The sequence below is a fragment of the Semicossyphus pulcher genome, unplaced genomic scaffold (assembly GCF_022749685.1).
Source record: "Semicossyphus pulcher isolate SPU_LCO1_2020_fin unplaced genomic scaffold, fSemPul1.0.p SCAF_20, whole genome shotgun sequence".
NCBI classification, from domain to species: domain Eukaryota; kingdom Metazoa; phylum Chordata; class Actinopteri; order Labriformes; family Labridae; genus Semicossyphus; species Semicossyphus pulcher.
Window position 1 is genome coordinate 1323572 of NW_027211694.1, and position 256360 is coordinate 1579931.

At 41.9% G+C, this 256360-nt stretch overlaps 15 protein-coding genes across 22 annotated transcripts in view; 7 read left to right on the forward strand and 8 right to left on the reverse strand.

Moving 5' to 3' along the window:
• shank3b (SH3 and multiple ankyrin repeat domains 3b) overlaps positions 1-18067 on the reverse strand; it is a 44113-nt gene extending 26046 nt beyond the window's left edge. For all 4 annotated transcript variants that reach the window (XM_069670768.1, XM_069670767.1, XM_069670765.1 and 1 more), the window contains exons 1-2: positions 17887-18067; positions 11774-12211 (exon numbers count right to left, since the gene is read on the reverse strand). The gene's annotated coding sequence lies outside the window, so the exon portion shown is untranslated. The remainder of the gene's footprint in view (positions 1-11773; positions 12212-17886) is intronic.
• Positions 18068-25333: 7266 nt separating this feature from the next.
• Positions 25334-29476, reverse strand: LOC138599800 (uncharacterized). The gene is made up of 6 exons (XM_069671557.1): positions 29286-29476; positions 28182-28344; positions 27793-27894; positions 27551-27676; positions 26861-26902; positions 25334-25709 (listed from the first exon to the last, which is right to left on the reverse strand). The coding sequence occupies exons 1-6, from the start codon at positions 29474-29476 to the stop codon at positions 25611-25613; spliced, it is 723 nt and encodes a 240-aa protein (XP_069527658.1). The 3' UTR covers positions 25334-25610.
• An 803-nt stretch (positions 29477-30279) lies between these two features.
• LOC138599254 (bestrophin-3-like) lies at positions 30280-39868 on the forward strand. Its single transcript, XM_069670797.1, has 14 exons — positions 30280-30355; positions 30437-30599; positions 31470-31564; positions 33320-33407; positions 33859-34004; positions 34533-34687; positions 35687-35764; positions 35945-36097; positions 36822-36902; positions 37026-37177; positions 37273-37363; positions 37643-37761; positions 37864-38139; positions 38334-39868. The coding sequence occupies exons 2-14, from the start codon at positions 30448-30450 to the stop codon at positions 38713-38715; spliced, it is 1968 nt and encodes a 655-aa protein (XP_069526898.1). The 5' UTR covers positions 30280-30355; positions 30437-30447; the 3' UTR covers positions 38716-39868.
• On the reverse strand, positions 39600-43756 carry nots (nothepsin). Its single transcript, XM_069670798.1, has 9 exons — positions 43693-43756; positions 42814-42994; positions 42576-42693; positions 42278-42396; positions 41776-41975; positions 40540-40665; positions 40244-40388; positions 40008-40106; positions 39600-39776 (listed from the first exon to the last, which is right to left on the reverse strand). Exons 1-9 carry the CDS (start codon positions 43752-43754, stop codon positions 39600-39602), a joined length of 1227 nt encoding a protein of 408 aa, XP_069526899.1. The 5' UTR covers positions 43755-43756.
• A 787-nt stretch (positions 43757-44543) lies between these two features.
• On the reverse strand, positions 44544-50738 carry LOC138599365 (T-complex protein 1 subunit beta-like). Its single transcript, XM_069671005.1, is given in 17 exon segments — positions 44544-44946; positions 45099-45240; positions 45483-45582; positions 45813-45916; positions 46326-46454; positions 46539-46658; positions 47300-47403; positions 47536-47663; positions 47889-47989; positions 48086-48288; positions 48494-48606; positions 48688-48764; positions 49011-49134; positions 49382-49447; positions 49547-49621; positions 50629-50640; positions 50643-50738. Coding segments are annotated over 17 exon segments (1725 nt in total). The 3' UTR covers positions 44544-44915.
• Positions 50739-51153: 415 nt separating this feature from the next.
• On the reverse strand, positions 51154-68164 carry LOC138599801 (myelin regulatory factor-like protein). The gene is made up of 28 exons (XM_069671558.1): positions 68092-68164; positions 66601-66694; positions 66119-66180; positions 65606-66023; positions 64695-64910; positions 64343-64538; positions 64041-64117; positions 63380-63490; positions 63208-63301; positions 62898-63098; positions 62407-62515; positions 61579-61688; positions 61275-61420; positions 60457-60618; positions 60288-60356; positions 59739-59785; positions 59143-59301; positions 58977-59024; positions 58531-58615; positions 58232-58306; positions 57598-57709; positions 56090-56161; positions 55643-55731; positions 52823-52934; positions 52679-52740; positions 51808-51973; positions 51358-51500; positions 51154-51262 (listed from the first exon to the last, which is right to left on the reverse strand). The coding sequence occupies exons 1-28, from the start codon at positions 68162-68164 to the stop codon at positions 51154-51156; spliced, it is 3417 nt and encodes a 1138-aa protein (XP_069527659.1).
• A 5068-nt stretch (positions 68165-73232) lies between these two features.
• On the reverse strand, positions 73233-106707 carry LOC138599291 (leucine-rich repeat-containing G-protein coupled receptor 5-like). The gene is made up of 20 exons (XM_069670878.1): positions 106430-106707; positions 95035-95106; positions 91913-91984; positions 90107-90178; positions 88165-88380; positions 86987-87058; positions 83451-83519; positions 83282-83353; positions 82600-82671; positions 81955-82023; positions 80128-80199; positions 79835-79900; positions 79500-79571; positions 78811-78882; positions 78542-78667; positions 78180-78319; positions 77953-78036; positions 77553-77796; positions 76425-76582; positions 73233-76345 (listed from the first exon to the last, which is right to left on the reverse strand). The coding sequence occupies exons 1-20, from the start codon at positions 106705-106707 to the stop codon at positions 75624-75626; spliced, it is 2820 nt and encodes a 939-aa protein (XP_069526979.1). The 3' UTR covers positions 73233-75623.
• Positions 106708-110852: 4145 nt separating this feature from the next.
• On the reverse strand, positions 110853-112556 carry lsm8 (LSM8 homolog, U6 small nuclear RNA associated). Its single transcript, XM_069671360.1, has 4 exons — positions 112382-112556; positions 112074-112114; positions 111488-111615; positions 110853-111262 (listed from the first exon to the last, which is right to left on the reverse strand). The coding sequence occupies exons 1-4, from the start codon at positions 112410-112412 to the stop codon at positions 111172-111174; spliced, it is 291 nt and encodes a 96-aa protein (XP_069527461.1). The 5' UTR covers positions 112413-112556; the 3' UTR covers positions 110853-111171.
• A 1048-nt stretch (positions 112557-113604) lies between these two features.
• Positions 113605-169979, reverse strand: grip1 (glutamate receptor interacting protein 1). 4 transcript variants are annotated; one of them, XM_069670962.1, is made up of 25 exons: positions 169608-169979; positions 133699-133779; positions 131642-131777; positions 130846-130991; positions 130647-130730; positions 130482-130557; positions 130246-130391; positions 129712-129859; positions 129284-129453; positions 128802-128939; positions 128482-128631; positions 128177-128363; positions 127847-127992; positions 126845-126925; positions 125276-125345; positions 124701-124846; positions 124230-124374; positions 123152-123291; positions 122515-122718; positions 122265-122418; positions 121540-121651; positions 119280-119390; positions 119076-119192; positions 118836-118982; positions 113605-118739 (listed from the first exon to the last, which is right to left on the reverse strand). In XM_069670962.1, exons 1-25 carry the CDS (start codon positions 169660-169662, stop codon positions 118434-118436), a joined length of 3396 nt encoding a protein of 1131 aa, XP_069527063.1. In that variant the 5' UTR covers positions 169663-169979; the 3' UTR covers positions 113605-118433. The 4 variants fall into 4 exon arrangements, with proteins under 4 accessions (XP_069527063.1, XP_069527061.1, XP_069527062.1 ...); XM_069670960.1 differs by lacking the exon at positions 169608-169979 and adding an exon at positions 151769-151904; XM_069670961.1 differs by lacking the exon at positions 169608-169979 and adding an exon at positions 139475-139548.
• A 5219-nt stretch (positions 169980-175198) lies between these two features.
• Positions 175199-192347, forward strand: cand1 (cullin-associated and neddylation-dissociated 1). Its single transcript, XM_069671114.1, has 26 exons — positions 175199-175474; positions 179919-179994; positions 180079-180146; positions 180235-180389; positions 180478-180601; positions 180894-180981; positions 181073-181241; positions 181426-181531; positions 181605-181750; positions 182242-182393; positions 183010-183150; positions 184657-184798; positions 185196-185404; positions 185489-185657; positions 185756-185845; positions 186708-186861; positions 186938-187175; positions 187368-187556; positions 187640-187783; positions 187961-188096; positions 188178-188354; positions 188968-189063; positions 189958-190127; positions 190224-190388; positions 190502-190609; positions 191094-192347. The coding sequence occupies exons 1-26, from the start codon at positions 175407-175409 to the stop codon at positions 191316-191318; spliced, it is 3705 nt and encodes a 1234-aa protein (XP_069527215.1). The 5' UTR covers positions 175199-175406; the 3' UTR covers positions 191319-192347.
• Positions 192348-196327: 3980 nt separating this feature from the next.
• LOC138599192 (ras-related protein Rap-1b) lies at positions 196328-208409 on the forward strand. Of its 2 annotated transcripts, none has more exons than XM_069670691.1 (8): positions 196328-196393; positions 201051-201120; positions 202337-202405; positions 203189-203245; positions 203492-203632; positions 204406-204549; positions 204656-204748; positions 204931-208409. In XM_069670691.1, exons 2-7 carry the CDS (start codon positions 201064-201066, stop codon positions 204740-204742), a joined length of 555 nt encoding a protein of 184 aa, XP_069526792.1. In that variant the 5' UTR covers positions 196328-196393; positions 201051-201063; the 3' UTR covers positions 204743-204748; positions 204931-208409. The 2 variants fall into 2 exon arrangements, with proteins under 2 accessions (XP_069526792.1, XP_069526793.1); XM_069670692.1 differs by having other exon boundaries at positions 196347-196393; positions 201048-201120.
• Positions 208410-208925: 516 nt separating this feature from the next.
• On the forward strand, positions 208926-221326 carry mdm1 (Mdm1 nuclear protein). The gene is made up of 16 exons (XM_069671379.1): positions 208926-209097; positions 209737-209836; positions 210091-210225; positions 210412-210591; positions 210708-210799; positions 210916-211053; positions 211289-211450; positions 212623-212741; positions 212866-212908; positions 218246-218475; positions 218551-218709; positions 219040-219122; positions 219845-219906; positions 219980-220202; positions 220830-220892; positions 220969-221326. The coding sequence occupies exons 1-16, from the start codon at positions 209080-209082 to the stop codon at positions 221076-221078; spliced, it is 1917 nt and encodes a 638-aa protein (XP_069527480.1). The 5' UTR covers positions 208926-209079; the 3' UTR covers positions 221079-221326.
• A 4994-nt stretch (positions 221327-226320) lies between these two features.
• il22 (interleukin 22) lies at positions 226321-228802 on the forward strand. The gene is made up of 5 exons (XM_069671455.1): positions 226321-226509; positions 227260-227328; positions 227448-227597; positions 228333-228392; positions 228477-228802. Exons 1-5 carry the CDS (start codon positions 226321-226323, stop codon positions 228579-228581), a joined length of 573 nt encoding a protein of 190 aa, XP_069527556.1. The 3' UTR covers positions 228582-228802.
• A 6960-nt stretch (positions 228803-235762) lies between these two features.
• Positions 235763-242073, forward strand: il26 (interleukin 26). Its single transcript, XM_069671444.1, has 5 exons — positions 235763-235928; positions 238244-238300; positions 239332-239472; positions 239567-239632; positions 241673-242073. Exons 1-5 carry the CDS (start codon positions 235779-235781, stop codon positions 241781-241783), a joined length of 525 nt encoding a protein of 174 aa, XP_069527545.1. The 5' UTR covers positions 235763-235778; the 3' UTR covers positions 241784-242073.
• Positions 242074-249629: 7556 nt separating this feature from the next.
• On the forward strand, positions 249630-253777 carry LOC138599689 (interferon gamma 1-like). The gene is made up of 4 exons (XM_069671443.1): positions 249630-249840; positions 251180-251254; positions 251939-252172; positions 253542-253777. The coding sequence occupies exons 1-4, from the start codon at positions 249718-249720 to the stop codon at positions 253653-253655; spliced, it is 546 nt and encodes a 181-aa protein (XP_069527544.1). The 5' UTR covers positions 249630-249717; the 3' UTR covers positions 253656-253777.
• The last annotated feature ends 2583 nt before the right edge of the window (positions 253778-256360 follow it).

Below are 256360 nucleotides of genomic sequence, written 5' to 3' on the forward strand. Positions count from 1 at the left end.
GTGCTTAAATTCTCAGGTGTTTTAAATCTCATTCATAATAGCAGTGTCCAGCAGGGGGCGACTCCACTGGTAGTTCAAATAAGTCTGATCCTATAGAAGTCTATGAGAAAATGCTCCTCCTCCTCTCCTGATGTATTCCCTCAGTAAACATGTTCCTAACGAGTTTATGGTCTCAGTCTCTAGTTTCAAGTCTTCTTCAACACAGCATGATGTTCATTTAGAGTCACACAGACCAGAAAGCAGGGCGGGGCTACCTGTGATTGACAAGCTGCTACCACGGCGACCTCAAACATGTTTAGCAGTTGTTTGTACTAAGAGACACTTTTTTAGTTGTTGGTAAGAACCCTTTGTTTTAGGCCTGTGTTTTGCTGGTCAAAATTAGCATTCCAGTTAATAACGCTAGCGCTAGCATTAGCTTACATCTCCTAGCCCCTTGCTCCTCTCCTGTTCCACCCTTTTTGTTCAAATATGGTGACGTCTAGCGCCAAAATGCCACCCTCTAGGCTCATGCCTACCTTTAAAACATGTGCACTCCCAATTCAGAAACACACCTGGATAATAGACTTCACCTTGAAATATGTTTGTAGACCTGTTTCACTACACCAGCTCTCCAAGATTTGTTTTATAAATGTGCTAAATCATGTAAATTTGGTTCCTTTAAATGTTGCTGCTGAGCACTCGACTCTCAATTCTCTGATGTCTGAGTGTCCTTGAAGGCACCGACAGAGACAGTTTTGAAAACAGGCCTTGTTCTCAGCTGCATTCACCCACGATGATAATTTAATTTGGCCATAGAAGTCAATATACCAAACACATTTTAAGTCTCGGGGATTTGATTTTCCCAGCGTGCTGAAATGAAGTAAAAACACTGACTGTAACCAAGCAGAGCTGGCAGGACACCGAGAGGCAGCCTGTGAAATGAATCACTTCCTTTCATTCACTTCAGTAAAAGGCCGGTAATTGCAGCGATATTTAACGTTCACGTCTCCGCCTGTGGAGGAATCCTCGGCACACAAGACGACATGTCAATCTTTGAAATGTTAGAGGACCAGAGGAACAGAAATTACAGACTCATTCATTCCTTTCCCATCACGACTCGCTGCCTCTCAGGGTCAAAGCACACTGCAGAGTATCCCATCATGCACTGGGAGGAGGTACTGGAGACTTCAATTACAAACAGTCTTTAACACCTGTGTTACGAGAATACCAACGATCTGGTTTTAAATGTTTCATCTCTGCTCTTGTTTTGCTTCTACTGTATTTCCTTCATGTTGAGTCACACGGTGCCTCATTAAAGCTCCACTCCCACACACACACACACACACACACACACACACACACACACACATCTCCCTACACATTATAGCACTAAAAATCTGCAACAAGTCCTGCAATCAATACCACCACATACAGGATTTGTTCCGACCCTATGATACGACCCTTTCCTAAATTAGCGTCCCCTCCGACGGTAGGCAACACTCATCACACAGAACCTACACATCAGTTCCGGAATAATCTCTATAAACAGATATCTGCATATGAAGGACAAACCTGTAGGCGAGGGGCGAGATTTATGGTGTCAACAGCCTTTTAGTTTCCGTTTTTTGAGCACCAAAAGCAGCGAGCCGTCATGTTTCAGCAGGATTTGGAAACAGTCCCTGTTGGTGCTTTTGACGAGATGCAGTCCTGCAGCGGCCCCGAGGTTTGACTCCCACGGTCGGCCCTTTGCCGTGTCACCCCCCACTCTCTCCTTCCCTGTTTCCAACACTATCCACCGCCCTTCCTCCTTTAATAAAGGCATAAAAGGACAAAAAACAGCTTTTCATTCATCTCTATAAACATTGGGGAGGCGGTTTAGCTCAGTGGTTTAATCGTGCAAGCCATGTGCAGAGGCTCAGCAGGCCGGGTCTGCATGTCGTCCCCACTCTCTCTTCCCATATTTCCGACTCTATCCACCATCCTATCTAATGAGAGCAGAGGCCAAAAATAAAGAGAGAGACGTGAAAAACAAGATATCAGTCTGGTCGTGGCCGTCGTCGCTCCATTACAAATCCATTCTTGTGTTTATCCTTTGGCTAGTTGAGATTATTGTAAAACTTGATCTACATGTTGTCACTTACAGATAAACGTATGTGCGGTTCCCGTCACGTCAGTGCTTGCTTTGTTTGCACTTACTGAATGCTACTTCAACATAACAACATTTGTTTAATTTTAGTGGGGGCCTGGACATTATGTTTGCATACATCACCAAGCTGGCTATGAACTCTGGGTAACTACCAAAGGAAAGTCTGCGGATATGCAGACTCACGGAAAGTCTGCCTCAGAGCCCTCACGCACTGCATGATTGGACAGAGGGACAGCACTAAGCACGCCTTAAAGTCCGTGAGTCCGGAGATCGGGATTTAGCCGATGAACGTTACCGTAGGCTGAGCTCAACTACCGCGCCGGTAGCTAGCACAATTGCAAAGCGATGTTGAAACAGATGGGAGGCTATAATTTGTGTGTTTTGAATTTGTTTCAAATGGAAATAAATTGAAATAGTGTTGAAATAACTCGTGTGATGGTTTTTTTCATAAACAGCTGGGACACCCCCAAAAACAGACTGCGTCCGGATCATCCAGTGTTGTTCGTCAACTCCTCCTCGGACGATATTTGATGGGTTTCAAGATTGATACCAAATAAATACTTGCAACATGTGGCTAAGAAGCAGTTTGCTTAGATTAAAGCGCCAAAACTGCTCGGTTAAGTTTAGGAAACAAAAATGTGGTTTGGGATAAAATAGATGCGCTACATGGACGTACATGTCCTCAGTCACTAGCACAGGATTTCGTTCTCACTGCTGGTGGACGAATGTTGGTCTAAGTATTTAATATAACAAATAGAACGTTCTAGACCGTTCTAAAATACCGTATTGGTCCAAATAAAATGACCCTGATTTTAAGACTTTTTAGGACTTTTTGAAAACTTTTTTTTTTTTTAAAGAAAACAATTTTATTTGACCTGTTGAATAAAATCGTTTTTTCAATATGTTTTTGATTAAATTGTCTCATTAAATGAAATAAAATGCCTTTCAGAACGTCAATAAATCATTAACCCTCTAAGTGAGGCCTCTTTTATTAGATCATTCCTGAAGCAGCTGGATGTCCGCTCTGCTAACAGGCACACCTTCGTTCTGTGTGTCAGTAACACTCACACACGCTCCTGTCAGTCTCTGGAAGCGTCCGAGGACCACAGCACGATTTTCTCTGTTAGCATCTGTTAGCTAAGACTGTTAGCATTTTTATGACGGTCTTTTTGGGCTCGCCGTCTTCAGTCACTTCACCGTATTTCTGTCTGCTCGACAGTTTAATGACTCTGCTGCGCCTCTATCTTAAATCAGCATCATAACTCGCCTCAGTTGTTGTTAACTCGGCCGACTTTTGAGCCACTTTGTTCCGGACCATCAGCGTGCCTCTCCGTCTATCATCCCCCCGGCTCTGTAGCTAGGCGCCGTCCACTGTTGAACGTTTATTGAAATTTAAAAGTCTGGACCACAAATATACGACGATCCCACTTTTTCAGATGTATGAGAAGGGAAAAACCCAACTTATATTCGGACCAATAATTCAAATAAATCGAGTGGTCAATATACCGATCATGAACAGCATCGTCTTTAGTTTGGACCTGTCCCTGCTGTATTTCCCTTCACCTCTCCTCTCCTTCACAGCGTCTCATAGAGGCTCTAAACGGTGTGTTCTGACCCAACTAGCACGGCAGACACTGTTTCTGTTATCAGTTCTTTGCTTCTGATCATGTTGTGTAACAGGAACAAAAGCTGTGAGCTGCTTTATCATCACAGTTCACTACATTTGTTTTGACAGATTCTAACAGTAAACACTGAGCCCGAACTGCAGATTAGCTGCTTATGTAATATTACTATAGTGTATCAACGCCTTTTGGAATAACATGGCTGCAGTCTGAGATACAGAGACAGTACAAACGTCTCCATTCTGTCTACCTCAGTCTTTGGCTCTAAATTTCAGCGCTTGAGAAAACACTTGAGATTCACCAATCAGAGGCTCTGATCCTTCAAAATAAAACTCTGAGACAAAGCCTCTCCTGCTCTGTCCACTGAACACCGACTCCAGAAACTCCACACATCAACATCCAGACAGAAATCACCGCCTTGTTTTCTTTGGATTTGATGGGTCAGACGAGCAGGTTCAGCCCCACAAAACCTCCCTCGCCAACAAACGCTGCAAAACTTGATTAATCACTCGAACAACCCCAAAGCTGTTGAGAGTCTCTTCCGTCTTGTGTGTGTTCCTGTTAATCTTTTAACCTGTGCTGAGGCTTTGAACTAAGACACTTGTATTTGTCAGAACAAAGGAAACAGACATGAAAAAAACATCCAAACCGCTTTTCAATTTTGGGGTTTTCATGCATCACTGCAGGGAATAAAAGCTCATTAAATCAGAGCTTTGCGCAGTTGTTTGATGGATTAACCTTCAAACTGAAGGTAAAAACTAAAGGCGAGCCAACTCTCTGACAGCTGTTCAAACAGACGTCTGTGACACACACTGTTGTCAAAGAGCTGCAGGTTCTAACAATGTTTACAGTCGGAACAACGAAAAGCTTCAGTCCAGAAAAACTTACCGACACGCTGCTTTTAATCACACTACAGGCTTCAATCTACCTCTCCTCGTGGCGGAAGCAAACGTCCATGTGGTAAAGGTGACGGAACAGGTTTTGTCCATTAATATTTTCAGTCAATTCTTTTCGCTGCATCGATTCCCTCCTTCAGACAAAAGTAAACTAAGTCCTGATGTTCTGATGGTTCTAAAGATGATCTCTCAGGTGTTCCTGTGGTGTGACGGATGTTACAAGTTATTTTATCTCTCCAGATCTGCTCACAAGAACATCGTGGCCCCGCCCATTTCAAATATTAAACATGTTCAATATTTACAATCTGATATCCTGTTGTGTGTGGGGACAGCCGAGCACGCTCTCTGTGGATCGTCACGTGGAACCAAACAATTTTGAAGAAAGTTGACTGAAGGAGGAAGCACAACAACCGCAGCCATGGCGACAAAACCCAACGTGAAGCATAAAGTAACATGTCCAGCCCGTGTTCACGCCGTCTGTTGTCAGTAAAAAGCCCAAAAACTTGCATCGCCAATTCTTCCTACCCGTCGTCCGCCATGTTTGTTTACTCTAAAGTCTCGTTTGACTGCCAGAGATTCAGTGAGATTTCCAGCTGTGAGAGTCTGGCTGTTGGTGAGTGGACCTGTTAGTGTGTGGTGTGCTGTTTGGGTCGTATCGTTGCTCTGCACACACTACAGGATCAAAACTGTTCAATCGATCGTTACCTGTCGTCATGTGTGGCTCTCTCACATTCTCAACACTTCAAAACATCTTTCAGTGTGGGCCAGGCCTCAGGAATTTTGTCGCAAAATCAAATATCTATCAGTCCATCCATCGATCAACATCTTCTGATGTCTGAATATTTGAGACGTCTCTCGCCACACCAACCTCTTCCAGCTCCTCTTGAGGGGATTCAGAGGCGTTCCCAGGTCGTTTGAGGTATTTTATCCCTCCAGCGAGTTCTGAGTCTACGCTGGGGTTTTCTTCCAGTTGGGCGTGCCCAGAATCCTTCACAGGAAGTAGCCGAGGAGGGATTCTAATCAGACGCCTGAAACCAACTCTGGTGGCTCCTTCAGACGCAGAGTAGTGATTGTTCTATCGAGTTCCCCGTGGATGTCTGAGCCCCTTACTCTACCTCTATCTCTATCTTTGAACTGAGAGCAAGACGAAAAAGAACAGGATATAGGGACATTACTGGCTGGTAAGATGTGGGCATTCATCACTCGCGGGTAGCAAGAACAAGGTGTGAGGACAACATACAGTATGATTCTCTTTTAAGTTGATATCAGTGCTGGGCATTACAGCTCTCAAAGGGAAGCAGCGTCTTATTGCTTTCTTCCTTTCCGAGACCCGTTCATCGATCTTTTTTTGGGAGGGTTCTAACTTGATTTCCAACATATTTTCTTCTTGGGAGTTTTTTATTCAGGTCATGGTCTTTCTAAATTTAATCCAGACGTGGTTGAAGTTCTTGAAGACGTTTCAGGCTTCAGTTGCCTTTTGGATTAAGCTGGGACTTTTCAGTGTAAACATAAACTGAAGGAGATAGGATCTCTCCTTCTTCTTCTTCTTCTTCTTCTGTTGTCTTTTGAAGGTAAGCAAACCAGCTGCCCTGCGTGCACTGAGTGGATTTAGGGAAGGCAGGGACATTTTGGCACAAAGGTAATATCGCTAACTGTGTGCGCCTGCTTTCTGCTGCTGAGTCGGCACTGTGCTGTGGCTTTTACAGTCTTTTTTCTGACTCTATGAGAGCGCTGAGAGTGAACCAGAAAAAGTAACATTTTGGGATGGACAGCTCTGCCAATGGGTGGAATGAATATTATAAAAATAGTGATAACAAGGAGGAGACTGATTGGAAATGACATGAAACAAAGGTCGCATGACCGGCAGGAGTCGAACCAGGGGCGTGGTGGGTCATGTTCGATGTCTTACGGTCATCAACCTTTTCCATTCTTAGTCTCTCCTTCCTTTTTTGTTGCCTTCCTCTTCCCCTCCTTCCTTCCTTTCTCACTTCCTCTCTTTCAATCTTCATTCCTTCTTGCAGTTGAGACTCTCTCTGACAATCCTACTTTCAAGCCTCAGTAAGCAAAACACTTGTGCTATTAGCAATCGCACCATAATTTCCCTGGAAAATGCAGCGCCTCTAGTTATCTTTCTGCCTGTTAATGTGAATGGGTCCTTCAGGTAACACTCAGTGGGAGCAGAAGCAGCTTTCGTGTTGCTCACAGTGGCTGTTTTCCTCCTCTCTTCTCTGCAGAGTGCTCAGTTATGTAACGTCTCCTCAGGTTCGCTCGCAGGTTTCCTCCTCGACTGATCCGAATCAGGATGTTTGCTGTGATTTTGGCTCGAGATCATTGTCTTGCGGAGAGGTGAAATTCTTGTTCAGCTCGAGCAGCGGGAGGCTTCATCCTGAAATAACTCGGGGTCACCATTTTGATCATTTCCCGTTTTTGTCCTGAGCAGAGCCGTTGTCCTCCCACACAGCCTGTACAATGCAGCAGCTACGATCATCATCAGGATATAAGGCTCCAATTCAACACGCTTTCGTTTCACCAAGCGAGAAAATGTTTGCCGATTCTGTCTCTTTATGTTGTCTTAGCTTTATGTAATGTCAAGGAGTCCTTTTTAACTGCTTTAAATTCAAGGATGTGATGCCAAAAATCTTTTGATATCAATAATTTAGTTTTGTTAACTCGTCAAAAACTGGTGTCCTGGTTTAATGAAGTGCATATTTAAAATGTTCTGTACCTGTGAGAATGTAAAGCTTGACGAGATAAAACTCAATAAATGCAGACTTAGAGCAGCTCGATACCCGACTAACCCCTCCCCACAATCTGGGATAATTCTGGTCTGGGACTTTTGTTGGTACAGGTGTTACAGGCCGAGGTTATCTGATACAATGAGGGGTTTACAAACTCACTATTAAACCTGTCGAGGTATCAGAGACTGTATAAAAAGATGGCCGACATTACAGCTCCATAAAAGTGAAGCCAAACCCTCTCTATCGCCCCCTGCTGACTGGCTGCAGTATAGCTCATAAAGCCCGCCTCCTCCATGTTAACAGATGGGACATGAGTCAAACTATAAAATCAAAATACACCTCAAATATTTTTTCTCAAACATGGTTTCTGTCATTATAGTTAGTTCTTATCATGCTGATTTATGTCCAAGTGTTCATTTTTCTGACAAGTTTACTTTTAATTAGTTATTTGATGCTATAAAAAGGGGGTGTGGCCTCATGATTGACAGCTCTGTGGACAAATGGGGCTCCTGCAGCGTTCTGTTCCCGAGCAGCAGAGTAGAGGAGGAACGGCGAGAGGAGACGTAACTAACACTAACACTACAGTCAGTGAACTTTCCATCAGCGTGAATATCTGCTTCAGACCGACACAAGAAGCTGTTCTGCTGCAGACTGAGCCCACCTGAGGGCTCCAACACGCCAAGGACACCTGAGGGCTCCAACACGCCAAGGACACCTGAGGGCTCCAACACGGCGAGGACACCTGAGGGCTCCCACACGGCGAGGACACAAGGTGAAGGTGTGTGTTGGGTAGAGGAAGGGGCAGGACAACAATACTGCGGCTCCACCAGCTGATCTCTAAGGTCTTCATGTATCAAAATAACCCAATCAGCCATTCAAAGTCTACTTAAAATTAGATCCTGGATGAAAAAGTAAATTAGTTTTGATTCTTAATGTCTCTTGACGGTGGATATAATGATGAAAAGCCGATCCGTCTTGCCTCAGTCCTATTGCATAATCGAGAAAGACAGAATGTTCCTTTAAAGTGAGAAGAGCTTCTGTGTAATCAGCTGACAAAGATCACAGTCTGTCTGCTGAACACACGAGGGGATCAGGAAGAAGAATCAGCTTCATGTCGGGAAATGTAAATTCTGTGTTTCACAGACAGAAGAAGTGAGAGAAACGTCCTTCAGCAGGAGGAAGAAAGAAAGAACTGTGAGAAACAGAAAGGTGTTTGATGGTGGAAAGTAAGCGTGTGAATATTGTCAACTTTGACGGGGTTGGACAAAAAGATACTGCACTATGAATTTGTTACGTTTCAGGTGTCTTGTTATGAACCAAGTTACCTGTCATCACTGCTCCAAACAAATTAATACTGAGATAATAAATTAACGTCACATTATTACAGAAATTATTCATTTAAGCGTTGGGCATACCACGCCAAGACCCGGTCATCCAAGTGGTCACTGGGCCCTTCGACCAATAACTCTGCGTGAGGTGACTGTTAACGTTTGTAACTGGGAAGTCATTGGAACAGCATAATACGACAACGAGACATAAATGATTACAAACAGATACAACGGCAAGACAGGAAACAACAACAGAGAGACCAGAACTACAAAAAAATGAGAAGACACAAGACAAAGACAAAAATGGGCGTTGGTTCTGCTCAGTGGTTAAAGCGTGCGCCCCATGTACAGACGCTCAGCCATCAACAAACGGCCCGGGTTCAACTCCGACCCTCGGCCCTTCGCTGCGTGTTATACCCACTCTCTCTCCCATCATTCCCGACTCTATCCACTGTCCTATCCAATAAAATTGAAAGGCCAAAAACATAATAGATACATAAAAGATATAGAACAACCACACAGAGCACCAAAATGACTTCAGATGGACTCGCAACTTCAAAGGGACCTAAAAGTACTGAGGACAGACCTCATGATCGACCTGCTAGCTCAGAATGCTAACCCAGCTATCATTGCAGATGAAACAAACTTCTGCACACAAAAGAACAGCTGTGAACAAAAGCTGCTTCTGATTCTGCTCCGTTTTTAGTATTTCTTCTTGTAAATGTCCAACAGGAGCATGATGGGAAACCATCTCAACAGGAAGTTAGTTGTAGCCTTGTAAATAACAACCCGTGAATCTTATCATCCATGATTTAAATATCTTTAGATCTTTAGATGTATCAGACTTCAGATTTGTTGAATATTTTCATTCTAGAAATATTCAACAAGTCTTGTGCGGCTGCTCTCGCTAACTGATCGCGTCCCAACAGAAGCAAGAAACGGTAATTCACTTCGTCTTTAAAGCAGGCAAAATGAGTCAAGGTTTCTGCCTGTAAGTCAGCCAGCGTGCAGCCATTTGTACTCTCAATGACTGAGATTTAAAAGCACTTCATGGACCTTAAATATCCCTGGAACACAGATGAAAAACACCCAGCAGAGCCTTGTCTTAAATTAGGCTGTGAACGTGAACATGGACACAGCCTGGAAGCTTAAAGGACCATTCTGCTGTTTCTTCCTGTTTAACTATAAATCTGCAGAGTTGAAGACAGAAGTCGAAACAGGTTACAATTTACATTTACATTACATTACATTAAATTAGCAATAATTATGCTGAATGTGATATATAATATAAATTATATGGTGCTGGGCTGCTACTACAAAGTCTTATAAATATAGTAAGGGATGCACGATATTGGATTTTTTGCGCATATGTCGATATTTTCCAACCCTTTTTGCTGATTTCAATACCGATATATTTACATGTTTTTTTCCACCTAACTGCAGAGAACATCAGGTCTCCCTGTAGTGGAGTTGATATCATGCCTACTCTTATTGTAGTGGCCATAAACTGCCACACCGCAGACATCTTGCACCCTTCTTCACGCATGACGGAAGAGGCGTTGTACAAAAGGTTACGTGTCTGATCACTCCTGTTTCTGAGCGCACGTGAATGCAACATCCGCCCGAAACACAGCAGTGAGGGAGACATGCCCGGACTTGTTTACTGCACCTACTACGGAGACATCAGTGATCGCAGACGGACTCTTTTTATCGTGTGTACGTCCATGAATATGTGAGTTAGTTTTGTACTGATGTTTAAGTTGCTCTCTGTTAGCGTTGGCTTTGGCCACGAGTGTATTTTCGGCGTGTTTGATGTTTAGTTGGTAAAATGAGGAGAATGTGAGCTAACTGTGAGCTAGTTTAGAGCTGTAAAAGTTGTTTAACTTCTGTTCATCGGCTCGAGTTTCTGCAACTTTTTAGTCTTTATTTGTATATTGTTGATAACTTTGCGCAGGCAGAGCGCACGCACACTCGTGCCAAGTTAATGTAGCAGCATTACATCAAGCTTTTTTAGGGAATCGTCGAGCGTTTAGGCAGAATTAAAGTTTTATGGGTGGAAAATTTAAAAGCCATTATAAAGGCAAATATGTAATTTTCAAGCCATAATCTGCAGATACCGATAACGTGCCGATGATATCGTGCATCCCTAAGTAAGACGATTTCTTTGTTGGTTTTCTTTTGCATTATTATTAATCTGGATTTCGAAAGTCGATTTTGTGGAGAAAAATTATTGGGATTGTTGATGTTTTTTAGTGAATCGTTTAGCATCATTGCAAAATTGTTCAAAGAAACATTAAGGGAATGTTTTTGTGGCTATCATCAGGTAACTTAAACTCCTGAGCCTTATTATTACATATTTTGGTGTCTAAATGTCTAGAAGCTTTAAACCATTACTGTAACTGCTACAATAGATGGCCTTGGTGATTATTGTGTGACTTTTGTGTTCTAAATCTTTGATGCAGAACCAACAAACCATCTGTGTAACACACCACGCAATAGCACAATAACCAAAATCCACCAACTGAGGCAGCGGTGGGCCAGTGACTCCAATGTCCTGCTGTGTTAGTGTTACTATTTTTGTCATCTGGTGTAACGTGTGTGTGTGGTTAAAACAATCATCTTCCTCTGTAACAAAAAGGTCTATCTCTGTAGGGATCCTTTCTGTCATGTTGTCACACACTTAGAATAACAATCTGAGCCTGTCAGTGGAAACAACAAGAACTTTTAGTGGACGTACTTTAAGCTTCTGTAATTGCCCCAAAGGATTGCATTGTAGCTATTACAGCCGGTTCCACAGCTGCCAACTGAAGCAAAGAACTCAGAGCAATTTTAAAAAACTTTTTGTACCCATTCATTGAGACCCCAAGGGTTAAAAAATAAACTGTTAAAGAGGTTTTAAATCTGTCGGATGTGGTAATGTTAGGTCACGTGACTTCCCTATAAACGTGACTTCAGGAACCAGAAGTTAGAACTGTAACTGAAATCAATTTTAAAGATGGCCCAATGGTTCCAATATGATTAAGTCCAGATCTAACCACCCTTAGCTCCAGGCAGGTGGACTTACCTTTTGTCAGCAGTCCCATCAAACTTTTCCAATGGCCTTTACTGGTTTCTGCTGGTCTCTTCTGGTCTGTCCTGGCCTGGTTCGATCCACTCTACAGAGTTTGACTGGCTTACTGGTCCGGTACTGGTTCTAGCTTCTGGTTCTGGTCCAGCTTGAGACAACAGGCTCTTGTGTCTCTGATCGTTCTGACCTCACCAGAATGGATTGTTGTAATCCTCTGAGCAGTAATACTAGTAGCTGAATGAGTATTTTCTGCTGCTGATGAAGTATTTTCCGGAGATATTTTAGTTCCTCTTGTAGGATGAGAAGATTCCGTAGTATATGAAGTCGTTTTAAGGTAGTTTCTGTAGTATAACCGCAGTTAATGTGTAGTAATCCTGCTGTAGAGTGAGAGGTCTCAGAGTTTCAGATTGTATTCTCGGTGCTGCCCTGCCCATCCTGTAGAAAGGGAGGAAAAGCGGGAGGAAGAGCGAGAGGAAGATAGGGAGGAGGCGGGTGGGAGGTAAAGGAGAGGCCAGGATGTGAAGAAGGGGAGGAGGGGGAGAAGAAGAAAAAAAACATGTCAGAAGAAGAGTGGAGGGTGCACAGAGACGATGAGGCGTGCGGTTTGCAGTTTAAATCAGAATTGGGTCAGACACGGCTGCATTTTGTGGAGGCCATTTCAGGTTCAGTCAGTTACACAATGTGAAGCTGTTTTATCAGTTATCATGGCAACAAGGCCAACAGAAAGAGGCCTAAAGTTGTTTCTAACTGCTGCTATGCTGCTAGTATTATGTAAAGTTTTAAATATTGATCCATGTTTCTATTCTCAGATGAGCTGGTGGGACTCAGTGCAGCAGACTACGTGCTGCTGCTAGCTTTTGTTAGCAGTTAGCTTTCATGAACCTTGACCAGATCACTGTTATGTCTGGAAACAGAAAGAGAAAGTGACATTCACTCAGCGATAACAACTGGATATTTTGTTTGGCTTTGCTGAAAGACAGCACAAGAGATCACAGAGCGAGTCAGAGGGCATAGAAAGTGCTTTACTTTGCAGAAAGCGGTTACATTTGCATAAATACTACATCCAACCATTCCTATCAAATGCTGGCAATTTTTAACCAATTCAACGTTGTGATTGTCAGTCACACTGTACACTAAAAAACTCCTGGTTTTGGGCTTTTTGCTTGAAAAAAAAAGACATTTTAAGAAGTCATTAAGGGATTTCCGCCTATTACTAGCATTGCTAATACTGGAGGACAACTAATGGCATTGTAGTTTTTTATTGCAGACAGCTGTTCACGATTAGCAGAAATTGAGTAGACTTATAGACATTCAGCCACATTCTGCTAGCAGCAGGCAACATCTCTTTAACTAGCTATCTTTGTTGACTTACTGTCATGCTGGAGTTGGTAGCTATTAGCAGCCAGTTGATAGAGGACTGTTAGCTGGCCAGAGATTAGCTTTTTAGTAGCCTAATAGTAGAATGCTAATAGTGATAAGGAACTAGTAGCGTTTGTAGTTTCCATTGTGAACAATCGTTCTATTAGCTATTAGCAGCCTGCTAATAGACTTCTGGCTAATAATCAGTCGTAGTTGCTGTAAATTGTTGGCAGCTGGCATGAAGTAGCTAGCTGTTTGGTAGCTACAATGACATGAGCATAACACCTAATTTCTTTCTAGCTAGTCTTCGTTTAATTAGAGCTGCTAGCTGTTAGCATACTGTTAGTCATTTGACAGCATAAGGTCAGCAGTCTGCTAGAAACCAGCAGTTGACCTTTAAAAGCCGATTAGCAATGGGCTGTTAGCTTACTGTTTAGTCAGCCAATAGTATACTGGTAGCCAGCTGGTAGCCTGCTAATAGCTAACAGCATGCTAGCCAGCTGGTGTGTGTGTGGGGGGGTCTGTGGAACTGGGATGTTACTATGGCAACACAGACAGCAGGAGGACATGTTGAAAAAAAAAAAAAACAATTTAACAAAAAAAAAAGGACTTAACAAAGATTAGAAGTACTTCCTGTGACTCACACTTCCTGCTTCCTGTCTGGGTTGCCAAGGAAATGGATGTTTGGCAGGAAAAGCTGAGAAGCTGGATGGCACTGATAACACTGACACACACACACACACACACACACACACACACACACTAACTGTGTGTGTGTGTGTGTGTGTGTCTTTGTGTGTATGTGTGTTTGATACTCATCACTTATTATTTTGTATAAGACCTATCCAGATTTCTATAGATCCAGTTCAGACTGACCTAAGTTCAAACCTAAAATGAAAATGTTTCAACACTTTACTGAATGATGTATACCTTCTTTTATGATGCATACTTTTAATTAATGATGCATACTTTACCTGAGGAGGCACACTTTTACTTAATGATGCATAATTTGTATTCAAGGATGCAGACTTTTACTTTAAGATGCATACTTTTACTTAAGGGTGCATACTTGAATTTAAGGGTGCATACTTTAATTCAAGGATGCAGACTTTGACTTAAGAATGAAAACTTTTACTTAAGGATGAATATTTTTACATAATGATGAATACTTTTATTTAATGATGCAAACTTGTACTTAAGGATGAATACTTTTATTTAATGATGCATACTTTACTTAAGTATGGACTGCAGCACTATAATTTTTTGGTACATTTAGTCTATTAAACTTCTTCCTTCATGGCTGTTTTTTTGTTCAAAATAAACTTCCCCCCCAGACTTTTCAATTATACAGTGAAGTTGATTAAACACTTTGCACCCTTCATGTGTTTTCTCACGATTCTCACATCGTGTTCTCTCTGCAACTGAACGACCTGATCCTGATACAGCTCTTTAATACCTGCTCAGGTGTCCACAGAGCTGGATTTGTAGGCGGCCTAGTTGTGGTCAGATCACCAAGATGCTTTTCATTGTGAGGTGTGAACAGGATGTGTGTGTCCTAGAAATGTAGCTCCCTTGGCCATTACTATGGTAACCATTGGCAGGAGATGATAATACACACTGTATTATCATCTCTCTCTGACACACACACACTTCAACTCGTCAAGTTTCTCACATCACTGGGAGCCTAATAACTGATCTGTTCAGTTTCCCTCTCTATTTTTCCGCGTTAGAACAAGAACAAAAAAATGTACAGCCGTGATAGCGTCCCCAAGAGGTTGAAATTGTTATTACATGTTTGTTTCAGCTTCGGAAAAAAAACAAATATATTAATTTTTAGTTCTTTGTCTTTTTTGGTTTGAATCCTAATCTAGTAGATGATCTTGCAATTAAATCAGAATCCTTATAAATCCCTCAGTCTTGTGTTAACAACTTGAAGCTACAATATCAGATTTTTGTTAGACCACTAGGGGGCAACAGAAACAAGCATCAACTTTCCAGCTATGTTGACTTTGTTAGCAATCAGTTGCTCATTTTCAACATCCCGCAGAGTCCAGTTTTTACTCCTTTTTTAGCTTAGTTTTTGGTCTGCACCACTACTACCTCTCTCTTGATTTATTCCCTCAGTAAACATTTTCCCGATGAGTTTATGGTCTCAATCTCATTTAGTAAATTATGCTCCCATTTAGAGTCAAAAAGACCATAAAGCAGGGCAGGATTTAGGTGAGGCTACCTGTGCATGTCAAGTTGCTACCACAGCGACATGAAAAATGTCAGCGTTTGGTTGTCCTAAAAGACTCTCTTTTCTTTAATTAGTACATTTTGCTTTAAGCCTGTTTTTCACTCGCTAAAATTAGCTTTCATATTAATATTGCAGTTACCATAAATTAAGCATACACCTTGCTAAACCATGCTAGCAATAGCATTTGCTAACCTCTTGCTCCTTTCCAGCTTCACCCTCTTGTCCAAATATGGTCACTTCTGGCTGAAAAAAACAAGATGGCAACGGCAAAATATCAAACTCGAGGCTTCAAAACGGTAGTCGTCAAATCTATGGCTGACTTCACGGTGGCTACTGGTCTGTGAGTAACACACTTACTCTGTGTCATCATAACCACCAAAATAGTACCCGATAAGTGTTGTTAAATACCCCCCAGGTGCCATCTACAAGGTATCTTTGTAGTTCGTAACATAAATCAGAAAGGTAGGCGCTCTGCAGCGGAGCAAAAAGATGGAAAAAGATACACAAGGTTATCTCAGCTTGTAGTCACACAAGTCACTTTTTATCTGTTGCAGCTCTTCATGCCAGATTGATTTCTCTCCATATGCTCTGAATATACCCCATGCATCATGGGAAATGTAGTCCTGAACCTGCATTTTGTTCTTTTAAACACAAGGCTCTCATTTCCCTCTCTAACCTCTGACTAATGACGCTGGAGGTGAAATCCCTCAAGAACCAGGTGATGTTGAAGAGTGTTGAGTGCTGCAGAAGAAGCAGCAGATCCACTTCCTGTTTGAAGTGTTTGAGCAGATCATCTCTTTAGATAGACGGTCTGAGACTACGGCCTACACACTCTCACTGCTGCTGCTTACATAACACACACACACACACACACACAGGACGGTACAGGGATGCTGGAGGAAACTGAAACAGGAAATAAAAAGGCGAGAGAGAGAAAAAGAAGACAGGAGGAGAGGAGGGATGGAGAGGAAGAAAAATGAAAGATAGAGAGGACAGGGTGGGAGGAACATTTAAAGGAAAATGGCAAAAAAAAAGACGCAAGGAAAAGATCAGATGAGGACAAGATCAATAAAAGATGAGAAGAGGGAGGAGAGAGAGAGAGGGGGCTCACAGGGGGACATGGAAGAAGAAAAAAGGGAAGAGATACTGAGAAAGGGGAAAAGGAAATGACAGAAAAGGGAAAGTAAAAGAAGGAAGGACGAAAGGAAATGTTAATGAGAAATAGGGAAGGGAAAGGGATTTAGTTGGAAGAGAAAGGAGTCAAGGAAAAGGGAAGAGGGAAAGAGTAATGGAAACAAGAAGATAGAAGGAACTACAAAAGTAAGTATGGATAAAATAAGTAAAAGAAAGAGAAGAAGAAGAGAGGGTGGAAAGGGAAAGAAGGAGGAGAGGAAAGAAAGATAAGGAAAGGGGAAACGTAGTAGAAAAAGGAGGGAGAAAGTACAGGGAAGATAACAGAGGAGGCAAGGAAAGGAAAGAAAGAAGGAAAGGGGAGAAGCTAATAAGCAAAGGTGATAAGGATGAAATGTAGGATAGAAGGGAAGGAATTTAACAGAGGAGAGGAAAGGAGGCAAGGAAAGAAAGGACGCAAGGATAAGAGGAAACGAAGAAAGGAGATTAAAAAAAGGTCTAAGAGATGAAGGAGGGATAGTATAGGGAAGAGGATAAGGAAGCGAAAGAGGGATGGGAAAGAGAGAGAGAATGGGCAAGGGAAGGAAAACACTGAATACATCTAGATAGGAGAGAAGGAAGCCAATGCAAGGGAGGAGAGGAGGCAAGGAGAGAAAAGAAAGCAAATATGGAAAGGTAGGAAGTAATACAGATCAGAGAGAAGGAAAGGAAAGTAGGAGTAGGCAAGGAAAGGAATAATGGGATGAGGGAAGGAAATGACAGGACACACAGGAAAGGAAAGGAAAAGAAGAGAGGAGGCAAGGAAGCAAAGGCGGGAGGGAGGAAGGAAAAGAGTGGGGTGGTGGATAAGGAGAGGAAAAGATGGATGAACCCAGATGGGAGAGAAGGAGGAGAGGAGGCAAAAAAAGGAAAGAAATGAAGGAAGGAGAAGAGAGGAGGAAAGGAAAGAAGAGACACAAGTAGGCAAGGAAAGGAAAGAAGGCAACAAGTAAGAGAGGAAAGGAATGCAGATGGTAGAGAAGGAAAGGGAAGGAGAGTAGCGGTGAATTGGAGGAGGAAAGGAAGAGGGTAAGGAAGCTAGAGGAAAGAGAAGGAAAGGAGGCAAGGAAATGAAAGGATGGGAGGAGAGGACGCAAGGAAAGGAAAGGAAGCGATGAGAGGCTGACGACAGGTAAAAAAAAAAAAAAAGGGTAAGTAGGTAAAGAATATCGAGTCACGACTTTTAAAGTTACAGAGCGGCAGCAAGTGACCGACACACACGCACCGAACACACACATATATCTGAACATATACCCAAAGCAACATTAGACGAACACACATGCATGTCATTTAACACACACACAAATTACACACCAAGCTGCAGAGAGAGAGCGAGACTCACCCAGAAGATCACCGACTCGTTCTCCATGATGATAAACTGAAAAGAAAACGGAAGGACTGATGGAGAGAGGAGAGAAGAGGAGGAGGAGGAGAGGTGGAGGAGAAAGATGATGGAGGATGGAAAAAAAGAAGAAGAAGAGGAAGAAGAAGAAGAAGAAGAAGAAGAGGAGGAGGTGTATCTGGAGACGAAAAGAGAGGAAGAAGAGAGGGAGAGAGAGAGGGAGGGAGGGAGAGGCAGGATGAGTGGAAGGCTGGTCGGTTCAGCCCACACACTGCTAGCATGACACACACTCTCTGTATTATGAGTGTGTGCGTGTGTATGTGTGTGTGTGTGTGTGTGTGTATGTGTGTGTGAGCGTGCACGTGAGAGTGCGCACGTTGTCTCCCACTCCAATGCGTGGGTTAGAAACACACCTCTCTCTCTCTTGCTCGCTCGCTGTCAGTGAGAGAGAGAGGGGTAAGCAGCGTGGGTGTGGAGGAGCGGCCCCGTTGTCATGGCAACGATGCACTAGCAGAAAAAAAAGGGATTCAGATTCAGCATTCATGCATCATCCTCCTCATCATCATCACCGGCCAATGATGATGAACCCAGGTGCATGATTGGGGGAGGGAAAAAAAAACACATATTGCATCTTAAAAAATGACATTTTTCTATGAGTCAGGCTCGACCAATCAGAGCACTCGTGGCAAAGAGTCACATGACCCCCACTTGAGGAGATGAAGAGGGTGTTTTCCACATGTGAACTGTCCTCACTCAGTCAGTCACAGGGACGTTGGAGGCAGGAAGCTAAGGATCACTGACTGTTCAATCTGTCATCTGTACAACTGCTCTATTTAATTCACTGTGAGCGAAGCAGCATACATGCTAATTAATGGAGGACAACAGCTTTAATCTGCACACAACAGGTTTAAAGGTGCCATAAAAAGACCCTTTTTCCATGCACTTCGTAATGGAGGGTGGTGCAGTGGTTAGCGCTGTTGCCTCACAGCTAGAAGGTTCCTGGTTCGATTCCCGTTTGGGCGTAGTGAGCCTTTCTGTGTGGAGTTTGCATGTTCTCCCCGTGCATGCGTGGGTTCCCTCTTGTTACTACGGCTTCTTCCCACAGTCCAAACACATGCTCGTTTGGTTCATTGGTGACTCTGCCTGTAGCAGTGAGTGTGAGCGTTAAAGGTTGTCTGTCTCTATGTGCGACCTGTCCAGGTGTAACCCTGTCTCTTGCCCAATTACAGCTGGAATAGGCTCAAGCCCCCACCCGCGCCCTTGCTCTTTCTACCTCCAATTTTGTCAATTGTGGTCCTATTAAGACTGGGAGGCATGAAGAGACTGTCACCTGGAGACAGTTAGCTAAGCTAAGCATAAAAGCTAAAAGCTGGAGAAAGCTGCAAGCCTAAAAAAAGAAGATATTTTGTTATTTACAGGGGTTGAAAGATGTGTTGGAATATTTCTTGGCCTGGAGGTGTTTCCACCTGATCCTGCCCTACTGTGCTGTGACTGGGTGGTACTCAGTTCCCTTTAGGGCTGTCTGTAAGGATGTTCTTCAACCCAGGAGATCAGCTGTTCCTGATCTGTGTAAAAATCCATCTTAACTTTTAGCCCAAACCATGATCTAATCCTAAATCTAACAAAGTAGCTTAGTGCCTGAACCCAATCCAAAATAAAATAGTTAGATAGATAGAGTCAACCACATACTTGGTTAGGTTTCGGAAAACATGGTGGTTTAAATAGTAAGTACTGTTTGGTTTCATGAGGGTCAAGAAGGTGAAAGCCCTGCCGATAGGTCAGACTGATTTTCTTTCCTAGCCAATCACAGCAAAGCAGGACAAGACGAGGTGGAACTGTATCCTGGATATGGTTCTTATCAGAAACTTCTGAATGCTCTGCTTGTTAACAGGCAATTCCATGGTGACAAAACCACTCCAGAAACTCCAAGAATAGACCAGCACGAACTGATTATATAGTTAGACCAAAGTACTTGAATGACCATGAACGCCTGCCCCAAATTACAAGGTAATCCATCTGATAGTTGTTGTGAATTTTCGCTCTACACCAGATGTCAAAGTCATGGTCGGGGTACATAAAAACTCAGGGAGGCAACAAAGTCATTAAAATGTTTCCTCTTGGGACCTTGGTTGCAAATTTCTCTGCAATCTGTCAAATAACTGTCATGATATTCACTTAGCATCAGCCTCAACTCTTTTTGGGAAACTTTCTTTACATAATATGAGTCTTTCTGCTTCTTGCGTCATGGTAGACACAATACGTTTGTCTTGCACCTTCAGCTGAGCGAGCAGTTCCTTTGTAATCTACTCATTCCTCTTTTGAATTCAGTGCTAAAGGGTATCCACTCAGTCTGAGGTGGGTCAAATTCTCTGAACCCTGAAGAAATCACAGAATGTTCTGTACTCTCTCGAGACATCACAATTGATTGATTCCTGCACTTCATGCTTTGTAGGAAGGGTTTGCAGGCCTCCCTCAATTATCTTGGATCTTAGCACAGCGTGCTTCCAACAAAGGTGTATGGCACACGTATCCTGTTAACAAGCTTGCGCAGGATTGATATGAGGAAGTTTTACAATCCATTCGTCGCTCAAATACCTGCTTTTTTGAGATATCTTTTTAGATGTTGAGCACCGCCTTGTCCGCAAATCCAACGTCCAAGGTTCCTTGTGGTCACTTGCTTGATCATTTTGTATTCAGATTTTGTATACTGATGTAGCCTCTTTCAGTGTCTTCTTTTTGATGAAACCATCCAGCGGATATCCTTTCTGTGCATAGTGCTGTTTTTAAAAAGCCACGCATGGAATGGGTATAATTGTCACATTGGCTTACCCTCTATCTATTCCGGATTGCATTATGAAGTGAGCATTCCACATGACCCAAAGATCAGTGGATATTTGTTGTCTTGGACTCCAATTTACGTTAGGCCCATCCATTGAAAGCCCCACAAGGATCTTCGTTCCAGTTTCCAGCAGCATATGTTGCATCTTCTTTCAGTGTCTTGGGCAGTTGCATGCCCTAGGAATTCAGAGCCTTCACAGTAATTTTCACCAGGCACCATCCCAATTTGGACTTGCAGGACCATCTGTTCGAGTTGGAGAACAAGCTGTTCGTCCATCATCATCTTACAACCACCTTGTCTGGACTTTCCAACCACAAGAGATTTGGAATCGGGCACAATTCCAAATTTGGAGAGATATGCACAATTAATTCCCCTGCGACTTACTTGGGCTGTGAGTCCGCTGACGGGGAAACTCAGAAAAGCTTACCTGTATCATTTTAGCTGATAGCAGATCACTTGATCTAGCAATGGATTGGTTGAGCGTCGACTTTTAATGTTTAGCAACTTTACTTAAGCTTGCTTTGTTTGTAGAAGCAATAAAAGTATATTTCCGGGCTACAGTAGGTGTGAAATATATGCTGAAATATGTGCTTTTACATTAGCCACAGTGTGGTATTAAAAAAGTTGTTCGATACACGTATTGGTAATGTCTTTTTATACAGCCTAAAATGCGGTATCTATCTATCTGATACCATAATCTATCAACTAGTTTCAGGTTAATTATGTGGCAATTACAAACAAAAATACTGTAGTGCTAGTAGAGTGTAATGTTAGTCAAAGCCTGTAAAATTTCAGCTATCAGCTATTTTTGTTTAAATATTAAGTATATTATGTTATCATACACCGATACCCAGATCTCGGTACTGGAATTTGTATCTGCTAGTAAAACATGGTGTCAGAACATCTCTAGGTATTGGTACTTATACTAAAGTAAAGGTTCTGTAAACTTCCTCCACCTCATGTTTGGATAATCCCCACTAGAGGATCTTGTACAAATTAGATATCTTTTTGAAGCTTGGGTTGAAGCAACGATCACAACAATCAGCTCTGCAGTCATTCATGTGGCTCGAAAGGTTCAGCCGGATGTCATCTCTGCATTTGTTCGAACTGTCACTGCATCTGTATGTATGGAACAAACAATAGCCTCAACACTGTGAGGGAGTGATCACACTTGATGGATGTACATCAGCAGAAAAAACCCCTCTAATCTCTGGTATCCCTCCTCTATAGATCCGCAGCAGAAGCCGCCCACTGTGACTGACAGAACATGAACTGGAATCTGTTTATTTAACAGTGAGAACAGATGGAGTCTAAATGTCATCAATGGAGTTAACAAGCAGACTGCTGTGTGATCCTGTTAGGTATTAATACATGCTCAGAATCGCTTGCATGCAAGAGAAATTACAACTTTAGAGATTTGGTACAAACAGATTTTAGGCAAGACCTTTAATATATTGGGTTGTTTTTTTTTAAATAGCCACAGCAACCACAAAGACAAAACTCTAATCTATTGATACATTTGTTTGTATGCATTAAAGTTTACTTACACCATAGCCATCTTTAATAGGCCCTTCAACTTCCCCAACAGCACGCCAAATGCACTTTCCCGCTCTCTATACTATGTCCTATAAATTCTGGCATTTAGTAACAAATACTACAGCCACTAATCTATATACAAATAAAGAGTGGACATGGCCACCACGACGTCACCAATTGGATTTTGGACTGCCGTTTTGAAGCCTCGAATTTGGCCGTCTGTATTTTTGCTTTTGGAACCTGAGTGACCATATTTGGACGGGAGTTACAGTGTTATTCCCAGGTAATTTTATTATATTTGTTGTGATAGCTGACTGGAGCGAGCAACAATAAAACAAACTGGGTAACCTAAAAGAACCGGTCTTCTCATCACCACGACCTGCCGTCTTCTCTGCAGGGAAAATCCAACAACAATCCTGACTGAAATAAATCAACACTGACAAACAAGCGCAGACACCTGCTAATGAATGCCACTCTATAAATAAGTGTAAGAGTGTAAAAACAGTGTGTCAGACTTGTTGGACGGTCTGTTCGTCGAATAAAGCGCACAGCAAGACTTATTTGTCTGATAAATCTAAATCAAATCTCTGAATTAGCTGAGGTGACACCTAGCAGACAGCTAGCAGCTCCCACCTGTCACTCAAAGAGTGATGCATCCTTAATGATGCACTTTAAGCCTTAATATAATGTAAACAGGTGAGTGGTATAAAGATTCTTCCAGTACTGTGCTATAGAGACACAAAGTGTTTTTTGTACCAGGCTGTAAACATGTTTATTTCTGCTGTAAAGTTTAACATGGGGCTCTATGGGGACTGACTCACTGCTGGACGCAGCCTCAAGTGGACACCAGAGGAACTGCAGCTTTAAGCACTTCTGCCTTGGCTCCTCTTTTCAGCCCTGGAGGTTGTAGCTTAGTGTAGAGTGGGTTTAATGGACTGTTTCTGTCTCTGACTTGAGCCTGGAGAATTTATCCCAGCCTTCCTTATTACTCATTCGCTATCAAGAATTCAGTTCACACGTCTGGCAGCATTTATTTTATAATGACTAATTGGTTAGAAGACTGTCCCTGCAGACACACAAATACACCAAAGCCACCGCTGCTGTGAACAGTAACAGACAAAGATGACTACAGTTTTCATTGTCTGAATTTATCTAATTACTCTCGCACCAATAAGAGTTTTAATAACACAGAATGCAATTTCACCAAAGTATCTAAGATATAAATGAGAGGAAGCATCACGAATAAGAATGATTTAAGGGGAATCCCGTCTTAACATCTGTACATAACAATCATCCCCATCATACGATGGAGGAACGGCATCATGAATAAATCGATGAACCTTACTGACTGAAATAAAGAATTCTACATATGAATTACAAGGTAAAAGATCTGGACATTAGCAAGTCCGCTAACTTGTTATGAAACTGCTTCCAGCATTAAATTAGACTTTTTAAGACGTTGAAGGAGGAAACAGTTTGAGGAAACTTCAAGTTGTAAAGCTGTTGAAGTCCTGTGTATATGGCTGCGATAGCTAGTAACAGGTCTGCAGTGGAGCTTCAGCTGACCAGGTTGTATTGTTTGTGCATCTGTTAATTCATATCTTACATTTGCACCTTTTGTACTTCAATTGCTGCACATGTTTCCCTCAAGATAAATTATCTCATCTTATAATAAAGTTTTGTGTGGTTGTGTTCTTGCCCGTTGCAGAGTAAGAGCGCCCTCTGCAGGACTGAGTTTTCTGAGTTTGTCTAAAGAAAGAGTACATCAACGACAGTACTGTGTTTAAGTACAAATCTGAGGTACTTGTACTTCACTTGAGTCCCTTCTTTTCATGACACTTTCTATTTTTAGAACATGAATGAACAGCTTTATTTGCTTTACAGATGAATATTTTCATATTTTGAGATTAATGGAGCAACAAAATAAATCTAGCACCAATTTAACTTCAATTCAGGTATTTTTGAGCACTTCTGGATAAAATAAAAGTTTTCCTCTGAGCTGGATATTTGTTTTCAGAGATTTACATGTTAATTTCAGGCTGAACACAACAGCTGTCGAATTACCATAGCAACCACCCACCTGCTGGAGATTAAACCCCGTTTAACATGTGTATGTGAGGCGTGTTCAGGTGTTAAGCTTTCACAAATCCCCAGGAACAAGCTCCATCTCTCTGCCCCGAACCAACCAATTTCCAGAACCATCGATAAAATCTATTTATCTTGTTTTTTCAGAACACCTTTCAGAAAGCATCGTTTTGTTTATTCTTTAATTATTAACATAAAATAAGATAGTAAATGTTTTCCTTGAAATCGGGAGGTGATCATGAGGCTTAAGGTGACAAAACTCGTATTACTTTCATATTAAACACAGATATTTCCTCCAGAATGTGGTGGAGACCAAAAACAGAGCTAAAAGAGAATGAATATGTAGATCCATCAGGTGGATTAGTCTGACAGCTGTTTCTGTTTCAAGAGAGCGCTGCCAACGGTCAAGAGCACAATGCCTCTCGATGCTCCAGCCAATCAGAGAAAGGAAACGTGTGACGTAGCGGTATGCTGCTTTGCTAAGTAACTAGTTCCAACATCAAACTCACATGGCTTCTGCTTCATCATAGGAATTTAGCATGACCTGACTTCATAGCCAACACTTACCATTTTTTACCAAGTGAACCATCTAGTTTGTTTACTACTGACACAACAGCAGATTCAGAACGTTCCACATCAGCGGCAGCCATCTTGGTTGTTTTGAGAAATGCCCTAATGCCGCTTAAACCCGCCCATTACGAGATAAATGGTTGTGATTGGACCGACTTAAATCAGGTCAGATGATTATTAGGGGGGCCAGATGGATCTGCCATAACAAACAGAACATGACCTGCAGCTTTGCCTGGTTTTCTGCCCCCTAGTGGCCATTTATAAAGTTCCAGTTTCCTGTTGTTACTGTAACATACAGTGTGTAGAGCTACAGTCCAGGCAAGTTAAACAAAGTCAGATGGACGTCGGCTTCGATGGATCTTTTTCAATTAAGATTCTGCAGCAAGAAGCCACCAGAACATTAACGAGCCTCGTGTGAACACTGAGTTCATTTATTTAGAAAAAACGACTTTCAAAATTTCGTATCAATTACTCACAATTTGAAATTACAGAGAAAATGTAAGACATTTCATAGAAACTAAATACAAAAGTTATCAGATCAGATAATCCTACAGATGTTTCAGGTGAAAGGATCATTTGACTAAACAAGGTGCTTCAATGTTGAACTTTAAGTGAACTTTAAACTGAAGTCTCTTTTGTGGTTTTAAGTCTAAACACTAGATTCTGGTCTCTCTTCTGTCTCCAGGTGTTTGTTTTAGGTCACTTTACGTCCCTTCAGTATCAGGTCCATGTACGCTCCAGTCACCAGACACTCCTTTGAGATGCCGAGCTTCTCCATCAGATCCTCAGCAATCTAAAAAAAACCAAAAATACATAAAACAGTTAAGTACAAATCAAGATATTTAAACCATTTAGGTTTGCACAAGTGTACCTGGGATATACCGGTTAAACAAATCGCTACAAACTACACGTATGAGTTTATTTTTATCCTTAAAGAGCCTACATTTTTTTCTTTTAATTTTGTCTTTTTATAACCTTTTATGGTCTTTCATTGCTTTTATTTTTTATCTCTTAATTTGCAGTTCTGTCACTTTTATTCTTTAACTTGCACTTTTTCTTGCTGACCTTTGGTGCTTGACTTCTTCTTCTTGCCTTTTGATGAGATTGCTTGAATCCTCTCTGTTGGGCCTTATTGTTGAAAGTTCCTTAAATCTGTTTTGGATTCTGTAATCTTCCTGAGTTCCTGCCTTTGCTTTGTCCGTCAGAGCACTTTGTACACATTATGTTTTTAAAGGTGCTATATAAATAAAGTTATTATTATTATTATTATAAAATAGTGCAAAGAGTACCAGGCCTTTATTTCAAGTACGCTTGTATTAAAGGAAGGTTTTTATTTTCTAATTCCCTGGCTTTTATAAATGTATAAGTTCAACCTTTTTTTCCTGATCTGCTCAAATTTGCCTGTTAATAAAAATCAACACTTCCTGATGTTGATTCAAATTAAAAGCCTTATCGCATTTCAGTGGACGGATCGCTGTCTTTGAGCAAAAAAGGCTTTTAATGTGAAACACATGCAGGAAAACTTGCACTATTCCTGTAAGGCACCTGAAATTTAGCTGCTGCCCTCTTGTGGCACTCTGACATTACTACAAAATACAGTTCGGCTGATACAGTGTCTCCACGATGGGCCTTCTTGTAATTTGTATGTACTTATTTAGTCTTTTATTTATTTATCAAATGTGTCTTTTAGTTAACCACGTCTTCCTGTTGTATTCCTACATTCTCGTGTATTGTATTGTCGGGCTTTTATGTTTTGTAAAGCCATTAGTAAGGTTGGTTTTGATCTGTGCTACACAAACAAACTATTATTTGTATTTGTTTTAACACATTTACACCTGTAGAGACTGAAATAGAACAATGACACGTTGGATGAGTAATCCTGAAAAGGCTGAAAACTGGAAATAGAACAATAGAACGGTTTTTGGCAGGAGACTGAGACCTTACCTGCTGTCCCTCTGCGACAGCCTGCTCCGGACGCATCACCACCTGCACGAATAAAACAAACAGGTTATTCAGCAGGTGAGATTACATTTACAGGATGGATTTTGTTCTTCACACATTTACTCGCACCTGTCGGCTTTCTCACTGAGGACGAGATTTCCAGCTCAGTAACCTGCTCCTCCTCTCTCTCTCTCTGTGCTGTCTGCTCCTCTGGGAAATCTCAATATGCTCTCATAATGATGCTTTCAAAGACGCAAATAAAATGTGAAAATGGGACTCTAGACGACAGTGCCTGCATTTATTGTGGGGATGTCTTTTTATTTCTCTTTTCTGGAAAAGAGTGTTGAGAGAGTGGTTTCATAAACCATCAGCAGCACATCACAAGGGCTGGGCATGTTCCTGAATGTACTGAATGAAAAGTTTATGTTGTTTTTTATTTATATTTTTTGCCTCTTATTTTTGTCTACTTTATTTATAATTATCATGTAATTATTTTTCTTATGTTATCTTATTTTTAATAGATTTGTTTGGTGACCTGTTCCTCACTGATTAAAAGATTTTCTTTTGTTGCATCTATTTTTTATCTTTTAGAAAACTACTTTAAATTTGCATGTGTGTGCATGTGTGCGTGTGTGTGTGTGTGTGTGTGTGTGTGTGTGTGTGTGTGTGCGTGTGTGTGCGTGTGTGTGTTACCTCCAGCTCCATGTAGTTCCCCAGTCCCTCCACTGTGTCCATGTGAACTCTGGTCTGACCAATCAGAAACAGCCGCCGCTCCTTTCTCACCTCTCCTTTAACCCCGAGAGCGTCTGAAAGCACCGTCTGCACACACACGCATACGCACAGTTATCATCTGAATAAATGAGTGTATAACTGCAGACACACACACACACACACACACACACACACACACACACACACACAGGTTGGTGTTTTACCCTCAGACTTGGCGGGTCGTTGGTCGGACTGATGGAGTATCGGGACAGTTTTGGTCCATCGGTGTCGGGACGCTCGTAGAAGATCAGCTGACCCGACTCGTTCTAAAAGACAACACACACAAAAAAAGTTTTTGGTTTATTTTTTATATTATCTTTACAAATCATATTTTCATGTTAATGTTATTTACAATGTTTTTTTGATTATTATCTTTATTGTCATTTTGTTTAATTTGTAACATGATTCAGTTTTTTATTCTTTTAACACTTAGTGAGTGTTGTGCCCTCAGTGGCCACTAGGTGGAGCCAACTGTTTGGCTGCTTGTGCTTAAGATGGAAGTAACACACACACAGACACACACACACACACATATACACAGTACTGTATTTACCATGAAGTCTCGTAGCTTCAGTCGTCCTTGGCTGCAGTTGAAGAAGGTGTCGTGCTGTCTGATGATCGTGCCCTCTGATTGGCTGAGTTGAGCGGCCTTCTCTGCAAACTTTGCAGGGTCGCTCACTATGGCTTTGATCTCCACATTGGATGGCATGACTCTACTGAGCGTGTGCAGAATAGAGAGAAAACAGGAAGTCAAAGACACATCAATGGTCCTGTGTACTGATTCTGCTGATTCTCTCTCTCTCTTTCGTATTTTCTATTTTTATTATATACAAACTATTAATCTTCAAATATCCTGTCAATCATCTCACTAAATATATTTCTGAGGTTTGATGTTAATATTTAAAAAATTAATAATAAAATTCATGCATGTATAGTAATACTATCAATCTTTAATAATTGTATGCACATTTCCTCACATTAGTCAGTAATATTTATTATCCTTACATGCTTTGAAACCATCACAAGGATTAAATTAAAGTTTCAGTTCACAAAGTTTTAATAAAAATATAATATATATATATATATGTAAGCCTACATTAAACAAAATGTATTAAAGTATAGAGTAAATATATCATATCATATATCATATCAAGATTGTAATAATAATTAATAGATCTTGAGTATTATTCAATAATATATACACATTACCTGTGACATTAAATAAATGCTTGCCAAATATACATACTAAATACAGTTTTATTTCAATTTTATGCTACCTTTATACTTCTACTTCACAGTTCAGTTACTTTACAGCTTTAGATTAATGATACTCAACATAATAAAGACATACATTCTGATTTATTTTATAGGTAAGGATCAGGTAAGACTGAATTAATCCCAGGAGGATTAAATAAGAACAGTAAATGCTGTTGGCACATTAGCTAGCTACACCGTTAGCTAACCGTTAGCTAACCCTGTCTACAGCATCACATCCACACATTAAAGCTAACATTAGCCAGCTTGTCTGCTCTTAACTAGCAGCTAACTCCAGCAGCTAAACAGTGAATTAAACATGGCGGACAGCTAACAAGCAGCACAAACAGCAGCACGCATGAACAAAAACTAACTTTGATAGATGTAGAAGTTATTGTCTTACCTCTTCTTGGGCTTGCTGTTGTTGCTGCTGCTGTCTGTATGCGTGGCCGCGCTTGATTTTACCGCGAAACTCTCCCTGTGGGGCGTAGCAGCTGCAGAGGCGGTCTGAGAGCAGCTGAATCCACACAGAGGGAGCCGAGAAAGGCGACCAAACCGACCCCAGATCAGCGCTGTGTGGCGGGAGAGCGTCATCTATACAGGTGCCCTCCTCATACAACAGCCACAGAAACGATGTGGTGGGAGTCACTCTGCGACTGCGCAAAGGACAGAGAGTACAAGGAAATTAAGAGGTCTCACTCCGCTTTATTTCTGCTGCACAAGAGTAAATGTTATCATGATGGCTAAGCTATAAAGGGATAATCCGCCTTGAATCTGTCTTAAATGAAAAAAAACCACAATGATTTATAAGTAATAATAATGAATACACATTTAGAAGCAGATACAATAAATATATAAATGAAAGTTTACAAGAGCATTTAAAGTTAAATAATAACGCTAGTAATACTGCAGTACAATCCCAAGCAAAGTAACACAGTGCTGGATTGGTAGCAGAAAAATTCAGTGCATAAACTGAATTTCATTGTGCATTAAAAAATTCTGTGCAACCAAATTAACGTCACAGAATGATTCAGGTGTCAGGTTTAACACCTGCCTTTCTGCACATTAGTGATTGGTTGTCCTTACTGACACTTATGACATCAGTGTTTCTGTTTATACATGTTTACCTACAGTGCTATCTATGCCAACACGCACACACATAGCGAGACACACATAGCTGAAACATGACCACATTTAGCTCATTGAATCATCAATACTGCTCTGGACCTGTGTGTGTGTGTGTATGTGTGTGTGTGTGTGTGTGTGTGTGTGTGTGTGTGTGTGTGTGTGTGTGCTGCCTGGCATTACTGGGCAACAGGACAGCATCATAGAGAGAAAGAGGGGGTGAGCAAGCATCAGAGAGAGAGAGAGAGAGATGGAGGGGGAGGCAGTGGGTGGTTGGCATTTGGCAAAAACAAATGAGGAAAGAAGAAGCCTGATGGAAAGAACACAAAGACGTCTGTGAGTCTTTCTGTGAGTAAAATACTTTTTAAAATGATTTACGCAGGCTTTAACTGCAGAAGAAGAGGTGTTTGATCTGTGTGTGTTTGTCAGGAGGTCTCAGGATGACCGTCACATATTCCAGTAAAGTAGCGAACGCCACCTTCTTCAGTTTTCACCGGCTACTGCTGCGCTGGAAGGGAAGCATCTACAAGCTGCTGTACCGGGAGTTCATCCTGTTTGTGCTGCTCTACACGCTGCTCAGCCTCGTATACAGGTCACACACACAAGAGCACAATGTCCAACTATACAAGTAAAAGTACTGACACCAGACCTGACTGTATTCTCTCATTAGATTATTATTCCTCGTGCATGAATGTAAAAGCAGGAGGAGCTCCTTTATAAGACTGCAACTAATCATTATTTTTACTCTGGATTTATCTGCTGATTATGTTTTCCATTAATGAACATGAGCAAGTATCAAAGGTAGCGTCAAAGGTAACTAAAGCTGCGCAATTATTATTATTATTAACCTTTATTTATAGAGCACCTTTTAAAATCGAAGTTACAGAGTGCTTTTCAGAGGCAGCAAAGCAAAACAATCAGGTCATGAAGTAAAACAGACAGGTCATAAATCAAAGGCAGATATTAAAATAACAATTAATTTAACAAATATATAAAATTCAATTCGACCTCCTCGGGCAGGTTCTTCCAGAGCTTCGGAGCCCTCACAGCAAAAGCTCTGTCACCCTTAGTTTTCAGTCTGGCATTTGGTAAACACAGAAGACCTCTGCCCGAGGATCTCAGCGTACGTGTCGGCTCGTACAGTACTAAAAGGTCTGAGATATAGCTGGGAGAAAGGCCATGGAGAGACTTCAAAGTAATCAGTAAAATCTTAAAAATCAATTCTAAAACACACTGGGAGCCAGCGTAAAGATGCTAAAACAGGAGTGATGTGGTCGTATTCTTCTGGTTAAAAGCCTGGCAGCTGAGTTCTGTAGAGTTTGAAGTCGATCAATGGATCTTTGACTCAGGCAGGTAAAAAGGCTGCTACAATAATCTAGTCTAATCAAGTAAAACGTGTACTGAAGCACTTGAGTATGTATTTTGGTAATTGGTTGAGATGTCTGTGTCCTCTGTGCTGCAGACTCGTCCTCTCCGAGGAACAGAAGACGTTGTTTGAGAAACTTTCCATGTACTGTGATAAATACGCCGAGCAGATCCCCGTCACCTTCGTTCTGGGTACGTCTCACTGTTCACTCTCTGAAGCTCTCACAGGATAAGATTCACCTGAGACCTCACATGTAAACAGACTCCCTTTGGAATACCTGATTTTAGGGAAACATCCAATGTTTGTTTTTGTATGACATTGTTAGCATCAGCTGTACTTGCATGCTAACACACCCAACTTAGCAACTAGCCCAAATCCTCACTGTGTCATAGTACGGCTCCACCACCTGATTGTACTGGTCTGTAACATTACAAGGGTATTTGGCACCTGCTACGGTTTCCTGCAACTTATTATCCTGTTTTGTTCTCCGTTTACTCTCAAGAAAATGTTTCTTCCCCAACTGGAAGGTGTAAAGCTCAGGTGTGCACCTGCCCAGGCGGGGACATGACATCTCTGACTATTTCTTTGACACCTGTCTTTCAAGCTTAAGGCATTGACCCAGATGTGTTTTCTTTTTTCCAACATAAAACAACTCTCTGAACATTACCTGCACAAATAAAACAAAACATTATGGCAGTAGCTCTTTGGCAGATAACATGATCATTACAGTCTACGTCTCATTATACAGATTTCCCTCGTCTGATGGATTGTAATGGTTTACCGACGTGTCAGATTGACAGCAGATCATAGAAGACAGACGTGCTGTTGCTGTTATTAATAATCACATGGAGCCGGCTAACTTTAGTCCTCTGAGAACACGGCTTAACGTCCGACACATGAGCGCTGTGTTTGGATAACATAGGGTCGACTGTAAGCTGCCAAAGACTGCTGTGAGAAACAGTGATGCAATGCAGCCATGCTTATTTACCTTTCATATCCTGACGCGTTTACTTAACTACATTTAATTGACAACACTTTGCATTATTATATCCATCAATTATTATCATTCAGTTACTTTAAGTTCATTTTGGTGCTGAGAACTAAACTGAAACTGTCCATTAAAGAGAAGCTAACTAAAAAACAGAAGTAAAGTGATTGTCTGAATCTGCTTCCTGCCTGAGGAGAGAGAATGACAGGCTGGGTGTTTGGTTGCCTCATTAGCCGGCTGCTAATGGAAACAGATCATTAAAGAGCAGAGAGCCTAAAAGCAGGAGGAGTGTTTGTGTTTCTGATCTCCACCCTGAATCTCACACAGTCAGAGAAAACTGTGTCTTTATGTTCCCAAGTCGACACACTAATTATGTGCTTAACATTAGCCAAAAATGCTAGCTACACTCTATACACAAAGCTTAGCTAGCTAAACATGTAAACACACGCTAACATAGATTCTATTCACACCTAACAAATTCTAGAAGCCAAATTGACCTACTTTAGCTAAACTCCTGCTTTAGACAGAGCCAGGCTTGCTGTGTCCCTCTGGGTCTTTGAGCTAAGTTAAGCTAACCAGCTGCTAGCTTGCTTAATATCCTTTGTAAAGTACTATTAGCTTCTGTAGCAGTAGCAGTTGTGGTGTTAGAAGCAGCATCAGTACTATGTGTATTGTTTTTATGTTTGTTTGTTTTAGAAGTAGTGAATGTTTAATGTGACAGCAGTACTACAAGTAGTAAGAGAAGTAATAGTTAGCCTACTATTAGCCACTGTTGTTGATGATGTTTTAGGTTTAAATGTAGCATAAGTTTATGTTGTTTCTGTACGATTAGCAGCAGGAGTTTAAGTAGCCCTCATATTAGTCAAGCAACCATCTTGGAAATTATTCCAGTATGTAATTTATATTTAATCATAATGAGTTTAAGATCAAATAAAAGGTTTATCGGTTTGTGTTTTAGGTTTCTATGTGACTCTGGTGGTGAATCGATGGTGGAATCAGTTTGTCAACCTGCCGTGGCCCGACCGACTGATGATCCTGATCTCCAGGTACATTCAATTAATCTGTGAGCAGGTACTGAGAAGGGATTCTGTGTTAGAAGGGACTAATAACTTGTGTGTATGAATTACAGAAAGTCCTTTAACCCTTAAGATCACGTGGGTTGGTTGTTGTGACTCTCTTAAACATCCCACAGAAGCTTCCGAAACAACGTCCTCATACCTAACTACCTTATGTTGCAATTTATAACCTTTGTGCAACATAAAACAATATAAAACAATATAAAACATTTGTTATTTTTACAGGTTAAGGAACCAAATTACTTGGTTTAGAAAAAAGTTTGGATTAAAAAACGAACCCTAGTTTTGCTGGTAATCCTTATGAACCAGAATTCAAGTAGAATGTTTGAATACAGGAGTTTTTCTTTACTTTATTTGCTGTTTGGGAATGTAAAGTGTTACCATGTGACTTATGTCATCATGTTTCCTCTACCTCCTCCAGTTGTGTTCAGGGTAAAGACGAATATGGCCGCCTGCTGCGCCGGACGCTAGTACGTTACGTTAACCTGACATCGCTCCTCATCTTCCGCTCCGTCAGCACCGCCGTGTGCAAACGCTTCCCGACCATGGAGCACGTGGTGGAGGCAGGTGAGAGTCAGTGAGTTTTGTGTTTTACTGATAAAAAATGACAATTTTAGCAAGAATTTTTCAGGTTGGCATGAAAAACTTGGAAAGTGACTAAATATTGAACTACTGTATGTGCAACTTTATACTTGTATTCTGCTGAAGCACAGGATCTGAATACTTCTTCCTCCCTGCATGTTTGACTGAAGAGTCCATGTTGTGCCAGATAGAGTTCAGCTCCTTCCTGACTGTTTCGCTTTCTTCCTGTTACCGTCTAATTCGACCCCAGGGATTGGCTCGTTATTAACCAATTAGGGATGCAGGAGAGCAGAGCTGATTGTGATGACGTGGGTTTGATACTTGATTCTTTGTTAGGAGTTGAAGCCCTCTGGCTGCAACATCATCCAAATGTCTGTCTCTATAAAAGGGTTGCTATAAAACGAGACAACAGATAGAAAGGATTCTAGCGGTGCAAGATTCCTAATTTTGCAGTGAGAACCATTTTCTTTTCTTCTGTACAAGAGACAGTTATGTATGTCTACCTACCTGTAGGTTTCATGACTCCAGAGGAGAGGAAGGTGTTCGAGAACGTCCGCTCTCCTCACCTGAAGTACTGGATTCCCGTCGTCTGGTTCACCAACTTGGCGTCTAAAGCTCGACAGGAAGGACGCATCCAAGACAGCATCGACCTGCAGAACATTCTCAATGTGACACATGGGATTACACACAACATTTTTTATCATATGTCAAAACTTAGTTGGTGGGAAGAAAAATCTCAGTTTTTGTTCTCTTTGCTGAGACCTGTGGTGATAAGTGGTAACTGCAGGTTTGTTTTTACCTAGTTTTAAAATAGATCCGAACAGCTAATGACGCCGACGGAGCCTTATGGTTTTAAAAGTGAAGCCAGTGCAGAAGAGCCTTAAACCTGTGTTCTTTAAATGGTTATAAATAGAAAATGGGATTATATAGAAGTCTATGAGAAAATGCTCCTCCTCCTCTCCTGATTTATTCCCTCAGTAAACATTTTCCTGATGAGTTTATGGTCTCAATCTCTAGTTTCAAGTGTTCTTCAACACAGCATGATGTTCATTTAGTCACTGATGCTCCCATTTAGAGTCACACAGACCAGAAAGCAGGGGAGGGTTTAGGGCGGGGCTACCTGTGATTGCCGTATCGGTGCATATCCACCCTCTCGTCCAAGTATGGTCACTTCTGGTTCCAAAAAACCAAGATGGTGACGGCTCCAAAACAGTAGTCCAATATACCATCAACCCCCAGTTTGTAATGCCCAAGAATACCGCAAATGCAACTGTGTTCACCATTTTGTTTGCTCATTTAGCAGAGGTTAGCGACTTAACAGACATTAATTTAACAGTTCTTATCGTTAATGTTCTTTGTGACTCTTTACCACTGCACTTCAGTTGACCTCCGGGGCTGATGTAAAATGCATTGGGCTCAAATGTCCCTCTGGTGCGGCATTAGCGCAAAAATTAATCATGAAGTGTCCCATTACGTTTTCCTGTCAAAGAGGAAAGGGCAATGAGGCAACCACACTCACTTCAGAGGCTAAATCCCTATTTGTCTGTGACCACATAAACTAGACATGTAGGTAATGTGACACCCAGTTTAGTCTGAGGAGGGTGGGTGGGACTGTTCTTCCAACCAGCAAGTTGGCAACCTTACTGAACCTGTGTCTCTGTCTGCAGGAGATGAACGTGTTCAGGACTTGGTGCGCCACTCTGTTCGGCTACGACTGGGTCGGGATCCCGCTGGTTTACACACAGGCCAGTCTCTTTATTCCCTCCCTTTAATCTGCCACCATAACATGTTTAAGATGGCTGTGACTGTAGATCATCTAATAACATCATTGTCCATCATTACTGTAACCCAATCAGAGCTCTGGAACTCCCACTCAGAAAGAAAGGGAGGGATGTAGAGTAAAGTGTCTCTCTGTCTCTCTTCAGGTGGTCACTCTGGCTGTTTACACTTTTTTCGTCGCCTGTCTGATTGGTCGTCAGTTCCTTGACCCCACAAAGGCCTACCAAGGCCACGACCTTGATATCTATGTACCTGTCTTCACCCTGCTGCAGTTCTTCTTCTACGCCGGGTGGCTGAAGGTGCAAAATACTTTTCTTACAAGATAATGCTGAGAATATTCAGCTTCAGCCGGCAGCCATGAAACAGGCTGTAATGGCTGCAATGTTTACTTTTAAGGGAAATGCGCCCCATCAAAGTACATCTACTAAACGTCTTGTTTTTTCCACTGACTCAGATTGTTATTCCACGTGTCTAACAGGATTACAAAAAGGATCCCTACAGAGATAGACCTTTTTTGGCTTGCTCTTCAAAGCCACCAGACTCCATTGACAAAAACACTAATCTTTCAGGACACAGGAGTTGCTTGTCGTCCAATGCATAGATCAGAATAAGAATTGGAGCCTGTTAGTGTAAAAAACAAGAACTATTTGTCACAATTACTCATTTAAACCTCGTCTGTCTCTGAATACTTTCTGACTTCCTGTCTGTGGCTCTCAGGTCCAGTTTTTAAATCTTCAGTCTGTTGGTTTTCTTTCTGACTGAGATATAAACAAGCGTGTGGTTGACCTTGTTATCAACTCTTAACCTTGTGCTGTTGTATTAATAACAAACCATGTAAAGTTATAAATAACTTACTTGGTGGGTATGAGCCAGGGTGGCAGATAAAAGCCTCACAAGTCCAACAGTTTAAACTTTGTCTCCTGTGTAGCTCTTGAAGAAAAGGTTGCATAAACACATCATGCAAAGCAAATTATAAAGGACATGGTGATCCTAAATTTCATATACAATTTGTGTCTTTGTCAGGTAGCGGAGCAGCTGATCAACCCGTTTGGGGAGGATGATGACGACTTTGAAGCTAACTGGATCATCGACAGGAACCTTCAGGTCATTCGCGAATCACAGCGCTCAGATGGCAGCTCAAAAACTCTGTGAAGTCTTACAGTCTAGTATTAATAATAAAGACACGTGAAGTATTTCACACAACTTCCTGTTTACCCGTCCGTGTAGGTGTCTCTGCTGGCTGTCGATGAGATGCACATGAACCTGCCTCACATGACCAAAGACATGTACTGGAACGACAGCGAGGCGCGGCCGCCCTACACGCTGGCTGCTGCCGACTACTGCATCCCTTCATTCCTTGGCTCCACCACCGACATGGGGTTAACACACCCTCACACAATGACAAATTTCCATCAAGCTGAGTTTACCACAGTTCCATTGTCAAAAGGAACAACTTCTGTCCTGTCTTTTCCAGACTCTCTGACATCCTGCAGGTTGATGAAGTTGACGTTAGCGAAAGTCGTCCAAGGCAACAAGACACTGTTTTGACTTTGCGCCAAGAGTCGGTAATATAACACTTCATTTCCTCTCTCAAAGATATTGAGTGATTATTTGTCTGCAAGTAAGCAAATTATCGCAAAAATTAAAACATTGTTACAATTGAAACAATAATTGAAAGGAGTTTACAGCTTTAGGGGAGGTACGCAGATTATTGGAGTTCTTGCTGCTGTGGTTCTTCTTTCTTCTTCTACTTTAATTGCATGGTTCTGAATACCGTTTGCAAGGCTTATAGAGTGTACTGATCATAATTAATTCTACTTAGTCAGAGTTTTTTATGTCTGCAGGTTCTGGGTCGAGTTCGACGGCTGCTGAGTGTTCAAGAGCCTCCAGAACTCCGACCTCCTCAACCAATCTTCAAACGACACAGCAGTGATGCAACAGGAAGCTTCTTCCCGGATTTCAGGTGTAGTATCCTTCCATTTTAAGTAGGTGTATGTTATTGGGCAGCAAGGTGGTCTTCAGTGATCTTTCTGACATCAATTCTATCATCCGTAAATCCATCCAGGGTCAATTCAGGCCCAGCAAACATGCGTTCACCCTCCTCTTTGGCCATGCCTCCCCCTGCCATGGACACCCTGTCCACTGTAAGAGAGGTCAGCAGCAACCCTCCATCCCCTGAAAGCTCACCCGCCACTGTTTTCCCCCAGCTTGTCGTCAGCCCACCATTGTCCGGGGACATCTGTAACAACACGGATTCTTCTGGCAATGGTGAAGCAGCAAAACCTCAGAATGGACTGGATACCTCCCCCACTGAGGAGACACCGGGCTTGGAAACCTCAAGGTAATTCAATGGTTTTCATTACTTCCAACTCTTCCTTCCATTTTTGTCCAACCACCACTTTTATCAAAAAGATTGACAACCATAGTCTATCTCTTCTTTGGGATTACACTTCTCCTTTTGAATTTGAATTTTGGAGTCCTTCTCTTCCGTTCCTTTGACTTCCCCTTGTTATGTGATCTGTTATTTGTCTGCAGGAACAGCTCCGCAGTCTGTTGTTCCCCCACACAACTGGGACCCAAAGAATTCCGCTGGACGACACAAACTTCCCCAAATCCCCCACCAAGACGACCACGCGGGCGCCAGTTCTCCCTCCAGTTCTCCAGGCAGACATCTAAAGGGTCGGTCCGCAGCCTACCGAGCCCGAAGGGGATGGGAAGGCGGAGACGAGGCCTGGCTCGATTCCAATCCAGGCGATCACCTGGTCCACCTTCTGACACTCTGCAGCTCCCTGACCCTGAGTATGACCACGACTTCCAGGGGATGGCAGGGACTGAGGACGACAAGACTGATGGAACCAACAACAGTGAAGAGATCAAAAACACAGATTCTCAATCACAGAAATCAGAAGACGTATGAGAACCACTTGTAGTTACATGATACCGCCCAAACCGAGCCAATCTCCGAACTGGTATTGAGATAACTCAGGAGAACTCACAACATTGACAAAGAGGAAAGTTGATTTGAACCGGTGAGGAGATGTTTACTACTTGTTGCCAGCTCTATCACTGAAGACAAACCCAAACCCTTACCCTAAAGAGGTACTCCAAAGAATACAAAAGAAACATATTACTGGTTATCAAATTTAAACAGAAGGTACTGGAAACTTGGTTGAAGTTGAGTTTGGAAGAACAAGCAGAAACCACTACAGCTGAGATGATCCCGACCAGTAAATACATTTATGCCTTAATATTACAGGTTCAATTAGCCAATAGGAGTTCAAAAGGTGTTGACTGTACTTTTTAGAGAAAGTTGAGTGCTTTTCCCACTCAGTCAGTGTCACCTTGGGTGTCTATTAGTGGCCATTAGGGGAACTGCAGCCGACCATTTGGTCAGCTCTGTCTCCAACACTTAACTTTGCTAGCTGCTGATTAGATAAAATACTCAGGATTACCAACTGGACAAAAGTTTCCAGAGAATCTTTCCTAGCATAAACTCTTCTGTCTTTGCGTGATTATATTTGTCTGTTTTTATCTGTTCCTGCTGCTAAAACACCAAAAACTGTACTTTTGAAATTAAATGTGACTTACCTGTCAATAGGCTACAAATACACTGACTGAACTCACAAAGTTGCAAAACAGGACATCAAATAATTGATAGCTTAAGCACAATGCTGCTAGCTAGTTGCAAACTTGTGCCATTTCTGTTCGTTGCTCTACAGAAAATACAAACAGCTGTTGAAGTCTTTTTAATTGTAAAGTATTTATTGATGAAACAGTGGTCAACTATTGATAACCAATAGGTTATTCTACAGTTGGGTGCCTTGCGAGGGCAAAGCCAACACGGTCCTGGCCTCTGTCAAAGATGCTGTAGAACTCTGTCAGGAATACATCTCCCAGAATCCACAGAGGGCCTTCAGGGGTCACAATGTCCACGGCCTGGAAACCACTGAAACATAACTCCCTGTCGCCAAGCATCTCCTGGAAAAAGAGAGAAAAAGAGATCGCAGTGTTTAGAAACATTTCATTATCATACCGTGTATTTTCTGTTCAAGTACAAGTTCATTTGTCATGTCAACCATAAAAATGTTGCCAAATGGATTATTTTTCTTCATTGACCAAAACATAAAAATGGACACAATCTAATCATTACAAATACTTAACAATAATCACCGACAAGTGCTATACAAAGCCAAGCTAAAGAAGACAAACCTTCCTAACGTAGTGCTCAGCAGTCAGTGTGTATTCTTTTCCTCCAAGGATGAAGGTCACGTGAGGTAAACTGGACAACCTGGCACAGTCGATGAGGAACTGAAACACACACAGACATCAAGTAGGATTATAAGCTAACTAGTTTCAACAAAAGAACAATTTTGTTAGTTATACATTATGTTATTTTATGTTCCCAATTTTGAGCTGTTGGATTTAGGTTCTGAAGATTTTTTAACCTCTCCTATGTTTGTGGGACTAGCTCCAATCAGCTGCTGAAGGCTGAGAATGTCATTGGTTGGTCCGGCGATGAGGGAGGTTCCAGTATCAACAATCGCCTGGCAACCACGAGGACAGAATGAACTCACCCCCTGCACCGCCACACTGAAACAAAGAAACATTTTGCTATATAACCTCATTTAAAGAGCAACTTTTGTCTCATAATCCTGCTTGGACTGCCATCTAGTGGTTACTACATGTTCCAGCACAACTCATTACTCAATTAACTCAATGATAATGGATATATGTGGGAAACCTGTCCATCTTAATCTGCCAGTATCCCTTAGCTGTCACAGGGAGCCAGTTGATTGGTCCCGAGTAGAACGTCTCGTCTTTTCCGCCTAGCAACAGTTCTCCCTCTGGATTGCTGCTACTGGTTCTCCTGCAGGGATAAAAGTCACATTCCAATTAACAAAATGCAATTTATACCCTTATTATGTTCAGTCAATTACCCCCAACATACTCTTATCACAACACTGATGATTTTATATCCCAAATTTTAAATTCCTCTGGACCCTCCTTGGATCCTCTGCCTGTTGTGAAACCCTTGAAAACTCTGAAACCCTTTAACTCTCATGGATCCCTTGTGACTTAATGTCTTTAAACCATGACTCAAGAATCAACTGGTTATTAATCCAAACACATTTTCTGACCAGAAATGTTATTAATGCCTTGAACTAGAGGAAAGAAACCTTTCTCCCTGGACCGTGCAAACATTCTTGAAAACTCCTTCCAAACTTCTGGACCTATTACGATCCTAGGTAGGTTAGATTCTACTCTCTAGACCACTTCCCTTGATCCCTTGCAACTCCTAGAACCCAAAGTCTCTTGGATTTTTCTCTCAAACTTACCTTGTAAAACTCTCCTGCAACTCTTGGGCATCCTTGGAACCACTCAGAAACTCTCTTGAACACCCTGGACCCTCCTAAAACACGGGGAACCCTCTTAATCCCCTGCCTGCCTTGGAATTCCTTTGTAGTACTATCTGACAAAAACATTTTGACTGCGCTAAAGCAGTTTGACACCCTTGAAAGGTAAGAAACATATAAAAACAGAGGCCTCTATAAGCAGTTTCTTTGTGCTTTGGATGTCCAGATGCTCAAGCCAAACAGATCTGGAGCCCAATGGACCCCCAAAACAGCAATAGAATGATCTAAACATTCGTAAACCTCTGGATTCCCAGAGGACCCTTGAACTCTTTGGTGCCTTTCAAGCAAGAGAAAACTTCTGCATCCCCTGAAACCCGTTGGAACTTCCTGGAACCCTGGTGCCCTCTAAGCCTCTCCTGAAACCTCTTGAACACTCAAATCCGAGAACTTGATAAAGGATTTCTGGAGGACCTTTGATTCCCTAATCCAACATGCTCGCGGGCAAGGTAATGAATCAATGTACTGGTGAGCTCCCAGTGTGAATGCTAGGAAATAGACAAACTTGTCTTCACATTACTCTGAAAAACTCCCTGGAGATATCAAATTATTTGGTAAGGTCGCACCTGCTGAGGTAGAAGGAAAAGATCGGCTCCTCCACTGTCTTCTGCGCCAACATGTTGTCAAAAACAGGGTTTCCAAGGATCTCTGCCAGGGCCGGATAACCCAATCCCAGAACACCGTCGAATTTGGCCATTACAAATGCAGCACCCGGCTCGTAGACGGACTCCCCAAACTCCTGGTTGAGGGCTGTCAGATCCCCGACCTGGAACAGAGGACACAGGATTACAGAATCTTATAAAATAGAGTACATCTTTAGCTACCAAAGCTTGTATATTGAGAGATGTAACTCTTTTTGTTTTGATTTCTTTCTAACATGTTTAGGAACATGCCTTGGACAGTTTTAACTAGAGAAGCTGAGATCTTGAGATAGAAGAGAGAGCGAACAGTAAACCAAAGCAGGGACATCCGCTAGTCTGAACGCTAGTATAAAACAAGGACACCAAATAATTCTCATAATTGGAATATATACTATTTACCATTTTTGTACAAAGGGATATAACGGACCTTTAGTGTGTCTCTGGCCATGACTCCCAGCAGGTGTCCTGATCCGTAGTGAATCCCAAACATCCGACCATCATGACGGAATGAGGTTGACTCAAATGCCCTAAAACGTGTGTGCAACGCTGTGAACACACACAGATAGAAACCCTGACCTTCTTATCACAGTCAGGAACACACTGAACCATGCTGTCAAGTCATGTTGTCCTGACCCACAAACACAACCCTTATAAAACATCAAATCCAAACTTAAACACTTGGGTGAATTTTGTGTCCTGTGAGTTGTGTTGTGTTGTTTTGGTACCACAGGCTTGGCTGACACAGTACGATGACGGCACCCAGAGGTCGGATGAGCCGGTGTCAAAAACGACAGAGAAGTTCTGCTCCGGAGTCCCCAAACTGATTTCACCGTAATACTGGGCCTGACATCCAACAGAGACACAGAATGTCAATCAAAGGCAGCTTGTGATAAATTTGGCCCCAAGATGATCGGATTTTGTGGAGAACATAAATTAAATTTGAATGTAATGTGTTGTTTTTACGTCCATAAAGTTGTAGATCTTCTCACTGGAGCGTCCGAGCCGCAGTGACGTTGTGCCGGGCGGGAAGCACTGAGCGTACCGTCGGTTAAACATATCAGGGCGGTGATCCTTCAGGAACTCCTGCAACAGGCCATTAGCTCGCAGCTGGGTACGAATCGAATGCACCCGTCTTAGAGGGACTCTGTGGAGGAAACATTTTAGCATCTATGGGTTACATTTTTTGGGCCCCAGTGACGTTTCATAAGTTTTCATTTAGGACTAAATTCTGGCAATTAGCTCACTTGCTGACTGAGCGAGAGTTCCCATTGATACCACTCTTACCAATGTATGTTGTATATGTAGGTGGAGCAAGTTAGCTTAGCATCAAAACTGGTAACAAGGGGAAACAGCTAGCTTGGCTCTGTTTAAAGATGAAACCAGCATCTCTAAAGTTTAATATTTAGGATTTATGTGCTAAGGAGTTTAGCTAGCAGTTTCCCCTTTCTCCATTCTTTGGCCGCAAGCTGAAGTTCCTTATTTACCATATAAACATGAGGGGTATAAATTTTGTAATCAACCTCTCAGGAGGAATATATTTTCCCAAATGTCAAAGTAGTCATTTAAAAATGTAGATTATACTTGGAAATCTGACTCAGTTTTTCAGTTTACATGAACAGAAACTGCCTTCTGACTTAATACATCAAACATCAAAACAGTGGGTTTAAAAGGTAGATTGTCTATTTACTGTAAGAGATTAAAAGCAGTCTATACATGTTATTCACTTGGTTTTGAAGCCCACCCAAGTTGCTGCTGGGCCTTCTGAGCAGCCGAGCACAATACTTCAGAAATGTAAAGAGTTTCTTTATTTGTTCACTGATATTCATGAAGATGTTTTCCTACCTGACCAGCGCTGAGCTCGTCCATGTCCAGATCAAAAGCAGCACCAACACGGACCTCAACATGTCTGTCTCTGTCTGTGAGCCCGTCTGTCAGACGGGTGTTTGGCAAACGAGAAGGATTTAAACAGGACGGTCCGGACTTGTTGGGTAACTTTAGTGTTGACACTCTGAGGTCTCAGTCACTCTGACCTGCTGAAGCAGACAGTGCCAACGCTTAACAATGAACTTAAACACAAGGGTTTGATTATTACAACACACTGTATGCCATCATTATGTCACCCACTGGTTTGTTAACTAAAACCTTGAGTTTTAGCCATCATTGTGGGGTTTGAGTCAGAAGCATATTGGGACCATATGCTGGGACCAAAGAAAAGGGGGGAGTAGCAAACACTAAATTTATAGCCAACTGGAGCCGTATGTTGGTTAGCAACGTGCTTCCATGTTTCACTGTAAACACAATATAACTGGGGATGCTAATTTTGGCTAGCAAGAACCAGGATTTAAATCTTGTGCTCATTTTAAAAAGGAACAGCTGACTCCTCAGCATTTCTTTTAGTATGAATGAATACTGAAGAAGATTTTCAGGATGCCATGGTAGCAACCTGTCAATCACAGGTAGCCCCGCCCTAAATCCTCCCCTGTTTTATGGTCTGTGTGACTCTAAATGGGAGCATAGCTGACAACATGAACATGCTGTGATGAAGACTTGAAACTAGAGATTGAGACCATAAACTCGTTAGGAAAATGTTTACTGAGGGAATAAATCAGGAGAGAAGTAGGAGCATTTTCTCATAGGCTTCTATATAATCACACAAAACGCTTCATAGAAACAAAGACAAACAAATCTCATGATGAGGATTGGTTCTTTTATTTCAGTAAACAAAACAAACAACGTCCAAACTTCTGTTCTACATAACGTTGTAACAAACCGGCTAACGTCAGCACAACCAGCTCCCAGCAAGTGCTGTCAACTCTGCTAATGTTAGCATCACACGCCGTGCTGGCGAACATTTTGCTTGCATTAGCAGAGCCACTGAAGTTAGCTGTGTCTGATTTTAAGCTAGCATTAGCCAGCTAGCATGTGCAGTGCTTCCACAGAGAGAGTTTGACAGAGAAAAAAACAGTGGCGGAGCGTTTCTTTAATTTGAGCTACACAGAGGTGATAAATAACAAAACTGATCCCCTCCCCCATTTCATCATCATCTTCAGTCTCTTCTTCCCCGTCTAGCAGGGGTGATGGTCCGGAACTCTCTTCCTATAAAAACAAACAACAACAACGGTCAACAAACAGTAAAAAGGTGAAGTAACAGGACAGAATCATTCACAGTGCAGAACATGAAAAACAATAACATAATTAAATAAGCTCAAACATGTCCAGAATAAGTGTGATAGGTGTGATACACCGACCTGGGTGCAGCTTTGATGATGTTGTCGACTCTCAGGATCATCTCAGCAGCTTCGGACGCGCTCAGCAGCACCTGACGCTTCACCTGGAACGACTCTGTGATGCCCAGCTCTGCCATGCTGCCCACTGTGCCTTCAGACATGTCTGCAGGGAAAAACACACACTCCATGTTTGTACAAGACCAGCTTTCACATGTAATATTTAAATTCTGTGCCATAAATCGAGTCTTTAATGCTCGACTTCCTCGTCTATAATGATTGATTTGTAGACTTCATGAGAAGACATAAAGGCAATTTGTTTTTAGCTCTTCTTTTCTGGCAATACGACTTTAAAGAGTTACAACAAAAAGGCATCAAGGCAAAAAGTTGGTGCGGTTCTTCACTCACTCAGTCCGAAGGTGGTCTTGCTCTCCTGGTGTGCAGCTCTCAGTTGAGCGACAAGGTCAGCGCTGTCGTAGCCGGCGTTGTCGGCAATGATGGTCGGCAGCTGGAGGAGAAAACAGCAACGATTTTTAAGTTCACTTGGCGACTACAGGTTTATTTCCTCTCTACAGAAGAACAATACAAAACAATCTCCTGAAATCTGAAGCTTTAAGGTCAAAAGGATCTTGTGATTCCTGAGAGAGAAATTAATCTAAATGCAGGTTTGGAAAACACGATAAAATACGATAAACCACTTTGTCTTCTATTAGAGGAGCAGACGGTTCTGGTCCTTACCATCCTCAGGGCTTTGGCGAACGACTCCATGGCAACCGCCTCCTTTCCTGGCGTCCTATTGGCCAGATCGGTCACCACCTTGGCCATCAGCATCTCAGAGCAGCCTGAGAGAGAGAAGTCAGAGAGTTAGAAGAGCGGGCGCAGGTATGACGGGTTAGTTAGAGTTACACCTTTGGTTGAGGCTACGTCCACACTTATTTGGACAGATATATTTGTTTTGACTTTAGAAAACCTTTGTGCATTTTAATAAGTTTAAGAATTAGATAATAAAGCGTCATATAGGTGTTTTGACGTGTTTGTTTTGTTTTCAGACTCTACAATAATCTGCCTCATGATAATCTAGCTGAGATCATTTCCCTGACAGAGATGTCTTTGAACCTCTATGAAAACACGAACAACAAGCTGGGGTAACCTTTTACATCCTTTTACCTTAGAGAGAGAGTGTGTGTGAGTGTGAGTGTGAGTGTGAGTGTGTGTGTGTGTGTGTGTGTGTGTGTGTGTGTGTGTGTTTACCTCCTCCATAGACGGTGCGTGGCTCCTTCACAGTCTGAGCCAACACACACAGAGCGTCGTGCAGCGAGCGCTCCGCCTCGTCCAGAATCTGCTGAGTTGCTCCTCGCAGGACGACGGTGCACGCCTCACCTGAGGGGAGGAGGGAGAGGGTCAGGGGTCACAGGTAGTTTAGCTTTACTATGATGTGTGTGTGTGTGTGTGTGTGTGTCGTACCCATGGCGACTCCAGAGAAGTGGATGAGTGTGTCCTCTCCGATCATCACCTCCTCGATCAGCTTGCAGTGACCCAGTTTGACCAGCTCGGGGTGCTCGAAGGTGGAGGTGATCTCTCCTCCTGATCACATGAGAACAAAGACACAACAAGTCATTCAGTTGGTTAAAAAATCCACATTAAACTGCAGATAATTATTTTCATCACTGATTAATCTGCTGATTATTTTCTATAATCAATTACAAAACCAGCAAACTTTCACATTTGAGGAGCCAAACAATGTGGCAATATCTTCTTTAGATATTCATAACATGATTGTTTTGTTGTTTATTTCCTTCCCTGTTAATTGTGATAAATTAACAAGTCACTCAATGAACCAATTAAACTGTTAAAGAGGAACTCTTCTCTGAGTTAATCACCTTTACTGCACGTTAGAGCCTCTTTTGTTTTCATCGTTTTGTGTAAAAATTGACTTCTTTACGTGACTAAAAATTATATATTGCACGTTTTAAATATTTAACTTTATATTCACAATAGTTTTTCGGTCTTCTGCAGCTTCTTTGTGCAGTTTTTTTGGCAGAACAGCTGCCATGAATCGCAGCAAAAAGAACTGTGCAGTGTGTAAAGGAAAGATCTGCACAGAAAGTAGATCCGTCAAAAGAAAAGTAACCGTTACAAAGAAGAAAACCACAAATCCTGCCGCTGCATTTATTGAAAACGGTCCCTGTGTGTGTGCGTGTGTGTGCGCGTGCATTTGTACGTACCAGTGACCAGAGCGAGGCGCTCCACACCGGCAAAGTCAGCGTGTTCGATGGCCATGACTCCAGCCTGAGCAAACAGCTGCTCTGGGTAATTATAGATCAACTGTCTGTGAAGAAACAAAGAGAGAGAGAAGCTCAGTGATCTTACAGGAAAAGTAAAAGTAAAATACGTGCAGAGCAGCAGCGCCCTCCTCTGTTCATACTTTTACCTCAGTAAATGACTGAATACTTGTTCCTACCTGTTGATGAAGCAGTTGATTCCATGTTTCAGGATTCGTTCGACCTTCTCCTTCATCTTCTCTTTCTCTGCGAGTTCGATCTCTGCAACCTTCGCCGTCGAGTCGACGCGAACCCTGGAGCCAAAGATCTGACACACACAAACACACGATAAATATACGGTCAGTAGGACGGAGAAACTTGGAAACAGAAGCTGTGGATCATTTGTTTTACGTGCAGAGGAGTTTTGTTTATTGTGCTTTGCTTATTGAGTTTCCAGACAAACATGTTCAGTTGTGTCCCCACTGACATGAAGCTGAGATGGTCATGATGGTTACTGTTCCATGCAGGGCAGTAAGCGTGTGTCTTTCTGTACCTTGATCTTGTCCGTGTCCATGCCGGTGTTGGCGATCAGGATGTTGACGTTCTCCATCCTCTTCGGTTGGTTCACTCCGATCTTCTTGTCCAACAGGAAACCTTCAAGAAGCAGAAACACACATATGACTCTTCAGCAGCCAATCGGAGGACAGAGGCAATCGGCCTGGCGGTTGTGACATCACATCGCCTCCTCACCCTCGTCGAGGTAGGAGTCAGTGAGTCCTCCGCCGAGCTTCTTGATGATGTGGATGGCCTCCAGGTTCCCGGAGCCCTTCAGCCTCATGACGGCGTCCACAGCCAGCTGGGCGAAGTGAGCTTTGTGGTGAGTCAGGAGTTTGGAGGAGAGCGTCGTCCGGGCGATGTTCAGGAGGTCCTCTTGGAAACGAGCAGAGTCGTTGCTATGTAGACGGACGAGTCAGACACGGAGGAGGGAGACAGAGGAGAAGAGTTATTAAAACAAGGTCGGGCTGGTGAAGGATTCCTTTCTCAATCAACTCAATTAAAGTTTAATTTGTAGATTTATCTTTATGAGCCTCATGAGCAGGAATTCAGTGAGATAAATGTTTAAAGTACAATAATTTAATGTTTTATCATCTGTCTCACCTATGGTCCACAGCAGCCTCCCTCAGAGCGTCTCTTGCAGCCTGAGTTGCCTTCCTCCAGCCAGCAATGATGGTCTGCGGGTGAATCTTCTTGGCGATAAGAAGCTCCGCTTCCTGCAACACAAACAGTGACGGTTAAAAACCAGCAGTAGGTGAAGTAAACTTGTGTGATTCACTTTTAAGTAAGTGTTTTACCCTCAGCAGCTCTGCAGCGAGCACGGTGACGGAGGTTGTTCCGTCTCCAACTTCATCATCCTGAACCTTTGACATGTCTGCAAACACAAACACGAGTAAGAATTACTCTTCAGTTCGGCATAAAACAGTGAATATACTTTACTTGTATAAATATTATCTGTAAGAGTATTTTTAGTTGAACTTCAACCCTTTGAAGTGACAGAAACCTGCCGCCATCCATCTTAGAAACATCTTTATGTACGTACAATTTGATGCCCCTACAAGAACTACGTTTCCGGACAGTGTTTATTTTTCTGCAGCGAGCGTTCAGCAGCTTTACTCACCAACCAGAACTTTGGCAGCAGGGTTGTCGACTCCGATAGCTTTCAGGATGGTCGCTCCGTCGTTGGTCACAGTCACTGTACCGCCCCTCCCTCCGCCCATCCCTCCGCCCATCAAGATCTTATCCTGAAGAGAAGGATAAGGAGAAGCTTTTACTCAGGACGGAGTTAAGAAAAATAAACCCAAACAGACTAAATTAAATGTTAGAAAACCACCAGATATGAAATAAAAAACTTAATTCTTCTGCTGCAAAGAAAAACCTCTGAGCATAAGTTTAGTAGATTTTAGTCACTTGAATACGCCAGAAATCAAAACAAGTTTTAATGGCTGAAATAAACAAGTAAATCAGCTCTACATTATTAACTTGACTTACCATCCCCTTTGGGCCCAGAGTGCTCTTCACCAGATCTCCGATGGCGATGGCTCCCACAAACGATGACTGCAGAAAAAACACACACACAGAGGGTTAGACAAACTTCAGAGTTTTATTTCCTCTAGGAGGTAAGACTTAAATAAATATACTCATAAATAAACCCACCAGTCGTGCAGTTTCAGCTTTCTCTTCATCAGCTCCATGTTTGAAGATGTTGACCGGGGCCATCGATAAGGACGCCTGCAGAGAGACGGCAACAATCCAACCATCAATCAATCAGTGTCTCCATATTTAGACACAAACTGACAGAAATACACACCAAAACTGTTCTGTAAATAATCTGTTTAGATATCAGCTAACATTCAAATTGAGGAGGTATTTATTTTCTTTTTATCAACTTAGCAATTATTCATAACGTTACAACCTTTTACATGTCTACTTTACTTTTAACTAAATATGGTACTTGAAGAAAAAACATCTTAATCCATGATTGAAATAAGTATTGTGGACTTTATTATGGGGAAAAAAAGACTTTGCCTCAAAAAATAAAATACAAAGGCACAATAAAAAGGTATAAAATGGAACCCAGTCTTAGACTACGGAACTAATAAGTCCGGGCACCACTGAACGCAGCAGCACCGGAGCCCTGCCCCTTTCATCCTAGAAACCGCTAGAAGCTTTTACCCAAATATTAGTTAAAAATCTAACATAGCTAAAACTACTGACAAATAAGAGAACAGTTAAAGTCGGTTACAAGCACACGTTGCTCATTTTCTCCTCACACTTAATAATAAATCACTTTTTCAAAAATTACTAAATGTTCATAATCGCCGATTTGTTCCTGTCATGACAGCCACAAAGCCGCACTGACAAGCTAACCTAGCATGCTAACGGGGTGTCTGAAAAGAACAGGAATGAGCAGACTCTTCACAACTGCACACATGATTATAACAGCTAACGTAACATTAGACCTAGCAGAACCAGCAGCTTTATTCGACCTTATGCTGAATCACGCAACTGCCCTGAAACGATTAGCTTAGCTGTTAGCGCATTCATAATGCCCATGTGCTTGCTGGCCGGTTAGCAACATCAGCTAACACAAAGCTAAACGGACGCTACAAACAACACAGACGATCTGTTTGATTTTTAACAGAGTCTCTGTGAGCTTGGCTACACACAGAGATGAAACGACTTCTTCTAACTGTTTCTAAAGGTTTAGAAGCGAAGAAATAAATTAAAAAGCTCACCATGATGTCTGTAATTCAGGGCTGAAGCCGTGCACGCACACAGAAGAAGGGCTGGGCAGGGGAGTGACGCAATTACGTACAAACGTAATGCTGCGTTCAGGGTAGAACATAGACGACACGATGCTGCCACAATCCGTTACATTTTAAATATACAGAAGGACAAAAAAAACACTGTAGGAATTAATGTAAACTACGTGTTTATTTTATTATATTTGTAATACTTTTCAGCCTTCAAGAGTCCAGACTAAAGCAAGATGTTTTATCAGAGGCACCAATTCAGTTAACTACAGAAACAATTACTCACTGACCCAACAACATTATAGACCCTTCCATCTGGAGTCTCATGAGGACATTAATGTTATGTAATGTTTCTTGTTTGAACTCTCCTGTAGAAATGTGTTTTTTATTCTTTAAGGAGTACAAAAGGAAACAATAAGGGCCAGTGTAGGATACTAGATTTATTTTACAGGTTAAAAAACATTTTCAACATATTTCTCATTTATTGTATGTACAGTCCCGCCCCCCTCATGTCCTCTTTCTTAGGCCCCACCTCCTGCCTCTGGGTTTGGCAGCTTGGACAGGAAGGCAGTATATGTGCATGGGGAACTTCCTGAAGTAGCTGTTGACCCACGGCCTGCAGAAGACAACAGAAAACACCAGATTAGCAGTTCGCCGTAGTAGCAGTCGAAGTGCACCAATAGTCGAATGTGTGTGAGATGTATTGTTTACTTGGCGACTCGCTGGCTGAGGCTCAGGTAACACAGATTTGTCCTCTGCAGTTTGTTCTCCTGTTGGCGGAGGAATTCAGCTTCTCGTTGCCGCTCGACATCCAGACGCAGAGACTCCCGGAGCTCTGCCTCGATACGACCCAGCTGAAACACACATGCACACAGACTGAGTGTATGTAGATAAGTGTTGAGAGCCACAGACAGGAAGTCAGAAAGAACACAGACTAACATGTTTTATAAAAGAGCGGCGGTTCCAATAAAATTACAGCATGTGCAACACCAAGTTTTACCACTAGGGGGTGCAAAGCTGTCAATTTTTCAATCATGTACATATTTCACCTGTTTAGGTAACTTTATCCAAATGAAATTAAATACAACATTACAGGTAGGTAGGTTACATCCACTTCTTATGTACAGTCTTTGTAAAACAGTCAATATTGTTAAATGTTACCTCCTCCAGCAGACTCCTGTTGTCCTCCAGCTTCCCCTGCTGCTCGTGCAGAACCGGAGACGCTGGATCAGACAGACACCTCACTTCCTGTCTTTGTTCATCATCCACACATGGTCTACCTCTACCACCTGTCTGCTGCTGAATGATCGGAGGCAGGAAACAGGTACTGACAGAGAGACAGAGAGAGAGAGAGAGAGAGTGACAAGATCATATTTCACTTCATTATGTTGTAATCTTGTCAAGCAGCATCTTTGTGCTGCGACACACACACACTCTTGATGTAAACCAGTTTCCATTCAGATTTGTTTACAGTGGGGTCTGATCACAGTAATGAATCCTTTTGCCAAGGTCGTGCTTCGGTGGAGAGTATCACACACTCACAAAGACACACACGCTCACAAACACACGGTTATCGGATTGTCGGTCCAGACTGAGTTTCCAGTTCCACTGCAGAGCGCAGTAAAGTTTCCATCCAAGGTTTGACTTGCTTGTTGATTTGATTGGTTCTATGAATTTTTACATAAATATTTATTAAAAGTTCAATAGTTTTTGATAGGTGAAAACCTACTTGGCAATAACAAGATTATTTTACAGATTTTTGTGTGTAAAAACTATGTGTTGTATTTTAGCTATTTCATTTCTGTCATGAGAACCTTGTTTCCAGCAAAAATGGACCCCAAGTTAACTTACACCATTTACAAATATTAAGATCATAAGTCATACAACAACTTCCCTACTCACTATAAATAAGCAGTAATAAGGAGGTTATAACTACTATTTAATGGCTTAGTAATGGCTGAATATGTTAATGCCAAATAAGGCATAGTGAATTACAAGAATTGTTACTCATTACAAACTGCTGTATTATTACCTGTGCTCTCTGCTGTCCGACTCTTCCCGAATCTGAGACAGATGACGACCTCCCATCCTGCCCTAAAAACACACATGAGAGCGGTCAGTTAACCTTCTGGGGACTTTTGTTGACTGAATTCAGCCTCCAGTCTCTAATCCTGACCTTCATTTTTCCCCAATTCCTTCTGGGGCTTTTTATGTCCCCATAAGGCAGGGTGGTCCCCATAATGCTGTAGTAAGTCAGGTTGGGAACAGGGTCAAGTAAACTCCCCAAACTGTAGACGCAGAAACACACCAGAGTGGTCGGTTAACCTTGTGGGGACTTTTATTGACTGAATTCAGCTCCCAGTCTCCAAACATTACCGTAATTTTAACCAAAAATCTGCTGGGGCTTTTACATCCGAATTAGGCGGGGGGGTCCCCATAAGGCAGGGTGGTCCCCATAATGTTGCCGTAAATCACGTTGGGCAAATTAACAATTAACTGTAAATACAAAATACAGTGGTTGCATATGAATGTAATTTTTGGGAGACAGGTTGGTTTTCTTAGCATGTAAACTCCCTAAGCAGTACACACACAGCCACACACACAAACACACACACACACACAGAGGATAGAGTATCAGTTAATTACATGTTCTCAGAAGACAGACTGAAATCTGGAGGAAGCGAGAGACAGACAAGTTCCCTGTCGATAGTTACTTGGTGACAGGAGACATCCGTCAGTCAGTCAGTCCCCGACCTGACAGATGACACCGCTGAACACGAACACACACACACCCACACACACACCCACACACACACACACACACACACACACACTGCACACACACTGAACACACATACAGGAACATGGACAGCTGAGTAGATATTAGTTACCTGTATCAGCTTAGGAACATTATACCTGGTTTCTATAAAGATCCCAACAAATAGAAAATGTTTTTTGTTTTTTTTTTACTTTTAAGAAAAATAACAGAAATGAAATTTTTTTTAGAAACTAATTTTGTCATTTATTTAATAAAAAAAATTATGTTGTTTTATAGAGTTGGCTTCTCGTCAGTATATGAAGTAGTTACAAATAGATCCACCTTTAGCACCAGCTGCAACATTAAAGTGATGACATTTACTGATGCAAAATATAATTCAATAATACAGTACATTTTATTCCGAAATGGCCCATACTACAAAAGAGTACTTTTACTTTTGGTACTTTGAAGTAGGTCTTCTGCCATATTGAGGATGGAGCTCATTTGGGACAATTTTATATCGGACTGCAACTAATGATTATTTTCACTATGGATTGCTTTACTGATTCCATCATTCCTACATGCAGAATGACCTCAACCATTATCAAAACATTTGGAAATTAATTATAAGTATGTCAACTAATTTATTAATCAATAGTTTCAGCTACACATGTACTGTGATACTCAGCTTAGGTTTAAATATAATATATAATGTTTACAGCCGAAACAAAAGAAGAAAAAGCCCCGACAGCTTCATCACAGAACTTGTAAGTTGCTTTAAAAAAAAAAAAGACATTTTCAGTCAAACAACCATTAAAACAAAAACTGACAACATTTGACCAGGACTACAACTGCTTTTCTTTTCATATCCCAGGGCTGCTGAAGTACTACTAAATTAATTTCAAACTCTTGGTGTCAAACAGGTTTCTGCATAGCAGCCAATAAAAACGGTTAAATTATCTGAACATGGAGATACTCACAGCGTGCTGGACCTCCATCTCTTTGTGTATGAGCGCAACTTTACCTTCTTCCCTGCAGCTGAGACGTTTGTCTCAGACACCTAATTAGTTTGGTGTTTCTGCTGCACCTCCTCCACCTGAATTAGTCATCAGTGTGTGTGTGTGTGTGTGTGTGGGTGTGTGTGTGTACATTGTGTGTTTCTACAGCTGAGGCAGTTCATATATAAGATAACCAACACTGTCCCCTTTAAGTTTAGTTCATAAACAATTACAGCATTTTATTATTTGCAGGTTTAACGCCACAGTATAACAGTGTCATTAATAACCTGATATCTCACAGCTTTGTGCCGACTCTCGTGCTTTCTAGAGACCTAAAAGTTTGTGCTTACTTTGGGGTTAAGACTTTAAGGTCAAACACATTGAACAAACATTTTATAAAACTTTGTCCACGTCATTGTTTATTAGTTTTCATTTCACACAAAGCAGAGCAGTCAGTATTCAGTCATATTCAGTTCAGCACATAGAAAAGATTAATTTAAACGAAATTCAAATCAGAAAGGACTTAAAATAAGTAACTCACATTATGTATCAGTCAGACACACCTTTCCTGTTGACTTTTTATTCTGCTATTAAATCACTGCTTTTTCGTTAAGTGTAAGATAAATGTTTTGCACAACATGTCACCACGATGTTCTCAGAGTTTTGTTGTTTAAACTAAATAACAAATAACAGCAACAGTTGACGATGAACACCAAAACTCTGAGATCAAATCCAGGCTTCATTCTAAGAGTTTCTGGGACCTTTTGCTGGTCCATCATTATGAGTTTTGTGCTTTACACCCAGTAAATGTCCTGACTTTTTCATAACAACAAACTTAAGTTAATGTGTAAAGGACGGCATGTCTTCACAACCTTTCCTGGGTTTGTCACAGGTTGCATACATCTATCATATGACTCGAGACCTGTTCAACCAAACCCTGACATTTATTTGAGTGCTTTAATCTTAATGAAGTAAATAAACTGAAGCTGAATTATGAGCTCATTTTTTCACTGCCTCACAAAGCTTAACATAAACAACACAAACATGAGAGTAAATACAAAGAGCTTGTGTCAGATATGAGCAAATTCCACTGTGATTATGTAGAACAATCTAGCAGCAGAAGTGAAATATATCACAATAAAAACACATGTGTGGCTTTAAAAAAAAACATAAAAGCAGAAGTGATCTTGTTGTTATCTTCGTGTGGCTAAAAGCAAATATTAAATAAATGTGTGTCTACAAATCTGTACAGTGTCTGTAGAAGTGGAAGTGGTAATCAGTGAAGAGTGCCCCAGCGTAGTGACGGTCAGTATGGCACTCTGCTTGACCCTGAGGAAGACAAGTACAAGTACTTACTTATAATAATACAAATACTGCAAAAAACAGTCTGTTAATCGTCTTTAGTTCTATTCAGAGATGGTGTGAACAATCTGCATTGGTTTCCAAATGTAGCTCACAAGCCGATAGTGATTTCAAGTAGCCAATTATAAACACATGAGATTGTTTAATTTTAATAAGTTGTCAACAAATGCCATGAAAACACCAACTAGATGTTACTCCGTCTGTCAGTACTTTCTTTCTTTCTGTCTTTGGCTCTCTGGTTCCTACCGATAATATTCATCTTAAAATATCTCACAAGTTTATTGTTTGTATTTTTAAAGAAGGGACAAGAGAGAGAAAATCTTACAGCTACTGCAGAGCGAAAGTGATAGGTGCTGTGATGAAGTCGAGCCACGTGAAGAGGCCACTCGTGTTCTCCCTGCAGAGACAGACAAGATAGCAAAGCACAGGAATCAGCCCTGGGTTAAAGGTCAGTTTGTAGAAGAATTTAAGAAGACAAAACTAAGTAATATTTTGAAATAACTTGAGAAATTCCTTAAATTACTCATAAATCATTAAAAGAGTTGCATATATATTATACAAAGAAGTTGAAATGAACCTCGCCTTAACAAGCTGTGTCATTAAAGTGATGAAAACATTAATGGATAACAATAACAGTAAATCAGATTGTGCATGATGAGTACTTTTATCTTTGGTTCTTTGAGTAATCTAAAATAAATACATTGATACTATATTTGTACGTGATTGGCATTTGGAATGCATAACTTTAATTTTTGATCTATTTCTGCAGCTTGGAAACACCGCTTTTACTTTCATCGCTATCTTTGAAGTGTCCTGTATTGTGTGTCATCGTGTGTTTGGGATCCATATCCTGGATAAGCGTGAGCACGGCTGTGATTAGCATGTTGTCGTCATGATGTGAGGAAAACCCTGCCTGACATCCATTATTCATCAGTGTTTTCCCAACACTTCCTGCATTATTAACTGTCATGATAACCGAGTAAGTCGACTGGAACCTCAGTGACCCTAAAACCAACAGATACACTGACACACAAGAGTTCATTCAAGCATGTGTGTGTTTGGTTTTCCAAAACCCACAACATGTACAGTTATCCACTGTACCTATGTACCTACTTTGATTATGTACGTTCTTTAATATGTTCTTTGCTATTGTTGCCTCTGTTCTTTCTTTCATGTACAGCCTGAAAGCACTACATAAATAAAATGTTTTATTATTATTGTTATTATTATTATTACCTCTGTGTTTTCACAGCTTTACTCACACATTTACACAACATTTTTAATGGCCATCGCCAAAGTAAGAAAGTCTCATTTTTTCTTTAATTATAAATCACAATGAAGTGTGTTTTAAAACTCAGTCCATAGTAACTTTTAATTCACCTAAGTGCTGTACTGTAGTACAACTTTCAACAAAGCAATAATTTACTTGAAAGTATTAAAAGTGTTGTTATTTGCTGTGTGATACAGTTTTACTGTTTATTCTAATAATCAACTTTGTTTAATCATTTTAAATCCAATTAATGTGTGTTATATTATCTTGTGTATCTTTTCACTTATTTTTTTCACAGTTGCCTTGTTGTTAAAAAATATGCAGATAATGTAAACACATTTAAATAATAATAAAATAAATTTGCCTTTCCTAAAAATATATTTAATTTGATTCTAAACAGGAAAGAATTAACAAAACAGTTTAAATGACATCTGAATCAACTGTAAAAAAATAAATAAAAATACAATGTGGATTTTGTAATTGGCATAAGAAATAAAGCTGAGCTTAGGATAAAATGAACAATCCAATCAATCAATCAGCTGGTAAACTAATCATTACATCACCTGTGTGTTTGATGGGTATCTGCTCCCAGTGACAGTGTTCATGTCCATTACAGCAGAGCAGACGGCTGACTCATCAAAGCTACACAGGTGAACCACCAGCAGCTCTGTAGAACTAAGCAGACACATCAGACACACACAAACATTATTATATTACTGTCATATCTAAGGTGTTATTTTCTCCTTACACCAAACATAAAAGCAAGTTGTTTGTGTGATGCAATTACACACAAAGTCAATGCAAAGTAATAAAAAGATGTAATTGTGCATGTGTCCCAATTTTCATAATGCCTAAAAATACATATAAAAGTGACACTCAGACGATGTAACATTATCTAAGTTATTAATTTTGGGCTCTGCCAATTCAATACAGCAAAACATCACACAGTTCTCTGTTTTTAAAATGTTATACCTTTTGTTTGGTAAGTTTTCATTTCTCAAACTTCACAACAGTCTCAAAGTATAAATGATGTTTGTAAACTTGTATATACTGTATTGTTGTATATTTGTTAGCTTAGCTGATATATAAAAACAAAAAAACACAAATGGTTTCGTACAGAAGAGATTTGAAAACAGCTGTAAAACACAGAAACATTCACAGGTCTGAAAAAGTCTCCAGATAATATTTCGTACTCACTTCATGAGCAGAGTCACTCTCATGTTGACTGGGACAAACTGGCTGATGGGAACTCTGAAGACGTATCTACCTGGCCTGAAACAAACACGGTGACATAAATCAGTTCTGTTGAACATTTACACAGGTACTTTACTTTACTGTTTCTGAAGAGCTCCACATTCAAATCTCAAAAATTAGGACACTTTTTTCATATTAATAATCATCATCAATCATGAGCCATTTTGTGCGTAATAAATAAAAAGCTTCAACACGTTGATGACATAGTAATCGTAGTAAATTAGTCTTCTTTTTTCACTCACCCACATTCATCTCTCAGGCAATATTTGCTGTCAACCACCTGCTGGTTCTCTTTGATCATGAAAGAATGGATCGTGGTGTTTGTCCCTAAAAAGAGAACGACAATGATAGAGGGATAGCCGTACATTTTAATACATTATTGTTAGCAGCTCAGTTTACGTCCACACTCCAATATAACACAGCTTCACTTCTGCTCTCATGGGGGATGTTCAAACCTAGACTATGTTGAACATTTAAGTTTATAAAAAAGAATGAAGCCCCACCATTCATTTTGACATTGAAATAAATAATGGAGTTAAAGGTAAAGCCTCAAAATATCACATACCCATTGTGGGGAATAAGAAAAGTATTCTATCAAAGTTTTTAGGTGTCTACTTCCAGCTCTAAGGTTAAACATCCATTAATAAAACCACTTGTAGATACATCACCATTAAAATTAAACACTCACAGTCTCTGGCACTTTTCAGCTTCTGATAAAGTTTTTCTCTTCTTGTTGCTGTGGAGCAAAAACACCAACAATTAACCGACTGTGTCCATACGTGAAATATAAATGTACGTAATGTATTCCTGTTAATATTAATATCAGTAAGCATTTAAAAGTGAGCTGTTGTTACCGCTTATATTAAACTTGTCTTCAACAGCTGATTCAGTGGCGGTAATGTTGGAGTCAGTGCTGCCCCCTGCTGACGGACAGCAGTACACACGATCACAATACAGCAAGTCACAGAAGTCCACATCTGGTGGCCAGGGCCCTGGTGGACTGGTTTGGGGGACTGGCAGAGAGAAGAAGGAGTTAGTGTTATAAAAATCACTTCTTTAAATTAGCATTACTGCTCACATAAAGCATGTCTAGGATCATATGAATAAAAACAGTAATTTCAGTAGATTAAGGGTTCAACACAATTTAGCAGAAGTCAGTTTGTGAATAAATGAATCAATCCATTTATTATTCAGTGGCTATTTTAACCTGCTCAGCTGTTCTGACTTTGGACCTTAGATCATCCATGTAAATACTTAACTGAATAATTATTCTTCAAATATATATTGTGGCCAGCAGGCCGAATTTCCCCCATGGGGATCAATACAGGATTATCTTATCTTATGTATAACCTATGGTCTGTAAACATGATAATTAATAAAACAGCAGTTCTCTGTATTTTTAATGTAATTACAGGGTTAGGTTCGGGGGGGTTCGGGTTATACGTTTTACCTGTGCTGCTCCAGGCTGTTGTCTGTGGTGGAACGACGCTTCCGTTACTAAAAGATTAAAAAAAAAAGATTTAAAAAAGACACTTTTTCAGCAACGACAAAGATCAAACTTACAGATTTTTAACCTTCAAAATGGACCAATGGTTTATAGAAACGTCCAGGGTTGTGGCCAAAAAACTGTGTTTGTAATGACTGCATGTGTGTATTAAGAGTGATACATCCAGGTGGGAATACTCAGAGTAAGACCGTGCCAAAATACTACCAGTGGTTACAAAGAGAACATCACTTTGCTAGGTGGTTTACGAGCTTCGTTAGTGTTTACAAAGGAAATACAATTGGTAGAGTGTAACTAGGTGGTTGCAATGAAAACATACGTTAACATGTTAGCAAAGGAATGGTAGGGTTACTAGGTGGTGCTGTGACAGTGTTTGCCAAGGTGTTACTCTGGTTTTGCTATATTAAAGGTTGTAGTGTTGTGACTAGCACTCTGCTGTGGGGTATTCAGCCGTCTTTAGTTGCTCTGTGGTGATGGGAAGGTTCACTCTTTTACCTGATGCCAGGAAAGACATCAAAGTCCTCCTTCAAGTTCAGTAGGTACAGAGCGGTGATGGAGATGATGCTGCACACAAACACAAACATAGTGGTTTTAAAGAAATACTTTCCTTTATCAATTCAATATATTATTTCTATTTTGTAAAAGACAGTAAGAGCTGTCTCACCAGAAAGCCATGGTGGCCAGCAGGGCGAAGACGCTGGCCTGGAAGACTTTATGCCGCAGACAGTGGCTGTACTTCTGACTCCAGCCCCCCTTTTGACCTTTCCCAGTCTTACACGTTTCAGGACTTGGTGTTGTCGACACACTGCTGTGTTTACGAGGTTTCCTGTCGGTGAAAACAAAAGATTTCCAGCTTTAACAAATAAAAGATAGATAGATATTAAGAAAAACACTCCATCTTCTCACTTTATGACCTATAGCACAGTTCAGTTGCGTTTTTTGTAAAGTGTCCTTCAACTACCACCATAACCTCGCCCGAGCACCCGGCCAGTCACGGAAACAACTTCATTATTTCTTTTAGCTGTTGTGAATTGTGGTGTTTGAAGGCGACTGCTCTTCATTCACAAACAAACACGCGGCAGCCTTCAGACACAGCTGGCCTTGAACTTCAATTTGCGTTGATGCATTGATAACACGGTGATATAGATATTATGCAACACACACTTCATCGGTACTTTTCCATGGTGTTGTATACTTTATAGAATAAAATGAATCGCACTCTCACACAGAGTTTTTTATTGTTGCAATGTATCATATACAGCAACTTATTCCTGGGTTAAGATGGACTCGTTACATCGTTACCTGACTAAATGATTTGCACGGTAGGTGCTGTACATGGGGACGGTAAATACACAGCTACACAACAGATTTTACATTTACTGTTTGATTTATTACTCCAGGAATAGAAAGACTCAACATTCACAGAGACATTTGAGTATTTAGGTGGTGAGTGAATGAATAGGTGAATGGATAAAAAGGTACCCTGTTGAGCGCAGGCTGCCTGTCAGGCTCTTCAGCTTTGCCAGTCGGCGGTTCCAGCCCTCCAGCTCATTGATTCGGGTCTCCAGGTTGTCGGTGAGCTTTGACAGCTGCTGCACCGCCCCAATGTTCTCCATGAAGATCTGCTCCTGGAGGGGGAGGAAGAGGAAGAGGAGCGAATCAGTGCAAATTCTACACAAAATTAGAGTAATCACAAACTTAAAATAATTTCTATTTGGTTGATGCCAAATCTAATGTAAACATAAACACTTATCAATAGATGTGGAGGGAGCAAAAAGAACATTACCTTGTCCACCATGAGGAAGTTGTGAATCTTTTCTCCGTCAGAGCAGCTGACGTCTCCGACCTCTTTCACTGCTGATGGCAGCAGCTCCTTCACCTCCTGAGCTATGATACCTGAAATATCATGTGTTCTTTATATTAATATCATAAACACTGTATAATGTAGTTTGTTATCAATGACTTTATATATAGATGGACAACGCGTCTCCATCTGCTCTCATTGTACGAAATTGATGCCAAAATAGCCCCATGATAGGCGCTGCCATCTTGCGATGGTGACGTCATTTGGAGCCAGAGCTGCGCAGTGGAGCCGCCGTAGCCACTTCCGCTAACCCAAACACACACTGCAAAGATCCCGCACATCGGCGTGTTTAACAGCAGAACAGCTTCACGTTCACAGATATGGAAACTTCGATCACTGTAGTGTTTGTTTTTGTTACGTCTCCTCTCGACGATCCTCCTCTACTCTGCTAATCCGGAACTGATTGGCTGCAGGAGCTGTATTTGTCAACAGAGCTGTCAATCATCATTTTCAAATCAAATAACTAGTTAAACGTAAACTTGTCAGAAAAATTAACACTCAGCATGATAAGAACTAACTATAATGACAGAAACCATGTTTGAGAAAAATGTATTTTACGTGTATTTTGATTTTATAGTTTGACTCATGTCCCATCTGTTAACATGGAGGAGGCGGGCTTTATGAGCTATACTGCAGCCAGTCAGCAGGGGGCGACAGAGAGGGTTTGGCTTCACTATTAGGGAGCTGTCATGTCGGCCATCTTTTTATACAGTAAATGTTGTTCCCTATTTGATGGACGTAGTCAGTTACCTGTCTGGTGGGTGTGGTCTATTCCCATGGTGGAGGCAAACTCTGGTTTATAATCGAACTCAACGATTCTCATTTGAGTGATTCTCTTCAGCTGCTGCTCAGAGTCGACCTGAAAAACACACAGGTGGGCAACTTTTTAGGAACTGAATTATCATAAAGTCCAGTATCAGAAAATAAAATCTAGAGTATTTTCTACCACCACTAGGGGGCATCAAAGTACCAAATGATTTAATCTTACACGTCGAGGCTAAAATTCTTAAATGTGAAATGTGCATTACAAACTGATTTCACTTACTTGGTATTCATTTACAGTCAGATAATATGACCTTGATACATATTAATGACCCCCTCACTCATTAGGTACATGACCTTTGGTGGGTGGTGTTGCAATACTTCTCTTAGCCCCTGCAGCTAAATAAGCCAGTTGTTTCATTTTTTCTGTGTCTTTATTTCATGTACTTAGAATTTAAATGGCATGTGAAATGTCTTACCTCCTGTATGTTTTGCTTCACACGGCGGTCGGACGGCTGCATGACGGCGCCCATCACCTTGGCATTCCCGCAGACGACTAACGCCTCATCAGGGGAGTCGGTGTTGATACCAACTCGACCTTGACACACGACAGCGTCCTGCAGCATCCCGCGCTGCCACAGGGCGTCCCCGTCCATCTCAAACTGACCGGGGTTAGAAGCCTGCAGAGGAGAGATGCTGCTACATGTGAGATTGAAGGAGTCGACAGAGATTTGTGTGTCTCTGCCAGTGGTTCATCGAAGTTCATCAGTTTAAAGTCAGCGCTCTTACCCTGACGATGATTCTCTCGGACACCAGAGCTGTGAGGAGGAACGTCTCCTCACCACCCACTGCAGCGTACAGACCAACCACCATCTGAAAATATCTACACAAAAACATACAATTAACATGAAGCTGCGTTAGTCATTAATTAATTTATGCATGCATACAGTCCCTCACATACCTCTGGTCAGGGTTGGGTTTGCCTTTCTTCCTCATGTTGTTGGCCGTAGTCTCGCTGAAGTGCAGTCGGCCGAGCGTTACTTTGGTGATTTTGCCCCCGGGCAGACTGACCCTGGAGGATCATAATTAATTTTGTTTTAAATATTTATACAATGTTTCACTTGCTTTTACAATTTATTAGAATGTATGACTTTGTATCACACTGACTGCGATGATGGTATGAGCCAAGAAGTACCATACTATGTTTTAGAGTGGAACAAGCCTCTATGCATAGTTGAGTTGGAACTCACTACATGGCCTGAGCTGGGTATGCTGTGGTTTGGTGTTGGGGCTTATATGGGGAACACCTAAAGAATATTCTTTGGCTAGAAATTGGTTTACCTTTCAGACACGGATCACGGGTACTGGACTTGAACTAACTGGACTACATTGCACCCAAAGGATCCTATATGGAGCCCTTTATAGGACCTTCATGTTGAGCCTCCGTGAGTCCCAGTTGGGTTTCCTATTTTGGCCCAACATGAATCTGCTGGCTGGGATAAATCGCTACAGATCCATGACTTGTCTTGAACTTCTCAAACGTTCAACCACGGTATGTTTAAGTTTATAAATAGCTAGTGCAACTTTCCGCAGTAGGTAGGACAGCTTTGTCTGTTATCTACCTGACAGGGTGGAAGGGCTTCTTGCTGCGATCCGGCTGAGACTGCTCAATGGTCACCTGGTGGCTTGGAGATTCCAACTGTGAGGTGTGAGATAGTACAGGTAGACACATAGGAAACACTGAATGTTGTTTGTGTTTTCAACAATAATCAGTAGTTTTTTCAGATTCTCTGGCAGCCAAAGTGACTTAATGTGCTCGAGAAAATAGATCCAACCGATTTGTATGCAGTTATTGCACAACCATTTGTTAGTCAACAAGCCGATTTAAAGTTTATTAAGTTTGTCTTGTGAGTCTTGTACACACCTTGATCCCGAACACTTTTATCTGGAAGTGGTCTACTTGTTGTGGCCCACTTGGCGTTCTAACATACTGTGGTTCTGCGGCCACACCAATGTGAACTGTGACCTGAAAGTGATTCTTCTTTTGGCAGATGAAGGTCTCGTCTGCTGCAGAGTAGATAAAGCCTTTATCTGTGTCAACGTGGTAGGCAGGAGGAGACCTGGAAGAAAAGCCATTTCTGTGTTAATATAATCGACTGGACTTTGTGCAGGTGCAGGTGCTTGGTGTGAGAATGGTGATATCAGTTGGTCTGACCAACACGTAAGTCGAGAACGAGTTATCTCAAAACCTACTGGCCGAACACTTCTGTACTCACACTGTCTGGTAGCTGCCGTTGTATACAGTGCTCCAGTGTTCTGGCCTGTACTGATCCCAAGTCAGCAGCTGGTTGGTTCCCAAACTGGGACTACCACCACCTGAGCAACTTCCAACACTACCACCTTGTGTCCCGTCACCTTCACAGCAGGAAGCCTCGATCCCTGCTGATGGTTCATCAGAAAAAGATCTCCTCCTCTTTTTACTGTCTGAGGAGCTGAAGCAGAATCAGAACAACAGGGTCAAAGCTCAGGCCAAACAACAAATCAGCGACTAACTGAGTCATCATTGTCTCTGTAGTGGTGACAACTTCATTTTGGTACTGCTGGACCCAAGCAGGTGTTGATGGGCATCTCTGATACTGTTCTACTCTGGTTCCAATCTTACCACAACCATAGAACGTTCTCTATTGCTTCTGGGAATGCTTCATCCTCTACTGCCAGTCTGGTGGTGTGGCACAAGGCTCATCTTAGTTTCACGACTGTTCCATATCTATGGCACTCTTAAGAACAGTTATGGGCCAGAGTTTCCTTGACAGGAGGCTTAGCAATTTTGTCAAGATCTCCCTCTCCCCATCAACTTTTTTCAGCTCCTCGTGGGGAATCAAGAGGCCTTCCAAGGCCAGATGAGATGTTATCCTACCAGTGTTTCCTAGGTCTACTCTTTCACAGTTGGACGTGTCCAGAGAACCTCAAAAGAGTGGTGCCCAGGAGACATCGTTGTTGATGTCCGAACAACCTCAGCTGGCTCCTTTAAATCATAAGGAGCAGCGGCTGTTGCTAAACTGTTGGGTCTTTGCTGTTAAAGCTTCCCACTTTCAACTCTAAGTTCTTTCTCATGACATACATTTATAAGCCAGGCATATACAAGTTCACAATTTCCTGTGTATTGTTTATTGTAAGAGCGGCTTACCAGTTGAGTAACGTGGAGGTGGAGCCAAGAAGACCTGAGCAAGCTGAAGGGGGCGTGACTAAATTTGAAACTAGACCAGTGCAGGGTGTGGCATAGCAGTTCAAGGGGGGCACTGGTGGGGAAGGAGGCGTGGGAGGGGTGTAAACCTGCGAGCAGCTCTCAGCTCTCGGGTAGTGTGTGAGTTCTGGTGAGTGGCCTGTATGCTGGTGTAGGGGGGCTGGTGAGGTCCCAGGCTTGACGTAAGTGTTAGTCAAGCCCAAACTACGGAGCTGATTGTGGGTCAGCAGCTCTTGTTGGGCTGGGGCAGAGCCTTGATCCCTAAAGCCACAGGACGACGAGGGGGCACGGTGTTGTGTTGGCTGAAACACTTCCCGGGGCATCTGCTGGTTGTACCAATAGGGCTGCTCGTGATGCATGTCTGCAAATCAAAGACGTACAGCAGAATGAGAGTCACATCATCTAGTTAGAACTCTTCTAGCACATAAACACGAGGTGTGAAGCTTTTGACAATACCAGGTATCTGTGCAGGTGAACAGGCTTCTGAGCTTGAGTCAGGAGGAGAGTCAGGTAGCATGCTGCGAAAAGGGGAATATAGGAAACATACACACTGATAATAAGCATTATATTTGGTAACCCAAATGGTCCTCACAGTTTTCTTAATAAAGAGCAGTCTATATCAATTAATAACTGGTTCTGTCAATAGCTCACTTTCCACCTGTATTTATTACCTCCACAGGGCTGATAAGCAAATAGGTCATTGCTGTTGGTGTGGTGTGAGTTATATAACAGTTTGTGTGTCCAGGAATGATGATGATGCAGTAGGTTTCGCTTGTTATCAGTACTACTAATACGGCTTCTACCTCTGTTTTTCTTAGAGGAGTTAAATAAGGACTTATTTCCTGGAGAGTGACTGAGCTGTGTTTCTGTGGTGTTGTGTGTGTAAAAAGTTAGTGAACTTTATTGACTAATCGACCACAGAGAAGGAGGAATCTTACAAGCTGTTGGGGTCCATGTCGTTGCTGAGGTACTGCTCCAGGATGCTCGTATCCACGGCGACAGAACTGTCCAACACACCACTCACATCCTGACCTGCATACACAAACACATAGAATCAATTGGAATTAATTCACTGTTTTGGTGAATTTAAATTATTATTTTAATTCCATGTTTTCCAGACAAGGGAACAACTTCCTCAAGGATCCCTGAAACCTTGTTCAGGACCAACTAAAGCTCCCTAAAGAACCTCTGAAACTTTTTCCTGGAGTACCACAAGCAACATGTCTTCAAAGACAACAACAAAAACTCTTAGCTCCTTAAGAACCATTTGAACCCAATTAAGGAAAACCTGCAAGATCCCAGGATCCTTGTACCGAAATTCCTTGAACCTCTCTAAGGACAACTTGTGGAGCTTCCATCACCATGACCACCAGAACTACCTTAAGTACCTTATGAACTTCCTCAAAGACCCCTGGAATGGCATCTACGAGGACCACTAAGGTCCTGCTCTGCAACTACCGCTAGACCCATCAGAGACCAACTAGATCTTCCTCAATGACCCTCAATACCTACTCAATGACCATTAGAATCACTACAAGGCCAACCTGAACCTCCTTTGGAATCCCCCTAGAACTACCTCAGGAACACCATGGACCTCCTCAAGGACAATTCAAGAAGCCCTGAAACCCTCTTAAAGACCACTTCAACCTTTTAAAGGAGCACTGCAACAAACTCTGAGCTACAGTGATATCTCAAGGACAATCTTCTCAAGGGCAATAAGAACCTACTCATGGACCCCTGGACGGTCCACAAGAACTGTAAGGACAACTTGAATCTCCTTAACAACCTCTCAACACTTCTTTAAGACCAGCAGATCAAATCCTGGTTTTGTGGAACATTGAGACCACCAGTAGAGTTCCCTTCTTAGGGACAACTAGAACTACCTTGAAGGACTTTCAAACTTCTACGAGGGCTTTCTTGACAGTCCTCTTTAAGGATCACTAAAATCCCCAAATCCTTCCATTTAAACCTTGGAAACAACTAGAACCAACTCCTGCAACTATTGACTGTCCCCTTCAAGGTCCAGTGGAACTATCTTTAAACTAGATTCTCTTGATTTAAATTCCTAGTATGTGGAAATGTCCTCTTCAAGGACCACTAAACTCACTTTTACATGGGATGTTTAAAGGAGGAGGATACTTTGCACTTCAGTTAAAACATACTCATGGACCCATGGACCTTCCTCTCAGAGGGTTTCTGGAGCTACCTTAAGGGACCTTTCAACTTTGTCTGGGTTCCCTTGATTGTCCAAAATAAAAACAACAACAATAGTTTCTTCAAAGACCAATAGAAGCTCTTCACCTTCTGAACAACCCCTCAAAACTCTCTATGATCACAACTGGATATTTTTTAGTTTTTCATATGTGATCAGGATCCTCACAAACATAAACAGATGACAGGATGTACTAAGATGACATGTAAGTGCTCACCGCTGAAGAACTGCTGCAGCGCCTCGTTCTCTCCCAGCACCTGGGGCGGCAGCCGACCTGCTCCGGAGTCCATGCTGCCCAGCAGGAGGCGCTGCAGCCTGGGAGTGAGGAGGAATCAGGAGGAGCTGCTGTAGGGCGACGAAAAGGCACCGACAGTGAATGGATGAATTAGTATTTGCACATTTAAAGACAGTTTTACGCTTTACAATTATTATTTTTATTTCTCTTATTTCACCAGTGGTTAAATACAAGTAGTTGAGATGACTTCTGAGATACTCCGTCTGAGTCTTAGAATGTTATGTTGCTCAGAGGGAAAAATATGAAATATGATATTTTCTGTCCATATAACAGATTTATAATTCTGATTGCATCATATTGCACAGGGTGAACAACAACAGGGTTGAAAAACTGATGTTCTTGTATGTGTTTAATTCAATTTGCACGAATACAACAAACAAACTAATGTGCAGACTTAAACAAGAACCTCCTGCAGAATTGAAATCAAACATTGGCACATAGTTTTAAATAATATTCAAACAAGACGATTATCATTCGTATTAGTGACTCTTTAGCTACATAACTGAATCAACAACACTGTCTATTCAAATAGGCTCATGGGGTTGTGATAAAGGCTCCCTCAGGATGCACAGAGAGTTAAGATGTGTCACTAGAAGAATTTGAATCATTTCAACTTTGTAATTTCTCAACATTAATAAAAACATTAAAAAAAACTAAATTTTGATCACATCATTTTTCAATTTTAATTTTTTTTCAATTTATTTCCAAATTTAAAAAAAAAATTCAAATGAAACCACCTGGATAATTTTTCCAAATATTGACGTTAAAGAAAATACATATTCATATTTTGAAAAAGCAAAAATCAAGTATGATTTTTGTTTTCATTCTTTTTAATATAACTTTGTTGACCTCGCCCAGATGTTTTCATAATAATCCTCCTAAGAAATCCTGAACTACAACATGGTGGATGAAATAAAGTTTAGTTTGTGCAGCTTGTTTCAAACAAAGGCCAAACACACCTGACTTGTCTCTCCAAGATGGCCGCCGCTCAGTAAATCAGCAGTGATCTCTGAGTTTATCCGAACTGCTCGTCGTCAGGTACAATCCATCTCTGAATCAGAGTCAGGTATGAGCTCACACAGGTGCTCCAAATGTGTCAAATCTTCTTCTGTGGTTTTAATTGAGAGAAATATTCCTTTTAGGGGGAAATTCTTCTTCGTGTGGCGTCTGCGTATCGCCTCTGTCTGCCAGCTGAACTTTGAGCTTTGAACAGGAAAAGGTAAGACATCCACACACCTGACGCAGGTGGGTAACACACCTGAGTGTGTGCGTGCGTGTGTGTGTGTGTGTGTGAGAGAGAGGGAGGAGGCCATAAACCAGAATCATCTCACTGGTGCACATACAGACACACATTGGTAACGCTATACTTCTGAGGACCATAAACTGACATCCATACAGGTTACATTTGAAAAACGTGCTCACTCACCTCCTGCATCCTCAGAATTCAATTACAAGACTGACACCATAATCTCTGTGCAATGAATATTAAGTTAAAGCCAGGACCATGTTAGCTTAGCTTAGCTTAGCATTAAGACTTAAAGGTCCCATATTATACTCTTTTTCAGCAAGTTCAAATTGGTCTCAGAGGTCAGATACCCAAAGGAGACAAATTCCACCTGCCAGCTTCTCTCACATTATCTCTGCAGACATTTCACACATATTATAAGTCCTGACTTATATTGTTGGATCGAGACGTTTGATTTGTTTTGTTCATGTGAAAACACACAAGAAGTCCTCTCATGTCTAACACTAACAATGGACCTCATAAAGACAGACTTGCTGAGCTCACACACACACACCTGCAGGATCCTTATCTGCTGTATGTCAGAGGTAAACACTCTGCTGTCCTTGATGTATAGCCAACATACAAGGCTGTAGAAACAGGAAGTCCAGCTCTCATTTATCCAGCAGAGGGCGCTAAAGACAGTGACTGAAACACAAATGACACTAAATAAGAGTTACTTAAACTCACCACTAAAAGTTTGTTTTTGTTGTGATTTGCATATAAAGAAGATATTTACTATATAAGATATTTATGATGTTATTATTGTAGTTACATTTAAAGTTTGAAACTAGCTGCTAGTTTGTTAAAAGTTATTGTAATTACAAATAGCTGACGCACCCCCGTCACATTTGCATAATGTAATATTATGTTTTCATAAAGAGACACATGACACAGAATCCTTCATTGATATTAATATAATAAGATAAGAACAATAATATTTAAGTTGTTACAGAAGATCAAGAGTCAAAAGTTGAGGAAAGGAAGTGATTACATGATAAATACCAGTAAAAACACTAATAGAAAACTATTTACATTTAAACTTTGACATATAATAACTATGTATATGTGACTAAATGTTTCTATTGTTCCATCATGCACCGCATGCTCTACCATCCTTCGGCCAGCAGGTGGCAGTGCCGACTGTTTAAAGAGTGACAGTTCTCTTGTCCTGCCGCTGGCAGAGAAGCGCAGTGAAGAAGTTTCAAGTTTTATTGAACAACAAAAGTTAAATTGATCAAAATATACAAAAAAAATCCGTGAGTCTCTGTGTTTGACCAGCAGATGGCGCTACAGGACAGGGAGGTGTCTCTCATCATCCTCCTCCAACGATCGTGCCTTGTTGACCCTTCTTTGACTTCCTTTCTTTTTAGTGCCACAAATGTAAACAAATAAAAAATAAAAGGTTTAATTTAATGACTGAAAGTGTGAAGAATTCTTTAAAACAGCTCGTAGATATTTTTATATATTAGGAGAAGAAAACAATATTTATTTTTACAAGCCAATAAATCACCTATAAATTTCTCTGAAGGGGATTTTCAATCTGGTGCTGATTATAAAGACAAAACAAAGGTTTTTACGAGGTGTTTTCCAGTTTGATTTGCAGATGAGTGGCTTCAAAGAAATGCTCCATTTAACTTAAACTAACAGGAAATTAAAAGAACAGCCCACCTATTAAACTGTTACGGGACCTCTGGGTCATTTTAAAATGAAAACCTGTTTTAAAAGTTTAAATAAAAAGAAGCAATGCAACATAAAGAATTAACGGATGATTTTTCTTATATTCCAACTGTTTGTCTCTGTGACCTCTGACCTCTCTGCTTCTCTATGAATAACAAAATAATTTGTTTCACAATCGTTCTGCTGTTCACTCTTATCTTATCACCATCACTCTCTCAATCCCTCCATTGTCTTTCTTATCAGTGTTGTGTTTATTATCGGCTACAGTGTTAAAACAAACAGATTCTCAAATGTGACAATTTTTCTTTGAATGTTTTAAGTTTTATACTTTAAACCAACACAGGATGATTTCTTTCTCTGGAGTAAATCCAGCAAAGTCTCAAAATTAAATGATATGAAATCAGAAACAGCAACAATGACTCATTGCTCCAGTTTCTTCATTATTTGTTCTGGGTAATTGTGCGATTGATTTAAATCTCTGTGACTCACCTCAAGTTCAAACTGAGTATAAATATCCAGACTACGTCACGATTAGCTTCATGTCAGCTGTGAAATAAGAACAAGCTAATTGAATTACCGTGTTAACTTTCTCCTCACTGACTGTCGATGTAGATGCTCTTAATGAAACATCAAAAACTCTTCTTCTCTTTGAGGGAACAACTCCTCAACACCTGGTTGTTTCACCGTCTGCTCAGCTACGAGCGACTCGGCTGAGCTGTTCTGGGACGTAACCCCCCGTTAAACCGCAACGGGTTTTTACACCTCGATATTTTGTACACATTAAATGAGTGATATATAAAATCTTAATCAGTGAGCTTTAGAGGTGCTGGTCGGTGAATCTTCTTACCTTTGGCTCGAACCAGGTTAGCCCCCCTTTTTCTATTCTTTATGCTAAGCTAAGCTAACCTGCTTCTCCTTGTTTCTAATCCAAACACTCTTCTTAAATCAGAAAATCTGGTGCCTTGGTTACCTACAATGTAACCACCCACAGACCGTTTTTTTCCATTCTTTATGCTAAGCTAAGCTAAGCTACCGTATGAAGCTGATAATGGATAAATCATTGTTTTCAATGAACACATTCTTCTTACCTGTGAAAACGTGGCATCTTTATTACCCACAATGCAACCCCCCACAGACAGTTTTTCAATTCTTTATGCTAAGCTAAGCTAACCTACAATGCAACCCTCCTTCAAAGAGTTTTTCCCTTTTTTAATGCTAAGCTAAGCTAACTTGCTGCTGGCTGAAATGAAGCTGAAAATGGATAAATCATTGTTTTTAATCCCCACATTCTTCTTACCTGTGAAAACCTTTATTACCCACAATGCAACCCCCCACAGACGGTAAGGTTGGAGATTCCATTGTGTTATGCTAGTACAGGCTAATGTAGCCTCAAGAAGCTAGCGAGCAGCAAAGAAGCGAACGTCTTTCTAAATATCACACCGGCAGATTTTCAAACATGTAGCCCCAACTGATGCTGACTCAAGTGACATCACTTGAGGACATTATGCAGCTCCCTCCGGAGGCACTAAAGTATTTAAACTACATTTAAAACAGAGGCAGTCGTACCCGCTATTACCTGCAAACATACACCATGTGGAAAATCAGTGATGCTTCCCCATAAAACCCTGCAGACCCGACTACAGTTCCCATAAGTCTTTGCGATAAATATCAAAATGTCACAGGAGCTAAACTTGTTAAATTAAAAGTATTTTAATGTTAAATAAAGACACAATGTTTCAAACTTAACAGGACAGCTGCACATCTATTGAAGTATGGTCATAAAACTTGCTTTAGTCGAAATTCTTCTTCTGTCTATTTAAAAACCTGATTGAGAAAATACATCACGTCTGGTGTCAGAGAAGCAGCAGGATGCCGCTGATCATTGATGATACGTCTCTGAAACCTTAAACACGCTTCAGGATCTGCTGATGTGGAAAGATGACTTTACGACTCGCACAGCTCTGCTCTTCACGCTGCTGTGCGTCATCGTGTAATTGTTCACATTCTAATCTGTTTTTATCCTCACATGAATCACGGTGGCCCAAATAATGACTGATGTGTGACGATGTGGATGAATCATAGAACACAACAAACACCTCGGTGCAGTTACAGCCACGTTGTTTTATTTACGTCACAATCTAAGAACTAAACAACACAAAACTTTTCAATATTTACAAGTTTACACGAGAAAACAGGTGAACAGGACTTTTTTTTTTTACTTTTTAAGTGCTGATTGTTGAAAGTGCAGCAGTTAAACTGTCACACACAGCGGACATTCAGACAGTCGATGCTTTTTTTTTTTGTTTCCATTGTTGCAGCACTGGGCGGAGCTACAAAGCAGGCCCCGCCCCCACACATGATACTAGTGAACACAACAGCTTTGATACAATTTAAAATAAACATGCGACACAGTAATTGTTTTTGCAGTTGACAACTTTGTTTCTTTTATCTTAGGATCCACTTTTTCACTCCGTTACGAAACTTTTAATCACGTCGTATTTTCCTCATGTGATGAAGAAAGATCGGTTCTTATCACTTAGCCTTCGTGTCCAGGAAAATGTTTCTCAATGCAGTGACTGTTTCAAATTCCTCGAAACTTTTAAAACAGTAACCGCAACTAGATGCAACTCATTCCAGCAGCTTGACGACCAAGTGGCCATTTTGAGGAACTGCAGTTTTTCACACCGCGGTTGCTTCACTGGTCGTCTATAATGCACTGAACTGAATTTGGGCAGCGCTGCACGGTGGTGCACGGTTAGCGCTGTCACCCTAGAAGGTTCCTGGTTCGAACCCAGGTTCAGGCGTAGTGGGCCTTTCTGTGTGGAGCCTGCATGTTCTCCCCGTGCATGTGTGGGTTCCCTCCGGGTACTCCGGCTTCCTCCCACAGTCCAAAGACATGCTCGTTAGGGTCATTGGTGACTCTAACATTTGACGTAGGTGTGAGTGTGAGCATGAAAGGTTGTCTGTCTCTGTGTGTCAGCCCTGTGATTGACTGGTGATCTGTCCAGGTGTCCAATGACAGCTGGGATTGGCTCCAGCCCCCTGCGACCCTGAACAGGATAAGCGGTATAGATAATTGATGGATGAATTTGGGCATTACTTTCTTGTAAGTATTCGTGATGTACAGTAAGTTCGGGACGTGAGAATGTGTGCACAATGTGGAAGATGCACGTCAATCACATTTGTGAAGGTTTGTCATTTAAGAAGAATCTTAAATATTTACATTTAACAGTTTGTAACAAACAAAAACACTAAAAAAGCACTCAGAATGTGTTTAGACCTTTCTTGGCTGCATCACTGACGACTGACGAGTGTAAATATATTTAATCTGGTGTGAGACACAACGACATGTAAACGAGGCCACAGCGAACGTACAAACATGAGTTCAACAAAGACATTTCTCAGTCTACACAATAGAAAATAGGATTGTCACAGTAGCATCTTTTTACAACATTATGTACACACAGTTACCGTACACACACACACACACAGTCACACATAAGGGGTCTGAACAGAGGGAAAAAATATATTCATGGAAATACACAAGAACCTCGAAAGTACTCGACGACATGAGTAAATATATGTTTCTAGTAAGCAGCTGAACACGAGCTTCTTTTGTGTTTCTTGTCTCCGCTTCCTGTTTTCAGTTTTGAGGGGTCGACTCTGTGACAAAACTCACACAGACGCTGAAGTTTTCACACACACCCGTAAAAACACATTAGCTCTGGACACACGCACACGGACAGACGCACTCACAGACATAATGCTCAGCAGCATTTGGTAGAACATTTGGTTGGCAGTAACACAACGCTGTCAAACGTGTCATATTTCAAAATAAAAGCTGTCGACTGCTCATCGTGCGTGTGTGTAAGTGAACGTGTGCGTGACCAATCAGAAAGGGGAAGATGTTCATTAAAGTTCATACTCTTCTTTTTTCATAAGAATCGATCCGGCTCTTAAATGCTGATCGATTTTACTGGACATACAAAACCACGAGAGACAAAGATAAAGAGAGAGAGAGATGGACTCAAACTGGCCGTGTGTGCTGTACATGTTCCTTCTTTCACCGTCCTCTGCTACATTTGCTACCTCACAGTCCCAAAAGTCAGCATGTGCGTGAATGTGTGTGTGTGTGTTTGTGTTAAGTCTTTGGCTCACCTGACAAAAGTCCAAGCAGAGCCCCCTGCAGGCCGCAGTGCTCTTTGCAGCCACAATTTTAGCAGTTTATCAAGTTATATTCAGACCTGGGGCTTTGTTATGGTCCAAATCATGAATTTAAGTGCCACCGCAAATAACTAGTTTTAGTCTAGTTGGACACCTTTGTTGGAAGCTACCCTTTACAGGTTTATGACCTTTAAAGGAAAAGCAAAATCACCTGAAAATACTGAAAATAATCAAACCAACAAGATAAGATGAGTTTTTGAGTTTTCATCAGACTGTTCAGAAATTTGGCAGGTGAGCACTTCAGACTGTTTTGTGTTTGTGTGTCAGTCTAGAGATGTGGAACGACGAACGCCACTGAATGTTGTGTTTTACTCCTTCCTCTCTCCTCCTCCTCTTCCTCCTTTGTTCCTCCGACTGCCACCAGCGCCTGTGTCGAGTCACATGACTGTTTCTCGGCGTCCTCGTCATATGTAGGATCCATCAGGCTCGGCCTCGACCTTCTTCCAGATCCTCCTCTTCCTCCAATGCAGAGTCTGGGCACCGTCACGGCCCCACAGGTTCGTTTGGCGAGCGCTGCCAGCTCTTGCCGGGCGAAAGGGTTGAAGAGGATGTAGAGCAGCGGGTTGACGCAGGCCGGCAGTGGAGCCACAAGCAGCAGCACCCCCTTCGCTGCTTCGGGTCCGGCAGCGGGGAGGCGCAGCAGGGAGGAGAAGGAGAGGAAGGCGACGGGGAGGTAGAGGAGGCAGTCAGAGAAGAGCAGCCAGGCGACATGTCGAGTCAATGCGGCCTCCTCTTCAGAGGCGGATGGAGCTTTGTTTGCCTGGCAGTAAAGGCGAGTGAAGGCGAGCGTCATGAAGAGGAAGCACAACGAATCAAGGAGCACCAGGGAGACGGAGAAGGCAAGGGCGGTTGAAGAGGAGGAAGAAGGCAGAGGTAGACAGAGGGAGGTACTGCTCTGTCCAGCTACCAGGGGGGGCAGTGTGAGGGCCAGGCCCAACAAGAAGCACAGGCAGACGGCGAGACGGACAGAGAGTGGTGATGAGGAGCGACCTGGAGAGAGAGGACAGGGTAAGGACCTTGAGAATACTGTCCAGATTTGTGTTTGTTTGTTGAGTTTGTTTAAACTGACCTTTGTGTCCATCAGTTTTGTTGTTGCGGTGCGTGGCTGCGGCAAAGCATCGTTCCATCACCGCAAGGGTGAGAAGGAAGAGGCCCGTCTGCGATGCAAATACACACAGGAAGCCGCTGAGTCTACACAGCAAGGTGCTCTCCCACCTCGCACCGTACCTGCAGAGACGAACACAAAAGACGTGAAGGCAAGACTAAATATCCAAGAAGTCCTGGATTCTGGGGATGTCTTGGGGATTTGGGGAATACTGTGGTTCCTTGAATCAATAACGTTGCCAAAGTCCCTGCCATACCAAGAGTCCCTTATCAACTCTTGAATTCCCAGTGCTCACAAGAGTCCCCCCAGGTCCCAACAAGCAGTAATTTCAGAGTTCCAAGAATCCCCACAATACTGAGTCCTCCATAAAGTCCACAGTGGTTCAAGAGTCCCCCAAATCCCTACAAACCACCGTATTCCCAGAGTCCTAACAATCCCGTGACTCCGCAAAATTATTAACATTTCAAGAGTGCCTGCAATCCCCAGAGTGTCCCATAACTTCTGGAGTTCCCGGGCCTACAAGAGTCCCCCAAGTCCCATACCAACCACAGTATTCCCAGAGTCTCCAGGATCTATTGCACCGGCCAATTCCCATCAATCCCAAGAGTCCCCCAAGTTCCCAAAAGTCACAGTTTTGTCAGGATCCCCATTGCGTTCCCAGTCCCCCAAGTCCCTACAAACAACAGTACTCTAATAGTCGCAAGAGTCCCCCATAACCTTAAGAGTTCTTGATGCTCTAAGAGTCCCCTTTGTCCTCACAAACCACAGTATTCTCCACAGTCCCCAGGATCCAGAGCATTGTTACTACGAGTCGCTTAATCCCTTGAGTCCCCAGAGTTGTAAGCATGATAAGAATCCCAACAATTCCAAAATGGCCCCATCATTTCTAGTGTTCCCAGTGCAGCTCCAAGAGTCCCCTGTGTCCCTACAACCTCCAGAGTCCAAACAATCTCAAGTGTTACCCAAAACCTCTGGAGTTCCTGATGCTCCAAACTGAATTATACCCCATTCCTAACAATGTCAAGAGTCCCAATAACTTCTAGAGTTTCTAGTCCTCCAGGACTCCCGAGTCCCCCTGATTCAGCTGTGTACCTCCAGAAGCTGCCAAACGTCCAGGCATCCACTGCTGCCAACCAGCCACTCCAGATTCCCATCAGGCCGTTCACCAGGGCAAGTAGGCCAATCAGCAGCTTAGGTGTTGTGACTGAGGAGACCGGGGAAAAGAAGACTGACAGAACTACCAGGCTGTTGCTGACCAATGAGAGAGCTGCGATGAGCCACACCCCTCCTCGGATCAACCAGCTGCCGAGCAGATGGAGGCAGGGACGGAACGGTCCTGGAGGATAATTACACCAAATACCAGTTTACTTACATTTTACAATCAAGTCGAAATCATTGATAACCATGCTGTTGAGTCTTCACGTCCTTAAAAGTATTAGATGTAAATTGTGTTTGCATAAGTTTATTGGTGGTTTCATAGCTGTTGTGTTACCTGGTGCAGGGCTGCAGTGGACGGAGTGTTGAAGTTTGGGTTCATCTTCAAACTCCATCAGAAAGTCCTCCCAGTCTTGATCTACTGCAGATTCACAATTAGAAGAGAAGTTCATGTGTCTTTCTATTTTTTTTAGATCTTTGTTTAAAACACTTTTATATTGTGTCTGTGATGCTTTGCAAACTGTGGTTATCTAACCTGATAAATACTGATGTGTTTGGTCTCACCTTGGCTGGAGAGGACGGAGGTCTCTTTCCTTGTAGAGTCTACTGCCTCCTCTTTCTCCCACGATGAACCACCTCCTCCCCCTCTCCTCTCACAGGAGACGAAGGCACAGCACTGGAAGGCGTAAGGGAGCTCCATCACCCTGACACACACATGTACACAAAACACTGTTTAATGCGATGTCAGTGATGTCATCCCCCCTCTGGCAGCCATGTTGGAGGTCCAGCATCGCAGCAGGAAGCGTTTTGTTTGGTGTTTCATGTTTCATGTTGTGGAAAGTAAGCCTCGGATCAACTGCAGTGTTTCCCAATACAAAAAACACATGTTTATCTATGTGTGCGTCTGTGTGTGTGTGTGTGTCCACCTGACGCGGGGCAGGTCCTCCCGGGGGAGTAACTCCATCAGCTTTGTGTTTCCAGCCAAACGCAGGTGAGTTAAAGTCTGCAGACCAGTCAGAGGCAGAGACGCCAGCTGATTGGAGGAGAGGTCGCTGCAGAGACAGACAGTTACTGTTACTGTTATGCTTGGCGCAATACAGAGTGGGCAAAGGCTTTAGTACAACAGTCGAGTGACTTTGTACCAACCAGTTAAGACACTAGTGGTTTACTGGTTAACTTCTGTTTTTTAACTCACAGTTTGGTGAGAGCAGGCAGAGCAGAGAAAGAGTTCAGCTTCACTGATGACAACCTGTTCCACGATAAATCACTGCAAAGAGAGAAAGATGGAGAGGACGTCAGGAAATTGAACCACCAACCTTCTACTGAAAAATCATAATCATCCTACCTGAGTAATTAAAGTTTAATCTGTCAGTAACCTCTGGGAGCTGACCTGATTCTTACTGTTGTGTAGGATTAGCTGTTAGCTCAGATTAAGCACGGGTTCTGTTTAACAGCGGCTCGTTGTTTCTAATCCCGGCGTAAAGGAAAGTGTGTGTGTAATAATCTTATGTTTATAATACCATAATAAGTCATAATGTCCACAGAGGCATGGCAGAGAGTGTTGGAAGTACAACAATGAAACACTTTACTGTTAATGTTGCTGTTGTGATGAAGTGTAAGTTTTTCTACAGTGTGGTGTAACTGCTCTAAAGTGAAATATGTGAGGATCAGCTGTGTCAGAAGTATTTCAGTGGAGATTCCTGACTTGGAGCCAGACGATTTCATCATACCTGTCCCGTCATCCAGCGGACCACCTGGATCTGAGTCTGCTTCCATTTAGACGTATTTAAAGGGGGCATCTCCGGATCAATGCTCCGGAGCTCCAACCTAATTAAACCTGCAGTGTGTGTGTGTGCGTGTGTGTGTGTGTGTGTGTGTTCTTACAGGGAGCGTAGTGACATCAGACCGTGAAAGGTGTTCTCCTCCAGTTCCTCTATCTCGTTATGGTGCAGATCACTGCAGCACACACACACGCACAATATTTCCATTACATCACAGTTATCAATCTGTTTCGCAGCATAGAGTGAGTTTTTTTTGGAGTGATCTGATTGGTCGGACATGGTCTACAATGGTGCTAATTATTCCCATGATGCACAGCTGGCTGCACTTTATTGGTTGTATGGTTATTGTTAAGAAGACAGCGACTGTGGAGCAGATAAGATGTTTTGGAGACTTGTGGCTGTATTAAAAAAGTGGAGAGAATTAAGTATTAAACTCACATCTTCTGAACGCTCTCACAGCCGGAGAAGCTGGGCAGACTCTGGATCTGATTATAGGAGAGATCACTGCAGGGAGGAAAGCTTCAGTTGTCATTGCAGTTCAGAAATCCAAAACACACTGAACGCGTCACAGTGCAGCATGTCAACAGGAGCTCACAGCAGATGAAAAAAATATACAGAAATATCTGAGCTCTATTTAATGCATTAACGTTCATGGCCCCCCCGAGGGGACGTAGACGTCCTCTAGCGCCACCATCAGGTCACAGTTTACTACAGTTTGTATTTGGACTCACAGCAGCTGAAGGTTTGGAAGCTGTTCACACATTGAACTGGGCAGAGAGGTGATCCGAGCGCCTGTGATTGTCCTGCAAAAACACAAAACACACACACACAGAAAAGAAACAGAGGTCAAGGGTCATCATCTGCTCATGGGTAATTAGGCACTAAATCTTAATCCTGCTGTTTAAGAGCCCGACCAGGCCAGGGTGGGATACAGTACGTAGCCGTGTGGTGTGTTCAGGCGAATCTAAGGTACATTGGGTTACACTATGGCGCTTTCAGGGACACTTAATGGTGTGTTCAGGGACAATTAAAAAGACCTGCGATGTGTTCAGGAGCATCAAAGGTGTCTTATTGTGTGGCTCAATGGTGCTTTCAAAGATTATTCAAGCAGAGTGGTGCGTTCAGGAGCTTTTACAAAGCAATTCCATGGGTCCAGGAGCGTTCAAGAAGCATTGTCTTGTGTTTAGGAACCTAACTTAAATAATCATTGTGTGTTCAGTAACATGTAAAAAGCAGCGTGGTGTGTTCAAGCACATCAAATGTTTTTACGGTTGTACTATCTAACCCTCTGATATGGAATCCTGTGATTTGAAGATGTAACTAGATAGATTATGGTGTGTTCAGGGGCATGTAAAAAGAATTATTACGGCGTTAAGGAACATTTTAAAAGCTGCGTGGTGTGTTCAGGAGCATGTTCAAAGTTGTATTATGGTGTGCTAATTTGAATAATACTGCGTTCAGGTGCGTTTACAATATAGTATTATGGTGTGTTCAGGAAACCTTGTTACTTGTATGTTAAAATAGATTTTATTGTGTTCAGGTGAACTGTGGTGTGTTCAGGAGCAGAAGAAGCATTCTGTTGTTTTCAGTCGGATTATTATTATTAGTAGTAATATGGTGTGTTCAGGGACAGTTACAAAGCAGTGTGGTGCGTTCAGGAGCATTAAAGTTATATTATGATGTGCTAAACTGAATTATGGTGTGTTCAGGTGCATATTAAGGTCTACAAAATTTTTGTGTCCAGGACATCAATACATGTATGATGACGGCTTCAGGTGAACTGTGGTGTGTTCAGGTGATTAGGTGAATGCTTGTGTGTTTATTAGCATCCTGGGAGCATTGTGATGTGTTCAAGTGCATTTAATCTATATTAGATTGTAAGTTTGGCATGTTCAGGAGCAAAGAATATGGTGTGTTCAGGTGCTTTCAAGCTATATTATAATGCATTTTGTGAATAATTGTGTATTCCGGGGAATATCATCTGAGTTATGGTGCGTTCAGGTGCATTATGAAGTCTGGTCTCTGCACCAGAACAAGAGTAAACTGATCATGTTATATAAAAAAGGTTTTAGTGGGTTGTTATGAAACAGGTTAGTTAGATTCCCCTGTCCTGTCGAGGCGTTCAGGAACACTGGGCGGAATCATTATAAAATCAGGGAGTTGGAGAATGTGTGACGGTTTGTTTGCTTGGATTTTTATTTCCATCGCTTGGTTCAGAGTGAGGTTACTGTTGAACACACACCGCTTTCAGAAATGAGTTTAAATGGAAAAATACAAGAAAATAAACACGGCGAAGGTGTTTATTATGACATGGAAAAGTGGGTCACAACAAGGAGAGAAAAGACGGATTCAATTTCAGGCCGAGCGGCAGAAAAATAAAGTTACAGTCTGTCAGATAGAATAATAACTGCGGCGTATTAATAACAGCAGTTTGATTTGAGGTTCAGCTCTCAAAACACACACTGATGTCGGCTACAACAGCAAACAGATAGGAAACATTCCTGTGTGTGTGTGTGTGTGTGTGTGTGTGTGTGTGTGTGTGCGCGTGTGTGTCTTACAGGCTCTCCAGGCTCTTGGTTCCCGTCAGATCTGGAAACTCGGTGAGGTCTGCAGCTCCGTTCAGAGAGCTGAGAGACAAGCAGACAGTTTGTGTTTGATAAGAGCCGACAGAAGCAGATTCATGCTGAGAAATGTAATATGTTTGTGCTTAAATTATTTGTGTATTTAGCACCTGATTTACTTATTACTCAATCTCTATTTGATTCTTCATAAAAGTGTAGACTCTGTAGGCTCCCAGAGGTTGTGTCATCGTCAGATGACAGCCGATGGGTTCAGAGATTGCTTATTACTGAGTTAGCATCTTGGACTGACCACTAACTTACATGCTACATATATTTCTCTTTTTGGCCTCATAACAAAAAGAAATTATAGCTCTAAGCTGTTTACAAGGATATGATCAAACAGGTGCTTTCACTTATGTTGCCTACTAAGAGTTGATCATCATTCATCTTCATGGTTCTTTTTTGCACATAAAGTTTGGTGATTGTACGTCATTTAGCACTTTAAAACAGCTCTAACAACCAGGGCGTTTGTAAGCTCTTTCTATATCTATAACACACACATGAGATGTGATAAGAGCAGAAGATAAGACATGTTTACAGCTGTGTTTCATGGCCGTGGTGTGTGTTTGGCGTGTCTCTCACAGTGTTCGTAGCTCTGGGAGGTTCTGAAAGGCAGATCGTCCGACAGACTGGATCGGGTTGTCGTAGAAAAATCTGCCAAACACAAACAGTTCGTCAACGATCAAGTTTCCTCAGCAGGTCTGCAAAGGGCCAGTTTTACTGTGGTCCATAAGTTCTCAGATTAACTGTAATGAATGAAAGTATGTTTCCCTCTCCAACACTGGACTTTAAGACAAGGCAGGTTAACGTGTATAGCTTGTGTGGAGCTATAAGGAAGATATAAAAGGGCAATAAGATAAGTTCTGTTGTATTTAAAGTTTATAATTTATACCTTGATCTTTTACACATTCCTCGGTCCACAAACCAACAGTTTGCAAGCTTTTTTAAAAAACCCTGTACGTGCCTTTTTGTTTTTAAATAAATACATTTCACAAATTCCTTTAAAATATTTTGCATATTTTACTTGACAAACTTTGTTTGTTGGAAGCACAAAAAACACCAAATTTTTAAGAAGATTTAAGAAGAGTAAAATAAAACAGAAGCATCAAAGTTCATTCTTGAACTTGACATTCTAGTCCGACAATAAACATCCCGACTTCATGTCCCCCTGGTGGCTGATATTCTGATTAAACACAGACATTAATGAGTTCTTCAGTACAGCTGAAAGCGTCTCAAAGAACTAGTAAGAGTCAGTGGTACCTACATGGTGATCAGTGAGGGGTTTCCAGTGAAGGCGTGCTCCGGGATGGACTGGATGTTGTTGCTATGGAAACCACTACACAGGAAACAGAACGGATATTAGTTTTATGCTAATGAGCTTCATGTACATATTTTCTTTCCCTATCGAACACACTCGATCAGTTCAGACTCACAGCTCCTTCAGGTGACTGAGCGAGCGGATGGCCGTCGGAAACTCCACCAGATTGTTGTAGTTCAGATCCCTGAAAGAAAGAAAGAAGAAAGAAATTATAAACACGGAAGCTAATTATTGGGAATGTTGGGAGCAACCACACACGCACACAAACACAGACTGGGAATGCCTGGTTTAGACTGGGATCGTCAGCTCTACACTTGAATTAACACTGATCCATCAGATGTTTCAGAAGGATGAAGATTTGGACAAAAATTATTTTATTTATTTATTAGCATTTTATTTAGAGAGAGAGGACAGTGGATTGTGTCGGAAACAGGGGAAGAGAGAGCGGCGATGACAGGTGGCAAAGGACCGAGGGTGGGAGTCGAGCCCGGGGCCGCCACATCGAGGACTGTAGCCTCTGCGTATGGGACACAAGATTTAACCGCCGACCTAAACCGGCGCCCTGACCTTAAATTAGTAAAATAATATGGAATTGGTTTATAGACTGTTTTGGAGCTGCAAAAATTAGGTCGGTTTTGGTTTTTGGAGCCAAAAGTAAACATTTTTGGACGAGAGCGGAGCTGGAGAGAAACGAGGGAATAGAAAACGCTAAGATATCAGCGCTAGCTGGTTAGCAAGATGCTTCCACAATTCGTATTAATTAGGAAGCTAATTTTGGCTAGTGAAAAACAGGCTTTAGACGAAAATACATCTGAATCTTTAGAGTGTTTTTTTTTAACACTTTGGTGGTGACCTGTCAATCACAGGTAGCCCCGCCCTAACCCCTCCCCTCTCTCTGGTCTGTGTGACTCTCAATGGGAGCATCAGTGACTAAATGAACATCATGCTGTGTTGAAGAAGACTTGAAACTAGAGACTGAGACCATAAACTCATTAGGAACATGTTTACTGAGGGAATACATCAGGAGAGGAGGAGGAGCAGTTTCTCATAGACTTCTATAGAATCTTCTTTTTGCGAGCAGTGGAGTCGCCCCCTGCTGGACATGAGAAGGAAAGCAGGTTAAAGAAATTTCTACACTGGCTTCACTTTACAAACGCGGCATCCCTTCTTATATACGGCCTATAATCCATACTGGGAACAGCAGCTCTCTCCTGGTCCCACAGCTCCACAGTGGGAAAGTAGGACTCGTTGTGAGCTGTGGGAACGTCAGCTCTACCCGGAGAAAGTGTTTCATGTAAATGTTTGTGTTTCAAGCTTTGGTGTTTATCTTAATCTATTTTCCGTCTTTTCAGTTTATTAAAGAAACATTTAGCTGTGCCACGCTCGTTTCTTTCATCACCAGCAGAGACTAGAGCATTCTCCAAGTCTACACATGGCTTCAATTAGGTCCTCTCATCCATCTCTGTGCTGCAGGTGGCTGTTACGCACACACACACTGTGTGGAACGGAGCTGCCACATTGTGAAAATACCATTAAATTGAAATTGCTTCAGTCTGGTCCGGTCCTCAGAGTGTGAGTACATGTGTGTCCAGAGGATGATTTGTAACAACAATAGCTTTCTGCCAAACTATTATCGATGCAATTTGTAAGGTAACGATTGGATGGAAGCGGGATACGCAGGTTCTGATTCGGACCGGCTGGAGGCTCATGGGAGGTGCAGAGGGTTTTGGAAAATCTCAATTATCACAGTCTCGAGCTGTAAATTGCGCTCGCTGATTAGGTTCAAAAGGTTATGTTAGAAGGATGGGGAACATCAGGCGTCCTGAAGTAACAGTCCTGCAAACTTCTCCCCCAGAAACTCTCCTGTTTGAACGATCAGAACAAACAATGATCGTGTTCACGGGAAAAACAGTGTTTTGGTCATTATTGGGTTTTGAAGTCTCCGAACATGTCCTGATGAAGACTGTAGGTCAGGTAGGGGTAAAATAAATCACCATAAAGACTAGGAAAAGAAAACACCGTAGCGGTTAGCCTAGCTTAGCATGCTCAGTTCTGAACTTAACACAGACATGAGACTGGTGTCTCTCTGAACATCTCCTGATTGGAAAATCACAAATGAGCTTTCATCTCCAAAATGTTTAGGATTGTTTCTATCTGGTTCAGGCTTTATGCTAAGCTAGGCTAACAACATCCTGACACCAGTATTTCTCTCCAACACAATGTCCACGAGACTTTCCTTAAATACTGTTAAGATTTAGGGGGATTTTTCTCTGCTTTTATTTCTTATGCTAAGCTAGGCTAACAACATCCTGACACCCTGTTCATTGGCATCCACAGCACATCATCAGTTCTTATCCCATTTTTTCCCATAAAGGCTCTTGGGAATGTGTTTGTTTTTGATTGACAGGTGCCTCAGCCTTTCCCACGCAGTGCTGCTGGTGTTTTGGGGGGTTTCATGCTAGCCACAGTGTTTTCGTGGTGCCTCCGAGGTTTCCGAAGAGATGTTTTGAAAGCTGGATTTTAGGTTTTCTGCTCGCCACCATTTTCGTCACTTACTGGAATCAGAAAATCCTACTTTGGGCAAAATCAAAGGGGGCTTCAGCGGAGCCGAGGCGGGCAAGAGAAGAGACACCACCGCAGCTGAAGTCGACCCTGACGCTCTTTGAAAACCTGGGTGGGTTTTTCCTTTAAGACCGAACTTGTTGGATTAATTTATTTAGCTCTGTTTTCATTTCCGTTTTCTTCTCCGCTCTCTGTTTGTGTTTGTAGGTTCAGATGAACATGAGTCCCCGGTGTGGTTTATTATTGCTGATCGTACAGGTACACAGCCCCCTTACACACACACACACACACACACACACACACACAAACATGCTGCCTCTGTGTGTGTGTGTGTGAATAGTAATTATGATTAGCATACAGCCAGGGCCACACACAGAGCCACACACACATACAGTACAGAAGTATTTCCAAATGAAGGCAGTGTGTGTTTGTGTGTTTAAACCTGCTTCTATGGTTGACTGAGAAAACAGAAACATTTCTATACACACACACATTCCTCGAATTACACACACACACACACACACACACACACACACACACACACACACACACACACACACACACACACACCAACATAAACACACACAGGTTAATCTGCCCCGACTCGGTCTAATATCCAGAAACAATCCCTAAAAAATCTGATCACATGCTCACTGGAATACTGTAGCGGATATGTTGAACATTAAGCGTTCACTTTTTTACACTGTGTCACTTTTTGTACATATAATAATTAACATCCAATGATATAATAATAATTATATTAATCATATACGTTTTTTTAATCACTCTGCAGGTGCTTTTTCTGGTGATATTTAACTCTACTGCTAAACAACCCAGCTGACGACAGGATGGACTCATGATTAGCTTGTTAGCGCTGAAGCTAGCTATCTTTAAAAAAGAATTCCCAAAATGTTGCAGCGTTGTTTGAATAAATCCCATCAAGTGTCCTTTACAGATGTATAAATTAAACCTTCCTCACATCTCCTAACCCTCCATCCTGACCCCAATTCAACCCTGACTTCTCCAACCCCTCCCCAAAACACAAACACACACACACACACACACACACACACGCACACAGAAACTCACAGCGTCTCCAAACTGTGGAGTCCGTGGAAGCAGTTCGGTCCCATGGAAACGATCCTATTGTTGTTGAGATGCCTATGGAGAGAGAGAGACTGATTGACTAATGAAGCAGACAAAGAGTGTGTGTGTGTGTGCGTGCATGTGTGTATGTGTGTGTGTGTCTTTCTAAAAAGGGGCCCCGGGGCCTCTCAAGAAGGTTTTTTTTCTTTTGGTAATTTCATGCAAATTAGCTTTAAGCCGATTGGACAAAAGAAATGACAGCAGACTTCAATGCTGCCGCGCTGAATGCCATCACACACACACACACACACACACACACACACCAATAACACACGAACAGAGAGGTTTTGCGTGTTATTAAGGAGCTATTAAAGACAGACAGGACAGTCGCTGCCACGGTTAAACTTAATGCAGAATGTAAGAACAGCGCCTAGCAACAGTGCGCACACACACACACACACACACACACACACACACACAAGATAGAAACATGACCAAAACACAGGTTCGATAACCCTAACAAAAACTGTTTGTAAACACAGGTGTAGATATTTTAAGTTCAATTAGTTCAGTTTTCTGAATTTATTCGGTCTTGTAAATAACTTACCAGCTGCCAAACCAACCGACGATCTTTCAGTTAATAGCTAACAAGGTAACTGACTAACCAGGGACTGATGTTAACCCAGTGGCTAACCACCTGACCAGACACCTGGCTAACCAAATAAAGAAATGATTAGCTAATCAGGCAGCTACCTAACCCAATGATTAACCAACAGAATAACTTACTGACCCGCCAACTGAGTTACCAACCAGTAAACTCACATGCTAACCAAAAAGCACACAAATGGCTGAACAACAAGCTAACTAACTTGTAATCAGCTAGCTAAACCACTACTAGCCATGTGTCTAACTTTTACAAACCAATTGACAAGATTTCTTGGTTAGCTCGCTTGTAATTCGCTAACCAAATGAATAAACTACTTGCTAACAAGCTAACTAACCTACAGTACATGGCTATAATTAGCTTTCTTGCTAACTGTTACTGCTACCTACAACAACAAACTGACTAACAATTAGCTTACTTCCCACAAACCAACCGTCCAAACTTCTAGCTAGCTACTCCTTTCCTCAATCTGTGCATTTGAAGGCTAACCGTGTGAGTGTGTTTGTGTTGTACGTACAGCACCACCAGGCGGCCCAGCTTGCTGAAGGCGTGATCCGGGACGTGGCTGATGTGGTTGAGGGCGAGCGTCATGGCCTGCAGGGCGGGCAGGTCACTCAGAGCCTCCACCGGCACCCCCGTCAGAGAGTTATCGTCCAGCCAAAGGTGACGGAGCGAGCGGAGGCCGGAGAAACAGCCGACGGGGACGCTGGAGATGTGATTGGCGTCCAGACGGCTACAGAGACAAAAATACAAAGAGTGTAAGTTTACTACCAAGCAACTAGTCATTTTAATTGTCTGATTAAATTTGCCTCTTTGCAATCCTGACATGTTTGAATCCTGGACAAACCATGGAAAGGGCACTGTCTCTTCGACTTGAGAAGCGCTACAATTATTCTGATTTCGTCTTAATCAGGATGGTAGTGAAAGGAAGTTAGATGAAAACATTTGGTGAATAAACCCCTCAGTTTCTGGCATTTCCACCTTCGTTTCTCCATAAATCGTTAATAAAAAGAATATAAAAAGGTTGGTGGAAAGCATCTCCTCTTAAAATATGCAGAGGAGACGTTGAGCTTTGATGCAGGCCTGTATTTGAAGAATATAAAACGAAGGCCTCGCTCACTTTGAAGCAGCTTAAGAGGAACATTAGAGATCAAGTGTTTGAACAGCAGAGGAATGATCGGCGGGCTTCTCAAGCACCACTCGACCAGCCAACGAGCTCTTAGGCTAAACGAAGGTATTTTAATGAGCTCAGGCTTTATTCTGAGAGTTTGTTAGTGTGGTAGTCGCTGCCAACTGAAAACTCAAGAAAAGTGCAAGCACCTCGAATTTGTACTTAAAGGGTAATTTAGACCTTTTTTTTTCTTTTACATATTTTGGGGTCTTAATGACTAATAGGTAGAAAAAGCTTGGGAATGTCTCCAATAGATTTCTTCATCCTGCAGCAGTGAAACAGGCTGTAATGGCTGCAACATAATCCTCGATGGGTCAAAGGTCGTCCACTAAAAGTTCTTGTTGTTTCCACCGACAGGCTCAGATTGTTATTCTAAGTGTGTGACAACATGACAGAAAGGATCCCTACAGAGATAGACCTTTTTGTTACAGAGGAAGATGATTGTTTTAACCACACACAGACGTTACATCGCTCTCTGCACACACACCAGACTCCATTCAGAAAAACACTGATTTCACCTTGCAGACATGGAAGTTGCTGGGTTATCTCTCCCATCATTGTTTCTTTTTTGCGTGACTTTGATGTTCAAAATGGTGAGTTCAAGTGCAAAACAATAATTGTCTAGCGCAAAATAACACGGGAAACTAAACGTTCAAGGCACCAGAAACTCCTATTTTCTATGGAGGTAAAATTACTGTTTGTGTCAATAAAGTTTGGTTTGAAGAAAACAACTGTAACAAGTTTTCCTTTTTAAAAAGAAAAAACAACGTTCGTTAATTTTGGTCCATCAGGGAGTTCAGTTAGAAACGTAACAGGTCCTCCTCAGGTAATGACACATACACATGCACGTCCTGTCTGTCTGTCTGTCTGTCTGTCTGTCCGTCCGTCCGTCCTGACAATACCTCCTCTGTTCACGTACAGAGAGAGAAGAGTAGGATGGGACTTCACATAATGGTCCATCAGATAAATGAGAGAGGGAGAGGGGGAGAGACCTTAGACAAAAGAAGGGCTGAGACGTCTCCATTCGTATACCCTTATCCACACACACACACACACACACACACACACACACACACACACACACACAGGTACAGTTTCAGTATAATTACTGTGTGCTATCAGACTGAGGGAACACAGTGTCTGCACTACATACATTAATATAACGGTCCATGTGTGTGGATTCCTTTCCACCAAAGAGTAAAACGAGACAAAAGGATGAGTGTGTGTGTGTGTGTGTGTGTGTGTGTGTGTGTGTGTGTGTGTGTGTGTGTGTGTGTGTGTGTCTCACAGTGACTGCAGGTTGTGCAGGTTGTTGAAGGCCTCAGCAGGGACAGACTTCAGCTGGTTGTTCTGAAGCATCCTGGAAACACGTGAAGCACATAACATGTTGATTACCTTCAGACCACTTTAACGGTTTGGGAAATACAATTGTTTGTTTCCTTACAGAGAGTTGTACATGTCTGTGTGGTGATTATAAAGTTACAGCCAGCAGATGGTTAGCTTAGCTTAGCATAAAGACTGGAAGCCTATAACAAGTAGTCTGAAAAACCAGTACAAAAGCCAGCTGTAGCTATAAAAGTGTTGGTGAGTTTTTTTAAACTTTGAAATGACCAAGCAAGCGTTTCCCCCATTTCTAAGGTTATGCTAAGCTAGGCTAACCAGGTCCTGACCCCAGCAAGGGAGATGTTCTGACAAAACAAAGCTAAGCTAAATGAGACTAACACAACTGTCATGTCTGCCTGGTAGATAAAAAGCTGCAGCAGGCAGGCGGTTAAGATTGACATCATGAAGAGATTGTGCAAATGCTAGCTGTAGCTGTTAACTACCCAGCGTAGTATCGTAAATAAAAATTAAGGCTCGTCACAAAAAATGTTGACAGAATGTAGAGATAAGTGTTCCAGTAAGCTTAAGTGGTGTTGGTAGGTAAACTTTGCCATCGCTCAGCTAGCAGGTTCACCTGTATGCATTCTTAATGCTAAGCTAGGCTAATCAGGTCTTAACTGCAGTAAGGCAAAAACTTGTGAAATATTGAGATATATGCTTATTTGTTGTTTTTAGGTGAGTTACTTTTTTTTTTACTTTGCCAGTGCCCAGCTAGCTGTTTCACCCATTTCCACTCTTAATGCTAAGCTACGCTAATCGGATCCTGACCTCAGAAAGGTGAAAACTTCTGAAATATTGAGATATGTGCTTATTTGTTGTTTTAAGGTGAGTTCATTTTTTTTCTGTTTAACTGTTTCCATTCTTAATGCTAAGCTAGGCTAATCCGGTCTTGAATCCAGTAAGAAGAAAAGTTCTGTAATGTTAAGATATATGTTTATTTGTTGTTTTTATGCGAGTTAAATAAAATTGACACTACTCTTATATCCGTCTGGTAAACTAAATCCAGCAGATGGTTAGCTCAGCTTAGCTTAGCTTAGCATAAACATTAGAAGCAGGTAAAAAACAGCTAGCTTCTAACCATTTCATCTTCTGATATTTGCCAAACTATAGAGACATAAAGTTATGACATTATTTCCAGCCTCTGTTCCAACAACTTCTGTAACTCAATGCTAAAAAAATACATTTCTTAATAAAGTATTTTATGTGTTAAGTAAATCATCACAAACTAACAGAAAAGATGTTTTACTGCAGGACAGGAGCACCGGTTACTCTGGACTTTCTGGGAATGCTGTGGTAGATGACTTTGGTACCAGCAGCAGCAGCAGCAGTAGTAGCAGCGTTAGTGAGAGTATGAACTGAAGTATTTATCTAACATTTAAATAAAACAACATTACATGATGATGATAAACGACCCGAACATGAAGAGAGGGATGAATAAAACACAAACAAATGGCTGATATGTAAACAAAGAACAGAAGTGTTGTTCCAAACTGCAGAAACTAAACGGAGACACTCGTGAAATCTTCAAAGCGTCTCTGTGAATGATTAGCACCAGTAAACATACCACACATTATTACAGTGTGTGTGTGAGGGGACCAATTTCACTTTCAAACCATCACGGTGAGGACATTTCAGCTGGTCCTGCTTCAAAGGAAATGTTTGGGTAACTTTGGGATTAGGCATTTAGGTTTGGGTATGTGTGTGGACTTACAGCACTTTGAGGTTGTAGAGGCCAGTGAACGCTCCTCTGGGGATGAACGACAGATCGTTTCCTGCCAAACGCCTAAAAGACGGAGAAAAAGTCAGAGATCCTGGAGTGAATGTGTGCAGAGAATTACAATATTTACTGTTAAAAAAACACCATATACTGCTATTCTGACGGCAATATATCCTCTGGGATCAATGGCGAACATTTCAGGTGTTCCAGGTTAGCCAGCGTTAAGCGATAAACGTCTTCCTGCCCAGACGTCCTCCTCCGTGCGCTGCATTGTTCACAGTCCAGTCAGCAGCCTGAGAAGCGACCGTGTGTTCAGATCAAAGGTAAATTCTCCCTCCAGATGTGTCTGCTAAATAAACGCTGTCATCTCTCGGTTCGTCCCATCCCCCGGAGGAGCGCCCGTTCATCTGTCTGTGCTGAGTCTCAGTCTCACTGTAAACAGGAAGTTACACAGAGGCTGCACTCTGGCTTACTGCAGCGGGATGAAGCCCAAACAGAAACAGATCTTCTTGTGATCGACTTTAATTAACGGCTCTTCAGTTTGCTGAAAGAACAACATCATGATGCAGATTAGGAACAACATGAAGCTTTGTCAGGTCTGTCCTCAAGAGGAGAAGAACACTACTGTAACATGAGACGGAGGGCGGAGCCATCATTTATGATGCATTCAGGGAAGTTGGGAAATCTAAACGCTTTCCCGAATTTCACCCCGGGGGGATCAATAAAGGATTATCTTGAACGGCTTTAACGACACAGCATCAAGGGAATTTATCCAAGTGGAAATTTTGTGATCTAGAGCAGACTGTTTGCTGAACTTACTGCTGATGTCTGTGAGATTCATAAGAAGCTAAGTTGTTTGGAGCCGGGATGACATTACGGAGGATTATGTTCCGCCTGCTTCTGCTCTTCACACGGACTGCTTTTCCTGCATACACCGAAGCCTGCTGATACATGATTGGTCAATACTACACGGACTACAAACTTACTACAAACAGAAACCAGAACACTCCCCGTTCTGATAGAGATTATCATGTTATAGATAGTGCAGTAAAACTAGGTGGAAACCTCAGTTCCAAAATCCCGCAGTTCCTCAAGTGTCCACTTGAGGCTGCCTCCAGCAGTGAGTCAGGCCCCATAGAGGCCCATGTTAAAATGTCCAACTTTACAGCAGACATTAACGTGTTTACAGCCTGGTACAAACAAAATGTTGAGTCTTATTTCATCATTCATAAAAACATGTTATGTGTAATCATCTTTGTCTCCTAGTACGCCTGATATTTGATATTTCCACTCTTTACTCTGAAACCAGTAGAAAACACTGAGCTGTAAGGGGTCCTGCAGGTCTGTTTGTTTTTAGAGGCCATGCAGAGTTCAGCCAGTCCGCTTGTACCCAGCATGCATCTCTGCGGTGTCCTATCGCCGTAGTGACGTTTCTCACGCCACGGTGACAAATATCACACACACACAGACACGCATATAAACACAGATAGCTGGCAGCGGGGCAGAACAGAGTCATGTTCAGGTCTCTGTGAGGTCAGCTGTTCAGACTCTGGCTCTGGTTCTGGGTCTCTCTCTGCTCTCTGATGCGTTTTCTTCAGGTCCAGCAGCTTCTGTCTGCAGACGTTTAATGTTGTGAAAGTGTTCATACATATCATGACTCCGCCGAGGAGGTGAGGAGGGATGGGGTTACATATCGTATCCTCACAGATATATGAGCCCGACGCCCGCTCAGACACCCTCGCCGAGTATCGTCCATCTCAGTGTTTCAGTCACTAACCCGAGTTCATGAAGGTATCTGAAGGAGCGAACTCACATGTGACAGCTCTCTTTAGATGAATGAGGTCGAGTCAAACACATGCAGAAACTAACTTCTTCTGTTGCAGTAACCCAGATGTTAAAGGAGCTCAGTCTGTTACTGAGGCTGCTGAGATGTTTAATCCAGGAGTCACCAGGTTCTGTCTTTGTAGTTGTTACGCATCGGCAGCAAGACTCGACTGTGGTTAACTGATCTTTTATTAATCCATTGATGCATCCAAAGGAATACAGTCCATCGCAGCGTTACAGAAGACTTTGCGCTTCTGGGATCAAACATTTAACCTTCATGCCAAACTAAACATCCCAATTAAACGCTTGTTTACGCCTGCACCCCCAATTTGGCTCTTACACTGGATTTATGTTAAAGGTTTGGCAACCTCAAGTGTATCGGAATTATGACGGATTCTACAGAGGAATTAAGGTAAGGTGGGTATAAAGAGTGAGAACGTCTGTTATAATTGGGGGTCGAGGGTCATGCGTAGGTCAAAAAATACTTTCACCCAGGAGAGTCTGAGTCCTGTGTGAAACCAGAAGTAAACGGACGGCCCGGTCAGCTTTGTAAGGTTTAGAAATAAGGTACTGGGTAAAATAAGTGTGCTTAAAGTCACCTTAGGTGTATAACGTCAGGTACTTTACCTCAATTGTTTAATTGTACTTAGTTGACTTATTTTAACCCCAACCAGGATCTGATTTCTAAATCAAATCAAACCAAACGGTTTCACATCATTAACCATGCGTTGGTTTGGGACTAACATGTAGAGGAAGTCTTGTCCAACATACAGCTGGCTCCACCTGAAGCCCAGAAATATTAGATTTTTTAAACTGACTTGAGATGATCGGCTTCAATTTCTGACACGTTTCAGAGCTGATTTAAAAACATTTCCAACCCAGAGAAGCAGATCTGAGTTTGATCAGTGTTGACGTGTTTCATCAAAGCACAGTCCTATCGTTTAGCTAAGAGCTGTTACAGTGTGTTGGTGTTTAGGTTATCTTCTGATTGCAGGACGTAAACTTGTAGTGGGGTTTTATTACAGCATGGTACAGTGCTTTTACTTAGGGGACCTGAATACTCCGACCACTGCATAACAGAAGAACACAGGACACTGGTGAGTCTCTTATCTCTCATGAAGCCGCTCTGCTTCCGATATGAAAATCTTATCACTTTGATCCACACTGAGATCTCCAGAATATGTGCAGGTGTTGAGGAAGTGAACTGATGTCACCTCCTAAAGTCAAACACAGTAAATGATGACTGATCAGAGAGGAATGAAGCTGTGTGTGTGCGAGTGTGTGTGACTCACAGCTCCTCCAGGAAGTGCAGGTTGGACAGCGCTCCACTGGACAACACGGTCAGATTGTTCATGCTGAGATCACTGCAGAGACACAAAGAGAGAACGGAGATGTTACCGTCTCTCTGCTGTCACACCTGTTCCTTTAAACGTGGCTGATGAAACATTTTGTGTTGTGTCTGAGCTTTGAGATCATTTAAACAACATCCTGATGCAAACAGTCAATCAGAAATACAAACACTGAATTACCGTCTCATTTAAAAGACAAACTTCATGAAACGACCACAGTGTGTAAAAACACAGAGACCGTTCAACACACACACGTTTCACATGTAAAAACATTCAGTTTAACAAAGCATCCACTCAGAAACTCAGGTAGCACACACACACACACACACACACGCAGGACTTCACCGCTCCTTCAAAGAGCCGCTGAAAGTCAACACACACCTGAGTGAGAAACAAGTCAGGAGTGGAAGTTACTGGAAGAAAGAAAATAATGAATGAAGAACGAAGATCATTTACTGAGCAGGCGGCGGCTACATGTTCAGCTATCCATCATCTAACACTAGCTACCAGGTGAATACGGCTAAGCTAATGTAGCATTAAAGGTCAAAGCCAGCATTTATTCAACAACAGATAACAGCCAAGAGGTAACATGCTAAGCTAAGAAGAAACATTAAACCCCCTTGTGAGCCCTGCAGGGACAGGCACATCACAAACGCGCTGGAGACAGGGTTAGTACCCAGTGAAGATGTTGCGGTGTTAGGTCTTTATTGTATCTTTTACTCATTCAGTCTGTTTATCAAACTCGGCACCGACAAATTTGCAACGATGTTCAAGCGCTGCTTGCACGCAGATGGGCGGAATTTGTAGCGGAGATGACGAGGAGTCGTAGAAGTTACCGACAGAGTATCGCGCCAGAAAGGGGACGGAGATTAGCGTGTCGACCCGTGTTTTGTGTTACCATCATTGCTGATTGGAGCCGAGGCGATAATTTCCTGGGTCTACTGGAGAGTTATTTGACCCGGGTCTGAATGCCGATTGGAACCTTTCCCACTAAGCAACAAAGCCGGGTGTTAGCAGGTTTTTTGACCAGTGGGAAAGCAGCTTTAGAGATATGGTAAGGAGCTCGGACATCGAGAGGGAGCTCGGAGTAGAGCCGCCACTCCGTCGCATCGAAAGGAGCCAGTTGAGCATGTTCGCGATCTGATTAGGATGCCTCCTAGGCGCGTCCCTCTGGAGGTTTTCCTCGTGATCCCCCAGGAGGAGCTGGAAAACGTTGCTGGTCAGAAGGACTTCTGGGCTAAGTTGCTTAGCCTGCTCCCACCACGACCCGAATAAATGGAAGAGAAACAGTGGATGGATGGATCGAAGGCAAAAAGAAATATGCTAAGCTACCTGTGAGTTAACTTTGGCTAACAGAGCAAGACGCTAACATGATATTAGAGGGGAAAGCTAACTGTTATCCAACATCAGTTAACAGGACGCAAAGAGTAGAAAGCTACGCTAAAATACCTGTGATTTAGCTAAAAGGACTTAAATTGAACGCAACATTAAAATAAAGCTAATGATGATCCAACAGCAGATGCAACAGAGCTAATGCTAAGCTATTTGTGATTTCAGCTGAAAGAGCAAGAAGCTAACTTAATATTTAAGGAGCAAAGATTGTTTGCCTCCACAAGACGCTCGCTAACTCATTTCTTGCTTCAGATTCTTCCACCTCTGAATGTTTGAAATCATAAACAAACAAAGATTTTTATAAATATAGATTTTTACGGTGCTGTTTGTTTAACACGACTACATGTAGAGAACATGACAGAGCCCTCAGTCTGTCTGAACACACACTCACATGTATAGAAATATATATTGTGAGAGAGGTGGCTAATGAATGGAGTCCATAAAATCTGCTGTGTGTGTGTGTGTGTGTGCGTGTGCGTGTGTGAGTGTGTGTGTGTGCGTTGAAGCAGTAAAACCCAGTCAGCCGTAACACTGTCGGTCTGCTCAGAGTAAAGGAACATTCTGCTGAAATAAGTCCAAACAAGCCCGCGTGTGTGCGACTGACTGGACTACCTGTCGACGGTGTTGTAAACCTGCACACACATTAACAGGCTTTATGGAGTGTTGAGAAAGTTCCTTAACAAGCGGCATATTCAACCTGCAGACACACCCTCAGTGTGTGAGACAGAGACAGTCTGTCTCCGCTGCCTTTCAGACCCGAGCCCTCCTGAGTGGAGAGACGCTACCTGCCGATAGTCATCAGACAACACAAAGAGCTGGAAATAGACGGATCCGATAATGGAAGAAAGGAGACGAGGGAGAACGTCACGGCTGCTCGCAAACACTGTCCCGCTGAGCCAGTCAGAAACACTGATGTCACCTTGTTTTTATGAACAACTTAAATAACCTTTAGAGTGTTTTTAAAAACTGATATGGATCTAAAATCACGTTAGCCAATCCTCGAGGCTAACATTACCTCAAAAAACAATACACCTACAAAAGGTGAGCTATTTTTAGAGCAGGTAGATGAGATTAGATTGTTGATGTGACATATTTATTTTTATTAGCATATTGCATTGGTGCTATTGTTAGCATCGTGTTGACGTCACAAATATTTCATCGTCTAATAAAGGACATTTTCCAGGAGGAGAAAAATCACAAACTGTCGTTTAGGCTAACTGTTACTCTCTACACACACAAATAGATTTTAGTTAAGAAATCTTTTAAGAATTAGATTAACTATAGCCCTGCTAATGCTAGCTTAGCTTTGAAGAATTTAACTTATACAAATTCAAAGGGAGCTAAGCTTTGTGCTCTATTAGCCTTACCCATAGCACTGCTAACGTTACGTTTGCTTAGAACCGTGCTAACTGAATCTTAGGTAGCATAGGGAAGCTTTGCCAGGTTAGCTAGCGTTGCATCATCCATAGCTTAGACCCTCTGATGTTACATAAGCTTTGTGCCCTGTTAGCTCTTGCTGAAAAGCAAGTATCTTAGCATAGCTTTGATCTAATCCAGGGCTATACTTACATAACAGATTACAGTTTACTGTGCCCTGCTAATGAGTTCTGAATCCTGCTAATCTATATTTCATCACAGGTAGCATAGGGAAGCTTTGTGCCAGGTTAGCTAGCGGTGGATAGTTAGCCCTTTGATGTTAAGTTTTGTGCCCTGTTAGCAAGTATCTTAGCATAGCTTTGAACTATAACATAGCTAGCTTTGTTAAGCTTTACTTAAATGTTCCTTTTCGCCTTGCTAGCTAATGTTGAATAAAGCTACAGGTAGCCTCCTGGAAAGTGGAGAAGCAGTATTTTTAGCAGATTTATCGGTTATCAAAAAGTCTGATCATTCTGTCCTGTGACGTGCGGCTGATTCAGAGACACAAACACTGCACTGACGATGATGAAGACGACGGTGGCGGCTGCTTTAACAATAAGGAAACACACGGCACTGATTACCCTGCTAGCTTAAACCCATGATGTAATATGACCTCGTACTGTATGAACAACAATAGCAGCTTGATGCTCAGATTATTCTGATCTGACTTTCACTGCTGTGAAACACCAGGGCTTTTATTTTGAAACAGCTGGATTTATCAGGCACTGTTGTGAGTGTAACAGTCAGTCATTAGGAGAAGAGAAATAAGTTGTTTGATGAGCAAATTAAAATGTTTTCTAGAACAAACTATGTGTTCCAAATTAAAATTATTTTCTGAATGAAATTGAATGTTTGAGAAAAAAGTTGTTGATACTTAAATACACAGAAAGTCCAAAAATTTAAGGCTTAAAGTCATTTTGCTGTCATATTGTGAAGAAAACATTAAAATATAATAAAAAAGGGGGAATGTTTTGTGAATAAAGTTGAAAAAATACAAAACATATTTATTTTAAAGGTTTAAAATTAAGTCATTTATTCTCAAAATGTGCTTTTTTTCCTACTTATTTATTAGAATATCTGCCCAATTTCTGACCCTAAAGCTAAATGTTCCCTTCAAAGTAAAACTTTTTTTTCGTATTATTGCTTTTGGTTGAATTGTCTTATTTGGAGACACTTTGATTCGCTTTCTTTTAATCGACTTTTCACAGTTTACGTCATCAAGCTGATCCTGGAGCAGTCGCAGTCTGAGTTCAGATCTTTGATTTTTGTTTTTTTGTGACCGAGGAGAAAAGAGAGGCATGCATGAAGAAGAAGAAGAACAGAGGGATGAAAGAGAAGACGAATACATTATCCATGTTGTGTGTTTTTTCCCTCCTGGTAATGACTCAGATGAAGCTTTGTGTGTGTGAGTTGTCTTTTTCCCGTCTCCTCGGGCTCAAACTGATGGATATCAGACGATTATTCAAATGGCCGCTGCTGCAGAAAGACAAACTCTGCAGAAGGAAAGAAAAGAGAGTTGTGTAGTTCGGAGGCGTAGTGTGACAGCGAGGCCTCTCTCTGCTTTTTGTCCTCTTTCTCTCTTTCTTTCTGTCTTTATTTCGCTCTTCTGGGGGCGGGTCAGCGGGGGCCCCCCGGGGCGAGCGAACGCAGGGGGTTTATTCCCCGATCGGTGCTGTCAGTCTGAGCTGCCTCCTCCCAAAGAAAAAGCTCCCGACAGGACAAACAGCAGGATGTGTTTCTGTGTGACGGAGAGACAAACAAACAGTCTCTGCTGGAAACCAAAGACTGTTTTAAAGAATGTAATTATGTTGATATCGTACAGTTTCACTTGTTATCTGAAGATGTGCTCCAGATAACAAACCTGGAGGAGCCCTGTGGAGTGTTCCTGCAGTTAGTGTTTCTCACTGAATAAACGCTGTCTGCTTCAGGTCAAACAAACATGTTGAACATATTTACATCATTAAAAAACATTTGTTAAGCCAATTTGTGCCTAAAAACCTGCCTGGTTTATTACTTTGCAGTCGTCGTCTTCATGCCTGGAGCTGTTTTTCTCTCTTTCAGTGCCTTTTAATTTACCTGTAGATCGTGGATCCATTCAGGTGGGGGGATTGGAGGTTGTGACTCTTCTATTTAAGATCTGGACCCTCATAAAAGATCAAATCAGCGGGCCTGCGGGGGTTAAAACATTTATTTATAGGTGCTTGTTTCCTGAAATCGTAAATATTATAATATATTTCCATTAATGATGCCTGAAGGAATCTTTCAACACGATTTCAGACACCCCTAAAGTGGATCATACCATTTGATATCAGTGGAACGTCTCGTCTGTGTGCCTCACTCCCCATTATTGCAGTAATGCTAGCATGCATCGCACAAACCACATACATAAGCTGTGTCTGAATCCAGCGGCTGCAGCCTTCGAGGGATAGGTTTGTCGCCTGTGTAGACGCTGAGGCCGAACTGAAATGAGACGGTCTGGTCCGCGAAGGACTTCCTGTTTGTGTCATCGGCTGCTCCCGCTCTTACCCCTGCGTCACATAGCGCCGCTCCGGTCGCCTAGCAACAGGTAGCTAGCTGGCTAAGTAGCTAACTTAACTAAAATCACGTAACTTGACTTGATAATTTGATACATGGTAACGGGACAGCCTTCGGTGCTCCACTGTGACACAATCAGCCTTCAAATACATCCTGCAGCCCCTGAAGTGGGACAGCTACACTTTCTTATTTTTGCCAGCAAGCTAAAGCTCACTTAATGTTAGCTAAATAGCTAGCTAGCCGTAGTGAATGGGCACAGCACCACCAGACATGCTTGAGAGGGCAAATTATCTTATTTTTATTACATTTAAGGAAAATAAACAAGCAGCTCTTTGTGTCCTTCTTCAGACCAGCTGCTTTGATTACAGCATCTAACAGGATTTATAAGGTTACTTATAACATCCTTATTCTGACAGCTCCTTCTGTTCAGGACTGGGATCTTTTAAACTCAAATTAAAGCAGTTTTTGAAGCGGTCACTGTCATGTACGATCCGGTACTTCCTGTTTTATGGTATTTTATTGAATTATAGTTTGTATCTTGTACAGATGTTGGTTTCTCATGTATTTTAACGCCCATTTAAGGGCAAGAGGCTTCAAACGCCGAGGTGTGTCACATCTTTTACATACTGCATATTTTTCTCTAAACAAAAACATATTTAAAAGATTAAAAACAATAAAATTCACACATTCTAACTTGAGAAAAATAATCTGCAACCTGCAGCTCTACATTTTGACCCTATGTGACCTTTCTGACCTCTCTTATGACCTCACAGGAAGACAGGTCGTCTATTTACCTGTCTGTGGTGTTTGAACTATCAGTGTGTGTGTGTGTGTGTGTGTGTGTGTGTGTGCGTGTTGGGCCTCTTGTTGACAGCTGAGCTCAACTGAAGCGTGACGATACGCTCCCTAGACACCAGCAGTCCAAACACCCTGCACAGGTAGACGCGCTACCTGTCTTCCTGTGAGGTCGTGAGAAAGGTCGCGAGGACAAAAGGTGAGTTAATCTTTCAAAATAAAAGCACGACTCTGCCAGCCAGACTGGAGGAAAGGAGCTCGTATGCTGAGGGTGAAACGAGGTGATGTCAGCTGTTTCACGGAGCTCAGGACGTTCCAATATGGCTGCCAAAAGGGGGCGTGGCCAAAGCATCCTTCATATGTACATCAGTTCATTCATCACTCTGAGGCTAAATGCATTCCTGTGCTGCTGCTGTCAGTCAGACGCAGAATGGAGACTTACAGGCCCATTCAGGCTTCAGACTGCTCTGCTTAGGCATGCAGATAGTGTTCACACACACACACACACACACACACACACACACACACACACACACACACACACACACACAAAGGCATTGACAGATGGCAGTATTCAGAGTGACGGTGGTCAAACAGACAGACAGACAGAAGGAGATTGTAAGCCGACTCTGCTGATGTCCGTCTGTCCGTCAGTTACTGTTTCATGTTCTCAGAAAGAACTTTAAAAGTTCTCACAAGTTCTCAACTTACAGATAAAACTCTGAAAGCAGGAGCCGAGAGGCGGGGTTACACCTGGACAGGTCACCTGTCAATCACAGGGCTGACACACAGCGACAGACAACCTTTCACGCTCACACCTACAAGCAGTTTAGAGTCACCAGTGAACCTAACGAGCATGTCTCTGGACTGTGGGAGTAGGCCGGAGAACCCGGAGGGAACCCATGCATGCACGGGGAGAACATGCAGACTCCACACAGAAAGGCCCACTACGTCTGAACCAGGACTCGAACCAGGAACCTTCTAGCTGTGAGGAGACGGCGCTGAACACTGCACCAGCGTGCAAATGCTCATGTAGAGATAAAATTGTGATTTATTTTGCATCCCTGAAAGAGCCAAAAGAAGGAATTAAATGCAAAGCTAAGTTTGTCCCTGCTTCCCTGCCGTAGGTTTGACTGTTTATTTGCACGTTTGAACCACAAGTGTTTCCTCTGTCAGATGTGTCGGTGGTTTCCCTTCAAACTTATTTTAAGACAAATATTCACAGAAATTGTTTCTTAAAGTTGCAGTGTGTTGAACTGTCCGGGCCACCGTACTGGAAGACAAACATTTGGCAGATACCGGCGTGTCAGACGCTCATTTTCTGACTTCATAAGTTGTCAAAAAACACCTGAATGCATCATCAAAAGGTGACCAACATGCAATGCATTTTGGGACACTGATGCAGCAGTTCTCCTGGTGGGACGCAGCAACAGACTCTCCAACTCTCCAAAACACAGAAACTCCTTGATGTTTTGTTGGATTCAATTCCTGATTGGAGCTTTAATAAAGACACAAAGAACCTTTGATCGCCTGTCGCTGTGTGTGTGTGTGTGTGTGTGTGTGTGTGTGTGTGTGTGTGTCCATCTGCCTGTCTCAGACACACATAAGGAAAGTGCTTTCATTGACACACACACACACACTCTGAATAGAAGAAGGTTTTTCTTTAATGAGAGTGAAATTTAAATCCTGGACATTGTGCTGCTTTTAGACCACAGCCAAGACGGGCAGGTTTTCCTTCCACACACACACACACACACACACTCTCACACACACACACACACACACACACACTCACACACACACACACACACACACACACACACACACACACACACACACACACACACAGTACGGTGATGTAATGGTTTTGCCAGAGCTGAAACGCGTCTGGTATCGAGGCTGGTCACCTGCTGTGAGGTGAACTGGGTTTGAATTAGTTTTAGTGTTTCGCTTTAACAAGAGTTTACACTCAAAGAGAAACACTGAAACTTCTCTGACACTGTTAAAGGGCCGCACCAACGTTTCTGTGTGTCTGCGTACAGATCACAACGTTTCGAAACATTTAGACTGTTTGAACAAAGTAAACCGAACAACTGAACCGAGCTGAAAGTTCATTTTACATTTTAACCTGATTTTGCAAAGACTTCAATGATTTGATAAAACTCTCCACAGATCAAATCAACGTCCAGTTAACAGGTAAATGATTCACTTGCAAACTGTTTGTAAACAAAGTTTTATCCATCGAACCAACAGAAAATGAGGCAGCTCAGCTCAGCTCAGCTCAGCTCAGCTCAGCTCAGCTCAGCTCTTGATCTCTGTTTACATCATAAATTCCACCTTAAATGTTTAAAGTCAATCAATGAGGTTGACAACAGATCAACTGTGGATATGCACAACATGATGCACCCAGAGGTCAGAGGTCGCCATTTTCCACCATCAAGTTGCAGGAAGAGGGAGGTCCGTCACACCCGATGGGTGGGGAGTTTTCCTCGACTCATAGGTAAGGTAAAGACCACCTAAAGAGAGTCCTCAGAATTTCTCATGAAGCTGCTGGAGTCCATCCGAGCACCTCTGGAACCTCTTCACAACACCTGAAACTGAAAGCTGCTCTACCTGCCGGAACATCTCAAAAACTACAGGCGGAAACTTTCAAAAGAAATCCTTAAACCTCTTTGAGAAAAGCTGCAACGTCTTAACGACCTCTGCACCCCTGACGTCACGCAGGAACACTTGTACCTTCTGTGAACCTGTTGGAATCCCTCCGAGCACGTATCGGACCTCTTCTGAAATCTCTCTAAGCAGCCGCTGAGCCGCCTAAAGGATCGCTAAACTTTAAAAGCACTTCTTAGATGCATTTTAAGATCCTGAAATCCTTCAGATGATTAAATCTGATTAAAGTGCTCTGAAACTTTCTACATTACTCTTCAATGTAGAAACCCTGGAACTTCTCAAAAGCACCAGGAATCTCTGGAAGGACCAGCTGGGCCTCCTGTCTGGAACTTCTTTGAGAATCACTTCAATGAGGACGCCTGAAACCATCTAAAGAGCAACTAGAAAGAAAGTGCTCAAGGAACCCCTTTCAGCCTGACAGGTTCGAAAGAAATCTCTGCACTAAAAACCCTGGACCTTCTGTGGAGCTCTTAGAACCGATATTTATCTGTGGAACCTCTTGAAAACCTCAGGAACTTTTTAAAGATCCCAGGAATATCTTAGTTGAGCCTCTTCTAACCACTTTAGGAACCAAACAAACTCTAGGAGGACGCCCGTAACTTTCTCTAACACCACTGGCAGCTCAAGTAGATTCATCTAGAAGACCTTCTTCAAGAACACTTATGTTAAGTTCTTGGAACGTATCTTTGTACTCATAGAAATCTTAAAAACCCTTGAACTTCTCAGAAGCAGCAGGAATCTCTTTCAGTGCCAGTTCTGGTTCCCTTGTGGTTCTTTGTTAGAAAGCAGTCAAATGAATCAAGGCAGAACATGAAACCTTCTCAAACACGCTGCAAACTCTTTAAGTAACTCTTTAACTTCCTTCCTAAAGAAACCAAAAGCCCTCCTCATGAGTGCTTTAGGACTTTGTCAACCTCTGGTTCAAAGGAACCCTGGTCCCCTTGAATTCATTGAGAAGAACTTCCTGAAGAACACTTGAAACATCTGAGCTACTCATGGATATCCTGTAGCACTTCATCTTCGAGAAGTACGTCTTCAAAAGACACTTCCTCTGATAAGGATCCTTCACACTTTCTCATGAAACACTCGAACCTCTTACAGTTCTCAAGGAACCTTTAAGAACCTGAATCTCTTCCTAAAGAAACTTTCAAACCTCTTCAAGAACCCTTGAATTCTGAAAACGTTTTTTAAAGGCCACCACGTGGCAAGGGCACCTGAATTCAATACACAAGCCCACCATAAATCAATCAATCAATCAATCAATCAAAACTTTAATACAGGCTCAAGGTCCAGATTGAGCGACAAGACAATACACAAAATAAATATAATAAAGCACAATAAATATTCATGTTTTAAAATGTAAAATATATATAAACATCCTGTGAGGAGGCGTCTGTCTGCAGAGCTGGCATTGGTTGCGTGTAGAACTACATCTGATATCTGACACCAAGATGACTGTGTTCTCTGAGGCATCGAGCCGGCAATAAAGTTTACATAAGATTTCATAAAACAGTTCGGAAAGTATCAAACATTTCACCTGCACTACACCATCTTGGTGTGACAGAACCCCTGTTCCCCTGAGTTTCCTCAAGAACTTCCTAAAGAACACTTGGAACTTTCTTCTTGTGACCTGCCTCAGTTCACCTTGGACCTCTTCAAAACCCCAGGAACATCTTAAGAACCCATTTACCACTGAATATATCCTCAAAGTTCTTCCTCAAAAACCTGGAAACCTTCATAATGAACTCTCTAAAACCTCCTCAGGAACCACAGGATGCGTTTCCAGTTCTCCAGGAACCTCGATAAGAATCTGAAGCACTTCGTAAACAAACTTTTAAACCTCTTCAGGAACCTCTGGAACTTTGTAAATGCTTCTTCTTTTATTAATTGCACGACTGGCACCTGAAATGTCTTAGTCAATGACCCTTCTAAGCTGCTATAGAACCCTTGGTTCCCGGCCCCTTGAATTTCCTCAAGAAGAACTTTCTCAACACGTGGAACCCATCGGACCTCTTCAAAAAAAGAAACCTGGATAGTCTTTAATCGGCAATAAGCAATTTGATTAGGAAGTAGCCTACTGTCATAAGAGTCCCTGGAACCTATGAAGCCATTAAAACTTCTTCTGGGAGGAAATCTAACCCTCCTCTGGAACCGCTGGAACCTTTTCCAATGCACCAGGAACCTTTTCAAGAACCAACACTCTTCCTTAAGGAGTTTAGGACCGTTAAAAGTTCTCAAACTTTAACATTAGTGCCATTTTTTGTTGCATTACTTTCAGCAGTGACTCTAACTTGATCTACTCACCGCTTTAACCACCATATGAACAACATGACATGCGCGAGCGTCGTAGGAGCGCGCGAGGGAGATAAACAGAGTCAGAGCGGGACAGGTGCTCCGTTTCTCACGACTGCATAACATCCATGCACGCGCTCACATGTATGCACACACACATAATTTGAGTGTGTTCAGAAAAAGAGCAACAGGTTGTTTAATATAAGACATGAAAGTTTTGCCCTGAGCGTTGACTTACAGGTAAGACGTGAAGACGCTCAGGTTGCTCGGTATCTCCCGGAGCCCCAGGTCCGAGCAGTCCACCCTGTGCAGCAGCCCGTCCACCTCGCACCGACAGCGGTCAGGGCAGCTGCTCCGCACCGCTCCTCTGTCCCCGTCCTCCGCGGAGCTGTTCCCTCCGGCTAGCGTCCTCTCCTCCGCGGCCACGGAGCTCTGCATCTCCCCCGCGGCAACGGAGCTCCTCAACCCTGCCGAGAGGAGTGCAAACACGGCCAGCACAGTCACAAACCCCCGCATGTCCTCCGCGGTTGGTCCCCGGAGGATGAAACTTTCAAGTCCAGCAAAAATCAAAATAAAAGAACAACTTTGAGTGAATAAAAAGCGAAAGCTGCAGCCGTGGGTCCGGATCACGTTGTTTGTGCTTGTTGCGCTGTCCTCACAGGAGCCGGTGGAAACTCTTCAGATTAACTTCAGCTGATCTGGATTGAAAGTTTTGCACACAGATTATAAAACAGGGAAATAAAAAGCCCAGTTTGTTTGAGCTGCAGGCTGCAGCTTGGTCGGTTTCCAGACTGCACGCGTGGAGCGGCAGAGCGTGTGTGTAAATGTATGTGTGTGACTCCCTCCACTCAGACTACAACAGTGTGTCAGCCCCGTTTACTTTTATATCCTGTCTCTGTCAACGTCTGTCTGTCTGTACCTGTCTGTGGTCACAGCCCACTGTAACAACTGACAGAAGAAACAAACACCAACTAAATCACATTTCATGCAAAAAGAAATTGGACTTGCTGATGATGTAAATAACATTTAAGACTGGTTTAATAATCCTTTACTGAGACTAAGTTAACATAGCAATGACACAATGTTCAAATACTCTACAACACGTCTCATCCAATTCTCCTCATGTCAGTTTAAGGCAGCAAAATCTACTGAAAGCAGGCAAACAAAAGTATCAACGCAGAATGGCTCCTTTCACAGTTTTCTGATGTGCACACACTTTATAAACTGATTATTTATTAGGCAACAAAGTAAATAAAACGATTTGTTGAAAGACGCGTAAAGACTTTGAAATTCTAATTTGTGAGTTAAATCCTGCAGAGCTTTGCAAAACTCCAACATGAGCCGGAGTGAAAACACCTGTGAGGCTTTTGATCAATAAAAATCTTATTTTATGAGCTGATTTTGTATTAAAAAAACAGAGTAAGTGAAATGTTTCTTTCTAACATGAAGGGGAGTCAAAGAAGCTTCAAATACAGACGTTAAGTTCCAGTACCTAACCAGTACTAAAGAATATGTCCTTATAGTTACCTTATATCGCAGGTCTGTCTCTTTCCAGACTGACAGGTTAAATATAACAGACATTTAACATAAGAACAAAGGAAAAATGTGATTTTTGTACATTAAACACTTCAATATTATCATTTTCAGTGCTTTTAATGCAGAGACTCCCCATCGCAGGTCATTTCAGTTGGTCCCAGATAAAAACAGCAACAATTTCTAAACAAAACAAGATAATTTAAAAGTGTTTTTCAATCTTTAGAACAATAAATAAGCGACTGTATAAATGTATGAAGTCAACATTATGGGAAAAATGATCATTCAGGAAGAAAATCTATGTTTTTTAGACATTTCTCACTTTCTCTCTTTACAAAATATGATTAAATCCACTTTTCAAAGGTGACTTCTCTGTAAAATACTTCTTATTTTCAGTTCATTATAGTTTTACCAGTTTGTTTTCATATTGTAATGTAGACATACTGTTTACTGGATACATAAATATAAATATAAGAATTTCCTTCGGGGTTAATAAAGTTCATTCTTATCTTATCTACAGTGTAACATTAACTCACCTTTCGTTACTTATACTACCATAATCAATACTACAAGTGTCTAAATGTCTAAATAAACATGAAGATCAATCATTAAAAACAAACAGAATGTAAAATGTTCTTAAAGCTGCAGTACAGGGTGGTTGGGCACGAGGGGGCTGAAGAGCATCAAACGAGCTAACAAAGATGCTAATGCTCATAAATCACCTTTTATTTCCACCTCAGCAGCGAAGGAGCTACATCATCATTTATTTGTTTCTACCTGATGAATTTAATATTTTCTCTGTTTTTGGTCTCCTCCACCTCCTGAGGGACACGTGGTGCTCGTTAGAGGCTAAATGCTAACTTAACTGAGCGGGTCCCGTTTGTTTGAGACTGAACCAGACAGGAAATGTGCCGTAAAAATAACAAAACTGAGGGTTCAATATTTAATTCAGTGTCATTCCTACACACACACACACACACACACACACACACACACACACACACACACACACACACACACACACACTGCGCTCTGGTTAATGATTGGCTCTCTATGACTTTGTTCTACACCTCTGACTTCCTGTGACTGATATGAAAGCTACGACTCTTTCTGTTATAGTCAGAGTGTGGGTGGTGCGTGACAGGTAAAGGTGAGATATGAAGATGGTTATCATACACACACACACACACACACACACACACTGAACTTAAGCAATGAGGCAACTGTTGACAGTATGAGGCAATCTGTCTGAAACAAGGAGGGGGGTCCGTCTCCGTCTATTTAAAGGAATAGTTCAACATTGTAAGAGACGCACTTATACATCCAGATTGATACCTGTGTCACATATGAAAGCTACAGCCAGCAGCTAGTTAGCCTAGCTTAGCATAAAGACTGAAAACACGGGTAAACAGCTCACCTCCGATCTTGTTCCTTTTAAAATGTAAATAAAAAACATTTTAAAAAGAGAATTTCTGTTTTACTTGTTGGGTAAATCTCAGGAAGTATTTCTTAACCTCCCGACAGTCACTGCCCCCCCGCCAACAAACAAACCGACACCTGTCGCCCCCAAAAACCACAACATGTTTTTACACTTCAGGTTTTATACAGAATAAACTAAACAAATATAACATGAGTTATACGTTTAAGAGGTGCTGGTAGGTGGATTCTGTTTCTTTAGGACTGAGGTAGGCTATCTGTTTCCTCTTCTTCCAGGCTTCATGCTAAGCTAGGCTAACTGGCTGCTGGCGCACATGAGAATTGTATATATCTTTTGTGACTCACAAGAAGACAGAAAATAAGCATCGTGTCTGAAATGTCAGAACTTTTGCTTTACTACAGGGCTGGAGTGGCGGTCTGGTTAGCCTAGCTTAGCATAAAGACTGGAAACAGAGGGTAAGAGCTAGCTTTTGACCTCTGAGGCTCTTTAATAAACACAGGATGTCTTGTAGAAATAGACTAGCACTTTTAGACAAAAGTAGGCTGTCTCACCCTGCATCCAGTCTTTATGCTAAGCTAGGCTAGCAGGCTGTAGCATTATAGGAACTGTACATAAGAGTGGTATAAATCTGATCTATATCACCAGAAGATTGAAAGAAGCATATTTCCTAAAAAGTCAGAGTTTCTTTTATTACAGGGCTCAAGTCAGGACATTATTAGCCTAGCTTAGCATACAGACTTGAAACAAGGGAAATCACCTAGCCTTTTTCAATCTTAGGTTTTCCCCCTGCTTCAATGTTGTTGTTTTTTACATATTTTAGTGACCTACCTGTGTACCTGATTTACGGTACACAGGTAGATTGTTAATAGCTACAACTAGCGGCTGCACAGGCTTTTTGTTGTGTTTACAGATGACAAAAAACCTTCCAGCAAGGCCAAAATATGCTTCACATTCAATCTAACGCACCTTTAGAATGGCATACTCTTAATTATCATGCCTATTACCTAACTGACTTGAATCAGTTATATTTTATCATTGGATCAAGTGTTGAAATTAAATAAATGGAACAAAATTTTATCACGTGAAAGAAATTAATAACTATGAATTAATTAACCGTTGCAGAAAGAAAAGATGTAGGACTGGTCATAAACACATGACGGTAATAATCATAAAATACATCTGACACATTGTTCTGCTGTCATTAGTCCTGCTTCGACTTACGCTTTCTTGGAACTGATGCCCCTGTGGTGGAAAATGTGTCCCTGTCGTTCTACCTTCAGTCAGACTCTGCCCTCTTGTGGCCGCTTGGCTGTACTGCAGCCAGAGAAACAGGAAGCAGTCATTAAAGTTTCAGATTACATACACACATATTTTAACATTTTTTATTTACACTTATATTTATTTACTTTTATCACTTCTATGTATTTTTTAAAGTATTTTAGATTTTTTCTTTGCTTCAAACATTTGTCAGACTCAATGCTACAAAGTATATTTACACAAGTAATGAAATCATATAGAGGAGTAATAATATAGTAATTCTATATATATGTAGTAAATCTTTTTCATTTGTACTTCAGTAAGATTTTGAAATCAGGACTTTAACTTGTAATTAACTTTTTTCTATTTGATACTACTTTTCTTTTAACTTCAGTATAAAACTGCACGAAACAAATACAAAGCCTTGTCAAAATATTATAAATGAAACTTTATTCATCAATTTCAACTAGACAAAAACAGACTGGAGGCGTAAAAAAGTCAATCTATCAACTCACACAACTCATGTCTTTATTTATAAAAATACAAACAGAAAAAAGTCTGTTTTTAGAAGAAGGTTCACCGAGCTTTCTGGAGACATTTCTTTATTCTTTTAAGTTCATTGAACGTCTGTCTTTGTTGCACGTTTGAGAACTCGGTAAACCTGCGTCTGAAAACAGGCTCATGGATTCACACATTAACCAAGTCATGCTGTCATCTGTCACAATGCAACAGAGAGTCAGTGGGGTCAGAGGTCAGTGGACGACAGAGTTGAGCGGCTCAGCTCGGATGTTTCCTAAATCCAGAGTGGAGTCTGTTTCCTCGTCGATCTCCCCGATCACCGCCCTGAAACACACGCACACACACACTCAATAATCAAATAATATAAAACATAACAGGAGAACATTTAACTGCAAAGTGAGTACTTTTACTGTTTTCCTTATTATACTTGAATAATTTGTCTTCGGTAAAGGAACAGAATAGTTCCTCCACCACAGCCTTTGTTATTATAAAGATCCTTGTTTTGCTACCACTGTTTTATTATTATTATAAAGGTCAAAGGTCACTCACACATTGTCTCCCCTGACGATGTAGAGTCCCAGCACCACCTGCTCCACCCCCTGACTGGAGCTGAACACCCGCTCGTGACTCTCATCCAGGATCAGGTTGATGGTCTGATCGAAGCCCTTCAGAGTGCCCTAACACACACATTTGCACACAACAACACACACAGCAACACACACATTAAAACACACTTTTATACATAAACTAAGGAGTTCAAACTCAAATGAAAATCTGAGTAGAGTCATTCAAACTGCAGGTAAATGTATTGTTGATTATGTTTTATAAAATGAGAGGATAAAAGTTTTAATAAGAGCAAAGACACATTACTGGCATTAAAATGTATCTAAATAAGTCACTCAAGTTTTGACTCATAAAAACAACAATTTACGAATATTTTAATAAGAATATAAGAAAAAAAACAACCATTAGTAATCGTAACAATAACAACTGATGCTAAAATAGCTAGTTAACTGGGAATATGCTGATCAGAAATACAAGAGATTTTACTATATTTATTTACTCATTATTTACTCATGCTTAGACAAATGGTTTCAGTACAAACACAGGTGGTTGAAGAGGTATTTGAACTCACCACAATCATCCTGCCGTCTGAGGTGATGATGGCCACAGTACCTGAATCATATAGTTAAAGGAAAAACACACATTTCCGGACAAAAAACAATATTTAAATGTAAATTATTCAATTAAACAAAAATACCTCACCCTACTGCTAACTCTAACTACACTCCTGCACTACTAAACAGAGAAGCTACACCGCTGTATGTTCATAAATATCCACACAAATATCACTCCTAGCCTGGACGCTAAGCTAACTAGCAATTCTCATTCATTCAGACAGGCAGTTAGCATGTTAGCCAGCTAGCAAAAGCAGCAGGATACGGTTAATGTAGCTCTCCAGGGCGGTGGACATGCTTCCTGCCGATCTAACCGTTTAAATATCCAGCAGAGAAGACGGTTAGCTGCGGATAAAACGTTGCAGGAACGTAACGGAGAAACAGCAGCAGATGCTCACAGCGTCAAAACAGCGGAGAAGAGGCAGTAGTAATCCACCACCGATTCAACGGCGAGGCAGGAGAGGAGAGCGCCGAACGAGACGTCATATCCGGTATAAATTTGACGGGCATTAACAGTATTTAACAAACGTTTTTCTTCTGAGTAACATGATAATACAATAAAACAATTAGAACAATCATTATTGTTTGTATTTTCATAATAATAATGAAAAAAATCGCCCCAGTTTTAGTCACTCATGAGCTAAGCATCAAGCTTTTTTTGGACTATCATTAAAAATTAAATACGGTCGTTTTACAAAACCTACCGCTGTTTTGAAGACGTTTCCAGATTCCTCGTCACATTTTTCAAACACATGGCTATTAAGCGTCTGCTGCAGTGTAAGAAGGATTTAAAACCGTTTTTGAAGTTGTTATTGTAGTACTAAATCCCAAAAAAGATGGTGGCCGGAAACCACGTCACACTCCTCACAGTAACTTTGGGTCACTTTACTTGAGTAGATTGACTTATATCTCTATACTCCACAACATCTCAGAGAAGAATGTTGAACTTTTTACACCCCTATGTTTGTCTCAGCTTTATGGTTTGTTCATAAATAAATTTACATTTTTATTTTCAACTAAGAAATCATGATATACTAAAATACATTAAGCCGCTCAACAGTCCCATCTATGTTACCTGCTGAAACAATATAGTGATGAACAAAATAATGCATTAATCCAACAACATAATTGCCCATTTTCCATAATGACTACTTTTACTTTTGGAACTTGAAGTATATTTTAATACTTTCACCACTTACCCGACTTTTGCTAATTACAGATATAAGTGTTTATACATTTCAACTGATAAGTAATAATGCATTTTAGAACAAAGGTGCCATTGTTAGTGGGTAAATACATTGACTAACATTCAGTAAATAGACTTATAACAAATATGTATTCAATTTAATATTAAATTGAATGAAAGTGAAGCTTCCTTTGAGATAAGACACAAGAGTTTTCTCTGTAAAATGTGTCCTCTGTATACCTGCCGTATTAATGTTATGTTGTGTGTTCATTTAACAAACAGACACATAGTCGAGTCCTCCCAGCAGGTCTTTCATCTTTATTGTTGCTCAGTAGTCGTCCATACAAAGGGGGGTGGAGTAGAGCAGTGGAGCCCGACAGGACAAACACCAGGAACGTCATGCTACCAAAGTATTAAATTTGTACAAAAATACTTTACAACATCCCTGTTCCTTTAAAGAAAAATACAGTTTGGTTGGTTGGTGAAGCTACATGGAAACTAATCTGACCCACTATTTTAAATGGCAGTGCAATGCATGTGTGTGTGTGTGTGTGTGTGTATTTGTGTTTGAATATGTGTGTCTGTATGTGTGTGTGTGGGACGTCTTGCTGAGGTGAATCACTAGAGTGCAAATCCCTGCAATGTTACACACTCACGCGCACACACACAAATACAAACACACACTCTACAACACACACGCACACGGTCAATACGTGCGCACAAACACAGTGTGTATGGCTTTAGATCTCACTCATTAAACCCTCCTGAGGCCACACCCCCTCAGCTCTGGCTTTTTTCCATTGGTGGAACAGTTTGTCTCAGCTTAGTGCTAAAATGCTAACATTGCTAATCACCGAGCAAGAATCTGCTTCCAGTTTTCACTGTCAACAAGGTTGTAAGTGTTTGGGTAATGTTAGCTATATATAGGGGCTGTGCTAGTCATGCGCTAACTGGTGGTTAAACCCAGTCTTAGCTCTGTGTTTCAGGTGTAAGTCTTGGGTTAGCCTTATTCTAAGTTTGTGCTAACCACATATTAGCCGTTTAAGCAACATGCAAACAAGATAATGGCTGATTACCATGTCTTAATGCCATCTTAGCTGTGTTCCAGGTTCGGGCTAACCATTGTTTACAGTGTGTTAGCCTTGTTCTCATGTTTACTGACCATATACTTTTACCCAAATGTTAGAACTACTTTAGCTAAATGCTAAACAACTATGTGCAAATTCCACCAGACGATAGCCCTGTAATAGCTGTGTGCATAACAAATACTGGCTATGTTCACCACATGTTAGCCCTGTTTAAGTGCTGCACTAGCCATGTGCTACCATCTAGTTATGTTACGCAGATGTTAGCCCTGTGTTAGCTGTGTGCTAACCAAACACTAGCTAAACATACCAGCTGCATCCCTGTGCAAGCTTTGTGCTAGGGGTGTGCTGACCATATGGTACCTATGTCTGCCAGGTGCAGGCTGTTTGTTAGCCAGGTGTTAGCCCTGTGTTAGCTGTGTCCTGACCAAATACAAGCTGTCTTTACCAAATTGTAGCCCTATGTTAGCCATGTGCAAGGTGCGTAGTAAGCATAGACTGGCTGTGCTAGTCATGTGTTGGGTCTAGGTCTAACCATATATTTAACAAACGGTAAACATATGATTGCTAGATGGTAGCCATTGCTAGTATAAGCTTTGTGCTGAGTGTGTTTACCTTAAGGTAGACACGTTAGGCATATGCCGACCATGGGCTAGCCTCATGCTAATTATTTGCTAGCACTAAGCTTGAGATTCAAAACATTTCAGTTAAAGTTTCTATCCAAAAGGAACAGCCAATCACAGCTTTCTGATCCCAGAGCACAGGACCTTTAGCAGAGAGCTATTGATGGTTGGCGCTGAGGGAGGGTTCTGATTGGCCAGTTTAAATAGTGAGTTCAGACTGTGGTGAGAGCAGAAAGATGTTGACATCACTCCAAAATAACACACATTCTCTCTCTCTCCGTCTCTCTCACACTCACACACACACACTCACACACACACACACACACACACACACACACACACACACACACACACACACACACACACACACACACACACACACAGGTATTTACTGTCACAGGTTTCCTGTTTCATCAGGCTTTTTTTCGTGTAACATCGTTGTTTTCGTGGTTATGAGGTGAAGGTTTTTCGGGATTTCATGTTTTCGATGTGAACAGCGACGGGACTGAACCGTTTTTTAATCTATTTTACATTTTTTCAGGTTCAGTCGCCATGAAAACAAACAAACAAACAAACAAACAGAGAAAACTGACAACAGTCAATCAAAAAACACATCGATCGATTAGCATAATAGATCACTGTTACTGGGGGGGTCAGGGGAAGTCAGGTTAGGGGCATGCTTGGCTTCTTCCTGGGAGCTGATTGGTCAATTTTATGTGTTGAGGAGAACCAATCAAAGACAGGGAGAGTTTTTTTCTGATTGGTTCCAGCCAATCAGCTGTATCTCTCAGAATTGTGTCTGTTTTTCATCCTTGCTGCCTATTGGTTGAGGAAAGAAGGGTGGGGGCGGGGCAAGCCAAGACGAGGAATCGAGGTGGGAGGGGCTTAACTGGCCTTGTGTTTAACACACACACATAACATACAAACACGCACACAGACACACACACATACATACACACAGTGTGGCCAGTCCAACAGGTGTAAACAGTAGAAAAAGATTCTTATTGAACTGCTCAGTGTCATCGTCATCAATATTATCAACATGATTATTACTCTTCCAGACTGCAGCTCGTTCATGGCACAGAACTCAAATTGTAACAGTAAACCTTCCGTCGTTCTGCTTCATTAGGGATGCTCCGATCAGTATCAGCTCATAATTATTGGAAATAATTAGATTCATTAAATAATAGTTACAAAAATCTTAACAAATCCATCATGGCTGCATGTTCTCCAACAACAGGTGGTGGCTTTTGTTTGAAATGTGTCGATATCAATGCCAAAAAACATTCAGCACTTCAGATACTTTCAGAAGAAGAAGAAGACCAAAGTCCATTCAAAAGTTGGTGAATTTTGAAAAACTCTTTTACCTGTAGGTCCATGTAGTTACTGTTTTCAATGATATCACTTTCTTTCACAGGAGAAATTGTAGTTTAAATATATATTTATATTTTTCAAAATAATTTAAGGACCCATCGTCAGTGTTTACATGAAACTTGAGGTTTACAGCAGTAAAAAAGCAAATGGACCTTGTGGTGAGATTGTTTTCATTCTGTTTTCCATATCAACAATGACATTTGAACCTCAGCCTGGCAATTTAACTTAAAAAATATTACATTAAGGAAAAATTAAAACCAGATTATAGATTTAACGAGACATTTTAATTGGTCATGTGGTTTAGTTCAGTTTGCACCAGTAACTCAAAGAAACTAAAGGAGGAAAAAGCGTTCTGAATCTTTGGGGTTCTCTACTTTCATCTGGAGCTTCAAGTGATTCTGCAGTGACTTCTGGGGGTTGCAGACATTGTAGCAGCCAAAGCTACTATAACTTTACAGTTTTAATCTAGTATATGCAAATGGATACTCTTCAAAGGCCAGGTGTTTAAAGTTATTTGTATCCATTTTTTTGTGCCACCTTCTAATCATTTGGTTAGCATCTAAACATTTTCAGATCCGATAAACCAAAGAAGTGCTTGAAATTGACGTGGGCTTCTAATGCACATATTAAATTGGTACAACCAATTTCAATAGCAAAGTATCATTCACCTGTAACCATGCTTTGCCTTCAGGACAAATAAATGTACCTCTACCAATAACCCTAATAGGATCCTTACTTTCAAGCCTTGCATACCCCAGATTTCACTGTCCAAAGACCTGATGGACCAGAATGCCTACTCTCCCTTGAGATCATTCAGCGTTACCTATTTTAACTTTTGAAGTGAGTAGCAGCATAATATAAAAATATTTCGTACCAGTGATTCTAACCTGAATAACATCAAGATTAAGACTTTGATATAAATCACAGTGGTTGGGTTTAAAAAGGGTTTCTCATTCAGGAGGCTTTCTTAAAAAAAATAAACCAGACAGGAAATCGGAATCAGTTTGGACGATGCCAATGATATCAGCCTGATCGGAGCATCCCTACTCTCCTTGGCTATCCATCAGCAGGTTCTGGATTCTGGACTTCCATCAGTCTTTGTGCTGCTGTGGTTCTTGGCCAGTACAACCAGAAGCCATGGTTCTGGTTCCAGTAAGACCAGATGGACCAAGACACAGTGTTCTGGGCTCATAGAAGCAGCTGTCGTGGCTCTTATTAAGTACCCACAATTCTCTTACCACTAAGACCATGAACAAGAACCATGTCTTGAACCAGTAAGGCCACTGACTGTGGCTCTGGCTTTAGTTGGACCATTACCCATGGGTCTGTTACCTCTCAGATCTGAGCCCATGTGTCTTGGACCAGTAAGACCATTAGTTTTGGCTTGAGTAAGGCCAATACCCATGGTTCTGCAACCAGTAAGACCAGAATCCATGTGTCTTGGTCCAGTTGAACCACTTGCTCTTGTTGTGGCTTCAGTGGAATCCGTAGCCGTAGATTCTCAAACCACTAAGACCAGTGCCTACATGTCTTGAACCAGTAAGACCATTGGCTTTGGCTCTGGCTTCAGTAGCCCTAGTTCCAGGCTTGGAGAACCAGTAACCATTAATCTTAGACCAGTAAAACCATTGGCTGTGGCTCTGTCTTCAGTAGAATCAGTAGAAATGGCTCTGGGTCAAGAGAACCAGTACCCATTAATCTGGGACCAGTAAGTCCAGTAGCTCCGGTGGTTCCAGTAGGATCAGTAGTCATAGATCTGGTTCCAGTGACACCAGTAGTTCCAGTGTGCAGAACTGGCTCAGGTGAAGGTGAGGAGTTGCTCCAGTCCATCAATGTGCTTTCAGGCTGCTTCAGCAGTTCAAAGATCAAACTTTTGTGGTCAAGGGTCAAAGTTCATCCAGAGGGTGTGTAGCACCATGGGGGGTCCACTCTGAACCAGTTTGGATGGGTCTAAACCAGTTTTATTTTGTTGTATTGTTCTCCTAGTTGACCTCTCCAGTTCAATCTGGTTAGAACCAGTTTAATCCAGTTTGCTCCAGTGTTCGTCTGCTATAAGGAATTATTATTCACCTGGCCAACTGCAAGACCCGCCCCAAGCCCATCTCCTGGTTGGCTCCACTTGATTGGACCACCATCTTCTGAGTGGCCAATGGGGATCTCAGTAGGTCCCAGGTCGCTGCTGATTGGCTGAGGGGAGTGGGTGCTGTTGTTGGTACCGTCAGTGTGATTGGCCAGCAGGGAGGAGGAGGAGGAAGTTGGGTTTCGGCTGATAACAAGCTCCAGATGGTTTGGAGACTCTGCAATCAGTGGAACGACGAGGCAGCAGTCGAAGTCTCTGGTCCGCACGTGGTTGATCTGAAAGACAAAATGTATCATGATTCTTATTTTCTCTTTTGTTGGGAGGTATGTGTGTATTTTTTAAGGGCTTGTGTCTTTCTTCCATGTATGTACCTGTAGTATCCGGTCATAGGCCCGGAGGCCACCCCGCTCGGCTGGGCCTCCCGGTCGGATGTTACTAACGTAAACGCCTCGGTCCAACAAACCATCAGAAACACTAAATCCAAAATCCTCTAGATCCGAGGCCTTCTCTAGAGTAAGCTACAAAGACACAGACACACATTTACAATCACAGCAAGTGCATAAATGTCAACTGATTTCCGAGTGCGATATCAAACAAGGGTCAAACATCACCTTGTGGAGCTCCACAGGGTTCTGGTTTAGGATCTCATTGACTTCCTGCCTCATCTTCCTCATGGCAAAGGCTCGGCGATGGGGGTCAGAGGGCAAGGTGTTGGATCGAGCTGTCACCTGAGAGAAGACACAGGGGAAATTCTTCAAGATGTTAAGGTAACAGTGAAAGTGCTAGATTAAAGGTCACAGGTCAGCCCTGGTTACCTGTGGTCTGGAGTTGCTGCGTTCCTGGAAGCTTGCCTGGCGTCCTAGCGTGCTGCGCATTGGGGTGGGGTCATGGTTCAGACTGAGGGTGGAGCCCGACATGATGGTTGCCTGGAAAGAGCCAATGAAACGCATCCAATCAAAGACCGCAAACCAAAAACAGCCAGTTGGATCCATCTACATATGGAGACGGAAGGCATTCTGGGCGACCTTTGACCCCAGCTGCCATGATCACACCAGGACAAGACAGGTCTCTATTGACAGATTCAATCGTTTCCTCTTTCGTCTGATGGGATTTACTGCTGTCTCTCACTTTGTATTTCTAGGATCTACTGTTGTCTTACTCTCGTCTCTACTGAGATGGGATCTATTGATACTTCTGTTGACTAGATCTACCAATGGGATCTTTTCTAGGCTACTCAAGAGATCTACTCAAACTACAGAACTGTTTCCTCTTACAGAATATAAAAACTATAACACTGTAGTTAAATTAAAGGATCTGCTTCTTTCTATGTTGGCTCCTCTGGTCGGATCTACTGTGTTGTTTAGCATTCTTGCTAACTCTGACATGTTTACATCCTGTGTGTTTGTTCTGATTTACTGTTACATGTTCTACTTCCTGTTTGATGATAGTATCTAACTTCTATATTACTTTAAGTCAACAAGTCTTCTCACTTCAGTCAACAGATGCCCACTTATCAGCCAATCAGAATCAAGGACTCATCAGACGCATGCATGACTGGACAGATCTGCTTCATGACTGGCAAAACAAACTACCCATCAGGCCTTGCACAAGCTCTCCCAGCATGCCTTGCTCAAACTGCCATGCCCGGTGCAACATGACTCTGCCACGTGATTGGTCAGAAGCTGGGTGATGTCACTAAAATGTCACAATGACGTCACCATGGTCTGCAGCTTGCTGCTGGGTTTGGGGTGCGGTTAGAGTCACATTCAAAAACAGCTAACATGTCGGATGTTTCACAACGCTAAAAAAAGTCCAGTTAGAGAGAGGAGAGAGGAGAGGACAGGAGGAGAGTTAGTAGAGGAGAGGAAGGAGGATACCAGAGCGAGGAGGTGCGTTTCCTGTCCAGACTCCTGGAAGAGAAGGAGTCATTTCTCTATTCAGCTTGAGCACTACAATTTACAACAAACATAAAGAACAAAGTGCACGAATTCTACTGTACTAAGGGCAGGACAGTTACTACTTTCATCATTAAGCAACGTTCACAGAAACAAATCATAACTGGTTGTTTTCAAAAGATTTCCGGCTGAATTGATGCAAAATCTGGAAAACAGTTAAAGTTCAACTAAATAATGTTCAAGGTAATTCAGCAAACATTTGGCCTCTTTTTATTGGTAATACAAATATAAACTACAAAACGTCAGCCCTCGCAATAAGTGTTCGTTTAAGCTACTGTTACTTATCTCTTTCACTGTTAAGCCTTATAAATGTTAATGCTGACGTGCTGTTGCTCAGAGTGATATCTTTGAGTCGGTGAAAGTGTTTGAGTTGAGCACGCCAGCTCTTGAAGCTCTACTGAAGACAAATCTTAATTTTAAATCTATAATAATCTGTTTAAATAAATCTTGACCTTCCAAAAAAACTTGATTTCATCAGTCAGGGGACAGGATTTCCACAGTTAGGCAAATAACAGGGCCATGATTGAAACAATAAGTTGCAGTAGCTAAGGCGGCTAGCATCCAACACATTTCATTAAAAAAATAAGACAGATGCAAATATAAAAATATCAATATATTTCTTCACATGAAGAGACACTAAGCTAACCAAACCACCTGTCACACCTTCCTCACAGTGACACCTTGAACCTCATCAGGCTTTTCAAGGACCTGCAGAATGTTTTCAAGGCCACCTAAACATTAACCAAAGATTTCCCCCAGCACGTTTAACCCCTTTAACATTGAGCCTTGCTTTTATTTTGAAGGTTGCCTAAAGGTTGGAAAACTTATCAGTTTTGTTCCAGCATCAGTTTGGAAAACAGAAATATTAATTACAAAATTCACTTTCAAAAAATGAAACAAGGGTAGCAGTAAAGGTACGTTTGTCATATCTAAAGTTGAAGCTATAAAAACTGGGACCTGATTTCTATCTAACTCACGGTGTCTTTACTTAATCTGTTCATCTTCCAGACTCCCCGTCGATCCTCTATTAGTTTAATTTCCTGTAATAACCGTTCCTGCTGTGTTTCTTACGCCTCCTTCTTACACATCCAGTAATCAGTACATCAAAAGCACGACTCACCTCCAGCTCTCTGAGGATGCCGCTCTGCCCACACGTCTCCAAATCCTCCAGAGCCTGAGACCAGAAGTTCTCCTCCTGGTCCGGTTCTGTCCCATCATGCCCCACAGTGAACCTGAGGGGAAGGGAAAGGTCAAAGGTCAGCCAATCAGAGCGCAGACAACCCTAGTGGAGTCACACACAGAGGAGGGGCTGGTGACGAACACGCCATGCTGGTGGAGAGTTGTGTGTTGACTCGACAGGTGGGGGGGGGGACATGTGCAGAGACGACATACACATCCACCAGGTGTATGTGTCAGTGAGGCAGGGGGTCAAAGGTCACCAGGTGAGGGTTAACAGAGGACTGTGTGGAGGTTAAAGGTCAATGTGGTACCTGCTGTCAGTGATTAGACCGCTGGGAAGATTACAGGCTCTGCAGACAGAGACACACTGCTGTTACTGCTGTTAGCTCGATGCTAGCAACTCCCACTGATTTGAATGAGGAATGCTAGCACACTAATGGAGGCATTTGGGAATTATGCTCGGGAAAAAAAAGACAATAAAGTTGAGTATTTACTAAATTCCTGATTTGCAAACTGATAAATGTGACTTTTATATTCGTATTAACTCTGTTTAGTGTTCTTTAGTCCATATTCAGAATATACTTTAGTTCTTTAGTCATTTTTAGTTATTTTTAGAGTTATTTTCTTAAATTACAAAGTCATTAGCGAATTCTCTCGTTGTCCTACCCTCCAAGCGGTGGGCGGTCCCAGTCGTCGTCACTCAGGCCGAGATCTGACAGCGGATTGGCTCTCTGGCGAGTGGAGGACGATGATTGGCTGTTGGTTGTCTTGGCGTTGCGCCACTCGTGGAAGCTGTACGGAGACGACTGAAAAGGTGGCGCTACAAACAGACACAGAAACATTTTATTAGTCCTGTCATTTGTCGCATTTTAAAAGTACAGATCAGGAGGTCAAAGGTTAGGGGTCAGTCTCCTACCCGGGGTGGTGAAGCTGCTGTCCATGTTGGATCCGTCCCAGGACTCCACGGCGGAGTCGACAGACGGCAGCGTGCTGAAAACTCTCTGACTGCTCAGCGGTGCAACCATGACAACAGGCTCCTCCTCCCCGTCCTGGAGCTCCTGGCCAAGCCCCACCCCCGGTGCCAGGCCTGGACCAATCACACAGGACTTTGGACTTGACACTAAAGAGATATAAAAACAGATGCTCCTGCTTAATCTGCATGTGCTTGTCATCTCAGTGAAAGCAGGATTTTGACACGTTTGTTTTGTTCACAGTTTGGGACGATCCGAGGCCGAGCAGAATCAGCTGTTAGCTGTTCCAGTTTGTAGTGACCTCATGTATGTAGAGACAACTATCACCTGATTACACAGATGCTGAAGACAACTTAAAAACATGATGATTCTCAGGCAACTTCTGGAGTTTTCAGGAGCGTCTTGTTTCTATGATTCTTTGAATAATGTTTACCTTCTCCGGAATATACTTGAAAGAGTTTAGAGGAAAAAGTGAGATCACGTTTTGTCTCAAATAAGGAGAAAATTCATAGACTTCCTAAAAAATAATCCAATGTGTAAGAGTGTGTGTAAGAGTGTGTGTAAGAGTGTGTGCGTTCGTACGTTCTCCCTGCTTCTTGATCTTCAGCGTGACCGTCTCTCCGGCCTGCTGCAGCAGACTGATGGCTTCACTCAGAGGTTTCCCCTTCAGACTGCTGCTGTTGATCGCCAGGATACGGTCGCCCACGTGGATCGCTCCGGTCCTACAGTAAGAAATATAAACAGGTTAGACTCTTCGGTTTCTTTACTTAATACTGTGAACACTTACATCCACACTCTTTTAATCCTAAACAGGAAAATTTAACATCATTTTTTATGATTTTGAATTTTTATGATTTTTCACTTATTTTCCTTTAGACTGTTGTGCATCCAAACAGCAGGACAAAAACTACTTGACAAACTGTTTCTCATAATAATATTATATAAAATATGTCTGGTAAATAACAAGACCAATACAGTAACATAGCATGTAATAATGCAGTGGTATAAGCTTTATATATTTAACTCTAATAAAACATGTAAATAAACGATATACAGTTTTAAAAAAGAGTAAATGTGTAAATATGATCATATTGAAAAACTATACAAATAAATCAATATTCAAACTTTAAATAAAAGTAAATAAATAATCAATCATAGAGAAAGTTATTAAGTCTTATATTAATTATGATTTATTTTATCTATTATTAACAGCAGATGGCGACATCCTCCTTTTCATCATAATTCTTATCAGCACAGGAAACAGATGTTTAAAATGTTTTTATCTCTCAGTTTGTATAATATGTTTAACAATATTAAACAATGTAATATACAGGAAGTATAAAACAATATAACGTAAAGAAAAAAGTATCAAACATTTATGAAATAAGGAAATGTTGTCTTTGTTATTATTTGTATAGTTAGAACATTAAGAATTAAGTGCACATAATTTAAAGTGAATAGAAAAGGTAAATACTATTTCTATAATTTTATATAAAAGTTAAACGTAGGGAAACTGTCTCTCGCTCTCGTCTTTAAAAGGAGGCTAAAAAACATTGTAAAGTTACTCGTCTGCTCGAGTCGACTGTTGATGGCTTATAAAAGTTATTGAATAATTTAATAGTGTGTGTGTGTGTGTGTGTGTGTGCGTGTGCGCGTGCACCTCTCAGCCAGCCCTCCCTTGGTCAGAGAGGAGATGATGATGGGGTCGAACGGCTCCTCGGTGCCTGAGATGGTGATCCCCAGCGGGCCTCCGTACCTCTGCAGCTCCACCGTGTAGATGATGCTGCCGGACACTTCCTGTTCGTCTGAAACGATCGATAAAGGTTCATTCAAACGCAAGGGGAATGCTAAGTAGCTGAGAGCTGCATATGGCATGATGGAGCAGATGTTTATGTGGAGATACTAAAGTTTCTGGAGGAATAAATTTTCAGTAAGTACGTAGAAAATGATGCAGCAGTGGCAACCTTCAAAATAAAAGCACGACTTAATGTCAAAGCTACATTTTTCTCTTTCTTTAGGATTTTCTAAACACATCTCAGCCAAATGAAACGTTTTCTCGCTGGTTTGAAGATGACTGGAACATAAATGTAACATGTCATACTCTTAACAGAGCCGGTGTTTGGCGTCTTACCTGAGTTGTCTTCGTCTTTTCGTATCTTCAGTTTGACGAGCTCCTCACACTGCTGCAGGATCTGCACCGCCTCCTCCATCGAGCAGTTCTCCACCCGGATGTTGTCGATGGCCAGCAGCTTGTCTCCGAGCTCCAGCGTCCCCGTCCTGAAAAACAACACCGAAAACACGAACACAGAAACATTATCTAACAGTTCAGGTTCCCTTACTGTAAAACACAACACACAGTAAACAGATGCTACTGTATGAATCACAGTTTCTGCTTCACACTCCAAAACACATGACCTACAAAACACACACACACACACACACACACACACACACACACACACACACTGGCCTGTTAGCCTAATTAACCACAGACAGCTGACCGAGCTTTAACACAGCTGATGCTCTCACACATTTACTCAAACACCAAACTAAACACAACTTGGAGGTATCTATCTTCTCTACACTGCACAGGAACAGACCGACACCTTTATGTGACTCTTCAGGTAAACAGAGGTGCGGCTACATTAACTGATCTAATACAATCTGAGCTGCCTCTACGATCAGACGTGCCGTGTTTGTGCGTACCTGTGTGCGACGCTGCCTTTCTTGATGTCAGAGATGATCAGAGGATCACCTGGTTTCCTGTTGGACGGAGCTGCAGACAGACAGACAGACAGACAGACAGACAGACAGACACAGACAGACAGACAAACAGACAGACACGCAGACAGACACAGACAGACAGAGAGAGAGAGAGAGACAGACACACACAGACAGAGAGAGACAGACACACAGACAGACAGAGAGAGACAGACAGACACACACAGACAGAGAGAGACAGACAGACAGACACACACAGACAGAGAGAGACAGACAGACACACAGACAGACAGAGAGAGACAGACAGACACACACAGACAGACAGAGAGAGACAGACAGACACACACAGACAGACAGACAGAGAGAGACAGACACAGACACACACAGACAGAGAGAGACAGACAGACACACACACAGACAGAGAGAGACAGACAGACACAGACAGACAGAGAGAGACAGAGAGAGACACACAGACAGACACACACACACACACACAGACAGACACACAGACAGAGAGAGACAGACAGACACACAGACAGACAGAGAGAGACAGACAGACACACAGACAGACACACAGACACACACAGACAGACACACAGACAGACAGAGAGAGACAGACAGACACACACAGACAGACAGAGAGAGACAGACAGACACACACAGACAGACACACAGACAGACACATAAATAGACAGACAGACAGACAGACAGACACACAGACAGACACACAGACAGACACACAGACAGACAGACAGACACACAGACAGACAGACACGTGTTAGAGACAGCTTGAGAAAGGTTCAGACACCTGAAACAAAGCTCACACATGAGACGGTGAATAATTCATCCTGTTGACTCCACAAGAACACGAGTTAACGATTAAATGTTAAGAAGACGAATTAAACCGCAGCAGGTTGTTTAATATTGAACTGACAAATGTGTGTCACAGCAAGAGGAGGACCAGGCCTGAATATTTAACATTTCAACATTCATTTAAAATTAAACTCTGATTTCACAGATGTGTGCACACGAGTTACCACCGACCTAAAATGTTAATTAAATACTTAAGACTTCATCTGCATATTTGAAGATGAACGACTCTGATGAAAAAAATCCCCAAATTAGTGTTGCAGGTATTTGTTCAGAAACCAAAGTATTGGAACATTCAGATGTTGACCTGATGATGGCGCTAAGTGAGAGTCAGAGGATCGCCAAAGTTCAAATTCATCCAGTGGGGAAGAAAAATCAGTGAACAAAATCTCCTCCGTCTTAAAGTCGTTGAGATAATTCAGTCTGGACCGTTTAACGCCGTCATCTATTTTTAGCTGCGCCGCGAGCACGACTAAAAATACACCAAAAAAACCCAACATGCATCAGCACAGTTGCGAGCCTCTCTGAGGAAGTCGAGCGTGCAGATGCTCAAAGACGTCTGTTTATAATGTTGGATATTATTTCTTCACCGTCCCAGAGAGGGCTTTGAACTGGGTTTCTTATTCTACACCTCTCAGAGGTGAGAAACATCATGTGCTCTTCTTCTTTCACGTCTGTACTCACAGCTGATGGTGATCCCCAGCTCCACTCCGGGCTTCTTTGGGAGCTTCACGTGAAACGTTCCTGAACTCGGGATGACCGACTCTGAGACACACAGAGACGGACAGAGACGGTCAGCAGCAGTTATATCTATTTATCAAGTTTAGAGATACTTACAGACTCTTTTTTAAATACTGTCTCTGTCGTAAACTTAAACATACAAAATATTCTGACATCTTTAAGGGGATGCAGAAACAGTTCAGGATTGAGTGGCAGGTTTTTATCAGAGATTATTTTTATACAAGCCTTTGATCGATTGCTTTTTTGGAGGGTATTTTCCTCCTACTACTTTTCATGAATACCGCCATAAAACGCTTTGATTCATTTCTCCATCAAAGAGCACCCGATGCATTTCCTACCACTGAATAAACCGGATACATGCGCATCAATTCATGCTGGTGTCCATTTACTTCCTCGTTATATAGTTGATGTCTCAAGCTGTTTCCCGTCACATCAATACTCTCTCATTGACGGAGTCTGTGATTCACTAATGACAACATGTTTTATTCAGCTGAGGCGTAGGAGGTTATTTATACCAGGCGGTGTGTGTTACAGTGACAAAGAGTCTGACAGTGAGACAGCACAGAAGCAGATTTAAACACAGACTGGACGTCAATCAGACGAAACACGACAGCGCAGACGCCAGACTGTCAACAAAGATGAAGCAAAGAATAAACTGAATATATAAATATTTAATAAACGTAATTTTACGTTAAACGAAGACGAGAAGAAATAAGAAAGTTCAATAATGCAGCTCGTAAACCATCAAAATCTATTAAATTCAAAACCCAAAATTCCTGATAAAGAATATCTGAAGCTAAACTTGTAACAAGGCGAGAACATGACGGTTATCTATTCGTTATTTGGACTAAAACAGTTCAAATAAGGAGCAGAGCAACAGAATACTTTCTCTAAAGATTCACTGAACAGCAGCAGAATTCAAGTCCAAGACAAATCTGAGTTTACCGGCCACGTCGAACTCGATCTCCAGTGTGAGCTGAGCGGTGATGGACGAGTCTCTGAGCAGCTGATTGGTTTCTTCCAGAGTCGAGTCTTCAGTAGGAACTCCATTTATGGACAAAATCCTGTCACCGATCTGCAGGATGCCACACCTGCACACACACACACACGCACACACAAAGATAACAGAGGTCAACAATTTCTACAGCAAATGTAACACAAAGCAAAAGGAGTGGGATGCAGTATAAACCTTATTATTACTTCCCTGTAATATAAAAGTGTTTTGTCATTATTACTCATACTTTCAGTGGCAGGAGTACTTCTAGTACCACTTACCTCTCAGCCGGGCTGTCGGGGTCGATGTAAGCGATGAGCGGCGGCGAGGAGAGCGTCTCTGTGGCGAAGACTCCGCCCTGCAGCTGCAGACCGAAACCCATGATGCCGTCGCCGAGCAGCGCGACCTCCGTTGTTTCTGTGTGAACGACCTGACCGGCGAGACCAACAGTGCTGGACGCGAGAGACACTGATGGAGACAGAAAGAGAAAAAGAGTTTAATATTTCTATTTTATTTTGTTCAGCTAATAAATCCAAACTCTTCTAAGAAAAGAGAGCTACAGTCAGGGGTCAAAGGTCAAACTCACAGGAGCTCTTAAAGTCCTTCTTCTTGCCCTTCCTCCTCATCAGCGTGCCCCTGGGACTCGTGGGATACATGTTCCTGGGCAGGGTGCTCATGTTGAGGGACGAGAGACTATAGGCCGACATGGAGCCCGGAGAGAACGAGTGACTGAGAGCTGGAGAGAGAGAGAGAGAGAGAGAGAGAGAGAGAGAGAGAGAGAGAGAGAGACAGAGAGAGAGAAACAGAGAGAGACAGAGATGATGTCTTTCTCTCTCACAACAAAACATGACAGCTGTAGGAACAGGATCATACGTAAGGAAGAGAGAGAGAGCGAGGAGGACGTACGAGGGTTGTTCGTATGGCGGTTGTGCGATCTGGCACCTGATTGGTCGGGGTGGTACGTGTTGTAGTGGTAAGGGGGGAGGATGGGGGCGGAGCCTCCGGTTTCCCAGGGAAGGGGACGGGGGCTACGCTGCACCTTGACTGCACACGCACACACAGTCATAGACAAACAGACATGCACACGCACACACAAAGGAGGGTGTTACGGTTAAGACAGGAGGAAAGGTCAAAGGTCAGAGGTCAGGTAGCTGCTTGTATCGCAGCTTTATAAAAGATTACATCTCATTCATGTAATCTTTTATATGTTCAGTATGTATCCATTATTATTAGAGCATATACTGTTTTGTGTTGCATTCAGGGTCAGTTGGTTGAAGTGGAGAAGATGCCATGCTGTGTTCAAGGCCTTCCTGGCCCTGTGTGTTTGTCTTTATTCCATGTTGTGGTGCGTTTATGATCGGTCGGGTCTGCTGCGTGTGTGTTTATACCATGTTGTGGTGCGTTCAGGGCCGGTCGGGCCTGGTGTTGTGGAAGTATCTCCATGCGGACGGTCTGACAGGAGGCAGAGAGCAGCTGAGTGGCTTCAGCCAGAGAACAAAACTCCATCGACTTCCCATCAACAGACAGAATGTGATCTCCTGCATGAAGAGCCCCACACCTACACACACACACACACACACACACACACACACACACACACACACACGCACACACACACACACACACACACACACACACACACACACACACACACACACACACACACACGCACACACACACACACACACACACACACACACATATATGCACAAAAACACACAAACAAAAAAAAGGTTGCACACAGGTACAGCTAGTTTGTATTTGTACTGAAGGATAGAATTTCCCTGATAAGCGGTTAAGGCTCGGCGTCCGGTACCTGTCTGCTATGCTGGCGGGTTTGACCTTGTCGATGATGATGACCTGCTTGCTGCAGAACATGGAGGTGGACAGAGCCACGCCCAGACTGGAGCCGGTCGCCTTGGCCACCTCCACCAGCAGCGGCCCAGACGCTGTCGCAACAGAGTCTAAAAAAGGTCAACAGGGACAAAAAGATCTTTGTTTTATTTGTGTTTTCATGTATTTTAGAGGAAATCCCTCATGTGGAGTTCCTCAGGGTTCAATTCTCGGTCCTCTTAATTTTTACATGAAAAATCAGTCAATCAGTATAATGCAGATGAAACTTAAGACATTATATTTCAGCCTTTGCTGATGACATGTATTCATTTATTTTCAGAAAAGATTAAAGTGACAAACTAAATTAAACTAAATCATTGTTTGTTATTAAACAATTTTTATTTTAAAAATAGCTGCTGATACCTTTTCTGTTAATTAAGTGTTTAAGCTGGGTTATTCTAGGTCGTGTTTAGATGGTATCAACAAACTATAACTATAAACTGAAGCTTAAACTGACCCATCACTGAGACGTCGTACTCGATCAGCAGCGTGGCTTCCTGCCCGCACTGCTTCAGGATGCTCATGGCCTCTGACAGCGTGCTGCCGTGGAGACGAATCCCGTCGATGCTGAGCAACCTGTCTCCTGGCTTGACGGTTCCTTCCCTGGAATAAGAGAGAGGAAAGTCTCTACAGGAGCTCCAGAGGGACAAAAACTCTTCAGACAGACAGACAGAGAGGGCAGAGGTCACAAACCTGTCAGCTGGTCCGCCGGGCCGGATCGTTGTTATTACGATGGGACGAGACTTGTTCCTGTCTTCATGGGTCCCACCTGCAAAAACACAGACAGGTCAGGTATTTTATTTATAATTTAAACACACACACACACACACACACACACACACACTGAGCTCTTCTCACCTCTGATGACGAAGCCGAAGCTGTTTCCTTCTTTGTGAAGCGTGACTTCCACGTTCTTAAACATGACCCCTGACCCCTGCACCGCTGCAACACACCAAAACACGAAGACATCAACATCACCTCTGACCTCCAGGATCTGAAACAACACACTGAAAAGACTCTTAACACCGTTTAATTATACTAAAAACACAGTACTCACAGACAGGCGGTAGCTCGTACTCGACCTCCAGGACGACCCGCTCCCCGACGTTCTTCAGCAGACTGATGATCTCATCGTGTCTGAATTTGGCCAGGTTGATGCCGTTCACGGCGCGGATGTAGTCGCCCACGTTCAGCTGGTCGCTCCTGCACAAACAGTCAAAACATCCACTTAAATTTCACCTCAAATAAATTCACTTTGTAACAGGCAGCGGGGCAAAGGTTAACTTGAGTTAGCACGAAGTCAGAATAAAGTTTTTAGGACTTTTGTGAAATTTCTTGTTGATTTAACTCCTTAAAAACTCATCAGTGTTTACAAAAGTGACATATGAAGACGTTTTCATGCCTTAATACATTAAGATTTCTTACATGTGGCCACACGTTCGCCTTCATTTGGTATGAATGGATCTATGAATATGCAAACAGTCCCCACCTCTAAATCTCCGACCCTCTGCTGCTCGCCTGCAGCTGGAGTCCACAGAACAGCATGGTAATGTATTTTATGTACAACGTTAGAAACTTTATGGTAATGGATAACATGAGCCTTGGGCTTGACTACATTATCAAACAGTGGATAATGTGATGCTCATGTTAGGTTAACCTGTGTCCTGATCGGCAGCTGTGATGAGTTAAAGTGAAACGAGTCGTGGTGGGAGCGGGTCTTTGAATCGTGTGTGACATTTAGAACAGGAAGTTGAAACACAGAACACAGTAGATGAACCAGGACTTCAGAATAAACGGAAACATACCAAAGATGAATAATGTAGAAAAGACAAGAAAAAGTGTTGATGTGTCACCTGGCAGCGATGCCTCCCTGTCGCAGGTTTGAAACCCGGGGCTTCCCATCTTTGTCGATGCCGCCTGAAACCGTCAGCCCGAGCGTCGTCCCCTCCTTCTTCATCAGCTCCACCACCGAGCAGCCCCGAAACTCGTCTACATCACACCAGGGAAACACGATTGGTCCAACACTCTTTTCTACCCGTCAAATAATTTTACTTTACAGTTTATTCCTCGTCTCTCTATCTTTGCGCTCCTCAGCTTCCTCCGGTTACTCTCCTTCCAGCACAGAAATAAAATAATGAACTGGAGAAGCAGAGGAGTGAAGTCATCTCCCATTCTGTCGGCCATTTATATTTTATAAAACGCTGAAATATTTAACAGTGGAAGAGATGGATAGAGGGAGAGACATACTATTTCAGAGCAGGCCTGGTACAATCCGATGTGAGCTGTCCTCAGGTGATAAAACAGAAGGCAGGATTTTATTAAAATGTTGTATTTTAATATTAATCAGGCAGGGCTTCACCCTCTTTCATTCAGACAGGATTAAGACGCCTGATCTTTGGCAGGAACTGTAGCCGCCTTCTTCTTGTCTCTTATCTTTGTCCTCCAAAGAAGCTTTGCAGAAAGCGTCAGTGTCCTTTTCAACTTTTCTTAAAAAGCAGCGCTGACTCACAGCCGGGAGAAGAAAACCACAAATCTTGTATTCTGATGAAATGTTGGATGAACCAGTTTCCTGCAGCGGCGAGGGAGAAACTTTTCAAAGTGTTGCTTCACAAACTGCCGGTTAATTTCACAGTGAGAGGAGATGAATTACAACAAAACTTCTCTCAAGGTTAAATCTGCTCCCCGTCTGATGCTAATCTGAACATGTTCTTTATAGCCTAAATAAGAGGTTTGTCTGCAGCCGTCTGCTTATTAACCTCAGACACTTCCACCAACTGGTTTTTAAAGCTTCACCAGTTTCTCTAAGTGGTTCCAGATCTTTACCACATCCTCTAACTGGCTCTGAACCTCCACCACTTCCTCTAACTGGTTTAGAAGCTCAATCAGTCACCAACACCACTTTGTTTGCAGATTTGATCCCGTGTTTCTTAAAGGTTCTGGAGCTCCACCAGCTCCTTTAACTGGTTCCGAAGCAATACCAGATTCTCTAAGCAGCTCTCTCGCTCCACCACTTCCTAAACCAAGTTCTGTTTGTGGTTCTGAAGCTTAACAAGTTCCCAATGTGTTTAGAAGCTTGATCGATCCTTTCCAAGGTTCTTGTACTCAACTAGTTCCTGTTACTGGTTTTACACTTTTAAAAGTCCTGGATAGAGTTCAGACCTTCTGTCCAGAACTGGTTCTGAAGCTGTACAAGTTCCTCTAATGTTTCTAAAGATCATCACATCATTACTTCCCCACATCTTTAAACTGGTTCTGAAGCTCTACCAGTGCCTCTGACAAGTTCTGAAGCTCCACCTGGTGCCCTGAACGCAACTAGATCTCTAACAGTACCTTTGACTGGCCCTGAAATACCACCTTAATTAAACTGGTATAAAATTCCCTTTAAATAGTTCAATGCCCCACTTAATCTTTAATCAGCTGGGTTTGCAGGCTCACACTTTTGTCTCACTGGTTCTGAAGGGCCAACAGTTCGTCTAATCGGTTCCAAATCTCAACCTGTTCTTTCAACTGATTCCAAAAATCAAACTGGTCTTCAGCTGCACACACGAGACAAACAATAAGCTGGAAGGTTGTCTGTCACTCTAACAGCTCAGCTATCGTTGACACTCAGGTCTCTGACGTCTTGTTCGAGAAGTATTAGGAAATTCTGATTACAGGAGTCTGATAAGTTTGCAAGTAGGCCACCAGCTCCAGGTGGGAGGAGATAAACTGCAACTGCAAGCATCTTCCTGCAGGTCTCAGCGACTGAAAACATCAGGTACCGGCTTGTGTTCTATTTTCAGTGCTGTTATCTTCGTCTCAGTGCTTATTAGCTCTGCTGGTGGAATCACAGCGAGCAGAACAAACCCAGATTGGAAAAGAAAGAAGTGGAGAGAAGAGATCACAAAGAACAGGAATAAAACCGTCTCACCTGGTATACTCTGCCTCCGGATGGCCAGCGCTCCATCTGGAGGCCGCGACCCGGCCGAGTGTTTGGTGTACGGCCCTTCATCTGAAACACAAAGAAATACACATTACTTTGACATGTTCCCTTAACTGGTTCTGAAGCTCAACCATTACCTGCTGCTGGTTTAGAATTTGGCCCAGAAGACGAACACCTCATCCCAGCGGTTGTACCAGTTCAACATCTAGTTCCACCAGTACCGTTTCTTGTTACAAGACATTGTCCTCCAGTTTTCTCAACTAGTTCAAAAGCTCTACCAGTTTCTCACACTGGTCCTAAAGCTTTGCCAGTTCCTCCTACTGGTTCTGAAGCTTGAGCAGTTTGTAAACCTGGTTCAAAGCCACAGCAGTTCCTATAACTAGTTCTGAAGCTCTACCCGTATCTCTAACTGTTGAAACATCCAATAATGTTTCATTAAATGGTTCTGGTTCTGGTTCAGCTAATCGTTGGGGTTTTGCAGCTATACCAGTGTCTCTAACTGGTTCCCAAACTCAACCACTTTCTCCAACGGGTCACAGACATGCACCAGTTCCTCTAACTGGTTCTGAAGCAGATTCCCAAACAGATTCTTTGAATGTTTCTGCAGCTCAACCAGCTTATCTAAGTGATTCTGGACTACAGCTGGCATCGACTGCCTTCCAACTTTGTGAAGTTCTACCAAATATTCCAACAGGTCTTCTGAATGGTTCTGAAGCTCGACCAGTTCCTCCAACTGGTTCTAGAGCTCTACCGGTCCTTTTCGTTGGTTTGGAGGTTTCTCATTAAACTATCACAGAGTTTGAAGATAAGAAACATATCATTACCCCGAAGTTCAGAGACTAACCAGACAAAACATCTAGCCATTCTGTGAATTGTCGTTAGCAGGCTCCCATAATGCATCTGTACTCACCATCATCATCAGACACCGCAGAGCTTCCAGCACAAAAATACATCCCAATGTTAAGATGCTGTCTTATTTAAAGAACAATGATAAGCTACTGTAATACTTTTGTTAAAAGCTTTTAGGTCTCACCAACGAGCACCTTAGCATCCTCAACTTGTGATGCTGCTGCCTCTTAGTGTCTGACAAAGCTCTGGAAGCTGACTGAATGACTCTTACTGCCTGGTTAACCGTCTGGTTTGCTGCTGCTGAGAGGTCTGCTCAGTCAGGCTGTTCTCATGAATAAAGAAACCACTGCCAGATAGAGGTTACCTCATCAGTACACCGGCCAATCCCTGCGGGGAACACAGTGGTCCATCTAAGCCTGGACCAATCTTAGGAGTCCACTGGGGGACTCCGTGATGATGTCATCATGCAGAGGATGGAGCAGAGGCGGGGCTAAGGCATTAACAATGACATCGGATCAGTTTGGACGACCAGGAAGCAACAAACCAAATGTTGACCGTGTGAGAATTAACAGCTTGGAACTGGAAGAAATGTTGATTTGGTCTCAGCAGAGATTTCTTCCAAAGTTTTCTCTCTTTTCTCAAAAACGTGGCAAACACGACCAGCTGACGACGGCCCTGCTCCATGTTTGAGCAGTTTCTGTTTCTGTGACTCTGACGTTCACTCTGAAAGTCTAAAAGCCAAGCGTGCGGTCCCGTGTCTTGAGACATTCTACTAGAACTGCCTCCTTCTGGTTGAATGCTGCCGCCAACCAGTCAAGTTTCAGTTTACATCGACCAATGGGTTTTACACATACAATGATTCCCTCCAGGAGTTGCTAAGATATCGGGTCCATGAAAATGGGACAAACCGGAGATAAAAGTGACCTTGACCTTTAACCCCTGACCGCCTAAATATCACCAGTTCATTCTTGAGTCAAAGTGAACATTTGTGCCATGTTTGAAGAGATTTCCTCCAGGTGTTCCTGAGATATCATGATGACAAAAAAGGATCGGGAAAACGGCAGACATTATGATGTCACTGTGACCCTGACCTTTAACCTTTGACTAAAAATCTAGTTAGTTCATCTTTGAGAACAAGTCTCTCCTTGAGTTTGTCCCAGATTTGAAGATTATAACATATGATGTTATGATGTTATGTTACATATTATAACTATGATGTTACATTATGAAGCTGTGTGAAAACTAACGTATGAATTATGGAATTATGGCCAAAAATGTTTCTTGAATAGACCACAATGACCTTGACCTTTGATCTCCAAAATTGGGTCAATTAATCTTTGAGTCCAAGTGGAGGATTTTGCAAAGTTTGATGACATTCCCTCCACGCGTTAGTGAAACACTGCGTTTAAGAGAATGGGACGGCCTAAATATAATAAACAGTGTTTTTGCCTCTGGCCACAACAGTCACGAGCGCTGAGGCAGAAACATCCCGTAAATCTGTTGTTGTGTCTGTGGCGTCCCGTGTTTTAAAAGCAGTGAAGTCTCGTGTGCACCAGGAATAACTCAAAGAGCATTAAACTATCAGGACAGCCGTAATTTTCTGCTGTAGACAGTCCAGAATAAAACGATCACTGCTAATGAGAATAACCGTACGTTACAGCCGCTGAACGCAACAAGGGAGGAGCAGCTATTAAATTCTCTTCACACGTCGTCCCGAGTCTGTTTGGCTCGTTGTGTGTTTTATCTTTTTACAGTTCAGTCGAAAACAATCCTCTGGTATTGGTTCAGTTTTATTTTGTGGAAGTGTAATCGGCTCCAGATCTACTCTGTTCTATCTATTCTGTTCTGTTCGGCTCCAGCGGCGGAGCTCAGACACACAATGAGATGCTGAAATCACTCTCTCTCTCACACACACACACACACACACACATACACACACACACACACACACACTCACAGCATAGCTAACTAAAGATGAAAGCTGAGCCTCCTCCTCCTCTCCATGTAGGACAGCAGCATCTCTCTCTCTGTCTCCAGCTACAGTACACTCTGTATACACACACACATATATACTATATACTACACACTGTGGTGTTATACTATATATAAATAGTCTTAGCGCTTATCATTGAGCTGGTCCAATTGTTTAAACAAGGTCACACAGTAGTGGAGGTGCATTCAGGGCCTTTATTCTAATGTAAATACTCATGGCGCTCGGTGAAGAACTCTGTACTCTGTCAGAAGTGTATCTGCTGGTTCTTTTCTTCAGTAATGTGATTCTGTGGTTTTTAAATGGTTTGAAATGAGAGAGAATTAAAATAACAGAATCATTAGAATGCTGATTCTTTCCAACCACTAAATTATAACAAATAAATTCTAATGATTTAAACCCTTCAAAGGAAAAGCAGCAAATTCTCACATCTTCAGCAGCTGCAACCATGAAAACATAAAAGATCACAGTAAATATAATCTTATTATCAGGGTGAAACTGCCTCAGGTGTTCCAACAGCTGTCTGACCTTCAGCAGCAGAGGTCATTAGACCGAGAGCACACATTACTGCACTCTTCAGTCAGAGCATCACAAACACTGTTAAAGAGTCACGACCAACCAGTGACGAGAACATTGTGTCAGTTCATGTACTGAACAAGAAATGTGTTTATTACTATTTTGTACAACTACTGGATTTACTTTATTGTTAAAAGATGAGAAGATTACACCCACAGCTACAGTCAGAGTCACCACTGAACCTAACGAGCTGTGGACTGTGGGAGGAAGCCGGAGTACCCGGAGGGAACCCACACATGCACAGGTAGAACATGCAGACTCCACACAGAAAGGCCCACTACGTCTGAACCGGGACTCGAACCAGGAACCTTCTAGCTTCCAGCTTTCGAAGGCCGTATTTGAAGGTTGATTGCGTCACAGCGCCGAGTCGAAAGCTGTCCCATTTCGAAGGCTACTTCAGATCAGGCCGACAAATGCGTCCTCCGTTTCCCCGGAGGATCCATCGGGTACATCCTTTGCAGCCCAATGTATCCCAAGATTCATTGCATGCCAATTCAAACAAAATGGCGGACTTTTACGTGGCCGAGGAAGAAAACTTTTTGGTTTCAACTCAGTCAAATAGCTGGTGTTAAAAGCGAAACAAAAGGGCCCTTGAAACAAATTATCTTTAAAATAATTGGTTAACTTACGCGACGTTAGTTAAGCTAGCTAGTTAGCCCACTAGCTACCTGTTGCTAGGCGACAGGAGCAATGTTTAGTGACCCAAGGGTAGACCAGACCGTCTCATTTCAGTCCGGCTTCTACGCAGGCTCTGATTGGAGCAGCCCCTGGAAGGGAACACAGCTTATCTATCGTCCTGTTCAACGGTAAATGTGATCAATTGTAGCAGTTAGATCCTTCCTCTCCGTGCTAAGAGGCTTGCTGGTAATGCCTACATGTCCCAGGATGCATTGCAATTCTAACCACTGCATAGTAGTGCAGCCTCCTTCTACATCTACAACTACTACGACTCCACTGCTAGTTAACTTTTTCCAACATTGATCCATTGCTTTTAGCTTTAAGCTAACTGTTAGCTAGCTGAAACAGGTTATGAAAGTCTTCAACAGGAGCTGGAACCGAATCTTTCTTACAAAGTGAACCAAACTAACGACTTGTTGACAATCAGCTAATTGTCTAAAAAGTAAAGTAAGTAAGTAAATTAAAATAACTTTTTACATTCATAACACATGCAGAATCATGTGCTTCACTCTGTATTTAATATTAACATAACTTAAAAATCACCTGTAGTTCATGTTGCATATTATATCATTCTATATAAAAACATTTCAGCTTATAAGACTTTATATCCTGTTCTGTTAAATCTATCATACGTCTTTATTAATACATGACACATAGCTCTATTTTGTCCTAATCCTTACACTGTAGTTTACTTATAGCTGCTGGCTCTGCAGACTCTTAATTCTTACATAGTTTATATTTCTATTCTTATTTTTACTTTATAAAGCTGTAATTATCTCACTTTATCTTCTGCTGCTGACACCTGGATTTCCTCTCTGGATCAATAAAGCTGATCTTATCTTCAGAGAGTATTTATAGTACAAAAGTTTCTTCATTAAAAACAGGTATATTATAGATATTTTAGTCTTCTTTCATATTTTTATGGCTTATTTTACATTTCTTGTTCTGCTGTTCCCTCGCTTTCTGTTGTTACAGTTATGCAACCGAAACATGCGACAAATTCTTTTATATGTCTTTTGTTTTTAAATCAAATTTCTGATTTCATTCATTTAACTTCATCGTAGTTCTTCTGCTACGACACAAGAAACAAACACTTCATCCTGAGTGACCAACAACCGGAGGAACAACAAACCCAAAAACAAACACCTGAAGCTTCCAGCACACTGAGGGAAGAATGTCAGAAATCTGAGCACACACACGCGCACACACACACACACCCTCCTCCTCCCCTGTTAATACACACCATGAATATTACATTCATGAAAATAAGATGCTATCTCTCTCTCTCTGTCACTCTGAAGGTCTCTCGTGCAAAGCAACCTGCAGCCATCGACTGAATGAATCCATCAGGAGATCATTTTCAACGCCACGCACACTCACGCACACTAACACTCTCACACACGCTCACACACACACACACTCACTCACACACTTACACACACTAACACTCACACACACACACACACTCTCACACACAGAGCTCGCTTTGCTCACAAACAACTACCCCTCTCTCTTTTCAATGTCAGCAGTTTACACCAAATGTTGCTCGACCACACATGTATGACACACGCAAACACGCTTATCCCTCCATCACGCACACACATGCAGCCCCCCTCGCTCTCTCTCTCTCTCTCTCTCTCTCTCTCCCAGTGCTTCTCTATGTCTCTCTACCTTTGTTCACCCTGCGCAGGATCTGGCAGCGACATTTAAACGACACGGCGATCATGGTGAAGCCGAGCCGAGCGTCGCCTCCCCCCCCAGCGCCATGCAGGTGCAGCCGCCACAAACTACACCTCCTTCTTCTACCCCTCCTCCTCCTTCTCTTCTTCCTCCTCCTCCTCTTCCTCTTCTGTGGGCGAGCGAGTGCAAACGGCCTCCTCAAACTGAATCCATCATGGAGACGCTTCCCGAGGCTCGGCTAACGAGAGAGAGAGAGGGAGCGCTGCAGATGTGAAGCTCCTCCATAAAATGAGGCAGAGGAGGAGGGAGGGAGGGAGGCAGAGTCTGCGCAGATGGGAGGATGAAGAGGAGGGGGGGATGGAGAGGCAGAGGGAGGGTTTTAATGTGTTTCTGTGCAGCTGGATGGAGGGAGGAAGCGTGCAAGGGAGGGAAGTGGGGATAAAGGGATGAATTTAAGGATAGACATGTGGTGAAAAGGAGGATTTAAGGATGAAAGGAAGGACGACAGGATGGAGGGAATAATTAAATTAGGGAAGAGAGGGGAAAGATAAACTAAAGGAAAAAGAAAGGGAGAAAGAACGAGTTAAAAAGAAGAAAGGAAGGATAGAAAGGACGGAAAGAAATAAGAAAGCAAGAAAAAGGAAAGAGTAAAAGAAGAAAGATGATGGAGTGAAGGAAGGGAAGAGGCAAAAGATAGAAAGGAAAGAGAGAAAAAAGGTAGGAGTGAAGGAAATAAGGAAGGAAGGAAGGATGCAAAGAATGGAAGGGGGATAGGAATGATGGAAGAAATGGATAAATTAAGAAAGAAAGAAAGGGTTGATGGAAGAAAGGAATAACGCAAAGGTGAAGAAGAAGAAAGGATAGAGGAGACAAGACAAGAAAGGAAAGGTAGAAAAAAGGAATGAGGGAAGGATTTAAGAAAAGGAAGAAAGGAAGGGAAAGGGGCAAAGAAAGAAAGAAGAAAGAGTGTGAAAAGTAAATAAGGAAGGAAGGATGCAAAGAATGGAAAGGAAGAAAAAAGGAACAAGGGACGATATTAAGAAAGAGACAAATGCAGGAAGGAAAAAGAAGGTGGGTATGAAGAAAGGAATAACAAAAGGAAGGAGAAAGGAGAAAGGATGGAGGAGAGGAATTAAAGAAGGAAGGATGGAAATATAGATGATAGAGGGATGATGGAGAAGCAGAGGGAGGGATGTAATGTGTTCAGCTGGATGGAGGGATGGAAAAATAAACAAGGAATTAAGAGAGGACTGAAGAAAAGAAGGAGGCAAAGGATGAAAGGAAAGAAGAAAGAAAAAAGAAAGAGAATAAAGGAGGGAGATAAAAGGAGAAAGGGGAGAAGAAAGAGTGAAGGAAAGGAATCAAGGAAGGAAGGTGGCGAAGAAAACAAATGATGGAAAGAATTAAGAAAGGGAGGAAGGAAGGAAATAAAAAATGGAGGGAAGGAACTCTGAAAGGAGAAAAGAAAGGGAAGGAAGGAAAGGATGGATGAACAGAAAGAAAGAGGCTAAGGAAGGAAGGAAGGAAGGAAGAAGAGATAGACAAAGGAAGCAATTAAGGAAGGAGGGAAAGAACTAAGAAAGGAAGGAAGAAAAGAAAGAGATAAAGGAAGTGAGGAAAGAAGATAGGACATAAGGAAAGAGTAAAGGGAAGGTCATGAAGAAGGGAAGTTTAAAAGTAGTAGTAGTATTTGTAGTGAACCTGCTCTGACCTCTGACCCTGTAACACATGGTAGTAAAACCTTGTTCACTAAAATCTCCTTTTATTTTAGGATTTCCCTCCTGAACCAATCAGAGAGCAGCTGTTTTCTTTCCTGTGTTGCTGTTGGCTGACGCTGGAGGAGGGGGCGTGTCCTGGTCGGGCAGGTAGTGAAGTGGACACTGATGTGGGTCAGTGTTCCAGCTGCGGCTTACAGCGGATTAGTGTCACAGTGTGTATTAAAGGTATTAACGGTGATATTACCATAACTGCAGCAAAATGCAGGTCAACATGTTGTGTTCACATTAAACACAGCTCGCTCGCCCGCTCTGCCTCTCTCACTCTGAGGTTATAAAATGTGCTGTTATATAACAGAGGTTTGGTTCTCTGTGATCTCTGCTGGTCTGCTCTGACCTCTGCTGCCCCCTGCTGGTTACACGGGTTATCAGCTGCACTCAGAGACGAGCACGCCCCCTGCTGGAGACAACATGGCAGCACAGCGGGGAAGAAATGGATGAGGATGCTGCTATATGTTTATTATCATTTAACTATTATCAAATCATTTTTCTATTGAAGTACTGGGAGAATAATGTGTTACTCTCCCATAAAGAACTAACTTGGTTCTACTTCTAAACTCAGTTATGAGACAATAGCGTGACATGATCTGTGAGCAGTCCAACAAGAACAGAGTGTGCCGTGGTTTGTTCATGTTTCATCGCGAAGCCTTTGAGTCTCTAAAAAACAACAGTCATTTATCACTTCCTGAAGGTGTTGAAGTTATTTTTAGAAGCTCTCAGAGACTTCAAAACACCTGCATGAATAAATATTCTGTTTGATGCTTCACAGAGAAGATTTTGAGCCTCTTGTTGTTTCCTCATCCGGCGAGAACAGCATAAGAACCCAGAAAGCAGAACCAATCAGAACCAGCAAGAAGCACAGACTGTATGAAAAGATGGACGACAGGACAGCCCAAAGCCTCTCTGTCGCCCCCTGCTGACTGGCTGCAGTATAGCTCATAAAGCCCGCCTCCTCCATGTTAACAGATGGGACATGAGTCAAACTATAAAATCAAAATACACGTCAAACAAATTTTTCTCAAACATGGTTTCTGTCATTATAGTTAGTTCTTATCATGCTGATTTATGTCCAAGTGTTCATTTTCTACTTTTAATTAGTTATTTGATGCTATAAAAAGGGGGTGTGGTCTCATGATTGACAGCTCTGTTGACAAATGGGAGAGACGTAACTAACACTAACACTACAGTCATTGAACTTTCCGTAAGCGTGAACATCTGCAGGTTTGTTCAAAAGATGTTCCTTTCAGGTCCCGTCTGAGAGCAGCTCATCGCGTCAGAGAAAACTGACGAAAGAAAAAGACTTCAGTCACAACAGTTCTGACAGAACGCAGGCGACGGCTTTAGCCTCCACGTCGACCATGAAAACCTGATAACGGACACATCCTCAGGCGTGATCCTGTACGGATCACTCTGACTCCGCCAGGTGTTCTGATGCTGCTCAGTAACATGGCAGCAGCAGGTCTTTGTGTTGCTTGATCTAGCTGGCACCTCAGAGTCACACAGGCCACGAAAGACTGTTATTTAAATGATGCTCGATAAGTGCAACAGACAGATAAAAATACAAAGTAGGACACAAGGTGAAGGTGTGTGTCGGGTGGAGGAAGGGGCGGGACGTCAATACTGCTGCTCCACCAGCCGATCTCTACTGAACACGCTCTGGACACAAAAGATGGCAGCGCCCGCTCAGGAGGGATTTAGGCTTCACTGGAGCTAAAGTCAGGGCAAAGTGAAAAAGTTCCACAGCACAGATTAAATAACTTTAATTATAAAAACTTACAGAACTTCAACTTCCTGTTTACAGTCACAGAGGTCAAAGAGTCTCTTTACGGACATCAGATGTAATAATCATGTGCTGTAATGAGCCGAGGAAGTCCATCCTACTGCTGTCAAATCAACCAGCCCCCCACACACACACACACACACACACGCACACGCACACGCACACGCACGCACACGCACACGCACACGCACACGCACACACACACACACACACACACGCACACACACACACACACACACACACACACACGGCTGCAGCTGCTACCATGGAAACAAGCTGATGAATAATTGAGGCAAGAGAGCGACCCTGCGCCGCACAAAGAGTGATTTTGAGAGATGAAAGAAGAGTTCACTCACACACACACACACACACACACACACACGCACACACACAGATACACAAACTAATCCGAGTACACGCATGCGCGCGAACACACACACACACAAACACACACACATTACAGGTTATCATCACAGCCACCAGCATTTTAAAAATAAGCAAATCAGAGTGTTCATGTCAACACCCACCGCCCCAAAGTTAAACACGTGGGTTTGAGTCACCGTGACATCTCCTTATGTAAGCATGCACACACACACACACACACACACACACACACACACACACACACACACACACACACACACACAGTCAGAGTGCTAATAACACTGTTCCAGAGAGGCGAGGAGGAGAGGACGGATGTGTAACCCTTTAATTAGTGCTAAAAGTCAGACTGACAGGTTAATGTGTGTGTGTGTGTGTGTGTGTGTGTGTGTGTGTGAGGAACAGATGGGACACACTGATCAGCACTGTCATCAACAAACCAAAAACACCCCAAATCATCACATCAGCTCATGGTCGCCTCAACTTCAGAAATAACACACTACATTTCCTGTTTGTGTCTCTAAACTCAAACCTGATTGGTTCCTGCTGAACCACATCGTTGAACACATCACACACAAACATGATGTAAAGCTTTACTTTGTTAGTTTGTTCAGTTTAAAAAAGGTTCAGTAATTTCCTCTTCATGTAGTTTTTCTCAAACAAACAGGAGGAAATGGAAAGGGCTGCATTTCTTTGGGGACTATTTTCAGCGGCGGATGAATCCACATTTGCTGCAATAGTGATCACTTGTGGCGGCAGGACGGCGTGTGTCGGATTGAGTCTAGTTTTTGGCCAACAACAGAGCTCTATGGCGAAGTGGAAGATGAAATATTAGGCTGTGAAAAAGACAAAATACTACATTTCCCAGGATGCATCGCGCGCGAGCAGCTGCTGCCTCGTTTTGCTGCATTTATTTTATACTTAAAGTGTCCGTCTATCCATCGTCTATACCGCTTATCCCACTCAGGGTCACGGTCAGGCTGGAGCCTATCCAAGCTGCCGTTGGGCAAGAGGCGGGGTTACACCTGGACAGGTCACCTGTCAATCACAGCACTGATTCACAGCGACAGACAACCTTTCACGCCCTCATTCACACCTACAGGCAATTTTAGAGTTTTGCAACAAAAAGAAAACACATAGAAGCTGAAATAACCTGTAGTTCTTCTTCTTCTTCTTGCAATAAAAGCTACGTTAAATGATGGCACTGTGATGTAGGAGCAACAGAAGTAACAATAAACATCTGCATGGACTGAAGGAGCTTTTTAAACTTTACATCCAACTCGGAGAGGAAGAGAGAAGGATGGAAGTATGTAGCCCTAAAAAACAAGCTAACATGCAGCGTACTGCACGCGTCCTTCTTGCTGATTATTGTCTTTATAAATCCCTGAGTCCTGGATCTTTTACTGTCCCTGTACGGCGTCTCTGTGGCCTTTAAAGTTTCCCGTAATTAACGGGTTAAATTCTTCAGTATGGAAAGAATTAGTGCAGAAAAAAGGAGCATTTGTTCTTTAATTTGGGAGCACTAATTAAACATCATATCCAAATAATGAGGGGAAAGTGCTCCGAATCCCCAGACGCCTTCAGATTAATTAAGGTGAAGTTGTGCAAATTTCTGCTCTACTTTCTCTCCCTGCTGGTGTGTGCGTGTGCGTGTGCGTGCGTGTCTGTGTGCTTCTCTGCGAGATAACCGCCTACAGACCGACACGAATCGAATCCCAGCGAATGGAAAAGTGTAGAAACGTGGGATTGTGAGCCAGCGGAGTCTGACACATTCACACACAGAGCTATTAAAAACCAGGTAGGAGTTCTGTCTCGTTCATCAGGAGCCAGAAACACACGAAAATAAAGATGTCTTCTGCTTTGAACATATTTAGGTTTCTGTGTTGGTTCAGTTTAAACAGAATCAAAGCAAAGACTGAACTCTGAATTAAACCCGCGCCTCCTCCAGACGCTCGTTTTCCTCTTTAATCTCCATCATGTTCAACACGCGACCAGTTATGCTAATAAAGTCTTTATTTAAAGCATTAATGAGCAAATGTTTCTATGTCAACAAGCTTCACATAACACATGACTGCTGCTCCGCTCTGAACTCATCGGCGAACCGTCGACGTCTCCTCACCTCATTGATGTGCAAATTTATGCATCATGATGTTTCCACGTGTAATGAGCTCAGAGGGGGAACGGAGAGGACGGGAGGCGGGCGGAGAGGCAGCTGTCGGGGTGTGTAAGAGAGGTACAGGTGACATCACCTGATGGAGGCGTGGCTACAGACGCTTAACCTCTGACCTGTGACTGGTCGACTCAAACCAGGTTAAAAATAGACTCTATGCTGGAGTTAAAGGGACGAGAAATATCTTTAAATTTTATCATCTTTGGTCGTTTGCTGGAGGAGTTTTGAGGCCCTACAGCGACACTGTACAGAGAACTATGAGTTTATTGCAGTTATAGAGGAAGTACTCTGATCATTAACTGCAATAAAAGCAATAAAAGTAAAAGTTGTCATTAAAGACGAGGTAATGTGAGTTCGGTTTTCAAAGAAAGCAATAAAATAAAATACGACAATACAATAAAAACAATCAATATAAACTTTAAATATGTTTAAATATGGAGTAAGGATACGAGTGCAAAATGTGCCTCACGTATCTCATCAGACAGCAAATTTAAACTACTTTGTTTACCTTATAAACAGTTTGATCTTTAACTTTTACATGATAAAAAAAGGTTAAATGTTTGCAGTTCAAAGTTCAGCATCTCCCTCTGAAATGTAGTAAATATAAAGTCATACATTTAATCAGTGGCTGGGCTGAGAGAGAAAAAGAGAGCATGCTGCAGTCCTTTTACAACTTGTGTCTAAATTGCTGGTGGCAGAGTTGCATTGTGGGTAATGTAGGCGCCAGATTTTTAATGAGGAAAGACTTGTTTTTGTTTGTTTTGAGCTACAGGGAGTCCAACAATGAGATAAAGATACAGTAAAGCTGTTGTCAGAGACTTTGAGGAAGCCCCTCCCCCTAAACACACCTGCTCTGCCTCACCTGTGTTGTTAAGTTATCCCAGGAGAGAGCTGCAGCACATCGTCTCATTACCACCCGTCTCTGCCACTCGGGTGCAACTAGCTCGTTAGCTTTAGCTTGTGCCGGACTCTCTTAAAGCTAGTTTGTGCACGCAGACAGGAAGGATCGATTCATTCGGTCTGATTCAAATTGATTGGACGAACTTATACCAGGCCTGTGACACAGCAGAGTGCTTTCTTTATCTTACCTGACAGGTTTTTTTAGATGTTTGAGAGAATTTTAAAGATTATAAAAAAACATTTTAAAATAAAATTTCTGCCTGTGATTTAGAAACATTTTTAAGACTCAAAGACGCTCGATGCAAACTGCAAGTGGCAACGAAACCAGGTCAGAAACAGGAGTCACATCACACTGAGGAGGTCTGTAGAGAGTGTGTGTGTGTGTGTCTCCGGGTTACCCACTCAACCAACCGTAAACGGCCTTCATATAGAATCACACGCTGCACTTAACACACACACACACACACACACACACACGCACGCACGCATGCACGCTGGCTGCTAGCTGGTAGCTGCAGGAAATGTCTCCTGGCAGCTCTGAGACTCATTCTGCACAGCGGACTCATAAAGTCAGTGTCACTTATTAGCACCCACACCCACACCCACACACGTGCGAGATTCAGGTGTTGATGGAAAATATTTGAGGATTCAGAGACTTTCTGTGCACAAACCCGCTCGAGCTGCAGTAAATCTGCTGCGTCGACTTCATTCAGGAGCCGGAGATTGGACGCGGCCGGACACCAAAGCGAATCCTTTATCGAGAGCTCGCAGCTGGGGAGCGTTCACAAACACTTTAATCAGTATAAACAGTTTAGCTGCTGGAGGTTTCTCTGCAGGGAGACAGATGGAGACACGAGAAGAGGACCAGGGTTCAGCTGCAAAAACACAAATGTATCTGAATCCGAGCTGCGTCCCCGGAGACGTCACAGTCAAATCAGCTGAGAATCAAACAGGAAGTGGACGAAGTCACACGTGAAGCTGCTGCATTTACTCCTCTAACAGCACGAGGACACACAACCTGAGTCTGTGTAATGTTCCTTAAGTTAGCCGTATGTCAGGCTTTGTAGCAGCAGGACCTCGTAACATCATGCAGCAGTTACGCTTCAATATTTAGCTGTTTAAAGAGAAAAACTGTCACAGAATAAAGAAGCTAATTTAATAGTTTTTATGCATACAGAACAGTTGGATCTGCAGGTCCTGTAACATCGTGGCTCTACTTTTTGAACTGCACAAAGGAAATAACATTTATATACATCAGTAAAAATCTTTGCTTTTATTATATTAAATTACAGCTGACACATCAGACTAACGTCACATTAAAAGGAACGCCTTCAGAAAGATAAAAAACGTTGATTTATGAGAAACTTTGCTGCACATTTTTCACTGTTTTCAGACATTTTTAGACCAAAACTTTAATCGGTTAGTCCTGCAACTAATCAGCAGATTAATAAATAATTAAAGTAAATATTACAAAGGATATATTATCTGTTTATTGAGCTTTCAGCATCCTGACAAGTTCAGAAAAACAACAAATTATGTTGCTTTTACTCTAAAAAGTCTCCATCAGGTAAAACTAATTTGTCCTCTTAAACATTATAAAACTCTTACCTGCTTTTAAAATAATTTAAATATTGTGACTGGGCGACATCGTGCAGGTGATGGAGGATGAACGTGCAGAAAAAGGCGTCACATTTAAACGTTTCTGTCATGTTTCTTTGTTTGTTAAAAGTTGAAATAAATCAGCGTAAATTTAAAGTTTGAAACGTTCATGGAGAAGCAGAGAGGCTCGTTTAAAAGGCCGACACCGCAAAGAGCTCAAACATGTCAGAGGGACAAGATGAGACGTGCAGGGTTAACCACAACTCCCACAGAGAGCATCTGAGCTGAGAGGCTAATAGCAGAGAGGCTAATAACAGAGGGAGGTTGAAGGCTGAGCCTCACAGAACTATTATCGGTTTCCCAGTATTTTGAAGCCGTAGATTTAAAGTCATTTTCTCCGTACAGAGAATAAAGTTTATGATGTTTATCAGAAGTTTAATCGTGGGCGGGCGAGTCCTCTCAAGACAGAATATTTGACATTTTCCAGAATATTCCATGAAAATCTTCCAAACGTTTGCGTCCTTTCACCTTTATGAGTTCTTCTGAGGTTCAAAAAGGTGAAATAGAAATCAGGTTTAGTTCTTTTTGATTTCAGCGTGCAGCCAAGTTGCAGAGATTTGGTGCCTGATTGCTGCAACAAAGCAAAATCAGTATGCAGTGTTTTCCACAGCAGGAGCAGCAAAGGCTCATGGGTATTTTGGTGTTTAATGCTACATTAAAAAGTGTTAGAGGAAGTGTTAATTTCCAGAACATGAACTAGCCGAGAGGAGGATTAAACATCCAAATCTCTCTGTTCTTAAAACTAAAGACATAAAAATATCAAAGAAAAAGAAAAGAACCTTCCAGAAACCTGAAGATTATCCAGGAAGTAAACCCAACAGGAGGAAGTAGTGCAAATCAAGCGTTCCTTAAACTAACAGCCCCTCCCCCAGGGGGCGATGGAGAGGTTTGAGCTTCATGTTTGGGGGAGCCGGCATGTCATGTGATGAGCGCCGACCTTACAGAGAGGAAGAGTAAACAACAGAGACGATCAGAGAAACTAAAGTCAAACGTCTGAACAGAAGACGAAGAGCTGGTCCCCTGAAACGGCTCGTCAGCACTTGTTTGGAGGTGTTTCAGGTTTAAGTGATGTGAAGAAGAAACAATGATCAGCAGAGAGGTCATGAAACCTGCGTCTGCGCCGCAAAGCAACACGACTAACTTGTTGAAGCAGCTGAAAGAACAAAGTGCAGCATGATGAGTGTGTGAAGGCCGAGAGGAAGAACGAGCTGCTCCCCGTCCTCCAGCGTCACGTCAGACATCCAGAACAGAGACGCTGCACAGAGACACCTTATCCACCCAGCTCCCACAACATTTTCTGACATACGAGAGAGTCGCCCCCTGCTGGACATTCAGAGAATGCAGGTTTAAGACACTTCAGCTTTACTTCTGAAACAAGTTTTGGTGCCTCAAAGTAAAAAAAGAACATTTATAAGTTTACCGTGATAACAGCAGAACATGTTGATCCTTTTGAACCATCCGAAGCTTTAAAGTGAACTGATAACAGCTCCTGATCGGTCTTTAAATGGTCTCATGACATCTGAAGCCGCTACACACGGCGCTCTTTATTTTGGGTGAAACTCTGATCTGGGTCACAATAAGATAATTATTTCTTACTGTTAATTAAAGATTAGACTTGCTTCTAAATTAAAGTGTGAGCCTGCAGCCCGAGGCCTTTCAGACGCTTCACTAATGAACACAAACTTGTGAAGAAAATCAAGAATATCGACTTTATTTTGGTCACTGAAGTGTCAGCGTGTCAGAGAGGACTCTTTTAGCACACTTTGATGCACTCGGTTTTTACTCGTCTGTTTCTCTACCTGACGTTTGCTTTTCTTCCTGTTAAAGTATTTTAAGGAGGCTGTTCCTCCTCCTGTCTGAGTTGAGGGTCTAATAATAGATGATGCTGTAAACCGTGCACACTGTAAAGCACGCTGGGACAAATTTGTGATTCTAGGTTACATTAAATTAAATTTACTCGACCTGAAACTCGGTGAAAAGACACATAAGGAGGTCAGACACAGAAACAAGACTAGACACTGAGGGGGGGAAATATCGTGTATCGATTGTCAGAAACACCTGAGGGGGGATTTCATTTAGAGTGACAGTGGTTCAACTTTCTGAGGTGTCAAACTGTCTGTATATGAAGATGGAAATGAGAGCCGAACGGGACGTCTTTCAGTTTCTTTAAATTAACTTTTTCATCATCGACTTCCAACAAGCCAACACGCCAACACGCCAACACGCCATCACGCCAACACGCCAACACGCCAACACGCCAACACGCCCGCCTTCAGAGGCATCAACGTCTGAAACAGGTTTTACCACAGAGCCATCGCTGAACCCAACTCAACAGGAACACCAACAAAACCTGACATGATGGGAACTGGGAGAAAAGAGGAAAGGAAGCAAGGAGATTAAAAGAGGATAAGAGGAAAGGAAGCAAGGAAATAAAAAAGGAGGATAAGAGGAAAGGAAAAAAGAGGAAAAAAGGAGGATAAGAGGAAAGGAAGCAAGGCAATAAAAAGGAGGATAAGAGGAAAGGAAGCAAGGAGAAAAAAAAGGAGGATAAGAGGAAAGGAAGCAAGGAAATAAAAAAGGAGGATAAGAGGAAAGGGAATAAGAGGAAAAAAGGAGGATAAGAGGAAAGGAAGCAAGGAAATAAAGGAGGAAAAGAGGAAAGGAAACAAGAGGAAAAAAGGAGGATAAGAGGAAAGGAAGCAAGGAAATAAAAAGGAGGATAAGAGGAATGGAAGCAAGGAGAAAAAAAAGGAGGATAAGAGGAAAGGAAGCATGGAGAAAAAAAAGGATGATAAGAGCAAAGGAAACAAGGAGAAAAAAAGGAGGATAAGAGGAAAGGAAGCACGGAAATAAAAAGGAGGATAAGAGGGAAGAAAAGGAAGCAAGGGGAAGAGAGGAGGATAAGAGGAAAGGAAGCAAGGAGATAAAAGGAGGATCAGAGGAAAGGTGAGGAAGAGAGACTTCGTTCAAACTCAACTGTATTGAAATAGAAACAAGACGAATAATGTTCAGAATATTCAATTTACAATAATATTTAACGTTCAATAACATCTTTATAATGTGTGTCATCTCCAAGATGACACCACAGACAGGCAGAATAAGTGTAACAAAAGATGCAGGTATGATGAGGTAAGCAAACATCAGACTGTTTTTGTTTACGTGTCCGACCACGTTTCATAATCCTGTACCTGCAGCTCCTCTCCTCCTCCGTCCCCCCTGAGGGTCCCGCCCCCCGGTTTGAGACCCCCTAATCCCCAACAACAATCAGAGCAGTGTGTGTCTCCACATTGTCAACATTCCTCTGCACCGTCAACACTTCCTGCCTTGTTATTACCCACAAACCACCTGGCCCTTTCCCTCGTCACCTGGATACCTGTGCGTGTGTGTGTGTGTGTGTGTGCTGTAACTGAGCAGCTCTTCACTAACGACCTTCATCAATAATACAAGACCTTACACACACACACACACACACACATCTTCATAATCTGTTGATAAGCTCCTCTCTCTCTCTTCCTTTATCTCTACCTCGCTCGCCCTTTCCAGCAAGACAATAAAACAAAGCCCTCTCTCTCTCTCTCTCTCTCTCTCTCTCCCATTGACTCTCTATGGGACTCACTCACTCAGTAGGTGTGTGTTGTACTTGCTGGTGTAGTAGTAAACGTCTTCGTAGCCTTCCTGGTAATCGTCATCCGCCCGGTACCTCCTCCCTCGCCTCCTCCTGCTCAGGAGGCGCAGCAGGGCCATGAACCGCTCCATCACTATCCTCCTCTTCCTCCACCTGCACCAGGTCCAAACTGGGCCGGGCCAAGCCGGGCCAGGCTAAGCTACGAGCTCACAGCGAGGCTAATAACACCGACAGAGCTAACGTTAGTCCACACGGAGAGAGAGAGAGAGAGACAGAGAGAGAGGGAGAGAGAGGGATCAGGTTTCCTCCTCGCTCGCCCGCTTCTGCACACACATACACACACCTCTGGATGTCACACTCACACACACACACACACTCTCACACACTCACATGCTCTTTGTATTCGCTGCTCTCTCTGCAGCCTCCCTCTCCTCCTCTGCTCTCCTCTCCTTTCGGCTGTTGGTGCATCTCGCCGGGCTCAGCCAATCACAGGGCTCGCAGCACACACACACACACACACACACACACACACACACACACACTTGCTAGCTGGCTGCTCTCGCCCTCTAACACACCACTCCTCCATCTCAGCACTCCATTGTGTGTGTGTGTGTGTGTGTGTGTGTGTGCGCAGTAAACGCGCACTTGAAGAGTCAGCAGAGCTTCGTTTCCTTCATCAGCTCCTCGCATCCTTTGTTACATCCTTTGCTATTTTTCCTTCTTTCCTTTGTTCCACTGCTTCCTTTTTTTCCTTCCTTCCATCCTTCCCTCTATCCATATTTTTCCATGTTTCCTTTCCTTTACTCCTCTCCTCCTCCTCAAACACACCTCATTGCAGTGAGGGGGGAAGGGACGCAGTGTGTGTGTGTGTGTGTGTGTGAATTCCAGAGTGTGGTCTGTAATTGAGCACTGGGAGGTAGGAGAGGAAGCAAGGAGAGGAGAGGAGAGGAGAGGAAGGAAGAGATAAAGGAGAAGGAGGATAACAGGAAAGGAGAGGAAGCAAAGAGAGGAGACAAGTTGAGATGACGGAAGGAGGAGACAGTAAGCGAGGACAGGAAACGAACGGTGAGGAAGGAAGAGATGAAGGGGGAGGAGAAGAAGAGGAGAGGAAAGGAAGCAAGGAGAAAATAGGAGGATAAGAGAGAAGGAAAGGAAGCAACGAGGAAAGAGGAAGATAAGAAGAAAGGAGAGGAAACGAGAGACAAGAGGAGGGGTGGAAGCAAGGAGAAAAGAGGAAAGGAGAGGAATCAAGGAGAAAGAGAAGAGACCAGAAGAAGAGGATGAAAGGAAAGAGGATCAGGAGGAAAAGAAAGAGGAAGATTAGAGGAGGAGACGAGGAAAGGATTGGAGACAAGAAGGAGTGAAAAAATAGGAGAGGAAACAAGGAGAGGAGAGGGAGCAAAAGGAGGAAAAGGGGAGAGAAGAGGAGAGGAGACCCAAAAGGAGGGAAGGAAAGGAAACTAGGAAAGCAGAAAAAGAAAGAGGACTAAGGGAGGGGAGGAAATGAGGATAAGAGAATAGAGGAAATTAAACTAGGAGAGATGAGGAGAGGAGAGGAAACTAGGAGAGAAGGAGCAAAGTAGGAAAGGTAAGTAGGTAAGGAAGAAAGTGGAGGAAGAGAGAAGGGAGAAAAAGATAAGAAGAGGGATGGAATGCTTTCCAATCAATTAAACTGCTTCCTGTCTTCCTCAGGTGTATACAGAAGCTATTCTCTGATTGGTCAGCTGGTATCATGTGACATTTAAAGGGACAGCAGCATCACTGTAACATTTATACTCCCAGAAACAACAGGAGCCCAGATAACAAACATACATCACACATCCTCTGACCTTTGACCTCCAAGAAAACAATGGTGACACAACAGGACGACTGAGAAGAACCCAATCACTAAACTGAGACTAAATCTAAAGCAGGAGCTAAAATTAACTCGTCTCCTGAGTCTCTCTCTCTCTCCAGCTGCTCGGGGACGAGCCTCAGGCTTCCCCACACCAGATGGGAAATATGATCCCTCCAGGTGTTCAGGGTCTACCTGAAGGGGCAGGAGGGAGCAGAGAGGGAGGGAATATGATACACTCTAAAGTGAAGGATGTTACAGTTTGATCTCGTGTTCACAGAAACAACAGAACAGGATTTGAGTCATTTAGAAGGAGCAGAATAAAACATGCAGAGTGATTAAATATGGATCTGGCTCACTGAAAACAGCTGCAGCCTACTGACCCTCATCTCTACGATCCACTGAAGGTCCTCCTGGATCAACATCGCCAACTTCATCAGGTTCAATTATAGACAAGAGGTACAGTTTAAGAAGGAGGAGCAGGAGGAGCAGGGGGAGCAGGAGGAGGAGGAGCAGGAGGAGACCAAGAAGAAGAAGGATGACATGAAGAAGAAGAAGAAGAAAAAGGACAAAGATGAGAAGAAGAAGAACAACAACAAGGAGGAGAAGGAGGAGAACAAGAAGGAGGAGGTGAAGAAGAAGTATTAGAGAGAGGAGGAGGAGAATAAGTATGAGAGGAAGGAGAAAGAGAAGAAGATAAAAGGTGGAGAAGGAGGAGGAGGAGAACAAGAAGAAGGAGGAGGAGGAGAAGAACAAGAAGAAGGAGAAGAAGGAGAAGAAGAAGAAGAAAAAGGACAAAGAGGAGAAGAACAACAACAACAAGAAGGAGGAGAAGATGAAGTACAAGGAGGAGGAGGAGAACAAGTAGGAGGAGAAGAAGGACAAGAAGAAGGAGGTGAAGAAGAAGTATTAGAGGGAGGAGGAGGAGAAGTATGAGAGGAAGAAGGAGGAGGAGAAGAAGGAGGAGGAGAAGAAGAAGAAGGAGAAGAAGGAGGAGGAGGTGAAGAATAAGTATGAGAGGAAGGAGGAGGAGGAGAACAACAACATGAAGGAGAAGAAGGAGGAGGAGGTGAAAAAGAAGTATTAGAGGGAGGAGGAGGAGAATAAGTGTTAGCGGAAGGAGGTGAAGAAGAAGTATTAGAGGGAGGAGGAGGAGAAGTATGAGAGGACGGAGGAGGAGGAGAAAAGGAAGAAGGAGAAGAAGGACGAGGAGAAGAAGAAGAAGGAGGTGAAGAATAAGTATGAGAGGAAGGAGGAGGAGGAAAATAACAACAAGAAGGAGAAGAAGGAGGAGGAGGTGAAGAAGAAGTATTAGAGGGAGGAGGAGGAGAGTAAGTGTTAGCAGAAGGAGGAGGAGAAGAAGTATGAGAGGACGGAGGAGGAGGAGGAGGAAAGGAACAAGGAGAAGAAGAAGAGGAAGCAGCCAACAAAGGAGCAAACGAAGCGTCTCTCCCTCTGAGAGGAGCCCTGAGAGCAGAGGAGTAATAAAGTGTGAACATGAGGAACAGACTGTTTAAATGAAATGAATGTGACACACATTAAAATCAGCTCCTCCTCAGCAGGAGCTTCAGGAGGCCAACAACCTGCTGACCAACATGTGGGCCTCACGGCGGGCCGGCTCAATAATGTGTCTCCAGATGGGCCCCGCGTGTGTCGGCCCATGTGGGCTGTTAATGAGTCCTCGGAGAGCGACCGGTCGGCCCCATGTGGTGCAATAATCTCCAGACCCCCAAAGACCCCCAGACCAGTCACGGAGGATAATGAGCAGAGTTTGGGTTCGTGATTGAGCACAAGTGGAGTCAGTAATCACCTCAGCTGATCTTATAAAACTCCAGTCGGACTTTTAATGATGTCGTCGGCTTTGGGAGTTAAAAACAAATTACAGCTTCAAAACGATGTCAAAGATCTTTAAAGGAATTTAGTCTGTAAGAGTAAATCCTGGCTGTAAACGGACAACAGCAACGGCTTCAGTTGTTTCACGTAAACAGTTATTAAGAGCGCCCTCTTGTGGCTGAAGGAAGGACTTTGTGCAACGCTTACAAAGGGTGAGAAGTCCACAGATGAACCTGTTTTCAACCAACAGTTAAAGCTTGATTTAGATTTGAGAAGATTGTTCCCTAAACTTGTTCATTAACAACATCTTCCTTTTTACAACCATGACGGGACCTTTCCGTAAAGCGGTCCACACTACAAGATACGATTCCCTCCTTCAGACTAAAGTAAGCACAGTCCTGATGTTCTGATGGTTCTGAATCTCTCTGGATGTTCCTGTGGTGTGAGGGATGTTAGGAGTGATTTTACTTCCCCCGATCTGCTCGGGAGAACGTCGTGGACGCACCGATTTCAAATTGTAATACGTATTTACTATCTTGATATCCTGCTGTGTGTTGGGAACCCCGAGGACAGCCGAGCACGCTCTCTGTGGATCGTCACGTGGAAACAAACGAGAGCCAGTTGGGATTTTTTTGTCATCCTCTGCGTCGTTTCTTATTTATGTAAAACGCACCGAGGCTGAGCCGCCTCTGAGCCGGCATCGGAGGTAGTAACAGAGGTGAAACGGCGTCTGTGGAAACAGCGGAGCCGGCAGGGCCGAACGGCACCGTGTGTGTATCTGAAGCACGTTAAGCCGTGCTCGCGTTTTGCTTCCGCCACGCCGGAACGCTGTAAAGACACACTCTGGGGCGGCTTGACAAAGGCTGCATGACGGCGAGCTTCGTGTGTAAAAAAGGCTGGAGAAAGTTAATAACCGCCTTCGTGATACCTGTTATGTCCACCTGGTGCTTCAGGCTCTGTTTAGCCAGCTTAAGCAAAGAGCCTGCGTAGGTTGAACTTGGTTCATAGTACAAAAAAGGTCCTTTACTTTCAGGGCATGTAAATTTAAAGATATTTCTCTTAGCTGAAAAACTTAAACTTCGTCTGCGTCTGTTAAAAATGTTTTAAATTTGAAATGTTGTCGTTTTAGACGCCACAGACAGAACAGTGTTAAATCAGAGGACTTTCTGCTTTGTTGTCTATGTGGGCTAATCTGTGCTTTCCCACATTGTTTACTGTATATTCTGCATTTCCTTTTTTCTTTCCTAATCCATTTATGTTTCCAAACCGAGGCTCGTTGGCAGCCCGACCAAAGAGCTCCCACTCGAGCGCGAGTTGGCGGCGGACCTGAGAAAGCGACCGTCTGTGGAGAGCAGACTGTGATCAGAACGTTTGAATCAGGCTCACAGGAGGACGAGTAACCCGGTTACTGTAAGTGTAAAGCTGAAACAGGGTCAGGCTGTTGCTCTATTAAAACTAAAAAGAGACGACCCTCGCCAGATTTTAAAATCAAAGCGTACATATGGCGAGTTCACACCCAACCCGGTACATTGGCTCGAGCTGGAGCTTCGGATCTACGGAAGCTGAGAGGACTCAAACTTAGATAAAGTTTAAACTCATTTAATTTATTGTTTCATGATCAGTTGAATAACTTCCCCTCCTTCCTGTGATCACTGATATGATCTGTCAGAGTCTGTCATGCAACAAGGCATCGTGGGAAACGAGAGCTGTCAGCACATGACAGGGGTCGGAGGTCAACACACGCACAGCAAGCATGGAGTGTCACTGTACACCCTGCAGACCAGCTGCCAATCACTGCGTCTCTGTCAGCTTTCAGAGGTCAAAGGTTGGAGTTCAAACAGATTTACTGTGTCAGTGTGTTTCCTGTCTGTTCTCACACAACCTCAGGTATGTTGGTGTGTGTGTGTTTAGTGTGTGTGTGTGTGTTGAGCCAGTTTACTGCCGGTGTCAGCAGCGTCTGTGGGACGTGAAACAGCTGTGTGTGTTTGAACAGGTGAAACTCTCTCGCACTTTTACTCGTGTTCACTCGTATTCCACAAATGTGTCGGGTAATGTTCCGCAGCGAGGCCCGGCGGCCAGTGTGAACAGGAGCTGTCAGAGTCACAGCACCATCGAGACTGATGAAGGTTACAACAGAACCGGTTCACGTGAAGACGACTCGGAGCCTATCGGTCTGTTGTTCTGTTGAAGAGTAAAATTAAAGCAGTGAGAGAGAGAGAGAGAGAGCGGGTTTTACAATCATTTGTCCCCACTGCAAGGAATCCAGATCAACATGTATTTATAACAACTAAGGTCTACACATATTGCTGCTAGTTCTAGTTTGGGTGAGCGAGCTTTAACTGCTCATATTAACAGTACGGAAGCCCTGAGCTGACATCCACACATTTTCTTTGCTACATTTTCCTGAGATAAAGAGTCCTCTCCGGTTGGTTTTCTCTTATTTATCTCGTTATCAATAGATAACAAAGCTGCTTTTCTGGTGATAACAGAACAGCAGGCTGGTGATGTCACAGAGCAGGACATGCTGCCATCGCCCACACTCATCAGGTAACTCAAGGCTGCACATTTCTGCTCTTCCTTCAGGTTGTGATCAGGTCCGTGTTTAGCTTTGCAGCGTTTGGATCCGTTTGCTGTCCAGACTGATCTGAAACGAGGCCATGCTATTGCTAGCTTCAGGTGTTAGCACGTTCTTCTCTTCTCTTTAGCTTGGACGTTCTTTTATTCTTGATTTTTGTTGGACCTGCGCTCATGTTCAAAGGTTCTGGCTCCTTCTGTGTTTATTTCTCCAGCTTCGTCTGTGTTTATCTTGTTGGCGTGGAGGAGCTCTCGGCTTAAGCGTCCACGCTGCTCGACCGAAGCCAAGTCGAGCCTGTTTCTATGATGATATGGCGCAGGGAAAGGGACAAAATTAAGACTAATGAGAGGCTGAAGGAGGGTATATCCTTGCTGAAGCCAGCTACTGATCTGGCCAATGATAAGCCAGCGCAGGTAACTGAGAGGCCGCCTATTCATTCGACCAGGACGGCAAGTCATGCGTCTAACAAAGCAACCCACTCGGCTACTGGCTAGGCTGGTCAATCGCTTCCGAGGCTGGCGACTAGCATGCTGAAGCTAATGCTGGCTAATGGCTAAAGGCTAATGGTGGGTTGTAGCTGGCTTCGGCAAGGATATAGCCTCCTTCCGCCTCTCAATAGTCTTAATTTTATCCTTTCCCCTGCACCATATGATGATACGAGCTGTGATCATGACGTTACGGTGGTGCAGCGTTGTAATCTCGAGATAACGAGATTAATAAATCGAGATGTCGAGAAACCAACCGAAAATTACTCGTTATGACAGGAAAACAGAATAAATAAAAAGTATGGATGCATGTCCGCTACGGGCTTCCGTAGTATCGAGCATTAACAACTTGTCATTTCTAAAAATAGAATGTTTTATACATTATATGATCAAAGTCCTGGTAGGAAATCCATTTTAAACGTTGAGCGGGTCGTGACAGAGGACACGTGTTCGAAATTTGCCTGGAAATATCACACATGCGGGCATCACTGACGGGTAACCGCTTGCAAATTAAGATATTTGCAGCCCATAATCCCAAATCTATAATATGTGTGGGTGTCAGGCGACCTGGAGATGATGTAGCTGCTCTCTGCTGTCGATTTAATAATCCAAGAAAACAAGAAACACCGGCGGACAAAGTGCTGGAGAAGTCTTTGAACCCTTTGTTGTGGTTCTGCATCATTCTGTCACCTCAGACTCTTATTAGCAGATTTAGCAGCAAATCCTGAGAGATTTGTGGTTCAAGGAGAGCAGAACCAAACCTCCCATTACTGCAAACCACCAGGCGCGCTGACACATTAAGGAGAAATGTTTTTACTCCTGAAGTGCCAATAAATGTGAGGGATTATCACATGATTCACCCATGAAGTCAGATTAGCTCCAGTGTTAGCTCAGGACAGTGAAGGAGGAGACGACTCTGCCTCCCCTCACCTGTCAGACGTCCCCGAGGGCTTCAAACGCCCCACGAGCACACTCCACCGACAGGACTGACAGCCGGGCAGATGGGCGAGTTACATCCACTGACACAGGCAGAAAGAGAGAGAGTAAAGAGAGAGTGTGTGCGTGTGTGTTGCTAAAAATGACAAGTGCAGGTTCATTTGCATATCGCTCTCAAGCCTCTGCAGCGCTCTAACACGATTGGACGCCTCGTTGGTATGTGTGTGTGTGTGTGTGTGTTTGAGTGTGTGTGTATAATCTAATTCTCCACACTCAACACACACACACACACCATCCAAACACACACACACGTAGAGTTTATCCTCTCTCTCCCTCTGCTGGTCGCTCAGAAGAACCGCAGCATCAACATTCAGAACTCTGTAGAGAAAACGACCAATTTTAGACGCTTCCAAAGGTCCGACTCCTGCTAAGTAAATTACCCATGATTCACTGGGGCAGAGGGGCAGACAGACAGTGATTGATAAAGCCTGAGGGTGAGCGAGACAGACAAGAGAGGGAGAGACCTAGAAACAAACTGAACAAAAGAGAGAGACAGGAGTGAATCTATGGTCTTAATGGACTGCTGAGTGACTGACCTTGATTCCTAATGGACACACACACACACACACACACACACACACACACACACACACACACACACACAGCATTGACTTCCATTCATTCCCTGAAGGCTCGGCTCAACCTGAACCCAAACCCGGAGAGAGAAAACAAACAAACAGCTGGACAACAGATGTCTGACAGAGGACACGAATGTTTCCTTTAAATAGACCAAAAGTCTGCTGGGGTTTGGTTTACGGCGAGTTGTTCGCCATAGAGCGATATAGGATTTCTTTCAGGATTAAAAACAGTCACGATTAGTCGATCGTCGAGAATTTTAATGATGGGATCATCATAAAACTCCTCACCACTTTAAAAAGCTCTTTAGCGCGATCATACCTGCAGCTATTTATTGATTTATTGATTAATAAGGAATTAATCATCCTTTATTTATACAGGGCTGCATTTTGATTTATGATGTTTGTCTTTCATTAACACGGATTCGTTCTGTTCGCAATGCAATAAAAACAACTTTCTTCACTGTCAGTAATATAAAGTGATATAAAACTGCAGCTGTTTATTTAATATAAATAAGAATCAATTACACAGGCTGTCCGCAGGGTTAGTTGTGTTTTTGGAATTTCTAAAACATTTTTATACTAAATAAAATGCAATTTAACACCTATTTTACATTTATTACATAAGAATGGTTAAAAACAGAATGAATTTCTAAGTTAATTAATTTATTGACATTGAAATACAGATGGGTGACACATTTAAGTAAATCCACAATCAAAGTGTATTAGTTTTTGGTTTGGGCCACAAATTTTAATTTAAATTCATTTTTAAAAATAAGAAATTTAGGCTAATAGTTGTAAAAAATGTTTTTTGTTTACAAGTCATCATGTGATATTCTTAGGCCCATTATCAGTAACTATACTGTGTATCATCATAAAATAAAATCAATTTATTAGCTAAATAAACAAAACCTGGATTTTAATCTGCAACAGAACAAAACATTTTTAAAATAGTAACAGCATAGTTGTAGATAAAAATCCCTCTCAATGTTTAGAATAAAAGATTTTCCTCTTGGAATTAAATCATAAAAGTCGAGGACTTTTATTTTGAAGCTCAGAACTGAAAAGAAGACAGGAAGTCAAAGTTATAAGGCCTTAAGTTTCCTCTCCACACCTCGCAGTTACCCCAATATTGAAACAGAACCCGTGTCCTTGAATCAGTTGGATTAAACACGAGTTGATTTTTTGCCAGTTTTCGATTTAAAATCAAATTTAAACTCGTTTTAAACCGACTGAAGAGCTTAGTGAGAGACGGGGGCTTTAAAGCCGACGATCCAGAAGTGATTGACAATAAAAGTTATTCTGACCACATCAGAGGACGTTTGCATAAAGCCCAAACGTCCTCCACGTCGTGTGCATGAATGTTAGAATAAAATCCACATTAACTCACTTCCTGTTTCCTCTTTTTTCAGACTCTGAATGTGAGAAACGGATTAAAACCGGACTTTGAGTCTTTTCTCAACCGAGGAAAAAGTGCAATTTAGTTCCCAACAGTCCGTCGACTCAACCTCAGACGGAGAAACAGTTATCTTTAGCATGCAGGCTGCACGCACACACACATACGCACGCACACACACACACACACACACACACACACACACACGCGCACACACACACACACACACGCACACACACACACACACACGTCTGAGAGCTTCTTAAGACTACAATGGATAAAAAAAGATCAGAAAACAAATGGAAATGCTCTCTTCCTCCCCGTCTTCTTCCTCCTCCTCTCCTCCTCTTCCTCCCCGTCTTCTTCCAACTCCTCCTCCTCCTCTTCTTCTCCTCCTCCTCTTCTTCCCCTCTTCTTCTTCTTCCTCTTCTTCCTCCTCCTCCTTCTCTTCTTCCTCTCCTTCTTCTCCTCCTCCTCCTCCTCCTCCTCTTCTTCTTCCTCTTCTTCTCCTCCTCCTCCTCCTCATTCTTCCTCTTCTTCTCTTCCTCCTCCTCATTCTTCCTCTTCTTCTCTTCCTCCTCCTCCTCATTCTTCCTCTTTTTCTCCTCCTCCTCCTCTCCTTCTTCTCCTTCTCCTCTTCTTCTTTTTCCTCCTCTTGCTCATACTCCTCCTTTTATTCTTCTTCCCCCTTCCTCTTCCTCCTCCTCTTCTTCTTCTTCCTCCTTTTCTTCTTCCTCCTCCTCCTCCTCCTCCTCCTCCTCCTCCTCCAACCTTCTTACATCCTCTTCTTCCTCTTACTACTCATTCTTCCTCTTTTTCTTCCTCCCTTCTTCTTCTTCCTCCTATTCCTGCTCATCCTATTCTTCCATCCTTCTTCTTCTTCCTTCTCTTCTCCTCCTGCCTCTTCCTCTCCTTCCTCTCCTTCCTCTCCCTGCAGGTTTCAGTGTCAGATCGACTGCTGGACTGTAACAGACACACTGAGACTTCATCATGTGTGTGCGCGTGTTATTGTGTGTGTGTGTGTGTGTGTGTGTGTGTGTGTGTGTGTGTGTGTGTGTGTGTGTGTGTGTGGTATATTAATAAGTGTTTAGTGGCAGTGTGTCCATGCTGGGCTTATCCAAGTAGAAAATGAGTGTATGTGTTCGATGCCAGCAGCTCGGCTGTCCACCTGGACACTGCCCAGGGCTGTGTGTGTTATAGTATGTGTGTGTGTGTGTGTGTGTGTGTGCGTGTGTGCGTGTGTGTGTGCGTGTGTGTGTGTGCGTGCGTGCGTACGTGTGCGTGTGCGTGTGTGCGTGTGTGTGTGCGTGTGTGCGTGTGTGTGAGTAACAGATGAAGGAAAAAGCAGATTCTGATCCTGAGTCTGTTTCCTGTTAAAGATTAAAGATATATTCTGTCTGGCTGGTTTTTGTTTTTTTCATCTCAGTGATGAAGACGTTTCATCATCAGCTTCATGTTCACACAGAAATCAGAAAACAGGCGAAAAAACACAAAGAAAACAACATTTTATCTTTAACACTGAAGAGAAGCAAATCAGAGTGTTCGGTAGCATCCCGCGCTGCACCACAAATATACACCTGCACACCTGCACACGCTAATTCTGGCAGGAAACGTGTCTATGTACAGACATGAAGCATGTTGTGCTGCATTCAGGCTCATGTTCACATTTAGCATCAAACCAAGACTTAACATCAGGTTCTTAACCTGCATGTGGTGCATCATGGGTAATGTCAGTGTGTCTGTGGGAGCTGGGTGGATAGGGTGTCTCTGTACAGCGTCTCTGTTCTGGATGTCTGACGTGACGCTGGAGGACGGGGAGCAGCTCGTTCTTCCTCTCGGCCTTCACACACTCATCATGCTGCACTTTGTTCCTTCAGCTGCTTCAACAAGTTAGCCGTGTTGCTTTGCGGCGCAGACGCAGGTTTCATGACCTCTCTGCTGATTATTGTTTCTTCTTCCCGTCACTTAAACCTGAAACACCTCCAAACAAGCGCTGACGAGCCGTTTCAGGGGACCAGCTCTTCGTCTTCTGTTCAGACGTTTGACTTTAGTTTCTCCGACCGTCTCTGTTGTTTACTCTTCCTCTCTGTAAGGTTGGCGCTCATCACATGACCTGCCAGCTCCCCCAAACGTGAAGCCCAAACCTCTCCATCGCCCCCTGGGGGAGGGGCTGTTAGTTCAGTGAGCGCTTGATTTGATCTGCAGCAGAGTTTTCTGCAGGTGGAGCGTTTCAAACCTCAGTCGTGTTTATTTAATCGTGGGAATCAGGATTAACCGTTGATCATTGTGCAGCCCTATTTAAAGACATGATCCACTCCTATAAGTACACATTACATGCAGCACTCGTACTTGTATCAGAGTATTTGTACACAGAAGAACTGCGAGTTGTACTTCAGTGAGACGTGTGAGGACAGCAGCACAGAAATGGACATGATGTCAGAGTTATAGTCATGTAATATTCAGGCGTCACACACTTTTGGACGTGTAGGACGGAACCACGAGAACGCACACACATTTAAATGGATAAAGGCAATGACAGACACACACACACACACACACACACACACACACACACACACAGTCAGCAGTTTGAGGGAGACAGAGAGAGAGAGAGAGAGAGGCTCTGTTAGAATGTGTCAGAGACGATAGGGATAATACATTAAGCTCGAAGTACACACAGACACACGCGCACACGCACACACACACACACACACACACACACACACACACAGTCAGGTCTGCTTCAGTAATCCTGAGGACAAAGATGAACAGAGTTCTGACATCAGCACCTCTTACAGGAGGGTGTGTGCGTGTTTCCGTGTGTGTGTGTGCGTCGAAGTCGAAAAGCTTAAAACGGTGGGATGATGTCATACTGCACACACACACACACACACACACACACACACACACACTGTAATCACAATCAAACACACTCTTAACAACCTGAACATCTTCATGTGCGTCATCATCGTTTAGAGTGGACTCGTTGCAGGTGTGTCCGTCAGCGTGTTTCACCTGTTGCTTGAGTTTAATCTCTTTCTGTGTCACCTGTGTCCAAACATCAGATTGACACACAGTCACAGAGAGTACAAGTGAGCGTCCTGCTTATATACACTTATAAAATCCAGGCGCAAAGATGGCCGACATGACAGCTCCCTCAAAGCTAAGGCAGAACTCTCCATCGCCCCCTGCTGGCTGGCTGCAGGATCACCCATCTTTAAACACTGATCTGAACACACCTTCAGACGAGCAGAGAAGTCGTGGTGCAGCAGACTTCTCTTCTCTCCACCGTCAACGCTCACACACACATGAGCTGCCAGCTCATCAAGATCTAATCTCCTCCACATTCACACGCTCACACGGCTGGCACCGTCTCAGGGAGAAATTTCTCGCCCAAGGACACTTTGACAGGAGCCGGGGATAAAACCGCCCGTGCTTTGATTAGAGGATGACCCACTCTACCTCCTGAGCCACAGCACACAAACAATGCTTCATTTTCAGTTGTTTTACAACCAAACAAACTAAATATCCTCCAGCTAACAGACGGAAGGATTAATCGTCTCATTTAGAGGAGAGCCGACAGACTGTATCCTCGTGAACCAGGCTGCAGTCGTCGCTCTCGCCCGGCCCCAGCCGTGAGTCATGTTTGTGAAGGACGCTCCTGTCGAGCAGCAGACAGCAGAGGTCTCTCTCTCTCTGTGGCCTGCAGGCAGACAGGTGCTGCTCCCTTCTGGACTCTCCAGGTGAGAGACGGGGGGGGTCGTGAACCTGCAGAGGCTGCAACATCCCGCCTGCAGAGTCTCTTCTAAAGACACGTTAACGCACCCACAAACAATCACAATTAGCTCTGATTAAAGCAATAAAATGAGCTGAACTGCAGCTAAAATGAGGCTAATTAACATCCGTGTAACGACTTCCTGTTCCGCTCCGTCTCTGCTGAAGTTTCTTTGTCTTTTCAGACATTTTGAGCGTCACCCCGCTGAGACAGAACGTGATATTCAGTAGTACAAATACACATGTTACTACAGCCGAACACTGTGTCTCATATGGTGCGTCTATCTATTATTCACCTGTTATCTATTTTTACCTCCCGCCCGTTCTCCTCTCGTGTTTCTGTCTTGTTCGGCTGCTTTTTACACCTTTTCTTCTTCTACTGGTTTAACATGTAGTTATTTTACTGTGGAGCGCTGAGGGTGACATTATTACGTCTCCGACAGGTTTACAACTCGACACTAACTCACCTCCTTTATGTGTTTTATATATCAGCCTCAGGACTGATGCTTAGAAACATTTAACATCCACAGAGTTATACCTGCACTCTGTGATCAGTGCTGTAAATTATGGTTGTATCCTGACGGATGCGGATTAATAATTCAACAGAAAATTAACCACCAACTATTTTTTATAGCTGATTTATGGCTTTAAGAGTTAAATCAAGCAGAAAAGGGAAACATTTGCTACCTGGAGCTCCTAAAAGGTTTGTTTTTCTGCATCCAATCTCTGAATCAGCTGCGTCTATAAACGATTTATCCTCAGAGTGACGGCGAACATTTCAGGTGTTCCAGTTTAGCCAGCGATAAGCGATAAACGTCTTCCTGCCCAGACGTCCTCCTCCGTGCGCTGCATTGTTTACAGTCCAGTCAGCAGCTCGAGAAGCGACCGTGTGTTCAGATCAAAGGTAAATTCTCCCTCCAGATGTGTCTGCTAAATAAACGCTGTCATCTCTCGGTTCGTCCCATCCCCCGGAGGAGCGCCCGTTCATCTGTCTGTGCTGAGTCTCAGTCTCACTGTAAACAGGAAGTTACACAGAGGCTGCACTCTGGCTTACTGCAGCAGGATGAAGCCCAAACAGAAACAGATTCTCTTGTGATCGACTTTAATTAACGGCTCTTCAGTTTGCTGAAAGAACAACATCATGATGCAGATTAGGAACAACATGAAGCTTTGTCAGGTCTGTCCTCAGGAGGAGAAGAACACTACTGTAACATGAGACGGAGGGCGGAGCCATCATTTATGATGCATTTAATGAAGTTGGGAAATCTAAACGCTGAACGGCTTTCGTGACACAGCATCCAGCAGATTTGTCTCAAGTTGAATTTGAGCAGAATGTTAGCTCTTGGCTGAACTTACTGCAGATATCTGTTTATATTTCAGATGTATAATCGAGCAAAACACCTGAATATTCAGGTCGTTATAAACTGAATATCACATTCGTAGAAGACTTATAAGAGTGAAAATAGCTTTTTCCAGGAGTCTGTTGGATATTTTGTTGACTAAAGTTTTGATCACAAACATTTTAATAGCGTTTTTCTTCACTTATATGAAACACAAACCTGAACCTGATGTTTTGTGTGTCGTGTTGTGAGTATTTGAAGGTTAATTATCACATTTGAAAGCTTCTAAATCTCCAAACTGCAGCTGCTGGAATAAGAAAGTCTTTCCAGGAAATATTTATGCATGAGTTCTCCATTAAGGAAAAACAAAACGAGAGCACATACAGTTTGTTATTTATGTGAATTAAAAGGCTACAAGCAACAACATCTCATTTACATTTTAAGCAGTGTGTGTCCTCTTTCTGTGGAGGCAGTTTGTGCCGTTCAAACTCTGCAAATGTGAGCTAAAAATGGTTTGTTGAATCTGACACCGAGTGTAAAAGGAGATTTACAGCTCAGAGTGGTTAAGGTGAGCAGCGACACGTCTGTTTGTGGTCTAATGTACATTTATCTCATTCTGTATTATGGTGTGTTCACTGACAGGTTTACAGATGTTAGAGTAAAATAAGAAAGAAAACAGGGTCATAAAGATAATTACGCCTCGTGAATCATCCAGATAATAATAAAACAAGAGATGTTACAGTAAAGGTCAAACAGCTGCAGGCGAATGCATCAGACCTCTTTTCGACTTAAGAACAACAATAAAATGGGACTAAAATAAAAGAAAACGCTGACGTGGTTTACAGAAATAAAACAACAAAGTAAATAACTATTTTTAAATATCTTGTTTTGTACAATGTTTCGTATAATATCCAAGAAAACCACCAAAGTTTTATTAACGCTTCAACAGACAAAAAACGATTAATAGATGAGCAAAATATTTGCCTATTAATTGTTGTTTAATCAACTTTAATTGTTTAAGCTGTAAAGGAATTGAAGTATTTATAAATCTGAATCATTTATACTGAAAATCTTTTTGTATTTTTGACTTGAAATGTAATTTTTAATGCTAAAGCCTCAAACTAGAGTTTTACTACATGTTCTTACAGCAAATACACACATGTACAACAGTGTTCTTCACCGCAAACGTCATATTACACCATATTAGGGCAGGATTAATGATTATCTAAATTATTTATAAATTCAAAGATTAATTTATTGATTATTTGTCTGTCAAATATCTGAGAACACTGATAAATGTCCATCACAGTTTCCCACAGCGTTCAGTGTTTTCTTGTCGTCTCGTTGTGTCTTATATCTATAATCCATATCTATAAAATGACATTAACAGAGAAAAGCAATTATTGGAGACGCTGGGACAAGAGGAATAAAGATCAATTATTAAAATGTTCTGATGATTTTGTGTCTTCAGGCTGATTAACGGCCTGATCGCTTCAGTTATGCTGTAAACAAACACAGCAACGATGTTTGTCTGTTGCTGCAATTAATAATAAATTAGTTTTCAAAGTTGTCATAAATGACTTCAATTAAATGTCTCAATCTGAAACACAACAGTACATTTCGTCAAATGTTTCACCCGATTAATTTGGATAAAAACATCTAATTTATGGGATTTAACGTAATGTAATGTTCACTCAGCTTTTATTTAAGTAAAAGGAGCAAATTGGGAAAATAATCTTTTGCAGGTAAAAGCCCTTCTTTCAAAATAAAAGTGCATAAGTATTAGCATTAAAAATACCCTACACATTAATGTATATTGTATCACTGGATTTTAACTGTTGATTCATTCTGTTTAACGTTGCAGCTGGTACTTTATGTAGGCTACCGTGGGTTAGCTTAATCTATAGAAATAACAATCTTAATTTGTGAATTGATCATATTTTGTATTAATAAACACCATCTGAAATGAAGTGCAGTTAAAAGTTCATTATTAGCCTCCTAAGTGTAGTGGAGTGGAAGTATAAAGAAGTATCAAATAGAAATACTCAAGTACAAGTACCTTAAAATTGTAGTTATGTACAGTAGTACTGATATATCTCCATAATATACAACAATGTTATAGGTTATATTAAAGTACTACATCACAAAATATTAACTACACAGAATACCAGACCAGATTAACATACTACAGCAGCACAGCACACAGTACCGTGTTAAATCATTGGAGGGGTGTTATGGCAACATTAAGGGGGGGCTGCTATGTGCTGCCAGGAAACGTTACAGTCACCGATTTTAACGGCCGTTAACGGGCAGGAACCGTGCCAGCAGCGCACAGGTCTGTATGTGGAGCATTAACAGCTCACCTGTCAATATTTAGACAAACCGTAAGTGGGTTTATTTCCCCACACCTGACCTGACAGCGGCACACAAACTGAAGGGTCACAGATTTTACTGTAACACCGTTTAACACCGGGGCAGCTACCGCCCGCAGCCCGGTGAAGGTGGTCGTTACACACACACACTTACACACACAAGGGCAGACCCTCGTTTGACCAGCAACAACCGTTCCTCCTCGCCCCGTTTAACCGTTTGGTTAGCCTGTTAGCAGTCCTGCTAACCGATAATTGCTCTTTATGATTAACACATTCGCACACACAAGTAAGTAGCCTATAACGTGAAATCACCGTAACGTCACTGTAACCTCACCCGTTGCGTCAGATTAGCACGAGACAACACACACACACACACGCGCGCACATTCGCACGGTATCAGTTACCAACTTTCACTAATTTCAAGACAGTCACCGTCTGCGCGAGCTCCACCGGCGGCGCCGAGCCACGCTGCACAGAGATTGCACCGGCGATAATTAGTACACGCGCTCACACGCGCACACACATACACATAACTGCACACTCACACACAGGTATGCACTGAAACACACACACACACACACACACACACACACACATTGAGACACACTCGCCGGTCGGTGTAAACCTGAGCGGATCGGTCTGGTCCGGTCTTACCTCCCTCCTGGTCCGGTTGGAGACAGGCCGGGATGTTTTTCTTCCAGCCGGGCATGATGCACCTCAGGGCGGATAGGGAGTCCAGGGCGGCCCGCTAACAGACACACACCACCAGCAACGGGAGGAGCAGCAGCAGCGACAGCAACATGGCTAGTTAGCTTTAGCTTAAGCTGCTACACTACATAGGGATCCACCTCCCCCTGCACTCGGAGCCTACCTCACTCTACCTCTCTCTCTCTTTTTCAACCTCATACAGGCACGCGAGCCTCTCTCTCTCTCTCTTCCCCCCTCTCGCCCTCTCTCTCTCTTGCCTTTTCTTCTCTTTGTCTATGTCGCTCTACCCCCTCCCCTTTCTGTAACTCTACCCCTCGAGCCTCGTTGTGGTCTCTGGAGGAGTGGGAGAGAGCAAGGTAGAGTAGTGGGCAAGCAGAGAGAGAGGGAGGGAGAGAGAGAGAGAGAGAAGGGGTGACGTGATGACCGTGAAGGAGCTCGCGAGGCGAACGGGGTACCAGTCGACCGTTATAACCCAAACCCCCACGATCTTCATTAATCTACCAAATCTGCTGCTTTGTTTCACCACAAATGCCAAAATTGCCTTTAAACATCGTTCATTTTCGCAGCCATTTAACTGATTTGCCCGGCAAGCACGCGCAAGCAGTGAGCACGCGCCTCCCGCCTTCATTCATTCATGGCAGAAGGAGAGAGAGAGAGGGAGGGTGGTAAAGTGTACAGAGAGCAATCTTCTGGGATCAATAAAACTCCCCCGGCTTCCTAGCAGCGTGTACAAGACAGAGATGTATGGATGAATCATATGAAAGTGTTTAAACGAACACGCCGAGAGAGGAAAATCAAGTACAAACTTTAGATGTAGCTGTAATCAGAGCCTTTACCGTCATATCCAGGCTGCATCCCACAAGCTAATATTCCAGAAAAAACTGTCTGGATGACAAATCCTATTAAGTCTGTTGCACCATAAAAACATTTTACGTGCTTCCTAATGCTGGGTTTGTGACATATTCTTCTTGACATTATTTTCAACACATGAAAACATCCTTATCATAATAGCCTAGATTATCTATAAAAACGCTAACAATAACATGGAAAAACAAACAAATGCAGATTAAATGTCCCACAGCTATTGTCTTAATAACTCCAGCTCTAACACTAACAGACTAAAAAAGTCAAATGTATGAATACAAACTAGATTAAACTAATTAAACACATTAAAAATACTGTATTTCAAATTCTGTTAATTAACAATCTGCTGTTTGTTTTGTTACAGCCACTAGCCGGCAGACACATTAACCTGGATACCACACACACACAAAGTTATCTGAAGTCTAGTTCCTGTCACGACTCGCCCCTGAGGAATTCACCCCCCAACTCCACCTGGCTCTGGATTAAAGGGGAATTCTGCCAATTTTCAGCCTTTCATTCTTCAAGCCAAAGTGGAGAACAAAGCAGTGAAGGCGAAGCCACACTGACATTACAGAATAAGTGTACACCATAGCTATATGACTGTTAGCAAGTAGCAGGAACATTTTCTTCTAGGCGTGTTAGGCTGGTTTGAGCTCTGACCTTGGACTTTTTTGCTAGTAGTTGCAAGACGAAGCTGTATGGAGCTGCAGTGAAAAATACAAAGGCAAAAAATAAAACAAAGCATTAAATTGTGTTAATCTTCCCTCACGATAACTGCAAACGTTAGCATGTTTTGCTAACTAGCTTACTACCTTTGGTAGTAACTCAGCCTTACTTCCAAATCCCTAACGTTTAGTTTATGGTGTTACAGTTTACATGAAACAACTATGATTTTCACAATTAATCCATCCACTGAGTATTACCTCCCAACAGTTTGGAAGCTGGTTTTAGCTATTCTAAATTGTAAGCTAATGATAGCAGCGCTGTCCTGCTCTTTATTGTAGCCTATTTTGACCCCAGAAAGATTAACATTGTCTAATATACAGAAAATGCAACTTCATTAGCTAAGCACTATTGTCAGTTTGAAGCTAATAGAAGTTAGCTAATGGTCTCTTTTTACTTGTTTTCTTACTTGTCGGGCTAACTAGCTCTTTGCTTCACTACCGTAACATACTGTTTCAGTTAGCTTTACCCTCAGTTTGAAGCACGATATCATGTAGCCCACGTGACAAAGTCATTATTATAGAACTAATTTACAACATTCAAGTTTTAAAACAAGTCAGCTAGAGTCAGTTGTTTCCAGCTTTAGCTTTATAAATTAGCTAGCTAACTAACTGTTGGATCTGCTAGCAACAGTTGATATTTCAGATGATAAAAATAACTCTTGCGAGCTGGAGAAATGCTGCTGCTTCTCTGTCTGAATGGAAGGACCCATATTTAACTTTAATGTGGTACCTTTATCAATCTAAACTGCATGAGATGAATGAGAACTGACCAATAAACAGTGAGTTAGCTTCGAAAAACTTTTAATTTATCAATGGCAAAATGATTACATGTTTCAGAATATAAATATGCAAGAGGCAATTTAATGAGAGATTTTGCTTATTTTTATTTTTCCATTCACCGTCTAAGATGTAAAGTTTATACTTAAAGTAGATTAAGCCCCTGGTTTTTGTACAATGGACTGGAGCTGATGGTTTGACAGTTGTAATGAAAAGAACAACAAACAGGATACAAACCAGTGCTTCTTAAACACCCAAATTAATTATCTGACGACAACAGCGATTGTCTGACAGCCGTCAACGTGACGGGCAGCCATCTTTCATCCCCACGGAGCTGTGCAGGAGGGAGTGGAGGAAAAGGAGCAGTGAAGCGGAAGAATGAGTCTCTGCAGGCTACAAGACAAAAAGCAGAGACTGACCTCAATATGGGAAGAGAAAGACAGAGACAAATACAGTTAGAGATGAATCCCTGCAGCCATTTAGAGAAAATGAAACAGTTTATCATTGTCAATAATAATCAAACTTTCATCAAGTTGTCATTCAACCTTTTTAAGTCTTGGTAATTGGAAGGTAATCTCATACAAAAGACATTCAAGTAAACGTCTACTTAAAAGTTTACTCTTCATGTTGGAAATAAAAGTTGACAAATCTCATCACGATGTCCAAGAATCAGTGAAAAAAAGTAATTGACAGATCACCATGTTACAAATTCACAGCACAACCTTGTAACCGACAAAAAAAGGACTTTGAGCTACATGCTAATATTAGAATGCTAGTTAGCTAAAAAAAAGAAGTTTTTTTCTGAAAAATAACAAATGTAGACGATGATGGTGGGACGGGAGGGATGTCAGACGATTCATCCTCTTGGGCCCATGAATGCCTGCTCATGGCTATCAATTAAACGTTTGTTGAGATATTTCTATCCGAACCAAAAGTGGTTGATCTACCAACAAACCAAAGAGTTTCAAAATACTTTAGTAAAATCTGGAAGCTGGAAATGAACGAGTCGTGACTTGTTTGTCCACTTGGACTCTTTGTGAACTCTAATCAATACTCTCAGAGCGAGCAGAGCTGCAGCTCCGCCTGAGCCCTACTTTTCTTCTCCTCTCTGCCTTTTTGTGCTGCTATAATCACACACTCCATGCTAACATCCATTCAGCTCAGTTTAACCTTTATCTACAGCAGCTTATGAAATATACTCACGTGGCCAAAAGTGAGTGGACACCTGGGCTTTAAATCCATATGTGAAAGTGTTTAATGTGCAAATCTACCAACTCCATCATCTGCAACATTTTCTTCTCCTTTTTCCTGATTGCATCACTTTCACCAGCAGCAGCATCATCAGTGGCTTAGATCTTTATTCATCACACCTTCATCATATTCATTTCATCATCCTCATCTTCATCACAATCATAATCAGGATCATTTCCTGCGAGACATCTGAAAAAGACTGAGCGAGTGTGTGCGCGATGCAGCTGCAGCCTCATTTCATAGATTACTGTCAAATGCTGTCAATGCATTAACACACTAACACACACACACACACACACACACACACACACACACAGAAACACACACACACACACACACACACACACACACACACACACACAGAAACACGCATAGAAGAATCACAGCGTGCATATGTCAGTGGCTGCATTATGTGTCGACAGAGAGAGAGCGCCTGGGGGTTTGTAAACATCCCACTCAACTGATCTGTGACTCATCTAACACACACACAAGCACACGCACGCACACACACACACACACACACACACTGAATGCATTCAATGGGCATGAATAAACAACAACAGCATCCTGAATATCCTGAATCTCTCTGCTGCATGTATGAAATTGTGTGTGTGTGTTTAAGCGTCCCTGCGTGTGCGTCCCTGTGTGTGTGTGTGTGTGTTTGTGCTTGTGTGTGGGTGATTCATTATTAAGCAGAGGATAATGTGCTCAATATAGCGCTAAACACACACACGCACACACACAGAAGTAGAGCTCAGTATTTGTGTTTGATTCCCTCTCTTTGATTGAAACAGGAAGTGGCTCTCTCTCTCGCGTCTGAATGGAGACACCTGCAGCAGGTGATGCAGCGACAACTCAAACCAAGAGGGAGTGATTAAAATCAGGTCGGCTTTATGTCAGCTGCTTATCCAAAGTGTTTTAGGGAGCGGGGAAGAGCAGAAAAAGCTCCAGACTTGCCCTGTATTGGAGCTTAGATGCAGTTTAAAGTCTTTAAAGTTGCTTCCAAATGTCATTTATACAGACTGATTATAAAATGGAAAGAGGAAGGGAGAACTTAGTTTAGGTTTCTGCAGTAGTGAAATGTTACTTAAAGCTTATTTCCACTGCATGGGACAGCTCTCCTGGACTCTATTTGCGTGGAACCGCTCCTTATTTGGTTCTGCTTGGTACTTATTTTAGGTATCCTCTCCAACGAAGTGTCAAGCGAGCTGAGCCGATAACTTAATGTGGAGTTAAAACACTGCAGAACTTCCCCCAGCAAAGGAGGTGTTTTTTGGTATTTCTTAAAATGCAGTTTAATAAATTTATCCTTCATATACAAAATACAGTACTTTTCTAATTTTTCCTATAAATCAGAGCTTATCATATTTTCTTTTTGGTTAAAGGAATGTTCTACATTTTAGGGACATGTTTTTTCTCTGTTTTTTAAGGTGGTCAATTTAAATGTGTTATGTGTGTAACTGTGGTGCTTCCTGACTTTGCCTGGACTCTCTCTGCAGTTAAATTTTCAATAAGAATTCACCTTTGGTTAGATTAATGCTTAAATAAAAAAAAAAAAACCTTTACTTTACAGTTAAAAATATTTAAAATATATTGGTTTTAAAATGATGAAAAAAAAGAGGAAACAATGTGCAAATATTCACAGTTTGAAAAATATCTACAATGTTAGCAAATTATAAACCAGGATTTTCAAAAATGCTTTAATGTCTTGTGAATGTGTGTAATTTATTCGTGTAGATCATCCTAACAAATCTATTTCATAGAATAAACAAATATCAAGTATCATTGTTTTAAAACAAGAAAAAAAAGCGTGTGAAAAAAAGACTGTTGAAACTCTGACCTTCGACCCCGCAGCGTCCATCCCGCTAACCCCGCCCCTCTGCAGAGAGAACGGGAGCTCCATTCAAACAAACCAAACTCCGCGCCCCAGGATGCGACAGTCGCTGTAGAAGCAGAGAGAGGCGGCATCTGCAGCAAAATAACCAGGAACACAGAGTTTAGCTCAGAAATCAGACTCTCAGCCGCTCAGAAAGACAGATAGAAACACAAACTGACAGACAGCAACCGGAACGCGCACTCTCTCTGAGCACAGTCTGCTAGCAGGAGGCTAACAGCTAACAGCACCGACATGGCGAGCGCCTCGTACCACATCTCCAACCTGCTGGAGAAAATGACTTCCAGCGACAAGGATTTCAGGTAAAATGCAATCTTAGCAGGATACACTAACTGCACGTCTTACGTTATCCGCCCAAACTGTGTGTCTGCTGTGTAAAAACAGCAGCTGCACAGCTAGCGGTGTCACTGTCAGGCCTCAGGCTAACATGCTAACTGCTAGCCTGCCACCTGTCTGATCATCGTCACATCGCTAGCTAGCTAGTTAGCTAACAGCATCGGTTAGCGTTTGATTTGACAGCGGTTAAACTCACGTTAGTAGCTGTTTAGCAAGCTAACCCGCTGCACATAACGCTCAACTGACAGCTGAGTTCCATTAAAACATCCATAGTTAGCTGTTAGCTTAGCTGGCTGGCTCACTAACTTCTGTCATGCCGCAAGCTAGCGTGATGTCAGCTATCATTTGTGTATGAATGCATGTTGCGCTGTGGATTTTAATGTGAAGCTAGCATGTCAGCTAACTTGTACCCAATCGTGCAGGTAGAAGAAATGAGGGTAGGAACAGAAGATGTTTGGGATCGCTTGGGCTACCTAGCATGATGTTATGGGGGTGTGGTAACGTTAGCATGGCTAACTTAGGTAACAACAACATGTAAACAGACTGAAGCAAGTCATAGCTGCAGACTATCACTAGCAGGGATGTTTTCAGTGTTAACAGTAGGAATATTAAGTGTTGGGGGTAAATCTATGTAATGTATAATCTGTCAATATGCTATGGGTGATGTGATCAAATATTGTTAGTTTTGTTGTGAGACATTATGTTCTAGGCATAACTAATGTGGTCTAAGAGGAGGTTCTAGCAGGAGTGGACCATGAGGAAGTTTTAAGATCCTTTAGGAGGTTCCAGTGGACTTTAGGAGGTTCTGCTGGTTATTGAGAAGGTTCTGGTTCTGCTACAGATTCTGTTGGGGTTCTGGTGGTCTTCAGAGCATTCAGAGATCGTTTACATTCATTACTTTGAAGTACACTGTCCTAAAGATGAAGTGTGTGATCTTGATTTGGTTACTGTCTCGATTTTCAGCTGGAGATTCTATAGGCTCCCTGTAATTATACATCAACCTGATTATGTTATGTTAGGTTTTCATAAACATGAGAGGGAGATTTAAACACATTTTAACATAAAACAGTTAACTGAGAAAGTAATGTGCACATTGATCCATTATTATAATGATCATTAGCGCTGATATTCTTCTTCCTGCTGTGTCGTTGCTCGATTACATTTCCAGTCTTGTCTTTATTCACTTAAACATTTCATGCTGTGACGACAAACTTATCTGAGTTTGTAAAAGTTATGAATTGTAGCTTATCAGGATGAATTTTGGCACAAAGACATTATTGAATTTTCACAGTATTATATTATGATTGTTATTATAATTTATTTTATTGTGAATATAAGTTACAGTGACCCTTTATCTATCTGTCTATCTCTAGTCTTTTGACAACTCAAAGAGCGTCACACGACGACACACAGAAGTCGCTGCCTTTTAGCAGCAGTCTCAGGTTCAGTATTTTGCTCAAGCAGACGTTGACACGCAGAGTGGAGCAGCCAGGGATCGAACCCCTGATCCTCTGACTACTAGACGACCCACTCTACCTCTGAGCCACAGAGGCCTGCAAGAAAGCATGTTTTTGGACTGTGGGAGGAAAAGCTTATTTTAATGTCTCAAAATATTATACCCCAATACAGTAAAATGTAGAAATGAGAATCAAATGTAAGTTTCCAGCTCCTCTTACAGGATCGTAAACGTCTTCATTGTTGGTCTGACTAAAGAGGAAGAGAGTCGTCTGGAGCATGAGTAAATTGTTAAGGGCAGTTATTTTACAGAAACAGTGATCAGTCCATTAATCAATGAAATAATCAGCAGATGGAACAATAATGAAAATGTTTTTCTTCAGCACAAGTTTTTATAACATTGAACCCACAAAATATACAGCTTCAGCTATGGGAACACAGTGACATCAGAGGTGCTGTTAGCCGAGACGGATTGTCTGCCTGCAGCAATGTTCAAGTCTCTGCCTGTTGATTTTTGCAGAGCATGACTGCAAATCAGCTGCTGCTTGGAAAGTTTAAATCAGAGTTAAAACTAATGGCATCATTCGGCAAATATAAGACCTCTGTAGCATGCAAATAAACTTGTGGATGGAGGCAGCGCTAAACCAGCGACCCTGGTGTTCTGTGAGGCAAAATGACTGATTTGTCAGTGGAGTCTGGTGTGTTTGCAGAGAGCGATGTAATTAGGTAATTATCTTCCTCAGTAACAAAAAGGTCTATCTCTGTAGGGAACCTTTCTGTCATGTTGTCAGACACTTCTGAGCCTGTCAGTGGAAAAACAAGAACTTTTAGCTGACGCTCTTTGGGATTATGTTGCAGCCATTACCGTTTGTTTCATTGCTGCGGGCTGAAGCAACCTATAGGGGCAATTCCAAATTGTTAGACCCAAATTATGTAAAAAAGTGGGACCCAGGTTTAATAATACCACAGTGTCCTTTTAAGCCCAGAGGGAAGAGAAAGTAAAAACCTTCATGTTGAACAGATAAAACTCGGAGTGATCAGCCTCCTTTCTAAGCTGCTCGAGGACGATCACAGCTCAACTAATCAGTTTCATCGCTCCTGACAGCCGCCGTCTCAGTGCCAGAAATCCGTGAAATTGTGAGCTTGTCAGTATCCGCTCCCGCCGCCGCAGAAATAGCTGCTGACCCCGCACAAGAAAAGCACGACGAGTCATTTCAGTCCTGATCCGAGCGCTTTAATACTGCGTCTGTATCAGCGGCGGCTCTGCAGGAGAGATAATTACACTCTCTCTGGTAGGTGATGTGTCTCCGCGCTGAACTCCAGCAGCATGTTTTCTCACTGCAGAGTTATTCAGCTGTCACACAGATCCAAATTGCTTTTCTAATTTTACTGTGTGCTCTGTAGCAGCAGAAGAAAACGCAAATATTGGATCGGACACGGTCACAGCAGTAAATATAACTCTGGTTGAAAGTGCTCGGATCTGTAGCAGAACGTTTTAGGGGATTCCTCAGAAGAACTTAGCGTCACCGTCGTCCTAAAAACTGCTTCAGACAGAAGACAAAGTATTACTTAATTTCCACCTATTTATAAAGCACTCTAAATAAAGCGCAGACTTAAACATCAATATTTTTGTTTCTAAAGCCTAATAATATAAATCGACCTGTCGTGTTTCCTCTAAAGTGCAGCCATGTTTTCGCCCCGAGCACAGGCTGTCAGGCTAAGCTCCACAAATCAAATGCATCAGATAGTAAAGGTTAAGCTGAGCAGACACTGTGTGATTTGATTCCCATTAAGTCAAAGTGTTAATCAGCTTTCTCTGCACTTACTGTTACCTTTATTTTACCTTTGAATAACCTTTTTATTATAAGATGGCAGCCGGCTCCAAAATGTTGACAAAGACGGGAAAGAAAGCGTCTCTTTGAAGAGGAGAATGGAAGCTGGAGGAAGTGAAGAGTTAGTCTGATTTATTTCTATCAGTCTGAAGATTTCTCTGCTTTCAGACGCAGTTACGTTTCCAACAGAGGAAACTAGAATTCCCAACAGGACGCCCGTTCGCATTCTGTTGACATGTACTCTGTCAACAAATAACTACATTGTTGGAACAAATTTGGAATAAAGTTTTCAAGACTTTTATTTCCTGCTAAAGTTGTTGCGTGCTAAATGTCACATTTTACTAATTTAATGAGAAAATATCGACACACTCGAGTATCCCGACATCATGTTTTGTGATACTTTATCAGTTCTCAAAAACACTACACGTTTTTGCCTAATAGTTACATGCAAAGAAGAGCTACGATGTAGTTTAGTTCTGGGCTGCACGTTGTTGCAGTGGTTAGCGCTGTCGCCTCACAGCTAGAAGGTTCCTGGTTCGAATCCCGGTTCAGACGTAGTGGGCCTTTCTGTGTGGAGTTTGCACCTTGGTTTAAACCCCCAAACAGGTGGCAGTGTTGTAGTCTGTCTTCAGCTATTTGCCTGTAAACGGTTCAACCAAACAGGAGGAAGTAAACTTGGATCACCAGCATGAAGACAGAAAACACGATGAGGCAGGACGAGTCTTCCTGACAATATTGCAATATATGGAATGGTAACCCTCATCAAACTGTCAACAGGTCTTGTGTCATTTGTCGGTGACACCTTTGGGGTTATATTACGACTTAATCTGCTTCAAGTCCAAAGATCCCTCACCCACGTCTCTACTCAGATTGTTTCTGTGACCTTTGAACTCTTTGCTGTGGACGAGTTTTAACGAAGCATGATTGTAATGAATCGAGTGTACGATGTGTAATGTGAGATTAATAACCAACAGACTGCACAATGGCTGGCCTGATGCGTCTCTCATTAAAACCCTCAGCCCCTCTGTTCATATTAGCTGCAGTGAAGCAGGAGCTGCGAGTCCACAGCAGCCTTTAGACTCTGATTAATTGATCGATTACTCCGTTATTGATTTGTCTGCAGGTTTATGGCCACAAACGACCTGATGACGGAGCTACAGAAAGATTCAATCAAACTGGACGACGACAGCGAGAGAAAGGTCGGTCAATAATATTTTATACCGTAAAAAAAAAAACACTGCTCAGTTGAGTTTTTATTGATCTAATGATTGATTGATTGACAGGTGGTGAGGATGATTCTTAAACTGCTGGAAGACAAGAACGGAGAAGTTCAGAACCTCGCTGTCAAATGGTAAAAACACTCATACACGGTGGATTGTTTTTATCACTCGGGTATTTGCTGCTGTTTTTTTAAAGGTGGGTGTGTTTGTTTCGCTCAGCCTGGGGCCCCTGGTCAGTAAGGTGAAGGAGTACCAGGTGGAGACGATCGTGGACACTCTGTGCACCAACATGCTGTCAGACAAAGAGCAGCTCCGAGACATTTCCTCCATCGGACTCAAAACTGTGATCGGAGAGTTACCGCCCGCCTCCAGTGGTACGAATACGACTCAAACTACTGTAAGCGTTTGTGCTTTAACTACAATGTGTGATCTTGCATCCACCTTCACCTGTTTGTGTCTCAGGCTCGGCTTTAGCTGCCAGCGTCTGTAAGAAGATAACGGGTCGTCTGACGAGCGCCATCGCCAAACAGGAAGACGTGTCTGTCCAGCTGGAGGCGCTCGACATCATGGCGGACATGCTCTGCAGGTACGACAGTCTTTTACATCTGTACATACTTGAGGAAGGTAAAGTGTATCGTATCATGTTGTGCCTCCCATACAAACATTTGACCCCAAATCATCCATCAAGTAGAAACGCTGCAGCACGTTGACTAGCTAATGTTAGCATTGGTCCCCGTGACGTCACTAATTTGTCTTAATTTAGAGTAACGCTGCTAAAGAAGGCGGGTTGTTGCGCTGTGTTTACGACTCCCTCTGAGACAGCCTAACTCACACTGATAAACGGTGTTAACCTTCTCCCTGCGTCTCTCTCTGTGCAGACAGGGGGGTCTGTTGGTGAACTTCCATCCCTCCATCCTCAGCTGTCTGCTGCCTCAGCTCACCTCGCCCAGACTGGCTGTCAGAAAGGTACAGCCGACCTCTGACCTCATAGCATCTGTGTATATACACCTCCTTATGTTTCTGTGACAGCGCTGATCTTGGTGTCTGACTCTTTCAGAGGACCATCATGGCTCTGGGACACCTGGTGATGTCTTGTGGGAATCTGGTCTTCATCGACCTGATCGAGCACCTGCTGACCGAGCTCGGGAGGAACGACAACATGTCGACCACAAGGACCTACATCCAGTGCACGGCGGCCATCAGCAGACAGGCCGGACACAGGATCGGTGAGACGGACGTGATGTTTACCCCCGCAAAATAAAAGTTTTAATGCAGGAGAATGAAGTGAAGTCACATTAAGCTTTTTCTGACAGTATTTCCTGTTAGTTTTTAATGTCTTTGTGCAGCTTAAACGCTCTCTCTCTTTGCTAACTGTCCTGTGTGTTTGTTTCTGCCTGTGTGTGTGTTCAGGAGAGTATCTGGAGAAGATCATCCCTCTGGTAGTGAAGTTTTGTAACGTTGATGACGACGAGCTCAGAGAGTACTGCATCCAGGCCTTCGAGTCCTTCGTTAGGAGGTAATATGCGCACTAATACTCCCCAAAGAACTGCAGTAGTTGTTCTTGTTTAACCTTTATTTTAAATCTTCAGGTGTCCTAAAGAAGTTTACCCCCACGTCCCCACGGTCATCTCCATCTGCCTGCGCTACCTGACCTACGACCCCAACTACAACTTTGATGATGAGGACGAGGACGACAACGCCATGGACGCCGAGCAGAACGACGAAGACTACCAAGGTAGAACAAGTTGACTCATCTTTTCTTAACCGTGCAGCAGAAATAAACCCTAAATAACCTTTTTCACAACTTAAATCTGATGAATTTTCCTTCAATGACCCTAAAATTAGTTAAGAAACAGTGTGTTCGAATAAAATCTTGTGTAATCTACCTATTGAATGCATGTGTGTGGCCTTTTTGTCAGATTTTTAATATACAATGACTGAAAAAAAATTCAACTGTCATTAAATCCTGACTCAGATGTTTCTAAAACCTGATTGGTGCATGTAAAAAGTGACATCACTTTGTCTAAATTAGCCCCGCCCACTTCAAACCAGAAAGAAAAGCTCAAAGACGAACTAAAAATAAGAAACTTAACCACCATCATTTTGCTGCAGGTTTAAATTAGCTTCAAGCGCAAGTGCATTAAATAGCATGTTTACGTTGAGTATTGGACACAGCTGAATTTATATATTTAAAATAAATAATAATTAATGGGTCTTTCTTTTCAGGCAGTGACGACGAGTACAGCGACGACGACGACATGAGCTGGAAGGTTCGACGGGCCGCCGCCAAGTGTTTGGACGCCGTCGTCTCAACTCGTCACGAGATGCTGCCAGAGTTTTATCGCTCCGTCTCTCCTGCACTCGTCTGTCGCTTCAAGGTAACATCACCTCTCTGATTCCTCCTCCGTCACTCCTGAAGCGCTCGTCTCACCTCATCATCACTCAGAGCTGATGTGACAGCAGCGACTTTTAAAAAGGTCGTCACTTAGACAAACTTTAGTAGAAGTTATGTTATGTTTTTGGTTTTTCAAAGTAAAGCTAAAGCAGACGTGTCCTAAATCTGCATTCTTTCCAGCAGGAGGCGACTCCACTGCCTGCAAAAAGATGAGACAATGCTCCTTCTCCTCTCCTGATGTATTCCCTCAGTAAACATGTTCCTAATGACTTTATGGTCTCAGTCTCTAGTTTCAAGTCTTCTTCAACACAGCATGATGTTCATTTAGTCACTGATGCTCCTGTTTAGAGTCAAAGGCAACAACCTTGTGTCCAAATATGGTCACTTCTGGTTCCAAAAAACAAGATGGAAACGACTGAAATGTCAAACTGAATATTCGTCCACAAATTGACAAATGATGCCTCACACTTATGTCACCTAATGATCTGAATATATGTAATAAAGTGTGTGTGTGTGTGTGTGTGTGTGTGTGTGTGTGTGTGTGTGTGTGTGTGTGTGTGTGTGTGTGTGTGTGTGTGTGTGTGTGTGTGTGTGTGTAGGAGAGGGAGGAGAACGTGAAGGCAGACGTTTTCCACGCCTACCTGTCGCTGCTCAAACAGACCCGACCGGCTCAGAGCTGGTTGGCTGATCCAGACGCCATGGAGCAGGGAGACACGCCGCTCACCATGCTGCAGAGCCAGGTAACTTCATAGTTAACACTGTAATGTAATAATTAATACTATCACATTAGTCGGATGCTGGACTTCTACCAGGTACAACAGGAACTCAGGCCTCATGAGGACATACAGTTTTTATCTGTTTTAATTATTTTGATTGGGATTATTTTAAGGTTCAGGAACAATATTTAGGTTTGAGACTTTATATAGAATTTCTGGTGTTTTTAAACCTGAGCCCTATTTTTTAAATTGCACCAGGGGATTGCTTCAGCAGTGAAACAGGCTCCAATGGCTGCAACATGATCCTTCTGGGCAAACACGTCCACTAAAAGTTGTTTCCACTGACAGGCTCAGATTGTTATTCTAAGTGTGTGACAACATGACAGAAAGGATCCCTACAGAGATAGACCTTTTTGTTACAGAGGAAGATGATTGTTTTAACCACACACAGACGTTACATTGCTCTCTGCACACACACCAGACTCCATTCATAAAAACAGTAATTTAACCTCACAGAACATGGGAGTTTCTGCTGTACTGCTGCCTTCAACGGTTAGCTTTTTGTGCTATTTTATACTCAAATATGTTGTTGGATAACTAATTTGAATGCCAAAGTCACACAACAATACAAAAAAACTAAGTGCTTGAGACAACAAGAGACCAGCGACCTCCTGTGTTCTGAGAGGTAAAATTACTGTTTTTGTTCATGGAGTCTGGTGGCTTTGAAGTGAGCGATGTAACAGCTGTTTCTGGACATTATAAAACAAGACAATATAAAATGAAAGAATCTCCACATAAAGCTTCATAATAAAGCTTATTTTTGTTCCTTATAGTTTAATATAAAACTGGAAATGCATATAAAACACTAAAAATACAAAAACACATTTTGATACCTAAAGAGAGCCATGGAGCTACAAACTCTAATACAGAGTTATTTCATGGGTTTAATGTATTTATTTTCATTTATTATATGAAATTATCCAAATATTTTATGACTTAAGAAGAATTTGCATGTTTTAAAAAGACAAATTGAGTGTAGCAATAAAAAAAAACTTTATTTATAATAAGAATAATAAGAAAATGTTTATCTATACTAGATCTAAGATTTTAAGTTGATAAATTAAAATTTTTTTTAACCCAAAAATTCATTAATTGCTGCTTCTCAGTTTTTAATATTTGCAGATTTCTTTCTTACGTCATTTAAAAAACAAATTTTTTTTTGTAATTTTCTGTCACTTTTTTGTCCAAACATTTAATGAAGAAAATAATTAGCAGGTTAATTTAAACTATAAATGATGTTTGAATCTGTAAAAGAAGCAGAAAATCAGTATTTAATGACACTGGTTGCAGTTTTGTGTCTGACCAGCAGGTGTCGCTGTTGTAGCTTTGATTTGGTTAAATTCTTGTTATGATGATGAGAGGAAACACTCGGCATCCTGCTCCGCCGACCACAGGAAACAGGAAGTAGTAATGGTGGTCTGTCTCTCTCTCACCCTCTCTGACTGTGTGAATTTCTCTCGTCCGCTGCAGGTGCCGATGATAGTGAAAGCTCTGCACAAGCAGCTGAAGGAGAAAAGTGTGAAAACTCGTCAGTGTTGTTTCAACATGTTGACCGAGCTGGTGAACGTCCTGCCGGGAGCCCTGACGCAGCACATCCCAGTACTAATACCAGGTGATACTACAGCACTGATACTACTGATATTACTGCTGCGGCTGCCTCTCTACCTGGCCTGTGGATCTCAGCTCAAAGCTCATTGGTTCCTTTTGAAAATGTCTTTAAAATACCATACAAGTGACTCACTGGTGTATAGGTATCAGTACCCCTTAAAAATACAGCTGTAGTTTTTATCAAACAAATAGGAGAAGATATGTAGGGACTATTTTCAGTGGCGGATGAATCCACATTTGGTGCTCTAGGGAGTCTTTTAGGCAGCAGGATTGTGTTTGTTGATGGTATTAAAGGAACAAGTCGGTCATGCATGTGGTTTTTGTAGTTTTTAGAGGAAGCTAACAATCACCCGTGTAGTTTTAGTATCAGTGTTGGTGACTGCAGTCTGTTTGTGTTCCAGGAATCATCTTCTCTCTGAACGACAAGTCGAGCAGCTCAAACCTAAAAATCGACGCCCTGGCGTGTCTCCACGTCATCATGGTCACGCACCCCGCTCACGCCTTCCATGCCCACGTCCCCGCCCTCGTCCCGCCCGTGGTGGCCTGCGTAGGAGACCCCTTTTACAAGATCACGTCCGAGGCTCTGCTCGTCACCCAGCAGCTCGTCAAGGTGGGAGTCAAACCATCATCACCTCCTCAAACCTCAGGCTGAGTTTACACCTGATTCTTAACCTCGTTTCCTTTCTTCCATCAGGTGATCCGACCTCTGGACAACCAATCAGAGAACTCCGACAGCTTCGACCCCTCCCCCTACATTAACGACCTGTTCACCTGCACAATCAGACGCCTGAAAGCCGCAGACATCGACCAGGAAGTGAAAGAACGAGCCATTTCCTGTATGGGACAGATCATCTGTAACCTAGGTAAGCACCGCCTTTCAGTCCCGGGGATGTGATGTCATCAGTGATGTAACTTCCTGTTTGTTTTCCTCACTGGTTTATCTTCCTGTTTGGTTGTGTAGGGGATCGGCTGCCTAATGAACTTCCTGGGACACTGCTGATCTTCTTAGAACGCCTGAAGAACGAGATCACCAGACTGACTACGGTGAAAGGTAAGCCCCGCCCCCAGGGTCAAACCACAGAAGAAGAAAGTGTCAGTTAATTTCAACCTCACTTTATTAAAGGTTCAGAAAATGGACGGATACGTGGAGTTTTTCCTTTGGTCTGCTGCGTTCAGAAAGAAAGGAATTCATCCCACCGGCTGCCCCAAACTGTTAGCTTCAAGCTAGCTCGCATTGGCTAGCTGTTGTCAGCGCCGACGTCTCCTCAAACTTTTTTTTCTCAGTTGTTTCCCTCCAGTCGCTTCTCCTTCCTCTTGTCTCTGGATACTTATTAAGAAAATACTTAAAGCCGCAGGATACTAATGAGTTTGTTCCCTCGTGTGGACGCCTCAGGGTGCAACATCACAGGGAATTAGCATCTAATTGTGTCTCTCTGCAGAGTTGGCCTAAAGTTTGACTCTGATTCATTCTCTATAAAAATGATTAAATGCATATAAAAGAAAATAAACAGAAGAGGTGTAGTGTGATAAGATATTTGGTTTACTGTAGATTTTTGTTACATTTAGGAGTTAAAGGATCATTTTGGGACAGCAGGTGTACATGTTGATGTTTTATTGCGTCATCGGGGTTAGGGTTAGTTTCTGTAGTTTAACACCCATATTTGGGAGTAGGCAGTATTGACAAAGAGGTTTTATTTGATGATTTTGGTGGCAGGAAGTCGGGATGTTTCATACACTGATATATGAAGTTAAAGATAAAAAGATTGCAGTAAGTCGGCTTAAAATAGGCGCTCTCTTGAGGTCTGCCGTCTTGAAATTCGAAGAGTTTTTGTTTCTTTGAAGTAGAGTTACAGATTTCTCCACTGATGTGTTGACTGTGTGTGTGTGTGTGTGTGTGTGTGTTTGTGTGGCAGCTCTGACGCTGATCGCCGGCTCTCCGCTGAAAATCGATCTGAGGCCGGTTCTCCCCGACGCCGTTCCAATCCTCGCCTCCTTCCTACGCAAGAACCAGCGAGCCCTAAAGCTCTGCACGCTGGCCGCTCTGGACATCCTGCTCAGAAACTACAGGTACCACTCACACTCACGAGTCACAAGCCCCGCCCCCTCCTTCCTTCCTGTCTGTAACACTGTGTGACTGTTCCAGCTCCGCGGTGACCCCCGTCATGGTGGACGCCGTGCTGGCCGAGCTGCCTCCGCTCATCTCGGAGAGCGACATGCACGTGTCTCAGATGGCGCTCAGCTTCCTGTCCACGCTGGCGGTGACTCACCCGTCCTCGCTGGGTCAGCTGAGCGGTGGGAACATCCTGCAGCAGCTCATCGCGCTGGTTCGATCCCCGCTGCTGCAGGGCGGGGCTCTCGCCGCCATGCTGGACTTCTACCAGGTAAGACAGGAACACAGGCTTTATGAGGACGCAGAGTTACTTCATTTAATTGTTTTTGGGGGATTATATGAAATTTCTTTCTTGCCCCTTTAAGCTGTATAACTGTATAACTGTGTGTGTGTGTGTGTGTGTGTGTTCGTGTGTGTGTGTGTGTTCGTGTGTGTGTGTGTTCGTGTGTGTGTGTGTGTTCAGGCCCTGGTGGCCACAGAGACTCCAGGTCTCGGCTACATGGACCTGCTGAGGATGCTGACCGGTCCGGTTTACTCCCAGAGTGCCGCTCTGCCTCACAAACAGGCGTACTGCTCCATCGCCAAGTGTGTCGCCGCTCTGACCCGAGCCTGTCCCACCGAGGGGCCCGCTGTGGTCGGACAGTTCATCCAGGTAAGATGACACACCTGTCTGTCTCACATGCAGATGCAGAAGCTTTAGCAGATTTAAATAAAGTTTTACTTCCTGACCGACAGGACGTGAAGAACAGCCGCTCCACAGACTCCATCAGGCTGCTCGCTCTGCTCTCATTGGGTGAGGTGGGACATCATGTGGACCTGAGCAGCCAACCAGAGCTCAAGACTGTCATCCTGGACGCCTTCTCCTCCTCCAGTGAAGAGGTAACACCTGCCTGTCTGCTAACGTCAATGCTAACATGCTAATTTATAGCAGGTATCACCAATGTTAGCCGTCCAAATTTAGCATTTTACTTCCATTTCTTTCCCTGTTATGCTCACGCTTTAGCTTCATGCAGGAATGTACCAACCTGTCTGTCTCTCTGCCCGTCTGTCTCTCAGGTGAAGTCTGCAGCCTCGTATGCGCTGGGCAGCATCGCGGTGGGGAATCTTCCCGAGTATCTGCCCTTCGTCCTGCAGGAGATCTCCTCCTCCAAGAGACAGTACCTGCTGCTGCACTCGCTCAAAGAGATCATCAGTGAGAGCCAATCAGATGCGCTGTATATAAATAAACCTGCGTGTGTGTGTTTGGTTTTAACGTGTGTGTTTGTGTGTCGAGGTTCGGCGTCGGTGTCGGGTCTGAAGCCATACGTGGAGTCCGTCTGGTCTCTGCTGCTCAAACACTGCGAGTGTCAGGAGGAAGGGACCCGGAACGTTGTGGCCGAGTGTCTCGGAAAACTGACGCTGATCGACCCCGAAACCCTGCTGCCCCGCCTCAAAGGATACCTGCTCTCAGGTAATCAATACTCTGATCAATAACTGATAAACCCTGCTGCCCCACCTCAAGGGATACCTGCTCTCAGGTAATCAATACTCTGATCAATAACTGATAAACCCTGCTGCCATGCCTCAAAGGATACCTGCTCTCAGGTAATCAGTACACCAATCAAATACTGATAAGTTGTTGCCTTCAAGAAATAACCAAAATGTACAAGATCAATAAGTATCTGTTAATCTTTATGTTGGCCCCATCTATCAGATGAATTAAACATATTGATTTGATCAGGTTATTGATCATAAACCAATATTATCAGCTGATCAATAAATCTTCATATTTTTCTGTTAAAGTAGCTGTAAATGTTTGCGGGTGACAAACATAAAACGCCAGCCAATAGGAACATTGAACATGACTGAAGTCCCGCCCCTCTCTTCCTCCTGGCCAATCAAACGGTCTCAGTCTCCTCAAACTGCTTTTCACTGGTTTACAGACTAAATTGTGTAAATTTATCAATTTCATGATCATTTCTTTTAAACCTGAAGTAGTTCACTAATAATTGATGTTAAAATTGATTTATTGATTACTCTGTTTCTGTGTGTGTGTGTGTGTGTGTGTGTGTGTGTGTGCGCAGGTTCCTCGTACGCCAGGAGCTCCGTTGTAACAGCTGTAAAGTTCACCATCTCTGACCAACCACAGCCCATTGACCCCCTGCTGAAGAACTGCATAGGTAAACTTGATTGATCTCTGATTGTAAATACAGCTGCTTTATTGATGACTGATTTAGCCTTATGGTTAGCCATGCTAGCGGTGAGGCTGTAAGGATGAAAATGTCCGCCCTTTTGGCTCACAGTCAAATATCACAACAACTGTTGCATGGACTGTTTTAAATGTTTTTATCTTGCTATATCAGGTTGAATTGGACTCGTAATTTATTGATTAGTAACTTAAAATTGTCTTTCTGTAAAATTATTGATTATTTAACTAATCATTTCACTCTGCTAGTTAATGTTTTAGTGATATATGAGCGTAAAGGTAAAAAAAATAAATGTAAGAAAAATGCTACTTTTGAGTTGTTAACATGCTTAATTAAGATGGGAAACATGGTGAATATAATGCATAATAAACATTAGCATGCTAGCATCACCATTGCAAATGTTTTAGCATGCTAATATAAGAATTTCGTGCAAAATATGGCCTCACAGAGAAGTTAGCATAGCTTTCTAGCATGTAAAACAACAGCAGAATAAAGCAGGATGTTGCAGAAGAATTAAGTAACTTTCTCTTAACTGTGCTGAAAATCAAAACTAGTTTACAGCTACTTAAATTATAATTACAGGCCTGATTTATTGCTACATTTTGCTGGATTTCACACCTTAATAAAAGCCTTTTATTCCACATATAATAGGACCATAAAGAAGCTTTACAAAAGGAATCAGCACTGAAGCAGGAGATTATCTCGAGTTTAAACCGCCTAAAAACCATCCAATAAACTATAAACTTTATTATTTATGAATAAAATTATTGTAATTATAACTTATTCAGTGTGAAGCTGCTCAGTATGAGAAGAAGTTAGCTTGTTCCTTTCTCCGTCTCTGATTTGATGATTTTCTTTCTTCTTCAGGTGATTTCCTAAAGACGCTGGAGGACCCGGACCTGAACGTGCGTCGCGTCGCCTTGGTAACGTTTAACTCGGCTGCTCACAACAAACCGAGTCTGATCCGAGAGCTGCTCGACTCGGTTCTACCGCAGCTGTACAACGAGACAAAAGTGAGGAAGGAGCTGATCCGAGAGGTGAGACACCCGAGAGCAAACCATAAACGCAGAGACACGAGGGGAGGGATCAGCTGAGGTCTGACCGTGTGTGTGTGTGTGTGTGTGCGCGCGCAGGTGGAGATGGGTCCCTTCAAACACACGGTGGATGACGGTCTGGACCTAAGGAAGGCTGCGTTCGAGTGCATGTACACTCTGCTGGACAGCTGCCTGGACCGACTCGACATCTTCACCTTCCTGAACCATGTAGAGGACGGACTGAAGGACCACTACGACATCAAGGTGACAACTGAACACACACTGAGATACTGAGATACACTAACACACACTGAGATACTATAACACACTAACACATACTGCTGTGTTGTTGTTATAATCTGTTGTTGTTGTTTCAGATGCTGACGTTCCTGATGCTGGCCCGCCTCTCCTCTCTGTGTCCCAGTGCTGTTCTACAGAGACTGGACCGCCTGGTGGAGCCGCTGAGAGCCACCTGCACCACCAAGGTACGCAATCATACACACACACTACACACACACACACATACAATATGCAAAATTACAAACAAGGTATAAAATGATACACACACACACACACACACTACACAAGGTATACAATGATACACATACACAACACACAAAGTACACAAAGAGCTACACAATGACACACAAACCAGCGACACAAAACTACACACAAGGTCCACAAAATAACAGACATAAGATACACAAAACATCACACACATGCACAACCTGTACTGAGAGTCATTATCAGGGTGCATCATGGGAATTGTAGTAGTCTACAATTTTGCAACTGATATTTGATCACTTGAGGAAAAGAATGCGATTTAAACAGTAACTAAAGACACATTTAGAGTAAAGAAAGTAAAAAGTAACATGAAATAAAAATACTGAAGCACAAATACGCCGAAATAAAACTGAAAATTGTCGACATTTTAATCAGAAGAGTAAAACGTCTCGCGTGTTTTCGCAGGTGAAGGCGAACTCAGTGAAGCAGGAGTTCGAGAAGCAGGACGAGCTGAAGCGGTCGGCGATGCGAGCCGTCGTGGCGCTGCTGACGATCCCAGAGGCAGAGAAGTCGCCGCTGATGTCAGAGTTCCAGTCCCAGATCTCATCCAATCAGGAGCTGGCGGCCATCTTTGACTCCATCCAGAGGGACTCCAGCTCCGCCAACATGGAGTCCATGGACACAAGCTAAAGAGACAGACTAACAAATATCCCACGATGCAACACGGCACCACCCCGCTGCTGGAGCGCTAACCCTGCAGCATGTTTCCATGACAACAGGACGCAAACACACACACACACACATACACAAATACACACACACACACTTGTAGTGACACACCCTCTCCTAGCGATCGATCGTTCCATGATGCATTGCACTGAAATCAGCTGTTGGAAAAGAAAGGAAGAAGACGGACGTACGGCGCACACACACGGACAAAAAGGACAAAAACAAAGAACAAAAAAAATATTCCAGAAAAAAATTCCATAAGAGGCTTGGAAGCTCCTCCCACTTCCTGTTTGTTTTTCTAGCGAGGTCGTCTGATTGGCTGATCTCCTTGTTCATCATCATTCTTCTCTTTTTTTTGGTTTCTTTTTATTTCTTTACGTTATTCCAGAAAGTTCCACAGGTACTGTGACCTGATTGGCCGCTGCTGAGTGACTGACAGTTGGCGTGTTATCAAAACTGACCAATGAGAAAACGGCCTTTCCTGCCTGGGGCTGCGGTGACCAATGGGAGAAGGGCTCGCTCTGTTTTTTTGCGGATGTTATAAGCAACCAATGGGATGCTTAGGTTTGATGACGGATGGGCGGGGTTTTACTGTTTGTGGACCAATCAGCTTCTTTGTTTCCTCTGGTTCAATAGACCCGCCCTCCATCCCTCCACTCTGAGGGGAGAGCAGAGCTTATTGGACCAGCTTCAACCTGACCAGACCCGATTGAACGATACAGATGTGTGTCTGTTGCCATGGTAACACATAGTGTAACACAATGTAACATTATTTTGATCGGCCTGTGTGTCTGTGGGCTGTTCCTAAACCGGTTCCAGCTGGTTCAGTCTGGTCAGGACCGGTTTGGTCTTACTGTGTTCTAGTCTGGTTTGATTTGGTAAAACTGGGTCCAGCCCGGTTTCATCCGGTTCAGTCCGGTCTGGTCAGAAAATCCACTGTTACTTATCGCCCCAGAAAAATAAAAAGGTCCATTTCTGCCTGCCTTCATACTCTGATCTCTGTCGTATTTCTTTTGCTTGTGTCTGTGTGCTTCAAGCAAAGTGTTTTTCACATGGTTCAATGGTGGATGGATTTGCTCTTTTTTTGTTGCTAGCAACATGGCTCTGGATGGCAACGGCCGGCCAGTCAATCCACTAATGTGATCCAGTTCTTTTAGTCATAACTGAGTCAAATATTAACACACAGACATGATGTGCACATTTTTAGATTGAGCGTGACATACAGTTTCAGAGGGTGTCATCATCTATAATTAGCCTCATGAATAAATGTTCATAAATCTGTTTAGGAAATATAGAAAAATGGCACATCTTTGAACTGCAGAACTTGCTTGAGAATGTACATGTTTTTAAGATTCTTACGAAGCAGAGTAATCCAGTGATATTTGTCTGTACATGAATGGTTAAACTGCAAACAGGAACTCGTAACGATTAATTCGGCTTATTCTTTATGCCGAAAACAAATGGAACTCAAGCCCACAGCATAACTCTTTTATACCTGCCAAAAGCAACATGTTAGCATGCTCATATTAGCTCTTAGCTCAAGTATGGCCTTACAGAGCTAGTACTGAATTATTGTCTCTAAAATGTTAGTCTTATATTGTGGTAGTTTTTTTTAATATAAAGTGTCAAAAATCATATTACTAGTGTGAAAATTTAATGCAGTTCAGTATTCGTTGGCATTAAAGGAAATAACCAAGTACAAGTACATCAAATTTGTACGTTTAAAGACACAGTAGTGGTTTAACTGTGTTCAGTTTCCTGTAGTTGAAGTATCATTTGTAGCAGCAGATGGAGCCAGAGTTCACTTTAAAGGAGTAAAGCGTGAAAGCAACAATACACACTTCTAAAGGGAGACTCTTTGCCCTGAGTTTAGCCTCACAGGTTTTTAAAAAAGCTCCACCAAATCAGATGTTTGAAAAAAGTTTTTTACCTTACAGCCTAATTTCAGGGTCCGCTAATCACCGGATACTTAAAGATACACAGGTAAAAAGGTAAATAACTTCCTGCACTAAGTTCTTCTCTGATTGGCTGTTCCAAAGAGGCAGAAATTCGTTACAGAACAAACAAAAACGAGTGACGCTCATTCGTCTGGTCTCCTAGGAACGGCTGAATTGATGAGTTTGTATTAGAGCCTGGCTGATCATTGACATGCTGATGATTTTTCCCTCTTTGAGGTTCGGTAATGTATTCTGTCCTGAAGGACAGAGGCTGCAGACCTGTGTGTTTAAAGAATCCATGTCAGTGAGTCTCTAAAAACAAAGATATTTTAAAGTCAAATAAGAGGCTAGTTGGAAAAGTATCACGTTAATATTCAGCTGCCCTCGTCTTCACAGAGATTCATGGTGACTTTAAGTGTTAACCCTCGTATAGTGTCGTTATCGGAGAAAAAGCTGGTACCTGTGAATATAACGAAGAATTAGCGGCTGAAGAGACGTATGTCCCTCAGGAGGTGGTGGAGACCAAAATGAGCAAAAAAATGACTTGCATTCATCAGATCGACACAAAAAACACTCCAAAATCAGTGCTCGTGTTGCTCTGTGTCTACTACATGAGCAAATAAGCAACTATTTGCTAACAAGCTCAACATTGCAACATTTAACAATGATGAATCTGGTTTCTGCTCTCCTCAGGTGGCCAAAAATATTTGCTATTTCAGGTTTAAATGCCCCAAATGTTCATTGAAATCGAGTCTTTCTGTTCTGCTCTTGTGTGTAACAAACGTGACATAGTATAAAAATAGGCTCTGCATGCTGGTTGTTCCCATGGCAAAGTGTGAGGTCTGAGTGTGCCGTCTCCATAGATATCATGATCTATATTTTCCCTTCAAAGTAAAGTTAATTATAAAAACGTCACACCTACACCAGCTTTATCTCAAGCTAATCAAACACACTTTCTATATTTGTGCCTTTGTATGTAATTGTTGTGTGAAGAAACGTGCTTCACCTTTAGTCTGAAAACTGTGAGAAATCATTTAATAGATTGACAGGTAGAACAAAAAACAACAACAATAATCTAATTTAATTCAAACATTATTGCAAAAAAATAATAATAAGAGCGTGAAGCTGCATCTAAGATAACTTCTATTTTGAAAACACTATTACCAAGACTTGGGCCTTTATTCTGAAACTCAGAGGTTGAGTAGTTTGACAAATTAATCTAAATTCAAAGTCCTCTGGCTTTTTCCAGAGCTGTAGTTCCAGAATGTAACACCTTCAAAATAAAAGTGTTTCTACCCACTCTTGAATCTCCAACATTTGGCTACACGACTGAAAAGGTAAACAAATAAGCAGATATAATGAAGAAGTTTACTTTTATCAAAATGGAAACTTATTGTTCTTTAACTACAGAAACACACACACTCGCAGAGGAAGTGTGTGTGTGTGTGTGTGTGTGAGAAAGGGAAGCTGGTTGGGTGGGGGGTCACTCTATTCTGGGTGACTCCTTCCTGTTTGGGTGTGGCTTCACAAGGCTGTATCTCTGACTGTAGTAAACACTGCTGTGAGTGTGTGTGTGTGTGTGTTGTTGTGTGTCGAGGCGTGTTTCCATCAACACGCTCCGACATGCTCAGCTGCTCTGACTCTGCACAAACACACACACACACACACACACTCAAAGTGGTCCGTAGTTTTAATGTTTCTCTGGTGACCTGAGGAGTCGCTCTGACCTTTGACCTCCAATGTGAGAAGTTCTTACAGCCAATAGGAGAAGAGAATATTAATGACATCACATAACAGCATCAACAGGTAAAAACAAACATACTACAGTAGAAGTACACTGTGGTTTTCTCTCAACAGGAAGGGGAGAAAAGCTGTAAGCTAAAAAATAACTTTAAGTGATCAGCAGTGAAGTAAAAAGAACAATAACTGACTCTTAACTGTCATGGAGTAGAAGTATAAAGTGGTATCAAATGGAAAAACTCAATTAAAGTACAAAAACAAAAACATTTCTCAAGTGGTTTTAGTGTGCAGGAAGCGGGAAGCAGCTGAGAGCGAGGCTGAAACGTCACAAGAAAAAAAAGAGCAGTTGAGCCAAACTGTGACGAAGTTAGAGCGAGGACGGAAGCAAGTGCATAATACTTTCAGAATAAGAGCATAGCATTAGTGGGTAGCATGTCAAATCAGACACTAATAGTGAAGCAAACTGACTGCATTTCAACTTTGACTGAAACAAAGTTAATTTCTCACAGTGAAGTTTTTGCCTTCTAATTCCACGAAGGCCTTTATTTTGAACATGTAGTGAGGATTTTTAATTTTGTGTCCGATGACATTTTTATCTCCAGTTTCAGCATTATAACACATTTTTACACCATTAATGCTAGATGATTGTTTAAATATTACTATCACGTCACTGTAAATATATAAATATTTTAAATTGAGACCATGTATTTTTTTAAACAGCTGCTACTAATTAACAAAATTATTTTTAATTTAAACTATTTAGTTTCAACTATCTTTTCCAATCCATTATTTTATTTTCATTTTTGCTTTGTTCTAATTCTCCTGAAACGTTTCCCGTAGGACTTTTATTGTGAAACTTAATTCTTTTGTGTATTGTAAATTAAATGAACACAGAAATGTTAATATATACAATATATAAAAAATAATATATAATATATAAATAGTATTTTACCATGATTAAATTATGTAAATGTTTAGAAACGAAGCCTTTATTTTGAAAATGCTATTACTATGACTTTGACTTGGTGAGTATTGTGAGCAAAGCTTTTTCTAGAGGTTTTATTCAGTATTTCCCCCCTTATTCGTTGCTATTGACAATTAATTTGCCCTATTAATTGCTAATTTTAGAACAACACTTTGTTTTACTTAAATTTTACACTGAATGTGCTGTAAGAAGTATTTTCCTTTTGCTATGGGTTTTACTTTGAAAGAATTGACAGGAAACGCTTGAGTTTACGGCGTCGAGCTTGACGTTAACGCGCAGCGGCAGCAGGAGGGAGCGGCTCTGATAGAGCGACATCCACAGAGAGTGGCAAAGAGAGAGAGAGAGAGAGCAGTGGAGCGGACGGGTGGATGACTGTGAGTACCGCTTCCTTTCTCTCTTTTCTCTCTTTTTATTTTTTCCTCCTTTTTCTTTCTTTTATTTCTTCCCTCCATCATGTAGTTGTAGCTTAACCCGGTTTAAATCCTGGGAGAGGCAGATATGGGAGGAAGACAGGCCGGTGCCGAGTCGAGCCGAGCTGGGTTGGGTTTGCGGAAGCGACCGGCGGACAGACAGACGGACGGACGGAGAGGCAGACAGACAGGAGCTCCGTTAATGATAATACTGTTGATATTAGACACAGACAGACAGCTGGGTAACAACATGGCGGGTGTTTGTCTGCCTCCCCGTCGGCCTCACGCCCGCACAGGTCTCTGTGTTCCAGCTTGCAGATGGTCTCCGGTTCTCCAGGCAGCGGGGCCTCCTGCCAGAGCTGGCCGGATAGGGAGCGTTCAGAGGCGGCCACATAGCTGCGGAACTCCCGGTACCCTGCTGGAGAAATAAGAGAGGAAGTAACTTATTGCAGACTGCGGAGTTGGGGAGTTTGAAGGAACCTGTCTGCCTCTCTCTCACTGCCTGTCTGCCTGCGTACCTGTCTGTCTGACTGTAGTGTATAGACAAGGATTGGTTTTATTCCTCTGCTGTTGTACTGTCAGCACACACACACACACACACACACACACACACACACACACACACACCCACACACACACCGAGTATTGACAGGCCCCACCTAGTTCTGGTTGACTCAGGGATCTGTGTGTTTGTGTGTCCATCTTTCTCCTCCACCAACTTTACTTTAGTAGATTAACATCATGCTGCATTCAGTGTCTGTTGGAAAAAGCAGAGCTACACGTAAAGTGGTCATAAAGGGGGTAAAACACAGGGTCTGTCTGGGCTGGGTGATAAATCATTATAATATTAGTATTGTAAAGTGTGACTTAAGTCTTGGTAGGTCTTAAAAGGACGAATTATTCTTCTGTTGGACAAATTATTGAGACTGTTTGATTGTTTAAAGTCTAGAAGAAAGATTTGGACGTTTAATAATATGTTTGATTGTCACTGTCACTTTAATTTCTTAATGTAAATGTTATCGAAATGCCCTGAAACTCACCTGGATACTGTTTCCTTTACATTTTACCTTCAGACCGAGTCATAAACAACACTAAATCAATAGATTGTTACTTACTACAACACTTTGATTCTTGATTTCTGAACATTTCAGTTATTTTTAAATCAAAGATGAACAGTATTCTTTGATTCCAGCTGCTTAAATGGGAAAATATGCTTATTTTCTGATCTTATATGATCCTAAATTGAATATTTTTGATTCTTTGGACTCTTGGTTGCATAAAACAAGAAATTTTAAGACACCACGTTGCATTCTGGAAAATGTGAGGTGTATTTCTTTCAAAATAAATGATAATCATCAGTTACACTTTAAATAAACCTGTTATTTGTCACCTATAAGCCTATTCTTTTGTAACAGGAAGTAAATAAAGGTTGGGGACAGCCCTGACAAACATAATTTTGTGTAGCAGGTTGATGTATAAATATAATATTAAATATATAATATAATCAAATTATCATATCAAATAACTGTGGTTTAATCGGATGCAGTGAATCAGCTCCTAAGTAGAGCTTGTAATGATAATTTTATGAGGCCATTATTTGTGGAGTTGAACCACATTATTCAAACATAATACAGATATAATGCACTTCCTCTGTTCTAGCTTCTTAAATGTAAATACTGTCTGCTTTTCTTCTTCTGTGGTTGGAAACAGAATAGTTTTGTTCATCGTCCCACATCTGTTGGACAGTTTGAAGCATTTCAGAGTGTTAATCATGCGATCAACGATTTTTCCATTGTGCTTTTTATTTCTCAATTAAAAGAACATTTGTTAAAATGTCAGAAAACAGGCCCGAGATGTCATCATCAGAAACAAACACAGCAGACCGTCCCGTTAAGCAGGAAGCAGAGAATATTTAGAATTATGGATTTAAAAATGACTGAAACATGAAGTTTGTGCTGACTTATTTTATATCTAAACTAAAATAGTCAGTAAGAATAAGTGCTATAATGTTTCCTGTCATGATCATGGAGGGTGTGAAACGTGTTGCTCAATGTGTCAAAACCACCAAACTCTGCAGCGCCACTGAACCCTTTTTCACCTCCTTTAGCTCCTTGTTTCGGATCTTGTTCCTGTCTGGTTCAGCCCAAATGTTTTGTACCTGCTTAACAAGAAACAACACACAGACGTAGTTCGGGACCAGCTGGTGAACATAGTGGAGCATTTAGTTAAAAGAGAGGGAGGTGGAGGAGACCAAACAGGACTTGAATTGAATGATCATGTTGCTTGTATCTCCTGGATGTGGTGCTATGCTAACGATTAGCCATAACAGCTTTATAAGGTGATAATATGTCTGGGATGTTCGTCTCTGCTGCCCCCAAGTGGCCAAAAAAGTCAACTAACGCAGATTTTAAAGTCAATTTGTAACTTTTACTTTTTTCATGCTAAATGAACGCAGATCGCAGTTTAGTTTGTCTTGATCCAGGTGCGGGGAGTCTCAGGTGGAGGTGTGGGAGGAGTCACAGGAAGGTTCATTAAAGTCAAACATATTAAGAGGGTTGAACTTTTAGCTCGTCTTGCAGATTCACTTTCACTCTTATTCCTCGCCTACTGCTGCGTCTCTTTGTGACTTCCTGCGCGTCCCTGAACTCGTCCTGACTTGTTGCATCGAGCTGAACAGAGACGTAGTGAGGCAGGCTTTTTCAGACCTCCAGGCAATGAAATCCAAAACTGGTGATGCCTTCACTGACTATAGGACAGCTCAGCTCTGGATGTAAACTCCTTCCTGTTTCACGCAGGATTAAAGTGGAATAGGGATTATCAGATTATAAATGCAGATGTCTTAAAGGAGAGATGATTAATGCTGTTTGAATTTAACTTTGGACAAATAATAACATTTCTTTGTGTCTTTATGTCATCCTGCTCCAGTTAAGAAAATCACACTTTTACTCCAATGAAATATTATTTTATATTTCGCTGTCGTGGAAGAAGTGTTTAGAACTTAATTAAGACTAAAAATACCACAATGTAAAACAACTGTAACAAGTACAATTCCAGCATTTAAAGTATTAAATAAATGTTCACCAATATCGTCAGAGACATGTTCCAGGGGGCGCCAAAGGTGGGAGTCATTAAAATCTACATTGTAGTTTAAAGCTCCGCCCACTTCATAGTTTAATGCTGTATAATTTATATAAACACATTCTGTATGTTAACATTTTTATTAAAAGCTGAAAAAATTAATCAGTGAATGAATAATTTAATCAGAATATTCAGACAAACCGTGGCAGAGGTCAGAGGTCGCTCTGGCAGAATCACACAGGGTCATGTCTGTCCTTTTAGAAAGGAGTTATTAATGAGAAGATAAACAGCTGAATTGACAGCACGTTCATGTTGTAATAAAAACACTATTATGGAGCATTAAACTAAACAGAAAACGGTCACATTTCTTTAAACATTTTCACGTTCTTACTCACGTTGTTCGTATGTTTTCAAAGCACCGGCTCAGTCCTGATGCTCAGTGATTAATGGTTACAATGTAACTACAGGAAGCATCATGTATCTTTCACTGTGTTCTAGAATGTTCGTGATGTTGCTACATTGTTGCTTGTTCTCCGCAGCATGAATTCTCTACAGGACACGAGATTAGAGTTAAAAACTGTTTAGATAAATTAAACCTGATAGTTAAAATAAATGTAAATAAAATCACTTAGATTCACATGGTTATCACAGGAAGAAAACTACTTCACTTAAAAATAAATCATGTGAAGTTTTATTGAATAAATTGACATGTTGGCATTTATATTTTTTATACTTAAACATGTTTTTTTAAAGGAATAAATAAAGAATTTAAACTGTTTTAAACAGATTTCACACGTAAAAATTCTGTTTTCTGTCGTCCTGATTGGACACCAGCTGAGGATTCTGGGTAAAAAAAACAGTATAGAAATGTTAATGTTTGGTACTCACACCGCCTGCTTAAACACACACACACACACACACACACACACACACACACACACACACGTAGACACACACTTATCTCATCACCATGGTAAACTTGGCAGACCCTTATTAACAGATGAGTGTGTGTGTGTGTGTGTGTGTCTGTGTGTGTGTGTCTGTGTGTTTGTGTGCTGTCTCCATCGTGTTGCTTCTTGTTGCTGCAGCGATGGTGAGGCATGACTGGTATGCACACACACACACACACACACACACACAGATATATGTATATAGTAGACACACATACATATGAGGGTGAATAGCAACCGTAACCAGGAAGTATCCATAGTTGTGACATCACCACCAGCTGTGTGATCATGTGACCCCTCTGCTTTCATAAATGCAGCCAGATGCATGCTGGGTAATTATTACCTCCTATTGTGAGATTGTGTGTAATTGATAGTTTTTCAGCTCCAGGTGTTGTAGCAGGAGGCGGGGCTTACAGTAATGCTGCTCATTGATTGGCTTCTGGGAAATGGTGTCATAGAGTGAAGTTAATATGATAGTAACCTTTCTCTCTCTCTCTCTCTCTCTCTCTCTCTCTCTCTCTCTCTCTATGTCTCTCTCTCCCTGTCTGTCTCTCTCTCTGTCTCTCTCTCCCCGTCTGTCTCTCTCTCAGCAGACAGACAGTCAGGATGCGTGAATACAAACTGGTTGTTTTAGGATCAGGAGGAGTCGGAAAGTCAGCTCTGGTAAGTCCACAGTAAAATTCTCTTCTCTGTTTCTAATAATGAAAATATTCACTAATAAGGAGCACCAAATGTAGATTCATCCGCCGCTGAAAATAGTCCCAAAGAGGTCTAAAGTGAGCAGCTGTTTAAAGAAATTACAGAGCCTTTTTTAGACATTAAACTTCATGTGTGTGAGGTTTTAAAGAAGGAACCAATGGGAGCTGAGGAACCACAGACAGGAAGTAAGGAAGTATTAAGAGATGGACAAGGGCTGCATTCCAATACGTCCATACTATTTAGTGTGCAAGAAAAAAGTTAAGCCTGTCACGTTATGTTCCGAACATACCAGGATGTGCGACTGCATTCGGTCGCTATTTCGCACGATTCAAGCTGCTTTTTTGCCTCTTCTTACCCACAATCCTTTGCAGCAAGAGATTCGTAGCATCCTTGGAAATGACAGGAGCCACAATGTTATGATGAATGATATGACATATCATTAGAGGGATTTGATTTGATCGTTGAGAAGTGGGCGTAGACAGACGTTCTCCACAGCGCAGTAGCTAGCTAACTGACCGAGCGTTCTTGGTGCTCTGCGGCTAAATGCTGCAGACTGATTGGTTGTAATTGTTTGGTGCTAACTTATGTAAGCACGCGTGAAATTTAGTTTTACCAGAAGAAAAAATGATTTTGATATAAGAATACGAAGAAATGGATTTTCAGTTTTTTTTTTGGCCTATATTGTCAAACAGATGCACAATGTTACCGGGGATGTGATCTAAAAGGATTAAAATGACATTTTTCATGTCACCTCGACTTTAACAAAGAGAGACGAGTAAAAAAAGTTTGTCGACGCTTTGATGTAAAAAAATTTGATCTGAAACTTTACGAATTTGAAGAGAAAAACAAGTTTTTTTTTACAACATTGAAAGTTCAGCTTCAAAATAGACACAAACTGATGTCACTTTCCGGTCATTCCTTCCAATGACACACACACACACACACACACACACACACACACACACACACACACACACTGGTGTCAGTCTCACTACAATGAAGTGCTTTACTCCAGATGATATAATGGAGATGTGTCAGTGTGTCACATTAATTCCATCCTAATGACTTCCAATAGAGAACAGAACAGAGCTCCATTAACACTACTGGCCTACTTCTATTTATCCCTCTGCCTGTCTCTCTCTCACTGCCTGTCTCTCTCTCTGCCTGTCTCTCTCTCCAGACTGTCCAGTTTGTTCAGGGAATCTTTGTGGAGAAGTACGACCCGACGATAGAGGATTCCTACAGGAAGGTAAGACAGCCTCAACCTGTCTGTCTCTCCTCGCTGTGACGTGTCTGTCTATCTGAGTGACGCGAGACAGCAGACACTGGTTCCCAGGGGCTGATGGGACGGAGCTCAGACAGACTGAGGGCTGTCTAAATGCTAATGTTAGCGGCTAGCAGTTATACCAGATAACATGAAGGAGCAGAATAGAAAGGAGGAAGAAGGAAAAGATGGAGGTGAGGATGAAGAGGGAGAAACAGAAGGAGGGGAAGATGAGGAAAGGGAGAAAAAAGGAGCAGAAAGAGGGGAAGAAGACAAGAATAAATGCAGAACAAAGAAATTGATTAAGTGAGTCTTATAATAATAAGGATGCTCATTGTCAGACACCACTTCAACTTATTGAGAATAAAATAAGATAATGAGTCAGGAGGAAGAGATTAAAGTCAAACTTCTGAGAAAATAAATACAAATTATGAGATTAAAAAATGAGATAAATGAAAAAACCTGAAGACAAAAGTAAAATAAAAAATAATAGATAAAAATAAAAGAATAAAATAGTCAGAATGTTTAGATAAGTGTCACATTATGAGATAATTAATTAAAAATAATTAAATGTTATATTAAAATTATTAGTTACAATAAAGAGATAAATACGTTCAAATAAGTCAAAAAGTATGAGATATAAATGTGTTCATTTAATCCGTCCGTGTACACGAACACAAAACAATCAAGTTTATTAGGACTTTTATTTTGAAATCTCCGCCAATAGTTTGTTAAGTTTGTAACCTTTATCTGTCTCTCTCTTTCCAGCAAGTCGAAGTTGATGGACAACAATGTATGTTGGAGATCCTGGACACAGCAGGAACAGTAAGATCTGTCTACCTGTCTGTCTACCTGTCTGTCTACGTGCCTGTCTTACTCTCCTTATACATGATTTTGTTCTGCTCAAGGTTTCCCTTCACTAGAATCAGTCTAACTCTTACACACCAAAACAGACAAAAGACTAAAGTTTTCAGGGTGTCAGGGGTTTTCTTTTGGTCATGTTTTAGATCTGCTCCCCTCCCTGACCACCTGTCTGTGTGTGTGTGTGTGTGTGTGTGTGTGTGTGTGCAGGAGCAGTTCACGGCGATGAGAGACCTGTACATGAAGAACGGTCAGGGCTTCGCGCTGGTTTACTCCATCACGGCTCAGTCCACCTTCAACGACCTGCAGGACCTCCGAGAGCAGATCCTCAGAGTGAAGGACACCGATGAGGTACGACACACACACACACACACACACACACAGACATTAGAAACACCTGGTTGTGATGTCACTTCCTGTCTGGCCTCTGTTCCACAAGCTTTCGGATCTCAGTATCTCCTGTAATTCGGCGTTTCTTTCATTGTGTTTTATTCTGACTTTTCTGAACTTACCAGGAAACCTTTAGGAATTTAAACATCTAAAGGGCTAAGACTTCTGGGAAATGGAGTTTGAAACAAGTGTCACTGAGTCCAGAGCGGCTCTTCACACTCACTGTACATGCTCATAAAGTACATTAAGTGCTTTGTGGTCCTTTTAAGATGCAGCGGTGCATTGTTTTCTAACCGCTTAAAGCTGTAACATCTGACGCTTTAGATCTGAGAATCAGATGAGGCATAACATATAGAACAGCAGTAAGCCCGCACATCTGACAAGCTGGAACCAGAGATTGTTCAGCACTTTTGCTTGATAAATGACCTTAATAATTAATGGATTTAGTGTTGTCGATCAATTGTCTTTCAATTAACTCTTTAATTAATCATTTAAGCACTAAAGTTTAAGTAGTGGTGGGGGAGACGATGCTTTCCAAACACTTAAACGCTTGAAGAAGTTTAAATGGTTCATTGATTAGGAGTTAGATATGTGGAAATGGGGACATCTAGTGGCCAAACCGCGGTACTGCATTCATATAATAAGATGTAATACATGATCTTGTAATAGACCAAAAAAAAATGTTCTGCTCTAAACATTATTGAAGTAAGTTTTTTTTAAAATGATGCCTTCAGGTTCCCATGATCCTGGTTGGAAATAAGTGCGACCTGGACACAGAGCGTGTGGTGGGAAAAGACTCGGGTGTCGGCCTCGCCCGCCAGTGGAACTGCTGCGCCTTCCTGGAGACCTCGGCCAAGAGCAAGATCAACGTCAACGAGGTGACCACAAACACGTCGTTACATATAAACTACCTGCCGGTTCTGTCATGTATTTTTTTGCTTTTATTTTAGATATTTAGCTGAAAATGTTTGTTTGTTTTTGCAGATCTTCTACGACCTTGTGCGACAGATTAACAGGAAGAGCCCCGCTCCAGGAAAAACTCGCAAAAAGTCCACCTGTCAGCTTCTCTAATGACAGGTACGTCTTTCATTCACACATGTATAATTGGACAGACACACACTATTGTACAAACTTTAACTGTACAGTAAAAGGGGCTGTCAAAGAACTTCCCAAATTAAAAACTACAGTTCCCATAATGCTCTCTGCTCGGTCTTCTGGCTGTTTCATTTTAAAAGTTTCTCTCCTTACTCTCTCTCTAGTTTCCTGCTCACCTGACCAACAACCGACCAATCACACCACATCTTCCAGCTGGCCACGCCCCCTTTAACACAACCATTTCATCATCAACATCAGCCACCTCTGACTCCTGTTTCCCGTGACGACCACAATGATCCCATCCCCTCACCACACTGTCTGACGGAGACGGTTGCCTTCGAAACATTAAACCAAACATCAAAGACTGCAGCGGCGGCGATGATGATGATGAAGATGAAGATAATGATTCTGCTGTGGCAGGAATGGGGCTGTCAAACAACTGCCCAAATTTAAACTACAGTTCCCATAATGCTCTCTGTTGGGCCATTTTGTGCAGGGGAGTGGCTTCTTGCTTTTTAATTTGAAATGTTTCTTTCCTTTCTTTTCTATTCTTTCCTTTTTCTTATTTTCCAGCAGTCCGGAGCCATTCACACGCAGTTCGCCCTCTTTTCTATCAGCCTTGTTGTTAGCATGGTTAGCCCGGTTAGCCCGGTGATGTCACGGCCAACATGGCTGACTCTGCCTGTGTGTGGCTCTGGTAGAACCTGTGGATTCATACAGTGATTCTTATTACAGTGGTTATTATTATGATTCTGTGTGAAAAGATATAAAAGTCATTTATTGTTTCAGATTTTTTGGGAGGGGGTGGGGGTTTGGGGGTGCAGCAGGTTGTGCAGTCAGCTCACCGCACTAGTAGCATTGAGCTAATTTAAGCTAGCTGACAGCTACTGTAGCAAAAACTATCACACACATTTAAAAAAGTTAGTTTTTTGCTTAAAAGCTAATGTAGCTTTTGGCTATCTTGTTAGCCTAGCATCTAGTTGTTGTTAGCATTAATTGTACGTCCCCAAAGAAATTGATGGTAGCTGTTAGCTCCTACTCTATACCAACAATCGTTTAATAAAGTATTAGCTTTGTTGGGAAAAACAAATGTCTACTTACAGCTAAATGGCTAAATTGTTAGCCTAGCAGCTATTAAATAACATCCTATACATTTTGAGCAACAGCACGACTGTTATGCTGTTTGTGAGATGTTAGCATCATCAGTATATTCCTAAAAAAGAAACTTGGTAGTTTGGCTAGCTATAATGCTAGTAGCTAGTTTCAAATCCCCAATAATGATATATAAGTATTAGCAAAAATCTAGCACCTTATCAACTAAAATATTGTTATTTCTGGGTTAGCTTGTTAGCTAATAGCCAGTGCAATATATCAGGTATATTGTACTCCAACAAACATAGTAGCTGCTTGCTAACTTGTTAGCTTAGTAGCGCGGTGAGCTGACTCAAGATCTGCTGCTCAGGGCAGACATGTTGCCTTTGACAGCAGACTCACACTGGTCAGTACCTTCTGTGTGTGTGTGTGTGTGTGTGTGTGTTTGTGTGTTTGTGTGTGTGTTTTTTGAGTGTGTGCGTAAGTGAGGTGCATAACAACGGTGAATGAGGCCAGTTTCTGTGATGACCATTTTGGCCGGGGGTGGGCTTGGGGAGGCTTGTGTTATATTTACTGAGCAGAGCAGCCAGCAGGTGTTGCTTCTGTGGTATTAACCATATTATTACCTGGATATTAATGTTATTAACACATCACATGTGAAAGGGAAACACTGAATTATCGGTCAAAACTCCTGTTGGTCAGTGCTCCCTTTATATGATAGGTATATTACCAACTATCCAGGTATAGACGACCAAACTCACCAAAAAAGTTGGTCCTCTATACCCTGTCATCGGTGTAGTACTGTATGCTAACACTTTAGCATACACTGGGTTGAGTGTTAGCAGTTAAATGCTAACATGTTAAAGTGTTAGCATGTTATTCGTAGATGGTTTTCAAGGAAGGAAATTGAGTAAAAATCCCTGTTTCTTTTTAACGGTTGCCGACTGAGGTTGAGACCGACCAGAGGAGGTTGGGCTTGAAATGGAAGCCCCGCCCATTTATATGTGGGGGCGTGGCCTGTGAAGCAGCAGCCACAGAACGCCTTTGAATATCTGTCTTCTGTTTGGAATGTGAGCGTGGTCATGTTACAGATGCCGTATGTTGGACCAGTGACCTCTGTGAGTACTGCTGTGCACAGTGTTGTACTATCTGGAGTACTGCAGTACAGCGTGGTACTGCTGTCAGTATTCTGGTTCTCCTCTAGTACGTTCAGTCATGTAGCATGTTGTTGTTTCTGTCAGTTCTCAGTCTGACCTCCAGGAGGTGCTGCGACAGTTTGCATGCCGAGCAGAAGCTTCCAGGTGAAAGGTCTGATTGCAGCCGCAGCGGGGCGTTCCTGTTAGCATAAAACTGTTAGCATGCTAGGAAATAGAAGAGGTAATTTTATGATAGTCTGCAGATGATTCTTATTAAAACTTTTACGGAGGTGGCTTCTGATAAAGCATTAATTAGGAGTACAGTTTTCCTTTGCTTCTTTCTTGTCTGTCAAGCCATAATGTGCTCACTGCTGCCACCTGTGGTCGGAGGGCAGAAAACACCCACTTCCAGCCTTTTTAGCATTAATGAGCAGTAAATAAGTTGTAAGTAGTTGCAAAGAAATAAAAAGGCATTTTTAAGTATTTATTAATCTATTCATCTACATTTAAAATGTTAGTTGTTGCAGTTGTTGACAAATAGAATAATAAACATATAAAAATGTCCTTATACTTTTTTACAACTACTTTAAGGTGTTTAAACAGTTTATTAAGTGTTCATACACTTGTTCAAAATAAAAAAAGGCGTTGAAATAAAGTATTATCAGGTTTTTAATGGGAAACTTCATGTTTAGAGTGTTGGCAGCACCTGGATGCCCCACCTGTGCTGTCAGTGAGAACAGCCAATCAAATTGATGCCCTGCCGCGGCTGCATTCACACCTTTTGTGGCTTCCAGCGTAACCAAGGCTGTGGTGGCAATCGGCATTTCAGGCGACTAACATTCACAGTAAATTATGGTTATAAAAAGGCATATTTTTCACTTTTGATAGAGCTAGGCTAGCAGTTTCCCTCTGCTTCCAGTCTTTGTGCTAAGCTAGGCTAAAAACATTCTGGACCTACCTGTGTATCCTAGTGGCCAGAGACTAAACTGGCTCATCTGACTGCCTGTAAAACTGTTAATGAATAGAAGTCTTGCTGAAGTGATGAGTGCAGCCACAGCCAAGTGCAAACTGAAATAACTCATCCACGAGAAGAAATGATTTTCACATTACTGAAATAAATCTGCATCTTTTTCTCTGTATGGCATGATGACCAGTGAAATGTAAAAGAAACCAGTTCAGCCAGTGAAATATTAGGTTTAAATCCCATCCCCACTCTGCTGAATCATCAGGGTTCATCAAGTCGGGAGTTTAAACTGGTCTATAAATGGTCTGAACTGGTTTCTTCCAGAACAGAAACCCACAGCAGCAGAGGGAGGTGGGGGTGAGGGAGGGGGAGGGAAGGGGAGGGGGGGTGAAGCCAAATGTAAAGTAAAAACTAAAAAGCCTTAAATGAATAAAAGTGGTGCAATTTTGTAACAGCAACCTGTGATGTGTAGTCATTCAGACAGATACATACATTTATACATGGTGAAAGGTAATGTCGCCCTCTGGTGGCTCAGAGAAACAACACAGCAGGGACTACCGGTGTAGTGTATTACATTGTGTCTTCTTTTATATTCAATTAATATAAAAATTGATAATAGGTCAAAATATATTTACAGTTAACATTTCTTGATCCCTTAAAGGAAAACGGCAATTCAGAATTGTGGTAAAGAAGTAGTTGTAGCCTATAAAATGGAAATACTCAACGAAAGTACAAGTACCTCGAATTTTAGTAGAAGTACAGTACTTCAGTAAATGTTCTTAAATAATTTAAAAAGAGAGACTGATTCAAATTGATTGATTAAAATTATAACATTAAAAAAAGAAGGATTTTAAGTTTTAACGGGCCTACTGCTGGCGTCATGGATGAACCGCCGCCTGCTTTGCTGCGAGTGCGCCTGCGCAAGACGCTCAGCTGCCATGACAACGGCTGCAGCTTGTTCCTGTAACTGAATCTGAGGAGAAATGGAGTAGACGGTTAGCGTTGCTAGTTAAGTTAGTTAGCTACTTATATGATGTGAAACAGGTAGTTAACGAACTCGGCTCGCTGCACAATGACTAAAGCGTGACATCTCGCGGTGTTTTGTGTGCGTTGAGCGCGAAATGACGGTTCGCTTCAAGGTAAGCAACAGTTGTTAGCATTAGCTACAGGTTAGCCAAACATACCAATGCGAATTTACTGAGCTACATAACTCTCTCGCTGAAGTATTTATAAACTGGTAGTACCTACAAAACACACGTTTTTTTCTGTAAAGTAGAGAACCTGTCCCGGTGTACCGGACAGGATCCTGCACGAGACTGCAGAGTCAGGAGTATTTATGTTTAATCTGATTCATCAGATAATCCAGCTAATCAGTTTCAGATTGACTTTGCCTGAGTCTACGTTACAATTCACCAGCAACTAGCTAAAACTAGTATTACTGTTACAATAAGTAATTAGGCTAGAATAGTACTACTCTGAATCAAGGGGAGACCGGGGACAGTTTCAACAGAGATGGTATTCATACATCAGTTAGATCTTCCCCAAACAATAAGACAGATGACACATTAAATTTCTACTGGAATGAGAGCAATTTGATTCATCATTTTAGTTAAACATCCCTCAAATTGTCATATTTTGTGTCCTTACGAACGTGTGAATCCTCATAAGGATGTAAAGTAAAGTTAATGTTTTGTAGGAAAAGTGTTTGGCCTCGCATGTTTGATTTGTGAACAGCCATCAAAAGCTTAAATCTTTGTATGTTTGTGTTTTTGTTTCAGTGTCAGAGTGAATACCAGAAGAGCTACAGGGCTTCAAGGTCCAGAAGTGTGTCCCCTCAGCGCTGTGCCCCGTTTGCTGGCCTGCGCTCTGACCAGATGGGTAAGGACCCTCCCTATGAGCTCTGGAACTTTAGTCTGAAAAGAAACCAGAAAATGGCTGAACCTAAGCTGTTGGCTACAATTCAGTATTTTATAATCACAACATAGATAGTTTGACTTAATTACATTTTAACAATAAAATTGCTGCATAGTTTGAGGTCAGAAAATAATCTTTGAGTACCCGAGTGTATAAAATGTTCATACAATACCGTCTGATCTAGAGTCTGAGACAGAAAAACATCACGTCCTCCACAGGTATCAGCAGAGAACCAGGTTTCCAGCGTCGGAAGCGGCTCGGTCCAGGTGGTCTCGCTCAGTCCTGCAGCTCTCTGCTCTGTCCACAGGATCCACAGCTACCTCCTCGTCCACCTAAAACAGCTCCCCCTGGTGGTAAGAAGACTCCAGAACAAACTCACATTCATCTTCCATAACAAAGTACTTTACAAAAACACAACCTCCATACATCTATTATTAGATTTTTATTTTAAAACAGCAGAAATAGAGTGTAAGTATGCAGATGTTAGCATGGTAGCATGCTATGTCAGATAATTGAGTTATCCATCTCTTCATTTACAGGCTCCAGGAGTCGTTCAGCCCACGGGAGGGAGTCTTCTCTTAAGCCGAAACCTCCGACACCTCCTGAAGCACAAGCAGCCTCTGGATCTGCAGCAGAGCCTGAAACCCCTGCAGGACCACGGCCCTCTGCAGACCCAGACCCCGGACCATCAGAAGAACCAGGAGCTGCTGAAAAACCTGGTACATTTGCATCACTGTACTTCCTTCACCGTTTTTGGTCTCTAGCATCTAACAGTGTAATAAACACACAACCCTTTAGGCCCTTTATGATTTTCCAAACTGTTTTCTGTCTTCAGTGAAGCCCCAACCCTCCAAGCCTGACAGCCAATCACAGCTGAGCCGACCTTCGACAGCCGCAGATGATAGACAGCAGCCCTCGGCCAATGAGGTGAGAAAAATATCAATTATAAATATAGATGTGTGACGAGTGAAGTCCGCCTCCGAATTAAATTTATCTTAACTCAAAATCTAAATTTAAAGTCTCGCCTCCATCCCGTGTCACAGGTTCAGCCTGCTCTGCGGTGGAAGGCGGGACTAAGGTCGGGAGGTCAAAGGTCAGGAGGTCACCGATCAGAATACAACAGACAGTTCAGCTGGAAGAAACCTACAGCTTCTGCTTCACCCCTGCTGACTGCAGAACAGGTACTTTATTACCTTAGACACCTAAATACTCCCACATGTTGAATGATCACTAAAAGATTGTAGTACCACCGTGTGTCCACTAGGGGGAGGTAGAAGAATAACAGAATATAGTTACTGATGGGTTGACTTGTTTCGTGTGATTTAAAGGTGATTTTCTGAGTCATTAAATCAGTAACTTCTTCTTTGAATGATTTTATTGATCAAGTGACTGCTGACCTTTGACCCCTCCCTGCAGGTGCTCTACTCCAGCAGCAGGTCTGTGCCCCCCTTTAAGAAGAACCCTGTCGCTGTGGAAACAGAGTACCGACGGAGCTTCCAGGGTGTGGCCCCGCCCACTGGGCCCCGCCTACGCAAGCACCTGGAACAACAGCGGGTCCCTCTGTTCCACACACATATGGTACACACACACACACACACACACACACACACACACACACACAAACACACTCACACTCACACACACACACACACACACACACACACACACACACACACACACACACAGACACACACACACACAAACCCCCTACTATTGAATCTTGTAATTACACAGGATCCTTTAATTTGAACCTGATAAACATGATATAAAGACTCTTTTCAAACCTACTTTTTAATGTCCCACTTATGCTAGAGCAGAGGCTAGACAGGAAGTGAGTTAACGAGTCAGCTCTTTACACTGAATTACAAAAACAACCTTTAAATTCTAACTTGTTTGATATTATTTACAACTCACTACTAACGTTTGGAGGAAGAAAACTAGGACTCAGGATAAATACTGAACAGAAAATAAAGAGATTTAAAACTGCTGGCTTCATGTGAAAGATATTCTAAAGATATTAATCATTATAATAACATTCTTGTATCTAATCTTATTTTTAGGCTCCAGTGTTGCCTCCGTGTCAATCCTTACACTCCTGTAATTTACATCCTGTTAGTTATCTCATTATTCCTTTAACTTTTTAACAGCTGAATCCAAAGAATTGACGTCAGAGCTGCAACTTTTTAACTGACCGACAGACATTTAATCTGCAGCGATTAATTAATTTACCTTGGTCATCTTTAAAAAGCAAAAATGTTGTATATTTTCTGTTTTCAGCTTCTCGATTGAGACTGTAGCACGTCTAGTGCCACGGTGACTTCTCCCCAGCGCACACACAAACGCAGCAGGAAGGTCAATTGTTGTTTTAGACTTTTTATTGTCCTTTTGCCGCCCCCACACCTCTCCCTCATGCAGCTGCATGCCAGCCATACCCACCTTTACAGAAACATATAAACCAAAGAACAACAGCAAATTGTCTGTGAATTTAATGTCTGAATATGTTTAGACTGTTAGTCAAACTAAAGAAGCTTTTTCAGGACATCTTGTTATTTATTTCATATTTTTAGGGGGGATTTTATGGATACGAACAGTCATCCAAGAAAAAAAAAAGATGAATCAATTATATGATCGATGATTAGTTAGAGTGTTACTGTTACTGTTACTATATTTGTAAACCTGGTCTAAGGGGTGTATATAAAGTATATGAACATGTATGAGTGACAGCAGCACGTTTCTGTTTCCATCTGCAGACCAACAAAAAGAGGAGGGAGGAGCTAGAGAAGAAGCCCCGCCCTACAGAAGAAGCCCCCTCCCCTCAGAAGGATAACACCACGCCCCCTCCTCCTCCTCAGGTGCACAGAGCACACAGGTGTGTTTCTGTCTCTTTGTGTGTGTGATTGTTTGTTGTGAATCCATTACGTTCATGAAGTCGTCTGTCTGTCTGACAGGATTATGACAGAGTATGAGTCCAGCTTTCGTTCTCCCCTCTACAGGATCCCCGAGGAGGGCGGAGCCACGGACGGCGACGCCCCTCAGGTCAGAGTCCCTGCTTGTTGGACATGCTGAAAATCACTGTATTAGAGCTCTCACTTACCAGATCAGGTCAGATTACAGGCTGGATAATGGTGCAGAGGAAATTCAAGGTCATGTTAAAGGGATAGTTCAGTTTGTTTGAAGTGGGTAGTTTGTGTGCTGCATACAGTGGATGCCGGTCGGCACGGCCCCCGATTACATGGAGTTCTGCTCAGCGATCATGGTGTTAGATAGCGGTGGCTAGCTATATCAAATGTAGCGTTGTGTAAAAGAGGATTATACAAAACCAACGCTGAATGATCCAGCTGGACTCTCGCTAAAGAGCAATACTGTACCTAACCATCAGGAAAGCTGGCGTGAAATAAATGAATGAAACAGCTCACTAAACAACCGCAGAAGTTTCCCCGTCTCTCCGCCGGACAGTCCCACATGTGTCCTCGTAAAGTATCTTCTGGTCTCACCGTGAAGAGCAAGCAAGAGTCCAGCCGGATCATTCAGCGTTGTTTTGCCTAATCCTCTTCAGAAAAATGATCGGGGCAGGCGAACAACTGCCTGAGTGTTGCGCCAGGAGTGTTAATGTTTACCTTTGGCGTAGCTAGCCACCGCTATCTAACACCATGATCACTCAGCAGAGTTTCCATAATGTTGTGTTTTCTTTAGTTTGTTGTCACTTCTACAAATCGCTGACACAAATGATCCGACAGCGCACGCTGCAGGCGTAGTAACACGTATGTGTTGCGGTCCACACAAAGTAGTGCCAAATGAAGAGGCGTTCTTACTGAAAAGTGAAACACGGTGAAATATTCAAATATAGCGTTCAGTCGATACCACTATTGATTTTTAGGTGGGACGTCCTTGTAAGTGGATAGACCACGTGTGAGACTGCAGCAGCATGTAGCCTAGCATCCGTGCCGGCACTCCGGCCAGTTTCTAAACACCGGGCCGTGCTGACCAGCATCCACTGTATGTAGTACACTTACTATTGATAAGTATCTCATACAACCCCACTTCAAACAAACCCAACTATCTCTGTAAGCCTAGCTTAGCATAAAGGCTTAAGCAGGGGGAAACTGCTAGCCTAGCGCCATTAGAGGAAGAAAATCCATGTTGTGTTGTTGGCTAACAAGCTATTCAGCTAGTTATGAGAGCTGAGGGGAGGCCTTCATGAGAATTACAATTGAAAGGGTGAGTGAGTGTGTGTTGGTGTTGGTGTGTACAGTCATGGTGAACATTTCTCTATCACTGCACGCTGATAAAAAACATGCATCATAAGTTGCAGTAAGAATGAAGTTCAAGTTTACGTTTGTGACAAAATGTTTGTCAAACAACCATCGATGGTAAAACTTGTGAGGCCTTGAACTTCAGACAAACAGCAACGACCACGTGACTTCCTGTCTGTGGCTCTCAGCTCAAAGCTCATTGGTTCCTAGAGATTAACTTAACCTGCAAAAACACCTGTCAATCATACAGTTAAAAAAGCAGAGAACTAGCTCATGAGGAAAACAAATCCCTGCAGCCTTTTAAGCAACAAATAAAAGCCATTTAGATAAAACTTTAAGGTGCACCTCAGTAACTGCACTGTGCACTGAACTCTGAGTGTTCAGCTCTGAATAATGCATCCATATTCAGACTAAGGAACGACAAAGAAGTATCAGTGTCATATGTGCTGGACCTTCTGCTAACAACCCCACAGCAGAACGGTTTCATTTTATAGACACAAACATAACGACTCTACAGTCAGAGGTAAGGATCCAGAGAGTGGACATTTACTCCGGACTGAATCTCAACTGACGACGTTTCATTTAAATTAAAGGTTGAGAACTTCTGATAATTAAACTCTGCGTTACTTTTTCCACCGAAACTGACCACGAGGAAAGGACGGTTACTCTGCGTCCCAAAAAGTAGTCATTATCAGACTTGTTGGTTTAACTGTGTGTTTGTGTTCGTGTGTGTTACTAAATCAAATGGAAAACCTGAGTGCAGAGTGTCAGCAGTGAAACCCACAGAGCTTCATTTCAGGGAAACAGCTCACTGTTAGTCACACACACACACACACACACACACACACACACACACACACACACACAGGTAAGTTCCAACCAGTCTCAAGGAAAGAAGTGTTGCTGAAGAGGGGGGGCAGCTGCCTCTGCAAGATTGAACAACTTTTCTACATGAAATCTGCAGATTTTAATCAGATCGGCTCGACGGCTTGTTACAAACGGCGTGACGTTCGCAAGAGTCGACGAAATAAGAAGCTTTAACCTGCGCGGGGAAAACAGCGGCTCAGTCTCACCTTATTGTAAAACACTGCTATGTTTGAGCAGCTGTCCGTCAGTCTTCACGGTGGATCTTTGTGTATCATGTCGATACGTATTTATCTGTTCAGGTCGCTCCTGAGCTTCCTGGTGAAGTAAAACACCTTGAAGACAAACTAGAAGAACAGCGGCTGTTTGAGAAGCACAATAATGAACATTTAGTTAATCACAAGTTTAACTTTCAAGTAAATATACAGAATGTGATTTTAACTTGAAACCGTTTTAGAACGGACTTTATTTGACGTGCTTGGAGGGTTTAGTTTTTGCTGCCGGGCCCTGCTGGGGTTTAAAGGTGCTGATGTGTGATCGTAGAATCAGGACAAACTTCCAGTAGTTGTTGGCAAAAAAACAAAGTCGTGCTGTTGAGGGACGGCAGCCTAGTTCAGAACTGGGTGCTGGTTTCTTTGATGTTAGTGGTTAAAACTGGAAAACCCCCCCTTACCATCATTCGTGTGCCCGCTCAGGTGTTCCACCTCTCGGTAAAGAGAACCGTGAGAACAGTAAGCGTGGCGCGATCTACAAATCCTTTTCAACCTATATTCAGTGTTAGAAGAAGCAGTGATGTAACGCAGCGGTGAACACGCTCCTGTCCCAGCCTTTTTGGAACGTGTTGCAGCATCAAATTCAGCATGTGTGTGTATTTCCAGATAAACAAAGTTTATCAGTTGGAACATTAAGTTTCTGTCTTTGTGCTGTATTTAATTAAGTCACTATTTTCTGTTTTTATTCACATTTTACACAACGTCCCAACTTTTGTAGAAATGGGTTTGAGTTACTGCATTCACTTTTAATCACTTTAATGCATGCTGATACGCAGCTCGAAAACTGCTTTTAAGCCTTTGGAGCCAGAGTCTGCGCAGTAGAGATCGGTGTAGATTCTCTGTGTTGGTCTGAGGTTAACGTTCACAGGTATGAAAACTTCAATGACTGTAGTGATTGTTTTAGTAACGTCTCCTCTCGCCGTTTGTCCTCCACGCTGCTAATCCAGGACTGTTTGTCTGCAGGAGCCATGTTGATCAACAGAGCTGTCAATCAGAATCAACTAATTAAAATGAACACTTTGACATAAATCAGCATGATAAGAACTAACTATAATGACAGAAACCATGTCTGAGAAAAATGTATTTGACGTGTATTTTGATTTTATAGTTTGACTCATGTCCCATCTGTTAACATGGAGGAGGCGGGGCTTATGACCTATACTGCAGCCAGTCAGCAGGGGGCGATAGAGAGGGTTTGGACTCTGTCTGAGTTGTCCTTGCGTACGTACGTCCCATTCTTGTGAACACGATATCTCAGGAACACCTGTCCACTTTGGCACAATTGTCCACTTGGACTCAAGGAGGAACTGAGTAGATTTTCGTGGTCAAAGGTCAAAGGTCATTCACAAAACACATTTGAGGCCATAACTCAAGAATTAATGGGCTTATTATGACGGAATTTCACACACATTTCTAACAGGTTTAAAAAGATGACATGTTATAGCCAAAAGGTGAAAGGTCAACTTCACTGTGACAGCATAATGCTTCATGTTGTCACTCCAATCCAATTCTTATTGATGTAGACCCTGAGGTACCTGTGTGAGTCCACCCTTTTCACTTCCTCTCACTGGATGACAGCAGGACGGGGGGGCTCCTGCTCCTCTGCTCATCCTCAACGAGCTCTTTGATCACCTTAAGTTCAGTATTAGCAGATCAAAGTGTCAAAGCTCTTAGTCAGTTCTCTCTCCTCCTCTCCGTCTCTAAGTGAGCGCAGCAGCTTTCTCACTGGAATCTTTCCGGCCGCTGTAGTATTAACTTCCATCCTTCCTTTACCTACCACACCTTGTTTAATAACTGCAACATCTCGAGTCTACACACACAGAAATGTCACTTCACCTTGACTAGTTGTTAGAGGTTTAATTCTAGTTGTTGTTGAGATTCATGTGCATGTATGATTGCACAACATGACTCTGTACTGATGTAGCCAAGAGAGCTTTTCCACCAACGATGCTGCAGCTTCGTTAAGTTTTCTTCTCAGTAAATTAATGAATAAAACTGAGTGGAAACCGTCGACTCTGTGGGCCACGTGTGAGTGCACGGGAGCGTGCGGCGGGTCTGTCCTGTGCAGGTCTTCAGTTTGCGGAGGGCTGACGTCAGAGGAAGAGGAGAGAGCTGCAGCGTCAGGCTTACGGCTCGTCTTCAGGGGTTGTGGTTTAGAGACAGGACTGAGGTTAGCTGTGAAAACAGGGCAGGGGGTTATCCAGGGTTTGGCCTGGGGTCAGGGGCAGGTTACAGATGGGTTTACCAGAATCTACGACAAAAACACACGACAGCGCTGATTCGACAGAAGTTTAATTTCATGATTTCTCCTTTTATTTAAACCACATTTTGATGCACACAAAACTCCCCTGAAACTTGTCATTCAGCATTTCCCCTGTTTTACATGCGCGCTACCTACAGATGCAATAAACTACTATCAACACTGTTTCATTCACCTTCTTTAGTTTCAGTGCTGTAGGCAGTGTTTGGCATTTACGCACATTCTGAAAGATTTCACTTTCACAGGTTAAAATGCATCAGGCAAACATTTGTTTGTGATGCTGACATGCTGCTGCTGTCAGAGAACGCGGACTGAACTGACGACACGCCTGCTGCAGAGAGATGTAGTGATCGGGAAGCCTTAATGTTGACGGTCCTTTACAATGATTCAGTGGAGCGTTCTGTTTATAACCTCTGTATATGAACCGACATGTTTCCCTGAATCACTTTGATACTGAAATTAAAAACGTGATGATTTTCAGGCCGGTTCTGGAGTTGTAGCTTTTTACTGTGATGTTTTAACAGATGTATGGACGTTCGTTTATGTTAGACTTTAGAGATAATGATCCTCTGAAAGTTTATGTCACACCGAATCTAAAAATATATGTTTCATTATTATTATTATCACCATAATGCCGTTAGCTCCTTATAACAGCATGATAGACTGAGGTTGAACCTCGGCGAACTGGTTAAACAGACGTACGTCTGCTTCGTGTCCCGTCCAGGTGACGGAGTTGAGGCAGAAGGCCTTGTCGTACCGGCAGCGAGCCTGGGGTGCTAACTTCTCCAGAGATCACCTGAGCCAGCTGCTGTCCAAACACAACGCTCTGTGGGAGCCACCAGACACCACCACAGACTCAGCTACCGACCCGCCCACCCCCCGCCTGACCTTTGACCCCTGTCCTGATCCAGACAGCCGCAGCTCTTCGCGTGTGGAGGCTCTGGACCTGCCCAGGTGAGAGATGGTTCACAGAGAAACTCTGAGAACTCTTCCGAGCTGAATTTAAAGTGTCCATCTTTGTTTCTTCAGTCGCTCCAGTAACTCCAGTAAAAGATCTTCTGTTGTGGGATCAGGAGAAACACAGCACGCCAACAAACACACACAGGTCAAAGCACGAACGCCTCCGAGTCCTGCTGCTGGAAGACGCACGGCCTGGGGAGAAGAAGAAGAGGAGGAAAACACAGATGAGTAAGTGCTCAGACTTTTCCAGAGTTCATGCGGGTAAATGAAGCAGATTAAACCGTTAACACAGTTTGTTTGTGTGAAGCGGCGACCTGTCAGGAGAGAGACGCTCACCTGAAGCAGATTGAGAAAACGTCTTCGAGCTGACGGGATAAAACATTCTGTTCAAACAGGAAAATGTGAACGCTGCAAACATCAGATCAAAGTTAATCTGTAACCACACTGCTTCTCAGGAACTGATACTGTGTGTGTGTGTGTGTGTGTGTGTGTGTGTGTGTCTATGTGTGTGTGTGTGTGTGTGTGTGTCTCTGTGTGTGTCTCTGTGTGTGTGTATAGGGAGGAAGGACGGTTACCAACTCCGAGGCTGAAGCTGCTACCTGTTCAGAGAACTCACCATGACCTCACTACACCTGCAGCTGGTACACACACATATAACCCACAAATGAACACACACACACACACAAGCTCAGAACAGTGTGTGACCTCCAGAAAGTATTAAAATTCTTACGACAGAACAAGTCCTGTAAAATAAGATCAAAAGTCCTGCAGTAAGTGTTCCTTCAGGGGCATTTTGAATTACAAGGTCACATGTTTTCAAGGTCAAATATTATCTTGTAAAGTACCTAAACTTTTAGTAGTAAAGTCATGGCATGTTATCGGCATCTGCGGATGTCATTTTTCTGTGTGTGCACACGCTGCATGCACCACGCCTCTTCCATCAGGCGTGAAGGAGGTTGCGAGATGTCTGCAACACGGCAGTTTCTCCAAAGTTTCCGACAGTCAGGTTGCTATTTGCAATGTTTGCTCAGCATCGGTCGTGCGAGGAGGGGCCAAATCTCATTCATTCAACACTACAATTTAACCGCCCATCTCTAGAACCTGCCAGCGGGCCGCTACAGTAAGAGAAGGCATGATATCAACTGCACTACAGGGGAGACCTGATGTTCTCTGCAGTTAGGTGGAAAAAAACATGAGCCTTATATATCGGTATCAAAATCGGCAAAAGGGGTTGAAAAATATCAACATATCGGCAAAAAAAAAAATCCAATATCGTGCATCCCTGAACTCAAGTAAAACACGTCTATGAGTTAATGAAGTTAAATCCACCACTTATTACATCGGACGTCTGTTTGTCCTCCAGGAGGCGCTATACTCGTCGGGAGGCAGAAGGGCAGTGAGGACTCGTCTCCATACAGACAACAGGTCGTATTATTATCAATTATATGATAATAAATTATATGTTTCATTATGATACTGACGTGTTTTTGTGTTTTAGAGGTCTGTGTCGAGCAAATCGAAGGAGGCGTGGTCAGAGAACAACTCCTCCCACCCTGCATCCCTCAGCCCCTCCCCCAACCAAAATCCAGCCGCTAGCCCTCCGTCCAAGCCAATCAGGACGAAGCAAACACCTCCATCCCCTGCAGCTCCGCCCCCTCTGGTCCCGCCCCCGCTGCACGGTATCCATGGCACTCTGAGACACCCCGACTTCCAACACAACGGTGAGATGAACAGCTTTTACAGACAAAAGGTTACATTTATTAAACGAATGAATAAATGATCAAAAAAGCCGCCAGCTTTTGGCTGTGATGATGAAATATTTGAACTTTTGGATGCTGATTCTGGTTTTACTTCTACTAAAGTGTTTGTTGCTTTTTTGTGTTTTTCTTTCTGAGCTTCTTTCTCATAAACCAAAACATGCTGCACACACAGGAAACACTCTGATAACTTCCTAGATCTATGAATTGATTAAGATCTTATACCTAATACCTGTTGTATAAAGATAATTAGAGTTGATCAACAGTTCATCTTCCTGAACTGATTCTGTGATAAACAGAGAAACAAACAAAAGCAAAGGAAAGGAAAAATGATAAATACGAACACACGAACGGAGCAACGAGGAAGCTGAGGCACACGGGGCCTCCCCGTCTCATCTTCACTTCCTTCTCAGTTTCTTTTCTTCAGATATTTTTTAACTGTTAACAAAACTTTGACCCCAAAACAATCTACATATCAAAATAAAACAAGGTCGTAATGTAAGATTTTACCTGTTTAAAATCTGTGTGACTGTAGTATATTATGAAACAATAAAGAACACGTGATTAATAATCAGTCACCTGTGTCCTCAGGTGAGCTGGGTTCGAGGCTCAGAGAGCTGCAGTGTTCAGGAGGAGGCTGCGGCTCCGATGAAGGTAAAAAAAACGTCTTTAAACATGAAATAAAAAAACATAATTAAACTTGTGTCAGTGATTAAACGATTCTCCGCAGACGACCGGCTGTCTGTGATGTCGTGGCGTTCTGCGGCTTCCTGCTCCATGGCGTCCGCCGTGCTGGAGCGCGCTCAGAAGAGACGAGAGGACTTCTGGGGGAAGAGATGACCTTTGACCTCCATGCTGACCAGGTCACTGCTGTCACCATGTAAACAATCCTGCTGATCAATCATTTTGTGCACTAGTTTGTGAGAATAATGTATTTTTATAGTTTTATTTAAGAATAATTAATTTTCACTGTTTTGTAATAGATATTTTTATAATTGTAGTAATTTTGTGTATTAAGTGATTATGTTGCGTACTGTGAGATTTACTGAGTCGTAAACGTGACAAAAATAAAACTTTTTTTGTCTTGATGTCGAGAAAAACTGTGATTGTTTTGAAATCTTTAATAATATCACCCAGATAAAATGTGGTCGTGTTTAATAAGAAAATAATAATAATAATAATAACTTCATAATTAACTTCAAACTCTTCCTTTGCTGCATTTTCATTCGTTTCCTCCACTGAAGGGAATTAAGTTCAGAACAGGAAAATATCACAACAAAGGAAAGTTGGAAAGTAAAACTGAGCAAAACCACAATTTAGATCCCAAATATCAAACACACTGGAGGTGTTTTCAGACGTATGTGTGTGACAGTTAAACTGTTTCCCAGTGTGCAGTCTGAAAAGTTAGCTGTGAGCTAGCAACACATGCTCTTATAAATAAAGTAAAGAAAAGTGGTCCAAGATGTACGCCCTGTGGGATTCCACTTTAACTTTTTAACACAGATGTTTTCTAATGTTTGATAGTTAGACATTTACAAGGGAAGTTTTATTAGCATTAAGTTGCTTGGTTTGTACACTGAGGGATTAATATTATAGTTTCTTTAATGTGTTCATCGCTTTATTGTTGCAGCTGCTACATTTACAAGTATAAACAGATGTACAGATGTATTTTACTTAATATGTACGGCTCAGCTCCTTGTATATTTTCCCTTTGGGCATCCATAAATTCTTCTTGATGTAAAAACTTTGTCACATGAGTTGATTACATATATTTTTCATTAGTTATTTATTTAACTTTATTAACTACAATTATATAGCAAACAAATACAAAAGAGCAGAAAGAGAAGAACTCGGAGTTTCTCTCCACCTCTGCAGGATCTTCAGTAGTTACAGTAGACTCACTAACAGTGCCGTTCCTCTGTCGGTCTAATCTGATGTCATATTTTATAAATATGACATAATAATTAAAATCAACAAAATCCCCCGTTCTTCTTTAAATATTTCTTTTAAAAACACGTCAGAGGTCTGATGCCAAATTAGCAGAACAAACATCTTTATCACCTTTTCAGGTAAGAGTGGACGGATTACCTGTCACAGCTCACACTACAGGAACTATCTAAACACAGTCATGTATGAACGATGAGCTGTGAATTCCCCTCATCACAATATACACAGCAGGACGAACGGAGCAAACAGAGCGAGGGAGGGGGCGTGGGCTCTCCTCTGATGTTATCATGTAGAAAGTGCTGCGCTAAAGTTTCATCAGTGAAAACGTGACAACACAGATTGAGTTTGTAAAATGTGTTGAATTCTTGAAAGGTCTAAATAATGTCATTGTCATCGACAGAAGACTCGACGAACCTCGTGCCTGGCATGTTGAGTGGCTTCTGTGCTTTGCTTGTTCTTGTGATTTGCTCGCTTCCTGTTTGCTTTGCTTCATCGTCAAAGCACTTTGTAAACTCTTGTTTTTAAAGGTGCAATATAAATAAAGTTGTCATTATTATTATTATTATAAGAATTGATCAGAGCAGTGGATATTCTCTCTCGACCATTACATGACCTCGGTCATTAAAGGTTAAATAAAGATTAAAAAGACACTGAGCTTCACACAAAGTAAAACATTAAACAGTTTAAATCTTTTGTTCTTTTATTACATTTTCAGTTCAGTTAAAACATACACAAATAAAAATTCAATATTTTCTTGTTAGTAAAAAGCAATAAATAATAATGCTCTGTTTTCCTCTGGATGTTTTATACATTATAATTTATAAATATAATAATATTTTATATAATATATGTAACAATATTATGCATAAATATTCTGTGAAGAAAAAAGGTTATTGTCTTTATTCTATTATAAATTGTATTTATACTAAACCAGAATTTAAAAGAGGTACACCTGTGACAAAGTCGAAAAGTTGCAGCAAATAAAAGAGCTGTGAATGAAATTGAAAAAATTACAATAAAATCATAATTATGATTAAAATAATAATAATAATTTTATTTATAATGCACCTTTTAAAACCAAAGTTATAAGGTTCCTTACAGGCAAAATACTCAGAGTAAAGCAGGCGGACAAAAGACAGTTATATTCAGATGTTAAAATAACCATAAAAAAAATAAAAAAGCACAAAAGAATAAAAACAAGTTTGAAAATGAAAACATATTTCAGAAAAGGTTTAGCTTCAAAAGACGTCACTGATTCTCTGGTCCATGAAAAGTCTCAGATATATTCCAAATAACAGTTACACAGTGTTAATAGTGCATATCACAGCAGTCGGTCATCCAGAGGGATCACTTTGGACCATAAATATACAAACATCAAAATATTAATAAAATATAAAAGTCTGTATTGAGGATGGAAGAAAAACTCGTTCTCTCAGCATCATCATTTTTGGACTTCTGTCAAAACTTCCGACAGCTCGGCTCAGTTTTTCGGTCACTGCTGTTTATCTGCTGGTTATTTCCCTTTCTTTGTTAACTAGGTGTTCCACTTCAGGTCGCTCCTTCCTCTCCACGTGATGACAGGTTGCCACATGTTGTGACTAATGTCTCTTTTTGTGCTGTGGCGATGATGTAAATCCTGATTTGGTGAGTTTGTGGAACCAGCAGAAATTGGTGCACGAAAAAGCCGCAGGTTCCTGAGAAAATGCTGATCTAGACAGAAAACCTTCGGTAGGTCTAAATGATTTAGTTTTACAATGAGTTTGTTCTGATGGAGGTGTTTGTTGAATATTTTATTTCTGATTGAGCTCATGAAAATACAGTAGAAACATTATTTCTTATTAGAAAGGTCTTTCATGTCAGCAGATGACAAAGGAAATCCGCGTCTCTGTGTAGCCTTTAATCTCAGTCTCAGAGGGATCGACACGCCCAAACCCAGCACAATAACTGAAAATATGAAATAGTGAAAGGACCTCGCCACTCGATACTTTACATCAAAACCCGGAAAAAACTGCCAGGAAAATCCTAACAGGAAACCATGACTGGAAAAAAGCCTGCTGTTAAAAAGCTTTGAGATGGAATAAACGAAGGGGAAACTGGGCTTCACTGTGTTGGCACCAATCAATGAGCAGAGCGGGTGTTTCCATGGTCTCACGGGGGCAGATATTACTACAATATCACAGATAATATTGGTGTAATTGATACCTGTTAATACGGTCTGTATTGGCAGGAGGAGCTCCTTTGTGGAGTGCCCCAGGGATCGATTACGGGCCCATTTTGTTTTTATTCTTTTGGAAATATTATCCGCACACATTGTTCTGATTCCACTGTTATGCAGATGATACTCTGCTGACAATCCTGATAAAGCCTGCTGCTACATAATTATTGTCCATTTGTAATTTTTAATTGTTGAATGATGTTCTTTTTATTTTGTTTTCTCCAGGCACATAGTTTATCCTCTTCAAGAGCCTATAATCAATATTCATATTAATTACAATCAAGGCAGCTTTCCAGAGCTTGATATATGTTTCAGCTTGTTTAGCTCTGTGGTCATAAATGTACTGTTATGACGAACTTTCACTGCACTATGAAGCTAAAACAAAGCCACTGTAAACTCGGCAGAGACAGACACAGTTAGAGACCAGCTAGTGAAGATAGTAAAGCATTTAGATCCACATGTCTCCCTCAGGAGGTGGTGGAGACCAAAAATAAAGCTGAAAGCGAGTCAATATGTGACTAAGTTTAATCACGTGGACACAAACATGACCTCAGATGACTTATAGTCTTCTTCAGTGTCTGCTGGATGTGTAAACATGTCCTTGATCGGGAAAATCACAAACGTTTAAGGCATTTTCGCTGACATGGAGCGACCTGAAAGTGTCTGCTACTGAATCATGTCATGCCAAACTTACGGTATGTGTAATAAGTTGAACTAGAATTGGATTTTGCAGCTAGCCACCTAGCGTAGCAGTCCACAGCTACGTTGCTCTGAGCGGTTATCACATCCAGAAGCTACTGAGGAAACAGGACGACACAACTCAACACAACAACATACAGAGATATTTTTTACGTTGAGATTCTCATCAGCCTCAGCAGCCCTTTATGCTAAGTAAGCTAGTTAGCAGATATTAGCATGCTAACACCCTAATGGTAAATATTATACCAGCTAAACACTGAATGTGAGTGGGAATCAAAATAGTTGTGTAACTAAAACATTCATAAATGATTTAATACAACTTTTGTTTTTACTGTATAAAACATATTGTAGTTAGACTATTGTTGTTTTCCCATTCACTTCAATACAAAAGGACTATTGTTGGAGCACAGTCCTCCAGTGGCCGATAGAGGTACTGCAATTCATGTTAGCTGAAAGCAGAGACGACTTATCCTGCCCTACTTTTTTTAATTGTTGCTTTTTTAAGCACACAGTATTATGAAATGTCTTTATCTGTCTTTATGACTAAAGCTCACCCACCTTGTAACGTAGGATGCAAGGTGTTGTTGTTTAAGTGCCCTGTAATAAAACATTAATAACACCATGATTAAAGTGTGGGATGTGATTAGATAAAATAATCTGTTACGTCAGAGGCTGGTCGGACTGGTCTGATGGAATAAACACACACACACACACACACACACACACACACACACACTCACACACACGCACGCAGAAGAAAAGAGGAAATGATATCACAGGAGTACAATTGAAATGCTTTTTGGGCTATTTTTATTCGGCTTCCCACCTTGAATTTCCTCTTTGTGTAAGTGACAGTAAGCACAGATTGCACAAACTCAGCAGTGGCCTGTGTGTGTGTGTGTGTGTGTGTGTGTTTGTGTGTGTGAGTGTTGTTTTGTGGGGTTTTTTGGATGGTTACCTGTCCCCATTTCTGCAGAGGGGGCGGAGGATTGATCTGTATAAAGAGCCGGGACACAGAGAGGTCTTCACAACAGCATCTTCTGACAGGTGAGGACAAACAAACAGATGCATTCGACTCATTTAACACTTTAATATTTTATTACAGAAACTTTATTGTGAATGTGTTTGTTTTAATTTGTACTCTGTCTCTCTCTGCAGGTGGAAACACTCTGACTCTGTCCTCACTCTGAAAGGATTAACATCATTCACCCACCAGACGCCATGAAGACCATCGCTGCCGCTCTCGTCTCCTTCCTCCGTCCCGCCGCCGCCGCCGCCATGCTGGTTCTCCTGCCGCTGCTTCTGATTGGCTGGGCCGAGCAGGCGGTAGCCCACCCCGTCAGCCAGGCACTCAGCCCAGCGCTACATAACGAAGAGACATATCAGGCTGTTAGGGAAGTTTCAAGACACGTGAGTGATCCAGTAAAACACTTTTTTTAACTGAGAATAAAATGCAACATTCTGTACGTAAAGTTTTAGCATCTTTAATGTGGTTTTATTTTTTTAACATGAAATTGCAAAACCAAAATAGACGACACAAATTTACAAGTGAAAGTTTAACATGCTGTGTTGAATTATTGCACGATTTTGATGCTGTAACAAGTCAGTGAAGACATCACTTATAAACGTAATTACTTAAAATGATTTATATTTTATAAACTAATAACATTTTGAACACAAAGCTACGTCTACGTGTAAATTGTGGTGCATTAAAGTTGCTTAAAGTTGAAATAATCAATAACCCTAAAAAGAATTCACATCTTAATATCAGAAATCTTTAAATCTGACAAAAAGCACAAATGTATAAATTAAACTTTAACTTCAGACTTGTGTTGTTTTGGCACCAACGTTACTCCATAGCTTTTATAGCAGCAGCTGCAGCAGCTTTCCTCTGCAGTCCTGTTCTTCAGTTTGAAGGGAGAAATCCGACTTAAATGTGTTCAATAATTGCTCTTTGAATTGATCTTCGTAGCTTCCACTGGGATAGTTTAAGGGAAGTATATCAAGTAATAGTTTGGTGTTAAATATCTATAAATGTTGCTAAAAAAATACGCATGTAACAGAAGCGGTTTGAACAGTTCAAATAACTACAGAGGCGTTATTATTGTCGACTACGTCTGGTCATCATGTGACACTAATCCGGTTCTGTTTCTTCCACAGGCTCAGAGTTTGCAGACAGACGACGACTCCAGCGTCAGACTGATGCCCAAATTCAGTGAGGTTAACCAGGTGAGAGTCACTGCAAACAACACACCTGTGACATTACAAGTTATCTAACAATACAATCATTACTAGAACATTCAATCTGCTAACCTAACCCGATCTCTGACCTCTCCTTCCTCCTCCAGGACCACCTGAAGATCTGCTGCCTCCACGCCAACATCCTCGACTACTACCTGAACAACATTCTGCGTCGCCACGACAACCCTCATGCCCGCATGCAGCAGCTGGAGACCGACCTCACCCGGGTCAGCGAGGACCTGCAGAGTCACGGCTGTGTGAGTGTCAGACTGAGAAACGCTTTAATTTAGCTCAACAGTTAGCTAAACATGAAGCTGGACACAGTTAGCCTAGCTTAGCTTAAAGACTGGAATCAAAGGGGAGAAGCTAGCCTGGCTAAATCTGCAAAACAAAACCTCTCAAGCTGGCTAATGAAAGCTTTTTTAAAGGGGAATTAAGCTGCAGCCAGGAAATGGTTAGCTTAGCTTAGCATAAAGCTCGGGCACAGGGGGCAAGGCTAGCATGGAAACAGTTATCAGTGCAAAGCCAACTGCACTGTTTGTTGACCCGGAGCTGTGACTTTAAGGAGAAATAGTCCGGCTCATAAACCCGGATTAAAACCACAACTTCTTGTCTTTCATTTTGTAGTGCTAAGCTAAGCTAATTTTCTTGCTGCAGCTTCATATTTACCATACAGACATGAAAGTTGCATCAGTATGACAGTAGGACAGGAGAGGATACACGATACGATGTACAACATGATATACGATCAGAGAGGTTACGATACGATACGATACACGAGACGATAAAGAAAGCTGATTGTATAACAGCTCCTCATCTCTTAGAAAATAAGACGTGTGAAGACACTGACAGACAAACTGTGACGGGGTTTGTTTTGGAGTGTAAACATGTGGTTGCCGTGTGGTTGATTTCGAAATCCATAAAGCGAACACACATACAGAAGAGATGCACTGATAACGATGCTAACCACCATCAACCGTCTGTCTCTGCAGAACGTGACTCACTACCGCGATCATCATCACGCTGTGGAGTTTCGCCAGAAGCTCCTCAAGGTAAGATTTCTGATCGGAGAAACATTCGACGACACGTTTATTTACATGTCTCTGCGGAGTCTAACGTGCCTCTGTCTGTTCCAGATGGGCGGCACACAAGGAATAAACAAAGCTGTGGGAGAGATCGACATCCTGTTCACCTACCTGCAGGACTTCTGCATCAAGCCGAAGAACTCCACGGCTGCATGAAGACGCTTTTTATTTATCATATTTATTACCTTTTATACCGACGGCTTTTATACATCTATTTATTTTATACTATTTGAGAACATATTTAACATTTTCTGAATAAACCTACAATATTTATATTGATTAAAGTTGAACTCATTGATCTATTTATTGATCTATAGTTTTAATACCCGAGCTGAAAGGACTCTGGTGTTGATCATGTTGCCATATTATGGCTGATAACTCAGTGACAGTATTTAAGTGTTAAATGTTTCACTCATGCATGTTTGGAATTAAGTTACTTGGAAGTCAATAAAGTTTGGTTTGAATATGAACGTTGGCTCCTGTGTTTCAATGTCGTACTTTTTTATGATCTTGCTGATGAAGGAAAACAACATAAACAACAAAGACGATAAATGCAGCTGAAAAAGAAAACATTTAAAGAAACAACAAAGAAAGATGTTCATGTTCGGCCTGCAGAAATCACAAGAAGTCAAAGTAAATTCACCAGAACATGGCGGCGGTCTGCTGCTGTCATGAAAGGAGCGAGACATTCTTAGTTTCAAAAAAGCTTCAGCATAAAGAACAGAGAGGGAAAATTCCCTCCTGAAGGCAGCGAGGGTAAATAAACTGCGGTGTAGCGAGCTCTCAGGGGAGCATGTGTCACAGCTACCTCTACAGTGAAAGTGCCCTCTAAGGCGCCCTGTTAGGGGAGAAAACCTGATGAAATGCCCCACAGGGTATCTTCATGGAGTCATGAAAATTGTTTGCACTTCCCTCAAGGATGCCGTTGTGAGTCAGTTCACTGAAGGATTCCCTAAGGCTGGAGAAAACGTGACAATGTGCCCTTTACCGACCCGTGGTGGAGACGATAGCTGGTAGCTGGAGACATGCACACACTTCCTTTGCTTGGCACGGTTGAGGCGTCCTCGAGCAAGACACCGAATCCCCCACGTGTCCATGTGCAGCCCCTCACTCCGACACCTCTCCAGTTGTGCATGTCTGTAATTCGGGCCTTTGTGTGCAGCATGTTTGTAAAATCAGAATAGTATGTCTTCTTCTTCTTCTTCCTTTAGGCTTCCTTCCAGTAAAGAAACAACTTGCAGTGCCCTCTATAGTGTCTATAGAGCATTCTAGTGTGCCCTCCTACTGGAGAAAAATGATAAATTGCCCTTTAAGTTGCCTGTGTTGCAGAGCCCTCTGGAGTGTCCTTAAAACTGCCCTGCAGACTTGATGCCACCTGATGCCTCTAAATGATTAGTTATCATAGTTTTTGGTTCCCTGTATGTTTTTATTACAGAGCTTTAGCAATTAAACGTCAAATATTTAATTACATGAACATGTAAAGGCCCAACCCGGGACAACATGTCAGTCTCAGTCTTTAATTTCATCACGAATGCAGCACGACTCTGTGGACCGTTTGTCTCGTCCAACCAACAGTCCGACCTGTAAAAACATAAAAGGTGTTCAAATCATTGAAAGTAAAACGTTAACATAAACGTTCCCGTCTTTAGTCGTTTTATTTCAACGTCTGAGGAAACAAAGCGAAGCTGCTCAGAGGTGTTAGCACAGATTCTGCAGAAACGAATGCAGCAGAAATCGGACCGTTAGCTGGTGATTATATGAGAGCTGCAGACAGATGCATAAGAGGGAGTTTAAGTTAACTGAAGTGTTGGCGATAAGAAATAGGACAGTGGTAAGTGAAGATGCTGTCAGTGTGTGAGACAGAGTGTGTGTGTGGGTGTGTTGAGTCATTCGGGCACAGTGTTGCCCTTTACCATCATTGTAGCGGTTAGCTCTTAGCGCTGTGTGCGCTAACCCGGTTCTGGTCGCCCTGATTATGACTGTAATGGAAAATGTCCAACACTTACGGTAGCCAAATGGTGGCTTGTGGACTAAACTCCGGCCCTAAAGCGAAACTTTCTGGCCCCTGATGACAGCCAAAGTTTTACCTTCAAATGAAGTAAAAAATAACATTATGACCACCTGCCTAATGTTGTGTAGGTCCTGACCTATCGAGGCATGGACTCCACGAGACCTCTGAAGGTGAGCTGAGGTATCTGGCACCAAGAGCGAGCAGCAGATCCTTTAAGTCCTGTAAGTTGCGAGGTGGGGCCTCCATGGATCAGACTTGTTTGTCCAGCACATCCCGATGCTCGACTGGATTGAGATATGGGGAATCTGGAGGCCGAGTCACCGTTGTCGTGTTCCTCAAACCATTCCTGAACCATGTCTGCAGCAGCTCTTCTGTCTTGACCCCAGACCGGGAACACCCCACAGGAGCTGCAGGTTTGGAGATGCTCTGACCGGGTCGTCGAGCCTTCACAGTTTGGCTCTTGTCAAAATCGCTCACATCCTCACACACGCCTATTTTTCCTGCTTCCAACAAACTGAAGAAGAAAGAAGCATAAAACGGTTGTACTCAAGTAAAATACCTCAAAACAGTGCTTACAAAAGGTACTTGATATTAATCACAGCTCCTGTATTAAGCTTTATTTTACCAGATCAATATCAGTATAAGCTGCTGTATCTGTGTTAGCATAAACGAACAGTTTGATGAATGGATTTTTGTCCTAAAAAAACACGTTCAGTAATATCAATATTTCATTAAATCTTTAACGCTTATTTCTCTACTGCTTGGATTGCACACACACACACACACACACACACACATACAGAAACACACACTCGAGCGCGGCCCTGATAACATTAAACTGGTGCAGAAATCTGCAGAAACCACGAGGAGACGAGACCTTCTTACCTACTTTCACTGGTGTAGGAAGGTTTAAGCTCAGTGTGTGTGTGTCTGTGTGTGTGTGTGTGTGTGTGTGTGTGTGCATGACCAAAGAACAACCAAGACTTAAAAAAAAACATCGTGATCTTGAAGGATTGAAAGACAGATTGCATGTATTTTTATCATTCCACATTTTCACTTGTAAATTATAAACAAAGCGTTTTTTGTAAATTATAAATGTAAAGATTAATTAATACAAACAATTTGATGAGATTACTGACAGGGAATTAACATTAGACTGCTGCTTTTCTGGCTTTTAATCCTACTTTAGAAGCAGTTCTTCTCATGTCTACCTGCAGCAGAGCTCTACCTGTGTGATGTCATCACCGGGGATTTCCCCACACAGGTGGCACCAGGAAGTACAGAAACAACAGCAAACTTCCCACCCTGCCTGTGTGTGTTTGTTAATGTATGTGTGTGTGATAAGGATCTATATTTAGCCGTGGTCTTTGTGTGGAGCAGACGGCAGCAGTAAGCTGAACAGAAGCTGACACAGATCTGATCACATGACGCATCACACTCAGGGGGGTTCAAACACCTGAACGGGTCACCTGAAGATATTTATAGAACAACGTAGGTCTCAAATTAGATTCTCAGATTATACATTGCAGATTCTTGTACTTTCTCATTTACACAGTGAAGTCTTTCCTGACAGTGTCCTGGGGCTGTTCTGTTGCAGTTAATAAGGTTCTTATTCATTTATCTATTTTTTCTTGGACATTTTAAGTCCTTTTTAAGTCAACAAAATATAATAAAAGTGAAATAAAATATTATAAATATTAGACCATTGTCTAAGTTTTGGAACAACAGTACCCAAAATGCTGTGGGGATATAAACAGGAAGTGCAATTTTGTTAATTCAGTAAGCTAGCTTTGAGCTACAACTTGGGCCTTTTTTTTGAAAACCATCACCAGTTTACATGCTCGCTATTTGGCACCATTAAAGCATGCCGAAATAGCTATTAGCAGTTTCCGTCTGCAGAGTGCCCACGCATGTAAAGATAACTATCACTGTATTCCTTTTAAACTGAAGAAAACTTTAAAATGTGATAATTCTCAGGCAAGTTCTGTATTGCTAAGGAGCGTCTTTTTTCCCTACGATTTCTAACCGGATTTATGAAAGTCTATGCACAAAGGACGTCGGACCAAGATATAATCTTGAATTGTAAGTCACACTGAATCTAAAAATCTATATTTCATGTGTGTGTGTTTAGATTTGACCGAGTTATGGGTCAGAAAAGTAGTGCACATTTGACGCAAATAGCAGCACAGGGAGTTTAAAGAAGCTAACTCACGGAATAGGGCCGTACATTGTCAGGGCCGTGGTATTAAAGCATTTTAAATCATTGGATGTTCAAAGTAAATAAAACTAGACATAATTACTTCAGTTCTTAAAACTACATCTTTAGACCTTATTTAAGTTATTATAGATTAAGTTACTAGTTAAGGTAGCATGCTAACATGCTCCATTAAGCTCTTGAACATGCAAAACATGCTAGCATTTTCAGTAATAATCCTGTTAGCAGGTTGTTAGCTGGCATTCAGCGTTAAAGCACCACTCTGCCTAACCTGTTACAAACTGTAAACCTCTGTCACGTTTTTCAGGGTGTATTTATAGACATTTGTAAGCCTTAACACTCGCGGGCAGACGGGATGATGTAATCGCTGATGCAGGTATACAGGTGTACATGACAAAGATAACTGGAAATGTTCCAACTTCTACTTTAAGTTGTTAAGTTGTTTCTCTAACTCTCCAGCTGTTACCTCCTATTTTAGCTCCGGCATTAACTCCTGTTTGTTTCCTGTATATCACTGATTAACTTGACTCTGTTGTGTTGTAGGAAACTGGAAAGCCTAAAGAAAACCCAGCAGCACAACAAACTCCACACAGAAAGAATCCATACTATCTAACTCTGGAGCTTCCTGCTGTGAGGTGTTTCTGTAAACCATGGGGCAAACCCTACCAGGTGATTATTTTACTCTGAATGGTGGAGCAGAATTATTTGGTGAAAACTGCGTGACAAGCGTCCGACCGAAGGAAGAAACCCGTTCTGTTATTTGGGTCGAACATCGACTCGTCACCTTCTGAAATCTTCTGCGTTGAAAACCAACCTGCACAGTCACTGCTTCCCGACTAACTCGAGAACACCCGCAACCTACTTTCACCTGACCACACAGAAACACCAAAACCTGCACACTAAAATGAACACGCCGAAGACACATCTGATCCGACATCCAAGAACCAATTAATCAATTGTTTTTTTCTTTGAAGGTTACGTTTTTGGCTTTCGCTTTCATGCGATAGGACAATTGCTGTGTTCAAAATGCCATTCTACACGAGCTGTAAGCACTGATTTGGAAAAAAAGTAGTGGTAGTATGCAAATGAAAGCTAAATGTGCAGTATGCCAAAAATTGCTGCATGAAATTCGGAGAAAATCTCTAGTATGCATCGGACCAGTCTACCTCGCCTACTGTATCCCACAATGCAAAGCGCTGGAACGTCACAGCGGCAGCTTCCGCCTGGTGTAGCATACTGCAAAATGAATTTGAAAAGCTCCTCCATACTACAGACTACCGCCGAACACAGTATGTAGTATATAGCATGTAGTATGTAGTACAGCATTTCGAACACAGACATAGAGCGTAGTTTGCATAAAAGATGGCCGACATGACAGCTCCCTAAAAGTGGAGCCAAACCCTCTCTATCGCCCCCTGCTGACTGGCTACAGTATAGCTCATAAAGCCCGCCTCCTCCATGTTAACAGATGGGACATGAGTCAAACTAAATATTACACGTCAAATACATTTTTCTCACACATGGTTTCATTATAGTTAGTTCTTATCATGCTGATTTATGTCCAAGTTTTTATGTTCACAAGTTTACTTTTAATTAGTTAATTGATGCTATAAAAAGGGGGCGTGGCCTCATGATTGACAGCTCTGTGGACAAATGGGGCTCCTGCAGCGTTCTGTTCCCGAGTAGCAGAATAGAGGAGGAACGGCGAGAAGAGACGTAACTAACACTAACACTACAGTCATTGAACTTTCCATCAGCGTGAATATCTGCTTCAGACCGACACAAGAGGAGAGGAGGTGGAGACGCGTCCGCCATCTTTATATTCGTGGCATTTGAAGATGTGGGATGAGAGGGTCGATACAATGCTGTGTTTTTAGGAAGTTCTTTCCGTTTAGAGTCTTTACCCAGCATGCACTGCAGGACGGTTTGACCTGATGAACAACAAAAGGATTATTCAACAAAAAAGTCTCTCATCACATTCTCCTCTGTGCTGTTGGTGGGTTTGCTGAGCATTGCTGTGGCGGCTTGACCTGGTTAATCTTCTGTCTTCCAGGAACTTCTGCGCAGCATCACCTGCAGGTTCGTCTTCTTCTTCTTCTTCTATGGTGCCATCACGCTGACTCGGCGTCTCGTCTGTAATCTGGGTTTGACGATGGCTCGGCGCCTTCTGAGACATGACGAGGTGGAAAACCAGCGAACCACAACCTAGTTTTATCAAACTGCAGATCTAAACACAAAAACCAGGTTTTACCCAAAGCGACCAACACAGGAAGTGACATCATCGCCGTGGGGGAGAGTGACAACTCAGCAGAAAAAGAGGAGGACAGGGTACAGAGGAGAAGATAGAGAAGAACGAGAGAGGAGGTGAAGAAGGGAAAAGAAATAAAAAAAGGGGAAAGCTGATGAGAAAGAGGAGACAAAGGAAAGGGAAGAGGAGGAAAGTGAAGGAAGGAAGCAAGGAAAGCAGCAGAGGAGGAGAAAATACAGAAAGGAGGAGAGAAGGAGAAAATGAAGTAAAGGAGGAACAAAGACCAGAGGAAGAGGAGAAGAAAATGGGCAGAAAAAACAGAAGACGAGAAAAACTTTGAGGGAGGAGAAATGAGAAAATTCAGGAGGAGGAAACATGGGAGAAAAGGAGGAAAGGACGAAGAAGACGAGGAGGAGAAAATATGACAATAGAAAGGAGGAACGAGGATAGAAGAGATGAGAGAGGAGGAATGTAGGGAGGAAAGATGGGAATTAGAAAGAAAGAGAGAGCCAATAATAAAGAACTTGAGGAGGAGGAGGAAAAGGAAGGCCAACGGACGGAGAGAACAGAAGGAGTTAATAAAGAAAGAGGAGAGGAGACATAGGAAGGAAGAATTGGAGGAAAAAGCAAAGGATACAGGAGGAGAAAGAGAAGGAAAAGGAGAAGAGAGAGGAGGAGAAAGAAAAGAAAGGGAAAGCAGGAAGGAGGAGGTGACATCAGCGAGGAGACTCCTTGGAAATTTGCAGCGGTGACTCAGTGATATTAGGAAATTTGTGCAACAGGAGAGGAGGAGAAACAAAGAAGAAGAGAGGGGGGAGGAGAGAGAGGGGGAGGAGGAGGTATAAAGGCAGCAGAGGGGAGAACCTGCTGCAGTCAAAGATGTCTCTCCTCCTGGTCAGGATGTTCGCTCTCTCTCTCCTCATCCTCGGCATCACGGCCGAGCGAGGCATCACCTGTCGCCAGGAGATCCCGGTGCAGATGATCCGAGAGCTGTGGAGCCGGACCAGACAGCTGATCGATGACCTGCCGGTAAGATCAATAACTACTGGATCATCAATAGTCACTCCTGTCAATCAATGACAGGAGTGAGTTTTGTTCAATTAAAGATCAATCATGACTGTTATTGATTAGTTTATCAATCAGTTTACCAGCTTTAGACCAATTACAACTTGATTGATTAATCTGTAATACAAACAGTTTTCATAATCAATAGTGACACTTAATATTGTTTACTAATCAATAAATTAGTTGTCTATCAATAAAGATCAATGATTTGATCAATAATCACTTCTTTTGATCAATATTTAAGTTTGATGATGGATTTCAGGTTAATACAAACTCAATATGTCAGATTAAACTCTTAGAAACACTTTTATTGATTATCTATTGATTGTACCATTTCACTGTTTTAAAAAGAAAAGTTTCTTATCAATTAAAGGTCAATAATAACTGTTATTGATTTGTTTTCCAATCAGTGTACCAGCTTAAGATCAGTTTAAACTTGTTTTATTGATTAATCTGTAAACAACAACTGTTGTTTAAATGGTCAGTAGAGACACTTATTGATCCGTCAACTGTCATTTTAAACATTTAAAAACTATTACTTTTATTGATTATCTATCAGGTCTACTATTACTTAAAGGTACCAATCGATCAATATGTCAGTTTACTACTTTTGATCAATCAAAACTTTATTGATTCATCAGTAAATAATCACAAGTTCTTTAAATGTCAGAAGAAACACTAATTGATAAATCTGGCAATCAAAACTGCAATCAATCAAAAATCAATCAATGTTTAAAATCAAAATAAAATGTCAGTTTGTAAGTTTATAATCAATTAAAGATCAATATTCACACTTAGCAATGTGTCTGCTCATCAATATCTCAGTTAAAGATAGATTAAATATCGATCAGTGGTCATTACAGATCAATAACTCTACAAGCTTATCAATTAAACACAGAGGTTTTCAAAATAAAGTAAACACATCATGGAGAAGCACTCTTGGATTTCAGAATAAAGGTCTGAATGAAAATCAATCAGTAATGAACAGAAACAGTTCTTTCAAAATAATAGCCCTTTCACTTGTTATGGGTTTATTGCATTTAACCTCTGAAGTTATTTCAAAATAAAAGTCTTTATGAAGTGTTTTATGCATTTAAGTTTTTCTGAAGTAATTCGTAAACGCTTTGTAAACGACATTTCACATCGACGGTCGGTTATATATTTTGGTGAGTAATACGCTGATTTTCAGTATCAGACAGGAAGTGAAGGTGTGAAAAGCAGCAGTTTTTCAACCAGATCAAAGCTCCCGATCAGATCAAAGAGTTTCTGACTAAAAAAACAGCTGATAGAAGTCAAACATCGGAAGAACTGAAACAGGCAAAAAACATCATTTATATACGTACTATTAAAAAGAGTTAAAAAGACTGTTTAAGTGAGTGAGTACAAAATTAGACACTTATTTGCACTTATGATTAACTTAACAGTTTATAAACTGCTTAAGAACTTTAATAAATAGTTATAAATGACATTACAAACATTTATTAATTGAGTTTAACTCACTTTCCTGTTCCTTTTTAAGAGTAATACCTTCTTAATGTCTGCATTTATTCATAAGTGTAAACTATGTTTTTTGTAGGTTTATCATCTAAAACAAGAACAATGCTTTCTAAAGGTTAATAGTTTGTAGCACATAGCTTTCATTAGCAGTCTTAACGCTAATTAGTCATTATTATTGCTTTAGAGCCGGTTCCTGCAAAGAGCAAATGATTAACTGTTAATAAAACACACTAAAGCCTGATCCTCACTAGAAACCTGCTTTTGATGACTTGTTTATTTATTGTAATGTTGTGTGCTCAAACTGCATGGCCCTTATTTTGAAATTCCTTTGTTTACATTTTATTTATTGCAAGTTTTTATCTCTGTGTGTGAATTGATTAAATTCACTTTACCTACTTTACTTTAATATTTCCATGTATGCTTCTTTATACTTGTACTTCCTGACATGTTGGGGAAAATATCCGATTGCTGCATTGATCTGACAGCTTTGTTTAAGTTTCGAGATTATTATTGCAAAATATAAAGCAGTATAAATGATGCTCAGCAGGTTTTAAAGTCACTTAAATTAACTTCTTCTGGCTGCAACATAAATGCATTACACTTAAAAGCAGCTTAAATTTAAAAACTTTTACTTGTGTACTTGACTATCTCTAAACTGTGTCTTTTTCTGTTTTTGCACGCTCCTCAACTTGTAGAAAATGTTAAATATATACCAAATGGTTTTTCACATTTCAGTCTTCTCTCAATATTTTGACTTACGATTTTGATGTTTTTATCTGCAGAAAGAGGAACACTTCTCCAGACGACTTCTGCCCAAGTTCTGCACCAAATGTCCTGAGGTCAGTAAACCGTCATACATGAATTAATAGAGGCCCAGTTTTCACTTTAGTTGAAATTCATCATTTTTTGAATGGGGTTTGGTGCCGGAGAGTAAAAGTGGAAGTTGATCTTTCGCTGAGGTTTTCACTTCCAGCCATAACGGTGCCCGCTTGGTTTACCTCAACCACAACCGCATGGTTTACTTCACCATCTCCAGTCTAATAATGTAACTTTAGAGAAAAGTGTCTAACCTTATACCGAAACCAAAACATTCATACGCCAATGTTTCTTTCGATCCAAATGTTGAAGAATATATCCACGGGTGTTCACATACCTGTCTAGTGGACTGTAAAGTTTGGCTTTCCTGGAGGAAATACTTGGTTTTGGATTTCCTCGACAGAATTCTTGGGTATTGTTTTTACCACACAAGGTGTTTGATTTATGCAGGAAAAACTGTTAAAGAGAAAGCATGACGTCAGCTGGGATCCAAGGTCCTTATCCCATAGAAAGGCCAGAGTCTCATAGTCAGCAGATGTTTGTTTAGCTTCTGCAATCAGGAAGAATCTTTGTCCATATCCCAAGCTCAGGTTGTGTCTGAAAGTATAATTCATTTTGTTGAATGCTTCCAATATAATTATTGTTAGCCTGTTAGCTTCTTTAATATGACTTAACTTTGTTAATGGAAAGAAACCTTTGCAAGAAATGCATTTTGATCACTGGCTGATGTGCACAGATACGTCAAGCATATATACGTTCAGGGATCATTAGAAGCCTCTAAATATGCAGAACTTTAATACCTTAATATTTTCATAAAAGGTGATTTGTATAAAAAATGTACCTGTACAGTCAAGAATATAAAAGTGAGCTATAGAGACCAAAACAGTTTCTTGTACGAGGCTGTAAACACGTTTATTTCTGCTGTAAAGTTGGACATTTTAACATGGGGCCTAATGGGGATTGACTCACTTTCGGAGCCGGCCTCTAGTGGCCGTTAGAGGAACTGCAGTCCCGCAGGATGCCGCTTAATGCAAACATGCTCTCTTCTCCTCAGCGTACGATTGGTTGGCTGGAGATGAGGGATGTGATCGACGTCTACCAGAGGAGTGTGTTCAGCAGGAAGGTCGTCCAGAAGCTCCTCCCCCTTCACTACAACGACCTGCTGTACCGGCTGCAACACACGCTGCAGAACTGCGTGAGTACACAACTATTAAGTGGTGTAACTATCTATAAATACACACATGCTTTAAATACACACACACTGACTGATCTGTGTACTTTGTGTTCAGGTTTCCTCCTCTGAACCTTCCAAATGGTCGAAAACCATCAAGAAACTGGAGAGAAAAATTAAAAAGGTAATTTTTATGAGAAATATCACATCTACTGTTTATACTTCAGATATTACCACTGTTAATACTGTTTCTGCTGCTGCTGCTGTCACTGTTAGCTAGTGCTACTTGTGTTCTCGTTTAAGCTACTATAGGCCTTTTTCACCGGGGACATTTTTACATCCAACAGGAGGGAAAAGCACAGGTGTTTATAGCAGCATTAATGATGGCTGTATTCCATTTAGCTGCTTCAGTTTCATGGTCCTGGTTGTGTGCATGCTGTCTGCCTGTCATGGCTTTCTCAGACACCTGAACAGAACCATTGTTAAAGTTATTATTAACACCTGTGCTCTTCCTCCTGTTGGATGTAAAAATGTCCCCTGTGAAAAAAGCCCATTTCTGCTACTTCTAATATTACTACAAGGCCTACTGGTACTTTGCCAATGTTACTAATACTACTGCTACATATGCTACCTCTGCTATTGCTACCACAGGTACTGCTAGTGCAACTGCTGCTACAGCTTCTGCTATAATGTGTACTACTACTACCAATACTACTACTGCTGCTGCTACTTCTACATGTACTACTATCACTACTTAAAGTAGTATTACTGTTACTTTTGCAATTCTTTGCACAAATACAACTCTACTGCTACTACAACTACAACTGTTACTACTTCTTGCACTAATACGACTACTGTTTTTTTGTACTACTACTATTGAAGGTAGTTATTGATCCACTACTATTGGCACTAATACTACTTCTACTCGTGCTGCTAATGCTGTTGTTACTACTAAAACTAGTACTACCACTACTATCACTACCGCTAATACATGTGCTAATACTCATGCCAACACTTGTGCTAATACTTATGCTAATGCTTGTGCTAATACTAATGCTAATACGTATGCCAATACTTATGCTAATGCTTGTGCTAATACTTATGCTAATACTTATGCCAATGCTAATGCTTGTGCTAATACTTATGCCAATATTTATGCTAATACTTGTGCTAATACTTATGCTAATACTAATACGTATGCCAATACTTATGCTAATGCTTGTGCTAATACTTATGCTAATACTAATGCTAATACGTATGCCAATACTTATGCTAATGCTTGTGCTAATACTTATGCTAATACGTATGCCAATACTTATGCTAATGCTTGTGCTAATACTTGTGCTAATACTTATGCCAATAATTATGCTAATACTTGTGCTAATACTTATGCTAATATGTATGTCAATACTTATGCTAATATTGTGCTAATACTTGTGCTAATACTTATGCTAATACTTGTGCTAATACTTATTCTAATACTAATGCTAATACGTATGCCAATACTTATGCTAATGCTTGTGCTAATACTTTTGCTAATACTTATGCTAATAATTGTGCTAATACTTATGCTAATACTAATGCTAATACGTATGCCAATACTTATGCTAATGCTTGTGCTAATACTTATGCTAATACGTATGCCAATACTTATGCTAATGCTTGTGCTAATACTTATGCTAATACTTGTGCTAATACTTATGCCAATAATTATGCTAATGCTTGTGCTAATGCTTGTGCTAATACTTATGCTAATACTTGTGCTAATACTTATGCTAATACTAATGCTAATACGTATGCCAATACTTATGCTAATGCTTGTGCTAATACTTATGCTAATATGTATGCCAATACTTATGCTAATGCTTGTGCTAATACTTATGCTAATACTCGTGCTAATACTTATGCCAATAATTATGCTAATACTTATGCTAATACTTATGCTAATATGTATGTCAATACTTATGCTAATATTGTGCTAATACTTGTGCTAATACTACTACTTTACTACCAACCAAAGCTGCTGCTAATGCTACGACTGCTCACTCAGTGTAAGACGTGTCTTCACCAAAATAACAAATGTAGTTCTTTACCAACATGTAGTTTGAATATTAGAATGAATCCATGTACATTTATCTCATAACATAATACACTTTATGTTTTCAGTATTTATTAATATTAGAATATAAGACAAATACTATAATGGTGCCTGTTGTGTCAGCAGAGGAGGAGAGACGACGGAGCGCTGAAGGCCGTCGGAGAGTTCACCTACGTCCTCAGGTGGATCGATGAGCTGGCACACCACCGCATCTATAGAGCATCAGTGAAATCATAATTATCATCATCACCATCAATATCTATCATTAACTCAACTTTACATTATTGGAATTGTTATCAGCATCCTCGTTTAGGCTTTAGTTTCTATTACAAAAAATCGTGCATCTAGTTGGATGTTTCAGGACTTTAAAGAGGATTTTTGCGTTTCTCAGCACCTAGTTGTGTCATATTTCTTTTTCTTTAAGGAGCACAAATGAATTTTTAGATATTTATGGATCATAAATGTGTTAAACTGACCACAGAAACCTGTAAAAGTCCCTTTAAACTGAAAACATTGAGCACGTATCATCATCCACAGCTGCCTGCGACCGTCTGAAAGGTCTTCACTCTTATTTTTTAAAGTATTGATTATTGTTTAAATGTTTTGCACTGGTATTAATGTAGCTTTATTTACAAAATAAGTTAATAACATATTTATTATACTTAAGTATTATCTGATGATTCCAGAGTGTTTAAAGTATTCTAATATATTGAATTTACAACAACATGACAGAGCGTATTTTTATGTGCATTTTTGTAGCTTTATTTATGTTAAATTGTCAAACAGATTCTTCATAAAATAAAGTAGTTTTATATCTTCATCACTGGCTGACTCGTTGTGGTTTCTAACAGGAACGTTTGGAGCTTTGTTTCCCTCTGCTGGTCAAAATGTAGAACTGCAACACAGTCACATACAGGCGTGAGAGCAACAGGCTGAAAATGGAGAGAAAGTAAAAAAAACAAAGGTAGGAAAGGAAGGAAGGAAGAGAAGGGAAATAAAGAAAACAGAAAAGAAAGGAAGGAAAGGAGGCAAGGAAAAGAAAGAGTTAAAAAATGAAAGAAAAGAGATATGAAAGATAAAGAAAAGTTGGGAACAGAAAATACAGGAAAGTAAAGAACAGAAAGGAATGGATAGTAAAGAAAAGGAAGGAAGGAAAGGATAGAAATATAAAGGAAAGAAGACGGGAACAGAAAACACAGGAAGGTGAAGATAGGAACGGATTAAAGGAAAGGAAGGAGAGTGATGGATTTGGAAGGGGTGAAAGAAGGATGGCGAAGGAATAAATAAAAGGGAAGAGGAAACAGGACGGAAACAGACAAAAGACAAAACTAGTGAAGAAAAGAGGAAGACGAGAATTGATTTTGAAAAAGGATGAAAGAAAGGACAGGACATGACATCAGAGGGGGTCGAGGAAAGGAAGGGAGGAAACGAGGAGAGCAGAGAGGAAAAGATGATAAAAGGAAACATTTTGTCTCCTTAATTAAATGGTGGATGACTTAGTGGAAGGATAAAAGAAAAGGTTCACCCAAAACCAAAACTGAGTCATGATCCGCCGCCTCACCTGTGTGTGGAAACTCCCGCCAAGTCGCTACGATAACCGCTGAAACTCACCGCGAGATCTCCGCCCCCGCGCGATGACACAACTGAACTGATGCATCATCATCAACATCTTTGCGCCGAGTCAGCTCTACTGCGGCAAAAAGCCTTTTAATCATGATTCAGCTTCAAAGCAAAGAAAACATCAACTCTTAGCTTCTGTTAGCCGCTAGTTTTGGTTTATTGCTGCACAAACATCAAGGTGTTCATCAAACCAGCTCAGATAAAGCCTCTGTACACTCAGCAGCACACAGACAAAGTTAGAGACTAGCTGGTGAACATAGTGTAGCATTTAGCTGCTAAAGAGCCGCATATTTCCCTCTGGAGACCAAACACAGAGGAAAAACAGAGAGAATGCCGGACTTAGCGGCCATCAGGTGGACACAAACACCCCTCCACGTGAATGAAATCAGTGTCTAACATCCAGAAAACAGTTTTTTTTGGACAATTTGAGGGCCTAGCTTACAAGTAGCATCGGTATCGGTAGCATTGACCCGAGGACACATAAACTGGACTTTCCTGAGAAGGTAAAACACTTTGAAATGTCTCCTTAATGTGCAATATTAGGAGTACTAGCTCACACATACAGGACCCTGGCTCCTCTGTCGGTCAAATTTAGAGTATACTGAATATATATGGCAGGCTTTAAGGCTAGCAACGCTTGTTAGCATTAGGGATGAGCAAAAGCTGCTGCCTGTTTGGTTAATAGTTGGACAGTTGGACACAAAAGATGGCCGACATGACAGCTCCTTAAAAGTGAAGCCAAACCCTCTCTATCGCCCCCTGCTGACTGGCTGCAGTATAGGTCATAAAGCCCGCCTCCTCCATGTTAACAGATGGGACATGAGTCAAACTATAAAATCAAAATACACGTCAAATACATTTTTCTCAAACATGGTTTCTGACATTATAGTTAGTTCTTATCTTGCTGATTTATGTCCAAGTGTTCATTTTTCTGTCAAGTTTACTTTTAATTAGTTATTTGATGCTATAAAAAGGGGGCGTAGCCTCATGATTGACAGCTCTGTTGACAAACGGGGCTCCTGCAGCGTTCTGTTCCCGAGCAGCAGAGTAGAGGAGGAACAGCGAGAGGAGACGTAACTAACACTAACACTACAGTCATTGAACTTTCCATCAGCGTGAATATCTGCTTCAGACCGACACAAGAAGCTGTTCTGCTGCAGGCTGAGCCCACCTGAGGGCTCCAACACGCCAAGGACACCTGAGGGCTCCAAAAGACACAATGTAAAGGTGTGCTCCACCAGCCGATCTCTACTGCACACACTCTGGATACAGATGAGCAAGATGGCGGCAAACAGTCTAAACAGACACTTTTGCACAGCGAGAGGAGCTGGAGACGTGTCGGCTGTCTTTATCTGCAGTCAGTGAGTTGGACTGATTAAAAGGAGACTCTGCTTTTAAATGATTCACTTATATCACGGACACATTAGTGGTTATTTATCTTACAGATTTTACTGTGAAAAACTCATGACAAGGTTAAATAAGACGATCAGAGCAGAGCCAGTGAAGGTGATGGGATAAATCATTCAGTGTCTTTAGGCTGGTATATGTATTTAACCCTTCACCACACAGGATGATGTGTGTGTGTGTGTGTGTGTGTGTGTGTGTGTGTGTGTGTGTGTGTGTGTGTGTTGCGCTTCTTTGGCGGTTCGCCCACAGGAAATAAAAAGACTGGTTAAGACTTCTAAGAAAATCACACAGTGTGTTTAAAATGTGGTAGGCACCACTTTATTCCAGTTAATTAACATTTACCTAGAAAGCCAACAAGCAGCGGTGCATCAAAGGAAAAACTTACAACTGCAGCATTTCAGTTTAGTTTCACGAACTGTTCGACTGCTTTGTCAGAAGATTTCCAGTTCATGCAGTAAAAAAGCCGTTTGGTTACGTAAACATCATGAATGTTAACATGCTGAATCTGAAGTGGGAAGTTGCACATTCATTTTCATATTAACATTTTGTGAGCTTTAAGGCTTTAATAAAAGATATCAGTTTCAACACTTACAAGTCGGTGGAGCGTCACTACAAAAGGACGATACATGAGGTCCTGAGCGATTTAGTGGAGTTTCTCCAGCAGTCTTCCTCCTTATTAATAATCCTTATTATGGGCAAGGCACAACATTTCTGGTGTTGGAAGCACTCGTTTTTGTCAGCGCAGTATCCCATCTAGAATTTTTTTGTTCTGAGAATGTTACGTTGTGATGTTTTTAATAGTCGGAGAACGTTCTCTGGAAACATGTTCAGAAAGTTGCAGTGAGAATGTTCAGATCACACTTCAGGAACGTTGAGTGGATGTTTTATTAAAGGCGTTCTGACGTCCGAGGCCTCAATGACATCCTGAAAATATCTTCAGAACAGTTAAAACGTTTTGTCTTCGTTTAAGTTTTAACGCTACAAGAACTTTATTTGAAATGATAAACATCCTTAAAACGTTCTTTGAATATTAGTAAAACGTTTTCTTTCAAACGTAATTAGAACTTGTAGCCGATGTTAGCCGATGTTATGGGAACGTTCCCTGCTAGCTGGGATTGTCCATTGTTGTCCGAGCGTGCTTTGTTTGTCTGCAGGAACACAGGAACGCTACTGTGTGATGACGATCTAGAATTTTATAAATCGCTATAAAAATGTACCAACAGAAATGTGCAGCTAACAGTCCTGTCGTAGATGTCGTCTCTTGGCTCTGAATGCTTTCTTGTGTCTCAAGTTGCCAGTCAGACTCCAAACAGTGACCAGTGTTTGGAAAAGGAAGTCTTGACCCGGCTACACTGAAAGTCTCAGAGATCTGGCCGTCGCCATGTTGGCCATCTTGTTTTCAGACAACAGCTGATGGGTTCGGGATTGCCTCAGTTATAATGTGACTTTATTACAGCATGTGAACATTACGTTATAGAAGCAAAGATCCATCACCTAATATTTGACATTATGCAGATGACACACAATTGTATGTCTCTGTTTCATCAGACCACCCCGGATTCTTTCCTTCAATGAATGAATGAATGAAAATGTCTTTTGCCAACCAATTTAAGCCAACTGAATTTCAATCAAGTGCCCCAAAATAGAAAAACATTTGTGATTGGCCTGACCTTCATCAGGTCGGATGGAAATCTGTCTCATTGGGAGGGGACCAGATGGTTCACAGGCTTCTATTTGTTTGAACTTTTTGTACCTTTATTGAGGTCATAACCCAAAAAAACAGGAATCAATCTGACAAAGTAGTGTGTGTATATATATATATATAGAAATAGTAGCTAACTATTGTCAGTGTTATCCAACATGGACGCCACAGTTTAAGGCCTTTTTATAAGTTGGTTCTTGATACCAGAGAAAGAACGACAGATGAGCTTCTCCATTTCATTCTGGATGTTGTTCCCGTTGTTGCCATGGTCATGAAATAACACTTATGATCTCGGAACACTGTGCCGCTGTGTTACGTTGAAAAGAATTACTCACATTTAGACTTGAAGGCCAAAACATTCCCTCGATGTGATTTTTCTACTCTTAGTAATGGTACTTCTACCTGCACTGATGATTCAGGTTTCATTATAAGCCTTGTGGTTCGTTTCCGCCAGCTGTGACGATCGGGGATGGGTCTTCTTCCTGCTGTGATGACATTTCTATTTTCTGCCGTTACACTTTCACGCTGTCGTGGCATCTCTGCCCACAGAGATGAACGCATGTCTTCCAGCTAAAGGGACGGTCCTGGATGCCGCATTTCAATCCAAAATGGCCAAAAGTATGTGGGCAAACCAATATTACGCCCAAAGTGTAGCATTTATTTCTTACACTTACAGCCTCCTCTCTTCTGACTTCAGACTTTGTTAAGGCCCGGCTGCCACGTTTTCAGCCAGAAGAACATTAACGTGGACGCTGATGTTCGATCAGAGTAAAGGTCCCGGCTCTTTACATGCCTGTCCATGTCTGACACACCAAACGCAGGAAACCATTTCTTTCTTTGTGCATAGTTATTATCATGTTGAAACAGGAAACAGACCAAGTGTAGACAACAATATTGAAGATCAGTTGGAGACTTTAAAACATTAATAGAATTGGTGGTTGATGCTAAGGTCTTTCTAATGTGGACTTAAAGTAAACGTTTCTACTTAAACTGTTTCGTTCGAATCTTAAATGCTTGAAAAGGTGAAACTTTCCAGTATTTCAAACAGTCAAAAAGAAAACAAATATGTGGTAGAATTTTCTTTCTTCTGAATCTGTGAAGTATCTTTGGCCCCTCTGGTTGTCCTGAACTCGAGGTTTGTAATCACAGTTTTCTCTTCACTGGAACAGAGCAGTCGAGTCAAGCCAAGTCCAGAATACACTGGGAAGACCGTTTTTTAGAGACTTGTACGAAACAAGTCAACACAAGATGGTTTTCCTCGTGTCTCGAGGGCTGCGTCATTCTAAAGATTTCACTATATATTTGTGTGTTCTCTACATTGTACCTGGATCCAACAAATTCATGCAAACTGCCGTTATACTAGAATCCATATCAACCAACAATCATTACACAACATAAAACTTTATTCCACGATATAAACTAAAGACTAATTCAACTAGAATCAGATCATGATTGGCATTGATTGGAAAAGTCCAGAAAGCCTAGCTTAGCACCGACACTGGAAGCCAGGGTGAACTGTTAGCCTAGCTCGGCCAAAAGAGGAAACAATGTACCCAACTCAGAATCTTTGGAATGTACACGCCAACAACACCTTTAAGTAGGGGCTTTCTCCTGCAGTCCTGGGGGTCCGCACTGTCAGACTGAGAGTAAACAGCAGCTACTTTGACCTACTTATGACTTCCAAGGAGTGGCCTGGGTTATTTTAGTGTTTTAGGAAATGGTATAACGTGTTTTTTCCAGAGGCGTGATGACGTCTCTGCCACCTCTCATTTTGAGGAAGAGCAGGTGGACAGTGGAACATAAACTCAACCTGGACCAGCCGCAACATTAAAATGGAGGAGACACATTCATGCATGAGTAACAGTAAACTTTCTCTCAACATTAATACAATTTAGCATGCGAGAAAGTCATTTGGGGGTATTGCTATTATACCACTACTCCTGAAGCTCACTGTCACTCTCTCATGCAAGAACACGCCCACCCCGCCGAGCTAACATCGACAGCATCACAGTTAGCTTTGCACTAGCATGCTAATGCCGGTTAGCTTGTCCTACCCGGTTTGAAGCACCTACCTGTCCAACAGAAAGAAGGCCAACTCTGCATCGCTCTTTAATGGTCGCCGGTCTGAATGGGGCCCAGTTGCCAATTTGAGCCACGCCCACACTCACCTGTACGCTGTGATTGGCTCAGGGAACCATGACAGCGCCCCAAAACGTCCCAAAGCAAAGCAACAGAATAGCTGCAGAGGGAAGGGTCTCACAAGGGTCTGCACACACATGTACAGAGGCCCAGAAGTGATGATTTATATTATGTTTGTAAAAGTCTATATTTTTTTTTTCTAGGAAAATCCTACTTATTATACCTTTAAGAAAAACACCTGAATTCCTGAGCTGGAAGTCTTTATTTCAACTGGTGTAACTTTGCATGAATGCCCAACTTTGGAAGATCGTTAGGCTCAGTTTAAGCAGCAAGGAGTAAATCTAAAACGAAAGCTCGTGGTTGCATGCGACCTCATTATTGTCCTCGGTCTTTTCTCGTTCATTAAATATTTATTCGCTAAAATTGTGTAAATTCGAATCACAATTTTCCAAAAGATTTTTAAAGGTCTGTTTTTTCTTGTCCCAAACCCAAAGATATTTAATCACATGTGATAAGAAACAGAGAAAAGCAGCAATTTCTGACACTGAAACCTGAGAGCGTTTGTCAATGACTTAAACACTGAATGATGATCAGAATAGTTGCTGATTAATTTGAGTAACTAATCACTGGTTAGGCTGAGGAAATGTGATTCATACATAAGAGTCATAAGCATGTATTTAACTGTTTTTATAAACCCCTTGAGATTTTTAAGACCTCTAAAAAGACATCTAAAAAGTGCCTGCACATGCACAAAAGCTTGCAAACTACACACACACACACACACAAAAGACCTGCACAGTTTTGTAAAGCTTGAATGAGGTTTCTTGCAGTCTTTGAACCACACAAGAATAAGAAATTGATGATGTTACACTAGCAGAAGTGGTTAACCTTCGATTAGCTGTGCCACACACACAGAATTCTACGTAAATTTTGATGAAGTGGTCTTCCTCCAGGTAAACCACTCTGACTATGCGTAGGTGTTCAATGAATGGAAGTGAATGGAAACCTGACCAGGGATTCTCCTTTGTGTGCGTATTTAGCAGCAGCAAAGTGACTTTTAGAGGAAAACTACTGTCGTTGCAGCCTTTTCTGGTACTGCTGCTGAAAGCCCACAAACCACAGATGAACAACCACACATACACAAAGGCACATGATGAGACAGACAGCTGTATATATAGACCCACGGGTCAACAGAGAGTATCACTGATACGACTGCCATCAAACTCTTCACTTTCTCAGCTTTTCTCTGAGGACAATCTTTTTGCCGTACGATCAAACGTAGCTTGTATTGAAGAGATCCAATATGTCTTCATTCTGTGGTTCAGTTCTTCTACTGGTCTTACTGGGAGTTGTCTCTGCATTTGGGAATCCTATCCAGTCCGGCGACGAACTGAGTCAAATCCACGAGTCCATCGCAAATGTGCTGGTGAGTTTAACTGTGGTGTTCCTCAGGGTATGATTTTAGATCCTCTTTTGTTTTCCATTATGTTTTGCTTTTGCTTTTGTTTTTTGGATTTAACTGCTAAATTCTGCGTTTTTTTGAAGGGAAATGTTTTTTAGCACAGAAGTTAGAATTTGAGTTCATATAAAGGTATGCATGCTCAACTTAAGAGTTTGTTAAGATGTTTTAAATCGCCGTTTACACTCTGCAGCAAGGTCTCTGTGACCTACAAAAAACAGTTTTACACTGGATTAAAATCACAGAGTCCTCTGCAGTGATACATGCTTTCACTTTATGCTTTCAGTTATATCATGTGCTGGGTGATAATGAAGCAAAGAGTTGACGAATTGCACTTGTATTATCACAAAATACATCTAGGTCACTAAATGTTAACCGTGATGAGTTCGCTATCTGATGCATGCAAAAAGGTTATCTAGACATATAACTGAAACCTTTAAGTGTGCGTAGGGTTTGCTCTGGATTTAATGTGCCAGACTTCTTTTAATGATTGTGAATGTGGCATAAATATTTTGTGATCTTAACAAAACCAATGTTTCTTCTTGGGATCTTTAGATAAAGCGATTTGTATTTGAATAATACTTAAATATGTCTGCAGTTCTCAACAGGCAAGGGTGACCAAATTACACAAAGGCACTTGTACTTGCTGATTATAAAACATATCAAACATTTATATGTAAAGAGGACAGTTCTGGTTTTTGTTCTCATGTTTATTTGCAACAATGATCTTACGATGAAGAGAAACCAACACTTCATAACAATTATACCCTCTCGGCCATCCATATTTTTCTCAGCGGCGGCCTTTCATTCTTAACTTCTTGAATGTAGCTGCAGCAACCTGCTTGTTCAGTCTTGTGAAAAGATATCGACACTCATTTTTTAAAAATCCTTAAACTAAAGAGACACATAGTAATAACTGGAATATTGACATAATTAAGAATCTCTTCTTTACATCCCACAATCTGAGTGAGTGACAGGCATCCATCCTCATCTTGTTACACATATTGGAGAGACTGGGGTTCAAATGTTCATTTACATTATGTGTCCTGGAATAATGGTCTACGCTTCCTTCAGTTGAATATTTAGACAAAAAAAGTAATACTTTTATACATGACTTTGCTGTATATTCAGTAAATACACGTTACTCGTAAACAAATAAATGCATAAAGCCGAGCCAAACACTTAAAACTAAATATTTTAATAGATCAATAAAGTTAATAAAACAGTATTCCTATTAAATAATAAAAATACAATAAAAAGAATACACAAAGAAGTATAAAAATGTGTTTTTGTTTGTTTCTTTTAGGAGCTGAAGAATTCGGAGATCAGCACTCATCCTCTCTTCAGTTCTGTCATAAATAGCATCAACACCTCCTGCCAGGTAAGCACACACACACACACATACACACACACACACACACACACACTGTCCAACTATTTCTTTTGTACTTCTTTAAAAAAGAGCATTTTTACTAAATCTCATAAAACCATGTATCGCCCAATTTCTTTTCTTAACTTTATGATAATTTGAAAGTTGGCTTGTCGTTTCGTGAAAAGTTTGATTTTTTTCACAAGACAATATGTGAATTTACACAAAGATAAGCAGCACAGAACAAAGTATGGAATCATACCAAGATGATAGGTAGTGATGCCAAGAGGAATCATGTCCAGGGAAAATACAAGAGGACCCAGAATTGAGCCTTGAGGAACGCCGTCAAAGTCATATATACATTTAGAGTATTCGTATCGTAACGACAATATCAATATTTGTTTTAAACTTCTCAAAAAGGTTTTCAGTTAAGTAAAAGGTTATAGATACAATAATCAGACTGAAATATCAGTTTTTTTCTATTTAGGAGAATTTTGTACCTTAAAAGTCAAAGTCAAAATCTAGCCATGAACTACGACACTGCATACAAAAGCGTACTAAACCTAAAGATAATAGAGTGACATCAATTCCAGATATTTTCAATCGTAAAATGTCTGATAAATTAAGTTTAGTGTTATTTTTATTATCCAGTAGCCTTGTTATCCCAGAGTACTGACTCCCTCCTCTCCTCCACAGAGAAAAGAAGAAATCCAGCTGATGAACGTCACTATAGACGTCTACATGCGGATCTTTTCCAGCATCCTGGAGAATGACAACTCCCTGCTGGGACAGCTGCAAGACAGGTCTGAGGTGAGGTCACACTTGAGGAAGCTCCAGGAGAAGATGCAGGAGATGAAAGGACGCCTGAATCACCTGAGCCAACAGAGGCACAACAAAGAGGACGTGCTCCGCAAGCTCAACAAAATAAAGGTAAGGGACACCGGTATTTATATATCACGACTTCCGAGACAAGGCATTAGCGAGGTCATGAAAACAGAATTAACTTTGAAAATTAACACATAACTTTTAGATCATGTCAGCTACATCTGTGTACAATTTCAGAGCTGTGTGCCAAACTTTATGGGAGCTAGTAAAGAAAAGAAAAAGGGTTCAAAAGAGTTATTCTGACAGACCTCAAGTTTAGGCTGTTATCTCTTTCAGTCACAGTCTGTCACCTTTTGACTGATAAGAGCACATTGGTTTTGTTTCTGTTATTTTTTTCTGAAGAAATGGAAGCTCACACCTTTTTTTAGAGCGTGCTGAGTCATATTGACTCTGTTTATCTTACAACACCATCAGTTTCGACGGCTACATAATGATAGAGAAAAACAGAAAACCAGGCTTTGATACCAACACATGATATGAAATACCTTCCCTGTAAAATATGGTTGAATCTTGAACATGGTAGTTAAGTTTAATTCTGGTATTTTTAAACAGTTTTGCTTCTGCCAGCAGCCTTGAAACAGGCTGTAATGGCTCCTAATGAAAAAGCACCCGAGCAAAGTTTTTGTTTACTGGCTCAGATTATTATTTTAAGTGTCTAACTAAAAGATCTATCTTTGTAGGGATCCTTTCTGTAATGTTGTCAAAGAGTAAGATGTATTTTTAACCACAAACAGCTGTTAAATTAGTTTCTTTGACAAAAACAGTACTTTTACCTAACAGAAAGCAGGAGTCACTGGTCTATGGCTGCCTTGAAGGTTATGTTTGTTGTTGCACTATGTTACATAAATATTATGCTGGATCCATACTTTCCAATTAAAGTCAAACAATGCTAACCTTTTGGGGCAGTTTTATTTGTTTATAGTAGACTAGCATCTCCCGTGTTTTACATGGTAAAATCACTGTTTTTGACAATGGAGTCTGGTGGCTTTGAAAAGAGCGATGTAACGTCTGTGTCTGGTTAAAACAATCATCTTCCTTTGTAACATAAAGGTCTGTCTCTGTCGGATCCTTTCTGTAATGTTGTCACACACTTAGAAAAACAAGAACTTTTAATGGACATAAACAGATTAAAAGCATTATGATGATGATTGAGTGGAAACATGACCGGCAAAAACACTTTTAATCCAACAAAACACTTCATTAGAAAGGCTCGTGGAGAGTAAAGACCTCTGCCATGGCCTTGTTTGTCAGTCAGCTGTCTTCTTCTACCACTTTAATCCTGGTTGTGTTGAGGCTGGAGAAAAAAAGTCTAATTTAAAAGTAAAGTGAAAGAAATGAATTCAATTCTACAAAAAAAGAACATTTTTGACTAAATAAAGGTGCTAACCTATTATCTGTTTGTATTTCCCTGCAGGTGGACGACCCTAAGGATCAGAAAAGGGCCCTGGCTCAGTTCATTGAGATCTACCGTGCGGCTTCTAAGATTTCCCGCAGTTGTGGCTCCGCCCACTCCTCATCTACTGAATGAAACATCAAGATGTCCATTAGCTCTGATTTAACAAGATTTCCATGATAACTTAAATTTTCTAATTATTGTAATTTAATTGTGTCTTATTATAACTGAGTTAGACTTTGTGAGGTTTCCATGACAACACCAGTTCCACATATTTAAAATGTTATTTAAAGGGTAACTTTACAACATTTCTCAATCAATCTCAACTGAGTTATATTTATTTTTGTTATAATTTAATCTATTTAATGTATGATTAATTTAACTTAAGTTATTTTTATGTTTGAAATGTTTTCTTGTTTGTTTGAATAAAAGCAGAAACCAGCATCACGTAAAAGAATTTTGCTCTTTTTTTACCCACGTTATTCAGATTCTAACAGCATCGCAACTGCAGTTTGTCACGTTTTCGCACCAGATAACTTGCGAGTTTCACACAGGAAGATGTTTTGTGGTTTCTATAGTACTCTGGAAAATGTTGATGATGGTTAAAGAGAAAGAGACGAGTGGCAAAAAACTGAAAGACGACAAAAGACGAACTACAAAAAGTCACAATTATCGGGGTCACAGCAGATAAACTCTGTAGACGTAAATAAATAGAGAAAAAAGAAAGAGTGAAAGAGATTAAGAAAGATAGAAAGAAAGACGTTCTCCATTTCTGTCTGGAATTACTGTCGTGTAATTCCTGTGACATCACTCTGACATCACCGTGTTCCCCCACGCCTGCACCAATCATATGACGGGACTCCCCCTCGGCCCCTGATGTAACAAAACCCTCAGAAATGGAGAAGTGGTTTACTCACACTCATCCCCCCACCCAAGTTGAACTCGTCATCATCATCCACCTGCTCATTAACCTGCATTGTTAATTAGCGAATCTATTAAATAATTATCTGGGCGGTCACACTGACAGCAGCACGTTAGCGAGCTGTAAGTCAGTCAGCGCTGAAGCAGAACTTCAGCAGAAATTACGTGGAATTTATGCCGAGAAAAGAAGCTGTGAATTCCTCCAAACAGACACATTTCAACTTGTGAAACCTCTTCCTGTGTGTGCGTGTGTGTGTGTGTGTGTGTGTGTGTGTGTGTGTGTGAGTGTGTGTAAGTGTGTGTGTGTGTGTGTGTAAGCAGGGAATACCCAGGTGCTCTGCGTGTATCTCTGACACCTGAGAGTCATCACTTAAAAACTTCCTGGCTGCTTTCTGTTTGTCTTTCTGTCGTCTTGCATTTCTTTGTCTGCTTCCTGCCGAGTTTAACTCTAAATTCTGTGACATTTTTTCAAGCCGAGCCGCACTGCCTCAAAAACAAAAAGGAGGTCAAAGGTCAAAAATACATTTTTCCTTATTTTAGTTATTATTGAACCACCTTCCCTTCTGCTTCTATGACACTTCATGACAAGAGATACTTGCTGTGGTAATGGAGCTCTTTAGCCAACATGCTAACATGCTAGCCAATGGCAAACAAGGGCCCAATCCCAATCTCCACCCTAAAGCCTAAGCACTGAACACTCACAGACTTTAATGGCGTCAGGCGTGCAGTGCGTGCAAATATTTCATTGTTGTCACTTACAGATAAACGTATTTGCGGTTCCTGTCACCGTCCACGCTCGCATTGTTTACATTTGTTGAAACTTTATTGAATACTACTTCAGTGTACGAACATTTGTTTACATTTAGTGGAGGGCTGGACAATCACGTTTGAATACAACACAGCACCTGGTGATTTGACAGTGGGACAGCATTAAGCTTTCTCACACTCACCGGGAATGCGCCTCAGAGTCTGTGAGTCTGTGAGTGTGGAGATTGCGATTTGGCCATGGTGGTGCTACAGTCTTTGTTTTAGGATTGTCTCAGCTTATTTTATATCTTAAAGAAGCTAAGCTAGCTAGCTTACCGTCACACAGTTGGCAACCTCATTGCCCTGATCGCAAGCAAAGTGTTTAACCACAAATACAGGTTCTGAATAGCTTGACTTTTTTCCCCATTAGCTACAGATACGTTTTTATTCCAGTTTCAATTGATCTGGATGGTGCAACAAGGCTAATAAAGCTACGTTAGCTTCTTCCATTTGGGACAGTCTGGCTCTCCATTAACTCAGGAGACAGCAGTCTAAGGATGCCTATATGTTTTAAAAATGAAGTTAAAATCAATGCACAAACTGTGGTTAACTTAATTCGGCCCTATGACCACTGCAGTTACAATAAAACGTAACTATTTTGCCATATTAAATTAGAATAATGTCATTAATGCTCCTGAGCTCATACCTGCAGCTTCCTCCCATTTACGATAAAACATTTTCTCTGAAGCTCAGACCCCTCTCTGCTTTCACTTTCTCTGTTTTCTATTTGTCTTCTCTGTAGCTGGCACCAGGTATTTCCCACCTTGCATGTTGAGTTCTTGCTGCTTCTGTTTGTTTCCTGAAAATTATCTCACCCAGCGTGTATTTAGAAAGAGGTGTGCGTAACTGAAAAGAAAAGCCTTGTTCTCTTGCTAGAAACACCTCACACCCAGCCAGCGTGTGGTGATGACATTATTTCCGTTTGGCCTTCCAGCTCCTGCTGTGATCATTTACATTACAACATGTATTACAGTTTATTTCTACTGTAGGTTTCAGCATCACATCATGAATGAAATGCTCTTTATGTGTGACGTTCTTTCACAGGCCTAGTAGATGAGCTTTTACTCACTCGTCTGCACGACTCAAATAAGCTAATAATGGATTGTAACTTA

Coding starts and splice junctions, on each gene's coding strand:
- LOC138599800 (XM_069671557.1), bottom strand. CDS start 29,476: ATGACGCTCTCCCGCCACACAGCGCTGATCTGGGGTCGGTTTGGTCGC. Junction 28,345..29,285: donor AACAGCAAGCCCAAGAAGAG/GTAAGACAATAA, acceptor GCACACGCTCAG/TAGAGTCATGCCATCCAATG. Junction 27,677..27,792: donor ACGACCCGCCAAGTCTGAGG/GTAAAACACCAA, acceptor GTGTGTGTGCAG/ACGGTGCTTTCAGACGCTCT.
- LOC138599254 (XM_069670797.1), top strand. CDS start 30,448: ATGACCGTCACATATTCCAGTAAAGTAGCGAACGCCACCTTCTTCAGT. Junction 30,600..31,469: donor CTGCTCAGCCTCGTATACAG/GTCACACACACA, acceptor TCTGTGCTGCAG/ACTCGTCCTCTCCGAGGAAC. Junction 36,903..37,025: donor TCATCGACAGGAACCTTCAG/GTCATTCGCGAA, acceptor CCGTCCGTGTAG/GTGTCTCTGCTGGCTGTCGA.
- nots (XM_069670798.1), bottom strand. CDS start 43,754: ATGTTGAGGTCCGTGTTGGTGCTGCTTTTGATCTGGACATGGACGAGC. Junction 42,397..42,575: donor CTGTGTCAGCCAAGCCTGTG/GTACCAAAACAA, acceptor GTGTGTTCACAG/CGTTGCACACACGTTTTAGG. Junction 41,976..42,277: donor TGGCCAGAGACACACTAAAG/GTCCGTTATATC, acceptor CCTCTGTTCCAG/GTCGGGGATCTGACAGCCCT.
- LOC138599801 (XM_069671558.1), bottom strand. CDS start 68,164: ATGGACTCCGGAGCAGGTCGGCTGCCGCCCCAGGTGCTGGGAGAGAAC. Junction 63,302..63,379: donor AAACCCAACCCTGACCAGAG/GTATGTGAGGGA, acceptor GTTTTTGTGTAG/ATATTTTCAGATGGTGGTTG. Junction 59,302..59,738: donor AACAGCCTGGAGCAGCACAG/GTAAAACGTATA, acceptor TCTCTCTGCCAG/TCCCCCAAACCAGTCCACCA.
- LOC138599291 (XM_069670878.1), bottom strand. CDS start 106,707: ATGCGGGGGTTTGTGACTGTGCTGGCCGTGTTTGCACTCCTCTCGGCA. Junction 95,107..106,429: donor AGCGTCTTCACGTCTTACCT/GTAAGTCAACGC, acceptor GTGTCTCTGCAG/TGATCTCAGCATGAACAATC. Junction 78,320..78,541: donor GAGGACCTGCCCCGCGTCAG/GTGGACACACAC, acceptor TGTGTGTGTCAG/GGTGATGGAGCTCCCTTACG.
- lsm8 (XM_069671360.1), bottom strand. CDS start 112,412: ATGTCCACCGCCCTGGAGAGCTACATTAACC. Junction 112,115..112,381: donor CCTGGAGAGCTACATTAACC/GTATCCTGCTGC, acceptor TATATGATTCAG/GTACTGTGGCCATCATCACC. Junction 111,263..111,487: donor ATCGTCAGGGGAGACAATGT/GTGAGTGACCTT, acceptor CGTGTGTTTCAG/GGCGGTGATCGGGGAGATCG.
- grip1 (XM_069670960.1), bottom strand. CDS start 151,904: ATGGAGCGGTTCATGGCCCTGCTGCGCCTCCTGAGCAGGAGGAGGCGA. Junction 125,346..126,844: donor GCTGGGGATCACCATCAGCT/GTGAGTACAGAC, acceptor GTCTGTCTGCAG/CTCCGTCCAACAGGAAACCA. Junction 121,652..122,264: donor GACCGCCCACCGCTTGGAGG/GTAGGACAACGA, acceptor CCTTCCCCTCAG/GTTCACTGTGGGGCATGATG.
- cand1 (XM_069671114.1), top strand. CDS start 175,407: ATGGCGAGCGCCTCGTACCACATCTCCAACCTGCTGGAGAAAATGACT. Junction 180,390..180,477: donor GTTACCGCCCGCCTCCAGTG/GTACGAATACGA, acceptor TTTGTGTCTCAG/GCTCGGCTTTAGCTGCCAGC. Junction 185,846..186,707: donor CAGACTGACTACGGTGAAAG/GTAAGCCCCGCC, acceptor TTTGTGTGGCAG/CTCTGACGCTGATCGCCGGC.
- LOC138599192 (XM_069670691.1), top strand. CDS start 201,064: ATGCGTGAATACAAACTGGTTGTTTTAGGATCAGGAGGAGTCGGAAAG. Junction 203,633..204,405: donor GAGTGAAGGACACCGATGAG/GTACGACACACA, acceptor TGATGCCTTCAG/GTTCCCATGATCCTGGTTGG. Junction 204,550..204,655: donor GCAAGATCAACGTCAACGAG/GTGACCACAAAC, acceptor TTGTTTTTGCAG/ATCTTCTACGACCTTGTGCG.
- mdm1 (XM_069671379.1), top strand. Junction 219,907..219,979: donor CGTCTCCATACAGACAACAG/GTCGTATTATTA, acceptor TTTGTGTTTTAG/AGGTCTGTGTCGAGCAAATC. Junction 220,203..220,829: donor CCCCGACTTCCAACACAACG/GTGAGATGAACA, acceptor CTGTGTCCTCAG/GTGAGCTGGGTTCGAGGCTC.
- il22 (XM_069671455.1), top strand. CDS start 226,321: ATGAAGACCATCGCTGCCGCTCTCGTCTCCTTCCTCCGTCCCGCCGCC. Junction 227,598..228,332: donor ACCTGCAGAGTCACGGCTGT/GTGAGTGTCAGA, acceptor CTGTCTCTGCAG/AACGTGACTCACTACCGCGA. Junction 228,393..228,476: donor TTCGCCAGAAGCTCCTCAAG/GTAAGATTTCTG, acceptor TGTCTGTTCCAG/ATGGGCGGCACACAAGGAAT.
- il26 (XM_069671444.1), top strand. CDS start 235,779: ATGTCTCTCCTCCTGGTCAGGATGTTCGCTCTCTCTCTCCTCATCCTC. Junction 239,473..239,566: donor AACACACGCTGCAGAACTGC/GTGAGTACACAA, acceptor CTTTGTGTTCAG/GTTTCCTCCTCTGAACCTTC. Junction 239,633..241,672: donor TGGAGAGAAAAATTAAAAAG/GTAATTTTTATG, acceptor TTGTGTCAGCAG/AGGAGGAGAGACGACGGAGC.
- LOC138599689 (XM_069671443.1), top strand. CDS start 249,718: ATGTCTTCATTCTGTGGTTCAGTTCTTCTACTGGTCTTACTGGGAGTT. Junction 251,255..251,938: donor GCATCAACACCTCCTGCCAG/GTAAGCACACAC, acceptor TCTCCTCCACAG/AGAAAAGAAGAAATCCAGCT. Junction 252,173..253,541: donor GCAAGCTCAACAAAATAAAG/GTAAGGGACACC, acceptor ATTTCCCTGCAG/GTGGACGACCCTAAGGATCA.